Source organism: Sphaeramia orbicularis, chromosome 10 (genome assembly GCF_902148855.1).
Source record: "Sphaeramia orbicularis chromosome 10, fSphaOr1.1, whole genome shotgun sequence".
Taxonomy (NCBI): Eukaryota; Metazoa; Chordata; class Actinopteri; order Kurtiformes; family Apogonidae; genus Sphaeramia; species Sphaeramia orbicularis.
Window position 1 is genome coordinate 30,699,436 of NC_043966.1, and position 240,201 is coordinate 30,939,636.

At 38.6% G+C, this 240,201-nt stretch overlaps 19 protein-coding genes and 1 pseudogene across 24 annotated transcripts; 8 read left to right on the forward strand and 12 right to left on the reverse strand.

Moving 5' to 3' along the window:
* The first annotated feature begins 2,859 nt into the window (after nucleotides 1-2,859).
* LOC115427661 (alpha-1A adrenergic receptor-like) lies at nucleotides 2,860-15,329 on the forward strand (annotated as a pseudogene).
* A 2,105-nt stretch (nucleotides 15,330-17,434) lies between these two features.
* Nucleotides 17,435-18,556, forward strand: LOC115426836 (5-hydroxytryptamine receptor 4-like). The gene has a single exon (XM_030145067.1). The coding sequence runs from the start codon at nucleotides 17,435-17,437 to the stop codon at nucleotides 18,554-18,556; it is 1,122 nt and encodes a 373-aa protein (XP_030000927.1).
* Nucleotides 18,557-20,802: 2,246 nt separating this feature from the next.
* On the forward strand, nucleotides 20,803-21,872 carry LOC115427662 (gastrotropin-like). Its single transcript, XM_030146299.1, has 4 exons — nucleotides 20,803-20,962; nucleotides 21,041-21,201; nucleotides 21,342-21,431; nucleotides 21,582-21,872. The coding sequence occupies exons 1-4, from the start codon at nucleotides 20,896-20,898 to the stop codon at nucleotides 21,639-21,641; spliced, it is 378 nt and encodes a 125-aa protein (XP_030002159.1). The 5' UTR covers nucleotides 20,803-20,895; the 3' UTR covers nucleotides 21,642-21,872.
* Nucleotides 21,873-46,556: 24,684 nt separating this feature from the next.
* Nucleotides 46,557-61,167, reverse strand: ccnjl (cyclin J-like). Of its 3 annotated transcripts, none has more exons than XM_030146192.1 (6): nucleotides 60,878-61,167; nucleotides 60,117-60,224; nucleotides 56,526-56,736; nucleotides 48,323-48,622; nucleotides 48,049-48,208; nucleotides 46,557-47,565 (listed from the first exon to the last, which is right to left on the reverse strand). In XM_030146192.1, exons 2-6 carry the CDS (start codon nucleotides 60,192-60,194, stop codon nucleotides 47,031-47,033), a joined length of 1,284 nt encoding a protein of 427 aa, XP_030002052.1. In that variant the 5' UTR covers nucleotides 60,195-60,224; nucleotides 60,878-61,167; the 3' UTR covers nucleotides 46,557-47,030. The 3 variants fall into 3 exon arrangements, with proteins under 3 accessions (XP_030002052.1, XP_030002050.1, XP_030002051.1); XM_030146190.1 differs by having other exon boundaries at nucleotides 60,117-60,227; XM_030146191.1 differs by lacking the exon at nucleotides 60,878-61,167 and having other exon boundaries at nucleotides 60,117-60,846.
* A 276-nt stretch (nucleotides 61,168-61,443) lies between these two features.
* Nucleotides 61,444-64,452, reverse strand: c1qtnf2 (C1q and TNF related 2). The gene is made up of 3 exons (XM_030144896.1): nucleotides 63,741-64,452; nucleotides 63,138-63,395; nucleotides 61,444-63,024 (listed from the first exon to the last, which is right to left on the reverse strand). Exons 1-3 carry the CDS (start codon nucleotides 63,766-63,768, stop codon nucleotides 62,384-62,386), a joined length of 927 nt encoding a protein of 308 aa, XP_030000756.1. The 5' UTR covers nucleotides 63,769-64,452; the 3' UTR covers nucleotides 61,444-62,383.
* Nucleotides 64,453-64,575: 123 nt separating this feature from the next.
* slu7 (SLU7 homolog, splicing factor) lies at nucleotides 64,576-68,725 on the reverse strand. Its single transcript, XM_030144895.1, has 15 exons — nucleotides 68,584-68,725; nucleotides 68,185-68,356; nucleotides 67,859-68,012; nucleotides 67,693-67,773; nucleotides 67,403-67,567; nucleotides 67,177-67,242; nucleotides 66,913-67,044; nucleotides 66,629-66,726; nucleotides 66,478-66,545; nucleotides 66,172-66,311; nucleotides 65,847-66,008; nucleotides 65,662-65,763; nucleotides 65,481-65,558; nucleotides 65,246-65,374; nucleotides 64,576-65,127 (listed from the first exon to the last, which is right to left on the reverse strand). Exons 2-15 carry the CDS (start codon nucleotides 68,346-68,348, stop codon nucleotides 64,948-64,950), a joined length of 1,719 nt encoding a protein of 572 aa, XP_030000755.1. The 5' UTR covers nucleotides 68,349-68,356; nucleotides 68,584-68,725; the 3' UTR covers nucleotides 64,576-64,947.
* Nucleotides 68,726-69,608: 883 nt separating this feature from the next.
* On the reverse strand, nucleotides 69,609-86,687 carry LOC115426837 (histone-lysine N-methyltransferase, H3 lysine-36 and H4 lysine-20 specific-like). The gene is given in 27 exon segments (XM_030145068.1): nucleotides 69,609-70,877; nucleotides 74,053-74,209; nucleotides 74,212-74,256; nucleotides 74,343-74,449; nucleotides 76,308-76,449; nucleotides 76,538-76,654; nucleotides 76,745-77,014; nucleotides 77,119-77,231; nucleotides 77,343-77,548; nucleotides 77,632-77,788; nucleotides 78,515-78,694; nucleotides 79,174-79,374; nucleotides 79,464-79,587; nucleotides 79,698-79,790; nucleotides 79,957-80,086; nucleotides 80,188-80,244; nucleotides 80,666-80,841; nucleotides 81,060-81,184; nucleotides 81,269-81,364; nucleotides 81,765-82,023; nucleotides 82,025-82,087; nucleotides 82,880-83,052; nucleotides 83,165-83,335; nucleotides 83,488-83,631; nucleotides 84,020-84,410; nucleotides 84,412-84,911; nucleotides 85,524-86,687. Coding segments are annotated over 26 exon segments (4,347 nt in total). The 5' UTR covers nucleotides 84,604-84,911; nucleotides 85,524-86,687; the 3' UTR covers nucleotides 69,609-70,419.
* Nucleotides 86,688-86,943: 256 nt separating this feature from the next.
* Nucleotides 86,944-88,846, reverse strand: LOC115426880 (UPF0461 protein C5orf24 homolog). The gene is made up of 2 exons (XM_030145115.1): nucleotides 88,606-88,846; nucleotides 86,944-88,315 (listed from the first exon to the last, which is right to left on the reverse strand). The coding sequence occupies exon 2, from the start codon at nucleotides 88,310-88,312 to the stop codon at nucleotides 87,641-87,643; it is 672 nt and encodes a 223-aa protein (XP_030000975.1). The 5' UTR covers nucleotides 88,313-88,315; nucleotides 88,606-88,846; the 3' UTR covers nucleotides 86,944-87,640.
* A 315-nt stretch (nucleotides 88,847-89,161) lies between these two features.
* Nucleotides 89,162-91,890, reverse strand: atp5po (ATP synthase peripheral stalk subunit OSCP). 2 transcript variants are annotated; one of them, XM_030145113.1, is made up of 7 exons: nucleotides 91,778-91,890; nucleotides 91,448-91,498; nucleotides 91,233-91,343; nucleotides 90,852-90,981; nucleotides 89,773-89,885; nucleotides 89,539-89,625; nucleotides 89,162-89,419 (listed from the first exon to the last, which is right to left on the reverse strand). In XM_030145113.1, exons 1-7 carry the CDS (start codon nucleotides 91,802-91,804, stop codon nucleotides 89,309-89,311), a joined length of 630 nt encoding a protein of 209 aa, XP_030000973.1. In that variant the 5' UTR covers nucleotides 91,805-91,890; the 3' UTR covers nucleotides 89,162-89,308. The 2 variants fall into 2 exon arrangements, with proteins under 2 accessions (XP_030000973.1, XP_030000972.1); XM_030145112.1 differs by having other exon boundaries at nucleotides 89,162-89,453; nucleotides 89,486-89,625; nucleotides 91,778-91,885.
* A 545-nt stretch (nucleotides 91,891-92,435) lies between these two features.
* LOC115426878 (serine/threonine-protein phosphatase 2A catalytic subunit alpha isoform-like) lies at nucleotides 92,436-97,176 on the forward strand. Its single transcript, XM_030145111.1, has 7 exons — nucleotides 92,436-92,911; nucleotides 93,396-93,605; nucleotides 93,702-93,875; nucleotides 93,975-94,064; nucleotides 94,989-95,150; nucleotides 95,259-95,377; nucleotides 95,880-97,176. Exons 1-7 carry the CDS (start codon nucleotides 92,810-92,812, stop codon nucleotides 95,950-95,952), a joined length of 930 nt encoding a protein of 309 aa, XP_030000971.1. The 5' UTR covers nucleotides 92,436-92,809; the 3' UTR covers nucleotides 95,953-97,176.
* A 210-nt stretch (nucleotides 97,177-97,386) lies between these two features.
* Nucleotides 97,387-108,083, forward strand: sfxn1 (sideroflexin 1). The gene is made up of 11 exons (XM_030144719.1): nucleotides 97,387-97,497; nucleotides 99,165-99,334; nucleotides 99,447-99,617; nucleotides 101,986-102,084; nucleotides 102,190-102,265; nucleotides 102,545-102,630; nucleotides 102,788-102,915; nucleotides 103,037-103,086; nucleotides 103,332-103,381; nucleotides 103,776-103,823; nucleotides 105,561-108,083. The coding sequence occupies exons 2-11, from the start codon at nucleotides 99,171-99,173 to the stop codon at nucleotides 105,655-105,657; spliced, it is 969 nt and encodes a 322-aa protein (XP_030000579.1). The 5' UTR covers nucleotides 97,387-97,497; nucleotides 99,165-99,170; the 3' UTR covers nucleotides 105,658-108,083.
* A 185-nt stretch (nucleotides 108,084-108,268) lies between these two features.
* Nucleotides 108,269-127,651, reverse strand: atp7a (ATPase copper transporting alpha). The gene is made up of 23 exons (XM_030144718.1): nucleotides 127,374-127,651; nucleotides 126,165-126,289; nucleotides 124,415-124,919; nucleotides 122,874-123,635; nucleotides 122,267-122,479; nucleotides 121,035-121,198; nucleotides 120,647-120,808; nucleotides 120,346-120,422; nucleotides 117,270-117,492; nucleotides 116,886-117,119; nucleotides 116,709-116,800; nucleotides 116,262-116,389; nucleotides 115,735-115,889; nucleotides 115,511-115,645; nucleotides 115,119-115,313; nucleotides 114,151-114,333; nucleotides 113,849-114,062; nucleotides 113,153-113,299; nucleotides 112,907-113,049; nucleotides 111,063-111,266; nucleotides 110,633-110,750; nucleotides 110,432-110,534; nucleotides 108,269-110,324 (listed from the first exon to the last, which is right to left on the reverse strand). Exons 2-23 carry the CDS (start codon nucleotides 126,282-126,284, stop codon nucleotides 110,051-110,053), a joined length of 4,551 nt encoding a protein of 1,516 aa, XP_030000578.1. The 5' UTR covers nucleotides 126,285-126,289; nucleotides 127,374-127,651; the 3' UTR covers nucleotides 108,269-110,050.
* A 1,890-nt stretch (nucleotides 127,652-129,541) lies between these two features.
* On the forward strand, nucleotides 129,542-136,266 carry fbxl3l (F-box and leucine-rich repeat protein 3, like). Its single transcript, XM_030145458.1, has 5 exons — nucleotides 129,542-129,961; nucleotides 131,181-131,547; nucleotides 131,815-131,937; nucleotides 132,198-132,369; nucleotides 133,759-136,266. Exons 2-5 carry the CDS (start codon nucleotides 131,182-131,184, stop codon nucleotides 134,400-134,402), a joined length of 1,305 nt encoding a protein of 434 aa, XP_030001318.1. The 5' UTR covers nucleotides 129,542-129,961; nucleotide 131,181; the 3' UTR covers nucleotides 134,403-136,266.
* On the reverse strand, nucleotides 135,523-158,694 carry atp10b (ATPase phospholipid transporting 10B). The gene is made up of 21 exons (XM_030145457.1): nucleotides 158,168-158,694; nucleotides 155,611-155,815; nucleotides 154,428-154,513; nucleotides 154,066-154,172; nucleotides 152,900-153,031; nucleotides 152,531-152,658; nucleotides 152,192-152,444; nucleotides 150,596-150,789; nucleotides 148,726-148,884; nucleotides 146,946-147,489; nucleotides 145,906-146,006; nucleotides 145,683-145,809; nucleotides 145,411-145,595; nucleotides 141,818-142,085; nucleotides 141,311-141,387; nucleotides 141,102-141,227; nucleotides 140,818-141,018; nucleotides 139,086-139,166; nucleotides 138,843-138,947; nucleotides 138,434-138,609; nucleotides 135,523-137,491 (listed from the first exon to the last, which is right to left on the reverse strand). The coding sequence occupies exons 1-21, from the start codon at nucleotides 158,575-158,577 to the stop codon at nucleotides 137,206-137,208; spliced, it is 3,951 nt and encodes a 1,316-aa protein (XP_030001317.1). The 5' UTR covers nucleotides 158,578-158,694; the 3' UTR covers nucleotides 135,523-137,205.
* Nucleotides 158,695-161,661: 2,967 nt separating this feature from the next.
* gabrb2a (gamma-aminobutyric acid type A receptor subunit beta2a) lies at nucleotides 161,662-198,802 on the reverse strand. Its single transcript, XM_030144824.1, has 10 exons — nucleotides 198,635-198,802; nucleotides 198,415-198,515; nucleotides 197,924-197,991; nucleotides 183,538-183,758; nucleotides 173,778-173,860; nucleotides 168,436-168,573; nucleotides 167,548-167,700; nucleotides 165,499-165,743; nucleotides 164,869-165,009; nucleotides 161,662-163,752 (listed from the first exon to the last, which is right to left on the reverse strand). The coding sequence occupies exons 1-10, from the start codon at nucleotides 198,706-198,708 to the stop codon at nucleotides 163,402-163,404; spliced, it is 1,575 nt and encodes a 524-aa protein (XP_030000684.1). The 5' UTR covers nucleotides 198,709-198,802; the 3' UTR covers nucleotides 161,662-163,401.
* A 144-nt stretch (nucleotides 198,803-198,946) lies between these two features.
* gabra6a (gamma-aminobutyric acid type A receptor subunit alpha6a) lies at nucleotides 198,947-206,760 on the reverse strand. 2 transcript variants are annotated; one of them, XM_030144828.1, is made up of 10 exons: nucleotides 206,591-206,760; nucleotides 206,395-206,507; nucleotides 206,217-206,284; nucleotides 205,585-205,805; nucleotides 205,405-205,487; nucleotides 204,739-204,882; nucleotides 203,705-203,857; nucleotides 203,356-203,606; nucleotides 201,453-201,697; nucleotides 198,947-199,922 (listed from the first exon to the last, which is right to left on the reverse strand). In XM_030144828.1, the coding sequence occupies exons 1-10, from the start codon at nucleotides 206,623-206,625 to the stop codon at nucleotides 199,901-199,903; spliced, it is 1,335 nt and encodes a 444-aa protein (XP_030000688.1). In that variant the 5' UTR covers nucleotides 206,626-206,760; the 3' UTR covers nucleotides 198,947-199,900. The 2 variants fall into 2 exon arrangements, with proteins under 2 accessions (XP_030000688.1, XP_030000687.1); XM_030144827.1 differs by having other exon boundaries at nucleotides 206,582-206,760.
* A 288-nt stretch (nucleotides 206,761-207,048) lies between these two features.
* nudcd2 (NudC domain containing 2) lies at nucleotides 207,049-216,140 on the forward strand. The gene is made up of 4 exons (XM_030144836.1): nucleotides 207,049-207,481; nucleotides 208,740-208,788; nucleotides 208,868-209,019; nucleotides 215,349-216,140. Exons 1-4 carry the CDS (start codon nucleotides 207,293-207,295, stop codon nucleotides 215,430-215,432), a joined length of 474 nt encoding a protein of 157 aa, XP_030000696.1. The 5' UTR covers nucleotides 207,049-207,292; the 3' UTR covers nucleotides 215,433-216,140.
* Nucleotides 215,742-219,862, reverse strand: ccng1 (cyclin G1). Its single transcript, XM_030144830.1, has 6 exons — nucleotides 219,640-219,862; nucleotides 218,166-218,429; nucleotides 217,826-218,079; nucleotides 217,377-217,455; nucleotides 217,031-217,141; nucleotides 215,742-216,899 (listed from the first exon to the last, which is right to left on the reverse strand). Exons 2-6 carry the CDS (start codon nucleotides 218,427-218,429, stop codon nucleotides 216,708-216,710), a joined length of 900 nt encoding a protein of 299 aa, XP_030000690.1. The 5' UTR covers nucleotides 219,640-219,862; the 3' UTR covers nucleotides 215,742-216,707.
* A 608-nt stretch (nucleotides 219,863-220,470) lies between these two features.
* On the reverse strand, nucleotides 220,471-231,202 carry LOC115426696 (septin-8-A-like). Of its 2 annotated transcripts, none has more exons than XM_030144838.1 (10): nucleotides 231,068-231,202; nucleotides 228,733-228,847; nucleotides 228,437-228,632; nucleotides 227,694-227,880; nucleotides 227,427-227,588; nucleotides 225,740-225,839; nucleotides 225,384-225,552; nucleotides 224,325-224,457; nucleotides 224,043-224,230; nucleotides 220,471-221,198 (listed from the first exon to the last, which is right to left on the reverse strand). In XM_030144838.1, exons 1-10 carry the CDS (start codon nucleotides 231,095-231,097, stop codon nucleotides 221,144-221,146), a joined length of 1,335 nt encoding a protein of 444 aa, XP_030000698.1. In that variant the 5' UTR covers nucleotides 231,098-231,202; the 3' UTR covers nucleotides 220,471-221,143. The 2 variants fall into 2 exon arrangements, with proteins under 2 accessions (XP_030000698.1, XP_030000699.1); XM_030144839.1 differs by lacking the exon at nucleotides 220,471-221,198 and adding an exon at nucleotides 223,472-223,649.
* A 1,838-nt stretch (nucleotides 231,203-233,040) lies between these two features.
* On the forward strand, nucleotides 233,041-234,774 carry sowahab (sosondowah ankyrin repeat domain family member Ab). The gene has a single exon (XM_030144825.1). It carries the CDS (start codon nucleotides 233,156-233,158, stop codon nucleotides 234,518-234,520), a length of 1,365 nt encoding a protein of 454 aa, XP_030000685.1. The 5' UTR covers nucleotides 233,041-233,155; the 3' UTR covers nucleotides 234,521-234,774.
* Nucleotides 234,775-240,201: the final 5,427 nt, after the last annotated feature.

Here is a 240,201-nt window from a genome sequence, read left to right on the forward strand (position 1 = left end):
GTGAGTTATTTTAAGAATCTGACAATGCTCTCAAATCAGTTCAATGGTCTGAGGAAAACAAACAAAACAAAACAAAAAAACCATCAGAACTGGAACTTGAGCTAAGAAAATCAGAATTATAACCAGTTTGACCTGGATCTACCATCAAGAAGAGCTGCTTAAATATAAATGAAAGGATTATTAGAGCATTACTGGATAATTTTACAATTTATTTTGTTTCCCGTATCAACAATCAAATAAGAAATATTTTTTAAAACCTCAAGCTAAAAGACTCCACTGTCTGATGTTGGAGAAACTAAGGGATGTAAATGAGCTTGTTTACATGAGCGTAAAAATCCAATAACTGGAAATAATCAGAAAATTGAGCTTCAGAAATGTGATAATCAAGAAATTGTGGTTTACACAGTATGTTTCCGTTCATTATCAGATTTCTTTCAGAGTTTGTACATACATACATTGGGATTAAAGACTCAAATTTCCTGTTATTTTCAAAACATTCAGTCTTATCTTATCAAACATGGCGACATATTCTTCACGCTGCTGCTGTCCTTTGTTCAAATTGAGGATTTCTTACTGTAAGCATCCGCCCTTGGGCCCTTGGTCTTAGTGTGATATGTCACTTCTATTTTCTACACTTTTTTTTTTTTTTTTTTTTTTTTTACACATGTGCAGATGTAATAATTAAATAAAACAGATTAACAGATATACATGCATAACAACATCAGAGTCTTGGGGAGGAATCTAGGTGTATTCTTCTGTCTGATGACTTATTTTCAGATAACTGCTGCATATTACATAATGCTGTTTCCATGATCACTTGAATAATCTGATAACTCCAGAAATGTGATAATGATCAGATTTATAGTGTGAATGTAAACGGGATCAGTGACAAGTGGATGGAAACAAACATCATAAACGTTCCATATACAGTTAGACTCAAAAGTTTACATTTAACTTGGAACTAGAAAAGCATTCCAAAAGCACAGACCTCCGCCAAGGCAGATCAGTGCCCCCCCCCCCCCCCAATCGCCACCAAAATTTAATAATTTGTTCCTTGTACCAGTATCAACATTTCCTGAAATTTTCATCCAAATCCGTCCATAGCTTTTTGAGTTATCCTGCACACGGACAGACACACAGACAAACCAACGCTGGCCCAAAACATAACCTCCTTGGCGGAGGTAAAAATGTGTTTAACCTCAGTGTTTCACTTACAAACATTTCATCTGAATACATATTGTCTCTGAGCGTCTCCTTCATTCACATGTTATAAAACACAATGACCTTTATATTCTTTTTTCGGCTGAATGACGTTCTCCTTCACTTGGATTCACACTCCTTTGGATCTCATATTGAAAAATTCCAGTGAACAGCTACCAAATGCAGATTGAACATTTGGAATCAATCCCATACTTTTTATCTGCTTCATTTCACATAGAAAAACAGAGGTGCTTTGTTTAAAATGGTTGTAATTCATAAATATTTGATGAAATATTGTTGTTAAAACCCATGATTTAAAGCTAAAAGTCTGCACTTCAATCGCATCTTGATTTCTTTGTGTCAAATCCACTGTGCTCTTCTACAGAGGCAAAATGAATAAATTTATGTCCCTGTACAAATACTTACAGACCTGACTGTAGTGCAGACTATTTTCATTTCAGCTTGTGTTTACTTTGTCTGTACACCATAACTATTTCTTATTGAAAACATCACTTTCCTTTCTATTTTCTGTTTTTTTTTCTAAGGAACAGTGCTGAAAAGGTCTTTTGTGTTTCAATGAAGATGGATGCTGTTATTTATAATTCAGTCAGCCAATTCAGCTTCTATCTAATAAAACACTCAGGCATCTTCATTAACAGTAGATTTTTAAACAGTATGTTTAAATATGTTTTATAATAGGAAAACTTTAACTCAGAATAAAGTTTTGTTTTTTGTTTTTTTCAGATTTTAAAGACAAATGGCCATGTATTACGGTGCAGAAAAAAGAATATTATATAATGAATTTGTCCAGAAAAGCTGGAGACCAACGTGCTAAATTTAAATTTCCAAAAGATATATAAGGTGACTCATGAGTGGCAGAAGAAAACTCCATGAGCAGGGTTTTTTTTGTTTGTTTTTTAAAAAGAAAGTTAGATTTTATTAGAGGAAGTCTTGACAGGTTTTCAGAGGAGAGTTTTGCTTCTGCTCTAACAGTGTCATCCCAGGCGAGCAGCATCAAGTAGCCAAAAACCACTTAAACAGGAGGAACAGTTTTAGGAATGTGCATATCTGAACTCAGCCCATTAAATCAGTCACTCCTCACTTACTGAGCTCCAATCCAAAATGAGATTACTCTGAGGGACTCCTGCATTTTGACCAAATAGGAAGATATTCACCACAAACACCTGTTATAGGAGAAGGGATTATGGGTGATTTCGTTAAGAATCTAATCAAATTGACCTTTTGGGTTTAACCTTTTAAACCGGCTATTCCAACTTTTTAAATATTTTCCAAGTCCACACATAAACAGAAAGTGAAATCCAACCTGAACAGGTTATTTACATTGGGGTACATGTTTATGCATACCTGGGGTCACGTTTCGATGTTACTTCACATTTCATTATCCATTTTCTCCTGTGGTTAACTTATGTTATCTTTTGGGGCCTCAGACTAAAACTAAACAACGAAGTGTGCGTTTTTTGCCACAAAATTCTTGCACTTAAAAGAGTGTACTTGAGCCCCCCTCCCACAGTGAAGAAAAACAAATACAAGGGACTAAAGAGGCGCATCTCTGAAATCCCGCATAGGTGCAAAATGCTGCAAATGAATTTTGTGCGTTTGGTCTGCGGGTCATCCATGGGATGATGCGTCATGCGCACTTTGTATGCCCGTGTTTATGTGTGTTGGTCAGGTGTATGCAGAGCTGTGTGTGGTGGAGAATAGGCAGGGGATGACTGCTACCCCCCTCACTCCTTCACTGAGCCCTCAGGATGAGAGCGAATGTGAGGCACCAGGACTGCATGCGGACTGCACGGCTCCACTCTCTGCACTGATTTGGACATGAATTTGCAACCGCGCAAAAGAAACCATGCAGACCTGAGCCATTCTGGCAGCTTATTTATGTTTGGTTAATTTTTTACAAGTTACAAGTGATCTGAAGCCTGCTATGGAGGACCTACTGAGTCAAAATGAGTCTGAGCACTGACAATGTCGCAAACTTGTGGAAAATGGTTCCTCGGAACTCGATGGACTTTGGATGTGTCATTCCAGGTCAACTCCACAAACAGCTCCGGGGGAAACCACACGGAGCCCAGTGAAGTGGACCTCACCAGAGCCATCCCGCTCGGCTTGGTGCTGGGAGCCTTCATCGTCTTCGCTATCGCAGGCAACATCCTCGTCATCCTGTCGGTGGTGTGCAACAGGCACCTGCGGACGCCGACCAACTACTTCATCATCAACCTGGCCATCGCCGACCTGCTGCTGGGCACCACGGTGCTCCCGGTGTCCGCCACTCTGGAGATTCTAGACTACTGGGTGTTCGGCAGGATCTTCTGTGATATCTGGGCGGCCGTGGATGTCCTGTGCTGCACCGCGTCTATCATGAGCCTGTGCGTAATATCCATCGACCGCTACATCGGAGTGAGCCATCCGCTTCAGTACCCGGGCATCGTGACCGAGAAGCGCGCTCTGCTGGCCATGCTGGGGGTGTGGGTGCTGTCGGTGGTCATCTCCATCGGACCCCTGTTCGGGTGGAAGCAGCCGCCGTCGCCGGACGACACGGTGTGTCCCATCACGGAGGAGCGTTTTACGCGCTCTTCTCCTCCCTGGGTTCCTTCTACATTCCCCTGGTCGTCATTCTGGCCATGTACTGCCGGGTGTACATAGTAGCCAAACGGACCACTAAGAACTTGGAAGCCGGTGTGATGAGGGAGAGGATGAACTCCGGGGAGCTGACCCTGAGGATCCACAAGGGCTCTCAGGTGCAGGAGGAGTCCGCCAACTCCGGCACAGGGAAAGGCCGGGCGCACCAAGCCAGAAGTTCCCTCACAGTGAAACTTCTCAAGTTCTCCAGGGAGAAGAAAGCGGCTAAAACTTTGGGAGTTGTGGTCGGCATGTTTACGCTTTGTTGGCTGCCCTTCTTTCTCGCCTTACCAATAGGTAGGTTCAACAGGTCAATACACACCACTGCGACTCGCACCTATTTGCTGCAGTTTCCATAGATTGAATTTATGTGCTTTTACAAGAACACATCTCCCATTTCCATCATAACACCCTGTACAAACACCCAAACATATTTAGTTAGTCAGTGAGGCTTGTAGAAAAGATATTGCAGTCATTTTGACATGAAATATGTTAAAATGAGGCATTTAAGGCTGCTGCGGGCCCTGTAAATCATAGCACTCCCAAGTCTCTTGGGATGCATTTACTACTCTTGAGTTGTCGACCTATGAGTGTGCTTTGATATACTGTAGTGGTCATTTCATACCGCAGGAGTAAAAAAAAAAAAAAAACTGTCACCTTACATTACTGCAGAATAGTAGAGTAGTTCTGTTTCTCCACTTTTATGTCTTTTTTTTTTTGCACTATATCCTGTGAATTTGCTTTATATTAACATTGTACTTGGAAATAACAACAAATCTACATCTCAAAATATAAAAAGCAACATTATTTTTTTATTTTTAAGCCAGAACAAGGGCACAAAGTGTTTTTGACAGTCTCAGGAGGAATTCTTACGAGCCTCTCCGAACATTTTAACTGTTATTGCTGTATTTTATTGGTTTTCAGTTTATCTGACAAGGCCAACTCTGAGTGGAGAGTACACGGCCTCCCTCTGTCCTGGTCAGTCACTGTAGAGGCCTGTGGGGCCTTTAAGCATCCCACTGTCACGGATGTTCTAGAAATTGTAGAGGAAATTAAACTCTATATTCTGCAGTGGACTTCATGTGCTGTGGGCATTGGCATAGTGAGGATGTCATGAGAACAGTCTATATTTAGTTTGGACAACACTTGCTAATCAAAGTAAACATGGCTGCTGCATTTCATCATATTATTTACCTGTTTTCATGATTTCCAGGACATTGATCCCTTGCGCCAGTGGCTGAAGGTTGTGTATTTATGTGAGAGTGTGTTTGTATTTTGGCCTGAACCTGTGTGTGCGTACATTTATCGTGGTCATATTGGAATGTGTTTATGCCCCTGGCTTCAAGCTTCAGCTCATTACATCCTCACATGGACACACACCACACACACACACATTACTACCTAGGGCAGGATCACTATGCAATGTCACATAACAGAGATTATTTTTGCCTTGGGTCACACTTAGCAAGATATCCAAGCACAGAGGTCATTTTTTAAAGATCTTATATGCAGATCTGAGAGACTTTAGAGAACACAGTAAACGGGATGTATGGTTCAGGAGCAACTTGTTTATATAACATAATCTACTAACGATCATGAGTTCCACATGGGTATGTTCTCTTACTGTAGCAGGATGATGGATTACTATGTAATGACAACTTTTTTCATTGTATTTTTTAAGGCCTCAAAGAAAATCATGTTCAAATGTTCTTCTGGTGTAGCGTTAGATGATGAATATATGCTCAGATTACGTAAGGTTTCTCCTCTGGAATTTAAGTTTTCTGTTTTTTCCAAAAGAGGACATGAGGAAGCTGTTGTCAGTTTAAGTTTATACATCCGCTTCCTTGTGTAAGTCCTATCTAAACTTAAATACTGAACAACTCCACCAGCCTGAACGACCAAATATACCACTAGATGCCTGATAGAGCAGTGGCACTGATCTGGTGTCTCCCCTAGTATTCATTACCCTCTAACCACAGTGGGATTTCCTGTCTAACACTTGTTATTACCCTGCTCCTTCCTCTGCATTTAATGTATGTCGGAGCTCCTCGTTGGCAGTTGGAGTGGGCGCTGGTGGCGGTGCATGGCACATGTGCAGTGAAGATGTCCTGAAATATTTACATGTCTGTGTGTGTTGTTTATCTGTTGTTGAGTGATTGTGCTAATTTGCCTCTTGGTTCTTCTCTCTCCTCTGTCACCACTATAATTTAAAACGATCTTAATGGCTAAGAAGATGCTGCAGAGGCAGGATGCTGCCAGTTAGAGAGACACTCTCACCTCAGCCTGAGACTGTACACATCCTAAGAAAAATGAAAGAAATCAGTTATTCTTTTTGATTCAGGATTGTAATTTTCTTAATTTTGTTTTTAGCACATACATGGTTAGTATTTATAGGGCACTCGTAGAATACTCTAAAATTAAAAATTTCAACCATAGTGTGTTATTGGAGGACATGGTAAGACTTTATTACTTTTGTGAAATTTTTCCAAAATTTTTATTGTCATGTGGAAAATCAAGATCACTGAAGTTACCGTATTTGGTTCCTTGCCCATGTGTGGCAAAATAAATAAGTAAATAAATCCAAGAAGCTCATATAAAAAAATGCATATATTTTGGAACATTAGAACATCACTTTTAGAACATTACAACACAAGTGCTGATCCAGACACTTGTCCACATCCACATTCTCCCTTTGAACATCATTCCTTACATAGTACCATTACTTCATGGTACCTAACAAAGCAGGTACACTCACTGTTCATGCAGAGGTGGACCTTACAGACCCTGTAGACCACATTGGACCTGAGATCGTTGCCCCACTGTCCTCACTGTAACTGTTATTGTCACTGTCTTGTAATGTGTGTGGAAATGACCAAAAATAGTCACTTGCCCAATAAAGGGTTAACTGCCAGCCTCAGAGCTTGAATCGCTCCTTTCCAAGTGATAAATTATTCTGTTTCCTTTTAGGCCTTTAACTCATGTGAGGAATGCGGCCGTGAGGTTTATAAACACTGCATCAAAATTTTAAAGATACTCCAGGCTAGTATCCTTGGATTAAAAAGCAGACCAAACTTTGATGCACAGGGGTAACATGTCAAAAACTGAAAGCTTTATAACAAATGCAGCACCAAAACAAGCTGAGTATATATTAATGAGACATAAGTGATCAAGTGAACCAAAATGTAAACAAAAACTAAGGAAAAATAGCAAAAGTTTCCATCTTTTGAAGAAAGTATGTATATGTGAGATTACACATATTTTCACAGCAGGTTGTCACTACTTCATCATTGCTCAGAAACACAGACCAGACCCAAATCAAATAGTTTTTAAAGAAATGAATTCTCTTAAATGTACATTTTTTGGTTGTTTTTTGATGCTATTATATTTTCATTTACAATCTAAAGATTTCTAAGCATAAAAGAATTCCAAACAAATATCAATCAATCAATCAATCAATCAAACAAACAATCAATCAATCAATCAATCAATCAAAGTTTATTTATATAGCACTTTACAACAACATACAGAAGACCAAAGTGCTTTACATCTAAAACCATGATTAAATTATAAGATAGCAACAGTTTAATCAAATACTATACATTTGCATAAAATAATAAGACACAACACACTGTGATAAAAAATAGACCACAAATTTAAAACCTAATAGTGTCTCAGTGCTAAGGGTTAAAAGCCAGTCTAAAGGTGTCATGGAGGTTAGTTTAACCAACTGTTACCAAGGCAACAGAGGTCCTTGTGCTAATTGGACAATAGGAAGTACTACACTATATGGATATAAATATTGGGACACTCATCAGACCTACAGCTTATAGGACTTCCCAGTCCCACTGACTTAAAATATTATCACACTAAAAACGCTCATGTCAGTTGTTATCAGTAACTATCACAATAAATGTCACAACAATCACTTTTTTTTTTTGTTTAAGGGTCATTTTCTACTTGAGTGAGAGTTGAAGAAACTAGATTGTCACAGTGATAGATAGATAGATAGATAGATAGATAGATAGATAGATAGATAGATAGATAGATAGATAGATAGATAGATAGATAGATAGATAGATAGATAGATAGATAGATAGATAGATAGATAGATGATAGATAGATAGATAGATAGATAGATAGATAGATAGATAGATAGATAGATAGATAGATAAGTAAAAAATACGTCATCACAACAACATGAGTAAAAAGAAATATACATAAGCACAAACACTATACACTATACTATATAAGGCCAGAATGTGAAATATATTTGAGAAATCTACAGGTAAAACATGTTAAACAATTATAACAATAAAAAATTCAATGTTGAGTTAAATTAAGTAAAACAAGCTCTGAAGCATTTTCTGAGTGTAGATAATAACATAACCAACAGTGACTCTAAAGACATCTTTAAAAAGTTTATTGCAATGACATTTATCACAATGTAAAATTATTTTAGGACATTTATCATTATTCTTTTGGAGCAATAAAACATCTGAACTAAAGTGTCCAAGTAACTTTGTCTATACAATATACTTCTCTGCCATTTGGACTGAAAATATTCTCAAAAAGCACCACAGATTTATTATTTCCTTGTTACTATCAAAGAACTTATAGGATATTGATGAGAAGTGAAACTAAGTGGTTGTTCCGTGTTGGCATAAGTGCAGCAGAGCTGTACATCCACCACATTGAGCTGAAATCTGTTGTCAAAAAAGCGTCAGTTTTGACTCTTTGCTTCTATATTCTTTGGCCCCAGTGGGTACTTTTTATTTAAGTTTTATTACTTAAAATGAAGTTAGCTTGGGGCTCCCCAAAATGAAAAACATGTCCAATCTTGACTCTGTTAGTGGAGCAGCAGAAATAAATGGTCCATCCTTTGTGTAGTGGATATGTAATCCTGCAGACAGACAGACAAATAGGAGGTAATACTCAACTTACAGACAGCAATCCTCACATGTTAATTGTAAGCCTTTTAGGGAAATAAATTGTAAAACTATCAATAAACTATAATACTTCTTAGGGATAAATATTCTGTTCATTAGTTAAAGATCAGTTCCTTGTCAGTTTTGCATATTTTATGTGTAAACAAAAAGCTGAGTCTTATGAGGATAATGAAAAATAATAAATAAATCAACATGTCACTGATATGAGCTATAAAACATGACCATAAAAAACTGAAAATGATTTTTTTAAGTGAAGGGAAACAAGCAGATGGTTCAGTGAAAGGATGTCGACATTTAGTGATTTAGGTGTTTTAATGAGCTGTTTCCCTTGTTCTCATCTCAACAACTGAATAGAAATCATTAGTCCTGAGGGGATATATGTGTTGTTCTATTACACACGATTTCCCTCAATTCTTACACCAGCCATAGACACTAATGTCCTCTGTGAAGTACTTGCATTTAGCCACAGTGTGCCCAAATGTGAGAGGAACCAACACTTCAAAGCGCTAACCAATACTTCCAAGTATTTGCAGTTTTGGAAGAGATAATGTGATCATGTGCATCTCACAAGAGTGTGTGTGTGTGTGTTGTGTTTGTGTGTTGGTATGCGTGAGTTTGTTGTGTTTTTGTTTTTTTTTTATTTTACACTGAGCTGGCCAGTTCCTGTGCTCCGGGGGTAATTGAAATGGTTTTTGAAGGGGAAAAATAATGAGAGTGCTAAGTGTCAAAGCGATGGAGAAGAATAGAGGTGGCAGGGCTGAGCTGGAGGGGCCACAGGGCAGCAGGGGTGAGAGTCAGCCAGTCTCTGGGATGTCAAAGCAATGCTCCAAAAATAGCTTCATGCTATGGTTTCATTGAAAGCAATCTAAAAGGGTAATAACGCTCCTGTCCGTTTAGATCAAGACATATTAATCATACTCAGAGGTGTGTTATGAAACAGGATGGGGGATATTTGGTTGAGCAGATTGTGTGTGCGTACGTGTCTGCTCATGGTACAGAATAGGCACCACTACTTCCAATTAGTGATAAAATAACAGGATGCCTTGTTTTGTTAAGATGTTCCTGTGTTTCATAGTGAGGTGTGTGCATGTGCCTCTCCTCAGGAAGGAGGTTCAAACATTTCTGGGAGCAGAAGGGGCAAGAACAGCAACAGGATCCCTCCCACTGTTATCTGTAGCATTGTCTCACTGCCAACCCTCAGTTTATACCGTATCCGTTCAATATAAACACTTATAGGGACAAAAATGGACCATGTTCACACAAAACTTAAACACACAAACATGCACCATATCTGTCTGCAGGAAGGTCTGTTTTCAAGTCTAATTTCTGTGCGTGTTTCCTACACTTTAATCCTGTACTTGTGTAGAAAAGGAGCCTCAAGTGTCGTAGGGGCCCTTCCTGGGAGACGGACAAAGACGCACAGCTGTGTTTTCCTTTGCAGATGCCAACTGCTGCAAATCAATAAACACAAACTATGTGCGTGAGTTAAAAATACATGAGGGTTCTAATCTGTAGATATGACTCAGTTAATGATTCATAAAATAAATGTCAAAATTTGCAACCTTTGTAATTATAGTATCTGGGATTTTTATGCAAAATGCCAAACATCCAGATTCCAGTTCTTTAAATGTAAAGATATGCACCTTGTCTCATGTTATGATTAAATATGCATAGGTTTTCTGCGTTCGCATTGCTCAATTTGTGCTTTAAGAAAATAAAGTGGGATTTTTGCACAATGACATAGACAATCAATAGTAAATCCTGTCATAAAAATAGAGGTAGTAATATACACTATATGGACAAAAATATCAGGACACATCACACCTACAGCTTATAGGACTCTACATTCCCACTGACTTGAAATATTATCATGATAAAAAAATGTTAATGTCAATGACTGTCAATAATTATCATTATAAATGTCAAGTCAGTATTTGTTTTAAGGTTCAGGGCTGATTTTTATTCCTGAGTGAGGATTGAAAAAATCTTGTGGTTACATGTGGTTGAAAATGATTATTTATTGTCAAGATGGGACAAATATTTCAGAAATGTAGATGCAAAATAATTATAACAGTATGCCATATAGCACAAAAAAAGAGTAAAAACAAACTCTGAAACTTTATGCAACATATTGGAGGCATTGTAAACAACATTAACCCTAAAGATGAAATAAAAACACTTAATGCATTATTACATTTATCACACTATAAAATTACATTATGAAATTTGTCATTATCATTTTTGCAACTAAATTCAACAATTCAATATGTCTTTCAGCACCTTTATCCATGCAGGGTAACTGTAAGATTATTTCAGTCTTGGCAGAATATTTATCTAAATATTATAGAAAGAAGAATAACATCTACATGTAGACCATTCAAAAACAATTATAACGAAAAAAAAATCAGTGTTGAGTAAAGTTGAACAAAAAAACTAATTGAAGCATATTGTAACTGATTTACATAACAATGCAAACAAATTCAGTGCTAAATGTGAAATAATATTTATTGCATTATTACATAATAAAATTATGGCATTTGTCATTATGTTTTTATAGCCCAGCTCCTGTTAGCAATGAAACACCTCAATTCACTGTGTCCCAATATTTTTGTCCATTTAGTGTAAGCGCTTTCTATTTCTTTACATCTGTCCTTTGTTTTTGTTCATTTGTTTTTGTTTAATCAGAAATGAAATCCTAAGAGAACAAACATGCTGTGTTCTGGTAACGTGATGAAGGCAGCTGCCATCATTTCATTTTGCAACCTTCAGCCGTCTGACAAACACAAACAGACAGGAGGTGAGAGGAGACAGAAAGAGACAGAGACAGCGTGAAATATGAAAGAATTAAGAAGTTTTAATTCAACCACACCATGTCCATTTGTTTCCCAATCACAGCCATAACTCACACTGTTATGTAATCACGCTTAAGTGGCTGTCCAGTTAAAATAGCATGTGAAAATACCAGCCACTAAAAAGAGGCTCATTCATCTAACAGTGAAAGAGGCCAAGACACATTCAGACAGCGTTCTCCGGTTTCATCTCACAGTCTGGCAAATAGAAAATACACTTTTTTCTCTGTCTTTCTCCCTGGTCTCCAATTCTGCCTGTGTTGCCAATAACCAGCTGCTAAATTAAATGAAAGTTGAAAGTGACATTTCCTTGTATTTTTTATTCAGTCGCTTTCATCCAGGTAAACAAATTGGCTGCAGCTCTGTGTTTTTGTTACGTTTTGACTTTGAATGAAACAATATGAATTTGGGATTGTGTTATAAAGACAAGTGCATTTCTGAAGAAAAGCACTGAAAACATTTGGATTCTTTGGAATGTAATACTTCATGTAGAGATTCATGAATGAGATTATCAGTTGAAGCTGCTGATGGGATATTTATGACGGAAAAGTGAGGTGTCCATCTATATAAAATGCCATATCAGAGATAATTTTACACTTAAAAGCCTGAGATTATAGTGCATCCAATAATTTAAAAATGTGGGTTGGTGCAAAGAAACACATTTTACTCGCATCTTCCCACACACTATTACACCAAGTCTTTCTGTCACACTAATCACACACGCTGTTCTTATTACTTCCATGTTTCATTCCTCAAGCCTTGTCTTGTTGTGTCATTAGTTTAAGAAATACTTTTCTCTATATAAACTTAACCTTAGCAGGAGAAAGAGTGGCTTAGCACATTTACTACTGTCCCACCTCTGTCATTTCCATAACATGAGAAACCTGCCATTAAAATCTATTGTAATAGTATAGTTTTATAATAAGACATTTTAAGTCTTATTGAGTCTTACTGATAGCATCTGAATACTGCACTAAAGAAAGAGCCTACTGTTGTATCATAAACTCTCAGAGGAAAAGCATTCCCTTCATTTTAAGTTAAGTATTTATCCTTTTCTACAAGTAACACATTTCTTCTACAGAGCCATTATCTCTAAGTAGATTCAGGGTCACACTAATCTCAATAGTCTTATGAAAGTGCACCAAATTAGCTGAGAGCAGCAGAAATGGTTTCTGAGGAGGAAACAATTTATCTGATTATGAAGGCCTTCTATATAAAAAATAAAAATAAAAATATCTACATCCTGTCTGTTTGCAGTCGAGTTGAAAAGTCTTGAGTTTTCATTTATCAACACTGCCATCTACTGGTGGAAACGGAAATCAATAAACCTAAGGTAAAGAAAGTCAGTTTGTACTGAGAATGGAAGCAATGACCAGATTCAATGCATTCAGCAGGATTTTACAAATACATTTCCTACTCTTCCATGTCCTAAAACAACTGAATATTTTCATTGATAATTCCAGGTTGTGGGTCAGTATCACTGGGTGACCAAAAATTAGGTGTCAGAAATTTATTTATTTATTTATTTATTGGACACACATCCTTGAATAGAGGCTACTCTCATTTATTAAGGTTAGGGTTATATTAAGGCATTTTATTTTTCATTTTTAGTGACAGTTTTGTCTATGTTTTCATCTTAAATGCCTACAAAGAGTCATACTTCATTTTACTTAAAAAAAAAAATCTGATCATGATCGTTGTAAATATTCTACCTCTATATTTCTGAAATATTTGTTATCTTAATTGAACCATTTATTTGACATTTATTATGATAATTATCAATGGCAATTGACATTGACATTTTAATATATTTCAAATCAGTGAGAAGGTAAAGTCCCAACATGGCCCAATATTTTGCCCATATTGTAAATATATGATGAAGCAATTCCTGACTGCATGTCAGTTTGTAATTATTGTCCACATTATAGACCATAAGCAGATCAGTAGTAAAGTTTAAGGGTTTGAAGTTTAAGGGATTTTTTATAAAGATTTTTGCCGAAATGTCCAGTAATGATGAAACTGTCATATTCTCTCATCTGCCCTACTGACTCAAGCACAGTTCTTAGCCACAATAAATGTGTGCCCCCCCCAGTGAACAATCCCCACCCCCAGAGTAATGGACATTGCAATACTCACCCTACCTCAGTGCAATAGCCGCAACACATGCACCTTACTACTACCTGTATATATCCTATTCATTGTACATAGCTCTCATCTGTAGTATAGAGTTAGCTTTTGTATATTCTTTCTTTATAGTTTGTTCATCTCAGGAGTTCTAGCATTACTTTAGTAGCACATGTATATTAATATTTTAATATTAATTAATATTTAATTTAATATTTTTTCTTAATACTCTGTGATATTTTTATTTTGTTTTATTTTTACTTATACAGTCCCTTTTGCACTAAGTGTTTTGCTGCTGAATTGAACTGAGCTGCTAAACTGATTTTCATTGTTCCTGTGACAGTGACAATAAAGATCTGTTCTATTCTATTCTATTCTATTCTATTCTATTCTATTCTATTCTATTCTATTCTATTCTACTGTTCCAGGGTCCTTTAATGTGAACCTGCGTCCACCTGATGTCCTCTTTAAGGTCATCTTCTGGCTGGGATATTTCAATAGCTGTCTGAACCCAATCATCTACCCCTGCTACAACCGTGAGTTCAAGCTGGCTTTCATCCGCATCCTTCGCTGCCAGTGTCACCAGCGCAAACGTCCCGGATGGAAGGCATACAATTACCGCTCCTCTAACTTCAGCTCCTCTGGAAACTCACGCAAAGGCTCTACTGATCACAATTCCAGTTGTTTGAATGGCAGCCAGCGTACTCTACCGTCCTCAGCCAGTCCGAGCCCCAGCTACCTTACCAAGGGTCTCCCGCCTTGTCCTGAGGGGGAAACATTATACATCTGGGGCGCCACAACCCCGACTCCATCCACCCCCAACCTACTGCCTGGCAGCCCCACAGACTGCCAGCTGGGAGCTCTGAGAGGGGACGTTAAAGGAGTCAAACCAGCTGAGGAAACCACTGGTAGTGTTTTTTCTTTCTCATTTGGGAAGTTTCGAGACAAGGCAGGGATTCATAAAGACATCATGCCTGCAGATAAAGTGTGACTGCTGAGCTCAACACAGGTTTGCCTCATTCACTGTACATGGACACATGATCACTCATCAGTCAGTGCATAGTCCTTGTCATTAGTGGTCAGTGTAAGGTGAAGATATCCGAATAATGACTTTGCTGCTGTGTCCCAGGTATTTTGTCCTATTTTACTGTATCTGTGGTCGACAGAGGGACAGAAAGACATCCAAAGCACTTTCAATGTTCTCTCTGGGATTCGAAAGGCACTAATGCATGCAGCTTGAAGAGACAAAAACGTTGAAGGAAAAGGAGCCTGATGTCAAAAAATATGTCCTCAGCTCAACTTCTCCTTCCACACTTTCAGTTAAATGTAAAAAATAAAACTGAACATTACAGAAAAAATTATTAAATGTAAAATGTGTGATAAGTAAATCACCTTTCTTGCAGTCACTTGATATCTCCATGGTATGTTGTGGAAATAAAGTATAACTTGGTTTATCTGCTGTGCGCACAAGTAATCAGATATCATCTTGTTTATATGTTTGATGTTTGAGAAGTTCTGAATATAAGTAATAAAGATGTGATTGATACATGAATAAATTTGCTCAAATTATGCTTCGGGGCAGATTTTTAATTTGTAACTTCATTTTCTGGTTGTCAGATAGATAATTATGTACAGCATGTAGTATAATCAGAGCTGAAAATGTCATTCTGGTGGTAACATGCTGGTAAAGGATGTTATTTGTTTGAAAGGTAGATGACACAGCATGAAGGTTAAAATGAGTGACTAAAGAGAGCAAAGAGCATCGATTAAGCTCCTGTCTTATACAGGAACATCTCCTGTGGGTACAAGGGTGCAGGGCTTAATCAGGAATAAGTGAGTCAGCCTTTCTCCTCTAGCTCCCTAAAACAACAGGAAATTCTTGACATTTGGTAGTCCTGAAATCATCTAGACCATCATCCAGGTGCATCATTGTCTACAAGAAATTTAAAAAAGTCTAAATATTAAAACTAAAATGTGCATCATACATCATGTGGCACCTACATTTAACCCTCAAAGACCTAAACAGCTGCCTGAGACCCACAGCATCTACTGATGTAAAATGTTTAATAACTTTAGGACTACTGATCTGATCAACATACTTAAATAATTTAAGTAAAATGCAGTTTCTCTACTTTTCAGCAGCATCAGAAATGACCCATGTGGACATTCAGAGACTCTGTAGGGTCCAATCAAGCAGTAACATGTGGACACATTACGTGTTCAGTCTCTGTCATGTAAGCAGACTAATTTATATGCCTGTATTACACATATTTGAGTAGGTATTTCTAAGGGCTTTAACATTATGTATAACAAAATGTGGGGAGATAAAATTTTTAGGTGAAAAATGTCAAATTACTGCTCAGTAACACATGGACTTGAAACGGACATGTATTTTTTAAGCTTTACGCAAACATTCAAAACATGCGGTTCTTGACAGAAATTGATATCAAGTAGGACAAAACCTTTTAGATATTCCGTTCAACTATGCTGAAAATAAATTTTGGAGTAAAATATTGAAAAGTCTCTGTTTTATTGAAATGAGAATATGGTAACACATGGATAGGCTGCCATAGTAACATGTGGACAACTCTTTACCAATGTATGCATCACCTAAAATGTTGACTTATTTAAAAAAAAAAAAACAAACCAGATATAATCACAATGCTCCATTTAATGTATTTAATACTAACACAGTGTTATTTACAACTTGTGGTGGTCCATACTGATATGGAAAATTACAAATAAAGAGAAATTATCAGTAACAGTTCACAAATAGTCTTTTTAAATGTGACAGATTGAATACATTTTCAAATTTTTTAGATAAAATTTTCATCATATTCGAGCTATATTTTTATGTCTGAGGCATGGTTATGGTGTAAAAAGTACAAACGATATAATCAGTTGTAACATTTTTTTGCTACAAGAGGTATTTTAAAAAGAATAACAGTTCCATAAAGTAGAGATCTTTAGCTAAAAAATGAGCCCACTTGATAAATGATGTGTGCAAATTTACTTTTTTCATGTTGATGTTCACTAGTTATACCCAAGGAGTTTGACAAATGACAGTGGCTAATGTGGATCAGCTAATGATATATTTTATACTTTTACTTTAGTTTGATCTGTTTTAATATAATAACCTCTGAGCTTTTGTGAAAATCTACATGAGTAAATTAAATACAGAAAAACACCTTATTTTCACTGAAAAACACAAAATGCAGAGGATGATATTGTAATAAATGGTGATAAATTACTTGAGAAAGGTTAAATATGGAGAAAAATTCATTTGGAAGCCATCACACAAAAATAGTACTAGGTCTTTGAGGCTTAAAAAGCTGAAGACAGTATTGGTTGCCAACCCCTGACTTACACAGACAGAGATTTTCCATTAGTGCTCAACCATGACACAATCTACCTGTGCACACTTATGGTCCACTAAGTTGCGGTCCACGCCTGTTAATGATTTACCACTGACGGGATTTGTTTGACGTGGATCAATAAATGCACACATGAACAGACAAATACAACAGAGTGTTTTTCACACATCACAGCACATGTATTGTGTATGTGTTAATATGTTGGAGAAACAGAACACTCAGGTTTTTGAGACAATCAGTGAAACTCAGCAGCAGAGAAGGGAAAGGCCTCATGGATTCACACTGATACTTCTGATGCATTATGGTTTCAATCCCAGGGACTAACACTACAGACAACCTCAGCCTTCCAACTACAGACGACAGTGATTCAGCTCCACTCCAAACCACCGCTGTTAAAGTCTGTGTGACCTGCCTGCTCCTGCCCATCCCTATCTTTGCCATCTTGGGGAATCTTTTCATCATGGTTGCAGTGGCACGTTTCCAAAGCCTCCAAACTGCCACCAATGCTTTTGTTGTGTCCTTAGCAGTGGCAGACTTTCTGGTTGCTGTGCTGGTGATGCCTTTCAGCCTGGTTCGTTCTGTCGACAGCTGGCACTTCGGACACTGCTTCTGCCAAGTCCATTTTATGCTGGATATTACTCTGTGTACATCATCCATTTTTAATCTCAGTTGCGTGGCACTGGACCGGTACATAGCAGTGTGTGACCCGCTGCACTACCTGACTCGAATGCCTCCCAGACGTGTGGTCTTGTTGCTGGTTCTCTGCTGGATTCTGCCCCTCATCTTGTCCTGTCTTTGTGTGTTCCTGGGCATGTACAATCAAACACCCCCTGCTGCGTTAAAGAATAACACAAAGGAGGATGCACAGACCTGTCAAGCCTTATTTTATGTCCCTTATGCCTTTGTGTCCTCTGCTGTGTCATTTTTCATCCCCATGGGTTTCATCCTCTTTGCCTATGGGAAGATTTTCATGGCTGCCCAGAGACAAGTGAAGTGGATCCTTGCCATTGAGCACCAAACTGTGCAGTATCAGATGAACCAGATGAGATCTGAATCCTCCAGAGAAGTCCAGACTCACATTGAAAGACATTCTCTGAAGAAGGAAAGGAAGGCTGCTAGGACACTGGGTTTGATAGTGGGGGTTTTCCTCTTCTGTTGGCTTCCTTTCTTCTGTGTAAACCTGATCTATCCTCTGTGTGGCTACAATGCCAACTCCCTGGTCCTGGAGGCCTTCATATGGCTGGGATACACTAACTCGTCTCTGAACCCTTTCATCTATGCTACATTCAACCGGGATTATCGTCGTGCATTTGTGCTCATGTTGGGCTGTGCGTCACTGCGAACATGGTTAAGACCAGGTTTCACAAACTCCCATTTTCAGCAAACACAACATGTAGCAAACCTTGAAACCATTTCAAGATGATCCACATTTTTAACAACAACAAAATGTAGTGTTGTTTTGTGCTGAATGCTCTTTGCAGTTGTTGCAATATAGAGGTGCAACATTTTGTCTGTAAACACCATCTATGAACATTGAAGCCCATTTATCCCATTTGATACTAGAACAAACAAGTGGTTCCAGGTACAACAAACCCCGCCCCCTGCTCGTATTGTAGCTTATTTTGGCATCAATCCAGCTGATGTCATCATGTCTATGTATGTGGTGATGTCAGCATATCAACTGCCTCTATACATGTGCCAAGTTTGAAGTAAATTGAAACAAAATTTATGTTTTGATAGACATTTTAAATTTTGCCCATTGTAAGTAAATGGGAGAAGATAAAAGAATTTAAAAATTCATAAAATTTTTTTAACTTTGATCAACTTTTCCCAAAACGTAACCACATCTACTCTGGGTCACTGGCAATCTGTAAACCAAATTTGGCATGAATTCAACCAGTAGTCTTGCTGCTACAGACATTTGAAATGTCGCCCCTTAATAAGCAAACAGAAAAAAAAAAAAAAAAAAATTAAAAAGGCATACAAAATTTAAACTTTGACCTAGTGTTCCCAAAATGTAATCAGATCTATTTTGGGTCAGTCTATAAACCCAATCTGGTATGAGTTCAACCAATAATTTTGCTGCTAGAGTGTTAACAATCAATGATACAAACAAACCAAAAACCTCTGCCTCTCCTTCGGGGGATGGGGTAATGTCATGATAACTCACAGTCAAATAAATCCAGTCATTTTGGAAAGACAAATATTTTCTTGTAATATCTTGTTACTGCGTGCACATTTTATTGTCATAAAAATGGTTCCATATACAGGGTGGGGAAGCAAAATTTACAATATTTTGAGGCAGGGATTGAAAGACAGTGTATGACCAATTAGTTTATTGAAAGTCATGAGAATTTATTTGCCACAAGAAAATTGACATAATAGAAAATGTTTTTATTCTATGTGTCCTCCTTCTTTCTCAATAACTGCCTTCACACGCTTCCTGAAACTTGCGCAAGTGTTCCTCAAATATTCGGGTGACAACTTCTCCCATTCTTCTTTAATAGTATCTTCCAGACTTTCTCGTAATAGTTTTGCTCATAGTCATTCTCTTCTTTCCATTATAAACAGTCTTTATGGACACTCCAACTACTTTTGAAATCTCCTTTGGTGTGACGAGTGCATTCAGGAAATCACACACTCTTTGACGTTTGCTTTCCTGATTACTCATATGGGCAAAAGTTTCTGAAAAGGTATGGATAATAGTGTTAGGTATGATTATGACATCAATATATGTTTGGTTTCAAAACAACTGACGTAGTGCCTGCTGAGAAAAAACAACTAAATGTTCATTGTAAATTTTGCTTCCCCACCCTGTAAACCTTTTGACTTTATGAGAAAAATACATCTAAAGATGGTCAAATCTACAGAATGTGCTTGTATGACCAGTGTTTAAACTGAAATAAAATATGACTAATCTGTACAGATGTGCTCTCAAAACTAACCCGGTCTAATCTGTGCATTGCTTAATAATTCGGAACAAAAACATTTGAGTTAGTTGTAGACATTGCAGAGGTGTCATTGTTATTTTTGGTACAGCTCTGAAATGTGTTGATTTTACTCAAATCACTGTAGAACCAGTTCCCTTTTATATGCCACTCTTAATGTTAATATGTCTAATAGTGTGATTAGAATCAGACTTTGCTTTATATTTACAACTGGTTGAATTATTGTTAGAATCAATTTTAATCAATATAAACAAATCAATCAATAGTTGCCAGTCAGTGCAATGCTGAGAGAGAAAAAAGAGGGGAAAAAAACTGTAACTCATGCTTATGTTCATTGCACACATAATGTTAACTCTACAATTTTTTTTTTTTTTTTTTTTTTTTTTTTTTTTTGTCATATGAGATGATTCTTTCAACAATTTTGTGCAAATTAAACTGATTTTGTATTCAGGTTCAAACAGCTACACAACTTTGCGCTATATATTTACTATTATACTACAGTGTACGTGCTTCAACTTGCAAACCAAACCTCACTGTCATAACCAAAGTGTCGGACAAACCTGATACTGAGAGACAAGTGAAAATTCTTGGGATATTTTCCAAGTTACACACTCCACACAATGTGACAAAGTGTCTTGGGAAACTAGAGTGACATTTTTCCTCCCACATTTTTGTGAACCTGTAAAGGCGCAGACACATGGTGAGTTATTCATAAGAAAAGAGGAAGAGGTTTGATCACATGAAGAACGCCACTCCTCTTTTCTTATTTGTCTCATAAACTTCTGTCCAACTCCCTCTCTCCTCTTTCACCATCATGGATTTCAGTGGGAAATATGAGCTGGAGAGTCAAGAAAACTACGAGGCATTTCTAGAAGCAATTGGTATTAATATTCTTTTTTTTATTAATACATGAGCAAGAATATCAAAGAGTGGATTCATGTAGCCTCTTATTACCACAGGGCTTCTCAGTGCCAAGACGGACGAGAAAGTGATAACCGAGGTGGTCCAGGATGGAAATAACTTCACCTGGACACAGTCGATCCCTAACTGGTCTTGGTCCAACACATTCACGGTTGGACAGGAATGTGAGCTGGTCACAATGACAGGAGCCAAGTTCAAGGTGAGTCAATAACACCCTGGTATTTTACAGACACTTGAATGAATAACAGCTAAGCAGCAAATCTGCAGCTTCTATCAACAGCTGATGGGATATTTGACTCTTTTGACTCTATTGTGACCTTTTGTCCCTGTGACCTCCAGGCCCCCGTCACTTTAGAGGGCGGCATCATTTCCATACAGTTTCCTCAATACCACTTCACTGCACAGATCACTGACGATAAGCTTGTAATGGTAAGACACTCAGAAAAATGGAATGAGCCCATGCATTTTATTCACCACAACATATGAAAAGCTCATTATCACTTCAACTATGACACTGAACAGAATAGCTGTTTCATCATGAATTATGTTCCTTTATCTTTTTTCTCACTCTTTTTCTAGAATTGCGTAACTCCAGGAGAAAAGGGTGTGACTTTCAAGAGACTTAATAAGAGGATCTAACACTGCGAGACTCAACATGCTGTAATGGAAAAAAAAACCTGGAGGAAGCCATGAAAAGGAGTTACTGAGGGTTAAAAGTAACTGTCTATTCAGAGAAGTGAAACTTTACTGTATTTTTGTCAGTGCTTTCAGTTGAAAGTAGACCATACTCTGTACTGTATTTCTGTATGAATTCAATAACTCATCTGTGCCAGTGTTCATATTTGATTTAATAAAAATCTATAAAATATGGCCCAATTTGCTCAGCAATAATGAGAATTTCTTGTTTAAGATAATTAATTGAAGTTATTGATGCTTTCATTTACCACATATGCTTGCAGAATGTGTGCAGAAATGTTAACTGTAAAGATCATGACACAACCCACAGATAAATGATAAACTGTAATTGAAAGTCGTGTCACACCAACATAATATTTACAACTCAAAACTTTAATTTGTTTCATAAAATCTCTTGGCTCTGAAGAAATCAGTGTTGAACATTTATCAACATGACAACCTTCAACTGCTTATAACATAGTTTTTACTTAAAGGAAATGTGTCAGTGAGCTTAACCCTCACATAGTGATGTGGGTATAAAATAAAATAAAATAAAATAAAATAAAATAAAATAAAACAAAACAAAAAACAAAACAAAACAAAATTAAATTAAATTAAATTAAATTAAATTAAATTAAATTAAATTAAATTAAATTAAATTAAATTAAATTAAACTAGTCAGCGGAAATTATAATAGTAAAATAATTTCAGTTCAGCAATGATGCGTATTGAGTCACCCATATAAGCTTGGACATTTTTCTGAAATAATATCGCTATTGCACTTTTACTTCGTAAAAAAGGATGTCGCTTTATGTAAACGCTGAGAAAATAAAAGACAGTGTTTGACTGTTGTAAGTGTTATTTTAAGAAAAATAAAATTCACCATAATTTTATATCTTCAAGTTTTAGGTGAAATAGGACATGATATTATATGATCATATATTTTTCTTCCATAAATGAGTGGGACAGAACTTACAGAAAACACTCTCCTTTCTTACTGAAATATGAATTGAGGATTAACCAGCCCTTTCATTAACACCAGCGAGACTCTAGCACCCCAACTGTCACCATCTATACAGTTATGGTGAAATTAGCTGATCCCCACAGAGACATTGTGGTACTGAAAACCATTAAATTTGACACAGATACAAAATGCATGTAATTTAAATTAAATCACTTATTGTTGAATGTTTCATGTGGGTTTATTTTTTTTATGAAGTGAGGCTGTTCACTTTGTAATCTTGGCCATTTTTTTGTTGGTACTTTTAACATATGTGTAACAACAAGGGAAAACTATTATTATGCAATAATTTGGGAAGAGGAATACATAGAGAAGCCAATACACATGGACAAACATCAACCATCTCATAATTTTAAGAAAATAGAGTCACAGTAACTAGTACAGGAAACTGTAAACACTAGCTCAACAACAGTCCATCTCTCAGCAGTGTTTTGAATGGAACTAACATTGAGTGTTCACACATTTTACATCTGTAAACTAAATGTCAGGTCATAGTAAGTATCCTTGCCAGGTTCATTTTTCCTGCATTACAGTTCAAATCTGAGTTTTTGGTTTGGCTCTTCACATTGTTTTGTAATAATGTAACCAATATTAAATCCCAGTCACAGTCCTGAATTTAACCACATGAACAAATGCAGTAAAACAACAAATTATGAAAATAGTCCACGACAAATAGCAAAAATATGTAAGCATTACCAGTATTCATTCTGCAGTAAAAACATCCATGAGTATTGTACCATGAAACAGATGATTTGGATTAAGTTAAGTGTCTAAAGCAGTGTTTTTCAACCTCGGGGTTGGGACCCCATGTGGGGTCCCCTGGAATTTAAATGGGGTCACCTGAAATTTCTAGTAATTGACAAAAAAAAAAAAAAATACTAATAAAAAATATATGGTGAGTTGAGAGAGACAATCACAATACATAACACACGACAAACTCTGAAGCTGAAACTGAAGCACTGTGGTACTGTTTATCTTTCAAATGTTTGTTGTGGTTGGTTTCAGATGCTGCAGCTCTTTCATAATTCATAGTTTGAGTTATTGTTTTTTTTCAGTATTAATTGTTAGCCTTGTAAATCCAAGCTGGACTGACTGTACATATCCTGACCAAGGAAAATAAAATTCTCACTTTGTGCAGTAATCTACACCTGGCTTTTCTGCCTCTGTCCATAATAATATACATTATATAGACTAAATGTCATCTAAAATTGAGATTCATTTGCAACATAGTATAGCAAACTATTATATGATCAAAAACAAATTGATTTTTTGCAAAAAAAAAAAAAAGGAAAGTCTCCATTTTGAATGTCTGGGGTTGCCAGAAATTTGGGATATTAAAATGGGGTTACGAGCCAAAAAAGTTTGGGAACCAGTGGGCTAATGTGTATGTTGCTCTTGCCCGTCTATATAGCATGTGAGCCACTCATCAGTGCAGAGTTCACATGTGTTCTGATCTGACTGTTCACACTGAAAGATCAGATCTGATTCGGGACCACATACAGAAGTGGCCCGAATCAGAACTGAAAAGATAAGATTCTATATCATTTCTGCCGTCCACACTGTCATGAAAAAAAAAAAGTTACATATGAGTGAAAAGATCAAATCTGGACACTTTTATGATGTGACAGTAGCACTTGAATGTCTCTCCTTTTTAGTTTCCAATTCACTTTGTTCCCCAAGAGGAAATGTGTTATTATGACAATGTTATCAGGGAACATTCTGATTCTTAAAGGGAAAACTGATCCTTACATAGACCACATAGGTAAATGTAACACAATTCTGTTTTTCTTGACTACATGTTATTTTCTTATTCCGGGTGCCTTCTCCCTGGTTTCCTTTATCAAATCACTGCTGGTTCTGTTCATCAAAATGCAAATAACCTACATTAAACCAAATGTCTTCTGGGGATGTTGCCCTTTTGTCAGAATTATTAAGCAAAATGAAACGCTTCAGGCAGAGTACTCGAGCATGGTCGGGGCCACAGCTCCACCCAGGTGTTTTATTGAATACATTTTAATAAATATTTGTTTAATGTGAACTGTGCCTGAGGGTGTCCACTGCCATGAACACCTGTGCAAAATATAATACAAAAATACAGCAGCGCAACTATTCCATAATGGAACATGCTTTTTATTGAGACCATAGCATCACATGGGTGTTGGTCTTCTAATGTGTACTGATATTGTTGGTAATATTGCACTAAATACATACTAATTCTTATTAATCACAAAGCAAAATGTACCGTACCTCTCAATAGAAGCCCACTTCCTTGACAGAAATGGTATTGACAGAAAATTAAACAAACAGGTACTAATTCTAAATATATCTGAGTATTCAGAAAAGTGCAATAAGAGCCTACACTGCTGTACAGTTTTATTTATAGCATCAATTACTTCCTTCTTAATGTTCTGAATCTGAAAAGAAGTTAGTAGAGTACAAGGACGTCTATCAACTGCTCTGCCTCTTTTTTAATTAAAGTTAGAAAATTGTATTAATTAAACTGATTAAAATAGTTAAAGTTTTCTAATTAAAGTCTTTTTTTCCTAATTAAACGTGGATGCAAAGCCTGAACAGACACTTTTGATTTAACACCTTTCACTCAGATTAAATGCCTCTCTCTATCTTGACTGTGATTTATTTGGATTATCACTTTTATGAAGTCAGTCAAACAAGATGACTGTCATTACTTTTACCAGGGATGTAAGACTGATGATAAAACATGTAGCCGAGGCCTCCTGTTCATTTACGTTGATTTTACCACATTCTTTCATTCGAGTGACTCCTGCTGCACTTCCATATTCTCACCACTAAGAGACACCCTAATTCTATTAAAAACACTCCTCTGTAACTAAACCTTTTATTAGGAGACTGTGTAACTGCAGTTGACAAGAATATAGTTAATGACCAAAATGTGCCTTTAAATAAATTGAGAGAAGTTTAGAAAACACAAATAATGGTTTTCAGTAAATAAATAAATAAATAAATAAATGAATAATGATAATAATAATAATAATAATAATAATAATAATAATAATAATAATAATAATAATAATAATAATAATAATAATAATAAAGCTGCAAGCATTGGGCGGGGCCTTGCACTGCACATTCTGCCTCTCATGACCGTCAACACCTCAGCTCAAGTCACACCTCTCCATCCCAACACCAGCCCCCACCCTTTAGTGTTTGTCCTCCTTACATCCTTACAGAACACCAGCACCCCTCTGCTGAAACCACCATCACCTTTTAATGAGGCTTTTATTTGGAAAAATCATAACGTGTGTGTGTGTGTGTGTGTGTGTGTGTGTGTGTGTGTGTGTGAGAGAGAGAGAGAGAGAGAGACAGAATGAGTTTGAATTAACTGAAATTGTACGAACAGTTGAGCATACGATACATGATTAACCACATTTGAGGATTTTATTTTGAAAAACCCTATTTTGTGAGTGTGTGTGTCCGTGTGTGTGTGTGTGTGTCTGTAAGAAAGCGTAATTTCTAATTAACTAAAATTGTACAAACAGTTGAAGGTTTGGTAATAAAAAATAGAAGTTAATAATACTCATTTAGTATGTTTAATAAAGCTTTTATTTTGAAAAGCATACTGTGTGTACTCTTTTCTCTGTGTGCAAAATGTCATATGCCCACAATGCAATGCAGCAAACCACTTTTTAAAAATGTAAAGGGAAGAAAAATCCCAATCCCACCCAGGAATTAAACCCCAGTCCTCAGTGAGACAGTCCAACTGACTGATCATTACACTATCCAGTTACGTATTCACTGACCCAGCATTAAGGCTTTAACATAGACGTGCATTTTTTTTCTACCAAAAAAAAACCAAAACTGAAACTAAAAGTACTCCTCAAACAAACTGCGATTATTTCATAACCGTAGGTCCTATCTCAAAAATTATTTTGCTTGTGGCTTCTGCAGACTCTTGTGAATGTATTGATATATAAATGTGTGAAAAAGGTCTGAAATGAATAAGCAGTAAGTCAAATTGCCTACTTCCTGTGGGAGTTAGCTCATGGATGTTGGTGTGTGATTTGTCGGGCTCAATGAGACCAACATATTGGCATTCGTTTCAAGTCTCTACGACATTCCTACTGGCCACTAGGGCTGTTTTTAGTGTACGTACTGTAGGTGGTGCAACAGAACCCATTTGGGCATATAAGGGGTTGATTTTGATATTGTATGAAACTGTTCACCAGTCATGACATGTATGCCAAATTTGGTGAGTTTTTGAGCATACTGAGGGGGTCAAATAGAAGTTTAAAGTGTAAAAAGCATAAAATTTAAACAAATTTTAATAAATCCATAACCGTACATCCTATCTCAACAGTTTTTGCATGTGATTGTTGTGGTTAGTCCTGTGAACGTATCGATATATAACATGTGGGGGAAAAAGTCCGATGTGAAAAATGAGTTTCAGACTGTGCAACTTTCAAGGCTTATAAAAAAAAATAAAAAATAAGACAGTTGTTTGAAAGTTGCAAGATCACTTATTTGAGAAGGGTTTTCTCTATCTTTTGGTGCTTTTTAGAAGCCATTCCGACAAACTGTCACTCAAGTTCATTTTAGAAATTTTATTTTGAAAGGCAAATTGCAAACTTCCTGTTGGAGTTAGGTCATGGCTGTCAGTGTATCAAAATTTTGGCTTTGGTTCCATGTCTGCACAACATTCCTATTGGCCACCAGGGCCATTTCTGTTTCTGTTTCCATTTTTTGTTTGTTTGTTTGTTTGTTTGTTTGTTTTACATAGGTGGCGCTAGAGAGCACATTTTGGCACCTATGGGGTTAATTTTTACATTTTATGAAATTTTTCGCCAGACGTGACAGGTCTCACCTTTTGGCTCGATCTCTAATAGTGTTCACATTATCAAGTTTGAAATTCTATCCATCCATTTCCTGAGCTGCTTAGTTTTCCAGAGGGGCATGGGGGTGCCAGAGCCTTCCCTGACCCCCTATGGGTGAAGATGGGGTACACCCTGGATGTGTCAGCAGTTCATCACAGGGTTGACACATACAGACTAACAATCATTCACTCTCACATTCACACCTTTAGATTTAGAATGACCAGTCAACCTATTAAAGTAACTGTTGGAGGAATGTACACCACACTTTCCTCTTGTTGTCAATATATCAGTTGCAGCTGTTGAAATGTTCCTGTACTCTCTTCCTCACATTGCTTCGGGTATGCTTGGTGGACTGCGATTCAAATTGCTACATTTCAGGCCACTATTAGGCTTCACTTTCATCTATATATACCAACTAATGCCGCGTTTCCACTGTGGTATCGGCTCGGCTCAACTCGACTCAACTCGGCCTTTTTGCGTTTCCATTATGGAAAAGGACCTGGAATCTGGTACCTGGTTCTTGTTTTTTGGTATCACCTCCGCCAAGGTTCCAAGAGTGGGGACCAGATACTAAACGTGACGCGTAAACACTGCAGACCACTGATTGGTCAGAGAGTTGTCTCTGTGACCCGCTGTTTTACAAAAAAACAGATGCGGAAGTTTACAGTAACTATGTCGGAAGGTTAATCCACATGATAACAGCCTGCAAAACTACACCATGGTTTGTCAAGGAGGTTCAGAAAATTCAGCGTGAGTTTGACGAGACAACATGCAACGAGCGACTTTATCAGCAACTCTCTGAGCAGACAACATGGAAGTAAGGCGCCGCATCGCTATGACGTCCAGGTATTGTAAAGTCGTAATGGAAATGGTCACCAGGAATAGGACCTGGTACCCGAGTCGAGCTGAGTCGAGCCGGGTCCACGTAGTAGAAACGCGGCATAAGTTGCCCACCTGTTATTTCAACCAGCCCACCCTGATATGACAGGCTAGAACCGGCCCTGCTCACTACATGTGTCTTCTGCAATTATTACAATTATTGTCCCCTGGGATTATAGGATAATGAGGATATATTGAGATGTAATGAAGTAGTCTGATCATCAGTGCCTTTCATGTTTATGTTTATGCATTTGGCAGACACTTTTTTCCAAAGCGACTTACAGGGGAAAACCAATCAAATCACTCAATCAATCAAATTTTATTTATATAGCGCCAGATCACAACAAAAAAGTTATCTCATGACACCTTATATATAGAGTTGGTCAAAACCAGACTCTAAGCCAATTTACAGAAACCCAACCGAATCCTTTATATTTAACAAATGAAACCCAGAGGTACCACACATACTGACCTGATCCCTCTAATATCTGACTGAAGATTTAGACTTTAACATTAGTTCAACATCAATCAGACTTCATACACTCAAAGATTCAGACATACACAGAGAGACACTGAGTCAGAGGTGAGTTATCATCTGCTAACTGCACCAGCCAAACAATTTACACTGGTGTTTGGTGGATATGATGTTTTTTGTACTCTGAGGTGTATTTGCATAGGAAATGGCTGAATATTCCTTAATCCATAAGACCCAGTGCCATTATTGTGGCAGTTCCCAAAGATTTTTTTTCTCTATTTTAAATGTTTCTTTAGTGATTTATCACCATTTATTCTAATATGCTCAGTATTTTGCATTCTTAAATGAGAATCAGGTATTTCCCTATATTTAATTCACTGATCATGTAGATGTTCATAAAAGCTTGGATTAAAGTTGAGTGTTATTAACCCATAAAGACCCAAACATCCCTCACCGCCCAAAACCATCTACTGATGTAAAATGTTTAATACCTGTTGATCCGCTAATTCTATTGATACATGTAAATAATTGGTGTAGAATGCAGTTTGTCATCTTTCCATGGTCATCAGAAATGACCCATTTGGACGTTCAGAGGCTTCTTAGTTACCATGGAAACACCGTCATCTTCGACAACATTGATTCACCAGTAAAACCCATGGAGTTGGATCAATGACAGTGGATGGAAACACTGGGTTTATGTTCAGTTAATGATAGATGTGACTGAAAAAGTCACTTTTTCTTCAGTTTTCTCTGTTTTTGATGTAATAACCTTGAAGTCTAATCTGAGCTTTTACGAACATCTACATGTTTAGTGTATTAAATACAGGAAAATAAATAATTTATTCTGATAAAATACAAAATACAGAGGATAATATTATAATAAATGGTGATAAATCACTTCAGAAAAGGTTAAATATAGAGAAAATTTCTTCTGGTAACTGACACAAAATTAGTGCTTGGTCTTTATGAATTAAATAAAAAACAGAGAAAACAAGTGTCTCCAACCACTGTCATTTATCAAACTCCATGGGTTTTACGGGTGAATCAGTGTTGTAAAATATGATGGTATTTCTACGGTAACATACATCTAACAACATCTGTCAGGATGGCTCTCTGTTTTTGTTTTTGTTTTGTAACACTCATCTTGTTACTTGAGTCGAAGAAATATTCAATCTGAATGGATCCTGTTGATTGGAAGCATATGCACATATAGTGGAAACATTTTTGTTCACCCCATGCATTTGTGATATAGTGCATTAAGAATCACTCTTAAATCATTGAATTCTGCCAAGTATTGTTCCGTTCTCCAAACCCACATGCTCTCTTCTGCACATGCTCTGTTCCATTGAGGTCAAAACTAGATGTTTCAGCAAAATAATGTCCCTTGAAACACTTCACATGTTAAAGCTGTCAACAATTCAGTTTTGTGATTTTTTCTGTTAATGATCCACAACATAATAATAATAATAATAATAATAATAATAATAATAATAATAATAATAATAATAATTCTTATTCTTATTCTTATTCTTATTCTTATTCTTATTCTTATTCTTAAGGAGTCACTGGTTCAGTTACAGAGAAAGCCCACAATTGGTCCCATATGCCTTATTCTCTTTTAAAAGTGTGACTTTCTGTCCACTTTATGTATGAATATCTAAGACTGAAAAATAGAATCTGAATTAACACATGAAGACCCAAACAGCCACCAACGACCAAAACCATGTACTGATGGAAAATGTTTAATAACTTCTGATCCACTAATCCCACCAATATATGTAAACAATTGGTGTAAAATACAGTTTGTCGTCTTTTCATGGTCATCAGATATGACCCATTTGGATGTTCAGAGGCTACGTAGTGAACATGGAAACACTGTCATCTTCTACAACATTCATTCACCGGTAAAATCCATGGAGTTGGATCAATGACAGTAGATGGACACACTTGTTTTATGTGCAGTTAATAATACATTTTTGTGAAATAGTCACTTTTTCCTCAGTTTTCTCTGTTTTTCATATAACCCTGAATTTTACTCTGAGCTTTTATGATCATCCACATGACTAGTACATTAAATATAGGAAAATACCTGATGTACACTAGAAAAAAATGCAAAAAGCAGAGGATAATGTTATAATAAAACCCAATAAGTCACTTCAGAAAAGTTAAATATAGAGAAAAAAATATCTTGGAACTGCCACCAAAGTGACGCTGGGTCTTTATGGGTTAAAAAAACAAAACAAAACAAAAAACAGCAGAATCTACCCGCTCAGCAGCAGAGACAACTAGGGCAAAAGTCCTGTAGGTAGAACCAGATATCTGGTTTGAGTTAAAATCTAGTCTGAGGTGACTTTTAAATGTTGTTTGTTTGTTTGTTTGTTTGTTTGTTTGTTTGTTTGTTTGTTTGTTTGTTTGTTTGTTTGTTTAGAAAGGGTACATAATGAATCAGGGAAGGACTAATAGGATGAATCAGGCAGCTGAAGTGTGTGTCCATTTCATCATTTCTAAACTTTTTTTATTTATATTATTTTCTCATAATGTTGCAACACAGAACTGGAGCCTTTAGACATGGTATATTGCATTTTCACAGCTTTTCTATTTGTCTTTTATTGATTGTAAAGAAACAACGGAAAAACAAAAAGATTAGTGACCTCTGAAACTGACTCGTCTGCTTATTTAAAACCAGTGATATATGTTAAGGTGTATGTTTACAGAACATGTAAATCTGAAGGCAATGTATGTACAGTACAAGTCAGATTTGCGTGACCACTGATTTTGCATAAGGAATGAGACACAAGCAGACCTGAGAAGTCAGCTACACAAATGAGGTAATAACAACCTCATTCATGACTTAATTAATTCAGAGACACAGGTGGACTCCACAGTGTTTGCCCATTTCTGCGTGGACATCAGTTCATCAGCACCAAGATGGAAAGACTCTCAGTATGGGTGTTTTACCTCTCAGGTCAGTGAAATGTTTGACAAAATAATGTACAACAGCTACAACTATTAAACAGATGTTACCCTTTGATTTGAAGTACATTAAAAAGTGTTTTAGACATGTTTTCATAATATATGTGTTTGTTTGTTTTTTGTGGTTTTCCTGACACTGAATTAAATCAAAAAGTAATATATGTGTTTGAGCAGCTTACAAATTAAAGATGTAATCAGATGGACTCATCCTTCTAATGTACATCTCTCCACAGCCTGGAGCATCTCCACATGCCTCCCCCGTCAGTACCACTATGTCAATGAATTAAAGACCTGGACTGAAGCTCAGTCCTACTGCAGAAGACATTACACAGACCTGGCCACTATTGGAAACTTCACAGAGGTGGACCAGCTGATCAACTCAGTGTCTGGTGGAAATGTCTCTGAGGTGTGGATTGGTCTGTTCATTGAAGTGGGCTGGAGGTGGTCCAATGGATACACAAGCAATGAACCTGGATACACAAACTGGGATAAATATAAGGGTGAACCACATTTTAAATCAGCTTATGAATTCTGTGTAGTCCATAATTCAAATGGATGGTCAGATTATACCTGTCAAACGCCCAGTCCATTTTTCTGTTACTCAGGTAAGCATTCATCAAAGCATATTAGGATCATGAAAAAACCTGAGGGAATTCAGTTTGTAAACATAACACAGACCCTCTTTACCTGCAGGGACACAGTTTGTTCATATTACTGAAAGACTCAATTCAACCGATGCTCAGATGTACTGCAGGTCTGAGTACATAGACCTGGCCACCGTGAAGAACGCCAGCGATGACCAGATGATCAACAATGTTGCATCATCTGACATCCCATCCTGGATTGGTTTATTCAGAGAGCCTATTTTCAACTGGTCTGATGGGAGCAGCTTCTCATTCAACTACTGGTATGATGGTTCCAATCCATTTGGTTCACTGAAGGTCATATGTGGTGTTGCATCTCTGGAGAATTCAGGAAAATGGAGGTTTTTACCCTGTGACAGCAGAAGACAATTTGTCTGCCATTACACCCCCCCTGGTGAGTGATTTACTGTCCCTCAGTGAAAAAGAGAGAGAGTTGCACTACTGTCTATATACAGTCGCAGAAAAAATGATCAGACCATCAAAAGTCATCAAAAACAATGGTTATGCAATTAAGTACTAACTTCTGTGTGTATCATGTGACTAAAACAGACAGAAATGAAAACATGGAATGCCTAAAAGTACTGTTTTTGGCAGTACAATGCCATAGCTATTGATGTAAGAACTGAAGTGATTTTGGTTATTACCAAGAAAACCATGGAAAAGGGCTGGATATCAGCTATTGAATGAAACTCTTATGAGCTATTTTTGTTGTTATCATTATATTTGTCCAAGCAAATGTATCTTTAGTTGTACCAGGCATTAAAAGGAACAAGTAATTGAAGAAAACAAGGGTGGTCTGATAATTTTTTCCGTGACTATATAGAGGAGCACTTTCAATGCAGTTTTATGTTGTCGCTTTTTTTTTTTTTTAGTTGTGAAGAAGCAGACAGCGAAGCTGAGGATGAAGGTGGAGGACTCCTCTGTGGACCTGAATGATCCTGTTATCAGAGCAGACATCCTGAAAAAGGTAAGTCTCCAACAAACAACTGGACAAATGATCTGTCTGTCATCTTTCATATTCATCAGCATGTCCATGTGGTATTTTCTCTGTTTTATTTTCTTTTATGAAATCAAATTGTTTGTTTATGTATTTTTCCCTATTTTTGTTTCACAGCTGCAGGACAAACTGAACATGACTGGAGTGACCCTGAAGTGGCGAGAACAGCCTGATGGGAAAGTGTTCCACAAGGAGAAGAAACATCCTCTGAAAATGAAGGAAAAGAAAACTGAGCTCTGAAATTTAACCTGCACTTTACTGAAAATCACTTGATCATTTGCGTTTTTAAATAAAGGTTATTCTGATTATTACCCAGCCCCCTGAAGGAGAGGCAAGGGGTATTGTTTTTGGTTTGGTTTGGTTTGTTTCTTTGTTTGTTAACACTCTAGCTCTCAAATTATTGGTTGAATTCATACCAAATGGGGTTTATAGATTGCCAGTGACCCAAAATAGATGTCATTACATTTTGAGAAAAGTGGGTCAAAGTAAAAAAAAAATTTGTGAATTTATAAAAAAAAAAAAAAATTCCCATTTACTTATAATGGCCAAAATTTAAAATGTCTATAAAACATCAGTTTTGTTTCAATTTACTTCAAACTTACCACATATATAGACGTAACTGATATGCTGACATCAGCACACACATAGACATGATGACATCAGCTGGATCAATGCCAAAATAACATACAATAAGTGCGAGGGGAGGGGTTTGTTGTGCCTGGGACCATTTGTTTCCTCATTTTTGAAGTGAAGAATTTCAGCAGCTGAAAAACATACTAAACATCCGATCATTATTTGATCTCCGATTATTCAAGTGATCATGTAAACAGCATAATGATAGTCTTTATCAGATAGCAGCAGATTTGGCAGATTTTACTAATGATCTGATGTCTTTGTGCATGCGTACCTGTTCATCTGACTTATTTTGTTCCACTCCATCTGCACACGAGTATAAAAAATCCAATTATGGATTGAAACATGTAAACAAGGGTTTTTCAGTTATCACATTCTGAAGTGCATGTACTTCTTACTATTATTATTATTATTATTATTATTATTATTATTATTATTATTATTATTATTATTATTATTATTATTATTATTATTATTATTTCTTTTATATTGTTTGTTTTTGCACTATTTGGTTTTTTGCACTATCTTTATGCATGTGCTCTTTATTCTGTTGCTGCCTTGACCGCTGAATTTCCCCATTGTGGGATCGATAAATCTAATCTAATCTAATCTAATCTAATCTAATCTAAAACTGTCAGATCCTATTATTACAATTATCTGATTAGTCCCAGTTATTGGATTTTAATTTTATGGTTTTGTAAACAGCTACTAAAATAATTTTAAGGACAATGCTTAGAAACTGACAGCTGATGAGTTCTGGGATGACAGTTTGTGGAGCTGTGTCAAGCTACACTTTTCCTGTTGTTATTAATAAATCAATTGTAACCATTGAAATGTTCCAGGACTCCCTTGCTTCCAATGCTTTGGGTATGTTTGGTGACTGTTAGTCTTTATCTATTTGAAGAGAGAGTAAAGTACAGACAGACAAGTAAAGTGTGTAGGAAAGATAAGAAACTCTTAAAACATAAATAGTTTATATTTCACCTCATGCAATCTGAATGTGGAGACACAAAACTGTTCTACAGAGTTAAACAGTTAACACTTTTTACATCTCTCCTATCCTGATGAAAAAAAGTCAACTCTGAAGCTTTGAAAACTATTCTATTTCTCTGAAACCCTTTCTAAGTGACAAAGATTAACAGTATATTTGATATCTATATAAAGCAGCTAAACACTGGCATCACCACATCTTTTGCATCATGGGTTTTATAGGCCTGACGTGAGAACTGACTCAAACAGGAGAGGCATAGGTGTTGGAGTGATTTGCCTAATGACACCCACTTAACTCATCAGTGTTTGCCCATTTCTGTGTGGATATCAGTCCACTCAGCCCACAAAACAGCACCAAAACAGAGAGGATCTTACTGGCGGTCTTATGTCTCTCAGGTCAGTGAAATGTTTAATATTATGTCTGTTTTTATTTTCAAAAAATGGTAAAAATGCTATCAAACCAGTAAGTCACTGTCATTGTCAAGTTAACCCATAAAGACCCAGCGCTACTTTTGTGGCAGTTCCCAAATGAATTTTTCTTTTTTTTTTTTTTTAAACCTTTCTTAACTGATTTTTCATCATTTATTCTAATATAATTCTCTGTATTTTGCTGTTTTTTGTTTTTTTAAAAGTATAAATCAGGTATTTTCCTCCATTTAATTCACCGATCATGTAGATGTTCATAACATCTCAGATTAAAGTTGGAGGGTATTATATCAAAAACAGAAAACTGAAGAAAACAAAACTTTTCCAGTAAAATATATCATTAACTTAACAGAATCCAAGTGTGTCCATCCAATGTCATTGATCCAACTCCATGGGTTTTACTGGTGAATCAATGTTGTAGAAGATGACAGTGTTTCCACGTTCACTACGGAGCCTCTGAACATCCAAATGGGTCATATCTGATGACCATGAAAAGACGACAAAGTGCATTTTATGCCAATTACTTTCATGTATTGATAGGATTAGTGGATCAACAGGTATTAAACAGTTTACATCAGCAGATGGTTTTAGTCGTTGGTGAATGTTTGGGTCTTTATGGGTTAAAAGTAGACTTAGAAATAACATTTCAAACTTATTTATCAGTCTAATTGAAAAAAGACATTCTCATGGCCAAACTTCCATAGCACTGTGATATAATGTCAGTAGACCTGGGGGTGTGGAGTCCTCTAGAGCAGGGGTGTCAAACTCATTTCTTCCAGGGGCTGCATTCAGCCCAATTGGATCTCAAGTGGGACCAGTAAAGTAATAGCATCATAACCTATAAATAATGATAACTTTTTCTCTTTGTTTTAGTGCAATAAAAAACATTAAATTGCTGATTATATTATTATATTATCTGATAACAAGCATAATATTGTTAAAAAAAATTTGGAGTTTGGAAGTAAAATAAGAACAGCTTCTCATTCAATTTCTCATTTGCCCGGGTCATTTTTCTTCTTGGTAGTTCTTCTAGGTTCAACTGGACTAGATTTCTTCAAAAGAGCAAAACTAGTATGGTTGAATCTACAAAAATGGAGTTGTTTCTATGTATAGGTTATTATGCTATTATTTTTACTTTAGATCATATTGGTCTGTATGTGGAACCTGAACTAAAATGAGTTTGACCTCCTTGATTGTTAATATCTTCAGTGCAATTTTTGCACATCACAAATTCATCCCACGGGCCAGACTGGACTTTTTAATGGCCCTGTTTTGGCCCCTGGGCCACATGTTTGAGACCCCTGCTCTAGTAAGATGCCACACTCATACATTTGGTCGAAAATGGTGCATTAAAATATAGTTTATATGTGCACACCTTACAAATGACATCAGAGTGACGAGGAATATCGTTAGCCTCGGAGTATAATTACCTAACTACATGGACAAAAGTATTGGGACATGATGAATACATCTATAACAAAATCTACTGAAATGTCAATCAAAATAAAGTCCAGTTACAATACATCCATCACTTAAAATAATGCCATGGGATGTTTGGGGTCACAGCTGCATGGCCAAAAGTGATAGTGTGTATTTATGAACAGCACAGCAGCAGTAAGTTTATTAACAGCGTATCAGTATATGATGGTCATTAAAGTTCTGTGCTCTGTGATTGTACACTCTGGGACTATGGGATAATAAAGATATATTTATTTGTTATAAAGAGTCTGATCACCCACACTTTTTATATTTCAGTGCTTGAGACAAGTAAATGACATGTGTTTTGATGTACATTAAATTAGTGCTGTCTGCTTGGAAACACAGTTTGCAGGATATCCACCCTTTGCAGGTGCTTTGTGCGTTACTTGCAGTATTTCTGTCTTATGCCTGTGAAAAAGCCGCCGATGCCTTGAAGGATTTGGCCCGTAACAGCATACTATTCATTTCTTCTGTAGAAATTAGAGGGTAGTAAAGGCTGAGGCTATAGCAAAGAATATGTAAAATAACAATGAGATAATAGACATACGCAAAAATGATGATGGTCTGACTGAAAATGTAATAACACAACACATTAAAACCACTTAAACTGTTTTAAATCTTGTCTGTTAATTTACCAACATTCATGATCTGGTGCCATCCCAGATTCATCAGCCTCCATGTATGTTCAGGGTACAGTGTGGAACATAACATCACATACAACAACAGTAAGTGCAGTAATGATCAGTGGAATCAAAGAGGACAAATATCTGAACTTTGAGTAAACCCATTCAAAGTTTAAACTCTAAACTTAGTTCAATAATAATCCTACAGTCTGCACTGAGGTTGATTATCCCGACATTTTGTTACATAACAAATGATAGATAAACGTATTTATAGGTGGTGTCACACAAGCAAACATTCTCTGAGGTAAATGTGGTGGGTGTATAGGAGTGGAGATGTCTGTTCAGAGTGGATCATATATGACTCTATACTGCCAACTAGTGGCCAAACTATAGTAGTGCTAGTTTATAGAGGCTTAAAGCTTTTTTTTTTTTTTGCAATTATTTTTATTGAAGGTATGACGGCGTATTAAGAAAAATAGGACATTTCCAATCACAGAATTACAGTTTACCTTCTTTTTTGATACATATATGCATGTATACACACATTTACACACACACATATGTATATATGTATATATGTATATGTATGTATGTATGTATGTATATGTGTGTGTGTGTGTGTGTGTGTGTGTGTGTGTGTGTGTGTGTGTGTATATATATATACATATATATGTACATACACACACACGTACAAAAACAACAAATGAAGAAGCATTAGAGTGTCACAGAAAAACAAAAATTAAATCAAATGTACAAAGAAATGATTGCTTTGACATGGAAAAAGATGGGTAAACTGCGTGTTACTGAGTGGTTCAGAGAACTGGCTCTCTGTCGACCTCTGGAAATAATTACTTTTATACTTAAAGGTAAACAGCATTTGTTTCATAAAGTGTGGGGACGCTTTATACCATATCTTGAGAATAATGATTTATTACACCTAATGAATGAACCTGGAGAGAAATAGCTACACCCTCTGTGTATCCATGTATCTATTTTAGATACATGGAATTTTCTTCTTTTTTTTTTTTTTCTTCTACCTTGTGAATGGACTCTTGTGTACTCATACTCGTGCTGAATGCAACCTTTGAACCACCGTGTTTGTAAGTTGTTATTGTGTACTGTTGTGAAAACAAAAAACAAAATCAATAAACACATTGGTTAAAAAAAAAATGTACAAAGAAATAAAAAAAAAAACCTTCACCCTCCCACCCCGAACCCCCACCACCATCACCTCAGCTCATCTGACCAGTACAAATTAAAGCTCTTTATAATCATGTTACAGGATTAATCCTAATCATACCTGCATGGTGTACTGTGATTGGCATGTTTGCACTTTTCAAGCTGTTTGGAGAAATCTCATAGAAAAGTGTATTTACTGACTTAATGACTCTGAATTAATTCATATTGAGTTTGTCAAATAAAAGGTTTAATGTTGCACACTACCAACCCAGGTGAAAACATTAGTACAAATGTCTTTTTGTAGAGTTTGGTTCATATTTATTTCTAAAATCATGCTTAATTGTTCTGCTTTTGTAGGATATTTATTCTCTTGTGTTTCTGTATTCACCTATCGCACTGTTCTGTCTTGAAAAAAATAATTACTTATTGATCCATTGATTGATTAATTGATTTGATGGTTAGTTTGAGCCACTAAGAAGTTACATGTAATCAGACGGACTCATCCTTCTAATGTACATCTCTCCACAGCCTGGAGTATCTCCACATGCCTCCCCCATCAGTACCACTATGTCCATGAATTAAAGGCCTGGACTGAAGCTCAGTCCTACTGCAGAAGACCTTACACAGACCTGGCCACTACTGAAAACTTCTCAGAGGTGGACCAGCTGATAAGCTCAGTGTCTGGTGAAAATATCTCTGAGGTGTGGATTGGTCTGTTCAGTGAAGTGGGCTGGAGGTGGTCCGATGGATACATGAGTAATGAATCTGGATACAGAAACTGGAGGAAGAATGTGTTTGAACCAAAATTTCTTTCAGCTAATCAATTCTGTGTCCTCTTTGGAATGACTGTGGTATGGTGGGATTATTTTTGCGAAAGTACAAACAGCAAAGTATTTTGGGATCTTGAAAAAGATGACAGAATTCAGTATGTAAACGTAACACAGACCCACTTCACCTGCAGGAACACAGTTTGTTCAAATTGACCAAAAACTGAATCGGACTGATGCTCAGAGCTACTGCAGGTCTAACTACATAGACAACATAGTCCACTCACACTGTGTGCGAGTGGGACTTACCTTTTAGGCTCGGTCCCAAAAATGAAGAAAATTGAAAAAGGAGAGATATGATGATGTAATTGTGCTATATACTATCAGTATAATATTATGGGGATAAAAAATGTTTTCCTTATCACATACTGGACTCTAACTGAGTTTAGGACCAAAGCTAAAACCCACTGAGGAGCTTTTTTTTTTTTTTTTTTTTTTTCACAAATCTTTATGAATGGGAATAAAGAAAATATAATCTAAAAAACAAACAGCCAGAGATACTATGTTCTATGGTTCTAATTCTATTAAAGTCAGTTAATCACATTAACCTAAATTACATTGGGATTTTTATCACATACTGAGGAAAATAAAAAGACTAGAAGTAGATTTCTACAGTTAATAGGCATACTAATATGTCCAACACTAAAACTCATGCTCAGCTTTACATAAAGATATAAAGTGCATATTTAGAATCTTCACATTAATAAAAAAAAAAAATAAAATTATAATAACAAGGACCTAACTTTATCAAGTGTATTGTCAGAGGGAGAAACATTTGTACTTCATTCAGCAGCAATACATGGATTTTGAACTTAAGTAGCAGGTATATTATAACTGCATGGTACGATTTGAGTCTGAGATGTAACCTTTATGTAGGAGTTAAAGTCCCTCCACCCCCACCTTTCTGAATTCTTCCTCGAGGACACATGACAGGAAGGCAACACCCCTAAAAACAAAAGCTTATAGCACAGTGTGACAGTGACGCATCACCACATTACCATCCCTCTGCCCTTTACACTCAGCAAATTAACATTAAAACAAGAAATCCTGTAATTTTTTACTAAACCGACTTAAGTAAGAAAACCCAGCATCATGTAAAATGATGGCCCTGCCAAAATGATGCTTGCTCTTTAATCCGCGAGCTAAATTAATTGCCTTTTGATCCAGCTTATGTACAGGGACATTATGTAACCTGATTTCAAATTTATTTTTTTTTTTACTGATGTTAATTAAAGATCTGTGAGCTATGATTAGGCAGACAGTGATACTCCAGAGATTGAAATGCATATATTTCTGACTCAGGGAAAACCATGAAACCACTACACAACTTAGAAACACAATATATCCACCGACCGTCTGAATGAGTAAAGCAGAGACTCAATCATTTCTAAGAATCCACTGTTCTGAGAATCAGTGTGAAGACCAGTCTGAGTCTGAGTATTATATATGAGCATAATGTCTTGTGTGTCTGTGTGTGGGAGCGAGCGCACACCACTGAATAGAATTCTATACATCAAAATACCATGAAACATAGAAAGCTCAGAGTGAGCTGTGGAGGCGGAGAAAGAGCAGCAAAGCGCATGAACTTGCTTCTCAAACACTGAATATCTTTTCCTGCGGTCTGTTACATTCTTCAGTGTGTGCATTTATTATTCCACCCATGGGTACAAGTGTAGGAACAAAACAAATGTAATGTTTTCCTAGTGATTTGATCACAAATACAAAGAACTGGTATTGTTCATTAATATTTTGATCCTGATAACTCAGCTTTAATAACACTTCCAATACAATAACTTTTTTCAACCATAATTTCCCATTTTAGCATAAAAAATACACATTACATTACAAATCTTAATCAAGTTACTTCTATTTGTATAAACCGGAGTCTAACAACATAAAAATAAATTTTTATAAAGACATTTTTTGATGTTTGTTTTACATAATATCATTTATAAATTACTGAAAGCAACTGTTAATGATTCATTTACCAACACTGAAGAGGTTTACTCTTTAGGGATTGAAATTTAGTATCATAGATTACCAGAAAATATTCGACATTCGCTCAGTGCATTTAGTTACAAATACTTGCTTATAAAATGTATTTGAATGAAATATAAAGTATCGACATTAACTGTCAAAGTTGTTGAGGTTGTTCTGTTAATGATATATTTTGGTGAAAAAGTCACTTTTCTCTTGTTTTCTCTGTTTTCATATAATAACCTTTGAATTAACTCTAAGCTTTTATGAATATCTACTTGATAAGAATATTAAATCTAGGAAAATACCTACTTTTGGTATTGGAGCTTTAAAAAAAAAAAAAGCAAAATGTAGAGGAATATATTATAGTAAATGATGTCACTTAGAGGGTACATGTAGAGAAAAAATCCACACACAAATATAATGTTGCCTATAAAGCTGGAATAATTTTGTGTTCAGACATTCCTCTTTTTGTAACTATTTCACTCCCATTTTAGGGTTTATTTCACCGGCAACATTTCTTGCTTGTATAATGATGTTTTCTTTTCTAGGAATATACATTCTCTGGTTTTTCAGCTCCAAGAGAAAAATACTTTGATATCTAACAACTACTCTATGCATCTTCATTATCCAATTATATTTCATGTACTAATGTTTCTTGTGTGACTTATTACACTGGTTATGGCTCTTTCTTGTCCTTTGTTGTACCAAGCCTCACTGGAAAGCTGCCAAACATATTTAGGATGCAAGTCTCATTTTCCTCTAGATTTTGCTTTGCTGTGCGCTATATATGGCATGACTTCCCTAAAATATCCCTTTAACACATTTTATAAATACTTTTAAGGAACACCAAGGGATTTGGGGTATTTAAGGTGGCTTCTTTGTCTATGTCCCTCTACAAGCAAGAGAAATCACAGCTGAAATAAAACCCCAACACACAGGCTACACGGATGTGTAGATTTTTTTCTCATTTTGTCCCTGGTACTATAGTCATCCAGCACCCGAGTGACATTATTTCCGAGTGGGACGTACGTTCCTTGAGTCTCTACTCAAAGACTGTGGACCAAACAAGACGGCTGAGACATCTTGGACTTTAGGAAACATCAAACAACATTTCTGACCATTTTCTGATATTTTACACACCAACCACCTGATGAGGTTGTGAAAGAGGAGATTAAAATAATATTTGGTGCTAATAAACAGAACTAAATAAATGTTCACTAGTCTAGGGTTTACTACTGCTGTGTTGAAAGCCTCCGTTAAACCCTCTGGTGTTTTCTCTGAACTCAGTGGAACCCATCATTTCCAGAATTACCTGCATTTCAGCCATGTTTTCACAGAAGAAAATGCTACAACGACTCAGTTCACATCTGTTTATTTTCCATGGCACATTTGATAAAAGAATTATTTTTTTATCAGTCAGTGTCACATAAACCAACACTACAGATTGTTACAAAATAATATAAAAATATAAATTGGAAGCTTGTGGTGTCATTTCATTACTATCACAAGTGTTTGGTGTGATATTAGCACCTTTCACTGGAGGGGTCAAACTAGCTAAAGACAATAGCATTCAGTATTATCACTCAAAGAAGGTGGCTGCAATATGCAACATATTCATTGTGTTCAGAGCCCACTGACCTCTGGAGGACAACAAGCCACAGCAAGTCATATCACACAAATATCAAAAATAACTTAGAAAAGATGAACCAGTGGTGTACATGAGACAGTGATGGCTGTGGTCAGTTTACAGAGAAAACTGCATATTGCACCTTTGACACCTCAGTGAGAAGTTGCTCGTGAGTTATGAGAAATGAGCAATCTGAACTCTAAACAAAAATCTAGTTCACACCAATAGCATTCATCATGAGAATCACAAAAATGTTTAACTAAAAATATAATAAAAAAGGAATGTAAAAAACAACAAAACTGTACAACTATTAACTCTTTCCCCGCCAGAGCATTTTCCAGTGAGTTGGTAGCCAGCGCCAGCCGTTTTGGTCATTTTCACTAATCTTTGGAGGCTCACTGAAAATGTTGTGTTAGGAGTATGTGAACACTGAATACATCAAAAGAAAGAACAGAACTTCAACTTTTAAACACAAAAAACTATTTTATTCTATCTTTATTCGTTCGTGAGATATAAACATTTGAATATTGGTCATTTTCAGGAAAAAAATGAATTTTGAGCAAAAAGCTGAGAAAATTGCATTTTTTTCAAAGATATTGATTTTCAAGAGAAAACTGATTTCCTATTTACATTTTTGACTCTTTCTTATTTACCAACAGTAACGCTGTCTTCAAAATCACAAAATAAAATAATAATAACAGCAATAATAGTAACAAACAGCTCTAAGATATCCCATCATTCCACAAAATGTTAGGGGAATCCACACCAAACTTTAGACCGAACATCTTGTAAAGCACCAGGTTCCTTCTAAACTTTGCACATTTACATACATCAGTTATAAGTCTAACACATAGTAGTTTAGCTTTTGGATATAAACACCTCAATATTCCTCATTTTCAAGAAAAAAAGAAACAAATGCACTAAATACTGTAGATTTCTGGCCTTTGGCTGCACCAGGTCCTCCTGTTGGACCAGCTGCTGTGTTTGATCTGTAAATAATTCTATGGACATCTAGTTATTTATCTCTGTATGAATATATGTATTTATTTATTTCATACAAAAGCCAAATCCAAAAGTGTCTTCCATGTGTCCTGCTGACATTCTACAGCTGAATCTGTTCTGTGTCCTCAGTCTGAATCTGAACTCACTCTAACAGATGAACACTAGCTTTCCTTTGTCTTGTCCCATGTCTGTATGTCTGTCTTCTCCTTGAATGTCCACTAGAAATGTCTCTTTTCTCTTCCTCCTGTCTGTCATTTTCTCCGTGTTGCTCTGTGCCCCCCCCCCCCCCCCCCCCCCCCCCCCCCACCCGCACCTCCGTGTCGGACCTGAGCCGCTCCTTGTTTCCCGTGTTCCGTGTCCGTCTCCCTGACCTTCTGTTTCTCCGTTCCTGTCTCTAAATGGTTCTTCTGTAGCTCCATCATATATTGAATTGTCAGACTCTGTCTCCATAATCATCTTTAAGGCTTTTGAAACTGCGCGCGGTTCCTGCAGTCTTCATTTCCTCATTCAGTGACTGCCGCTGGATGCGTTGCCATGGGATACGGAGACTCCAGTGCAAAAACGTTAAACCCGGCCCGTCATTTTCCGAAAAAGTTGCTTAATTGTTTGTTTTTGGACTAAGGAAAGTAATTCACATGATCCACAACACCTCCAACTACAGTATAACAGTGAAAACACGGATTGACGGAAAATCTCGTCATTGGCGGGGAAGCGTTGGGAAGCAATTGACGGAATATCTCGTCAATGGCGGGGAAAGAGTTAAAAAGTTAAAAAAAAAAAAAAAAAAAAAGGCATAGTATCATAATTTATATAATTGAAAACTATGTGCTTTTCAGTACGTGTATGGATGTCTAACTGGAGAAGAGATGAGTCATGGTTATACCAGTCTGAGAGTCGCAGTTTCACAAGGCATTCATGTAGTGTTATCTGAGAAATGCACGTGTCTGACTATGATTTTGTGGTTCACAGCTCTGGTCTGACAGCTGCCGAGGACAAGGCACTGATGCAGTAGGACGCCCAGTGAGCACCGCAAAACATTCAGTCAGAAAATTTAAACCATCAGGTTGTCAATTTAGTCCAAGAAAATATACCTGTATTGTTTAATAAAAACACTGAGCAGCCATTGGATTTTAGTTCAGTGTACAGCAGTAGATGGGGTCACCATAGTAACCAGTGGTCACCTCATGTGACTGGCACAGGGGAATCTGGATGTGTTTTTACTTAAACAGGAAGTGGAAAATTGGAAACCGCTTCAGAAATCTGGCAAGCAATTACTGACAACTGTGGGCAGATGTGTATGTAAAACCAATGACCACCAGGTTGTTCCTTGATTTCTAAGAAGAGGATGGTCCAGTGATGAAGAATTGGGGATATTAGACCCCTCAGATGCAGCATTAGCATCCACTTAAAGCATAACAATAGCAGAGAATAATGGAAAGGCTGCTAGTTTCAGCCTAAAACCTGAGCCTGAATACACAGTTTCCATAAGGAGGTACAATGAAAGTATTTAATGGTGTGTTTCTACTTGGTATAAAAGCTATTCTATGTCAAAAAATAAGAAAAAATGAGACATCATAAATAAAAGCTATGGCATGTTTCAATGGCATCATATTCAAGTAATCTTGTTCAAGTCCCTGATACTTAGTGGTTCATGTAAACATCATTAACACAGACAGAACCAACAGTTCATTAGAAGGCAGCAGCAATTCATATATACAACAACACACAATCAGAACCCAAATCTGCTTCACCACGGTGGTCCAGTCACATCAGTTTGTGTTAAAAATCTTTGAACAGAGACACTAAAATCAAAACTTCAGCATAACAAAGCCTATAAATTGCAGCGAGCCGTGTGTTCACTTTGGGCTGATTCCCAAATACAAGGACTCAGCCACAAGGTTGAAAACTTTGGAGATGGGAGAAGAGATGAGAGGACAGAGGGGAAAAAAAACACTGCAGGCATGTTAGAGCTGTGGACTTCACCTGCTGTGCACTGGACAATGAATTTCTGCTCATTCCAAGGAATGATGCGCTGACGAATTCCCAAAGGGGCCCTTCAGCTCTAACAGGACTACAAGTGTTCAGTCAATGTCCACTGACATTCCAGAGACACAATATCTGATTCAACAAATGTTTTTAGTGAAATGCCTATGTTCCCTGCCAAGTCAGCAACAAGACTTTTCTTTTCTGTCTTTCAAAAACAGTGGCTCGAAAACACTGCCAACGAATTTTTTCTTGGGTAAAATTCATTTTTTGGGATAATTTTTTTTTTTGTTAAAGTGTCAAGCAGCAAGATACCCTCACCACCGATAGTATGGGTTCTGTGTACTTCTAAAATTGGCTCAGCTATAACTCAACTGAGAACAGGCACTGAATGAGGCGGGTGTTCAGTCACACTGCTGCTTTCATCTCATTCACAGTGATGGCAGTCACAGAACAACACAGATTCACTAAACCAGTTAAGAATAAAAATATAACAGTTTGTGTCTTATTATTTCATACAAGTCCGTGAAGCATTTGTCATGTCAGAGTGATGACTTCTACAGGGTCTGTCTTGCCTTTGGACCTTTGCTTACGTTTGAGGCGTCTCTGTGTGGGGGGTGGGGGAGCTGGACATACTGAAGGTGCTGCGGAACTGACGGAGAGAGAGAGGAGGTCCGTAAATGGGTCTTTTGGGGGAGGAAGTTGGGACGGAAGTATAGAAGTGTACTCCCGTAGGGGTTTGTTTTCCCTCTCCGTCTCCTGGCGTCACCTGTCAAAACAGCCAGCTGCGAATGTGTGATGGGCTCCCAGGTAGCCCCCGTTGTAGGCCATACTCAGACAATGGCGTGGCTCTCCAGCAAGTGCCATCTGCATAGAAAGGGGGCCTTGGAGAGGCAGAGCACGGGCCCCTGGCTGGAGACTAGACGTCAGGCTTGGGTAGGTGGGAAACCCACCCCCTGGAGTCATGGAAGCAGCCCCGGTGAGCATACCCATTCTGTGGGTCTGAAGGAAGTCCTGAGACATGTTCACTACAGGCCCCAGACCCTGGGAGTCCGCTAATGCTTGCAGCTGAGATAGGGAGGGGGAATGCTGGGAAAGATGTGGGAAGCTGTCAGGCTGGAAGAGCAGCTGTGGTGTGGTGGTGGTGGAGGAGGAGGAGGTGGAAGAGGAGGAGGCTGGTCTCTGGATGGCTGATACTGGAGAGAGATGAGAGGTCTGGGGCTGTGACTGCAGGGAGGAGGGCCGGTGAGGAGGGGTGGATTTGGTTTTGTTGGCCTCTTTAACATCGTTGTCATGAGCACTGTTAAAAAGGAGGAGACAAATATTTCATTGTTATGATCATAAAAAGAGATGTTAGCAAATTAGTGAGAAAAAGGAAGTGAAATACTTAGTGGCTTCTAGATAGAGAGAGGAAAGTGCGTGCAATTATCAATAAATCCATTAAAAGAGGAGATTGGCCTGTACTATTTACAAAAACCTTTTAATCGTGCAAGTTACACTAATATACATGGACACACTGTATTCTACTAAGCAAAACATGTGCACCTTAACTACACTGGCTAAATTACCCTGCACAGAAGCTATCATCTAGGATTATCAGATGAACAGGCTTTTTCACTTGATACACACAAGAAAATAACCCTCTGCTTGTTACAGCAAGAAGCGCCAGCTCATCCAAATCCATGGCAACCAAAATATAAAGAGGTCTGAATCATGGGAGACATCTCTGCCTGACTGGTTTTATGTTAGAATGCATGTGCAAGTGTGCATCTCTGTCCCTTACAGCAGCATTAGTTCAATGCACTGGGTGAGGTGGTCCCATGTGTAGCCCGTTAGTAGATGCAGAGCAGTCGTCCAGCTAGGGGTAATCTGAAGGCATATGCGAGATGCTGCAACACATGCAGCAGCGACCTGAGATGGTCGGAAACTCAGAAAAGCATGGTCTAAAAAACATAGAACGAGACAATTTTAAAAACATCACTTTGAGTCACACCATCAGCCCATGTCTGACCTGACAAAACTAGATAATTTGGACGGGTTATCTGCTCTTGACTCACCTTGCAGTGAAACTTCCAGGAAGTAGTGAGTGTATTTGTCCATAAAAGCCCTGGTTTTTGAGAAGGACGACAGGGGCCAGCCGTTGTATAGGTCACCCTCCTGCACAGAGGCATGGAGGTAGTAGTCAATAAAATGAGCAGGTGTGGGCATGCACAGATTCCAGCCAAAGGTCTCCAGCAGCAGAAGCTCCATTTTGAGCAGATCCCTCTTATTGAGTACCAGGTTCAGGCTGCACATGAAACCCAGAGAATTCAGCTGCTCCAGTTTGGGAACCCGGTCCTCCTTCTCCTCAAATTTACCTGGAAAGCAGCAGATGGACACAGCAATTTTATTCACCACTACAGATGATAATTTTATCCTCAAACCTCACATCTCACTGTTTGAAGTGACATGGTCATCACTGCAAGAAACAGCTTTTAAACTGTAAACATTTTATGAAGATACAGACAGTTCAATTCTATGGATAGTTTACATTCATTAAGGAGTTTATTTATTAACAGCCATAAGAAACAGCATTTACAAAATGGATATGGTTATATGATCCATGTTGTTAAGTTCTCCATTTTACTTTCAATTAATAACATGCAGTTATCCAAGAACAATCTACTAGCACATATATTTAGGAAATTCTCATCTCACTAATAATTATAAGAGTGGTTAATGCTGTTTACTCCAAATACGCTTATATGCTCTCATTACACTCAAGTCTGTGCATGAACTGAGCAGGGTAGATTATCTACAATAAATTTAGCACTGATTCTACAAGTTGGAGAAACAGCTGGGTGAAAAAGATGAAAACATTTCCCAAGCAATTCTGTTCCTTCTTTAAGGACTTGATTCACTAATTAAGGCCTTCCTTTCAGCACTTTATTTCTTTGAAAACATATCCACAAATGCATAAACTAGATAGATGCTTGAAACTTTCATCAACATTTTGGCATATATATTTCCATTCTCAGAGCCCATGTTAAATCAGTTTATAATGATGTGGGCAGTGATGTTAGATATTTAAAATAATCATTATCACTTGATCTCTTTTGTTATAATGATTATCATCTATAGCCAATGGCAGGTTTACGGACAGCACTAATAAGACTAACTCCAGCCTCCACAAAACCTAACAAGTGGTACCAAAGCATCAGCAAATAAAATGACTATTACTGAACATCTGGCCCATAAAGCTAAGCCATTACACTAACAAGCCTAGGAAGCCTCACTATAAGCTTACAGAGTGTGGGGCACTTACTATGGATTATACAAGCCTAACACTTTCCATGAAAAAGCCAGTCATCCTGATCCCTGATACTTTCTGTCTCGCTCACTCACTCCCCAAACAGAAATTAAAGCCATGCCATTATGTCAAGCCCCCTCCCCATCCCCAAGACATCCTCCTCTCCATAGCAACAACTCTGAGGCCTCAGGGGTCTGTGTGACCAATGAACAGGGGTGATTCTGCCTTTAATCCACTGGTCCACCGGGCCTCCTTTACTCAAACTTTGAGAATGAAAGAGAAAGGGTGTCCGGTTACTCTATGGAAAACACACCCACTAGCCCTGTGCCTTTAACTACACATGGTACACTGAAGTTGTCAGATGTGGGCAAATCTCGCAAATTACTGGCCTTCAAAATTATTCTTGATTTGTCACATTTGTTTTAAATATGGTTACAGACTGCAATGTAAGAGCTTTTAATGGCTATAGGAAACAAAATAAGCAAGCATTCCTGAGAGTAAAGTGATATGTATGCAATACATTTGCTTCAGCAGAGAAGGGCCTTTGCAATCCATATAAACAAGCATATAATCACACTCATATTTGTGATGCTGCATGCTGACAAAGTACAACCCTTTGCTGTTATTAATCCCAGGGCAGTGAACAAAAATACATGGAAATGTATAAGTAATGCCTATGGTTTTTCAGAACATGCATCCAGCTGAGAATTTTAACACCGATGTGTTGGGGTAAATCTTGGCCTCTACTCTGAAACCATGGAAACTAGACATTAAATACCATATAGGGTCTTTATTGACTTTTCAAGGCTGCCATTAAATGTGGATACACCAAGCAACAATTGTCTACCATGTTGCAGTTATTGTGGTGTTCCTTGATAGACCTCATTTGCATCTTTATGCTCAAATCTACACAAGCAGGGTGTCTTCCCACTAAGTGTGAGCTTTACCATGGGTGTTGTGATCTACCATTAAGTGAAGGAAGGAGAGGAGGAGAGAGGGAATGGTTGAGAGAGCGAGAGGGGAGGGGTGCAAGGGGGGATTGGCAGCCTAACAGGCCTGAGGGGTAATTAGCAGAGAGGCAGTAATGGCGTCTCTCCACCAGAACAGGAAGCACTGTGGAAAAAGGCTGTTTACACCCACCAGGACTCGTTCCACAGCGCAGTCCACACTTGCCCCATTCTCTCACCCTCATATCCTCTGGATCCAGGGCTCTGTCTGCTGTTAGACTGCTATGTCCACACAGACGTGGCCATAAAAAACCATCAATACCCCCAATCTCCACACAACCCCAGCCTCTTTGATCTTAAGAGACAAGGTGCTAGTCAATCTCCTTATTGTTCAATGTGATAGCTCTCTCAGTTTACTACTGCGACTGAGTGGGCACATGAGTAACATGGGATGGAAGAATGCTTTGAAACAAAAACCAAAGCTACTTCAAAAGGAACCTACAGGAGCACAATAATTGATGTACTGTAGACAGACCTGACTCCTGTATATTAGACCTTGTATGACAAAACCGGTCCTCATGGATTCATTTCATTGAATTGGCACAGCAGGGTGCAGACACAGAGGCTCCAATTAAAAAACAAAAAAAAAAAAAAAAACAGAACAACACAGCGATGATCCTGGTTGTACTGTTCTGTACCATGTTTTTAATTGTGATTCACAAAAGTTGAACAATGTTGAAGCAACCGACAGCTAATGATGAAAAACACTGGCCTTTCATACGAGCACATGGAAGCACACATCCCGATATGTAGCCCCTGCAGTGTGCATATAAAAATACTGTGCTAATTAAGGGTTTACTTTGCAAAGATAACGATGAGAGAAAATATCTGTGCCTCTATAAAAACAGAGTTTATGCAGGTATAAGTTAAATTTCTGACCTTTATATGACCGTTATGAAGGTAATTTAAAATCTACTTGTTATTTCACAGCCAACTTGTGTTTTGTTCGACTGGCTTCTGCTGAACATCAGGATTATTGGACCCATAACTTTTCAAATAAAGTCCCGCATAATGAAATTTCCTAATCCAAATTGCAATGTAAAATATCAGCCTCAGAGGACATGGTTTGAAACACCTCACATATGTTTTTGTTATAATGTCATTAATCTTTTTTTCCAAAACACATTTTTAAAAAAAATGAAGATAATGCAACTTTACTAACATAACATTCACTGGCCAATTAATTTTAAGGCCTAAAATTGAGATTTTGTTCATTGTGTTACTTTTAAAAAGGCCATTAAAAAAAGACATTAAAGATATTAAAAAACTTTCAAGATTGACACAGTTTTGTCCAAATACATTACAGTATCTTGCAATTCAAAAAACCATCACAGTGACCTTTATATTTTATCACTTCACTGGTACATTGCGCTAACAAACCTGCAGTTGTACTTTTGTCAGTCTGAAATGAACCTGAGAGAGACGATGCATTCCTGTCCTGTGAGTTCAGCTTACCTGGAATGCAGGCAGCTAAATGATCCTATCTTATGTCTGTGAGCAGTAAACCATGGTAATGGGGAATCAAAACCTTCTTTTGCATCTAAACCAACTGCCTTTTCATATACATCAACTACAGGACACCTAGGTTTTCTCAGCACGCACAAGTAAGGGTGATGATGAGAAAAGGTCAAGTAAACACAAAGGGGTGAGAGGTCAGGGGTGAAGGAAAGGTAAGGCCGGGATGCAGGGCCTCCACCCAGGTGTGCTGTTCGAGACAGAGGTGGGGGTGGAATGGGGATTTTCAAGTGATAGGGGTTGTAGAGAAACTTGAGAGCATTGCCTCTGTATCTGTCGCTCTCCATATTTCAATTTGCTCACTTCCCTAAACAAACAAAAAAATTGAACCAACTTAGTTTTTGTCGATTAATTATGTGTTTTTATTTTTATTTCAGACTGTCCAACGTAAACTATGGAAAAAAATAATTTTTTGTCAAACTTTGATTTCTTTTCCTCTTGTTTCTGTCTGGATTGATGGTTGCAAGGAATTTCCTCTGCCCTTTCAACTCTTTTTATTTGCTAGTTCATCTTTCATTGGGGGTGTGAAATTGGTCACAGCTCCATCTCAGAACCTCCATGTTGCCACCCCTATCCCCGGTGCCTCACACAATGTAGGCCTGAGCCACCCTTTGACCCTTAATGCTAATGTCTGTGTGACCACGGAGAATCTATGAAAGAACCCTGCCCTTGTGTATGTATGAGTGTGTGCGTGTGTGTGGTGTATTTTTAGGGGGCTCCATCAACCTCACTAAGGGCACAAAGCACCCTTGCCTTGTGGATGATGAGGAGTGACACAAGGAATGAGAAGCAAACGAGCCAATGAGCAAACAAAGCCACAGGCATTATACTACAAACACTACATATGACTCAAGTCTGACATTTTTCTTGCAATTTCAAGATTATAATGAAAGAACTCTCAGATAAAAGGTTGATTATATAAATAGAAGTGTATATAACAATAGAGTAATGGTATATCCAATTAGGAAATTGAACAAAATAAATATTTTTTATAGGCTAATTATTTATTTATTATTTATTTTCTTTCCTTCCTGTTTGTAAGTAACTGTTCTGCGTCACATTCACTTCACATAATTTGACTGTGTTGCCTTCATGCTAATTTCCTGCCTACATCTGTGCCATGTGAAAAACACAAAGCACCAAAACATATTGCTATAAAGAATGCATGCATAAATGGTATAGCATAAAATTAAACAATAATTTTACAATGGTCATTGGGATATATACAATATATCATCATATTGCCCTATATAGCCCTCTTAAATGGTATCTACACATCATTGCATAATTTCTTCAATCAGAACAAAATAGACTCGATCATAATTGTTAAACGTCTTTGAAGAGAATAAAGGGGAAGTAGGTTTCCTGGTAATCTACATTTCAGGACACCCTACTGAGTGGCTCAGTTCTAACATGTCCTATTTGCAGGCCACCACCTCTCCCTCCCCTTCTATCCTGTTTAACATCAGCCACTGAGCTGCCTTTGAAGTACCGCTCCACTCATTTCCCAGCCCCCCAGGGATGTGGGCCTTTTTTACTGGCTGCCTTGTCCCAGGACTGGCTTGCTCTGCCTGTCCTGGACAAGGTGAGAGAATGAAGAGGAAACAGAGCCAGCAGCTAAAGGTAAAAGGACACCACCAGAACCCAGATGGTTAAATGTCTCTGTGACAGTAACGAAATGACCTTTCCTCTGGAAATTCTCTGATGGATTAGATGGCAGTGCTGATCTTAATAATAAGGTGATCAGGGAATTAAATCTATAGTTCTATCACATGGTTGCCACAGCTCTCCTCATTTAGAAATGCCATCTTACGGCAAGTCTTTACTATAAACAAACCCACATTTACACACACACACACAACAACCTCCATCCCTCAGTCTCTGCTCCCCTCCCCCTCTTTGGGAAGGGTCTGGCTGGCTGGATGGCTGGCTAGCTGGCTGGCTGTCCTGCTTGCATTGACGGGCTTTTGTTTGAGGCCTGACTCGGAGAGCATATGGCAGGTGCCCCTCAGCACACAGTGCCTCCCAACCCCCGGGCTCCATGGCCTATGAAAGTGCACTATGTACTCAGTTTGACTGGGCTTCATATGGGTTTCACAGGATGCTCTTTTTTTCCTGGATACCCTTCACTCATTCAGGTTCACTGAATAAATTAGATGAACTCCAGTTATAGCAACAACAGAAGCACACCAAACCATAGAAAAACCGACCACGATTAAGTAGTCTAATCTTGGTTTGTCTAGTATTTACTAGACAGTATACTACTACACTATTACTACTAGTATTTACTAGACAAACCAAAACATAATCTAAATACATAATCTAAATACATGCTCTATATATTGACTGCCAGTGATAAATGAAGAGCTAAACATCTTGACAACAACAAAAAAACTGTAACCTTCGTATACTGACTGGTAACAAATCAATGATTTTTTTTTTATTCAAAAAAACACATAGCAGTAGTATTTTTCAGGGACCAAGATCTGCCAGGAAGACCAATGTGATCCCAGCATGACTTCAAGGAATGCAGCACAACAGTAACATACAGTTTGAGTATAATGACTGATTTTCAAATGGAAGTACACAATGTACACATGAACATTCCTCACTGGAACTGATGTCATTTTTTTCCTTTCCGTACTGGGTTCTGAGGAATGAAGTGAGGTCTCTAACAGCAACACTTAATACACGTAGGTTTGAAGAAGTGGCCGTAATCTTTCTCCTGCAAATAAGGAAGAGCTTGTCCATGAACACACACACAAACACACAATAGAGTAACAAGATTAAGCGGTGACTGCTGCGAGACACAAAAGAAGTAGCGATTAATTAAGTGAGTGCGGAAACCAGAAAAATTTAAAGAAAGACAATATATGTGCATGTCAAAGGCAGGCAGAGGGACCTGGGGAGGCAGTTCAATAACTAGGCCAGATTCCAAAGCACCTCAGGAGAGATAAAAACCCAAGACAACTTTGAATCAAACACCCTTTCAAGCCTTCATCAATCATGCCAGAGACTCCCCAGAGTCCCAGAGGAGTCAGATGCAGGAGAGCTGGGAGCAGAGAGCCTGACTAAGTGAAAGCCACAAATGAAAAGATTCAATAAAAATCTGATTAATCAAGGACAGAATGGATGAAGATCCTCTGCCCAGTGCGGGTAGATCATTTTTATAATACTCAATGAGAAAATTCTCAAAGTTATTCTGGGATTCTCATGAGATTGCTTTTAAATAAAACCTCTTTCAAGTCTCATTCAGATGTATCCTACCACAGAGACTACTCTGATTGCAAAGATGGCCTGTGCTTGAGTACACATGAATATGCGCACGCACACACATATACAGAGCTCTCCCAAGTGAACGGGCCCGGTTCCAGACTCCCACTTTGACGGCATCATTAGTCTAATTATCCATGATGCCAAGGGCTGCATTAATGTACAGAAAACCTGAGTCTGTTAATCACCAGACAGACACAGACACACTAATGACTACCACACAACCTGAACCATCTATCAGCAGGGCGGGAATCATTAACACACCTGCTTTACATAAAAAAACACACAAAAATGCGAATCCCGGTTACTAGAATTATTAAACTACATTTTTTCTTGTTTCTACCAAAGTGTTTGCAGCTAGAGAAAATTCAAAATGGTTACAAGTTACAAAAAAGATTGAAACCCAGAACTCTAAATCACTATGCGTGCCATTAAGTAGACTGATGACATTCTACTAAAAGGGTCATTAGAAAATTAACCCAGAAGATGCAGTGAATTTGGAGAGGTGAGATAGGCAGGTACATTTACTGTTCCTCTTGTATTGATAGCACAAACGTGCATAAAAGCTCCAGCCTCAGACAGGTTATTACAGCCTGGATGAAAGAGTAATGCAACACATTAAATTCTGCAAACACAAGCATAATCCTAAAGAGTCAGACAAGGTTCTCCTTGGAAATCAATACAACAGTCAGCCTAAAACAATAGCAAACATGCTTTTTTAACCAACACTGCTTCTAAGAGTAAGCTGTCATTACAGGTTCAGATCAGACAGGAAATCAGAGCTGGGAAAAAAAAAAAACCTGTCTCTCGAGCTTAACTCAAAATTAGTCTTGTTGCAGGAAGCATTTCACTTTGTACCAGCTGTGCAAAAACCACATTCACAGTTTCTCTTCTCTGCTCACAAGATTTACAGGGTACTTAATGTGCATTACCTGAATAAGTCACTTTTAGAAATAGACACACGGAATGAAACAAAAAACTAATGTTTACATACTAAATCCTCAAGCCACCTCACTACATTTAAGTTTTCTTAAATATAAGAAAATTTGTAAAACGCCGATGTATACATCTGAGTAAAGTTCATACAAGAGATAAGACGTTCTCTTCTCAAAGGATAGCACCTAAAAAACAAACACACATTTAGAGAAGGAGGCAAAAAGATGTTATCAGACTTACTAGCTAAGAGCAGACAGGAGAGGGCAATGACATAGAGTTGCTTGACAGCAACATCATAGTGGTCCATGAACAAATCCAGCAGGTAGACGGCTAGGTGACGAGCTGTAGGACATAGCTGGTAGCGATTACTCAGGATGGCCAACAGGTCTGCAAAGTACCGACGCATGCCAATTTGTGGAGAATGGGCCCGGTAGACGGGTAACTTCAGCTCCTGCAAAGAAGAAAAGAGAGATGAGGGGAATGTAAACGGCAGGGGGGAGAAGCTGGCACAGAGGAGTAGGGTGGGCAGGAAGCAAGGCTGAAGAAACACGGGGGCTGTAAAGAATATGCATAATAATAGTGAGCTGTGATTGTCTCATGCTGACTATGTTTAACTACTGTCAGGAGAGCTGATGTGGGTCTAAAAATATCAGTTGAAGAATAAAAGGCAATTTGCCATCAGAAATTGTTGATCACGCTTCAGTCTCATTTTAATTTCATTTAATATACCATCACTGCAGGGAGTGGGAGCTAATTTGGGTCATTGCAGGGGTCTCTGAGCAAAGGACTGAGGGTAGTGGAGTGTGTGTGATGGGGTGGGGGTGGGGGGGGCACGGTTTCTTCTGTGGAGGTTGAGTAGTAGATAGGATTAGGTTTCACCCTTAGCATACCTCCTATTCACGTTCAATTAACTGCATGTGTTTCAAAGTAGAAGGAAGACACTCAGTCACATTAGCATTGAATCAGCCTCTGGTATCTTCCCAGTGAGCTACAGAGAACAACAACAATGCAAAGGCTCCAGTTTCAAAATCTGCCTCACAGTAAAGAAACAAAATACATCTTCACAGAACAATTTCTTTCTGTTTCAAAGCGGCTTATTCCACACATTTTGTTTTTGGAAATGTTCTGTGTAAAAACAGGCTTTGAATTAGATTTAATAGAAGATTGAGGCTTTCTAGATTAATCAGCTTAGGTTCAAACAGTAAGGGGTCCTTACATTAGTAGAGCAACGCTGAAAACATCAACATCACGTCAGTGCTGTTTTTCAGCAACATCTCTGCCTGTAGGCTGGCTTAGAAACAGCTCAGAAACCATTTTGGGTTTAAAGCTCTGTGTTTCAAATAAATCTCAAGGAAACACATGAGGTAGTCAATAGTTTGAGGGATTGCAAAATAGACTGAGGGAAAAATGTACCAGCACAGTAACGTTTACACAAACTGTCAACTATTTATTTTAAGTGCAACTAAAACAACACTGATTTTTAGGCAGACACTTCAATATAAACCAAAAATAAACAGTACCCCCACCCCCCTGAGGTACTCCACCCCCGGTGCTACAACCAACCATACTACTCAATCCTCCCCAAACTCTGCTCTCCTCCCACTGGTTCAGCCTCTGCCTCTGGTCCATCTGTCTGTCTGGGGGTACTAGGGCAGCAGGAGAATGGGGGTGTATGTGAGGTGAAGGGGGGGCAGGAGTCTGAAGGGACATTTCGGGCGGGGGGCTGTGTGGAGTGGAGAGGTGCCTTTGTGGGGGACCAGCACCATAATTAAGGATTCCACAGCTGCCTCTGCCTGATTTGCATGTCTGATAATTTGCCACATGCTACACACCACAGCTATCTCCCACATCAGGGCATTACTGCTGCAGCAAACGTCATTAAGGCTGGATAAAACTGTGGGGGAGCAGGCCCCATGCAGGAAATCTGAGCACTGTGTGAAGGCCTTTTTACATTCAGGCTGTTAATATTCGACCAGTCTTTTCATCCATTTAAAATACACACAGTCACCTTCTTTAATGCCCTCAATCTTACATTTTGTTAAAAATATAAACAAACCAGAGAGTGGGATTTAAAAACTTAGTGCCCCTGACTTATTTGCAAGTTTATTTATTCAGAATTTTCAATAAATAACTGAAAATATAACATATCTGAAAACTATAAAAAAAAAAAAAAAAAAAGGGTCTCTATTTACAAATAGGTAAACTGGAAAATGTTAATCTTCACTTTTGTGTGACAGAACACAGCACGAGTGTGTTATACTTAACAAGGCTTTAACTGAACTGAAATTTTATGCGAGTTGACTAACCAGTTAACCTCCTACAAATACGATTAGCATAATAAAAAAGAGGCACCAAAAGGATCTGAGGACTCGACAGTATATAGACTCTTAATTTCAAACATTTCACTTTTTATTGGAGCATCAAGACTCAACAGTCTCAGTGGGACATCACTGTAACCTAACGTAAAAAGCTCCTCTGAGGAATGATGCGATCATTATCCTGGAAAATGCTTACATGTCTAACACTATTAAGGTATCTATAATGTTAAGAAATGTAAGTAAAAAAAACAACACTCAGTTAAATGCCAGGAATCTTTTCTAAAGGATACAACAAAATTCAAGTGTTCTGCCACAGGTGCTGTTAAGAAATCAACTCTAATCTGATTATACGAAACTCTAAAACCCCTCATTATGTTGATTCACTGTCTCTACCTTAAATCAGTATTTTGTAATGTTTGTATTGCTGTATTTACAATAAGTGTATTGTGTTACACAGAATGCAAAAAGTGAGCCTGTAGCTAAGGATTTAACAAAAAGTGCAGACACCCGGAAAGAAAACCTAACATCAGGCTATGTGTGAGTGTGTCTTTCTCATGTTAAAGTTTACTGTGAGAGAAAATGAGTGGGTGTGTTATTTAGTTCACAGCTCAGCATTACAGATTTTCAGGCTAATTGACAGATCATTATGAATCAGACAGTGGAGTATGTGTAAACTGAATCATAGTGTGTGTCAGACAATGACTCACTGGTTCACAAGCGTCCGATTCACTATGTGATATACCGCCGGACCCTGCGTATATACACATATATAAAAAATCTTCGGCATAACGGAGCACCTGGTATCTAAAATTGGATCTGTACTCATCTCCTTGGTTTGAATCTGGCAAGACAAGCTCATCTCCCAGCTTGGAGATGCCACTCAAGTGACAGATGTCTCCATTAAAGTGACACATGGGAAGAAATATGATCAGGCTTCGAGGTTAATTAAGACATTCTCAATTAATGAGCCTTAACTCCTCCATGTAATCTCATTTAGATCATGTTTAAACAGACAAGAGGACCATGTAATTATATTTTCTTCCCAACTTGTATACATTTTGGAGGTATATAGAGCCTTGTGATGCACTAGGAATATTCGATTCCTAACGTGGTGGTTCATATTGTCATGGAATGACAAGACATGGCCATAATCTACTAAAAACACAGGATTTTCTTGATCAGTTACATGGCAATTATATCCAAACTCTGATCAAACTCAGTCTCATTCTGTTGGGAAAAATACTCTTACTAAACCACAGAAAATCAGTGCAAAGGAGGAGGGAAAAAAACAAGGAGGGGTTTGTATTTCTACATTTAAAGACAAGTAATGTTCCGTCATTTCCTTAATAACTCCAGTTTTACTGGAACCTATGCAAAAGAGCAAGTAGGCTACAGTAGGTTTTTGATTAAGAAATAAATCATGACATTTTGTGTTCTTTTTCTTTTTGCTCAAGCAGTCAACAATACACTGATGTAATTCCTCTAAAAATAAATGAGTGCTTCACAGACTCACCTTGATGCGGAGGGACTGATGGATATCTGCTGCTAGCTGTCCTTTCCACCATTGCAACTCCCTCTCCATCTTTCCCATCCAGAGGAGACTTCAAAGGTTAAGTTTTACCTGCTGAGACAGATGTTTCCAAAACAAGACAAAGTTCTCAGAAAGGAACTAATCTGAACATGGTCTTCAACCATCCATCAGACACAGCATAGCGTGAAGCCGGATTAAAGTTATGCTAACTAACTCTAAATTATTAAGATTTAATCGAACAGGGTTTCTGTTGTTACAACCAACCAAACACTAATATTAAGCCCCGGGTAATCTGTAACTGTTGTTCTGGTAAAGTTTGTGAACACCTTGCTAATCCTAAGGCAGATATGTCTCTCATGCTTAGGCCATTTTCTCTGCACGGGAATTTAAATGGCTCAGTTAAATGCCCACACCACCATGCTGCGGGTCAACTAAATCCACGCAGCACTCACTGTAATGTTATTGTTATTGGCATGGTTATTTAGTATAGATAATACACAATTAACTTACGTATACTTTTGCTTATGATTGAAAATGTATCTGCACCACGAGACAGCGGCCAAACAGTGGGGCTTCATAAGTTAACTGCCCACCGAGCTCCGAAACACTCGCCTCGTTAAAAAACAAAAACAGCACTCGGCGAAAAAACTCAGCGACTCGACACGGATGCAGCTCGTACAGAAATACAGCAACACGGGAAACTTTTTCTAATCATCTCCATCGTTATTACATGTGCCACTCACCGCTCCGACGGGAATGCCCCCCAGACCCCTTTGTCTCAGTCCGACATCCTGAATGAGAGAACTCCTCTTCGGTTCAACTTTGCGAAAGCCCTCTTTTTTTCGGCGAAAACACACCGGTCAAATTTTCTGACAAGTTCACAGAACAGCTGCCACCGCCAAATCCCGACGACAAGCGTTCTGCTGCGCCGTTTTCCTCCAAGTGTTTATACTTTTCCGAGAGGTTTTCCTCAGCCGTTTTCTCTCCGGTGGCTCCGCTGTAACAAAGTAGCCTCCTCGGCTGCACCAGCTGCTGCCGTTGCGGTGCAAGGCTCGTGCGCTCGACGCGACGAGCCCTCCTCTTCCGTTCTGGGTGTTGTAGTTCTTTAAGGGTCAGCGTCAGAACTACAAATGCACAGCTTTGTGAATATATATATATATATATATATATATATATATATATATATATATATATATATATTAGTATAATAATAATAATAATAATAGTAATAATATAATTCTTCTTTATTTATATATGTATTTATTAATTTATAGTGGTGGCCAAAATTATTAGAACACCTGATAGATCTGAAAATGCTGTCTTTTTCCCCTCAAAATATGATTTCATGTCATAATATTCATGAAATATGCAGATGGTTGTTCTGAGCACAAGTAATAGCAGATGAAGTGAGTCATAATGTTTTTATCCACTTTTAACTTCAGTATTTACTTAATGAGCAGGATAGACCTTATATATAGAACAGAATCACACAGCTGTGTCCTAAGGCTCTTGCATCACCTTCAGTTTAACCACAATCACACCTGACAATGAATTCACAAGGAATTTGGTTTCTTCTGAACATGATTGTGTGTTATCAACAGTAAAATAGGATTTCATTGTTTTTTGTAATTAAGTTGACCAAAATCTCCTCATGATGCTTATGATACAAAAAAGATGAAACCTTTTAAATATGCCAAGTGTTGTGATAATTTTGGCCACCACTTTATTTATTTATTTAAGAACCACTTTAAGCTTTACCTTTAAACAAAAGCATTTCCTTTCACAGTAATTAAAAATCACTTATCATAGTGTCACAGTTTAACAGAAAACCATTTTTTATGTACAGATCTAAGTTTCCTATTTTATTCCATCTGGAGCACCAAATGCTGTGCATCTTCTTTTTGAGAAAAAAAAAACAGTCTGTGAAACTTATGAAACAATTGTAATTTTATATCCATTCTATATTATAATTTTGTTAAAGGAGAAAAATATAGCATTGAGTACGATCTGTTACTTTACTGTGAAAGAAAAGAAAACTGATAGAATCTTGTCAGACTTAAAGAGGCATGAAGATTAAGAAGCCAAAAAGCACTATAACATCAAGTCCTTCTATGACAAGTTTCCGCTCTCTCTTGCGCCATCTGGTGTTAGAACATGTCAAACAAACGCCTTCTTATGTGGATCAAATGTATGGACAATGTTAGTGCAACTGATATTACAAATAAAATGAAAACAACACCAAACTAGTATTAACTGTCCCCTTTAGCGTTGGCCTTTCTGTCAGCCTCATTGAGAAATTCCTGGTCAGCATATATAAGGAACCCAGTGAAAGTGCTGTCCGTCCAGAAAGGGTCAAAGAAAAGTCCATTTTGCTCAGAGTAAAAGATTTGCAGCCACACCTGGTCAGACTGCTGCAGCTGGAGAACAGTAGAACCAGATGCCACGTCATGGTTTCCTGTATTTGCATCAAATGTCTTGATCTTGTACTGTCCGTTGTGAACCAGCCCAATGGCCAGGTGCTTGTTTGCTAGTGTGATATCATAGGTGAAATAATAGACTCCAGGAATAGCACAGACAAACTTTCCACTGGTGGCATTGTAATGATTCCCCTCATTCAGCAGGATTCGGCTGAAGCGGATGGGCATTCGCTCCTTGGGATAGCTTTTGGTCATTGCCACAGAAAAGGCTGAGCGGGCAGTGCTGCCACAGTTGCAGCCTCCTGGAGCTCCTTGCTCCCCCATGTCACCTACCTCTCCTTTTGGTCCCTGTTTTCCAGCTAGTCCAGGGGTTCCACGTGGCCCCTTTAGTCCTCGAGGTCCAGCCTTACCAATAACACCTTCACGGCCTTTCACTCCTGGCTTACCTTGATTTCCAGTCCTCCCTGCATCACCTGATAACAGAAGAGGGACAGTGATTACTGTACTGTATAAAGAATTCAGTTTTTTTAATGGCTTAAGCAGGACCCTATACCAATCATTAGATACAACCTAAGACATTCTATACCTCTGTCTCCTCGTTGTCCCTTCTCTCCATCCTTCCCATCTGGTCCATCCTTTCCTGGAGGGCCCATAGGCCCCATGGCTCCTGGTGATCCAGGAGCTCCAGGATTTCCTGCAGGCCCTGATGGACCTGGCAGACTGCAGACCAGCTGGGAGGACTGGACAGTGATATGGCGATCTTTCTTGGTTGTATTAAATGTTGACTGGGAGAGGACAACTGACAGCAAAGAGAACATCAAACATATCTGGAGCATGATGATCACTGTGGAGTCAAAGAAGACCAGTAATTGTTTACCAGTCACTTTTAGGCTTTTGATGGAATGTCACAATTAGATGATCAAATGTCTGCTTACGAACTACATTAAGCAGGCAAGATGAATAAGAAAGGTAGCTTGGTAACGGGGAAAACACACAGCGCCAGTATTAGATGAAAAACATGCACACAATAAACAGTTATCTAAATGGTCATTGTCATGTCATGACATGCTTGATGAGAAAAATGATCCTTCAATGATGTAAGGGGTCAAAGCAAAGCAAACAATGCAGCTCACAGCAGAATGAAAAGGGAGTGGATGAGAAATTTAAGATACGCAGACAAAGAACTCACCAGTTGAAAAATTATGACCCATGGGCATTTTTCTGCAATATAAGTCCTTTTTCTGCAAGAGGGTGCACAAACTTTACTACATAATTTTCCAGAAATCGGGTGGGAAAGCATTCTCCAAGAGAAGAGACACCAAGTGTGTACAGCCCAGTGAAACAGAGTCCATAACATCCGCCCTGTTTAAGCAAGTACTCTGCCAAAAAATACTTTCATGATGATGTCATAAATTCAAGTCAGTGCAACAGTATTTCACAGCGGAAGCAATGATGCGTCTCTTACTCACAAAGTTATCCAATGGGAAAATAGGACGCTGTGGAATAGATATACTTAGATGCACAGGCGGAACCACCTACCTATTTATTTCAGTGTCCTTTTATTTAAAGGTTCAAGTTTGTGTTTAAAATTGTCAAGTGTCATAAGCATTTTAAAGTTACAAGTGCAACATAACCTGAAGGCAAGGTGGTCTGCAGCTGCTTATAAAATGCTCTGTGAATATTACCAAATGTTTTTGTGCCCGGATTCAGAGCCAAGAGCTGAGAGACCAATAAAACCGTTCCAGCTGTTGAGTCAGGCATCACCATGTGTTCAGCAATTTACTGTATTCACACTAACTGGAACCAAGTGGACTTACAAAAGCAGTGATTGTTTCATATATTCCTGAGATCCTCCAACAGCCGATGATATAATGGCAAAAATAATAACTAAGCTATTTCCAACTAACCTTCCTATTCTATAGATTTGTAACACTTGAGTTCACCAGACAAGCATTGTAACTTTCTGTAACAATGCCATAATGCACATTATTAGATTTGCATATAATGTTAGAAACAACACAAAGTTTTTAAACAAGCATATTTTATTAAAAAATACACAATCCACATCAAATTGTCAAGTTAGCATGTGAGGATTTTTTTGTCCATGACCAAATGTAATCTGAAATTATAATTTGTCATTTGGAACTAATAAAATACAAACAAAAGCACACTCAGTTCTCTAGTATTTACAGTCCTGTGGCCACAAAACCAGAGTGTGCAGAATGCTTGACAAAACGTTGTACACAGTTTTCAGTTCTGTTCATACCAGCACGGTCTCCTGCAGGTTTAATGACAGAGGTTACATTAAACGAGTCAGACATTTTTAAAAAGCAAATGCTCTGACAGGGTCCTTAAAGGGAGTATTAGGCCAGTCAAGAACAGGAGGGAGAAGGGGGTCACTGTCCCAGGAAGGATGCCATGGGATCATCTGGTCGGCTGCGTTTCATGCGGAAGGCCTCCATCTCCTCTTCTGTGGGGGCCTTCACTTCCTGCAGGCTGTGGTATGGCCTCTTTCTCTCGTCCAGCTGCATCATCGCCTCTACCTGCTTTACTCGCTTATCTTCTGCTTCAAGGGCCTAGAACATTAGAGAAAAAAAAGGGGGGATGATCAAACACAAACAGTGTATTACCCAAACCAAAGACACATGTGAAGATATACAGGAAAACTTCTTGTCATCACAAACACAAAATAACCTTTTTTAATTTCTCTCTCTTCTTTTCTTCATCTTCTGAATCACTGCTGTCAGATCCATGCTTCTTGTTCTTTTTGTTCTTCTTCTTCTTCTTCTTTTTCTTCTCCTGCATCATCTTATCTCGATGCATCTGACAAATTCAAAACACAGCACCTGTTACTTGCCGACTGATAAAAATATGGCATCTAGTTTTCATAAAAGACTGCGATGTAAAATTACTTTGAATCACCACTTACTTCTAGCAGAGACTTTGGTTCTTCCTCTTCCTGGGGCTCATTCAATCCCTCTTCAAATGGGGTACAGTCCGAGTTGTTCTTAAGGTTATTAAAAAGACCAAAAAGTGTAAGTTGATTACAACAAAAGACAAGAAAGAACATGTCAAATACAGCCACAGAACACAATCAGACATATACTCACTACTTTAATTCCAGCCTCTCCTGTGCAGTAGCTCTGTTTGACCATGGAGTGACAGCACTTGTATCCCCAGAAACCATCTTTCCAGTAGGAGCCCCAAATACACTGCCAACAAAGATCCATTTTTAGAACATAAAATATAACAATACAAATAAACAGGCACCACAGTTCTGTTCTGCCATCCTTACAGTATGATTGTTGATGAGCACATCCTCCTCGTACTTGGAGCGAGCCACTGCCTTGTCAAGTCCCTTCAGCACAGCACCATGACGAGAGTACTCCACATAGTCCTCAGTCTGAGCCAACAGCAGCTCCCTTGGCGGTGCATCCAGGTGCTCTTGACCTCCATACTAATCATCACAAACAGAAGCAAGAACAGCATTAGATTTGCTCCATTTTCAAAATTGAAGCCAGAAGAATATAATGCTCTGTAGCCATTTTTTAGGATCACTGCACTGCCATCAACACATATTAGGATTAACAAGAGTGCTCCTTAATATGCCAGTTATGCACCTTGTCAAGAATGCTCTCCCTCTGTTCCTCTTTAAAGTCCTCCTTCTTGACCTTGAAAGACCGGTGCAGCAGCTCAAGCTTGGTGGGATCGGCCTGCAGATGAACTTCAGAGCCTCTATCATAGGCCTCCCAGGCAAACACTATAATGAGACAAATTGTTTGATCATTAGAAATACAAACAAATACCTACCACATGTCTATTTGAGAGAGATGATGATACTTTAGGTCTACTTTCATTAATTCATAAAAAACAAAAAGGGGTATGTGATAGGTAGAGGCGAACAGGGAAGGATTTCTGTGACTTACACTGTGTTTGAGCCATAGTGATTGTGTCTCCACTGTAGCGGGCAAAGTTGTCTCCAGCATATCCAACTCTGTCAAACAAACAGGAAAATCATGTCAGTGTGAGAGAATGAGACCCTTCAGCTTATGATGAAAAAGAAGATCTATAACTTACTCGTCTGGGTTCATGCCAGTGTTGGCGTATGGATTCTCTCTCATAGCACGAGTCTTTGGGTCATAATATGCAGAATTTGGATCCAGATTCCTCAGGTACTAAAGGAGATAGATGTGAGAAGTGTCTCTGAGTTAGGAACCTGACAGGATCTCATCAATAATTAGCTTTAAGGATGACATTAGAGATAACAATATTGCTCCTCTGTATTTGTCTGATGAAAATGTACAATATTCTTGACAAAAAAGTATCATCACAGCAGAGTGAGGTCATTCAAGGTCACTTACTTTAGCTGTGTCTTCTCTGATACGCAGATTCCTGACAGTGATTCGTCTCTTTGAGTCGAAGTTCTGACCCGGCATGTCAATGTCATCAGCATACTTATCTTCATCCTCATCTTCACTATCATGTTCCCGCTCCTAAAAGTCGTTTTAAAAAAAATTAAGAAATTAAGATAAATACTTTTCTTAGACAAAACTTAGTTAATATCTATATATCTTGACTATAATACTTTCTGTTTTTACTATAATGTTCAAGTACTGAAGACTCACAGTTTGATCCAGTTTTCCTGAGGCCAATTCATCTTGAAGCTTCTGTGCCTTAAGTGTACGTTTGGCCTGATGGACAAACAAAATGTGTAATCAATAAACAAATAAATAAATACAACCCAAACACCACAAAGAAAATCCATTATTTTCACTAAAGACGTTTTAATTGGACATGATTCAGTGCTATACATAGTAGTTTGTATAAACTTTAAATTAACTAATGCTTTACCAGGTCTACTTTGGCATACTCTTCCACAATGCGCTGATGTTCTTCAGGGTCATACCCATTCCAGCGATCACGCTTCCCATCATAGTCCATTGAAAGTTGGATCTGAGAGTGTTCATCAGGAGCTATGCCTGTGCCTGTGTACTTAGCCCCAACTTTTCTTGGTCGCTGATGGGATACAAAGTAAAGAGATGATATTAAGCACTGCATGCATCACTCTTCTCATCTACAATAATGGAAAAGAGAAACAATTAATTTCTACTTGAAAATAATTTTTTTCCACTCTATTTTACCTCCATGCAGTCTTTCTTCTTGTGTGTTATAGCGCCACAGTTTTCACAAGCTCCCTTACGGAATTTAGTAGCAACACCGGTCTGTGTAAAAGCCCAACATAGAGCTATTAAAATAATAGTTCATTTGATATATTTGCATTAAATTAACTCCGCGCTTCATTCCTACCTCTTGCACTCCTCTCTTATACCAGTCACCGATGGCAGAGTATTGTCTCTGGTTTTCAGGCTGTGGCCTCTGATGTTTTAGTGTTGGTCTTTTGGATGGGTCAATGTACCATGGTACTGATGAAATATATTGTGGGATGTGAGGGTTTATGTCCCTAGAGAAAGCAGAGGCAAGCAAATATGGTCCAAATTAATGTTGACATATTCATAGTAGTTATGGCATTAAGACTGAACATTTCTGCCTAGAAATACTGGTTATATGATTACTGACTGACTGTGAACACGCAGTATGTATTGTGATCTCTGTCCACATATATATCAGCTTACTTTCCCTCTTCGTCCACCTCAGCAGGAGCATTTCCCAGCTTCCTCTGCTCCTCCAGCTCCTTCTTCTTCCTCCAGTCCTCCCTGGTCATCTTCTTGGGCTCGTCCAGGCCCACGATGCCCTCCGAACTCGCGCTGGTTTGTTCGGTCGCTTGTTCGTTGTTCATGACTGAAGCTGAAGCCAGGAAAACACTTCATGCATTACAATCATACACCCAGTAAACTGATGGGTGTAGAAACAGTCTGTCCAGAACACAACCCTCTGACATTGAGTGTAATTTGTACAAACTTTCAGAGTCACTGGCAATCGTAACACCAACGAAGCTAACCTGATTGTTTTATGCAAGAAAATAGGAGTTAAAATTGTCTTTTCTAAACATATTTGCTCATTGGTTAACTTACTTTGATATGATCCAAAATAAAACGGTAATTATTGGTTGTTTCGTAGAATCCTCAGTATTCTCTCGCTGGTTTCAGGTAGTCACTTCTGTTTTGACGATGCCACAATAGTCGCCATTTTACCTCCGCAAGTGACGTCACGTCATTTCTTCTTCTGTGGTTTTGGATCCAGGGTGTTCAGAGAAGTCTGACTACTAGTGGACAAACCTGACCACTTTACATAATTGGCCGCAAAACTACAACTCCTCCGCATCACATCTGAAATGTAAATGACGATTTTATTGCCATTCTCCAGTGAATAGTGGAAAACGTTACACAATTTAGTGATTAAGTTTAGCGATTTTCCTTAACTCAGCTGAAATGATCACAGCAGAGATCCTTTGGTGACAACTGCTGGGTCTTTATGTAGAGCACAAATTAAATATCATGAACTAATATTAGAAAAAAATATTTAATTATAATCCCTTCATTAATTGATTTTTCTGACTTTAAATGTCCCTAATAAATATGTCCCTCTGTTTTCATTTTATTTGACTGGCTTAATAACCTGTTTGGGGTTTTTTTTGTAAGTTCATATTACTCAGAATTACCACATATTTATCATATCCATTTGTACTATTGTTAATATTTTATTATACTATTACCACTACTGTTTTATTAGTGGTAAATATCAACACAGTTATACATGTATGTATAGTTTTTTTTAAATTGATTTTTCTCCTATTTATACTTCCTCTATCATAGATTATATTATGTATAATTTAAGATTTGGTTATGTATTGTGGACTTAATTTTTCTTCCTCTGGTTTCTGTGAATGAAAGTATATAGACTCAAAGACTTAAGTCACAGTTTTGGGACTTGATACTCATTTGACTTCCATGGACGAAATACTCAATCAACTTTGACTTAAGTCATTCTGCTCAGGAACCTGTTGCAAAGTCACATTTGATTTTTGAAGTACTGGGCTTACCTTGTGTCATTTCAAGAGCCCTGATGTATCTGATTAAGTGGACAAAAACAAATCAAATTCAGCAGAAGTCTCAAGTGATAAAATGAGACTTGAGATCTGTATTTTCTTTTATTGTGAAAAGAACCTTGTAGATTAATGAGAACTCCTCTGGGTTTATTTCCTCAGAATCACCAAAATGATATAGTTGTGTCAAACTGTAAAAGGAACTGTTGTGATACCTCTTGATGTGTGAGAATGTGATTAGCAACAACATAAAATACCCTTGTGAGAGTTTGGTCAGGTGAAACCTTTTAACGTTCTGGTATATTTCAAACATTTAAAAAGGCCAAAAAATGTAAACAATGTTGTGAGAAAGAACAGAAGAACATTAACAGCACCAAACACAAAAAATAAACATATTGACATAAGTATAAAAGGGCCGAATGAATCGGTCCTTGACGCGTAGCACCGATACACATCCGCACTGTCAGTCCAGCAGTCTCGGGATGAGAAGGCAATAAAGTACCAAAGTGAAGGCAGTGATGCATTCAAGGTGGTACCAAAATATGAAACTCTAAGTCTTTTACTAATGTTTCGTCCACTGAATGTCTGCTCAGTCGTTACGATGACAGGTTGGACTGAGTCACTTGTCATCGTCCTCCACTCTCCCCCACTCCTCCAAGTCCTCCCCCTCCACCTCTCCATCCTCCTCCTCCTCTACATAATCACCCCAAGTGTCAAAAACATCTGCCTCTTCATCACCCTCCTCCTCCTCTTCCTCTAGCAGATCATCTCCATACAGTGGCTCATCCTCCTCATCTTCCACTATCTCCATCTCCTCCATTTCATCCTCCTCCTCCTCATCTGCTTCTTCCTCATCATCTCTATCCTACATCCACCTCCAACCCCACCCTCCCCGTCCCTCTCTCTCATCTTTTGAGGATGGTTTCTCCTCAGTTCTGTCTCTGAGGTAGGACTTGCTGCTGGGGATGAAGCTGGAGGTAGCAGTCTTTGTGTTGATGTAAAGACGAGGAGGGGGCTCCAGTCTAGCCGGAACAACTTGGAGACAAGTGATGGGGGTAGACGAGGAGGCTCTTCTGGAGTTTGGGACCAGTGAGGAATTGAGAGGCACAGTCATGTTGGGCACGTATTCACGAATCTCCCCTGGCTCCAGTGGTTCAGGCCCACAGGGGTCATGTTCGCTACAGGACAGCTTCCCGTCCAGCTTGGAGATGAAGAGCATCCCTTCACGGTGTTCCTTACAGTAGGAGCTGGGGCACATCTCACAGAACGAAGCTGCTTCTTTACCACAGATGTCACACTGGTGCCAAGGACACTCCCATCGCCCTGAAAACAAGACCATTACCAGGTTATTACTCAGGACAGAACACAGACCTGGGGCTAATTTGATAAAACTCACAGGTACAAAGAACTCAATAACTTTTTACTTATTTGTGCAATATCTAAATACAGTCTACTCTCGTTAAACCGCCCGCCGTTATACCGCCATTTTCGCTCACCGCCGACCAAAACTATTGCGCAAAAATCCCCAATGCATTATTCCATTAGCTACCGCCATTTCCGCCTATCGCCATCCGCCAGCCCAGTTCCATGCACAAACAACACTTATACCATTGATTTCCCGACCGTTATACCGCCAGCGAGATTGCCATCGAGTACACATAAATTTTAACAATGCACTGAAACAAACGTGCCAGACGCTGATCGCGACAAGCTACGAGTAGGTCTACAGAACGGCCACCGTTCATTTATCGCAGAACACTCAGTAGGTCAGGATGTCGGGAAGAGGACGTGGGATTAAGCCAAAGCCTCAAGATGATGGGGTGTCATTTCCCGACACAGTATAATCATGCTTAAAATGTTTCCCCACTTTAAATGATCCCTTACAACATAACAGAATCAAGATTTATTTAGAAACGCAATTAGAACAGGTTAACGGAGGCAGCATAGACATCATATAGTAAAGACATGCACATTATGGACGCAACCCGTTGTAACGCCATTTTCGCTATACCGCCAATTTGGCCGTGAACGGAAGTTGGCGGTATAACGAGAGTAGACTGTATTGTTCTCTCCTTTTATATCTATTATTTTATTCACTGCACTACCTCACCACTATTTTAGAACTTATTTGATCTCAGGTGTTTTTTTTAACTATGTGTTTTTACTGCTGACCCTGCATCGTCATTTCGTTCTGCAGTGCATCTCTGATGTAATTTGCCTGAATGACAATAAAGTGATCTGATTCTGAACTCCTAGAGATAAAATTCTAAGAAATTTGAAAGAGTTTTGACATTTTCTAAGAATTAGAATAACTAAAACCTGGAAAAGAGACCCATAACCCCTGACAGGTCTCTGATATGAAAAATGTTAAAAGTAGGAAGGATGATTTTATTTTAAGAGTTTATGGGTAAAAGACAAAAAGGTGAAATATTCTTAAAATGATGAATAACAGTGAATTATAGAAACACAACAGATTATATTGTGCCAGGTTGTCTGTGCATGATTACAAGTATTCATAGAAACTGGTAGAAGTGTAGCCATTTGTTTTCTATTAACATCAAATAGCTTCAGTCCTAATAATAGCAAATAATAGTATCTAGTAGGCATATGTTTTTGTGTATTTTTAGGATTTTTTTGTACATTCAGTTAATCAAGCTCTAAAAGCTGGAGGCTCTCGACCCAATTCAAATACTAAATATAAACATATGACTATTACACTATTTATACTAAAATGCCATTTTACACTGCTGTTAAAAAAAAACAAAAAACAATAGCGAAGACCTCTCCTAGCTCAGGCTGAAAAACACTTTAATTAAAAAATGCTGAAAAGTACTTATCGGATTTTTGCTCAGTAATGCAAAAAACTATCAAGTACTGCAGCATTAAAAGAATGTGTCAACTACACCCAGTCACTCAGGTTAAAGTCATTTATTCAGAGACTTTCAAAAATCAGTCTTACACTATGTAAGAAATGTTAATGTTTAGAGTTCACAGTGGGAGACCTCTGAGGGGCTTGTCAGAATATTTATGAATGCAGCCCCTGGTGTCTCAGGCTAAAAAAATTTCCAAAAGATTTAAGTCCTTATAGTTGATAATTTTAATCAGGCTTTTAACTAATTTTTTAAACTCTTCTTGTTCTTATTTTGTTTTATTTATCACTGATACTTTATCTATTCTATTTTATTTATAATCTTACGTATTTTACTCTTGGTACTGTATTTATTTTATTTTATTTATTCTCTTAGTCCTATTTTATGCTTTTAGTCTTTAGCTTTTAACACCAGTGTTTCCTCAGGGGGGTCCTCCACACTGGGAGCTGTGTCTGGTCTGCTAGTGGGGGGACTGTCCTTGGGTCCCTTTGGCCCGGCTGGCTGGGGGTCCTCCCTTCGATGTGGGGGTCCACCTGTCTGTCGGAGTCGGGGGGCCTGGGTGCTGGTCCCCCCGATGGCACGGCCTGCGGCTCCTCCCAGTGTGGACGGCCCCAAAGGTGGCGTTTCCTTGATCCTCAGTGACATGCCATGTCTCCCTGTTGTGTCCGTGTGTGTGCGTGTGTAAGTGTGTTGGCGTGTGTGTGTGTGTGTGCGTGTCTAGTATGGAGGGTGGGAGGGAGGGGTTTTCTTTGTAAATGTTTTTCTGTTTTATTGTGTAATTGTTTTTAATTCTGTAAGCACTTTGTGTTGCATCTGTGCATGAAAAGCGCTTTATAAATAAAGGTTGATTGATTGATTGATTGATAAAATACATGATGCACCCATTATCATGCTATTAGATCTCTGCCATAAAACATTACTCAATGTCTGGAGAAAATATCTAAAAACTCTGTAATAATAAAGCCTTAGGAATCTCAGGATATCAAATAAATAATCAAATAAAGTCTGTATGTCATGGTCATGCTGGGAAATTTCTAGTGCTTTTCTACTTTGTCCCAAACATCAGTTTGAGCCCGTTCCATTTATCATGTCATTTATTTTAAGGTTGAAATGCTCTTCTCACTTCTTGTTTTAATTTTGATTCTGTAATTGTAATTTGCTTATTTATTCTGATGTTGGATATTATCTGCACGTACGGTTAGCTGACTTGATTCTGGTATTCATTTCTTTGTTAATACTACACTGTTGCCTATAAAGTTAGAATAATTGTGTTTTCAGACACATTCCTCTTTTTATTACTATTTATACACATTAGTAATCACCTTTGACCAGATGTAATGATCATATACTGAGAACCAGTTGCATTTTATTAAGAATAAATCACATCGTCACAATCATTTCATGAGAAGAGGTAAAAATGTGTAATTCCAACTTTATGTGCAACAGTGTATTATTAATATGATTAATTGTATCCTTAAAGACTGATAATTATTGCTGAACTTCCAAAGCATGATAAATATGTCTCTGCCTCATATTTTATTAAAACCTGTCAAGCTTAAGAACTCCAAAATGTCATAATGTTTATTCCCTTCATAGCGACAGTCCTCCACTCTCTGTTCTCTACTTGCCTGCAGGCCTCTTGGCCAGGTTGAGACAGTCGGCGTGGTAGACTTTGGGACAACCCGGCTTCTTACAGGATACTATCTGCCCTCCATCTCCACAGCTAAAGCACTCATCTTCTCTCTCCTTTTTCACTTCTTGCTTGGTCTTCTTCTTCATGCCGACTTCCTTTTCCTTCCTTCAGCTTCAGTTTTCTCTGCTGATGGCTGGTTCTGCACATGGACCAATACAGAGGTTTAACATATACAACTGTTAAATTTATGTGAAGTGTAAGTGTCCTCACTGCTAAAACTTTTACCTTTGGACGGACACCGAGGAAACCGCTGCAGTTGGGCGCTCCACATTTACAGGCGGTTTTCCCGTTGCCAAGACACTCCAAGTTGTAGTTGAAAGTCAGCTCTACACCTGTTGAATGAGACATTGTATTTGATTACTCACTCTTGTTGAGTACTCTGATTGGTCAGTGATGACAGTCTACACTCTTATTTCTACATAAAAAACTACTATGCCACTTAGTTCAACTATAACAATCTAATGAGTATTTTTCAATAATTTTTTGCAATGAAATTTTTTTAAAAAGGACTGGTTATTGTTTTTAAAAAAAAAGCAAAACAGACACACGTGATACCTCTTTTCCCCAATTGTAGTTTTCCATTTTAGCAAAAAGAAAATTACATTACATATTAAAGCCTCGTATGACTTTCATCACAAATTTTTCTTCTAATTTGTAAAACCAGAGTGAAAGCCTCCTTATCCCTAATCCACAAGTCTTTCCCTGCTAACACACCTAAATCACTTCTCTCATGGTTAACAACTTCGAAGTGTACACCATCACAAGTCGTCTGTTTGTGTACATACCAAACCCAAACCAAACTGTCACTTGGGCCTTTCTGGAATTCCATGTAGCAGCAGCAGCAGCAGCAGCAAGAAGCACTGAAGCTGTTTCTGTGTTTGTTGCTGCTGCGGCCACACAGTGGCAGCATGGAATTCCCATTTCCACAATGCACTTCGTAACAAAATTTCCAAAAATGCCCAAGTGACATATCAGTTTGATAAGTAAACAAACAGATGATTTGTTATGGAGTACACTTTGAAGTTGTTCATCGTGAGGGAAGTGATTCAGGTGCGTTAGCACGGAAAGACTAACGGATTAGTAATAAGGAGGCTATCACTCAGGTTTTACAAATTAGAAGAAAAATTAGTGAAGAAAGTCATACGCAGCTTTAAGGTATAATCTCTTAATTTTAGTTTTTGCTTCTTTGTATTTCCATGTACTCAAAGCAGTTCTATAACTAAACATATAACCCATTCACCACAATACAATTTAAAATTAAGTTGTCCATTTCATTTCTTTAGTTTTATGTTTCAGCATCACTGCTTTTCTCCAGTCAAAGCAGTTTTGCAACATGAAAAATGAACCTATTTACCACAACTAGAACTTGTCTGTTTAAATAATATCATCACTATTAATATTAATCATCAATAAAAATGTATAAAAGCCATGTGTACATGTTATGTTATTGATACTGACTCCTTAGGTGTTGAAATTTGGTATCAAATGACAAGACAATTTCAAAATCTAAACAATTCAATCACTGACATAAAAACATAATTGGTACCAAGCCCTATTTATAAGTAACTAACTTCCTTCAAAAAAGAAATCAAACTAAGGATTTCTTTACTAAACATTCATAATACACATTGCTGCACAGTGAGATGGTCATTACGATGAAATAAAGCCCAACGGTGATGCAGGACCTAAACATATCCTGCATCATCCTGTTGGACTTTATTAAAATATAGTAATATAAATAAAACCTCTATTACATATAGTAGCTGTGCTGTTTTTGCAGCATTGTGAGGATCATTCATATTTTTAAAATCAGCATCTTTCTTATGATACAACAGGAAATATGTGCAAAGTATTAAAAAATATGAAAAAAATCTAAACAAAATTCCTTCTACAAGCAAAAGGTTGGTATTTTCACCTCTGTTACCTTGAAAAAAAACCCACACAATGAGAAAACATTTGACATATGTTCAATGAAACACAGATGCAGAAAATTTCATTTTGTCAGAACAAAAGAGCTTAAGGCCTGTTAAGGGCAAAGGAGGGTCACACTACATAACAGACTCCTTTTTCTGTATTTTTGTTTTTAATGCAGTTAATTCTGTACATTTCCTGTATGTTCCCAGTTTCTTCTTGACACAGGGTTGGAAAAATGCATAAGTAAATTGAAAACTTTTAAAAACCCCTTCTAACCTTGTGGGATATCCTGAAGTGCAAACAGCCCCACCCTGGTGTCTCCATTCACAGTCCACTTCTGAGTCTCACAGTTGGGCTGGCAGCTGTGATTCATGAAGCGAGCCTGGTTCCCTTTGGGCCCGGCATCAATGATCCGGTCCTGGATCGACAAATACAAACTCATTTGCACAAAATACTTGTTTCATGTGTGTTCCAAAGTTGTATAGATGTGGCAAGATCTGAATCACCTTGTCCAGTGTAAGCATGTAAAAGTTACAGATGTCATTCTCCTGGGCATGTCTGATCCTGGCTCGACACTCTTCTTCATCTATCACCTCTCCCACATATTCACTCACAAAGGCTCCCTGAGAAGCAACAAAGAGGGATCCACTTAGTGGCAGTAAGGATAAAGCTCATGTATAAACACGCACATGTGTAAAAAAAACAAAACTTACCTTCTTGATGTCAGCCACACCACGTAAACCCCACCCACAGGAGAGGGTCCTGAAAATCTCCACAGTTGTGTACTCGCGCTTGGTGAACGCTTGGTTCTGACACCGCTCCCCTGCTGCGCACACCTGAGGGTGGCACTCATACATCAGCATGCGATTAATGCACTCCGAATCGATGCCACATGGGTTCTCATCCACCGCCTTGCAATTACAGCGTGGTATTTCTGACAAGTCAGCTGTGATGATCTGCACCTTCCCAATTGGCCTGTTAACCTAAAAAGAAGACACAAAGGAATATTTTTCAGTCACACACCACACTGAACTGATCTTGATTTAGGACAGAAAAGCACATTCATGGACTTGGTGACACACATTACCTTAATATGTCTGTATGGGGGTGGTTTCTTGTCGTTCTTTCTGTCCTCTTGAAGCTGTTTCATTTCCCTCTCTGTCTGTAGTTCTTTGAACCTTTCCGCTGCTTCCGTCAGTGCTACAAGAAGACACTGTTTTTACTAATATTGAATTATAACTTGATTCCTACCTAACATAACAATAACAAGAAATGCTGAGAAAGACACAATAAACAGACATAAGTGCATACCCTTTTTGTATACAGCGTCTGCACCCTTGCCCATTTTCTCTATGTTTTGAGTGTCGCCCTCCATGTAGGGGAAGACTCTGGCCTGGTACGTCCACACAAAGTCTCTGGAACCAAAAAACTGCACTGGGAACTCTCCTACCTCGTGCTTCATCCTCAAGATGTTATTTGGGACATCTTTGGCCAGGCAGACTTCAGCAGGCCACCACCTACACACAAGTGCACATGAAGGTTTTTATCTGCTGTCTGGGGCCAATAGCTCTGTAAAGCAGGTAATATTGTTGTGCCGTACCTGTAACGTCCCCATTTAACCCACAATATGTCCTTAATACGAGGCCTCTTTCCTGCTTTGCAGTCATTGCAGAACCAGCTGCCCTGAGGCATCTCCATGTTCAAACATTCCCGATGGAAAGCAGCAGGGCAGGCCTCACAGCACAACAGACTGCCTCCTACAATATCACAGCAAAAACAGAAGGATTAGAGCTGTTTATCACATTTTTTTATTGTTTAGCACAGATTAAAATTCATGACAAGTTACTAGAGCCCAAACATACAAAATCATATAGTAAAATATATTCCTAAGTCTGATAAAGATTCAGTGCACCTTTAAATAATAATAAGCCCCTGCAGAGAAGAAAGACTCCCACCCCCTCCAACACACACTCACTGCACTAAGGAGCTCCATCAGTGACAGGATGATACACCTGAAGTGTGTGAAGGAGAGGTATCGCAGGTCTTTCCTTCGTGCAGCTGTTAGGCTCCACAACAGAAACTGCTCCAAATAATTCTGTGCAATAGACCATACTCATATGTATAATCTGTATACATGTCTATATATATAATTATGTGTGTAGATATGTGTGTGTGTATAGGTGTACGTATGAGTAGCTCCCCTATCCAACCTGTGGCATGTTCAGCATGTCCACCACTGTAAACAGTATTTATAGCTTTTTTTTTTTTAATTTGTCTTTATTTCTGATTTTGCTCTTTTTTGCTCTTGTGTACTTTGTTTGTGCTCCACTCTTCCCCGCTGTAAATCTGGAATTTCCCCTTGTGGGACTAATAAAGGAATATCTTATCTTATCTTATCTTATCTTAAATTGCATCCACTGTAATATGTGATCATATGAACCTCTGTTATGAATGATGTAAATCAGCATTGGGACCAGTCTCACCTTCAGAGCATACGAAGCACCAGCTGACATTGATGTGTTCATGATTCTTACAGCCTTTGCGGGGGGTGAAGTGGTTGGGACAGAGGAAGCCGTTGTTTGCCAGCACCAAGCTGCCTGCTGCCATACAGTTGTCATTGGCATGATAAGCCACAGGGCAGCGAACGCATCGTGCTAACCGACCTATAACACAATACAGCAGTTCACTGTTAGCACACTGCTTTACCTCTGCCAATACACTCAGATGGTTACATTTTTGCAGGATTGTTAAAATTCATACTAAAAATAAGGACCTGCAGGTTAAATGAATACCAAATGTCAAATCAAAGGTTACACAGTGGTTGAAATGTAGCAATATGAGCTATTTCCTAACATCTCAGGTTAGATAAATCACAACCATCTCATCAGATGCCTCTTCATTACCATTAACTGCTCACTCATTAAAAGAGTTTATTCAACCAAAGCAATCCTGTCTGCTCAACCCGTCACCACTTATTTAAACAAAATAACAGCAGATGGTTAAGAGAATCTGCCAGAAAACATACAGCTTATGACTCTTAATATTGTTGCTCATTTGGTGTATCCATTGTACTTATGCTTACTAAAAAGGATGAAACACCACCTTCAGCTGTAAAAACTGATTATGTAAAATTGGAGCTTACCTTTGGAGCTGCAGATGTTGAGGGGGTTGGTGATGTGGCAGGACAGACACACGTGAAGAGGGCAGCGGAAGCCTTTGTTATGTGGTTGTGTAGCAGAGAAGGTCATTATACAGTCGGTATGGTAGAACTTCCCGCACAATGGTATCATGCAGCGCTTCACTCCATTGCCAGACTTCTTACACACAAAACATGCGTGAACGCCTAGAAGAAAACAGAAAGGAAACACTTATCTCATGATATATTTTTGTCATGCTGATGCTTTGACTGTCTGTTAGAGACTGTGTACTCACCACTTCTACATTCACCACATAGAAATTTTCCCTTCGGGGCCACTGACAGGCCAATACACTGAAGATGGAAGGCTCCATAGCAGTGGCCATCACACACCAACAGGTCTCCTGTCCTCTCACACACCTTCACAATCATACAACCAAATGTATTTATTAAGATCCAAGAAAGCCAGCCCTTACTTTGATATATGGAGTATTTTAATTCAAACACAGACACAAAATATACTCTCGTACCTGACAGACATTCTCCTTTAAGGTTGTGCCGCCAACTTTCCCTTTACCATCTACCTGAGAAGACAGGCTGTCATTCAAACCGACAGACAGCACCTGCAGGGATGAAGAGAGACGTGATGCAACTCAAGCAGATTCCTCTTTGATGGACGACCAGATATTCTGTGTTTTAAAGAGAGTTAGTGAAACAGGCAAACCTCAGCTTTGGCAGTTAGTGTTCAGTGTGGTACTTTCGTTTCTCCTCAGTGCTGAAGGTTTCCACCTCCGCCTGCTGCTTGGGGGGCTTTGATCTACAGGGACTGGAGGGTCTGTTTGGAGTCAGAGCCTTAAGCTCTTTGCTCTCTGAGGGTTGAGTGGCAGTAGCGGAAGATGTGCTGGGTATAGACCGTTCCCTCTTTATGGATCCAACCTGTGGGATATCAGAGTCAAATGTTTTTTCTTGGGTTTAATTTTAGGATCATCTCAGTGGCGCATGTGTTTACGTTTACATTACCTGAGTGTTTTTTTCTTGGGCCTTCGCCTCTGAGGTACCACTACTAAGTCGCCTTGGCTCCTTAAAAGACACAAATAACTTATAAGATTACAGAAACGTACTTATTAGAGTAACTCTGAATAATCTTGCATTGCATTTTCAGTCTCGACATACCCTCCTCTTTGTAGGAGTAGCAGACACTTCTTCTATAGTGCAATCCAGCACCTTGTGTGACAGCTTCCTTGGCCTCTTTCTTTCTCGGATTATAAATCCTGTACGTAACAATAAGAAAAAATAATTCAGTTACTATATGTCTTCTTTATTACTAGCACAACCTAGCATCTTCAGCTGATTTTACATTAAGAAAAGAGGACAGTTGTTGAAGAATAGAAAAATGAACACACAATCAACTTATTACCAGTTCAGGAGGTAGATCACTTTCGTCTGCTGTCTCTGAGTCATGTGGAGGTTGAGCTGTGGCTGAGGATACTGCATGTGCTACAGGAGACACCTCATCCTGAGATAGACTCTCTTCCAGTGCTGCAGTAGCCTCAGTGGATTCATCAGAAGCTGGTGGAGACGTGGATGCTGAGGTAACTGTGCCAGGTACGGGATCATGGAAGGACATTGTCCCTGGTGACTGTGATGCACGATTTCACTGCTGACAACCGATACCTGGGGGCCATATGGAAACACAGCATACTGTAATTTACATAGTTCTTTTACAAATATCTTCCCATTTGGAAAAGACTGCAGTACTGGAAAATGATCTATTTAAAACTTTATACACAAAATTTTTGCAGCATATTTAAACATGCTTTTCAGAAAATCAAAAAAGAATGACTAAAACAAATTTCCTTTTTGCATCTGGCAGTTTTCTTGTGTTTTCTTACCGTTTTGGGTGATTCTGAGGTGCTCCTCTTTGATTTCTTTTTTGAGACAAATATTTGTTCATAGTCTTCAGTGGATTCCAAAAGCCGTTTAGTTGGTTTCCGGAGGCGTTTACTGTCTGACTGCCCTGTATTAACACACATAAAATACATATCACTTTTGATACTCAATTTGATCAGGGGACAAACTTTTGTCTCTTGTAATGTCTTACCAGATGTGCTGTTTGTCTCTGAGAAGTCATTGTCTGTCTGCGTCTCAGGTCCTAAATCAAGTTCTGCGTTCCACTCATGGTGAAGTTCCCATTCATCTCAGCAGACCGCTCCGGTCCACACCATCATCCATGTTCGCAGCCTTCTCCTCCTTTGGTCCCTGCCACCCGCTCTTTGGAGCAACTGTGGATTCAGAGTTCCTGTCGAGGTAGCTAGCTGCAGGATCAGTAGACCTGGGATCAGCTAGTCAGCGTGGCCGCTACAAACTCCCTGCCATAAGCCAAGTTGGCCAAGTCTGAAGACAGGCGAGGTATACTGACTCTCAATTTGGCAGGTAGTCTTTGTTTTCTGCGCTGTCTGTCTGGGCTTCCAATCGGAGAGGGAAATGGGGAAATCTTCACATTACCTGCAACACCTTTTATGATTGCTTTAGTCCTTGCCCCTGTTTTTGACTGTTGCAGACTGGCCATTTTCTGTTTTGATCCTTGCTGTGACTTCATCTTGAGAGGAAAACCATCGCAACGGCCTTCACCTGGTCACCTCCTGTGGAAGTAGGAATGACCAGGGGTTCCTCTTTGATCAGGACGGGTGACGGTGGAAGAGTAAGAGGCTTACCCTCTTTTTCCCTGGTGTCATGCATGTCTTTCAGGAGCATCAGGAAGGTACTAAATTTATAATTGGAATCAGGCCGAAATACCTTTGCTTCTGAGTCAGTGCTATCCTCCTTCACCAGAGACTTAAACATTAGCTCCGTGACAATCCTGAAAAGCATCCATGGGAGACAGTGATGAAGGTGGAGAAGATGTTAAATTCCACATTCTCTGTCTTGATTTCAAAAGGACTCATAGTTTGTATACTAGAATCTACATCTTTAGATTTTCTCAATGAGCCATTACGAATTAGTTTCTTGTCAGGCTTTCTTGCCGTCTTTTTGGAGAGCTATGAGTAATGGATGATGCATTACTGGGTGATTCCAGGTTGGGACACTTTTAGTTTGACTGGAGCATCAGTAGACGTATCATCAAGACAATCATCAGTGTGTGCATGTGCTGAGATTTGGCTTGTGGCCAGTGATCATTGAGTTCTTGGTCTTCCTCCGCTTTCAGGCCCGCGTCATTAAACGACTGCTGGCAGGAAGACTCAGCGAGTGCTTTGCAGTAGAAGTGTACATGAACTTGTTAAAGCTGCCCAAACTCTGTTCACAATTCGTATCATCAGATGTATGTGATGTTTTTGTCAATATGCCAGAGGAGTTAGTGGATTTAGTAGAAAGTGTTCACCTTTTCAGTACACTTTGCTTTAGCTTTTGCAGAACCCTGATCTTGCTGAGCAACCTGTCCTACATCATGCACTCGGGATATCTCTGTGCGTTTTGGACGATGCAACATTGGAACTGAATCCAGATCTGCATATGGAGAGTCCTTTGGCTCTTCTTTCAGTGCATGAGTTGTTGAATGAAACTGGTGTGTCATGTTTGATGAATCCTTTGATCCACCTACTATATGTCCAAATATATCTGACAAGCATTTCTTTTTCTTCTTGCAAGCTTTGCTTTTACTGGTTTGAGCCGGAGCAGTGTTTTTACTGAGATGGTTCTCATTTTCACCTGAGACCATATTATTGAGGGATGAGGGTGCAAGGTCCACAGAGAAAGAGGGCTCATCCTGTTGCTGTTCAGGAGACAGAGGGCTGGGTACATGCTCCTCTCCATTTGGAGATATCGAAATTATACTTCCAGTATTCCGTTGTCGACCAGGGAGCAGATGCTCAGCCTCTGTCACACTAACTTTCCATGCAGTCAGTAAAGTTTTAGGTATCTGCAAAGAATGAAAATAACATTTAAAATTAGGTCTAAATTAATGTTCAACACAAGCTACTGAATCGTTTAGAGAATTAACCGTGACTTGTAGTTTTCCTCCTTTGCTTTCCTCTCCGTCTTAGCACGGGAAGGTCTTCAAACTGATGGCCTCCTTCAAAAGGAAGGACAACGTTCCCTGGGACCCATGCGCTTTCTATGACCTCCCCAACAGTCTGCAGGAAATACATCCGACAAGGACGAGGACTGGGCACTGGATAAAAAGTAAGAATAATGGTCACTTTATTTATAAACATATGTCATCAGCTCAGTTTTAACTTGTCAGACACAGAATGAGGGAATGGAAAACAATTTGCTTATGAAATCAGCATTCAAATCCTGGCTCTTTGTGAACTAAGTCTTTACCTTTCATCTTGCTGTGGATTCCCTGCTTTGGATCACAAGTGATTTGGCAGGGCCACCAGGGCCTTCTGTTGAACTTAGCCCACACCAAGTCCCCTTCCAAGTATTTAAACGGCAGGAAGAGGCTTTTTTCTTTGGGCTGTTGGACTAATCACAAGATTCAAAAACATATTATTATCAAATGCACAAAATATTTAAAATGTCTTTTAGTAGTTAATGGTGTTTATTACATTTGTCATGACTAAGCTTTTAGTACTAATAAATAAAAACAACACAATTTTAATGTATACAGGAAACTTAAATTGTGGTGGCACATATTTTACCATATACAAGGTGTAATACATTTCTAAGATAGCAATAGAATTAAAATTTTTGGCAGATGGTGTGTGGCACATTAAGATAAAGCCACCTTGATGTATGAGCACTACTACTTCCATTCTAATAAAATTTTATGAGCAAGAACATCCTTAAGAATATTAAAATCTCATGCTAGTTTTCCAGAGGTTATATATTAAATATTTCAGGTGTATCAGACTCACATTAGAGTTTGTGCCAGATGGAGAAATAAGCCTGTGGTCAACAGGAGAGGTCAGTTCATTATCACTAGCCGATTCTTCGCCCATGCTCCATCCATCTCTCATAGTGATTTCAGGCAGTGCACTAGGGCTTAGAGTAGGGTTGAGTTCAGATATGGTTTTGGACATCAGGTTAAACACAGTAGGTTTGTATGTTGTTTTATCCATCCCTGAGCTGCATGTGGTCTTAGAGTCAACAGATTGATCTCGAGTCAACTTTGGGGAGTGGTGAAAAGGCATCAGGTCCTCGCTACTACTGTGCTCCCCCGCTTCATCCTCCTCCTTACTGCAACTGCTGTCAAACAGCGTGGACCTCAAATGCAGGTAGCCATTGGGGATGGGAGAAACAGCCCTCCAAACTTTCAGGACTGTGAGAAGAGAAGCCATTTCTGCTCACATCCTGCAGAGTCCTCAAAAGGCTCCACATCATCATCGTCTGGAGAAGAAGGCAGTTGAACTGATGGTGCCTCAAACTCATCGTCATCGCTGATTGGGCTGCACAGTGCAAGTGGTTGCCTTGGATGGAGGTCCCTCTCATGTTCATGCCTGTACCCACAGTGTTGAGGTCCTCAGCCTCCTCATGGAACTGTAAGCAGTGAGATCGGTTCTGGCGATTGTACCCCAGTACAGATGGCTGTTTGACGGCTGGAGGATGGCAAGTTGCACGCCTGACCGGTTTGTGTCAGACCCACGCTTCACAATGCCACATTGGTTTCCAAAGGAATGCTCATAAGGCCATTGCGGGGGGCGGCGGGGCACGTACTAATCAGCTGCTGGCTGTCCTGAGCCAAAACACTGAGTTTACCCTAACAGGCCGGTCTTATGACTGATTCATGTTGTCATGGCTGTATCCTGTCAGTTCAAAACAAAAACAGGTATATTAGGCAAATAAAACGTAAGATTCAACTTGCTCACTACCTGTAATCTGAAACAGATACCGAGTCTGTACATAGTGCATATACCCAATAAAACATGCTGACAGAACACATTAAAAACACTGCGAAATAGAGCGACAATCACATCCAGTCCGCAGAAAACCTGTAAAGAGGCATACCAGATACAGACCGTGCAAACACACACACACACACACACACAGACACACACACACACACACACACAAATAAGCCGACATTGCATGGCCTCCGTACTGAGGCCGGTCGGACACACAAGACAAAACACAGGTCCGCTCAGTTCACTCATTTCATTCACAAACTGTCAGAAAATACAGCCGCTTTGTCTAATGTCTGTGGGTCATGGCGATCGCTACTAGTACAAGTCATCGGAGGAGTGTTGAGGCTGTAGTAGAGGTGGTGACACTGAGCCATCACAGAAACACAGTGAGTGGCTTACACAAACAAGCTACAGCCACACACCGACATAGGAAGCTACTATTAACTCACAAAAAGCCTTGGACGGCATAAGTTCACAACACCACTAACACGTGGAAAAACGCGGAAAACTCACCATTTGTAGGTCGGTCACCGTGAAACCAACAGCGGATGTCTAATAATGTGGCACAAAGCGAGTGTTTTTCTCGGTTTGTGAAAGCGGATCTGCACAATCCCAGTTGCAGCAGCACTAGTAGGCCAAGGCACAGCTCTCATTCTCTGCACTTCATCGCCTCATCAGCGGCGGCCCTCTGAAAAACTGTCACCTTAAACACTAAAGAACCAGCAAATATCCATTACGCTGCAACATCATACAGCGGCGAAATACAAGGTGCCATAGCCGGTGTCCTTAGTGCTATAGCAGCTTATTTACTACATGATTTTTTTGCCTGCTGTCGAAGTGCCCCTGGTTATGTTAAAACAAGCCCAGACTGACTGTGTTGGTGAGCAGCAACCAATCGGCACGGCTACATACCCAACCCCCCGTCTGCAGAGGGCCGTGACACTCACCCTCCTCTAACACACGCGCACACACGCGCACGCTTACAAGCACGCACACACACATGCACGTCCATCCGCGTGCATATCCAGGTGAAGTTTCAAATAATCACCGGTGTATAGGCGAATAAAAGCACTATGACATGATAATAACAAATGAATGACTGGCCTATTTTTTGCGCCGCTGTCCTATTTCTGAACCCTGATGAGGTTTTTTTTTTTCTTTTTTACAGGCCGGTATCAAAGTGGAACGACAGCGAGATCGAGAAAAACAAAATGATAGCGGGCAGGCACACGGCCTCTTCAGTCACACAGGCGAACTCCGTGCGCCATGTTGGCTTTACGCGGAGTCTTCTGACATGAGGAAACAGGCCGCCAGGCGCTAAAGAAAAGAAGATAAAGGAGTCAGTGTGTGGCTGTAGACGTGTGTTTGAGCCTCCGATTAATACATAAATAAAACACAATACCGTGTTTCCAAACTTGTTTTACATTACACTAGTGGTGGACATGTACGCGTTTTGGAAATGAAATGTTTAGTGTGGATTCATGGACGCGCAAAGTACAGACAGCACAATAGCGTCGCTGGAGCGGGCCGGTCCTTGCAGATAAAACAAAGACCACAGCAGCAAGTGAACTTACCCACCAGTGCACATATTTAACACTCTACCACTGTCTGCTCAGGCCTCTATAGCGCCTCGTTTTACTCTTAATATGTTTGGTAAAGATCCAGTAGAAAACACCAGAGACCAACGAGAAGTGACATTTTTCACCCACCCTCCATCAGCTGACTGGCGTTTACATAAGAATATGGCCCTTATTAGTTATTTTAACCACATCTGCTCTCACATCGCCCTAATTATAATACAACCAGTAAAGCCGTGAATGTGAGTAGTCGGCATTCTAGAATAACAATGGGTAAATGAAGGTTTTATTACTGGGTGATTATTGTGTCTGGGGACACGAGCCCCCTTGCGTCTGCAGGAAGAACTACGTGTTTTCAATTTCTCAAGAAATGTTTATTAGGAAAAACTTTTTTTTGTTGTGTCACACATCATATACTTTTTACAGAGCTGACAAAACAAATGTGGATTAGCTCACTTTTTTAATGAAGATCAGGACAAGATAGGTGTAAATATGGATTAAATGAGTTCAGAGACCAGTTCAAGCTGATTCCAAAGGTATTATACAAAATGAAAGAGCAGACTGCACAAGACAACACAGAAAGGACAACTACATATACACATATTTATGCTCAAGAATTATTTGCTAAATAACTAAAATGCATTTTTTAATAAATGTAGAAAATGTAACAAGAAGTTGGTCATAGAAATGTTAAAGCAGAGTAAAAGAACATGTCACAAACAGTATTCAAGGAAAAAAAAAATCTCTCCTGTGAAGTTTAAACCACAAACTCAAATACATTTCTTGCCAACACTGATTTAACTGTGGTTAACTTGTGTGCATGCATCTCTTCCAAAACAGGTATAACATAGTCTACTTGTAAGTAGGAGTGATATCAGTCATTAATTACAAGAGGACAAAGACAATGCCAGACACTGGACAGTGAAAAATTCCAGTCAATTATACATGACAAAGTTCATTGTTCCCATATGTAAGAGATTTTTTTTGCTCTGCATCTTCTTGCTCATGCATCCAGATGTTTAATGAGTGATGAGTTGTGACAACGCTGCACAACTACTCGCTGGTCTCATCCACTTTCCCACTGGGGTCACACAGGTCTCTTTTTTCTGCCATGCTGTAGTGAAAAGTTGGAACATCACAACCTGTGAAGTCCAGCTTCTTGGAACTACTACAGTTGCTAAAGTCAAGTTTCTTGGGGTCGTCACATCCAAACTCCAGCCTTTTGAGCCGAGCTAGACTCTTTATGCTGCCAGGAGGCCTACCGGGGCTGACCTTATATCCTGCTGCTTTAGTGGTACCAAGGGGCCTTCCGGGGCTTGTTTTAAACCCAGCTGCTCTAGTGGTCCCAAGTGGACGTCCTGTACTTGTACGGTAACCAGCTGACTTTGTAGTCCCTGAAGGCCTCCCTCTCCTGCCTGACTTCACTATGCCCTTCTTCTTCTTCGTGCCATCGGGCCCTGCTGCTTCACTGCCTCTGATTCTCAGTGTCTGAGGCTGGAAGTCATTCTGGGTGTCTTGCATTTGGCATGTCATGACTTTGTGCATGCTTTGTGGCAAAGTGGACAGGCCAGCAAGAGACAGCTGCAAGCCAGGGTTTGCTGGAGAGTGGTAGAACTTGCTGGATTGTGTGCTACATAGATCAAAGTGGGTGTCTGGATGACAGTCCTCTGACAGTCCACCCATGCAATAGTCACTGCTGCTGCTGCTGGTAACTTGATGCATCATTTTCTGTGGGGGTGCAGAGATATTAAAACATTAGACAAAGAAAACACGGGACAAAGCGGCTGCATATGGAACCTGTGCCACAGTAACCATTTAAAGAAGCATTTAATTGCTTACTTTTGCCGAGGGAAGCAGGCCTTTAAGGCGATACAATACAAATCCTAACTAATGTCAAGACGAAACCCGGCAAAGTTACAATTAGCAAAGAAATATAGCTTACAACGAAAAATTAACGCACGCATGTTAAATCCAAATATAATACACTACTTTAACAACGTAAAACGAATAGTTCGTACCTCATTTGTTGGTGGCTCATGGACTACAAAGGGTTAAGCTCGAGTCGCATACATTTTCTTTCTCTGACAGGCACATCATCTTTATGAGGGATCTGCACAATCTACGCCATGATTTCCATGACTACTGTGATGAAGCTGGACTGCGATTTCTGTTTTTACATGCTGATTTAATCCTTTCATCAGAGGTTTAGATGACAGTGGCAGCCATTTTCGCCTAGAAAAAAAAATATTAAAACAGGATGCGCTAGCCACGCATGCGCACAAGTGCTTAAAGGAAACGTAGGCGCAGTCACCCAATGTGGCTTGCCGAATTAAGACCTTACCAAACAAAGACGCATCATAATAACATGTGGGGCTCCGCCAATAATAGAGGCAAGACCATGAATTAACACTTAGGTTACAACAGCTTTCATAACCCCACTGGCATTTACACAATAGTTGCTATTTCTAGAGCTTTTTTCCCCATTAATTTACTTACACACATAGGTCTACAGCATTACTGTAGGGCACAAATATTCATACACGTCACACTGCCAACAAATGAAGACAAAAAAACTTTCATTTTTCTTTTGTTTTTATTAACATCCATATGAATAAACATAGACATTGTACTTATGGAGCAATTTCAATGCTAGAACAGGAAGCAGCCAGCCTGTCTCCAGATGGCCTTCTTCAATCTTCTGCAAAATTAAGTCCACAGGACTTAAGTTTCCCTGATGAGCTTGGTCAGCTTCTGAATCTTTGTTTTTGTGGACATGTCAACATACTTGTCCCCGATGCTGACAATCATGCCACCCAGGATTGAAGGATCCGACTGTTCAAAGGGGTAGAAAAAAACAATTATTATACTCCAATAGATTGACTAAATGGCAAAATATTAATGAGAATCACTTTTATTTCCTCTGAAATGGGGATAACAAAATAGACCCACACCTTTGTTTCCAGCTTGATAGTTTCACCTTTCTGAAGAAAACCCTTGAGGGCAACTTTTAGGTCGGCAAGATTAGCATCATCCAAAGGCTAAGATGGAAAAATATTTATCATGTGATCATACAGTAATATCCAGTAAAAATATTACACTTAATACCCTTAAAGTAGTCAATAAGAGCCGTTTGGAATAGCAAGATGAAACCACAGTACATAGTATAATTAATGTCCATTTCTTACCTGAGCAGTGGTCACAGAGCAGATGACTTCTCCACGGTGTGCACTCATCATTTTACCAAAGGCAGAGATCACATCACCAGTTAGAGTCAGACGACCATTATCAGACAAAACATCTGCCAAATGAAGACAATACAAAAGGAAATTTATCACTTCTCAATGTGGTCCACTAAAAAGAAGACAGCCTTTAATATACATGCATCCTCTTTAGCAATCCCATTATCAGCACTAAATACATAAATATATTGTTTTAGATGTCTTCAGTTACATATGGCATGCTCCTCTTTAACTCAACATTTGACTCAAATATGAATTTTAAAAGTGCTATTAATATTTCACTTCTTAGCTGACCATAGTTTATGTGGAGTAGAGATGAAACTTTATTGAGCTTGGGCAGTTCTTCATAAACTATTTCAATGTACATAGTTTAAATTGAAAACATATATTTCTACTAATTAACTGATAACTGTGCACAACACTGTTGTTAAGAACTTCCATAACTGAAAGACAATACAGACTAGAGTTAAAAGAGTTTCAAAGATGTTAAAGCTGGAAAATAATGTCCAGTACTAAGGTCTGACATGCAAGAGCCTTCAACCTCTTGGAGGTCATAGGACACACTCAAACTCCTGAGCCATTGGTTTAGCCATTTAGTCAGGTTAAGGTTTTTGCATTGCACTGTATAAAGTGACTTTTTTTTTAACCATGTATCTATCTAAAATAATCAGTGCAAGAAAAATACTTTGTATATACAGTTTTAGCTATTCTGTTTTTCTTTGTCACCAACTATTGAAAACCTGAGACAGTATCATGTTAGGAATCATTTGTTTTTTTCATCTTTCTCTGCATGATAATAATTAGTGTTTCACAGGCTCCACCATGTGCTGGTGGAATACTCATTTGTTACTTTACATACGTCAGCATTGGTTATATTTTGGTTTACCTGCCAAAAAGCTGAACTTGACTTCTTCCATTCCATCATTAAAATATACAAGTGTATTTTTTTGATTTACACAAGGTTACACTGAGGCAGAGGCCAAACATAGGGCAGAATCACATAGTCCAAGCCAGCAATGACTCACTGATGAGGTTGACGGTGATGGGTGAGACCTTAGCCTTTGTAAGTGCATCATTGAAGGCTTTCTGTTTGAGGCTGCGCTTAACATGAGGATTCATAACAATACTGGACATCTTGGGGTCCTTGATCATGGCCTTAAGAAATAGAAAGGCAGACAAAAAATATATCAGTTTGTGTACTTAATAAAAAGTAAGGCTGACACTGCTTGGATTAGAAAAATCATACACTTTGTTAAGGTCATTCCTCGTATGAGTGACACATATACCTTTAAATACTTAGTTATTTGAATTTGTAACACATGTCTACATCATGTATTGACCTCTATTTTGCCAGAGAGTTTAATTTGTACTTGATAATAAAAACTGCATCTTGTTTATACACTTACAGCCACTTTTCCCAGTTCCTGCTCCACTTGGTCCAGTTTGTTCTGCTTACTGGCAGCTGAGAACAAAGCAGTGGCATAGCGGCCCTCCACTCCATAGACCTGGATAGGTGGCTAGAAACACAGAGAAATATGTAGAGATCTTTCTGCGACCACCAACTTCACTTATTATCCAATACTAACGAACGATTTGATCTCTGCAACTTGATGTCATTTACCTTAACCAGTTTTGCTGCAGGTCTGACCACAGACGTGCTGAGCTGGCGGACCTGGAAAAGCAAAAATATGCACGGTTTTAACATTAAGAGGCCAGATTAAACTAATATACTATGGCACATTTTGCACCGTTGACGTTAAGACAGCTAGCCAAAAAGCTAACATGTTAGCAGTCATTCAAGTGCAAAGCCTCGTGTAACTGTATCCAACATTTCATCTTATTTCCTTATCTATGACGCAACACAATAATGGACATTTGTTTTCTTAGGTATGAAGCGATGAACTATAACAGTTCTACAGGATGAAATCACCAAAATCATTGAATGTCGTACCTGCTGTCCTAGCATGAATGCTGCCATTTTCTCCTACAGCCGTCCCGAATAGAACATATGAATGCGCATGTGCGCTTTGACAGGAAAACGTCAAACGGTGGGTAATGTAGTCTTTTACAGTGTCGCAGTTTATCCAGCGGGGAAACTTGTTTGAGTTGGGTTTTTTAATCTGTTCTAACAATTCTCACCATTTGATGTCCAAACATTCCACTGAAAATAGAAAAAAAATTATAAGTGACAGACTAGCAGTATTTAATGTTTTACAAGCTAGCAGCATTTGCATCATTCAGATCCGTGGCGGGTGGATATTATTTTCATGAGGCATTTTACATATATTTAATAAGTTTTATCCCTGTGTCTATTTGCACTAACTGCTAAATTTAATCCGTCAGTCTCTGCTGCCTATGGAACTATTTTGGTGAAAACAGCTGCTGTTATAACCTTTAGTCAGCTACTCCCAGTTTAGTCCAGCAGGGGGAGCACCAAGAACAAGCACGTCCGCTTTTTAAATAAATAGCAAAAAGAAACCGCAGATGACAGGAGCAAATTAAAGCAAAATACAGTAAATTAAACAAACAAACCAAGAAATTAAAAAAAACAGTCAAAAACAAATTAAATCCAACGAAGGGCCATCAAGGGATGCGGTGACGTAAATCTAGATGCTGCTCAGCCTCGCTTTGGACAGGAGTCAGATGGGCTGGGTCTGCAATATCTCAGAGCTACTTCATAGTATTTGCGATAGCAGCTTTTAAATGGAAGCCCTTCGGTGTTGAATGGGGAGCAGGGTATTATTTATGTAACATGTGAGCTAATTATTTTTACACCACGAGAACAGGGAGCCGCAGGTCAGTTGACGCATTGGTTAGTGGGGGCGCACACGCACATCCACACACACTCTCAAACAGAGGCTGCGAATGACCAGAGCCTGGCAGGACGTAGCGTAGCCGGGCCATTAATACGTAACGTTATAGTGAGAGGTTTAACTGAGCTTTTTAAAACCTGGTCGGCTCACCAGCTGACGGCAAACCAGGCATGGACGACAAGTCTTTCACCAAGGAACTGGACGGATGGATCGAACAACTGAATGAATGCAAACAGCTAACTGAGAACCAGGTCAAAGTCCTCTGCGAAAAGGTAAGGTTTGCGCAGGAAGGCAGGCACACCGCCGGGCTATTAGTACCCGTCATTAGCTCTCTAGTGCTAGCAGACCATTACGTGCCACTCCTGGTTCTTTAAAAACAGTAAAAAAAAAAAAAAAAAAAAAAAAAATAGCCTGGACTAACATCAGCTAATGCATGTGTGGCCTTGTTTTGGAGAGCACCATTTGGCTGCAGCTGCAGTAGATTGCTAAAACCACTTGCCAGAAGATGGAGGGAATGCCTGCAAATATGTTCCCTAGCTACGCCCACTCTTGGTATCGCTTTACCACTGGAGTGCACTGCTACAGCACAAATAATCTAGTGCATCTTCCATCATGTAGCACAGGATAAATATGGTCTTTCTGGCCTTGAAATACTTGTTTACAACCTATAACCCGCTGTGCAGTCCAGCACTGCACCATCCTCTGACTTACCTGTTAATCACCATCATGCTGTGTTTACTTGGCTCCTCTTTGTAGGCCAAGGAAATCTTGACAAAGGAGTCCAATGTGCAGGAAGTGAGATGTCCAGTGACAGTTTGTGGAGATGTCCATGGCCAGTTCCATGACCTAATGGAACTGTTTAAGATCGGAGGGAAATCCCCAGATACTAACTACCTCTTCATGGGAGACTATGTGGATCGGGGTTATTATTCAGTGGAAACAGTAACTCTCCTGGTTTCTCTTAAGGTAAAAGCAGATTTACCAAACAAACCAGGATCCTTTATACATGTGGTAAATGATTGCTGGATTGCATTTACTTTGTCAATTTATTTGTATTTGTAGGTAAGATTCCGTGAACGAATCACAATTCTCAGAGGGAACCATGAGAGCAGACAGATCACACAAGTGTACGGCTTCTACGATGAGTGTCTGAGGAAATATGGAAATGCCAATGTTTGGAAGTATTTTACAGATCTGTTTGACTATTTGCCCCTCACTGCACTGGTAGATAACCAGGTGAGATTATGTATGAAGATGTGCATTTATCCACTCACTTATCATGTATAGCATATGCCACCATTTATTTATTTGTATTTCGTACTTTTTTCCTTATAGATTTTCTGCCTCCATGGTGGATTGTCCCCTTCAATAGACACACTGGAACACATCAGAGCGCTGGATCGCCTGCAGGAGGTTCCTCATGAGGTAGATGCAACACATGCTAAGTTGATATTGATTTGACATTATTTTCTCTAATATTAATATTTTGTGTATCAGACATGTGGCCTAACACAGAGTGATCCCTTAATTAGGCCAATGTCAGACAAAAAAGTGACCCCCATGGAAAAGTGACCCGTGGGTCAGTTTTCTGTTATAGAACTCTGACCCCCCCTCATGAAAAAGTGACCCACCCCCAATAAATCATCAAATTTGTACAAATAAATAAATAAATAAAATAAAAAAGTTTGTTGAAGGTATATGTAAATACAAAACATGTTATGAAAAGCACAAAAAAATATAAACAATCATGCATTGCACAAACATACAAGCACATGATATTACAAATATATCTGTGATTAACACCTGTTATTTACTCAGAAAAAACTGTTGTTGGTTCAAATCCCATAACCTTTACTGCAATCTGTTTTCACCCATTCAGTGTTACATAGTTTGTGTTACAAATATTACAAAATTGAAATATATATTAGAAAATAAATACATAAAAACATTTTTTTCCCCAAATTTTTTTCATAATTTAGGGTAGATTTCATGTCTATGATGTCTCGCAACTCTAAAATGAATTATTATTTACTTCAATGGCTATATGAATGAGTGAATTTAGTAGTTTCTGGTGAAAATTTCAAATTATATACATATATTTAACCTAATTATGATATCCAAATGTATTACAACATTTTTATTAACATACAGCTCAAATTCATATGAGGGGTCAACATTCTATGGGGGTTGGTTAGTTTTCCATACTAGAAAACTGACCCACTAGTCACAATTCTAGAAAAGTGATCCAGGGTTCAGAAGTCATTAAGACACTGGCCTGGTATTCTGAACGTAGTTTTTAATATTAAATCAATCTCTAGCTAAACATCACTGCTGATTCTTGATTTTCAGGGTCCGATGTGTGACCTGTTATGGTCCGATCCAGACGACCGCGGTGGATGGGGCATCTCCCCCCGTGGTGCAGGCTACACCTTCGGGCAAGACATTTCCGAGACTTTTAATCATGCAAACGGTTTAACCTTGGTCTCCAGAGCCCACCAGCTGGTAATGGAGGTATGGTGCTTTAACAAGTTTACTCTGCAAATGTAATCCTAATTTTCCTGATGCTCTATGCTTTACATGTTGGGATTTTAAAATAATGTTGATGCTCTCTTGGTATAGGGTTATAATTGGTGCCATGACCGTAATGTAGTGACGATCTTCAGCGCACCAAACTATTGTTATCGCTGTGGAAACCAGGCAGCAATCATGGAACTTGATGACACACTGAAATACTCCTTGTAAGTATTAGAGTGATAGAGACCAAGTGTTTACATAAATTGGTGGTAGTAGAGCTTGGCAGATGGTTAATATTAGACCTCTCAACTATAATTACTGACTCTGAGGGAGAATAGTAGCTCAATGATAGCTGGAAAAGTAAAATTACAGGTTGAATTATTGATTCGTTGCTTTGAGTTTGACTTTGAGTGACGTAGATGTATTTATTTTGATGTTATTTTAGTAACAGTTTATCTTCTAACAGTCAAAGATAGCTCAGTATCTTCACTGTGGATGACATCAGCTGATCAGGAAGCAATTGGCTTTTTACTGCTAAAAACAATTTATATTCTACCAGCCTTTAAAAATCCACTATTGATCGACCTCAAATGAATATTTTTGTGGAGACTGAATTGATAGTTTATTTTTATTGAGGACATATATTGCAACTTCCATAAATAAAATGAATAATGTAAATGATTCTTTACACAAATTAATGAGACTTGTGTTTTTTTTGTGTCTTAGCCTACAGTTCGACCCTGCACCACGTAGAGGAGAACCTCATGTGACGCGGCGCACTCCTGACTATTTCCTGTAATTATTACAACACTTTGTCAGAATTTGGTGAGGATGGCAACAACATACACAGAGCCTTGAGAAAAGAAGCATTCATAGCCCCATGGACCAAAAAAAATGTGTGCCATAATCACAATGAAATGGAAACTATCACATTTAGCTAAAGAACACCATCCTTTTGACTTTTTCCTCTCTGTGCATGATGTTTTTATTGCAAGAAATGATTGCTATTATGAACTATACTGTCACAATACCTGCTGGTTTGTCAGGAAAACTGAATGATCTAATGTAAGTAATCTTTGTGTTAGGTTGTTATTGATGAGCAGAGTATGTTGCCATAATACAGTATATACACTGTAAGCTGCATCTTTCACTTGGCATGGCCTCAAATCAAAGGTTGCAGTTAATATAATGTGAACTCTTTTTCTTTTTGTAACCGAAATGCAACAAGTTTTGTGAAGTGAGACAATAGGGTTAGATGTCAGAGATGACATTGTTCACTTTTGTATTTGATTTTTATCACACACTGACAGACTATGTTCTTTTTTATACCCTATTATAGTGAAAGTATCTCTCGTTTTGCTCTGCTGTATCAACTGGAATTTATTTAAGTAAGCAATATTGGTACCAATTACATCGGTTGTTAAAATAACTGTTTTGCAGCTGCCAAAGACTGAGGCTGCTTCGTCATGTATTTCCTTTAGTCGCCAGTAGATGGAAACAGACAGCTAAAAACAAACTGATGATCTTCAAAAAGATATCCAGCATATGGTGATAATTGGGCGCTGCAAATGCTGACAGTGAATTAACAATTAAATATATATGTATGTGTGTGTGTGTGTCTTTACTTTATTATTTGTATTACACTTTTTATTTTATTTTATTACAGCATGTGAATATGACATGGGTTGATTGATGTTAATTTTTGATGAGTTTAAGGATGACAAATTTTGCTTTTATAATTACTATGTTTTAATTTTGCCAACGCTTTTATTATACGAATTTATTTATTTATTCCGCTTTATCATGAACCGGTGTAAGCTTTGTGTGTTTTAAATGGCATTTTTGCAAGATAAAATGTGGCCTGATGATATAAGACGAGCTGTGCGTAAAGTTGTGTGTGGAAATCATGCAAAGTTTCACCAGTTATTAAATGATTTACAGCCTGTTAGTAAAATCAGGCTGAACATGTCAGAGCATTAACGGATGTAGTCACTGCTGAAAATAAAAGTCACATTTAAAGGAATCGTGTTGAAGATGAATTTGTCGCCTCCTTGAATTTTACGCGGTGGATTTTTTTCTTATTGTTGCAATAAAAAAAAAAATAATAGCGGGATATTTAGTTAGTGATCATTAGGTACAGTTTCAACAAGGCGCATCTCTGTTGGGGTTTAAGGTGTGCAATGTGCTTCCTGGAGGCTGGACTTTTATTTTCTCAGTGTGGTTCCTTCCACTGGGGGATGTGCGTCCGTGCGCTCACTGGCTGGCCTTACGCTGCTGCATGTTAAATTAGCTGGCTGCAGCCTTTCAGGGACACCTCTTGCGGACTGCTGGAGCCCACAGTGCAGTAAGTAACCTCTGCTATTTTTTAAATCCCTCATCAAGACGTCGACATGTGAAGAGCAGTGTGCACTAAGAGTCTGAGATCGCCCAACTGTCATTAGACATGTTTGACTCCAGGAGAAGCGCTGGATGCTTGGATGTGTGGATGTGGCAGGATGATACTAGTTGAATCTGGGGCACACAACTGGACAATGATCGGGCTGGACAGATGGACAGACGAGCCATCGCAAATGATTGTTTCTTTCATTTTGGTGTGTTTGTGTGTGGGTTTCATTTGTGGAGGGTCTGTGGAGTGGAGGGATCCACAGACACCTTCAGTTACAGTCCAGATTTGACTGGTCTACGTCGGGTTGAACAATTACCCACATCAGTCACAGAGCATGTTTCTGCTTCGATCACACACAGAAAGCACATTTACTTCTGTCGGATGTATGAGAATGAAGCTTTTAAAACATCTAACAGCAGATAACACGCATAGTCCACGAGTGATGTGGTTGATGGTGAGGAGTTGTTGTGAATTGCAGGTTAATGTGTAGCCACGCAGGCCGTCTTTGATTGGCTGAGAGTGAGGGCACAAGCAGCTCAGGGTGTAGAGATCAAGAGTCCAAAGTTCAGTCCACTGATCATCCCGTTATTACATATTTTTTATCATCTTCTGATAGCTGTGAATAAGGCTTGAAAGGAGAAAGTGCTTTGAAACAGCGGAACAGAACACACTCTTGCAGCCACAGTGTTTTATTGTATGTTCCACGCCAAAACAAGGGGGTGTTGTTGCTATCTCGTGAGAGCCCCATGGAGTTTAATTCAATTTAAAGAGACAGCACGTCTACTGCACTCCAGGCCGCCAACAAAAAGAGTTTGCTATTTGTTGTCAATCTCGCAGCCATCTTTGGTGCAATTCCAGGTAGAGTTTCATCATGCTGCTGTTACTGCAGACCCTCATCCATATGAACTGGCTGCACTTCAGTGCAATGATCTCCCAGTGGTTGCTCTGGAACATGGAACAAATGGTTAAAAACCAGATCAGACTGGGTTAGCTATGTAGTAAACCCCCACAGTTTGATTTTCTTTGGGAAGAATGAGCATAGAGAGAAAAACAGCAAAGTCTGGTTGTCTGTTCAGGGCCGGTCTTATCTGGTTTCAGTGGGTGAAGTTCAATGACACTTCACTCACTCACTGTCCTTCACATCACTTCATGGATTTTTGAATTATTTGCAGGTGTGCCATTTACGATCAGGCTTTGTCCTTTGTTAAGACCCATTTGTAGTCATAGTTTTAGGGTTGGTGTGTGACTATAATAGGGCTTTGCAGTTTAGTGCTTCACAACCTTTGTGTCAGGTCAGCCATCACCATAGCAACATAATGCTGAATAAGCAGCATGGCTATCCAGAAAATAGTGTTTTTGTTTTTTGTTTTTTCACAAGTCTGACTTGTGTCTGCAGAAGAAAATAAGGAGTGAAGGGCTGTTACTCCCAGAGTGACTGCCGGGGCACAGTGTCAGATGCATGGAATACTACCAGTCACTATCAGCTAATTACAATGCACCTAGTAATGTTTCGACATAATCAGTCCATTGTCTCCATTTATTAACTTGAGATAAGCGGCTCATTTCATTTCTTCCGTCTCTGTGCACTGACAAAAACCTGATATGATTCCTTTTTCTTTTTTCAGATAAATATGGCAGCAGAGCTATCCACTTCCATAAACATCAATGAGCCCCGGTGGGACCAGAGCACATTTGTGGGTCGTGCTAAGCATTTCTTCACTGTCACAGACCCCAGGAATATCCTCCTCAGCAACGAACAACTAGCCCACGCACACAAAATCATCACTGACTACAGGTAAAACCAGGCTGGAGCTGCAAGGCCAAGAGCCATCCACCAATAACCAGACAAACTTTCAGTGCTGTCAGTAAATAAGTTTGCTTTAAATGTCATTTTTATTGCTTCTCAGGAAAGGTGTAGTTTCCCCAGGACTGACAGAAGATGAACTATGGAGAGCCAAATATATATTTGATTCAGCTTTCCACCCTGATACTGGAGAGAAGATGATCCTGATTGGCCGCATGTCAGCACAGGTTCCAATGAATATGACGATCACTGGGTGCATGATGACATTTTACAGGTAAGAGCATGTGTTGGCGACATTTAGAATCAGACTCCTGACAACAAAAAATAGGATGATATTACTGCCACTGTTGTCTGAAGTGTTTTGATTAGTTAAAATGTTAAACAGGAGATAAATGATATGTCTAAGTTTTGGTTTAATCAGTGGGCTGATTTCCTAAAGATAAACTGTGACAAAGACTCAAATTCATCTGATAGATTTCAGTTACATGCCTAAATGTATCTGTTGCAGACAGCTGTATAGTAATTAACTCTTAAGTATAAGTACGGATGCTTTATATTTCTGGGTAAATTGATTTTTGTTTTTTATAAAACATAGCTGAACATGCCACCACTTTACACAGAAAACATTTACTTTCACGAGTAATTTTTATCAGGTCAGATGTCTTTTATGGGTGAAATTCAGAAACAGTATTAAAAAAGTAATGTATAAAAAAGTTCAAAATGGAGGGAAAAAAATGAGGCATTTGATTAAACATTTGCCATTTTTGTCATTACCTTATAATTATTACTGCACTTTTGAAAAATGTCTCCAATTTATCATCCCACAGTGTCCGTAAATCACAATTTTATTATTCATTTTAATCGGTTTATGAGTAGCTCTCTGTTTAGGTGTAAAAAAATACTGAAGACCAAGGAACACTCTGTGGATGTGTTATGCATGAGACATCTGATAATACAAGCTCAGAAAACAGAGGACACTTAGTACAGGACATCCTATGTTATAAAAGGGAAGTGGACTCTGTGTGTCTCAGGCATCTCACAAAATCTGGAAAGAGCTGACTGCTGCAGTTTGGCATACTTAAGGATTTTTGGTCAAGGAAAAGACTAGCGAAAATGACAAGTTGATAGGACCAGTATTTTGGGAGATATTTGTAATTTTGGAATACAGTGGTGTCCCAATGGTCAATCCCATTGATAGAATCACCATTGAAGTGGGTTACCTAGCAACAGATAAACAATAGGGCCATGTTGCCATGGTGTCAAATTTCATGTGCAGAAACAGACTTGCCAGATGAGAGGTTATTCACCTGAAAATGCCAGTGGAATTTACCAAGAAGGGAAAGAAAGTAAAGGAATGAACTGTATCAGAGTAGCTACTTAATGAATACACTCCTTAATACACTTTGGGATGTTCAAACCCTAAATACCAATATACAATAAATTAATCATTTGTTTATCGAGTGAGTGTCTTCTCCATTAACTGGTCATGAAAACTATTAAAATACCTACAGTCTAATAATACAGAAATCCAGCCACTGCTAAAGAAGACAAAAGGAGATGGTCTGGGTCAAATATCTGTCAGCCTTGATCTTGATAGTTTATGTCAGAGGAGACAGCAGAGCGGCCCATGTTTTAACCTCACAGCCTAAATTTCTCCAATGTTACGACCAGAGTATAGAAGAAAACTGTTGAAATGTCTGACAACAGCTTTGGTCCAACATGACGGAGGTGTAGCTCTGAAGCTTTCACTTCACATTAGTTCAAGTTGTTTGACAGTTGCATAGAGTAGACATAGAGATCAGAGTCAAAAAAAACAAACTGTGATGCTTTTTGTGTATCACTTTCAGTCCAAAATATCAGAAAAGTAGCTCTGTTGCAATGGATCGATGCATTATTCAGCATTTTTGGCACCGTTGGTTAGTTTACCTGACTGTTACCATGTTAATAATGATGTGGTATTATTACTTAAAGACCTAGAACTATTTTTGTGGTATTTGTGGCACTACGTTCAAGATTTAAGTAATTCTTCACTATTTATTGTAATATTATCCTCTGCATTTTCCATTTTTCAGTGACATCAGGTCTTTTTTGTATATTTCATTTACTGTTTACTGGATGTTCATAACAGCTCAATAAATTCAAAGGTTATTATATTGAAACAGAGATAATTGAAGGGAAAAAGTGACTTTTTTTGGCAGAATATATCATGAAGTGAACCAAAAATCAAGCATCTACACCCCTGTCATGTGTCAAAGATCATGGGTTTTATGGTGAATCAATACTGAAGAATCTGTCTGTTTCCACATTCACTGTGGAGTCTCTGAACATCCAAATAAGACACTGATGCTGCCAAAAAGCTGCAAAACTGCATTATATCAGAATTAGTTAAATGTATTGATAAGATTAGTGATTCTAAAGTTATTAAACATTTTAGATCGGTAAATGCTTTTGCTCACCAGGGGCTGTTTATGTCTAAGGGTTAAAGTCAGCCTTTATTTTTGTAAATTATCCTGGAGTCGACTAAAACAAAGTACAGAAGGTTTTCGACTGGTCTAAAAGGATAGATCAGTATCATAGATCAACACCTTTATTAAACCACCTCCACATGTTGTTATTGTTAAAGATTCCTGTATTTTTTGCAGGACTACTCCAGCTGTGTTGTTCTGGCAGTGGATCAATCAGTCTTTTAATGCAATAGTCAACTATACCAACAGGAGTGGAGACGCTCCAATCACAGTCAGGTAAGAGAGTGATGTTTTAGCGCAGACATCGGCCCATTTTAACCCTTTAATTCAAGACTGTTGTGTGTGTACAGCTGATGTGACAGTTAACTCTCTTGTTTGCAGTCAGCTTGGCACAGCTTATGTGTCTGCCACCACAGGGGCAGTTGCCACCGCTCTAGGACTAAATGCACTAACAAAGGTATCAGTTCATCTAACCCCATTTTACATCTCATTTTAATGTTTTCATCGCAGATGCATTTGTGTTCTGACACAAGTCAGTTTTGCTCAGATAGTCTCTTTGTCACGGAGCAGCCATGTTATTCACAGGGTCATGCCTCAAAAAAGAACGAGGTCTAGTCAGCTTTGATTATGTGTTTGTCGGAACATAATGTGTTATAATAAAAAAAAAAAAAAAAAATCCCTTCCTCTGGTCTTTAAACCAAGTTATATTGTGACCCTACTTTTTATGCTTCTTCAGCACATCTCACCTCTGATTGGACGGTTTGTTCCATTTGCTGCTGTAGCTGCTGCTAACTGTATCAACATCCCACTGATGAGACAAAGGTAAGGATAACATGTTATTATTTAATTCTATTTTAATATTATTTACACTCTTATACTGCAGCTTTATCATTTAGAAGTCACAATATATCTTCTGAAGTGTATCGCAAAGATAAGCTGATGTTTTTTTAACAAACTTGGATCTGTTTTTTGCCTTCAGAGAACTTAAACACGGCATTCCTGTAACAGATGAGAATGACAACAGGTTAGGAGAGTCAACGAAAGCTGCACAACAGGCTATCTCTCAGGTTGTGGTCTCCCGAATCCTCATGGCCTCTCCAGGAATGGGTATGACCTGCTTTGTAACAGCAATTCAGCTATTTTAACCCCAGTCTGATTAAAAAAAAACAAAAAAAAAACAACTTGTAAACCACCTGCATTTTGAAGCATTTTACTGGTGTCTTTTCAGCCATTCCCCCATTTTTAATGAACCATTTGGAGAAGAAGGCCTTTCTGAAGGTAGGTAAAACTCAATACTGACTTCACACAAAAATGGATGACTGTAAATACGGCAATAACAAAATTATCATGATATATTTAAAAATAACAGAGACATGTGCAGTAGACAGTGGGATATTCTGAAGGTCCTTTTAGCAGTCACACATGAGAGCAGTAAAAAGCACTGAGGACATGAGGCCACTCTACTATAGGGATTCACCACTGCCTTTGTGCCCCTCATTCGTGTTTCTGCCTGGTCTTTTCAGAAGTTCCCATGGATGAGTGCACCTATTCAAGTCAGCCTGGTCGGATTCTGGTGAGTTTTCAGAGATGGTCCACCCTGATAAGCTGCTATGTGGAATTCCTTTCAAACTATAACCTTATTTCTTCTCTCGAAAAGCATATGCAAGTATTATATCACTAATGGTAAAATGATTTCACTTAAAATATTACTTTTATTATCAAGGATCCTCAATGTGATCCACCCAGATTGATTCTTCCTGTGCCTTAAAATAATAAAAACTTGACTTTGCATCCATTTAATATTTCTGATTGTTTTAGGAATAATTTTTAAGCAATAGCAAGAATTTTGGATTGAATTTGAGGAAGTTATGTCAAGGTTTTCATTCAGTGTTTTAAACAGAAACAGGAACAATATTAATTTTCCATACAGTGATTGTATTACATAAGTGCTTGTCCTGTTTTTTCAGTTTGGTGTTTGCGACTCCTCTTTGCTGTGCACTGTTCCCTCAGAAAAGGTGAGTGAGTTCTTTACATTTGTACTGTATTTATTCATGAAGATAAATAGAAACACCTGAAAATATCTGAAAATGTTTTCTTAAAGGCTCATATACACAAAACCTAAAGAAAAAACTCTCTGCCAAATTATATTAAAAAAAAAAAAAAAAAAGAATTGTCTCTGTGCTGCTACAGTTCACAATATGAGGCAAACAAGATGATAAAACAGATAGAATTTTATAAAACCACTCTGACTTGATGCTTTTTTATTTCTGAATGTTGCTGCTTAGGATATTTTCTCTTCTGTACAGCTCCTCTGTTACAGTACAGTGTATATAAACTGAAACAGTCACTCAGAACATTTTCATCATATTGTAACTCATGCTTCTCTGTTCTACTGTTATTTCTTGTTGTTTCTTACCCTCATTGTTTCTGGTTCTTTGAATGCATCAGGTTCAAACTAATAAAACTGTTCTAACAGCAAGAATTTATGCATGTTCAACCTCTTATACTACTACTACCAATAATAATAATAATAATAATAATAATAATAATAATAATAATAATAATAATAATAATAATAATAATAATAATGAATAAGAATAAAATGCTGAACTTTATTTTGATAGCACTTTTCAGCACATGAGACAAAGTGCTTTGCAGCACTCAATCTAAAAATCTTCAAAAACCATATAATATGCAACAAACAATACAATGAAAATAACCATTTCACAAAAAGCTCCTTTATCCCTGTAAAGCCTGAACCATTAAATCTTTGACAGAAAATTCCAGTTATTTGAAACTGGAGCCTTTATTGGTCCTTCTGAACAACTCCCCAACATTTTTTTTGAAACACCAATTTCCATGTATGAGTTTCAACATCAGGTCTCAGTGCTCAAATATTAACATTTTTGCACAAACAAAACATAATATAACACAAACATGTCTTTCAAATTGGTAATCCATTTTCAAAATTGGCAAAGTTCTGCCTCCTTCCTCATTAATGATATTCTTGTAGTGTCACTGGAAAGGCCTCCAGGGAACAAATCCCTCCCCCCTGGTGGATTATCCGTGTACTGCATGTATCTAATTGTATACATCAGGTTTCTCAAGAAAAAAAATATTATACAGATCATGCAGAGGGCTTCAAAACTCATATATCACATATGATACATTTGGTGTTATAGGGTTAAAAATGTGTCCTAAAATCAGACAAAGAATGAGTAACTGAAACTTACTGATTCAGTAAGTCTGATATCCTCTTGTAGGCTGGCGTCCCTGACAGCAAAGTCCAGTCCTCCTCTGGTTTCTAACCTAGACCTTGGAACGTCCAAAGAATTGCTGATTATGTCCTGGCTCATAGGGGGATGAAAGTTCAGAAATATCCAGAGTGGCTAGCTCAAATCTTGGCTTAAAAGTAATAAAATGAGTCTAAAATTGGTTCTGAAATGCACTTGAAACAAAGGATGTTAAGACTGGGGTGATAAGAGAGTATTCTTTTAGTCATGGCACACAGTTTTCTCTGTTTGAAAACTTTGTGCCTCCAAGCTGTTTTGAAGTTAGCTACAGGACCATTTTCTTACTCATTTATGATAACCTCCAAGTCAATAGTCAAGCTAACATAGCAGAACTGCCTTGTCTGTAGTTGAATATATGCAGTGTCAGCGTGATTACGCTCTGCCTGAACTGTTGCATAATACGCCTGTGCAGTATGTATTCGACCCATTAACCCTTACATTCCTATCTCCTGGATCCAGCTCCATGTCAGTCAGCCGCTTGGAGCCGGAGCTGCAAGAGAAAATCCGGGCCAACCACCCAGGAGTGGAGAGGGTGTACTTCAACAAAGGGCTATGAGTGTGCACCCCCCCCCCCCCCATCCAAACACTGCCATAACACAGCTGCAGGCTCAGTCCTCGCCTCTCTGCCAGCCCTCCTCATTCAGTGTGCCAAAGTTAAGTTTGTGTCTCCTCATCTCCACCGTTCAGATGGATACTAGAGGACCCCCCTCTCTCAGTCAGTCTATTTGTAATGAGATGTTTGCTTTTGTCAATGTGATTGCTGACTATATTGTAACTGCTAAGGAAGAATTTCTCCAACTTGGGCGAATGCAAAGCCTGATTTATTTCATGAGAGATGTAGTGGCCATTGTAAGATCGTTCAAAGTGGACATTTTTTCTGTGCGGTATTTTTTTGAGTTGGTGACTCGTCAACATCATATCTGATATAGGTAGGAAGTTACTTAATTCCATACCTGCATCACGGTTACTACAATTAGACTTAAACATCAAACAGCCCAAGACCTCTGCAGCTCATGAATTTGCCAAATCTGTACTTTTAGACCTCTCACAACGATTACAACCTCCTACACTTTATCTCAAAGAAATGCTTTCACTTTTACTCAGTTCATTTTGCCAAATGAATGACATTCAGCAGGCCTTTAGGCATCTTCACATCTAATCACAAACCTAAAAACAGTTTTGCAGGGATGCACCCTATAAAATGTGATGCTATAATGGCAACAACCATTGACGGGCCAACAAGGTGCTATATGATGTCTTAATAATCAGTATTAATGTGCTATTTATTCTGCTTGCCAAACATTTTAGAACAAACCACTCACTCCTCTCATGAGCACCACGCTCCTCAACCAGCATCTGCTTCAAATAAAAGTCTTTTCTCTGTGTATTTATTCATTACTAGGCTACATGAAGGAGAGCCTACTGATGTTGACATAATGGATTAACAATAGTTTTAATGTTTCAGCAAAACATATTAATTATCACGTTCCTTAAACCCAACCTGTAAAAACCAAATCCAGGATTTTCGGAATATCTGAACACAATGATGCCACAACAATAACTCATTCATGCCTTACACGTGTCTGACCTGTTTGGTATCTGAAAGTATATCTAAAATGTTTTACCATTCCCACAGTGGACATCTAAGTCATTGTTTTCAAGGTGTTATTAGGCATTTTTTAATACATAGTTAGAACCTATGGGGATTTTTAGATGCCAGTATCAGGATAAAATAAGCCAAATAGATGTTATTCAGATATTATTTTTTAACTTCAAGAAGGATACATAGTTGGATTCATATGACAAGTCCTGTTGGAAAAACTAAGACCTTTGTGGATTTAACCTGGTGTGGGGACCTGACCGGAAACTCAGAATGCTAGTTAAAGTTGACAGTCTTATATTTTTCTGTTGAAGTCAGAAGTATGTACACTGTGTTACATACGGTTACATCAGCACACCCTATTACTCAGCTCTTGTCTAGTGAGCTGATAAAATGTATTTTTTGTACTAGTGCTGCAAAAATGACAGACAATAATACTCCTCTGGTATGTTTGGATACAGTTGGTGTGAACTTCAACAAACATTAAAAAGTATTTCTAAAGACTTATAAAACTGAAAGTCAGATTTACAGCTACGATACTTAACTGTGAAGATGAAGTCTGGGCAGATTTCAAGAGACTGAACATCAAATCTATAGAAAAAAACTAAACAAATGAAGTTGGTGGACTTGAAATATATGACAAAGTATATATACAGCATTTAGCAAATATTTGAGCAAACATTCTAAATCTATAAAATCATTACATGCGCAGAAATCATTTAGTCCAGTTAGTATAAATGTTTACAATTGAAATTCTTACATTTCACAATCATTGATTTGATTACATATTTGCATATTTTGCTCATCATGGTGTGTGATTTTTGTAAAGTGTTTAATGTTTAATATAATGTAAACCTATTAGCATTTATCACTGTATAAGTAACTTTATTTTAGATCGTCAGTGTTTTAGAGAAATGAGTTGGAGCTGTTTCCTACCTGGTGGAAGTGAAAACTATTGTTCTAGTGTTTCAAAGTATCTGAATGTAGCATCTTCAAATTACAGCTGTTTACAGTTTGTCAGTACAGAAAAGCACAATGTGGGAAGACCTTAATGCTGCACATTTTTAAAACTTGCTGAACGTGTTTAGATTTCTGACTGCTCTACTTTTCATTACATCTTTGAAGTGAAGATTTATACATCAGTGAAGGAAGTAGCAGAACATTGATGATCAACCTTAAATTTCTCGTCAGTGGGTATTATTTCTCCAACTGCATGTAACAAGACCTTATTCCTCTGATGTATTAAAAGTCTAAAATTAAATGCTTAACATGTAACTCTCTAACAAGCCCTGAATCTACCAAATCAGATCAGTCACTACAGCCAAAGTGATGCATTGTGGAAATCAGTCATTTACAGTTTTAATTCAGTGAAATATCTGGGGGAAAAAAAGAATATTATGACAAACAATGGTATGTGCTTGTTTTGCAGTACACTGGGGTGATGTAATGTTTAGACTAACTGGATGAAATAAAGTTGATAAAATACTGTATGTTGTGTGTGTTTGTGTGGTGCATCTAGCGGCTCTACAGGGCCATCTTCTGGTTGAAATACAACACAGCAACAGCAAAGGTTACAAAAGCGCTTTAATTCCAAGGCACATTATGTTCAGAGGAAGTGACAATACAACAGAGATGCTTAGCACGACTGCACACAGATCTGAAGCCCTCTGAACATCTACAATGCACGTAGAACAGCAGATTGGCAACAACTGCACTCACAAATGCAAGCATGTCAATTAAAATTGCAATTCAGACAAAAAAATGATGCCAAGGAATAACTAGTGTAGTGATTATTTCCTGATGTGTGAAATATAATCAAATAAGATAAATAAAGCGCTGTCAGATGAACAGTAGCAGGATGATCACGACAATGTGATTTTATTAGTCTATTAAAATCATCATCATTTGTCTCTCAGTAACTTGTTTGGTAGAAGTGCTGGCGTGCAGCTGTGTTTAGTTGGTCGATCCTGCTGCTTTTCCTGCTCCCCCTGGGTTTAAAGATGTTCTTTGATCAAGTGCAATGGTGTGAATCAGTTAAAAAAAAAAAAAAAAAGCAGAGACGCAAAGTTGCAGCAGCAGAAAAAGACACACAAACTCTTAGGAATAGTAACACCATCCTGTCCACTGATGAAACACATTTTAGCCTTTTCATACAACAAACTGCTTCACAGCACAAACCCTTATAATTGCAGCTAAATAACAACACTGTCATTAATGTAACAACTCCTGTTTTCTACAGTGAATTTTGTTCATACTCATTAACAGATATTAAAACAAATCAAGACCAAAGTCCAAAATAGTCCTCAAGGACATAAAGGGCCACCATGGAAAACATCTATAGTTTTTAATATTTATTTATATTTCTGAAAAAGAAAATAAAATGTATCCACTAGTGTGATTTTCATGTGTTGGCTTCCAAGTTTCTGGTCGACCGGTGGACTCAGGTCTCAGTTTTGATTTGCTGACCTTATCTGTTTTCACACTTTGTTCACATTAAGTTGAAGGTAACCTCCGCTCAGTGCTATCTTTGGAATGTGTTGGAATTTGCCAAGGTGGCATTTCAAATGGCACTTGGGAAAACTGACATTTACAACTCACTCCTTTAGCGTTCAGCACATAAAATCTGTTTGCAACAAGTTACAAGACATTGTGTACCGACTGAGCTTCATCTTACTTCACACAGTACGGTTAATTACAGTTTAGCAGATTTAAAATTAATATTGGCATTTGGATTCAACAACTTCATTTCTCACATAAGATATAATGAAAAAAAGATAAATAAGGGTAATATAAATACTCTGGGACAAAACAATACAAGAGCATTATGTTTCCATTTAGGAAAATTTGTTAAAATATAAGTCTGTAGTGTCCACTCTTAGATGGGCCACAATTGTCAAAATGTCTTTGGATCGATGTTAAAGATTGTATTTGCAAACAACCACAGTGGCAGAACTGAACGTTACTCTGCACTCCTGGATGTGGACACCTGCTTCAAGGGTCTAAAGATGCTTCATCCCCCTGAACACTGTCAGAGGATCAAAGTGTCGAAGGATTGGTTAAAACTGAGCCCGAGGGCATCAGTGACCTCAATAAAAGATAGTCAGCTACTGCAAAGGAGGGAATCAACCAGCTTGCTCTGAAGAGCATGTGATCGGCTGGATGAGCTAAAAGACAACAAGAGGCATACAAGCTTTCTCCAAGTTAACAGTGCTGCCCAGAGGGCGCCTACAGCAGATGGATGGGCCATTATCCAAAGGAACTCTTTTAGCTTAGGCTGGCACTGGCTTGAATGCATGCTGTAACTTTCTACTTGGCCATTCACAGATCACTGCTGAGCTTTACATTTGCCTCAGCAGAACTCCTCCTCACACATCGTCTCCCCCACTAGCAGCGAGTGTTTGTCAGGCTCACTAAGCACCAAGCTGCTAAGTGAGTGCTTGTCGGAGCGCAGGGAGTTGATGGAGGCGCGGCTGTAGTTGACGATGCGGTCCAGCAGGCTGAGTTTGGGGGAAGGCCGCCGCAGCTCACCCATACCAATATGAACGCTGACGTCAGACAGGCTGCCCTGCCGCCGGCTGTTACCAAGACGGGCCTCCAACTTCTCAGCACTCGGCTTAGTATAACTAGTCAAAGGGACAAGAACAGAAACTCATCAAAAAGTGTTTCGATAGACAAACACAAAGGGCACGTGAATAAACCTGCATTTCAAAGCTTCTTCACAGTCCATTACCATTTCAGTAGAAGAGATGACAACACCACAGAGACAGAGGACAACGCCATAGCAGCAGAACCCATCCACGGCTGTAACACCAAACCAACAGGCAGGAACACACCTTTGGACAGGACAGGTTCATGTTATTTTTACAGTCAATGTTACTGATCATCGTCCATGTGCTGACATCATTTGAAAAACACTCGTGCATCCTCCTACCAGCAGCGATAGGTATGCCAACCATGTTGTAGATGAGTGCAAAGACAAAGTTAATCCTGATCCTTTTGACAGTCTTTTTAGACAAGTCAATGCTGCCAACCACATCCAACAGGTCATTCTGTGGACAATATGAAAACACATTATACACAATTTATCAAACTAAATGCCTCTTAGAATTGTGATGAAACACTTTTGCCATCACAGTTCAACAATGTTGCTTTACAATAGACAACCAAAGTAATTTATTTCTTGTAATTTTAAATAAAATCAATTAAATTCAGTGACCTCATTGATTTCTTATTTTTAAGTTACATTTCCTTTTAATTAACACTGATTGTCAGTTCAGTAACACAGATGGAAGATGGAAATTACAGCGTAACATGTCTCAGCTCAACATGCATTACACTGAGACAAAACTCCAGATGCTCACCCTGATCAACACCACATCTGCTGCCTCTATGGCGACATCTGTCCCGGTTCCTATGGCGATGCCCACGTCGGCCATAGCTAGAGCAGGCGAGTCGTTGACACCGTCTCCTACCATGGCAACTCTCTTTCCCGCCTGCTGCAGCTGCTCCACCTTGGCCACCTTGTGCGAAGGCAGCACCTCAGCAAACACCTTCCTGATGCCCACCTGTGAGATAGAAGCAGAGACGGTTTGGCATCTTTATGCACAAAGTCTGGTTTATTAACATGGTGACTGAGACATATTTGCATTTTCATGATTTGTGTGCTTAACTGTGAATGTTTACTTGAATACTGACACCTGTTGTGCCTGTCATTTGATCCTCCAATCCTTCTGTCATTGAGAACTGTATCTAGACTTCTTCTCACTGGCTCGTCAGTACCTCCCGTCTTTTTGTCTTTTGCAGGATTATCTTATGTATGATCTTCTTAGTGTCAGTTCCTCCTTAGACCAACACTCTGTGTGGCTGTGGGAAAGCCCACACCACACCAGCCCAAGATGAGATTAACTACCTAAATAAAGCCAAGTGGCTGGAGATGTATGGAGTATGGAGTTATATTAGTATATTCCTATTAATCCTTTTAAGACTGCCATTATAATAGACTGCCTAGGTGTCTTCATGTTTCCTTTGCAATAAAAGTGTCAGAAAATGTCTTTTTTTGCCAATTATTTTGCACATTTGTTTTAAGGAAGAGCTTAAGCTTCAATATCAGGCCATTAATTATCATTATTATAATCAATAAATGCTTAAAACAGTGTGTTTTAGTGAAAAAAAAAAAAATGAACTTGAGGTTTTTAGCATATTTATCATCAGAAACAACTGTAAATGCCCATAACAAAACTTTCTGAAAGTCTAAAATAAACTTTCAACTATTTTACATCTGCTCAAGCATGCTTTTTGGTCTTGAACATTCAGTATCCATATTATGGCTTCATGTTTGTTGTTATTTCCAGGCATTTTTTAACCTGTGTGGAAGTCTCTTAAACAGTTCCTTTCTACGTGTAATAGAGTCCCACATTGCTGCCATAAAGTGTTATATATTGTCGGAAAGCTCAGGATCTCAGCTGTCAAATGTCATTTGAATTTTGTAGATAGCGCAAACAGGTGAGGAGTTACAGTTACAATTTTTTTCTGTAAAGCAAAATGCTGCTCCGGAGAGATTGCCATTGTTAAAGGGTTACATAAACACACTAACCGAGGTAAACTTATGGACACTTGATGATGGATGTTTTTGCTTAAACATCACACTGAGAAAATACACAACAAGTAAAGGCTCTGTGTCTTAAGTTAAAGGTATGCAAGCATCATCTGCAAAATGTACTCAAAGAACGAAAAGTAAAGTACTAATTGTGCAGTAAAATTGTGTTTCATTATTAAATATGATACTTTTGGATTCAAATCACTCCTACATTAGTGCATACTTTAAATTTTAATGCTCATTTGAACTATTTTACGTACTGTTGTTTAGTGTAGTTTCATCTACAGCAATACATCATATTCTATAAGGTCACCATATGTTTGTGGCATCTCTGTCCAGGCTGTAAAAATGAGCTAAAAAAACATGCTTATTTTTAGCTTTTCCAGGATGTTTTCCAGCTAATCCAAATGAGGGTTTAAAGAGTTTATTCTTGAAGTAGTACTACAGTCTGAGTGTACAGCATAAAATGGAAATACTTAGCAAGAGTTTTTGAATAAATGTATTTAAACTCTGCTGCTTTTTAATTCTAGCTTTCTAAGAGACAGTATGTATGCAGGTTTGATATTCTCTTTTGCATTACACAGGTCTATACCTTCATATTGTCAATACCTGAGCAGCTATGGCCCGTGCTGTCTTGCTGTTGTCCCCAGTCATCAGGACCACTTCAAGACCCATGTTGGTCAAAGTGTGGACTGCCAGTTCTGCCTCTGGTTTCACTGTGTCTGCTATGGCTATCATCGCACACAGCATATCTAAACACAAAGGGTTAGGTTTAGTAAAAGCTCAAGTATTTCATCTGAATATCCTTTAACAAATGTTATTAGGCTAAATTTAAGACATAACAGTACGACTTACTGTCCACAGCTACCAGGACAGCGGTGCGTCCTCTGCGCTCATGCTCGGTCATGGCTTCATCTATATCAGGTCTGACCTGCAGGCAGTTCCTTCTCATCCACTCCCTGTTGCCAATCAAGACAACATAGGTGGCTGTCTGGACAAGACCTGTACAAAGACATGACATGGGTTAAATTTGCAATGGGAAGAAACACAGATGAATGAGGTTTTCCACAATTTTAATATGCAATATAATACAGATCAGTAAAAAGTTCCAACAGTTCCAGGGGATATGGATCAGTATCAATAAGTCAGAACCAATTTTCAAAAACACTAAATCTAAAAAATTTCAGTGAACAATGAAACACAAATACAAACTAATTCCAACTGCAGGTGAGTCAGTGTTAAAATCTCAGGCACTCTAAAATCAAACACACAATATATGGGAAACTCACGGCACAATATATGGGACCTTTAGTAGACTGAAAACATGAGTTCTCATGGGATTTATAAACCAATCATCCTACAGTTTTCAGCTTCTATAATTTTCATCATAACACCTTGAAAAGCTACAGCTAAATAAAACAAGTCAATTCCTCAAAATACAAAAAAAAAATCTACAATCAGTTATGTACTTATAAACCTGAAATCAAAATGCAAACTGAAGTAACTGTAATAAATAGATAGATGATGGTTAGAGGTACATTTGTTACATACTAAGTGGTTGAGGGTCCATAATGAGTGGATGGGAGCTGGAGGACATCCGGGTGTCACTGATCTGGACGAGGACACTGTTCCGCTGGTTGTTGTCCTCGCTGTCACTGTCCGCCTGCTTCAGAAGACTCTCTGTGTTGCTGACCTGACATCGAATGCCGCAGCCCGGCACAGCCTGGAAGTCAGTGCATGTGCCAAGAGACTCTGTGCCAAGCTCCTGCAGTAGATAGCAACGGATATTTAATGTTCACCACATCTGACTATTTGAGTCGAAGTAGGAGTAGGTGGGTCAGGTGGAGACAAACCTGTTTGCAGTATTTGGTGATAGCTGCTCCCAGAGGATGCTCACTGTTGTTCTCAGCTGTGCCTACAATGGCCAGCAGTCGGGATCGGGGCATTTTGTTACCCTCTACAACTATCTTCAACTGGATAACCTTTGGTGCACCATATGTAATGGTCCCAGTCTTATCAAACACAACTGACTGGACCTATCAATGAGGAAATAAGGTAAAAATAAGCAAGTATTAAAGCATTAAAATCAGTTAGTTAAGCATGCTTACTATTATTCAGATTTTGAAAGATGTCATGTAAACAGTATTCTGGTTGGACATTTTCCAAGATGGAGCATTTTCCACTTATGACATGTACGATATGTCAATATTATTCCAGGTTTGTTAGAACTCTTTAGACATGTATTAAGTTGCATTCAGAAAATTTGATGCAGGTTGTGACCCCTCATTACACTGAGCTGGAGTAAAGACAAAGAATGTCTCTGGCAGAAATGGATTAACCCAAAGAAATGTCCACATTTTTCAGAGGAAGAAACGCACCTACTGTTAAACATTATGACAGAGGATAGCTCTGCATTATATAACAACAGGTTTATGACTATGAGCAAACAGTGGAAAGCCCGATTTTCCCAAAGGTTGTCTGAAAGAACAAAATGGAACCTGAGCTCACAATGACAGAATATTTACCACCAGTAGAAAACTGAAAAAACACTATTTTTAATGGGGTATGTTCGACTCCAAGTAAGTAGGAATATTCATTTTCATTAGCCAAGTAAACAGCTCATTTGGAATTGTGTCTTCAAAATAAGGATGAAAACTGGAATATTTTGTGCATGTAAACATACTGAGTATCTAGAATAGTTGTAATATTAGAAACCAGAACCATTCCGTAATATGTCTTAAATGACAGTTGGTCTATTACGAAAAGCAATTGGCTGACAACATACTGTATCAGAAGTGTCAACATATCATTATTAACCCACCTTGTGAGCCATCTCAAGTGGCTCGCCTCCCTTTATCAGGATGCCATTTTGGGCGCCCACTCCTGTGCCCACCATGACAGCTGTCGGCGTTGCCAAGCCAAGGGAACAGGGACAGGCGATACATAACACTGTTATGGAGGCTTGGAAGGCGAAGCGAATCACTGCCTCAGCTGTTGAAATGCTCTTGTCATAACCCTGAAAAGAATAAATGGAGCTGTGAGTTATGTTGTCTTCCACATTAAACATGAATGAAAAGGTATACTAGATAAAGCAGTTGAATAATTCTAAAATAAAAAAAATGGACAAATGGAAATAATACTGGATATAATATCCAGTATTATTCCCATTTCTCCATGTTTGACTGGGACTGGAAAATAAAGAAAACAACTCACAGGAAAGTACTCTTTTACCAGGGAGAAATCCAAAAACCCAATGATGATCCAGGCAACCAGGGTAAGGAGGGATATACCAACAATGAAGGGTACAAAGTAACCGCTGATCTTATCTGCGTACTGCTGAATAGGAGCCTAACAACAAAATTAACAGAAAATTAAACATCTAAATATATTTCCTTTAATATAAACGGACAAGGTCCGAATCCCGATCTGTAATTCACCTTTGAGGTCTGAGCCTCCTCCACTAGTTTGACAATCTGAGAAAGTGTTGTGTCCATGCCAACATGTGTAGCGCTGACGAGTAGAGAGCCATTCTGGTTAATGGATCCTGCAATCACTGTGCTTCCAGGCTTCTTAGTCACTGGCATTGCCTCACCTGGAGCCACAAAGGAACAGCTGGTTAGAAAACACAACACACAAACGTACAAAGGAACAGCAGATAATGTGGAGCAAATACTGTTCCTCTCCAAAAAAAAAAACAAACTACTAGGCACAAATGTTATGCATGTTTTCTGATGCTGGCAATATTTACATACAATGTATTAAACTTTATAAACTGTGTAGTTTGTGGGTACAAGGGCAAAGTACAACATTACCAACAAGAAAAAGGAAAACCATGTTAATTAAAATCTAAACTGCTCTAAACAAGTTGGTATTGTCATTTTCAAAATCTATTCTTCCCTGAAACACCATTTTCTATCTCACTTCAGATAAAAGGCTTGTATTTGGTAATGACACTGTGGCCAACCTGTAATGAGAGACTCGTCAGCCATTGAGTGACCTTCAATGACCCTCCCGTCGACTGGAAACTTTCCTCCAGGAACAACTTTCACCACATCACCCCTCTGCACTAGCTCAACATCCACCTGCTCCTCACTGAGACATGGATTAATATGAAGAAATGGAAAAGTCAGAGATGAAATACAGCGTAAGCAGATGCTTTACTACTGCCATGAATTACACATTTGTCAAATATTTTGAGTATATGGCAATATTTTCGGAATTGTTACTCTGTAAAATAAGGAAAAACCTTAAAAAATATAAATTGCATTTGTTGTTGTTTTAGAAAAACAGTGTTAACGCAGTCCAGGCCATACAAAACCTGTCAAATACACACATTTTGATATGTTGTAATCTTAAATCAACTAAAGATATGAATTTCTTGTAAACAGAAAGTGTAAAGACTAAGACGTACCTGAGGACAGACATGTCGCTGCCAAGTGTGACCACTGTAGCCTCAGTGGCTTGTAGAGACATTAGTTTGGACAAAGCCTCGGATGTCTTGCTCTGGAAAAACATTTGCCTGTTAGTAAAAATGCCATGAATGCCAAACTTTCACAGATATAAATTTAATTTAAAAAATGCTTAAAACCTTCGCTATCTGTTCCAACCATCGTCCCAGGGAGATGAAGACAAACAGCATGGGTGGTGTATCAAAAAATGTGATGGGGTTGACTTTTGCTTTCTCTACCAAGGCAACTATTAGGACAATCAACGAGTAGGTGAAGGCTATCGAGGTGGCCAGAACGATCAGCACATCCATGTTGGCAGATTTGTGTTTTACTGCTTTATAGGCTTGAACATAGAAGTAGCGACCTCCAATAAACTGAAAACACAGGAATACATACAAACAGTTTATTCAGACGAGTCAAAACACACCTCTGCCAAACAAGTGCCTCTTTCAGAATCTAAAAAAAGCCCTGTAAAAATGTCCATATTGCGATCACTGGGAGTGTGGTTAATCCAACCAATTTACCTGCACAGGCACACAGAAGAGGAAGGAGAGGAGGTTCATGATGGAGAGACCTGGGATCAGCTGTTTCTCAAGGAACATGGTGGAGTGGAAGTGGGTGCGATCCTCTGCTGTGGTGTTGTGTTGATGGGAAACACTCATCTGGTGGTCCATGATTATCATGTAGATCATCATACCCATCACAGGCACACAGAAAATCAGGCTCACCAGGAAGGACTTCCGCCACCTAAGAATGCAAGGATGTTTGTGTCAAATTGTTGTGTCATTCATCATTTTAACTGTGGTGCAAATGTTGAACTTTCATCATCATTTTAATATAAAGAAAACACAACTTCATCAATGTTAACATTAAAAAAGTCTGCAATAAATAAAATGCACATGAGTTTGTCATCATCAGGAACCAGACCATATATATACTAGGGGTGTAACTGTGCACTCATTTGTACTGAATCGTTTCGGTTCGGGGCCTTCAATACAATATGGAGGTGTACCGAACGAATACATGTAGCCTATGTGAAAAACGCAAACATTTGGGAAGCAGGATGGCTGCAAGCAGAACCCATGTGCAGGGTTTCCCCCATATACATTCACCGCTGCTGAATTCTCAGTGCCTCTGCAAAAAAAAACACAAAACACTTTATTCTGAGGCTGGGGTGCCGATAAGGGGAGGGGTAAACAAAGAGTATAACAGAGGCACAGAAGCTGGGTCAGACGTGTGAAGCCTGTTAAGTTTCACTTCAGTTTTTGGTAGGTATGGCGTACCCCCCACCCCCCCAGTCTCTAATCCTACATCTAAACCATATCGGACCGAAGACCCCTGTAACGAAAATGTACCAAACCAAAATTCTTCTGTACTGTTACACCCCTTATACTGCATATTCAAAACATTTTTTCTTAGCCAGGAATACTTTAAAAAAAATTTTTTTTAGTTATCTCTTATTGAGCCAGGAAGGTCCCAGTGAGACATATGGTCTTTTCTTTCAGGAGTACTGGTTAAATGGCAGCAACAACAGTCTGACATAGTCAAATGCCTTAAACAAATCAGCACACAGAGCTGCACAGACCTGTTTGCTGTCAAGAGATGATATAATTAGTGACTAGAATAGCTGCTTTTACTATGGTCTGATCAGGACCATGACATCACTGCGGATGTTTAAAAAAACGTTGTTTTGTTTTGTTTTTTTTTAAATCATTGCTGCTCAAAATTGATTATATTTCAGCCATAACAAACAATGTGGAAATCGGATGGTAGTTACGGTATTTATGTCTGTAGTGTCTATGCCTTTTAATAGAGGGAGAACCATAGCAAGTTTTCAGGTAATGGGTATTATATCAGAAACTAAACTTTGGTTCAACCAGTTCTGTAATAATATCTGCAACAAGTCTTATTTTTTTTTATTTTATTTTACAATGCCTCTATCCTATCGGCCCAGGTTACACAGAGCTTTACAGACTCTGAGTCTGACGCTGGAAATATTGAGGAGCACTGACTAATTTCCAAGCTTGACAGGGTATTCAATTTCTCATTTATCAAGGTGAGATAATAATTGCATTTGGCTTTTTTCCCTACTAATTCAGAATATTTATTTCAACATGGTCTATATAGGATCTAATTCAAGGGGTTATTTTCTTCCCTTCTTCTGGCCCTGGCAGTATGTCCCTATCTGATAGAAGAAGGGGCAGATTAATTAAACAGTCGGTGGTTTTACTACTACTACCTGAAATTTTTTTTTTTTTTTTTTTAAAGTGCAGTTTATCACATATAACTGATACACATAAATGATCTCAAGCAAGACTAACATCAATTGAGAAAAAAAATCACAAGTCACTATTATAGACGAAATGTAAAAAAAAACTGGAATCTCACAATTCATTAAACACTAATACTACACAGTGATTACTGACATTACAACCAGTGTTGTAATGTCAATTGTTGTATCAGTCAGTTGTAATGCAGTGCTAATGTTGTAATTACAATCAGTGTTTGGTCCTGGAGGATTCTGTTGGGTTCTGTACATTGGCTTGAGAGTCTGGTTTCAACCAGCTCTACATGTAAAGTTCATTCATCCATTCATTCATTATCTGAACCCGCTTTATCCTCACTAGGGTCACCGGAGCCTATCCCAGCTACTTAAGGACGAAGACAGAGTACACTCTGGACATGTCGCCAGTTCATAGCAGGGCTGACATATTGAGACAAACAACCAATCACTCTCACATTCACACCTATAGGCAATTTAGATTAACTGATTAACCTATCAGTGCATGTCTTTGGATGGTGGGAGGAAGCCAGAGTACCCGGAGAGAACCCATGCAGACCCGGGGAAAACATGCAAACTCCACACAGAAAGGTCCCACCCCCATCAACTGGCGTTAGAATCGAACCCAAGACCTTCTTGCTGTGAGGCACAAGTGCTATCTGTACTTTATATGTAAAGTGTCACGAGAGAACTTTTGTTATGATTTCGTGCTATATAAATAAAATTTGAATGACTGATTGAACCGGAAAACTCCACCACATAGAACCTACACGTGTTTGTCGGAGCAGCATGGGTTTATTCAAGTCTTTCTGGTTTAACCAGGCTGGTGATTTAATTAACTGCACCACACAAACAGAGCCACAAATGTCTCTGAAAGGCACAGTGGGAGACAATAACCAGTCCCTGTTCAAGTTTTAAAGTAAAACCAGGTCAGAGTTGGTCCTTTTATAACGCATGTTAATTGGCAAAGTGGTCACTTCACTTAAGCTTAAGAGTCAGCAGTATCTGAACTATTTGCACGTGATCATTTTCATAAAGGTGATGTCTCCCAAGATCGTTCTGGCATTTGTGGGTTTTTTTTAACATGTCTAAGAGACGACCATGATGTTGGACCATAATTAATACCAGAACATATTGAGTAGTATCATGTTGGTGCATTTTTACATTTTCATAATACAAACAGTTTTGTGATCATTAAAAATATATCATATGGTATAGTCAAGAGTTGAAGGTCCTGTTACACCCACAAAAAACTGTTGCGGACACTGATTAAAATGGACAAACAAGCATAAAGAAGTGGTGTTGTGTGTTCATCTTACTGTCGGATCTCTTTGCTGTGATCCAGGTGACTGGCTGTGCGGTCCCTCTTTACCAAAGAAGCTTCAAATCCCAAGTTCTATAAAAAAAATAACTTATGAAATTTTCAAGTATGGTGATTAAGAACCTCATATAAGAAAAGTCAAGAAACTGCTCAACTATCAGCACTAAAAGCAAAAAAAAAACACTACTTCACAGATATGTACATATGTATGAATAAGACTATGTCAACACATAATAGGCAGCAGTGATAAAAATAACAAAATAAATGTAAAATAACAGGCAGAGGAATAATAATCCTACCTCAATAAGCTTGATGATATCTCGTGGGCCTATAATTTCGGAGTCATATTTAATGTGTGCTTTGTTGGTTGCCAAGGCAACAGAGGCATATATAATCCCCTTTTCTTTCATAAGGCTGGATTCAATTTTGTGAACACAAGAGGCACACGTCATTCCCCTGACCTGAAAAAGGTGAAAAGGAGAAATTAAGAGGAAAAAAGGCCAAAAATATCTTCAAGGGAATGAACAGACATGATTTAATCTACTGAAAAGCATTTTAAATGTATGAAGACATTCTTCTGAACAAGTGATGGAAATACATATTCATAGATTTTATGTTATAAAAATAAATGACAGTGACAAATGTATCTTACAACATTAATGTTTATGCAGCCTCATGCTGACTCACCACTAGTTCAAGGTTTCCATCTGAACCTTCATAATTCTCCATCACTGAAGCTGTGAATCCCAGCTCTTTTACGCACTCTGCTATCTTCATGGGATCAGTGACATCAGCATTGTAACGCACCTCTGCTTTACTGGCCATTAGTGCAACCAGAACAGAGTAGATACCTGCACAAAAGTATGATGTTCTAGTGAGCACTGAATCAGACTCATGAGGTACAGCTCATACAAAGAACTTTAACTCTACGTTCAGACAGCAGGTCTTCATGCACAATTCAGATTTTTTTGGTGAAATCCAATTTTTTTGTGTGCTCGTTCATATTACACATGAAATGCGACTTCTATCAGTTTTGAGTATGAACTGAATGTGACCCTGCAGTGACCCGCGTGTGCAAAAGAGGTCCTGATGTAATACGTGAACACGCAAGCATGCACTATGTTTATGGACGTAAATATGGAGGCAGGGTTCTTACAGGTTTCTACAAGTTAAATTTAAGACTTTTAAAGACCTTTTGAAGACTACTTAGAACAGAATTTAAAGCCTATTTCACGACCATACAAAGTCAGCTTTCTTGGGCAATGTGTGCGTGACTAACAACTGCACGTGTTAGGCTGAATGTTCTGTGATCACATCTGCAAAGTTAGCAGTAATTGGTTCCTAATTTCAATACAAATTGTTGGGCTGGAACAAGTGGAACTGAGTAGAATAATGTTACTTTCTTTGCAGTTTGGACATTTCCCAGACACATTTTAACACAATACAGCAAACAAGTATGTGGCAACATAATTTAAGACCTACCATATTAAATTTAATACATTTTAAAGACTTTTTGAGGTATTAAATGCAGATTTGTAAATTCAAGACTTTTAAGACTTTTTCAGACCCCACAGGGACTCTGGGAGGCATCTCATCTCGGCATGTGTGTTGTGGCTGTCGTTTTTCCCGCCGCTCCTCCTCCTGGGATGCAGAATTGTGACATTTGTCCCATTTCAATGACGTAAAGGTTGAATAACTGCGACCTGGCCATTTAGACTGAAGTCGCATTGCAAAATATTAGATAAGTATCAAATTTAGGACCACATATGAAAGTGGTCTGGGTTGGATTTGAAAAAAAAAAAGGGATTTGTGTTGTTCAAACTGTCTTTAACAGATCAGATACAGGTCACATATGGGCAAAAAAAAAACTGATTTGTGCCACATTTGCCTGGAGTCGGAACGTAGCCTTAGATACAAACCAGGTTCATTCTTGAGGTTTCGTTCAATATTTGCCACACAGGAGGCACAGGTCATGCCACCGATCTGAATGTAGCATTTGGAATGTGCATCTCCATTGCGTCCCTGGGGTGTTTCTTTGTGCAGGTCACTGTCCAGGTCTTTGTCTTTCACAGGTACTAGACTTGATGACTTTGAAAGACTGGGATCTGGCTGAGACAGTAGTGAGTTTGTCTCTGTGAACAGTGAGATATACTTATCAGTAAAGTTGGCTCATACTTTTACCCACACAATTCATGTTCCCCCAAAGTAAATGAGGATTAAAGTTTCAGTAGGCGGAAATCAGGATGAAAAAATAAATGTTAGAATATCAGAGAAAAAAAGAGAAAATCAAAGAAATCTTGTGTCATAGCCTAGCTAATCTAATGCCTGAAAATAGAAATGTGGAGAGGTCTGGTTTCCTGTTAAACCACACAAATTACAATATGATGAAAGACTGTTGAGGAATGTTTGCCCAGTGATGGCAGAACAGATTGCCTACTGAATCTTTTGGCAAACATTTAAGAAGATAGAATACTTTAGATTATCTGTCAGCTATTCCCTACAACCATAACATCATTATCATCTCACCAGGTAGGAAGGCATCAAAGCCCATATCTTCAATGGCTTCCCTCAGCTCCTCTGGTGTTGTCAGGAGGGGATCGTACTCAAAGATCCCCTGGTGTTCAGAAAGAGAGACTTTGGCTGAGTTTACCCCCTTCCGTTGAGAGATCATGCCTTCAATGGACTGGACACATGAGTTGCATGTCATGCCCTCAATGTGAATGTTTGCTACAGATGCCAGTGGCTGGCTGAAACAAGGCTGGGGGACGGCATATTTGGCCAGGACTCCTCCAGTAGGTCGAGGCGATGACGAAGCAGGCCTGGGTGAAGGACTGAGAGTACCAGGGGAATCCCAGAGTTGAGTCTTAAAGTTTCCTGGAGGCAGATCCTCAATTGCTTTCTGCAGCTGAGGTACAGTGATCTTAAGAGGATCATAGCAGATGGAGGCTTTCTCTTTTTCCAGGGAGACCTCTACAGAGGAGACGCCATGAAGCATAGAGATATTGTCTTGTATATTGACAACACACGAACGGCAGTGCATGCCTTTCACCCTGAGTGTAACAAGTGTTGTATCTATGAAGATTTCTGTCTCCTCTGAAGATGGCGAAGAAACTGTTAGTTTTTGAGAATCAACAAAACGTTCAATTTCACTAGCAGACAGCTGTAGAGGGCGGGGCTTGGACTTGACAACAGCCTTAAAGCCGGCAACACCAATCTGGTCGATAATGGTTTGGATAGTGATGAGGTAAGGCAGGTACACAATTGTAGCTTCCTGAGTGTCTAAGACAACTGTGGAAAATAAACACACAACAATGTTAAACACTGCACAAGGGACTTTGCTAGAATAATGATTAGTGCTCTGGAGCAGGAAGTGACTAAGCATTTAGGACAATGCAGACATTCATAGACACTGTAGACAAACACTTCATCAAACAAACTGAATTTAACTGCTTCATCCTGACTGTTAGCAGTATCTTAAATGACATTTACAGTTGTGGCATGTAGGATTTAGTCGTCTGTGTAGGAGAATCTATGATTGCCACTAAAAATGCAGAAGTCATGCTCTTAGTCCTGTGTTTGGTTTTTCCATTCTGGGATACTGTAGAAACACGATAATGCCATTTGGAGGAAAATAACTACTATTTTCAGATGGTTGCATAATATAAGCTAATATGAATACTATAATCCATTTTTTAAAATTTAAATTCCCCTAAATACTACATACTACCAATTTAACCAGCATAATTGTAAAACCTTGTCCATGCAAAGTGTTTTACAAATACTACATTTAGCTGGCAATATAGTGTACAATTCTACAGCCAATTGTGCACAATGACAATTCTGTGCTGAGCAAACATAATCCTGTCTGTCACTCCATGCAATTATCTGCAACACCGAAAGGATTTCATGAGTCATTCTCAAATCCTATTGAGCCGTCTGTCATCCATGAACTTTAAGAGACCGACATTCACAATGAAATAGCACTTGTGTTACAGCATTATCTATAGCTCATCCTATAATATAATGTATGACTCAAAATTGGTAAAATTGTACCGAAGGTACAGCACCTTTGATCTTTTCAATCCCTTTCAGTTTTCCGATCTTCCCTTCAATAGTGGTGGTGCACGAGTGGCAAGTCATTTTTTCAATGCACAACTTCAGGAGTGCTGCCCCACCTCCTGTGCTGTGGGATGGAGATAAGTTTGGGCTTTTTTGCACAGGGCTGCTGGGAGTTGGGATCTCCAAAGAAGTTACGCCTGCCACCACCTCATTCAGCTGCTGCGCAGATGTCAGGGAGGTGACAAAGGTGACAGTGATACCCATCTGTCCTGGGCTCTCTCTGACATCCAGAACACCCTGAACTTGTGAGAGTTTCTCCAAGGCCTCCTGTTGGGCTGCAGGTGTCAGGCCTGACACAGGGACTTGCTGGGTATCTACTGAGACAGGCAGTGTCTTGCTGGATTCAGCCAAACTTGATTCAAAGCCCATGTCCTCAATGGCCTCAGACAGAGACTCAGCAGTTTGTTTGCTCTGATCAAATATGACGGTAGCATTCTTCAGCTCCAAAGACACCTATAAACAGAGTAAACAAATGCTAGGTTCATAATGCCATTATTGTCACAAGCCTTATTTATAGGATTTCTAGGTTGATTTTGTTATTCATTCCCCTTTGTGCTGAGAAAACAAATAAGTGTTCATTTTAAAAAATGTTTTAAATTTTACACAACTGTATCTCTGAGTGAGCACAAATTCAATCATATAAATTTATGAAACCCACACAAATATAAAACAAAAATGAATGATAATACTATGGCCACATTATCCAGTGTAATGACACCATATTGGCTGATATACATTGGCAGTCAACAAGGCTAATATTGGCTGACATCAATGTTTATTATTTATGATTACAGTTAAAAAGTAGTCTTACAGCTACTGTACAAAAGAACATTGTTTTGTCTTTAATGACTCAACAAACTTCCTAGAAGTTAATCTATACTCAATCTATACTTCAAAAAAGTACATTACGCAAAAGTATGTGTGTGTTTTATAGCCTTCACTTTAATTTCACTGTGCATCTGCCTTCCCCATTTACAATATTTAACAAAGGGGGAAGTTAGTCCACCGCCCTTTGTAAGCTTACAACTCTGTCAGCATTTTGACCCTTAACTCTCCCTCTTCAGCAAGGAAGGAAACATGTGACATGGTGAAGGGATCACTTGACTGAGCTGTGAGTTGAAAACCACAGTGGGGGGTTAGTAGTAAGTGAATATGCCAACCTTTTGTATTATCCTTTTTTGAAAAGAGTGATGGAAGAGAGCCATGAATGAGACAATTTTATGAAGAAAACTCAATTCACTGCTTACAGATCATGTCTATATAGATTAACACAAAATTATCCAGACAGTATGACATTTCCAGTGGGGACAGACAACAAATTGACCTGCTGTCACACCCTGCAAAGGGCAGAGCTTTCTCTGGAACACACGATTACGTTATCTTCCCATTTAACCTTAGCCTGAGGGGTAAACAGACAATAAACAAAACAGCAGGCCACTTATGGCTTCACTGATGTTACTTGATTGTAATTATGACCAGTCTTGCTCTTGAGGGGATAAGACTGTGGGATAAATCCAGCTTCATTTAATCTAAAATGGGCAGAAATCCTTTGGTAATATAATAATGTAAAGATATCAGTCTTGTCCACATGACTCAAATAAAAGCAAAAAGTGCTTTATGGTACTTGTAGCCTCCATTTCACATCCTACTGTCTGACTGAAAAAGCTATGCAAGTGCACAACAAGTTTTGAGATTCACCTTTGTATGTATTACTCCAGGAAGAGAGCCGATGCGTTGCTCTATGGACTGGACACAGGACCCACAAGTCATGCCCTCCACTCCAATAGAAGCTGAACACAGGCTGATTTTCTGTGTCATGATTTCTAAAAAGACAAAACAAAAAAAAAAAACAAAAAAAATAAAGGAAAACATACTATCATATATATACAATCTCAAGTGTCAGGCTTGGGGAAGAAAAAAAAAACAATCAAGCAAATGTTGGAGCAATTTATATTTAAAGTAACTCAGTTTCTTAGACAAAATGAGGCAGACAAGACATTATATCTCAACAAATTTTGAAGAATCTTTGATGCAGCTAAGTTTGATTGACAGTATTTCAATACAATTGAGCAAAAACTAGTAGGCAAATCTTGAAACAATACCACTGCTGACAAAGATAGATGGATAAAAACTTTAGCCTCTATTTCTACATTAGTTTATATACTTGACAATATAAAACAAAGACTATTTGTTTGAGATGTAAATGAATGGACTAAAACACTTTCATCATGCTACAACAAATTAAAACTTCCATCAAACTATAGCTACTAGCATTTCAGTTATGTGGTTAAAAAAAAAAAACATAAAACGCCAAATAATAGAAGGCAACAACACTCTGTGACTATAACAGTCAGGGAGACTTTTCACGTTATATATGAATGACTTACTGAATTACCAAATCCATCCTAATAAGAGCCTAAAAAGGGAGAAAACAATCAGGGTACGAGGTATCGATGACCAGGACTGAGAGACACCACAAAAGCCACAGTTCAGAAACACCAAAGGAAGGCAAAGAAGCCAAGAAATCATTTTACTGGAATGCAAATCACTCGTTACTTAAGACGTCTTTCAGTGATGTAGTTACGCAATTTAAAAAGTGAAAACACGTATAGCAACTATTAGCATTATTAACGCCAACTTCAAATCTCAGTTATCAACATTAATAATAATAATAAACCTTCATGTCTCAATAATCTGTAATCTGGGATTCTTGTGGAAACACTTTGAAATTCATTTAAACCAGCTAACACTCAGCTAACTGAAGTAAGCTAATTAATAACAAAAAACTTCAGTTATTGTATTTTGTTCCAACAATGAGTAATTTCAGAGAGTTTGAGTCGACGTGCCTTCTCTTAACCTACGTAAGAAAACACAATTTATCAAAAACCTAAACATAAGAACTCTTACCTTATTAAAAGGGAAGTAACCAGTTAGCTACAGGCTACAGATGTCGGCTGGGAAACTATGTGGCTAATTTAAGCTAGCGAACTAGCTACGCTTTAACCTTAACCCTACGTTACAGGCAAAAGAACAGACACTTTGCGGCATCATGTCGCATGAGACGAATACTCAAGTGTTCAGTAATAACAATTTCTTTCCCTGTTATCATTAAACTCGGCTCTGCCAAGCTGTTTTGTTTCTTCGTCGCACGCCGACGTGACCGACGGCTGCACAGCGTTGCGTCAGTGGCGGGAGGCGGAGCTGCGCGACGGAAACCATGGTTACAGCGTGGGTAAACATTGCCCTCTATGCGACCTCGCAGGCTGTATTTACTCACGAAGGGCTACTTACCCTGCCTATCATGATCACTGCTTGTAACCGCTTATATTTAGATAAGAGACGTTTTTAGATTGTGCCGGTAAAGTCAGGTATTAAACAGTATTATCTCTTTGACTTTTTTGTCTTTTTTTTTTTACCGCTCTTTTTTTTTTTACATTACCATTATATTAAGTAACTTTTACACAAGCAAACTATGCAAAAATGAGACAGGCGACTTAAGCTTTGTTCTTTTTTTGCCAGTGTATACCCTTTCACGCCTCAGATGCAATACTTTGTGTTTTTAAATATTCATATATCCCTGTGTAAGGAAAACTAAATATCTTCAGTTACTGAAAACACTGAAAGATCACCTGATTCATACAAAAGATGATGCACGAAGCTACTCTAAATATATCTAACTACCCAATTCAATAAACATTAGCGGCTACTTCCAGGTCTTGCAGTCTAGATATTACCCTGTTGTCTGCCACACAAAACAAGTTGTAATTTATTTTAATTGAAAAAGTTGCTTTACAGTAATGACAGGTTCTATTGAATGTCTGCATAGCAAACAGGTTGTGTTATAAATTCTACTGCCTGGCCAGTCCTGTGTGACTAGAACATAGCCTCATCAGTCAGGTCTAACCTGGGCTAACAGACCTGGATCAGGTTCTGCTCAGCCTCTCCCTCACTTTGCTTTATGTTGATGTGTATGTGATACCTCCTGGCTATGAACCAGATGTGTTAAGTTGAGAAAGTTATTGACATAAGTTCAAGTTTCTTTGTGCAGTGGTGAATGAGCACTCAGTGACTGATTTGATTTATTTGAGTATTATTTTCAATCAATTCTCAGTGATAAAATAATGTGCAACATTCAAATACTTATCTGTAAATCACAAGTAAGCTGAGCTGAAGGTCTGTTTGTGCATTTGTGTGGCAGTCCAGCTACCACTAAGTCACTTTTCTACAGGTTACAAATAATTACACAAGGGCAACAGAAAGGCTGCCAACTCACTAAAAGTACACCTGTTAAAAGCATAACCATGTGCAGAGAGCTGAAGAGTGTCCTTCAGCATTAACTTCAAAACAATAAACAGATCCATAAGGAGTCCAGTTATTGTTTGTACAGCCACAAAATAAAGATCATAAATACACATACACAGAAGAAGAACAAAGTTTAAGCAATGCTATACTGAATAAAGACCAGTGTTAGTAGCTTTCACAGATGATGTAGCCTCTACAGTATTTCTATAGTAGTTCTATAGTGTTTTATTTTCTAATTCTAACAAAATAAAGAATAATTACCACCAGAAAAAGTGCAGACTACAGGAAGCAATATGACTTGCCATTGATATGACCAGACATTTAGTTATTTAGTTAAAAATAGGCCTGACAATAAGATTTTTAGATTTCTTTTTAATTTGCAAAACATTATGGTGGGTTTAAACATTTTTTGTCTATTTTTGGATGGTGTTTTATATTTATATATAACCCACATTCACAGTGTTTAGATCTGTTGACAGAACTAATACTGAAAGAACTTTATGCACAAAATAAAAATGACAATTTTGGTCATTTTAACCTTTTCAGATAAAAGATTATAGTTAAGCAACTGTTTAAATATTTAATATTTGTAAAACATAAAATAATGTTTAAAACCTCGTTAGTAAACATTCATATTTCAAGGACTGACTCTGAAAAAAGAAATAAATACACAGCTATACAAAAGACACGCGCTGTCATTCGCACGCACACGCATGCACGCACACCGTTTGACACACTGACCTACTTTCTCAGTAAACGTGTACGTAGTATCTTGCGCTCGTGGGTCACGAAAATAAAAGCGCGCAAAAATAGAAAGAAACATAAACTTGTTGAGTACACACACATAAACCAGTGAAATGCATATGTGTGCAGATTGTGTTTAATAAGGTGCAGAGTGACCGGGCAGCCCCTGTTCACATGTGCCCTCTCGGGTTGAGCATGCATCACGGTGGTTGGAGATGAGATGCAGCTCAGCAGATCCATGTTTTCCTCCACTCACGTGTACCGGTTGCTCGGTTGCGCCCGTCAAGCTGTCTCTAAAGCCGTGAGGAGAGCTTATTCCGGGAGCCTCTCCTGCTGTCCTACATCAACAACAGCCAGCATTTCTCCAGTCATGGCTCCGAGTGAACACTGTTTTCTTCACCGACAGAGCAGAAAACACAGAAGACAGATCATGATTTTACGCGGGTCACGTGAGTAAAATGCGTTTAATTGACGTTTTGATTTGTGTCAAAATAGTGCGTTGAAGTTGGTGGTGGAAAATCACTTGTAGAAAACAGATGACAAGGAGGTTTAAGCAGTGATTTATGACTTCTTACAGCCTACATAGGCTTTATTAACAAAGGATCCACGTGTGAGTCTGTTCACCTGGAGATAGGTGGAGTTTTGATTCCAATGTCAACTTAACTCAGTACAACTTCATTTAAAGACAGAGTTTACATTTTTACATTTGCATTTGACATCTGAGGCACGTGTTGTCAAGTTATAACACTTCAGTATGTTGTATATATGAGAAAAAAATGTTAAAACTCATCATTTCTGATGGAACCTGGAGCTGGAAAGTCTTTAAAAGGAGTCTGAGAAGTTCTCCATGTGACAAGTCTGGATTCAAGTATGTGTTTATGAAATTACGGTTTATTAATAGGGTGTTGGCAGCCCACAGTTTAATATACAACTGCAGCTCTGTTAACCATGGGCGTAGATGAGATGAGGTTAAGGTTTGGAGTGTGGGCTGGTTCAGGCATTTAATACAGATTACATCAGTCTGTTCACGCACTGGAGGAGCAAGATTTTTCACAAGTGAGGGGAAAATCTTCGTGGAAAGGTAATAACATCGTTTATATCTGGTAGCAAGTGCTTTGAAAGTTAGGTGAGTTTGGGGAGTTAAATGGGGGGCAATTATTTTACTGCATGTTTTGCATGACATAATGCCACGCAATCATTTTCAGTTAAGATTATTATGCAGTTTTCATTGCCTTGTCATGTTTTCAGTTTGAGATGATTAAAACAATATCAACATAATGTTGTTTGCAGTTATGGTTGAGTTGAAATTGGGATTTAAAGTTATGCAATTGCCAAATCCTACACTATTACAATATATTTGTACAGTATTACATCATTTTTGCTTGCATGGATCCCAGTGTGATATATCTGTTATATTAATCAAAATGATCATGCAAATATGCTGATTTTATTTATTAATGTGAAGGACATTGAAGGCTTCAAATCCCAGCAGCAACATTGCTTTAAACTTTTATTTTAGGTTAAATACAGTCCTTTCTGATTCCCCCTTTTTGATATGCTATTAAAAACTTTTCAGTAGCTTAAGGTGCACACTTGTTCAGACTGTTCAAAAGAGTTTTTGTTTCTATGATGCTTTTAATAATGTCTTATTCCTCTCACTTATTTCAGAATGAAACGAGGAAGGACAGGTCTAAAGTCAAAGTGCCAAACCTTTCCCACCCACGAGGAGAGGACTAAGAGACTAAAACTAAACCAGGGGCCACCCAGTTTCACTCTGGGTCTCACGGAGGATTGGGGTAACCTGCCTCACCATGTCGTCCTGCAGATCTTTCAGCATCTGTCTCTCGTGGACCGAGCCAGGGCGTCCTCTGTGTGCAGACGCTGGAATGACGTCTTTCACACTCCTGATCTCTGGAGAAGGTTTGAGTTTGAGCTTAACCAGCCGGCCACATCTTACCTGCGCTCCACTCACCCAGATCTCATCCAGCAGATCATTAAGAAGCACGCCCAGCACCTGCAGTACGTCAGCTTCAAGGTAAAGGCCATCTCTGGTGTCGCATGTTTCTCTGCTCCTCTGGTTTCACTGCCACTTTTACAACACGGCTAAAAAACAATATGTGCTTACTGTAATCCAAACCATCTGCTGCAGAATCCATCATGACGCACCAGCTGTCTTGGCATTAGTGGGCTTAACACATCTAGACATGAGATGATTCTTACACCTCCATCTTTACGTCTTTCACTGTGTGTGTATGTGTTTTTATGTTTTTAACCTGATGGTGAATCACTGCTGGTAAATCAGGTGGACAGCTGCACCGAATCTGCAGAGGCGGCCTGTGACATTCTCTCCCAGCTGGTGAACTGTACCATTAAGACCCTGGGGCTGATTTCCACAGCACGACCCAGCTTCATGGACGTGTCTCAGGTAGGAGACAGCCCGTGTTTCATATCCATATCTCAACACTTGTACTGCTGCACTATTTATTTCGCACAAATAGCCAGATTAGTCACATCTTTGACATTTGCACATCAACCTGAAAACTGTTTTTTTTTTTTATTTTCATCCCTAAAAATGAGTTATCGCTCCAGTTTAGTTTAAAATTTAGAAATGGAATTCTGCATAGCTGTCTGGCAGAGATGACTAAAGAAATATGGGTTTAATCAGCAGCTTGTGTTCCTCCTCAGGCTCACTTTGTGTCTGCACTGACAGTGGTGTTCGTCAACTCAAAGTCACTGTCCTCTATCAAGATTGATGACACTCCAGTTGATGACCCGTCCCTGAAGGTGCTGGTTGCCAACAACAGTGACACACTCAAGTTGCTGAAGATGAGCAGCTGTCCTCATGTCTCCCCAGCTGGTAACTACAGCACAAGAAATACATTTCAGAAATATAAGAAATGCACAGTAACTGCCAGTGGGGGAAGTAACAGAATACGTGTATTTAAATTACATTTTTAGAATGCAAAATATGAGGACATGGCTTGAGTTGCATTTACAATAAATGGTAAACAAAGCACATTTTCATTCTTAAAATCAATAGAATGCTTAAAGGTGCTGTTTTTTTGTTTTTGGGGGGGGCAATTTTAAAAATGTTTTTATTTGCAAAAAAGTGACACCTACATATATTAATACAACCCACATTTCTCCCAACAGTAGTGGACAACAAATAACATGTAACATACAAAGACTACTGATGATTAGACAGGCACTGGTTTTTAAAGTGTGTATTGTTGGCGCCAAAGTTTGGAAGGCATCACTAATTTTTCAGAAGTGCTTAGTTTAAAACAAACTGCAAAAATATATTTGCACTATCGTAGGCTATGCACACCTACTTCACAAGTTTCTTACTCAACTGAATCTCTAACTGACTGTAGATCAGCCTTTTTATAGTGTTTTCATCCCGCAGCCTGTGTTAATATAACATTATAGACAAAAATGCCGGGACAGATTGAGTTCAACGGGCTGGGCCACAAAATGATAATGAAAAATATCATAATATAATTTTATATTGCAGTCAATAGTATTGTAATAAACTATTTTATTTCATCTTTAGGATTAATTTTGTTTACATTGTCATCTTTTAGTTTTGTTGGTTTTCACTTAATTTTATTCAGTGTTAAATTTTTAATATCATCATAATCATTATAATATTTTTAAATGTTCCATCTCTAGATTTCTGAAATTTTCACATTCTGGCCATGAATAATGTGTTTAAACCACAAGTAACCACTTAGTTCCTTCAGCTCTCACTCAGGATCAAACTTCAAACTCTAAACTTAAAAGAAATGTTTTTTCTTAACCTTTATCATGATAATAATTTACAGCAACTGACATGAACATTTTTATCATGATAATATTTAAAATCAACAGGAATGGAAATTTTACAAGCTGTAGATGTGATGTGTCCAGTGTTGTTGTCCAGATGGTTTCATTTATTCTTAGTAACTCCTAGGTTCAGTTCATTTTAGGGAGCTGTAATGTGGAAGTGGCACATTCACTCACACTGTTACATACATTAATAATGTGTATATGTTATAAATTACATTTAAGTGCATGCGTTCTGCAATTTGTACTGAAATACATTTTAAAAGTGACCCTCCCAACACAGGTAATTGCTGATTATTATGATAACAACAACAACAACAACAATAATAATAATAATAATAATTATTATTATTATTATAGTGTTTGAAGATGCCTACAGTCTTTTGAACCTGTAAATCTTGGGACTTGTCTCTCTCCTCAGGTATCCTCTGTGTGGCAGATCAATGCCATGGACTCAGGGAGCTGGCGTTGAACTACCATCTTCTGAGTGATGAGCTCCTGCTCGCTCTCTCCTCTGAAAGACATGTCCACTTGGAACACCTGCGTATTGACGTGGTGAGTGAAAACCCCAGCCAGACCCACTTCCACACCATCAAGAAGAGCAGCTGGGAGGCCTTGGTCCGACACTCACCTAAAGTCAACATCGTCATGTACTTCTTTCTCTATGAGGAGGAGTTTGAGCCCTTTTTTCGTGAGGAGACCCCCGTCACACACCTGTACTTTGGCCGGGCAGTTAGTAAAGAGATGCTGGGCCGCATCGGACTGAACTGCCCCCGCCTGGTGGAGCTGGTGGTCTGCGCCAACGGCCTGGAGCCACTGGACGAGGAACTGATCCGCATCGCAGAACGCTGCAAAAGCTTGACGGCCATCGGTCTAGGGGAGTGTGAGGTCACCTGCAGTGGCTTTGTGGAGTTTGTGAAGATGTGTGGAGGCAGGCTGACTCAACTGTCAATCATGGAGGAGGTCCTGATCCCAGACAGCACCTATAACATGGAGCAGATCCACAGTGAGGTGTCAAAGCACCTCGGCCGCATATGGTTCCCTGATATGATGCCCACCTGGTAAGGTAAGAGAAACCAGAGTGGAGGGTTGACAGAGCCATATGACCCTGTGTACGATTACAGTATTTGGAGTACATGTTCTCTGAGGTACTTTAAGACAATATGTCAAAAATTTTGACAGTTACTGTTGTTACTGAATGATATGAATATCAATCATCATCATCATCAGCTTTTAGAAGGGGATTCATTCCTAAAGATTACATGTGAAGCTAATGTGCTTTTGTTCTACAAATCATTCTTGCTATGCATAGATATTGTTTTGTGGAAATTTGGTCTGTAATGAAAGATTTTTGTGCAGTGCCACCATGTACTCATGCACTTGTTTATAACATGATCTAAATGTACCATCACTCTGTTTCTTCAGTATATACGATGGGTGCCATCTTCTGGTTGATCACTTTTCAAGCATCTCTCATCCTGCAAAAACTGAATGTTTCAAAGAAAATCCATGTGATCTCCAAAGTTACTTATCATTAATTTGGAAGTAAATTCCCATATCTGTTTCAGCTTCAGTCCATGACTTCTAACATTTTGCAGAGTACAGTTTGGCACACCTGCCTGGACTCAGTTGGTCAGACCAATGTCAGAGAAATCACCAACAAACGTGAGATTAATATAGAACAAGAACAAGAGTTTCCAGTTCTGCCACACCTTCATGTGAAATACAATGTGTCTTTTGTTTCTAGTCTAGTTTTGATTGTTTGCAGACTTTTATATTTATTGAAAACCTTTAATTGACTTTCGCTTAAATGTTGTTGATTTACCTTAGTTTGATTACCTTAAATGTTGTTGTTACAGATGGATATTTAGATATTCCATGGCGTGGCAGTTTCATGATATATTTCTCGTCAAAAAAAACAAAAAGAAAACCAAAACTCACAGACTGGTTGGACAGGTCAGCCTGTCTTCAAACAAAAGCCAATAAAGAGCAGAGTTTGTTGAGACTTTAAGGTTCTCTACTGTCCTCTCCCAATATTTATTTAGGTGCTTGACATTTCTTACTATATTTTTTGCTGTTTTTATTGCATCTGTTTAAGATGTATGTGTTAAAGTGCTGATGAACGTCAAGTTCCACAGGTTGTGATCAGAAATTCATATGTGGAGGCAGTATTCATATCTTTTACTTTTGTAAAGTTGAAGCACCACAGTGTGCAAATACTTTTAATGGTAAAGTAATTAATTCAGAACTTACTCATGTAAAAGTACAAGGGTATAGAATGAAAAATGCAAGTAATGAACTATTACAGGATGATGTATAGTGTATTACTTGATTGATTATAAGTAGTGACACATTAACCTTTTCGTGGTTTTGATGGTAATGATGGGCCTCATTTTGATGTGTTTCAAGTGTTGGTGTAGTTAAGTAACTTAATATACTATAATACATAATAATATATAAGACGACTTTTATTTTTCATATTAATAATATAAATCAGAGAATCAAATATTAACTCGAGTTAATTTTAAGACATGTAATGGAGTATTCAAAATTGCACCAAGCATAATTAATGTGCTTAAGATGCTTTTAGATGTAGTTTTTTAATGAATGTTCTCAGAATGTTTATTAAGGTTCATATTTGCTTCTTTGATTCACAAAATTGCCAAATACATTGTATTTAGAGCTTGATGTTATTTTAATATCTTTTTATTACTTTGTACACATTTATTTTGCACAAAACCATTGTAATACATGTAAATAATTCCATAGTATCCAGTGCCACATTGTGCCCCATGATGCACTGTAGTAAAAGCTATATAATGTTACTCATCATAACTGATTTTGATGCATGAGCAGCAGTGACACTGTAGTTGCGGTCTGTGGCTTGTTTTGCTCACGTATGTACTTTAATAAAAGGAGCTTTAATTTATGTGTTGTTGTTTTTTCATATATCATCACAGACAGCCTTATCTGCCTCAATTTATTTTAATATGTGATGTCGCTCAGTGTCCCATTTGACCTTTGTGCAGCTCTTTGGTTTAGACACTAGAGGGCAGCAAGGATCCAACTGGATTCTGTGGGACCTTACATAAGCAGTGCTGCTACAGTATAATGAAGTATGCCAATGATAACTCAGCCCTTTTACAAGTGGATTTGACTAGTGCACACTCCATTTCCATATAAAAAAAACAACAGACCCCATAGCATGTATGTGTTTTGTTTAGATTTTTTTTTTTAACCTTTTTATCTTGTATTATCTCACTGCAGTTGAAATAAAACAAAGCTCAGTGTTCACATATATTAGGAAAATACATTTTTAATGTTTTCATAGTACTTTCCACAGATCATTTAATACATAAAACAACTCAGGCCAGCCTATCAATACATTATCTCAAATCTCACTTGTCTTTGCCTTGATGACATGGTGTTTTTCAGATGTTTGGAATGTCTAGGTGAGAAGAATAAATTAAACCAGCTAAGCATTTTGTTCTGGAAAAGTGCCACTTTTTGGAGGGGTGGGAGGCATGACTAATTGGGTTACCACTGTGCTCTGAAAACCTATCAGAAATGTAATAGGCTTATGTGTTCACTATGGAAGCTTGTTATGAGCTGAGTAAGAGGAGAGGGCCTGCTTTCTCATCGAGAAGCTCATTACAAAACAGACTCATCACCCCAATCAATAAATTGTCACAAGTAAGAAAGGACCGATTTCTCCTCCAGATTATTAACACCAATCCCCCAAGAAATGAATCACAACTGTGATGTTTCCACTCGTATGCCACTTCAGATTATTTACAGCCTCCTGAATAAATAATAATCTTAGTGCAGTGCAGTTTTTGTCCATTAGACTGCAGTGAGTCTCTTCTTCTCATGTGTGTACAGGTCTGTTATAGTTCTCAGAGATCACATTCAGTGTGAATTCATCCCCCGTGATTTCAGAAGCGGTGGGAGAGGGGGGATAAGCCTCCACAGATGTCCCCAGGGTGGGAGAGGGTGGGACAGACAGCCCGGAGCGTTTGACCTGCCCACCACCCCTGAAGCTCCTCCACTCCTTGATCCACTGATCCCTCGTGATGGGGTCCATCCGATCCAAATGCCTGGCTTGTTCAAGTGGGGAGGGGGCGATAGAGTTCTTCAGCACGTGAAACGTGTACCTGGGGGAGAGAGTATGGTGGTGAGAAAGTAGGCCAGAGAAAAATATGCGGCCCTTTGATGTAAATCACAGCATTCCCTCTAAATATCAGCACTTTGAGAAGCATCAGCTACCAAGAGGAAGAACGCAGTCCTGCATGACCTTCACAATCCACATTACTTCATTACTTTATCATGCATTCACGCACCACAAGATAACAATGTACACAAATCATTTGTCCTGTTAAATGCGCTGTCATATAAACTTAATACATAAAAAAAAATCATGGTTATTTGGGAAGGATTATAAAAGAAATTCAGATGTGATCCATAAAAATGATAAACAACATCAGTTTCATCATCAGTTACTAACTTTATCTCTAGTGGTTTATTCCAACCAGAAGGATTTTGTTTGTTTTAAAGTAGGATAAATCATTTTGGTCATCTTCAGACTTTTCTCTGCTGAAAAAGGACTGCTTTAACAGTGATGCTTGTATGTTTAATATTTACTCTGTCCCAACATACATCACAAAAAACATCAACAATGGATTGACCAATTTAAGAGCAAATAACAAAAGACGAAAAGAAAAGGAAAGGAATAAATTGTCCTACAGGATAAAAAGCTTTAATATGGCATCCACTGAGGATGATATTTTTCCTGGTGTTGTGATTTATAATTAATTTAGTTGCACATAAACCAAAAAAGTTGGATTAGGGATAAGACATTAAAATACTAATTTTCAGTTTATTAGTTCAACTGATTTGCAGAGATAACAGGAATCTTACTCAATTTTTTTTAGATATAGCTAAACAATACACATATACACATAAAAAAGAGCAACAAATAAAGACTCCTGCTCAGTCTATGATTACAATTAACAAAGTATGAAATGGAAACTGGCCGCAGTTTGTTAGTATTCTCCAGTGCGTTTCCATAGCGATGGATGCAGGATTCATGATGGTACCTGGGCAGAAGGGCGACCACAGTGGTGATGATGCAAACCAGGTAGAACATGGGGTCTACCATCTGGCTCTGGAGGGTCCAGTATGCATTGCAGGTGACGCAGATGGCACTATAGGCCAGCGTCACAATGAAGTACAGAGCCACGCTGCCCAGCATGATTACCCAGTGAACCACGGTCTAGAAACCAGTCAATCAAAACCACAGTAAGAGTCCCATCAGTTATAAAACAGAGTAGAATAATGTGAGGAATAAGCATTCAGTGTTTCTAGCTGCTGTAAACACGGTTATCTATCACATCATAATTAAATGAAAAGCAACTGAAGCTATTTAACAATGATACCTTCACTCACTGGAGGAACTGTATATTGTGATCACATCTAGATTTAGATATCCATCAGTTTAACACTCACCCACGCTTTGATCTCTATTGACAGGTGAAGCAGGATGGTAAATAAAGAAATTGTGTTCACAGGTGTTCCAAAGCTAAAAATATCCATGTCTGAACCTCGGTAAGCCTGAAGTGAAGACGAAAAAACATGTTGGAAGAATTTTGGCAAAAGCATCGAACCAGTAAAATCAATGCTTATCTCACACATTTCACCATGACAGATGTGGTATTGCTCAGTTTTGGTAAATGTAAATGTTTTTCTTACCAAATATGGAATGAAGAAGCACACTAGACTCTGATAGAAAGCATCGAGCATGGACACCCAAAAAGTTGAAAACCTGTATTCCTAAACGCAAACAAGATGGAAAGTTATAGAACAATAAAACAATATACGTATTGTTATAATATTAACCATTTACCTAGAACTATTTCTGTGGTGACTTCCAAATGAAAATTTCCCCACACTGCAAAAAAGGGTGTCTAAAAACAAGATAAAAACTCTAAATCTGAGGAAAAAGGTAGGTACTCAAAACAAGTGAAATATCTGTCCATGCAGCAATCCTGTTTTAACATGCTGTTCATTTTCATCTTGCACTGCATTATTTATGCATTATTTTTTTTGTTAGGTTTTACTGATATTATTTTAATATAGGACTAATTTCATAGGAATTTTTACGATGTACATTGCTGGTCCTGAGTACTGATTTCGTTTCATGTATATACATGTAATGACAAATTAATTGAACCTTGAACCTTGAAGATAATTTCAGTTGATAAGATTTCTTGAATAAAGATTGTTAAATCTAGAAATAAGCATGTCTACAGATGTATGAACACTTAAATTAAGAAATTAACTCTTAAAACAAGATAAATTATCTAATACTTCTAAATCTAAGTTTTTTGTTTTATCTTGGTAAAAAAAATAATAATTTGCAGTGCACATTTAACCCTTCCTATGTGATTTATCACACATTTTTCTGTAAAAACCAGCTTTTTTCCTATATTTAACTTCTTGATCATTCTTTACAGCTCAGAGTAACCTTAGGGATTATTATATCAGAACAGAGAAAACTGAAGAAAAAGTGATGTTTTCGGCAAAGTATATCATTAACTGAACACAAAACAAGTGTCCTACAACTACTGTTATTTGGTAAATTGCATGGGTTTCACTGGTGAATCAATGTTGCAGAAGATGACTGTATTTCCACGTTCACTATGGATCTTCTGAACATCCAAAAAGACACATATGATGCAGGTGCAAATCTGAGAAACGCCAATTTACCTGATTTATTCAAATATATTGATAGAATTCGTGTTTTAACCCGTAAAGACCCAAAGACCTGCGACCAAAAGCATCTTCTCATCTATAATGTTTAATAACTGTTGATCCACTAATCCTATCAATGCATGTAAATAATTGGTGTAAAATGCAGGTTGTCATCTTTTAATGGTCATCAGATATGACCCATTTGGACGTTCAGAGGCTCCGTAGTGAATGTGGAAACACTGTCATCTTCTACAACACTGATTCACCAGTAAAGCCCATGGAGTCGGATCAATGACAGTGGATTGAGACACATGGTTTATGTTCAGTTAATGAGAGATTTCACTAAAAAAGTCACTTTTTCTTCAATTTTTTATGTTTCTGATATAATAACCCCCAACTATACTGTGACCTTTTATGAAGATCTACATGATCAGCAAATTAAATATAGGGAAAAATACCCGATTAACACTGAAAAATGCAAAATTAAGAGGATAATAATAAAATAAAGGGTGATAAATCACTTAAGAAAGGTTAAATAGGGAGAAACATTCATTTGGGAACTGACACAAAAGTAGCACTGGGTCTTTATGGGTTAGACCAACAGCTGTTTAGAATTTTTAGGGTTAACAAGTTTTTTATTATTAACATATTACTGGCCCATTCCTCCCAAATGCAGTACATATAAGCAGGTCTAGTATGTTCTTTTATGTTATTTGATAGTTGCACTGACCCCTGAGCCCTGTCCAGTCCTATACAGTTCAGGAACGCCAAGCAGCATCTCTGCAGAAATGTCCTTGTCCAATATGCCAAACATTATAGGTGGTGCAGATGTAAAGAAGAGGTTGAAGAAAATCATCAGCCAGTAGTCGATCATGGCAGTAGCAGTGAAGCCACAGAAGAACTGATACCAGAAGAGCAGGTTCACGTTGGCCTGTGAAAAAGGTCATGTTCAGTAATAACAGATGAGAAACAAGCGCAGATGGAGCCATGCAGAGTTTTAGATACAAAACTAACCGTATTCTTATAGAAGAAGTAAATGATCATGTTTGCCAGTCGACTGTTGCACCAGTGTCCGTGAACCAGGAGCAGCTTTTTTAGGTGTTTGAAGCGCGATATAGCAAAGTCACTCATCATGACCGCCTGCAGAGGATGAAGCAACATCATGAAAAGCTCAAACATGAGGAAGAGAGCACATCTTTAAATGAAAAGACATGGGTTCTGACCTGCATCCCTTCCTGCCCAGATATCCCAATGCCAACATCAGCTGCCTGGATCATGTTGACATCATTAGCACCATCCCCTGAAGACACAGAGACAAGGGTAGTTTAACAAGACACACTGAAGTTGCTTTGTTTATCTATTTGTTTTCTATGATCTGAAAGGACGAGGCCAAGGTTGAATCTGGTTTAGTAAAAACATTTGACTGGAAACATCAGAAAACCATAAATAAAACTATAAATTACATGGATTTTTTTCAGGATACATGGAGATTTATGCCCTTTGGTAGTAATGTATTCTGAGTTTTTGATGGTTTAGTAAAAGAATAAAATAAAAAGAACCTAGAAATTTGAAATAACGTACGAAGAAATAGGAAAGAAACTGTATTCCAGCATCTATCTTTACAAAACGCTTGTCTTAATCAGTCAGATTCAGATGTAAAATATTGTCAGATCAGTCTAATGCAGATGCCTTCATACAGATGTGCTTGTAGTTCACTTATGGTGTCTTACCCACAGCGAGCGTCATGACCTTGAGTTTCTCCCTGATAATCTTCACCACTGCGCTCTTCTGTAAGGGTGTGACTCTACAGCAGAGCACAGAGCGGCAGTGCTTCGCCAGCTCCACGAAGCGCTCCTGCAGATCTGAGGACAGAGTCATGGCCAGGGTGCGTCCGTCAATCACCAGCGAGATGTCTGGGGTCGTATCCACATTACGGGGGTCTGCTACGTACCTCCTCACCTCCTCCAGAGTGCAGTCCAGGATGGATGTGCAAGTGAGCTGGAAAAAAAAGCATTGTTCAATTAAATCATTCAGCAGTAATTTAGATAATCAGTTCATTGTTTTAGTAACAGATCAGTGGAAGTGAAAACAATGTATTGCTCCCGGCTTCTGCTTTGTCTTATGTATGGCTGATGTTGTTCATTGGTTCAGGTCAATCAGTCCACACTTAAATCCACAGAGAAAAGTTTTAGACAAAGAAAATAAAATACGTTTTGTAATTACAGCACATTAATAACCATTCTGTAACACAGGTATTTTCTGTCCGATCAGTTAAAATATACTTCAAATTTTAAACCCGCTTTCACCAGAGCTGTTGAATCCTGATTAATTCAGTAACAAACATGTATTTTCATTGTATTAACATGCATTCCACACATCTGTCGGATCACAAACAATTCATTTTAGGGTTTGGATTCAGGTTTAGGGGTATTTTTGAGTCATGTTCAAACTGAACTTAAAATAGAAACTAGAAGAGTTTTTTTTCCCTCAAATGACATCTAACCAGTGTACTCTATTTTCATTCTAAACCTAAATCTAGTTTAGGGTGTCGGTGACCATAGATGGTGACAACTGGAAAATACAGCAAAGAAATTAAAGAAAAGAAAATATATTAGTTTTTTATATATATATATATGTATACATATATATACATATATATATATATACATATATATATATATATATATATATATATATATATATATATATATATATATATATATATATATATATATACATATATATATATATATATATATATATATATATTTAATGCGACCTCCCTTTCTTCCTAATAGGTTTGACTTGTTTTGCTTGGGTAATGTTAGATTTACTGAACTAATCCTCAGGTTTGGTTGAATCCATATTGAACATTTCTTAATATTATTTGTAATTTACACTTTTTTCATGTGCATTGTTTTGTGTGTGTGTGTGTGTTTTGTGCACATATTTACTGCATTTTCTTAATACTTAATAAAGCATTTAAGGCAATAAATACACTATTTACAGCCCTGCAAAAAACTATAAATAAAACCAGTGGTGCCAGGCACAACAAACCCCGGACCTCGCACATATTGTAGCTTATTTTGGCATCGATGCAGCTGATGTCATCATGTCTATGCGTGTGCTGATGTCAGCATATCAGTTGCATCTATATATGTGCCAAGTTTAAAATGAATTGAAACAAAATTCATGTTTTTATAGACACGTGAAATTTCACCCATTGTAAGTAAATGGGAGAGGTAAAAAGATTTTAACTAGAAGCACTCGGAGAGCACAGACCTCCGCCAGGGCTGATCAGTGGCCCCCCCCCGTGGGCCACACCCCACCCCCGATCACCACCAAAATTTAATCATTTCTTCCTTATCCCATTTCCAACAAACCCTGAAAATTTCATCAAAATCTGTCCATAACTTTTTGAGTTATGTTGCACACTAACGGACAGACAAACAAACAAACCCTGGCAAAAACATAACCTCCTTGGCGGAGGTAAAAATCCATAAAAAAAATTAGAACTTTTACCTACTTTTCCCAAAATGTAACTACATCTATTCAGGGTCACTGGCAATGTATAAACCCATTTGGTATGAATTCAACCAATAGTTTTGCTGATACAGACGTGAAATTTTGTCCATTATAAGTAAATGGGGAAAAAATTCATTAAAAAATTTAAATTTTGACCTATTTTTCCTAAAATGTAATGACACCTATTCTGGGTCACTGGTAATCTATAAGCCCAATTTGGTATGAATTCAACCAATAACTTTGCTGCTAGAGTGTTAAATAAACAAAGAAACAATAAAACAAACCGAACCAAAAACAGTACCTCTTGCCTCTCCTTCGGGGGGTAATAAGTAATGCGCTTCAGGCTAAATAAACCATTTGACGATGTCATAGCAGCCTTTAGAAAACAGTGTATGTGCTGACAAATGAATATTTTACTCTGCTCTTGAGTCATGTTCATCATGACTCTGGTAATTATGAGGCTCTGGTCCCATCAGACTCATCATTGTTGTCTGTAAATAACTCTGACCTCTTAGCCAAAAGGAAAATTGACACAATGTAAAAAACACACATGGTCACATTCTGCGTTTGTTTAATCTGTCTTTTGCTGGCTAAATTTCATTAGGTGTGGCATGGTGATAACTGTGGGAGTGTATCCCTCTGGACCTTTTTCATAGAAGTAAAAATAGTTCATTACCAACATGCCTCTGCTATGGAACATGATAGAAGAGGTATTTCCTCTGAGAGCTGAATATTAGACTGCTAATTAGATATGAAAGTATATTATTGTACTGGGGCTACCTCGCTTCATTCATCATCAATGAACAGTCCCGTCTGATGGGAGCGAGGCGGCCCCTTTGCTCCAAAAGCCTCCTTGTACATTGGTTACAGAAGCAAAGAGTCGACAGGTAATTTCAGTCTATTTGAGGCTGGGGGAGGATTAGACATGGCCCTGGTGTTATGAAGGACTCATCCCTCTGCTTCCAGATCTTTAATGACCTCAAAGAAGCAGGACCCCACATCTGACACCTTGTCTGTTTTTAGATGGAAATATGAGGCTTTGACCTTTAGGAAAATGTAAAAGTGGTCAAAAAGCTTTGGTCATTTAAACTGAGAGTTGTCTAGTTCACAGTGAAAACTCAGGAACCTGATCAGATCAGAACACCAGAATAAGTCCCCCAAATTCTGCATTTAAAGAGTCTAAATCTGATTATTATGTTCAGTAAGAGTTTGGGACCCACATTTTTTGAGGATGTCTTTAACTTAAAAATTGATTGACTTTTAACTGCTTAACTATGAAGAAAAATCAATGCATTAAAAGCAAAACATTTCAGGGACATAAATATCTTCTATAAAACAAATTGGTAGTATTTATTGTGATCTTTGCATAATGCCTTTATCCATTTTGTTCAGACAGTTTGAGATTTATTGCATTAATTGTGTGATGTTTTCTACCAGGTGTCATTCAACATGTCAGACTTTTTTAACTGTTTGTGCGGCTTCTTGTCATGGGGTCACATTAAAAAGTGACTTTAAGCTTTACAATACATTTAAATCAGGGCTTTTTTTTGTGCCTTTTAAGGCTGTGCACATATTTTCTGTATTTTATTGTTGTATCTGAAGAAAAGGCAATGTGAAATAAATATGTATGCTCATTTCAACCCCAACAAAGCACAGTACTGTACATCCCACAGCTCATTTTTATTCAAACAAATTGTAAATGTAGGCAAAAAGAGATGATCCATCATTTATTTGTCATCGTTAAGAGGCTCTGAATCAAGCAGCCAACCTTCAGTGAGGCAGACAGCGGCCTCCTCACCTTGTTTTTGCAGCTCATGTTAATCACCAGGTCTTCTTCTTCCAGTAGCCTGCAGGCATAGCCAATGTTGACAGCTGTCTCTGGCTTGTCACCCGTCAGCACCCACACCTGGATCCCTGCCTCCCGCAACGCTGTGATGGTGTCCGGGACGTTCTCCTGTAGACGGTCCTCAATGCCTGTCGCCCCTGCAGGAGGAGACATTTCCAAAGTCAGACTTGATTATAGACAGAATTTATAACACTCACACACATTATTAAGAGTTTTTTCTTTACCTAGCAGGGTAAGGTTTGTTTCTATCTGCACAGCAGTGTCCATGATGAGCTGCTCTCTGTTCTCTATAGCAGCCAGAGCTCTATGTCTGTCTGCTGACCAGCTTTCATACTCCCTGCCACTCAAAACCTGCAGCACACACAACAGAGAGGTAAAGAGCAGCTCCTGATGTGAAAAGAAACAGATTATATACTTGATACTAATACACTTTATCAGTGCATGTACCTTCTTTGCAATGCAGAGAGTACGCAGCCCCTCTTTAGCGTAGTAGTCAAGGTGTTGCTGAGTATCTGCTGCTATATTCTTCTGATTCCCTTTGAGCCGTTCTGGAAAAATATAATGCAATCATCTGTATAGTTTAATGTTAATACTGTAAAATTTACATTCAGATATTTCACATGCACAAATCCTTTTCCTTTTGATATGTAGTAGGTTATAGATCATCTTAAAATGTAACTTTATTTCTTTAAAAATCTAATTTTTTACATCTGATTAAGTTTACTCTTGCTTTACCTTTACTTCTCAACAAAGCAGAAATGTCCAAAAATATACATTTACACCAATCCTGTACAGTAATGTTAGACCTCTTTTTAATTTTACAGTTAAAACCTAATTTTCCAAGACTGAAAGGGGTCCTGTAGTCCCCTGCAGAAACATCTAAATCAGATTATTTACTGTAATTTCATGACAGTTTTTTGAGTAAATACAAGTGATGACAGTTAGATACTGCCTTTAAATTTGATCACAGCACTTATTCACTGCAGCATCATTTTTATAAAGTTTGATAAACTAATATGCGATGTCAAACAATGGATTTCCATAATTTTTTTTAAACAAACAATTTAGCTGAACCTAGACCTGACCAACTGAATCAACTCCAAATCATGACACTGGCCCCACAGGCTTGTACTGTAGGCACTAGGCATGATGGGTAATCACTTCATCCACAGCTCATCTCACCCTGATACTCCTGTCACTCTGGAACAGGGTCAATGTGGACTCATCAGACCACTGACCTTTTTCCAATGAAACACAGTCTGATCTTTATGTTCTCTATCAAACTGATGATGTTTAAGAAAAAAGGATTTACTCACTATGAGTTAAAGAATTAGTTTCCAGCCGAAACATATTAATCACTGCAGTATTTATCCAATTAAACACTCAGTTACAGTAAATCTAAATGATGACTTTTCTTTTTGCAGCTCTATATTTTGTAATGTAATGTAACTTTGGATTCTATAAGTTACTTCTAATGCTGAACATACCTGCATATGGGGTACCAAGGAGTTCCATTATAGCATAGTCTGCACCTTTAGTATACAGCACATACTCTTTGGAGATTGGATGTCGCACCAAAACAGACATCCTCTTCCTGTTGGAGTCAAAGGTCAAGGTGTCCAGCACCTCAAATCTCAGGTCTTCCCCAGATGGGAGCCTCACTGTCACGCTGTCAGGGGTGCGGCCCAGCAGGATGAAGCCATATGCTTTGGCTGCGTACACCAGCGCAGCCTCGTCTGGACTCTCTGCTTCATAGCACACCATATCTGGGGTCACTGCAGGTTCACTGCTACTGCGTGGGACATGGAGTGAACATGTTTGGGCTCCAGTGTTGCCTCCAGATCCCTCCAGTTTCACAGGGGGATTAAAGTGGTCCTCCTCTATAGATGAGTCCACCGAGATGGTACGGTTCCTCTTGGACTTACGCTGGTAGGAGGTGAGACTGCGCCGAAGCGAGCTCACCGTCCTCACGAAGCTGGACAGAGGATTTAGTGGATTATTTGTCTGAAAGGAGTGCAGATGCCCAGCTGCCTGAAAAAATAAAGAAATTCCAAATTTATGTGGTGTTTGTTTTTATTTCATCATTTTCCCATAAAGACCCAAAACTACTTTTGTGGCAGGTCCCAAATGATTTTTTCCACTATATTTAACCTATCTTAAGTATTTTATTACCATTTATTGTAATATTATCCTTTTCAATTTGCGCTTTTTCAGTGTAAGTCATGTATTTTCCTATGTTTAATTCACTGATCGTGTAGATGCTCATAAAAGCTCAGAGTAAATTCAAAGGTCATTATATAAAAATGGAGAAAACTGTAGAAAAAGAGCCTTTTTCAGTAAAATCTAAGAGACTTTTTCAGTAAAATCTATCATTAACTGAACATAAAACTAAGTGTCTCCATCCACTGTCACTGATCAAACTCTATGGGTTTTACTGGTAAATCAACATTGTAGAAGATGATGGTTTATCCACTTTCACTACGAAGCCTCTGAACGTCCAAATGGGTCATATCTGATGACCATGAAAACATGACAAACTGCATTTTACACCAGTTATTTACATGTATTGATAGGAATAGTGGATCAACAGGTATTAAACATTTTACATCAGTAAATGGTCTTTGTCACCAGTGGCTGTTTGGATCTTTCTGGGTTAAACCTGACAAAATTTACAGTGACAATTTAATGTAAAATTTTAACACAAGCATTCATAAACAACCTTGTCATCCACATTCACTGTTTAATTGAAGTGCTTTTACCTTCAAGCTCAAGGGGAAAACACACAGCACAGTCAAGAGCAACAGGAACTCAAATTAATAATGGCAACCTCAATGGCCCCTGCAAATCTCTCTGTACAATGCGTCTAATTTAGTGAAGTCTCTGAGCTTTACATCTGCGGCTTCAGTGGGCAATGAAGAAAATTAGTACTGACCACTGATGAAAGAGGAAATCTCAGTAATTCACAAAAACGTTTAAAAATGAAACTAAATCCGAGAGGCTGATAAGAAGAATGCAGACTTTGTTGTTATGTCTTCTGCTGATTAAATTATGGAAATTGACTGCAGTATTGCATCAAGGTACTCTGTGTAGTAATTATAAAATAATGATCAAGACTCGTCAGTGATCTGTAAAAGAAAAGTTTGCTCTAGTTAGATAACTTTTGTATACAGGGAGTTTGAAGAGAACAAATCCTCCATCCATCTTTGCTCTCTTACTGCGCCTCCATCTCCACCTCTCATCCACATCCACAGAAAACTCAGCACTCACCCTCTGTCTCTGAGCTGTTGCCATGGAAACCACCACAGTGTTGCAAATGGCGAGAGCCAGAAAAAAGTCCAGGTAGGCATCTATCTTCCGGCTGACGCTAGTGCTCTCTGCCCCGCTAATCTGCTGAAGCAGCTTCTTGTCTGGAGTCACCTCAGTTTCCTATTGGTGTAAAGTTAATCAGTTTGTTAATTAGAAGCTTTAAGTTCACAAACCATCCCTCGCTAAGGGGGAGAAATGCATTAACTTTTTCAGAAAACTCTGTTGTGTACATTAAAAAATTACAAGTAAAGTTTATAGGGACAGAAAAAAGAAATATGGATAGGAGTCAGTTTGGAAAGACAGCAGGAATTTTCCATTCATTGAAACACTGAGCTCTGTTAGAGACGCAGCATGATAACACCTAAATATGGGCTTAGTGCTGAGCATCAGCACCAAAATCCTTGGTGGAATAAACACCAGACTTTTTCTGTCTCCGCCTGCTCCTCCAGGCAGCTGCTCTTTGCCCTGTGGACAAAAATAGACAGAGCTACTGTACTATATATGAAGACGGTGATGACTAAACTATAGTGCACGTTTACAGTTTGTGTGACATCGGTGATCTGTGCCAAACGGTGCCCAGCATGACCATATGTCCTGCCACAGACACAGGGGCAACTTTGAGCCAAAATGGATGTGCTCATCACTGACACAAACAGCTCGGCCATCTGCAGTGGGGACTGGGACCATGAGGCCTTTTGACACAAGGATGGGTCAGATTTGGGTAAACAAATGGTAGTTCGAGGTCTTCGGAGTGTGGATTCATACATAAGGATCTATTACCTCCGCCAAGGAGGTTATGTTTTTGCCAGCGTTGGTTTGTCTGTCTGTCTGTCTGTCCGTGTGCAAGATAATTCAAAACATTATGGATGGATATGGATGAAAATTTCAGGAAATATTGATGCTGGCACAAGGAACAAATGATAAAAAATTTGGTGGTGATGGGGGGGGCGGGGGGGGCGCACTGATCTGCCTTGGCAGAGGTCTGTGCTCTCCGAGTGCTTTTCTAGTTTTAAGAGTGGTCAAGGGTTTAAAGTTTGCTTGAAATTTTAAAATGTGTCTGGTATGACCACAGAGATGACTGTTGCAAAAAATGTATGTTCCCTAAATTCTAAACATAAAGGTGTAACTATTAAGTTTCACCAGCTTCAAGCTTCCATGTAACTCTCCACTCAAAACCATACAAACTACATCTAAACACCAAAGTCTGCCCTCAGACATCACACAAGCCCCACCAAATACACAAACAGTATATTATAGTTAATACTGTAAATATGATGCAATAAATAATGGCACGTACAAAGACACAACATATGAGCACATTTTCCTTTTTTTTTTTAATTACTGATTGTACCGGGCCATAACGTTTAACCCAGACCAATTTGATGATATATCCAACAAAACAGTGGAAGATCTTGTCTACTTACACAGGACATCATTAAGTTTTAAATATAAGCCTCTAAAATGTTACTGATTTTTAATTATGAAAATGTGTGGGATGTTTTTCCTGCTCTGCCGCTGTCTGCTGGGATAAGTTACAGTCTCCTGTAACCCTTCCTGCAGGATAACCAGTTTAGAAAATGATGGATGGATAAAGTTCCATAAATAAATGCATTGTTATTGACACTGTCTATACTGCAAAGGCATAAACTCACTAAGAAAGCTGTTACTCTTACTTTTACATAGAGCAGTGAAGGATAGCACCACCACAGCGTTTCCCCATGCACCTCCTGCATCAGACACCTTGAAATATCAAACCAAAGCATTCCTCCCTCCTGCCCCTCCACCAGACTGAAAACATCAGCTTTTCTTTCTGACTGAGTAATCATCTTACCAGTGGACTGCTGAAGGCCACATCGCTATGGGCAGTTCCTGGGACTTTGCGCCTGCTTCCATGATGATGCATTGTGTCTTTGCGGTTGACATCATCAGAGTCCAGAGACCACTGAGTCTGTAGAGCTTGTGGGGCCTGGGTGAAGATGACCTCTTCATCTGAATCTGGCTCAGTAAGGACAGCTTGGCGGATGGCTGCAAACACCCATGAACATTTTGACATCTATGTAATGTACTATAGGTTATTACTGTTCTACATGTCTGTGTTATATGTCATGTCAGGTCAAACTGTGTGCGCTTGTTTATCCCTCTATCAAAATAACACTTTCTACTTGCCAGTTCAGGATATAAAAAGAAAACCAAAACAATGAACTCAATTCATTGTCAACATTATCTCCAACTGATACGTAGAAAAACTGGGTTAGTGACTTTTGAATGCTTAAATATGTGTGATAGTGTTGTAGCACCCAAGACTACAGTTGGTTTGGAGACTTGTCTCAGTATCAAAACCAAAATGTTTTCACAGATGTAAATCTTCTAGCTACACATGCAACCGATAACTCGACTCATATAGTCAAGGTTAGCAATCTATTGCTTCAGGCCTATCAAAACATGGAATAAATCTTTTCATCCTTCACTCAGAAAAGATTTAGCAAAAATTAGTTCTTCATGTTAGCCACACATGTGGGCTATACTTTGAGTTGTTTTGCAGGACAACGGTTACCCAGCAAGATACGTAGACTGCCTTAATATATACTTTGCAATATAGTGTTAGCTTTGTGATAGATTAAGACAGCCAGGACATAGTGACTTTAAAGTGTGTCTGGTCTGAGTTTAGGAGGTCTTGACAAGTATTTACATGATCTGTGTATGAGATAAGAACTGACCTGCTATGTGTTATGGGCTTTCTGTAGTTTTCTAGCATTTGTTAAAAATGACCATTGCATACATTGTGTGGATTTGACTTTTAGCTTCATGGTGTATAGCTGCAGTTGTTTGTTACTGTTTCTTTAAGAGACTGCACCTGCTTTGACATGATTCTAGCTGCTGAAGGCCGAAGAAACTGGAGCTCATGTAAGTAGAGATTCCAGAGAAACATCACCTTAACCCTAACAATAACCCTAAGTGGAGGTCACAGAAGTAGGTGTGGAGCTCTACTCTCCACCCAGATCCTCTTGCCTGTTTTGGTCAGTCGCAAAGTTAATTGACTGCAGTGCAGTATGAAGGCAACAAGCTGCAGTCATATGGTTTCTTTTTGTGTTGTTTTTTTTTTTGTTTGTTTGTTTTGTTTTTTACTGTAAATCTGTATCATTCTTGGAGTTTTTCACTACACCTATGAAATAAATGATCATGTTTTTAAACATTACAACGGCTTTGAAGTGGATTCCTCTGGATAAAGCAAAAGGCCGTTTGGCCAGTTCTGTCTGTTAACCATGTGTGAAAATAAATTCTCTCTTGAAGGAATAACTTTTGTAACTGCATAAGTGTAACCTGCTTAAATTCTTGATCTAGGACCATGTTAACATAATGAATACATGTGGAGACACAACAGTACAGGTACAGCAGACCAACTTTAATGTCCAGTGTGAAGTTTTACCATTCTCCTTGTGTGGGTACTCAGTTCCCATAATGGAGCATCGGCGAAACACCATCTTGTTTTCAGTGAGAGTGCCCGTCTTGTCTGTAAAGATGTATTCAATCTGACCCAGGTCCTCTGTGATGTTCAAGGCCCTGCACTGTATCTGACTGTCTGTTTCCTCATCGTACAGGTCAATGTCATTAGTGATGAAGAAGATCTGAGCAATCTTCACTAACTCAATGGACACATAGAGGGAGATAGGAATCAAGACCTACAGGAGAGGAGAGGAGGTTAAGTTTGACATTTATCAAATAAAGAAAGCCATGCACCAGACAGATATAACCCCTCACACTCCACCTGAAGGAGGATGATCATGGTGAAGAACATGTAGAAACTGGACAGGCTGGGACTGTCCAGGTGACCGTTGCTGTGGGGAACCAGGTATGGGGGCAAACCAGGCAGCGTCTGCAGCCATAAGTAGTGACCTGTATGTGTAAGGACAGGGGGATTAATCACACTGACTGTCGCACAGGGAGGAAAGTTATTTTTGGCACCACACCTTCCCCTGTCTCCTTTCTCTTCCCCTTGTATCTGCTTGGGCTTTTGGCCCAAGTGACTGATTGGGGACTAGTGGAAATTAAACGTCCCCTCATAAATGTACAAGAATTAATCACAAACCAATCAGTGAGGTGAATCTGTGTGTAAGTTATATAATTCATCACTGACCTAATGCTCCGACGAGGCACATGGTGAGTAGAAGAATGACGCAGAACATGACGTCTATGTTCAGCCTCCGCTCTTGTTTGCTGCGCTTGTATCTTGGTCCATTGTTGTTGAGCATGGCTTTGGTTTCATGGCCTTGAAAGTGAAATGAAAAAGTTATGTTGGTATATTAGTAACTGAAAGGCACTCCATAATGACAGTGAACACCAATGGAAAGGGAATTTTATGATTTATAAGGTGTATGTAGCATTTTTACTTTGAAATGTAGAAAATGGCATAAAATCATCATTTAAGTGTTTATAAAACAGGTTATGTCAAGATGTCTTGTTATTTTGCAGAGATATGCAACTGAATTATACAGCGGCACCAGCCAGAGTGTTCCTGTGAATTTATGTATTTGAATGTGACGGGGAGTGAGAACCAGTAACAAACAAATTTCAGAGTCAAAGTGACAAATTAAAAAAAAGCATTTGTTTTCTTAACATGACACAGCTCTAAAGTAAAAGGAAGTTCTTTCCCACTTGTGAATTTGATTATTAGGCTTATGCAGGTATAAAGTTACCAAGTTGTGTTACTGTTTGCTAAGTTTACCATTTGTTGATCCATGGTTCATACTAAATTCTGATAGTTCTGATGTTGTTTGGATGATTCCAAAAAGCTCTATAATAGCGCTGTTGATGAAACAAATCGCACAGAAAATGGAGGTTATTTGTTCTTTTACTGTGGCTGTTTTCTGTCTGAAAACAGAGCTAAGCTAACAGAGCTATAACATAAACTATTGGCTCATGCAGCACATGACAGTTGTAAGACACATTACTATTTTGACTGAGTTTTGTTTGACAAAACTTGATGGTGTAATAACACAGATGTACATCAACAATAAGCTTCACATTTTATCCACTTTATTTAATTTGTATGCATATGTTAGCTGATTGATAGCTTACTCTCAGATGAGTCAGAGTCTGAAACTAGACCACGATGTAACAGTGTACACAGATAAAACTAAACAGTAAATGACTAAATATAACAGGCCACTGTTACAGTGTACAGAGGGAAAGTATTCGATTGAAACACTGACTCAACCTTGGACTTTTGTAAAAATCCACTGTCCTGGACAACAAACAAACGCTCAGTCAAAGCAGTGAAGTGGTTAAAAGTGGAGAATATACCTGCATACACAACAAAGCCAACAGCATGGTCTGTATTTCTCACTGTGCAGCCTCGCAGCAGCAGATTCTCAATTCCAGCGCCCACCTTGTCCTTATCAGGTTTCTCTCTGGAGCAGGAGAAAGTGAGAAACCTCCTTTGTACTGTCAGATCTTATTAGATATATTCATCATTGCTTATATATTTCCCATTAGCAATTATCCAGCTATAAAGCCCAAGCTGGACAGCACAGGTAGAGCAGCTGTGAGAGCTATGGAGCCCCAGAAAATCGATCATAGTCTATTACAGCCCCATTAATGCCTCTGGTAGCAACAGAGACAGGGGCAGCGAGTGGGTTGGAGTTCTGCTCTATGTTGATACTTACACATAACACTTGAAATGGTTCAGGTTGATGTTGGGTTTTTCACACACTACAATGCTGTTGAAGCTTTCTGCTTCAAATTCAGGATCCTGAGAAATGAGAAGAGACAAACAGGGAGGGGGATATGAAAAGAAACCTTTAAAATGTAACTGAACCTGTATTTTTAAGCAGCAAAGTCAATTGTGGCCTCTTAATACGCACATAATCCAACAGGTATGTATTCTTTTGTTACCAGCCTTGAGTTCAGTAAGTTATGTCAGGACACCTCATGGTTTTGTTGCTGTATATTTAACATCAGTCACAAACAGAGGGAAGGTGCACAGTAAAAAACAAAGTGTCAATTTAACTCTTAGAGAATTGAATTTCACTCTGTTTCAGATAACATTTGGTCCCACTCAAAATTTGAGTAAAATTTACTCTATGGCCAGTGTCAAATTTTCAGAGTTAATTCTACTCAATTCAGTGTCAAAATCAACAATGAAATGTGTACAAATATTTAACACTGGGGTGTTTTCACACTGTTAGAGTAATATGATAACACTTTATAGAGCTATTTTACTCCACATTCAGTTTAAAAATGACTTTATAATGTTTTATTATATATTACTCCTCAGTTTGTACCCAACACTATCACTGACTTGCTGGAGAATTGCAGTGTACCCAAGATGACTTATGAAGGGCATGTGTTCCCTCAAAAGGGTTCAATCTCTCTATGACATGTGTCACCTTAGATAGGGTAGGCCTTCCCTAATTTCAAAATAATTGTAGTGTTAAAGGACAATCAGCTAAAGCATTGTTGTGCGTACAGGTTTGGCTAATGGTGTCACATTTAGAAAAAAAACAAACATAAAAAGGCCAATGAACATTGCAAAAACAGACACATTAACCTAAATAAACATTAACACAAACCTCCCTTGAACCCCTGTACATAAAATAGAACACAATGAGAAAAATGTCCAGTACCCACAATGCAATGTGGCAGACTGGCACTAATGATCACTCTGTAGAGTTGAATTTTACACTGCATCTGCACAGAACTTTACACTGACTATTAACTCTACTGTTAGAGCTGGTTTACTCTCCGTAGAGCTATAAATACTCTATCTAGGTTAAAATAGCTTGACTCTGAAATATTGGCACTACATTTTTTACTGTGTGTAACTGAGGGTAGTCATCAGATCCTTACAGTAATGCAGACGCCCGGCACCACCCTCCTCTGCTTCAGGTTGGTTTCTCCATCCAGGTTGGCCGTCTCTATGTGACACACACCATTTGGGTCTGATGTGTGCAGGAGCAGGAGGTCAGCAGGGACAATCTCATTGCAAACCACCTTCACAAAATCCCCCACTCGCACGTCCTTCCAGTACCTTTCCACGAATTGTTTGACTTTCCTGAAATCAGTGATTGATTCTGTCACTTGCACTATAAATATTTCTGCAATTCAGCTGAAATATTGATTGACTTATGGATGAAAATCACAGCACCTACTTAAGTTATGGAATAAACAACACAACAGAATAAAAAAAAAAATCAATGCTGTTGTTTTTGGAACGTGGCCCAGATTGTTTGAACAAGGAAACTTTCCAAATGGTTCTGTCTGCGGAGAGGTTTAGAGGAAGACACGTCACTAGACAGCGTTTTTGTAGTTTCCCATTCATGGTTTACTATGCAAACCTGCACGTCAAGTGGTGGCCTATTGCCAGTAACAAAGAACTGCAGGTATGCTGCCCTGCATGTAGGACCTGATCGGTTGGCTTCGCAGATCACACACCCAGAACACTGCACTTCACCCCAAACAAAGTTAAGCAGGAAGGTGGGGTCTCAGGTAAGTTTGGTATGTTGTATGTGGATTATGGTTGACGTGTTGCACAAATACCAGTGCAATAGAATGTCAGTTATATTATTTTATTGGAGGCCTGTGATATGCATTTGTGCCTCTTCCACATCCAAGATGTGTTAAGACCTCTATTTTAATGTATGACCTTTATCTAAAAATTTCTAACTTTTAAACACACTTTTCATGGTATTTTGGCTCAGATTTAATTGACGAAAATGCACATACCAACTTCATTTGCAGGGGAAAATCTTCTAATTTCTGAACATATGGATAAACACAACTGACAGTACATCAGTTAAAAGATGCCATGGATATGAAAAGGTTATAAATATCTCCTAAGATCTATCACAGCCCCAGTGCACACAAGTTTGCTTCATTCTAACTGCCACCCTTTTTTTATTGGCTGTACTAGTTAACCCATTTCAGATAACCTATTTGATGCTTCAGAGGAAGGTATCTGAAGAATTTGATTCTTCTCCAAACAATCTAATGTATCTTTGTGATTAGGCCATTTTTTTAGAGCAGATAACTTCACTGTTTTGATGAAAATAAACCATCAGACAGAAATAGTCCATCTGTGAGGTGTTTCAAGGTTTTAATGGCCAGGAATGGGCAGACAATAAAACCAGACGTGCCTAAATCTATTACAGAGAAGTAGGTATTCAATCAGAATGATTAACAAGCAGCATGTCCTGCGTTAGGATTGACAAGAGTTTGAGATTGAGAAAGAGATAAACAGAATGACTATGAAGATAAGATGCGTCACTCAAACACACACTTAACACCTCTGTGAAGAAAACATGCAGGTGAAGGGTGATGGCAAATATAGATGTACATTTGAGAGTTTCCCATGAATTGAAGCCAAATCCCTCTCATCCAGCTGCATTCCATGTTGGCTCACACATTTATGAGTGCTCGTTTTATGAGCTAATATTTCTGTGTCAAACAGGCTTCCACAGATAAAAATCTCTTAGACATGTAAAGAGAGAAAATACGCACAATCCAGAAATTTTATTTTTTGAGCTCTAAACATGGGTATACTTCAAAGATCTCCCAGTCAATCAATTACACCAACTTAAATCCCTTCTAATCATTACAAGCCCAAAGTGGAGCTTTACCATCCCCACCCAGTGAGCCATTAGAGACCCCCGAAAGCTTGGCAGCTGATTGTCTGAGACAGAGATGATTAGTGCCGTTAACTGCCCAAAGGCAGCAGTGTGTTACTCTTATTTTCTAAAAAGATGCGTATGGCATTGGTACTTCAGGTCACCTGGACCCTAAATCTACATGAACACACGAAAGATGACTTAACTCATCCTTTGAGCTTCCCCTGACTTTTCTTGAGAAAACAGAAGCACACACTGTGCATGTTCACTCTGGGAGGATTCAACATTTAGAGTATCTTAAAAAAAAAAAAAAAAAACACCTTTTTCATAGAAAATCAACATGTCCTCCTCTTCTCACTGGTTCCAAAATCACAGCAGAAAAAGGGTTGAAAATGACAGTGTTTATCCTTCTTTGTGAATTATTCATTTTTCGCCAGCAATTCAGAAATAGATAACCGTTAACCTTACTGTCTTTGCTGATGCAACACTGAGATGAGGATTTCATCAAAATGTGCACAATGCAATGGTGAGATATTGTTGTGAGGCTCTTCAAAAGAGGAATAATCTCCCACACATTTTCTATTTCTAAGTCAAAAATTCCCACGTGGCTCTGAATTGCAGAGGCAGTAAAACACACACAGCCTAGAATCTCACACACCTACACACTCACACAGATATGCTGAATGATAAGAACCACAAACACAGATGTGGATCTGTTGTTAATGCACCATGAGAGAATCCACTGGCCACATCACGCATGAATGGGATGGAATTACATGTGAAGCTGGACAGTTGTTTACCTGCTGTAGATCAAGCAGGGCATGCTGTTTAGCCTCTTGTCTGACTGGTACCTCCTGAAGTCCTCCCAGGCATCCTTCATGGCTGTCAGGCATAGGATGACGCAGATGGGGATCAGTGCTACTTCAGGCTGGAAGGCGTTCACTACAGGGACAAAGTTGAGAATTGCTAGACCGACAAAGTAGAGGTTGGCCAGTCGGTGAAACTGCTCAAAGAGGTTCATGGGGATGAAGAGCAGGAGGGTGTATTTGGAGGTCTTGATGCTGTTGCCAGGAAAGTAGCGGTTTGGTTGCTTCCACTTGTCCAGGCCTTCATAGGGCAGATTGGACACCAAGTTGCGGAGGTCCTTCTCCCGCACCTTCTGACCCCTCAGAGCATCCCTGACCCGGGCCAGGGGGCTCCTCCACATCATAGCTGATCTGTATGATTTCCTTTCTTTTTTGTCACCGACCGTTCCTTCCCACTATCACAGAAATCACTGTTTCCACAAGTTGAAAAAGAAACTGCTCTCTCCTTGAAAGATCCGCTGTGTGAGAGGCCCGATGCCAGGTTAAAACTACTGACAACATACCTAGCCCTCCTCTGAATCCGCCCCTAACACTGACAGGTGTGTTTGCATTCCTTTCCGTAGAGCTGTCATTAAGAGTCAACTCTGCTCTCAAAGACACTGGAAATAAGGTAGCTAATTACAGAGGAAAATATTACTGTGAGAGCTCCAGTGACTCAGCTTCTTTTAATATCACTGTCAAGGAAAAATATACTTTTATTTAACACATTTTAATTTGAAAATAATCTTTTACAATGTATCACGAGACAGCTCTTTAATAGTTTCTATATTCATGTCATTCACTGACAAAAATAACAATTAAACTCTAATACACTACAAGACAAATCTCTCAAATGAGCTGACAATCTTATATTTGCAGAGCAGAAAATTGGTGCAGTGGGTCATAAGGAGATTTGATCTGACAACACAACGCTGAGCAGAGCGCAGTGACTGCTCAGGGCAATCATATGTACACGAAGAGTGTGAATGAACACAGCAGAGGCAACATACTCACAGAAAAAGTTCATGCATGAAATACAGCCTATCATATTTAAAGAAAGTGAAACTGTCTTTGTTGCTATTAATATGAAGAGGTTAAAAACTGAAATTCCATTTGAGAGCTGTCCTCACCCATTCTAAGACAGGTGATCGACACGCACATCCAGAAAATGAAAGGCACTCAGGATCCCAAAAAAATTTGATGAAAAAATAAAGGAAGGTCTGCACAACGTGTGAGCTCCCAAAGAATTTATTGACCAGCGTGACGTTTCAGGCTGAGGCCCTTCATCAGACTGATGAAGTCTGATGAAGGGCCTCAGCCTGAAACGTCACGTTGGTCAATAAATTCTTTGGGAGCTCACACGTTGTGCGGACCTTCCTTTATTTTCTCACACATTCTAAGGTCAGAGGTCAGATACAGATCACTGAAATATTTTCTTTTTTCCTAAGAGGTACTTCAACAGAGCCCATTTTAATTTTTGACAAGGTAAAGGTTCAGGAGCTTAATGAATGAGTTACGGTGTGCTTACTTGAGTGTGTAGGAGTCTAATGTATGATGGACTTTAACAAAGCAGCTTCTTGCACAGATGGCATGCATGTAGGATGCCTTCCACTTCCTCATGTTGACATATGCTGTCTTTTCCAGAGCAGGCTGCCGAACCTGTTTAAACAGGCCAAAATCACACAGAGCCAGCCTCTAAATGTGTGTATATTGTGGGCACCGACAAACCCTTGTTACTCAAACTATATGTAGCTGGTTAGTGTTTGATTCACAAAATGTAAAACTTTTCTTGGTTCTCAAATGGAGATGGATGGGCTTTATTACCCTGTCAAGGTCTGCATCTTTTTTATAAAGGATGGAAGGCTCAACCTTGCAAATGATTTATTATCAATCAAAAATTTAAATGATTTCTTGTTTTGTCCTTGAGCGGCTGACGGAGGTGGGTTCATCTCTCCTGGGCAGCGCAGCCTGTTTTTCCATTAGATACGTGTAGCAGGGGAGTGGCGTGATGCGAGTACGCCAGACTCACCCTCTCACCCGTCCCAGTCAGTTCAGGCTAGGTCCAGCTTGGCTGGCACGCTGACTGCACAGTGGCGCAGCTGTGACTCCACATGACACAAAACACACACAGACACTGAAATAAAACACACTCTTGGAAACAAAGCACACACACAATTCCACAGAGCAGAGGTCTGTGCATTCCTAATTACTCCAGTGACATGGAAACACTACAAAGTAGAAAGCATCTGCCTTTTTCCCCCTCTCTTACATGTCAACACTAATGCCCTTTTTGAACACAGGAAGAGAGAGAGGGCCAATTTAGCACAAACCATCTGTCTACTGTAGTGAGATAATACATCTGTTATACTGAGGGGGGGATAGCAGTGTTGAGCTGATTTTTACCGATGCATGGAGGAACCTGGAACAAGGATACATGTCGCATTACATCAGATTTTATAGCCCTTTGCCTTTTTAGGTAGTTTTGCACTTAAGAGTTGTCCTCTGAGAAGGATCACACACACACACAAACACACCAGGTTCAGTTGTATTACAAGCATGGTCTCTTCTTTTATCTGAAAAAACAAAGTAATTCTATAAAAACCATAACCGTCACCAGTCTCTCTGTGCTAAGTTGTTCTTCCCCCTGAGATCACCCAAGCTAGATTAAATAATTTAACAAAACCTGACCCTTTCTCTTCTCTTTTATCCTGACATGTTATATTTCTACACCCATTTCATCAGCTATTTTTTCAGTTAAAACATTTGCATATCATTGGTATCTCATTGTGTTTTACTAGTTCTCTTGGTTTAAAATCAAACATTAACTGCACATTAGCCCCTGCTGGAACAAAATCCCTTTTTAAATATTAAATATTCAGTGTTTTGCAACATAAAATATTCACTGGCATCCATTTAAGGACTGAAACAGTGGTCAGATCAGGAGACGAGTGCAGAGTGCAGTTGGTTTGTTTGAGGGATGCAGAGAGAGGTTCAAGCATGGATGGATGGGTGGATGGCTCTCTTTCTTGCCCTTTATTTTCTTTTTCTTCCCGTCTTTTTGTAGCAGGCGCTTCAGCCCCTGCAGCCACCGGGCCGCAGAGTGCCTCCATATCAATGGCTCTCTGCGTTAATGTCCCCTGAGGCTGGGGCCAGCGCTCAGCCCTGCTCAGAGCCCAGTCGAGCCCATCTCAGCCCAGACCACCATGGCCTTCGCTCTGACTCCTGCCTCTGCATCCATTATTCAGCCAGTGGTCCCCAGCTACAGCTCTCACATCTCTCTATTCACCTCTACGTTTGCTTTTTCACTTTTCTTCTCATGTCGCTGCGTTGGGTTTAGTCCTTCCCTCGCTCATTCAGACATTCAATCAGCCATGAGGCCAACCGTCAGTGCTCATGAATGGATGGACAGCCTCACATTCACAGGACACATAAAACCGTCACCCGTGTACTCTGGTGTTGAAGTGATAGACTGAATTGAGTTTTAATTGAATTTAGATACATCTTCATAATTGCTGACAATCATTACACAAGATATTTACAGTCATTATGAAATATTACAATTGGAATTTACATAAACTTTGTACAAAATATGCCTGACTTCAATGCCTGGATAGTGGGGTCCTTGTTAAGTCATTTCTGGAAAACAAAACATTGACCCAAAAGTCACTGTTGTCTGGAAGTGCTTTAGTTTCAGCAAGTAGATGCTTTTAGAGTCCATTAAAAAGAAAGAAAAGAGAGAAAAGTCCCAAAAGGTACAGAGTCAGCAAAGTTGTGAATTGTGTTTTGTTTTTCCTCAGTTAAATTGCTTTTTTTCTTTTTTGACTGAATGGAACATTTGATCTGTAATTCAACTGCAAAAACAACAGAGACCCATTTAAATAGAATAAATCCATAATATTTACATATAATGTGAGTATTGGTTTATAAAAATGAATCATCTCTTTTTCTTTAAACATGATTTATGTTTATCTACATTTTTCAAAACAGAAACCTAATCACAATGAAACGCATCATACTTCTATCATTCAATTCTACTGATAATGATGATTGTGGATTGCCATATTTATGCAGCAACTCTCATTGCAATGAAAGGGCTTAAACTCAGCTCATCTATCAGCAAAGTTCTTACACCAGCTTAAGTCATGTTAAAGCCATTCTCCGCCTCCGAAGCTCCTCACATGATGGCAGGAAAGTACGGAGGAGTCTAATGTTTTCTTTAAAAAAAGAAAAAACACATGGTGAAATGGACTTGATTCTGTCAGCACAGCAAAAGCGAAACATAAACTTGGCCAAAGCATCAGTGTCCACGGTCGCACTCTTTCACTGGATAACATGGGGCCATTCAACAACCCAGGAAGCTTTTTCTGTTCAGCACTGGCACCATTAAAGCCCCACAGGGATGTCCAGAGAAAAGAGCGCCACCCGTTGTCCACCTGTTGTCATCCAGCGAAGCTCATCATCCACATCATCCAGGTGGGCCATGCTAAGCCAAAGCAGTGAGTATAGGAGAGCTGCAAAATTATAACTGGCGCACTTTCGCTAGACAGAATAACCTCAACTAGTAAAACTAAAATGCTTTGCACTCCATCTTCATCATGGCTGAGATGCAAATGAAATCAAACATAAGCATGCTTTTAAAGGATGTTTTTGATATACAGTAATTATAGGAAAATAGACTATCAAGGATGACTCCTTTAAAATCATTTATAAAGCTTTCCTGGATGCAGACAGCTCGGCTACGAAGTCAATAGATACTAAACAAAACAAATCCTTAAAGTATATGCAAACACAAGCATAAATATTTGATCCACAGAGAGTAAGCTACAAATGACAAATATTAGTGATATATTGAAATTCTGGAACAGGCACCATTTCTGTCTTTTTAAAACTCGCTCTTCTTTTTAGAGTGTTTGTCCGTCATTTTAAGGTGTTTCCCAAATCCTAAAAGAGTCACTGCTGACTGAAGTGTTGGGTGCTGCTGCTGTCCATCAAAAAGTCTCTGCATTTGCCGCATATTTTCTAAAATGAACCAGCTAAAAAGTTGGTGCACTGTTTTTTTTTTCTCATTCTCTCTCTCTCTCTCTCACATACCATCTCTCATCTCATCTCTCTCTCTCATCTCCCTGAAACCCCCTCCCTTTCTCTTCTTCGCATGCCCACAACAAGCGCGCCACTGGGAATCTCCAGGTTTAATGGACGTAGTAGAGCCAGTAGACCACATTGAAGAAGGAGAAGACGGTGGGGAAGATCATCCTGGACCACTTATCGATAGAGTTCACGTCGGACAGGTCTGGGATGTTCACCTTGAGCTGGGAGGCCCGTCTCCGTAGGCGTGACTTCTTCTGGGCGTGGCGCTCCAAGGCGCTATGGCCATAGTTCTGGCGGGCCATGGCTGCCCTGCGGTACTGCAGCGTCGAGCTATCGTAGCCCATTATGGTGTTGCGGGGGTCTCCGGGTGCTCCCAGACCCTGGGACAGATCCCCGGCACCCTCCATCTTCATCTCCAGGGTGGTGAACAGGATGTTGTCATTGGGGGTCATCTATGTGAGGGTGTAAAAAGAGGTGGAGCCATGAGAGGTGACTGCCAAAAGAAAATCTAAGAGGATTTAATGTTCTGAGTCTAGAAATATGATCAGTTATAAAGAAATAATTATAATGATCAGCAATCTGTTGTATAAAAATACTGATGAGGTGCTAGAATGGGAAATGCAAATGAGTCAAAATCGTGTTACTTACAGTGAAGAAAATTTTAAACACTTTAAAAGTAAAATTATTGATCAACTGTCAATCAATATCTGAGTGATAATACAACCACAAGACTATGAAATAACATTCCTGGAAAAGCACAACGCACTCCACAAAATAATTCTCATGGAGAAATCTTCATTGTCATCTCAGAATTTCAACCAGAGTGTGGTTAAAATTCTGTCGATTCACAAGACAAACTGAATAAATAAAGAGAAAGCAAAGGAAAAAAATGTGACAGGAGAAGGTTGAGAGAAATAGTAAGGACTTTGCAAAGATGGAGGAGAGGCTAAAGGTTCGGGGCAGGTCAGGAAAGACGTTGTGGGAAGTGAATTCGGATCAACATTTCTTCATCCATAGCCTGACTTCTGAGGAAAACGTCCCTATAATCCAATCCTGTCCCCTGTAAATGGAGCTTGTTGTAGTATCTTATTGTTTTTGTGTAACTGACTTTGAGGCACTATTCATCAAACTGCTTATGATTTTGTTCTCTTATTGGACAATGCATTGTTTGTTTGTTTTTTTGTTTTGTTTTTGTTTTTTTCAATTGCTTCACATAAGTCTTAAGAGAGTTGTTTGAGGTTATAGAGTATTTGTATCTAAACCATGTTATCTACAGACATGTTTTATTTGTTGTCATATTTGTGATGTCCCATCAATTCAGATATATAGCCCAACTTGAGATTCAATTAATGTCTGCAGAAATCAAACTGCTAAGCCATGTTTGTCAGGAAAATGCATGAAGAGCAAACCAAGAGAGGGAAGAAACACAATGGTGGGAGTGATGATCAAAGTTGCCTTAAAAATCTATAGAAATCAAAGAAATGCACAAAAACTACAGCATTTTCCTCTGATCTGGGTTGACTCAGATTGATGACATTGTTAGTTTTGACTTTCAAAACTTCCAGTACCTTATTTCTTTGCTCGCCTAGTCCTAATGCGGCATCGTCCACAAAGATGGGATCCCACATCGAGTCATATGCGTCAATTTCCCTCTGTTTCATTCTGGCATACAGAGCATCATCTCTCTGACCTACATTTCCCACCAGCCACTGCAAGCATACAAAATCAGCACTGTTACTTAGGGGAAATCGTAGCTTGCCACACTCAGAAGGAAAGGGTGTTTTTTTTTTCTTGCTGTTCTTCGTGCTACCTTAAGCAGCTGAATAAAATGTAAAAGGAAGGCTCTGGCACCACAGCCAGTGTTTTTTTTTTCAAGGCACCTTGCCCTTTGAGACACATAGAAATATGGAGATAAAGGACAAGCCAGATATTGCTTCTGCATTCACTTTTTCAGATCCTTGTCTGCGTTAAAAAAAAAAAAAATCTTTTTCATTCAGCTGTTGTTGATACACAAGGCTAAACCAGAAAGAATCGGAGAGCTAGAGCAGGAGTAAAGAGTGCTGGTAAAGGACATCAAGCATCGATCACAGCATCACATTGACCTTGAGAGGAGAAGAAGTCATTGCTCCCACAGAAACAAACACACACATTAACTGACAGCACATATACCTTTAGAAGAAGTTTGCCCGCTCACGTACCTTGTTGGGGTCAGGCCTCAGCTTCTCATTATTGGCCGTGGCTGCTTTCTCGGCCGCTTTCTTCTGCCGCTGGGGGCCCTGGCCGAAGAAGATGTAGTTGACGAAAGCGTACTCCAGTAGGGCCAGGAAGACAAACACAAAGCAGCCCATCAGGTACATGTCAATAGCCTTCACATAGGGGATCTTAGGGAGCGTCTCTCGCAAGTGGGTGTTGATGGTGGTCATAGTCAGCACCGTGGTGATCCCTGGACATCACATGTTCAGAAAGAAGGTGTCTTTAAACATCTTTATATGCACAGCACATTTCAACACAAATACCACATTATAGTACATACAGGCATAGAGTCCAAATATTTTTTAAACTAATTTTACTACCCTACTGTAAATGCATTTCAAGGGAATTATTGATTTATTTATATATTTTTTTGGATCGTGTGTTATTGTTTCATCCAATCTAAATGGATGAGACAAAAAGCTGATTCCTTGGTGTATGCATCGGTGCATATCATGACATAAGAGACATTAAATACAATGAAAACTGATTTACACAATGGAGCAAAGATGATATCTATTTGTGTGTGTGTGTGTGTGTGTGTGTGTTGTTTTGTTTTTAATTTTTGGAGTTGAATGGTTTATAAAATCAGTGTATTAATAAGGTATGAGGTTCAGGCGGCTTCTAGAAATGTCCTTTAAAGGGTTGCTTTTTACTTTAATATTTTGTAGAATCTGTAATTTTTTTTACTCTACTTGAATATTGAAGCTGAGTCAGACTCTTACTTATTTACACAAGTATGTAAACTTTTATTTGAGTAAAGAACATGTGCACTTTTGCCTGTGATGCCGAAAAAACATGTCAGTTGAAGTAAAGGTTTTCTAAATGGCATACCTCAAAGGATGAATGTCAGTCACTCTTCTTCAAAGAATATGAGCATGTGTTTGTGTTCATAAACATTCCTATTTATGCACTATCTTTTGTAATATGTATTTACGGCATATGGACAGGCTGGAAGCAGTGAACCCATATGTATCCCTGAAAACCTCCAGAGACTGAAACCATGTGTGTGTTAGTGTAAGTTTTATAACCAATTATGTATCCAAATGGATGAGGAACAAACTGTAGGCAATATAAAAAGCACAACACTGCCACTGTAAACATCTGCTATTAGTCACAGCACGATTCACCTGTTTTTTTGACATACACACATTGTGTTTGATACATTAGTCATCTGCATGCACAATCTGCATTTGGTCAGATTCACACGTATTATAAATAACCCAGCAGCCAGCAGTGTCAGTGCAGCGCAGAGGCTACGTTTCTCATTGGCTGCATTCACTTGCTGCACATTTGCCTGCTTCTCTGAGAGCAGGCACATCTTTAAATCACGTTACCCTCCAAACACACCGTCTGAAGCTCCGACCCGTATGTGTCCCACTTCAGAAAACAAATGGTGTGTGACGAGAACGATACACAGAAAGCGCAAAGCCATTTCCTCTGCTGCTCTGACCTGTCATTCCCAAGTTTAACACTAAAGAGAGCTCTGTGGCGTCACGTTTTACAGGGATAGCTCGACATTGGTGAAAAGAACATTAAGCTGCATCGAAGCAAATGTCGCCACCTTTCTTTTGGCATGATAGGCTGTAATTTAGCCCGGATCTGGCTCTGATAAGCTGGGAACTTTGGCCAATGAGATACTCAGATAGACAGGCAGAGAGAGAAAGACAGCATGCTTCAAGGTCAAATTGCAGCTCTTCCCTCTCTGCATGAGTCATGCATATAGTCATCTCCAAACAACAGACATTTAGCAGGCAGCCTATTACACACTGCTATCACTCACATGCTTAGAGCTAATCGGAAAAAAAGTAAATGCTGGGAAAATACAGAGTCAAAACAGACACCAGGCTCATGACAGACACAACAGCACATAGCATTAAACCGTTCTAATAGTCATAATCTTAATGCATGTTAAACAGCTCTTTTTACGGTCTGTTATCATTTAGCTTTGGGTTATTTCCCCGGGTCACTGTTCAGCAGTGGTGAGGCGATCCTACCCAGGGCCACTCTGGCAGCCGAGGCATCGTAGTTGATCCAGAAGGAGACCCAGGAGAGGATGGTAATCAGGATGGAAGGCATGTATGTCTGCAGGATGAAGTAACCAATGTTCCTCTTCAGTTTGAAGCTGAGGGACAGGCGAGGGTAGGAACCTGAAGGAAAGGAAGTGGGATAGAAATAGATTTTCCTCAATGACGCCTACTAAAAGCTATATTTTACTTGACACTACAGAGTGTACCATATCTGTCTCCAACACAGACAGATTTTTGGGAATTTTATGTTGTAATCTTAAAAATAAAAAAAACATCTTGGTACCTAAATATATGTACTGGCACATACTACCCGGAAGTGTGGTAGTATTAATTAAAGTGGAACCAACTGTTTTATGTTACTTTAAAGGTCAAGTGGGACATTCATTGAAAAATTATCATATTTGGGTTTTCATTAGTATATAATCATACAAAAAAGAAAACTGTTGTGTTTCTTAGAATGAGTAGTTTATAGCTGCAGCTGTTAACTGAGTCGGTCATGTTTATACTTTACTTCAAAACAGATTTTCTCTTGTTCTTTTTCCATTTTACAGCAGAAGGCATCCAGAGAGATGCATTATCATTACATACTATGAGTGTAGACCAGACCTCTGAACTAAAATACCAGAAGCAAACATTGACCCTGTGGGACTCTCTGCAGATTTTGGTCACTGTAGGGGAAGGTGAGGGGGGTATTTGGTTAGTTTTAAAATGCAACTTTAGCAGTAGATGACACTAAATATCACACACTGAGCCTATAAATGCCCCTTATCCTGATAATCTATTGTTCATTTAAGTGTAGAATAAAAAAAATATCTACAAGAGAAAAGAGCAGAGACAAAGTGACTCCCATGTTACCTGTGGAGAAGACCACATTTTTGGAGATGAGTTTGTAGTCCACGATGGAGAACTGTGGCAGCTCTATCCTGTCGACCCCGGACACTGCACCGTCTCCGCCTCGCCAGTAAAACTCGATATCATCTGTGGTATAACCATCTGCAGAGGACCAACAAAAGCACTTTGAGAAACATTATCATTGTCTAGTAGTGGTTTGTGAAAGGTCACAGGCTTTATGTCTGTGCTTTAGCTCATTAGCTACAGATAACACTGGACAGCTGAGAGCAAACACACACTTTTAGACTCCAGGCAGCTGCTGTTTGCTGTTTTATTGTAAAGAGACTTAAAAGATAACCATTAGCTTTACTCATTTATTTTTGTGAGTTGCATCAAAGTCAGAAATGTATTAATGGCGCCTTTGATGGTGCATTCAGGTACATGCAGGAAGCTCTGGTACAACCAACCACACTATGTTTCATATATACCTGCTACCAAGTGTTTTTACTTTTGTTAACAGAGCTAGTTATTGCTAGATTTTATGTATTTTATTGTGCTGTCAGATGATTAATCAGATTAATCACACAGTTGCTGTGGATTAATATAGATTAATCATGATTGAATATCATTCATTTTTAATCTATATTAATCGTGTTTCATTTTGTATGAGCAAACAAACTCAAGAAAGAAGGGAATATACTGTATATGCACTTAACATGTTTGTAAAACACCTTCAACAGTTTCAGCAAAACAACTTGATACAAAACAACTTGAAACAACTGTTCTGTCTTGGGGTTTTTTGTCCTCATATTTCCATCCAGAGGGCCAACGTGCTGTTTAGCATCTTCCATCTTTATGGGTTGGTTCTGCTGCCTGTCACTACTGGATCAACTGCCCATTTGCTCATGTGTGACAGTAACTCTACTTGGACAAACTGCCCGAAATGCAATGGCAGAGACGTTCAGAGTCATTCTGCGCTGCAGATGAGTTAATTGCGTTAAAATTTTTAATCAGATTAATCACGATGATGGATTAACCCACGTTAATGTGTTAATTTTGACAGCCCTAGTATTTTAATGATAAAATTTACTGTAAAACGAAACAACATGCTGCATTGTTTCTACCTGAGGAAGGATTAAAACTTTTTAGTCTAACTGAATTAACTGGAAAATGGTTGCCTTCAAGAAAGAAAATTATTTAAAATGTCCTGGTCTGCTTTAAAAAACACTAGCAGAGATATAAAGCATTGTGCATGAATATGAAATGAAAATTTAAACCAGCCCTTAAACATTGCAACAAAGAGAGGATATTTGTAAGTGAATGCACACACACAAGGATCCACTCTGGGCAACTTGAATGCATGCAAAAAGAAAATGTTGGGAGCAAAACATTCATGCAGATGTTCTGAACAAGGTTGTAACCAGGGCATGAATCTATTTTGAAGCGTGTTTAGATCAAGACAAAGAAGCGCTATTTTAAAGCTGAATAACACTAAGAGTTGCAGAGACTCTGAGGCTTCTGGATGCATCTGTTTGGTGCACATGGGTGGAAAACGTTGCAGTTGCAGCCAGGGGACTCTCGTGTTGCTGACTGTCTGAATCAGACACAAGGAGCATTGCAGGCAAACGGAGCAGCCATCTCCCTGCTCTGAGCTCCACTTTGTCTGCCTCATACTCTAACCAGAGGCAGTGACCTATTCAGATGTGATGAATAATTAAACTCTGAGGCTTTGATTTTTAAAAATTAACACATATTTCTTTGTTCCTGTGGTGCTGACATTTAAGGTAAGAGCGGTCGTGGCGCTGATAATAGATTTCATTGGTCAGAAAGGTAATTAATTTAGATTTTTGCATCAATTGCTGGTGAAAGGATACATATATTTTATCATCTGAAGGCTTATATTACTCCCACTATCCCTGTGAAAAGACAAACCCTACAGTTTTATTCCAGGTCTGACTGCTCATAGACTTGCATTTTATGTCATACATGTTGTAAAATTGGTGCAATAGATAAATACACATGTAATAATGAGTATTTGTAGTTACAGGACAGTATTTGTGCTTAAAATAATCCACTATTCCAGTGTTTATGGTAATGATTCAACTCTGGTGCACTGGAGACCAACCTGTCAGGCTTTGGCTCCACATACAGTTATTTTCTTGGTAGATCAATTCACTGAGGGGTCTAGTGTTTTATGTTGTGTTGAAAATCAGAGAAATATTAAAAGTCAGCAGGTTTTTTGCTTTACTTACAAAATAAGATACAACTCAAAGCTCTGCTGCAGCTGTGGGATATAATCTAAAATCTCCTTCTATTGCAGCATCAACTGAAAACACACATTGCTGTTGTTTAGTTTAATTAATTTATGGTGAAAAGCTTGTTTTATGTTTTTGCCATTGGTCATTATTATTTGAGTTGGTATAGTTATCAAAAATGTATTATAATATTACATAAATAAGATGATAAAAAGATCAGATCTACAAAAAATTTCATTGCATTGCATTATTATAAATTGTCGGTGGGTGGGCCTAAAGAACCAAAACAAAAAATGTAAACATAAACAAACAGAGGTACTTCAAAAATATGCCTGACCCAAAACCCTGCATGGCTGATATACAAATTATGTAAACTCTTTACTTACTTACTATTAAAATATCTGAGAATATTGGAATACGCTAGTTAAAATAGGACTTAGGAAAGGGAAATGAATCATCGTTAGGTAGATAGGTAAATATTTTAAGATATGTTTGTGTAGTTATTTAGAATATTTGATGTCTTAAAGATTATAATGTACTCATGTATTTGCTTTACTCATTTATATTTGTGAGTTGCATCAAAGTAGGAAATGTATTAAAGATGCCTTTGATGGTGCATTCAAGTACATGCAGGAAGCTCTGGTAAAACCAACCACACTATGTTTCATATATACCTGCGGTGCATTTAAGTACATGCAGGAAGCTCTGGTAAAACCAACCACACTATGTTTCATATATACCTGCTACAAAGTGTTTTTACTTTTGTTGACGGAGCTAATTATTGCTAGATTTTATAAATTTTATAGTGCTGTAAAATGTGTCTCTTATTACATGTTTAACGGCCCCCATTTATAAGCTGAGGACTGCATCTGGGGTGTCCTATTACAAAATGTATTTTGTTGATCAATTATTGATTTTAACGACTGTTTGTAATAATTTTGTAATGAATTTGTAAAATAAAATAATGGGCCAGATCCAACATGGATGTGAAGGAGGACAATGGTTCAACTGCTTATTTGCTAATGTTTACTTATAGATTACTGTTTCTTGATATGCTTACGTGGACGGCGTGATGTGATTCATAGACCTTATTAAATTTTACTGCATGTCCAGTAAAATCTAGCTTATCTTCTGCTAAATCCCTGGCTCCCACAGATATAAACTGAACTCCTATTTACAACTACCAAGTCAGTACATTTATTACAGGAGTCATGACGGTCTTGTTTGTTTATTTTGGACCCTCTAATAAGTGGATTGTCCCATTAATAGCATTTACAGCTAAATGGAAGAATTTGATGTCCTCCATTCATCTGATCCGACCACCTGGACTGTAAATGTGATCAATGTTACATGACCATCATGGCCCTCAAATAATGTTGTTACTCAACTGTTTGAAGTTTATACGTTTCAGTAGTGTAGTATTTTCCATTATTTCACCCAACACCATGTGCACTTCCTCAGATCCACCCTTTAGCCTTGAGACAGACATTTCTAACGACACCCAAAATGTAAACTCCTGGATTCAAAGTGTCCATTGGCTGACATGTCAATGGCTCCATCCACTTCTTTTATACAGTCTATGATTTGGACTTGTCTATCAATGCATATTAGCTTTGGAGACTTTAAAAGGACTAAAATATGTGCTGTATTGAACTTTGTGTTTCTTTTATTTTTATAGTTTTCATAGTGTCTGTTGAAGATCAGAGAGAGAGAGAGAATAAATGTTCAAAAGACGTCAGTGTGACGCGTGGCCTTTATTTCATTGGATCAGTGTAGATGCTTTCAGATCAGGAGACATACGGGGCTCTGTGTGTTTCTGGTCAAACAGTTTACATCTCCTCTGGCTCAGGGCCATTGTCTCTGTACATTTTCAGAAAGAGGTCTGTCACTGTATTACATCACATGCCCATGCTGTGTTGTCATGTGAGTCCCACAAGAATGATGTGGCAAGAGACACAGTGAGTGAGTGCTCCTCTATATGCGTATATACGAGGGGGTGTGTTTGCACGTATATACACGCAACAGATCTTCAGTGTTGGAAGAATTTAAATCAGTTATTGCTCGGTGCAGCCCAGCATGTGAGACCGATGGCCTGAGCCACAGTTGTGAGCTGCTGATGTATCGGGGGATCTGGGGTTTTAAGACTTGTGTCTGTTAAAAATGCATCAAGTTTATCAAGGGAAGTGAGAGTTCTCTGGGCTCATTAGTCTGAATAAAATAGCATGCTCTGGCATGAAGTGATTCCAACGTTAAAACCGTTGCCAGTTAATCCATTTGAGAGCAGATACTGCCTGGTGATCAAAACTGGAGCTGTGTGTGTGTGAGGGAGAGAGTGTCTGCATTTTGTGTTGGGTTGCCTGAGAGAGGGGGAGAAAAAAAAAGAATATGAGTGATGGAGAGAGAGAGATAAAAAGGCTGGGAGAAAAAAAAGAGGATGAGTCTGTGCAAAGAAAAGAGATGAGAAACGGAAAGAGAGAGTGATGAGGAGTGAGATGGTGAGCATAATGGAAGAGGAGCAGGGAGAGGCGGCTCTGACCCACACTGTTTTTGTGCTGCTTAACGCTGCTGGCAATAGTGTGATCAAACCCGGAAAGACTCAGCCCTACACTACATCCCAGCCCCATAATCTTTTTCTCTGGGGACCCAGATAAAACACGCAGAGGACCTCGTCTTTCTCTCTCATGTTCCTCCATACGCCCCACCCCTCCTTCGACTCAAGAGCGCTAGATCACGTACAATTACAAACTCCGTGTGAAATGAGCTCTTTGTACTGTAAAAACATGGAGGCTGCGCATAACATCGACCATCAGCACAGCCCTGAAACACTGGACCTAATCAAGCTCCTACACGCCTTGGGAAGCCACTGCAGTCAGAGCTGAATTAATTAGGGTGGATGTTATCAGTCACTGAGCCATTAGTGATGTTCCTCGTCTTGATGTGCATCTCTTGATATCTCATCAGCCTTTCTCAGCATTTTACATGCAGCCTTATCAACCTGTCTTCTACCTTGCTGCCAGTGGGATAGCAAACCAATAGCTGCAGATTTATGTGGGATCTGTGCAAGTCTACATGTGGGCGTGATAGCCAGTTGTCAGGGACAACCGTACTTACAGCTTTCGATCTCCAGGGTGCAGTTTTGCTCATCTAGAGGGTAGCGGCGCAGGTCCATCATGCAGGCAGCAGTTGTGGTGATCCTGGAAACAGTGTGGGATGGAAATAACAGAACCCATCAGAGAACTGACTGAGGCAGCCACAAAAAACCCAGTCTACTTCATCTGACCTTCACTACAGAGTACGATGGGCCAGTCGATGCAGAATGATAACAAATCTCACAACCAACACCTGCTATAACACCCTCCTCAGAAAAAAACAGGGGGAATGTCATTAACCCATAGAGACCCAGTGCTACTAACGTAACAGTTCCCAAATGATTTTTTTCTCTATTTGTATCATTTCTTAAGTGATTTATTACTATTTATTGTAATATTATGCTCTGTATTTTCCATTTTTAAGTGAAAATGTCTTATTTCTCTATATTTAATTCATTGATCATGTCCAAAAAAACCTCAGATTAAAGTTGAGGGTTATTATATCATAACCAAAGAAAACTGAAGAAAGTGACTTTTTAAGTAAAATATATCTATAACTGAACATAAACTAAATAAACTCCATCCACTGTCATTAATCAAACTCCATGGGTTTTACTGATGAATCAGTGTTTCAATTTTTTATTCATTTTGTTCATTTTATTGCTTGTTTTCTTCATGTTATTTAGTATTTTATAAATTTTGTTATTTGCTTCTGTTCATTTTCTGATTTTACTTATTATTTTACTTGTTTTTGATAATTTTCTTTCCTGTTTTTTTCCCCTTCAATTTAGTTCAGATTGTGGCATATTTTGCTGATGTTAATTATTACTTTGTTGATTTATTATTAATTTTTGTTCATTTTATTCATTACTTTGGCTGTTTTTGCACATTTCGTTGCATATTTATAGTTGCTTTTTTCTTGATTTTAGTAATTTCTTTTCTTATTTTTCCACATTATTCATTATTTTGTAGTTCGCTTTTCCGTCCTCAATTTTGTTCCTTTTATCCACTGTCATTTATCAAATTCCATGCTTTTGCTTTTGCTTTTGCTTCCATGTTCACTACAGAGCCTCTGAATGTCCAAATGGGTCATATCTGATGACCATGAAAAGATGACAAACACTAATTATTTACATAAATTGATAGGATTAGTGGGTCAACAGTTATTTAACATTTTATATCAGTAAATGATTTTGGTCACCAGTGGATGTTTGGGTCTTTATAGGTTAAAGAGGCATATCAGGACCATAACCAGCTAGAGATTTAATGTAAATACAGGAAACCATCAGTTTTTCATTGTAATTGAATAGATTTTGAAAAATTAACCAAAAATAAGATTGAACAGTGTCATGTGTTTTTTGTATTGTTATTGTTTGTATTTGCAACTATTTCCAAATACCTCTTCAACATTTCTAGTTTCTAATCAACACCAAGTATTTAATAAGCAAGAACAAATATCTGTAACTGCAGTACTAACAAAAAAAAACAATATCCATGTTTATACTCCTGTAATCAGACTCAAAAGTAACGCATTAAAAGTAATACACTATTGTAAATAATTCTCTTAGTAATAGCTTTCTCCAAAAATATCATACAAGAGGCAGGTGAAAGTCCTCATTACTTTTGTTTTTCTTAAAATAGCAGTAGACTAATGGACACTGTAGAGGAAACACAAGTGATCCCCTAATTTTCTGTTCTGATGTAATGTCACGGGACTTTATGGTGGCAAAATGGACAAGTGAATCACATATCAATAAGCATTAGATGAGCCTATCTCTTTTCTGGGAAACAGTCCTTATTTCATTTTACACCGAAATCTATCAAAACATTTTTATGTTTTTTTGCATGTTTATTTCTTGTCAACATGTTGATAATGAGTACAATGATAGAAAAAACACTTTTTATACTGTCTTGTATTACACTGTGCCGCAACAGCACTAAAACAATCAAATCATGCATCATTTATTAGAGAACTGAAGAAGACACTGGATGTTACTTTTCTCAGTACTTCATTACTTCCAGTTTTTACTCATTTGTAAAGTAATTCAGTTACTTCTGAGAGAAGAACATCTTATGAAATACTGTTGGTAGCCCAAAACTTTCTCTTGTGATGGCATAAAACTGAACAACAAAGCAGAACAAAATGACTACTTTAAAGCTTGAGTTGGTCCCCAACAATGCAAACATTTCTGAACATTCTGTTTGTGTCCTATTTTGCAGCTACTCACAGCTGCAAAATAAAAAAATAAATTGCATGAGACAGATTGCATAAGAAAATAAAAAAGAAAACTGTGTTAAACCTTTGGAAAACATTTTGTTCTCTCTTCGTGGAGTTTAATAAGCTGGTTCTTATTGTTGATTGTCGTCCACTGCCAGAGTATATTTATCTTTTGTGCAATGAAACAACATATGACTATAAAAAGCATATAGTGCATACTGTACATACAGTGATGACACTGAACTGGGACACAGCCCTGGTTTTATTTTTGTCGCATATGCAAATAAAACAAGAGGGTGGTTCAAGTCTTTGGTCACACAACCCTGTAATAAAGAGTCACAGAGTGTGAGCCAGACGCATCCGACAGGTTCACGGAGAACGCCGTGCTTCCTGCTACACACGACAAGTTGGCCAGAGCTGAGACGGGCTGGCACCCGGCCGTGCCAAACCCCCGAGGCTGTCTGAGAGAGACTGGACACACAATGGAACGGCAGAGACTAAATCTAGACTTGTAAGACACACACACGCACACACACACACACACACACACACACACACACACACACCTACATACACATACACACACACACACACACACACACACACACACACACAGACACTGATTGATATAACACATGATAGCATCATGCAACCATTAACAGTAATAGCAGCCTGTGGGAAAGTTCCCAGAATAGGTCGAATCGTTTGTCATGACCTTGGGTTTTCCTTGTTGTGTTTGGTTACTATTAGTTCATCAATTTACATCTTTAATAGAGATTAAAATGAGAATCACATGTAATCACCCAGACCTGCATTGAACAGGAGAAGTGATTAATAGTGCTCAGATGACACATAAAATCTAATCTTAACAAGATTTTTTGTTTAATTTTCACTCCTGAAAGTGAGGAAAACCTGTCAGTATAGTGAGATAATTTTAACTCTAATTAGTGTGTTCTTAAATAATTTCTTTATTATAGTGCAGCCGTCTGCCTGTCCTGCCCTGTACGAGGACACCTACACTCGCTGACGACATTTTGACATGTCTTGGCAGGAAAAGCACAGGTGAGAATGATAAAATTAACAATGGCTGAGTTTAATTTAGCTGCTTCTGTTCCTGAGTCCTGGTATATTGTTCATGCTGACTCACTGTCACCCTGTCACTGGACGCACGAATACAGCAGAGCCATCATTAATTTTATTAGTAACATGTACAGTGACAGAAGCATTAGCTTGAAAACTCTTTAAACAAGTGTTTTTGGTTTTTTTGCTTTTAGGACCCCATAATAGACAAAAATGACTTGGGGCTACAAGTATGTAATAAGCTTTTTCATTGTCAGTACTGCAGTATTGATCTGAAATAAAATAACCAGGAGTCAGGCAGTCTGTTTTTGTAAATCCAGCACTTTAAATAATTTATGATTATCCTTCATTATGTAAACAGTCTAATATTACTATAAATCAGTGCTGCTCATTGATTAGCATCACTATTCGTGAATGATCCAGTAGTGAAACAAGAACAGGAAAAGATATCTGAGTCCATTTCATGCCTGATGAGAAAATGTATTTTTGAGCTGCACATATTTGAGAAACGTTTTTTAAAGCCCTATGAGGGAAATAAAAACAAGTCATTGTGTCACTGAGCAAAGGGGTAGCAGTAAAAAAAAAAAAGAAAAAAAATCACAATACCCCTCCTCTCTTAACTTCATCCAAGTGACTAAGTTATCTTGAAGAGTGCTTTGTCTTTAATAATTAAGCACAAAAGTTTATTTGAAATCCTTCTACATAGGACTCGCTGCTCCCCTGGGCCCAGCCTGGCAAGTTTGGGATTTTATTTTCCGAGATGAGGAGACACACAGTCTTTCTCTCTCACTGCCTCCTTTTTCTTGCTCTCTGGGCTCTTATGTAAGAGCCAGTTAGCAGGGCCATGGTGCACCGGGGGATTAACACAGGACTCTCATTTCTGTCCTAGTTTACCCTCTCTATGGCCACAGCTTACTGGAATGTGGTGCTCACCAGTTAGTCAGTCATCACTCACCATCATCACCATCAGCACCACTAAATCATCATGGTGGCAGAGGAAGCACAGGGGAAAAGCGGAAATGAGGCCAAAATGGCAGGGGTAAAAATAACAGCCTATTTATAGCCCACCTACATCATCAGCAGAAGTCTCGAAGCTTTTTTTGTCTGAGGAGAGACTCTGCATCACTGATCAAGAGCCTCTTCTGCATCCTCTGGCCTAACTGTAGCCTTCCCGATACCCACGCTAACAACTAATAAACAGCAAATAACGAGCACGGAGGAGAGACAGATGAGGATTTCTCTGCAGGATTCCCTCCCCGTCTTCGCCTCCCTCGTCCTCGTCTCTGCTGCAGCGAGACTCTGCCGTGGTCCTCTGCAGCAGTGATCATGTAGCAGAGACTTGTTTGCTCTTCATCACCATCAGGCCGGTCCCTCTCTCATCACAACCTGCCGGAGGAGAGGCCACGCTCCACCAGATCACGCAGATTCAAACACGCTACATTTGCTCTGCGTCGGAGCTAATAGGACATGGAGTTCTAAAAAAGGCTGTTCTGTTTTTGTTTTGCTTTTTTTTTTCATTTTTCCCTGTGTACGTTCCCTCACTGTTCAGCGTCTGTGTGCGTTTGTGTGTGTTTGTGTGTGGACCCCCCCTTAGGCAGCCTGTGCACCTTTATTCCAAATGACCTTGTTTACGGACATAACACAACCACCACGAATTCCCAGACAGAATCTCATTTCCAGGCAGCGTCACAGCACAAACCAAACGCAGAGAGAGAGATTTTTACAAGCAGGTTACAAACCTGTTCACCTGGTAATTAACATGACAGACTACGTATTATTACACAGACGCTGTAATGAAGTAAATTAAGATGGAGAAGGTACCTCCATTTTGGATAGAGAGACCATGTGAAGCTGTGGAAACATGCAGGATCGTCTTTCCCTGCTCAAGCTCTGTTGCCAAATTTCAAATAAAATGTCTGCAGTGGCTCAACAAAAGGGGATCCTATGTGCCAAAGTACGCAAAATAAAAGAGGGTTCAGTCGACACACACACACACACACACACACACACACACACACACAACATACAACACATTCACCTTCCTGATCAGTAGTTTGGGAAAGATAGATAATGCTAAGCATCTATCGACATTATTGACAGAAAAAAAGCTTTTTAAATCCCTCTCTTCTTCCACTCAGCAGCTTTCTCCTCCTGGCCATGCGATGTCATCTATTGAGCTGCAGAGTGGAACACTCCTCGCCCTGACAAAAGGGGACGTCAGTCTCCATAGCACAAGGATATGTCCTCTCACAAAAGGAGTTACAACATTCACAGAGAGAGGGAGAGACAACGGGCGAAGACAGAGGAGGGAGGAGGGAGAATCCTAATAATTTCTCCATTTTGAATGAAGTCTGACCTTCATGTCTCATTCTTTTTCCTGCCTTCCCTCGCTCTCAGTCTCTCAGGCTGAATTGTGAACAACACGCACTGAATGTTTTGTATTTTAATTCCATCCCTGCGTAAAATGAAAGTGGAGTTCTAAAATGTGTTTTTCTGTTGTGTGTATCTCGTCGCTGCCTCGCTGGGCGGTATCTGTGTTATTGGCTGAGCCTTTTCAGGGACAGGGTAATTAGATCAGACTGCGTCTCCCCGAGAGTCAAACCCAGCTCTAAAGTGACAGTTGGGAGCACTATTGTAATTTTCTGCTCCTCCTGGTAATTGAAGACCGGGATTTGGCAGGATTGGGATGCACATATATCCAGGGAATAAGGAGTAAACAACACCTTCACCCTTCCTCCTCCGCATGCTCCCCAAAAATAACACTCGCCCACTCACACACATCCACGCGTAGACACAGATCCCACACTCACACAGATACAGACATGAAATGCCTCCTGCAAACCAAACAGCACTCTAATCTTTTGGTGTACCCCAGGTACGATGTTAGCTAATTTCAATTAGTTCAGCACAAATCCACATTCACCTTTGAGGCCAATAATATGTTTACTTTCGCCGGTTATTATGTAAGGATTTATCAAAACAACATGATATCTTACAGCGTGACATATTTACAAGTCTTTGAGGTTTGCACAAAGGCAAACAATCAACAATTTAATGCAGGAGAATTGATTTAGAACCAGCAGATGGGGGATTTGAGGTGAACTGGGTGTGGGCATGAGAATAGCCATTGCGTGTGTATTTACCTGCACAGTTACTGCTGGTAAAAAGTAACCTGTAGTTTAATGCAGTATTTAGACAAAACACTGAAGTTCTTGTATTTGATTTTTACATTATTTTCATTTTCTGCTGTGTCAAAATTAAACTCCATTATATTTCAAAGGGAAACATTATCATTTTTATCCACATTTAGCTGAATTAGAGATGCCCTTTCTAGATGCAACATGAAGATGCTGATCATGTTTATGCATCAGTACCAATAATCAAATAAAGTAAATCACATTAAATAAAGTATGTACATTGGTGCACAGTGTATATGTTATATCAGAATTTTTTTTTTACCACTGTACTGCTGTAATTACATTTTTCAGGTTCACAATCAAGAAACAGCTCATACATTCTGAATTTAAGTCCTTACTCTTTTTCAAGTTGGATCCTACATGTCCATTAATGAAACATTATAAAGCGACGTCCCTCATTTGTATTTCAATTTTTCTGCCCTGTCGCTCCGAGCCCAAACCAAAATAATCCCTGTGACATCACTGTGACATCATGAGGGATTATTTTTACCTCAAACTTGACTGAGCTACTTAAGACGCAGAGAGGACAGGATACTATTTATTCACAGCGCAGCAGTGCTCCACATGTCAACTAAATGTTTTTTGACATGAAGAATCTGCTGAACGTTCCTTGAATGTTTTTTAACCTGGCTGATCACATTCCCACCAAATGAACGTGATGACAATGAATCTCTGAAGCTAACATGTTTAACTCAACAGAGGACAGTATTATTTAGCAATAAAAAATATAATTATCCTTTGTATGATATGGGACATTGTGATAATTATATTAATCACAATATACATTTTTCTTTTGTCTTTATGATTCACTTTCTTGCGATTCTCAGTTAAAACATGTAAAAAAAATAAAATAAAAAAATTTTGTCTGCTGCTATAGACCATTTTCTGGCCATAAAGAGGAGTTTGAAACCACAAATAATAGTCTTTTATAACATTTTGACCTTGTTGAATAAAAACATCTATTGTGTACATGTTCTATATTTGGAATTAATGTTGTGAAAGTCAGCATATAGTCACTCAAAGACGACTACAGGGGATTTTGTCTTGATCTCCATCCATTAAAGTCATTTTATTTTTTGGCCCTTTTGTCTTGTTTCATCTTTTACAAATATGTTAGCTATACAAATTACTATCTGGTGTCTTCAAAAATCATCCTTTAAACTTGAAAGAAATAATGATTTGACTGTTAGCACAATAATTATTAAGATGTGCTGATGTGAAAATGTTTAACATGAGTAAAATGTTTGGCCATATTGCCCAGCCCCAGTATTACTTAAATAAATCCATGAAATCCATGGATAATGATGCAGACACACTGTGCACACTTGGACCTTTGGACAGGACATGTGTTCTCATGTGTCCTGTTTTCCTGCGTCTCCTCTCCACATCCACTCCAGCCCTGCTGTTGCAACCAGCCGGCCCGTCTCTACAGGTATGTGTCAGTGTGTTCAGCGCACACAGGCATCTGGCCGGGCTGACTCTGACAGCAGCTTGTGTCTGGACTTGCTAGCATCAAATAAAACCTGAACCAAACCCACGGACCAAATAATAGAGGAGCCGGGAGGCACCTGCACTGACAAGGACAACGTATCTGAGGTAACAACCGCAGCTCTCTGCTGCACGCACACCCTCAAATCTACAGCAGCCCTCTCCTGCCTTTCGCTCCTGTTTGGCTGTTATGCATAAATATGTGCGGCGCTTATATAATTCAGCCAGAGACTTATAAATTACATTTCTCGACTGTTGAAACAAAATGTGGCGATGAATAGGCTGGTGCAGTGCAGATACTTAAATTTTTAAGCACTCTCAAGAAGGGCATCTCAGTCTGGAGAGAGAATGACTGAAGGCTGCAACATCTTGAATTAGCAACAATAATCTTCATCTTTAACGCACACACACACATACACACACACACACATGCATGAAGAGGAGGCAACAGATCAGAGGAGGCAGAGGCAAAGTGATGGACAGGCTGCGCTTGCCTGTGCAGCCAAATACGCAGCATCAGTACAAATACAGATTCAGTGTTTGTATTGAACTGCTACATTATTGATTATGAGTTATCAATTATGGATACAGCCTCCTCAGAGGCATCACAGTCCAACATCACAAAGAGATGTCTTCTAGACCGGCTGAACCATCCTGCACAATATGATTGAGTTTGGCTTTTGTATCACCCTGCTTTATTATTGATAAGCCACTCAATTATTGATATTGATGATAATCAGGGGATCTGAAAGAGTAAAACATGAAGGCGTACTGTATACCTCCTATATGCAGCTGCTGAAGGATCACTCCTTTTTATTACTACTTGGGTAAAACTCTTTACTGTACACGTCTATTTTAGTAAAATAATCTCTGAGATCTCGAGCATGGAAAAATCTGATTAAAACAGAAAAACAATAGAACCACACTTTCTATGCCAAATATGAACTTTTTGTCACTTTTATCTGCAAGTTAATCTTTCTCAAGGGTTGCATACATCTTTCTCAGTTAACTTACGAATATTTCATCTTTTCACCATTTTATTAACTCCAAACATGTCTAACTCTTTGGCATCTTAGGTTAAAATGGCCAACATCTGAGAAAAGTAAAACAAAAAATATTGCCAAACTGTTTGGACGACTGAAAATGACCTTGACAACTTCCATACATACAATACTTGCTTTATAGTCATCTACACTATCAATGCTTCCATATTTCCTGATCTCAGAGGCTGAGTTAGTGAATCTGTAAATAAGAAAACCATTGGTATTTAAAGGATCTGAAATAGAAAGGTTTAAAGAAACATAAAATCTACAGCAGATCAACTCTTAAAGAAATAGAACTATTTTTGTGGTGACTTCCAAATGAATTTTCACCTTTTGTCATTTTATTATCAAAATATATTATTTTATTGTCTGCATTCTTTTTCAACAACATGTATCTTAAAAGAAAAGTGCCTACAACCACTGTCATTTGACAAACTACACGGTTTTATTGGTAAATCGTGTTATAGAAAATAACAGTGCTTCCATGTTCAATATGGAGCCTTTGAACATCCAAATGGGTCATATCTGATGGCGATGAAAAGCTTAGAAACTGCATTTTACCTGAATTATTCTCATGCATTGATAAGATTAGTGGTACAAAAGTTATTAAACATTTTATATCAATAGATGCTTAAGGTTTTTAAGGGTAAAAGTTAAAATGCATTAACGACTATTACCATAAATACAACTCCTCATGCTCAGACTTGATCTAAAAATAGTTTTGATATTCTAGGAAGGATGCAGAAAATCTTTTACCTGAGACCGTAAAGCACCGTGCCATCAGGGTGCAGACGGATCATCCTATTTTTGACCGTGACACCGTGCACAAAGGACTTTTTGTCATTGAGGAAGTAGGTGTCTGGGACCCACAGCTGGTCAGCCACTCGGTTATCCAGAGTCAGGTTGTAGGCAATCTCAGAATAGGACAGACGCTTGTCCCGCCACGCCTGCTGGAAGTACATTGTCAATGTGTAGTCCTGAGGACAGAGACAAAAAGGAGATAATGTAATGAAGCCAGTTAAGTACTTCAAAACCAAGTGAAAGTTTATAATATTTAGGTGACAGCTCAAATCCTAAAAACACACACTGGCTTATACAATCTACTGGCTTTGTCTTCCATGTTAGAAGTCATATAAACATAATTTCACAGTTAGATCCAATAGATACTTTTATTCAAGAATGAAGCGGTTGTATTCAGGATTTTACAACCAAAGAGTGGAGTTCACATCCTCAGGTTTGGGTGATAGACATAAATACACAAGTTACCGGCAGGAAATATATTCTGATACGACGTTACCATAATGTCATCATTTTACTAGGGACAAGTCACAAACAAACCCAAAAATCTACATCTTTCACTTTTGGCTTTGGTAAATGACTTTTTTATTCTAACTTCTGTCAAGTTCATTGATAGTGAGATTATCCTCTACAAAGGATGTCCTTTTTTTTTATATAGTTTAAGCAATAAAACTGCTATGGTTAGGTGCAGGGCCAGATTAACACGTCATTGTACCCTGGGCAACAATATTCAAGGGCCCCATCATCACAACCCCAGAATCCCTATAATCTGGCAAAATACAGAATAAATTCCAGGAATATATGTAAATATACCCCATACTTCAATATCTAACTATCATCAAATGCATTTTGATGTACAAATGTGTAAATGCTCGTAGAACTACAAGTGCACCACTATAGCCTCTTGTCAAGGCCACTCACTTGCATATGATGATATGAAAACAAAACACATTAGCATCAGTATAATCTAAAATTGATCTACTACATTAGAAAGAGAGGGAAGTGTCCTCCATTTTCACAAAAAATAAATAAGAAACCATTTCCAAAGTATCCAGTATTTATTTAAGAACACTTTTTGCGGACAGTTTCAATTATAAGCAAAAGATAACCAGACATTTTTGTTATGCCCGAGCCACCCAGGGCACTTCAGAGGTCGCGGGCCCCCGGGCAATTGCCCAGTTGCCCATATGGTTAATCCGGGTTTGGTTAGGTGTCTATGTAGGTTCTCATTTGCCCAGGTCATCTTTCTTCTAGGTAGTTCTCGGTTCAACTGGACCGGTTTAGCTATTTTTGGAAAATGTTTCGTCTCTCATCCAAGAGACGAAACGTTTTCCAAAAATAGCTAAACCAGTCCAACTGAACCGGGAAGAACTACCAAGAAGTTATGGTTAGGGTGAGGTAACAAAAATCATGGCTTTATATAAACATAATGAAATTCAAACAGGGACATAAAAATCATACATTGCTATATTGTGTCTGAATGCAGATAGATACAATTCTGTTCTAAGACAAAGACAGAAAAAAGCCACAAAAAACTGACTTTCCAGTGTCTGCAAAACATAAAGTTCGTGTGGACTAACCAAACACATTAAATATTGATTTTAGTGTTCTAAAGATTTGCTATAAATGCACTTAAACAGAGCTCTTATCCTTGCAGCACAACCCAAATGACCCATGATACAACATACTCTTTATTTTGCTCTTCAGCCCATTTAATATGAAATTTTCTCTTTCATATTAGCAACAAGCAACAAAAGCAAAACGCTCAAGTTGTTAAACAACATTGTGTGACAAGTATTAGATGACAATATAGTCATTAACCTCATCCCACAATACAATTAGTATATGTGATATACTGTCAACCCATGGTGAGTCACTTTTATCACATTTTTTACAGACTTTATTTGTAATAAACTGCTGTCTTGTGGTCTGTCCCTAAACACCCCCACAGAAATAGTGATGCAGCATATAAGTGAATGTATGTGTTCTTTAGATATTACCCCACTTCAATCAACACCTACATTATCCTTATTTGAAAAAACACCTAAAAAGTACTTTTATGATTGAACATTTATTCTATCTCATATATTTTCCTGCATCTCAACTTTTATGTATAAGATCTGCTTTATGTGAGCTGTATTTGTTTTTTTTTTTCTTTCTTATGTTACACTGGTGCCTGTATTTGGATTAATCTCTGTGATTTTTACATGATTGTTTAATGATTTTACTGATGAGACATGTTTGGCTCCAACCTCTCCTGCACAATGTATTAACTTGTTAATAATAATATTTTTTTCTATTTTTATCTTCATCTTGTATGAAATTTGCAACTAAACTAAAACAAAGCACAATTGGAAAACTGTGTTAAATTACACTGGCATTAAAACATGAAAACTGATTGAGAAATAATAATAATAATAATGATTTACTTAGTTCATTCTTAGCTCATAACCATTCACTTTGTACACATCCATGGTTTGCAGAAACATACAATACAATATTTTGTCATATATAGGTTGTTCTAGTTTTACTACCATCTCAAGAAGGCCTCATATCAAATGCCAACAGCGCATCATCTAACATGTAAACCATAGATGTGTTGCTGCACATGGTATGGTCTCTGCATAGTGAGAAGGTCAGCCAAAAGGCCGCTGTTGGTCTGAAAGGCCACAGCCTATACTAGGGGCCATGGTAGTCGGGGTTGGGGGGTTAATATTCATCTATCCTCACTTAATTTTGAGCTCATGACCAGAGGGGAACTTTCTCAGCTGGCTGACTATTGTCTCACACTAAAAATATCTGCCTCAGCTAGAACAAATGAAGCCACTTTCTGTTTTATCAGAGCAATTCCCCCTCTAAAATAAACAGCCAGTAGATTTCTCCAGCTGGGACTTCTTCCTTCTGTCCTCACTTGCTTCTGGTTTCACTTTTAATGTTTCATGGGAGAAAAAAAAAAGAAATATTTTGACGTAGGAGAGATATAACCTTGTGCATCCATACTGTACAGTTTGTATTTACACATGCTCAGAAATGGAGCTGTAAACTGTACATACCTCCTCCCTCTATCTCTTTTCGCTGCTTCTCACTCTTAAAAAAAGACTTACACCCACACACCACAGTAAAACACAGCACTGCAGTTGGATCTGCTCTGTTACAGTGTATTCTAGTGCAATCGATGAGTGGAAAAACAAATTAAAAAATACGGTCTGTGAAATGAGGCCCTTGAGCTTTTACTCCAACCAGCCATCATCATCACTTATCATTGTGTTTCCGTATTTCCCAGACTTTTCTTTCATTACACACTGGCGTGACAATGCACTCCTAAACTCTTATCATTCATCGCATGCAGTGTGAGCGACCAAAACATTGCGTTAAAAGGGCATCTAAAAATACATGAGCTCCTGCCATGTTGATTTTTGCAGGAGTGAAAAGTCAAGCCAGGACGGCCACATTCTCATCCCACTGTACAAGAGTTCCCACCAAACCCCTTCTCTCCCACTCGCTCCCACTCCGTCTCATTATCAGCCTGTCGATCGGATATCTCTATCACCTTTGGGATCGTTAGCTGCTGCCTGTGAGCTCAGTGTACATCACCCACTGAGGCAGCATCATCTAATATCTGTCTTTAGCACCATCCTTCACCAAATGCAAGCAGGAAAACAGACAAGAGCAGAATTGACGGAAAACCAGTGTTACCAGCAGGGGCTACTCGAACAAAAGCTGAGATTTGTGGATGAGCAAGTCTGATAATCATGCATGTTTTGTGGCAGAAAATATGAATCCATATGTTTTATCGTCATCAGTTATTTTCTTGATTAAGTGATTGATTGTTTGATCTGTAAAATGATGAAAAGTTCCCAAATTTTGTCAACAACCCAAAGATATTCAGCTTACTGTCTAACAGAACGAACAAAATGAGAAATAATTCAAAAGCATAAAGCTGTAACTCAGAATTTTGGCCTTCCCTCTGAAAACAAGTCAAATTGATTAGCAATTACCAAAATTGTCATTGATTAATTGAATAGTTGACAAATAATCAGTTAGTTGTTGATGCAGTAATTACCCCATGACATTTTTTTTTTTATTGCTCTACAATATTTTTTGACATGACTAGGGAGATAAATTGTTTTTTTCCTTTTTCCAAACAAGCTAACAATTAGGAGTAGGTGCCCAGGTAGAGCAGCCGCTACCATTTATTATCATAATCAATAAATCGATTAGCAGTGTTTTGCATAATTTACTAATAATTTGTCTATGAAGCTGAAAAATACCCCTCACAATTTCTCTTGAAATTAGTTTATTCAGTTTACATTGATGCAAAATGACATACAGTTGCAGAAAAAATGATCAGACCATCAAAAGTCATCAAAAACAATGGTTATGCAATCAAGTACAAACTCCTGTGTGTACCATGTGACAAAAACAGACACAAAAGAAAACATGGAATGCCTAAAAGTACTGTTTTTGGCAGTACAATGCCATAGATATTGATGTAAGAACTGAAGTGATTTTGTTTATTATCAATAAAACATGGAAAATGGATCGATATCAGCTCTGAAATTAAACTCTTATGAGCTATTTTTGTTGTTATCATTATATTTGTCTAAATAAATGTACCTTTAGTTGTGTCAGGCATTAAAATGAACAAGAAATGGAAGAAAACAAGGGGTGGTCTAATAATTTTTTCCATGACCGTAAATAACTAAATAATAGTAAAAAACACTAAATAATGAATAATTCTCAATAATAGAAACAATAGAGGAGGTGACAAGTGGAAATGTGTGAATCAACTATTTAAACATTGAAATATTTGGTGCATCTAATTGTTTTAGTCTATTTTAGGCTTTTGATAATGTGCTAACATGTTTACTGAACCTATATTGAATGTGCATGCCCTAATTTTCATGCATTTGTAGTGTATGCGTGTGCATCTGAGGTGTTTAAGGATATGCATACCTACAGCACAGAAAACACCTGGGTCTGTACATTGCCTCCTGGCTGTGCTGTAAAATGGCAGCATAATTATGGCCTCCCAGATGGTGCTGTTTACCTTCATTCGGACATCGCTTGAGCTTAGAGAGGGACACAAAATACAGCTGCCCCCCCCCCCCCCCCCCCCCCCCCAAAGTACAGTAAGAGCTCGTGCACATCATAGACTGGGGATTACCTTTTGTTTTGTGACAATGAAAGGATTACTATTAAGCTACATCACAGAAAGTCACATGAGCATCAATATATCATGTATGTATTACTATAGAAGTTCTGTGAAAAAGTCTCTGCATATGCATGCTTTTGTTCATATGAGTGAAAAGCATTTCATTCTGATCAAAGCATTTCATGGCATGGTGTTGCAATATTTAGTCCACTATAGAGGGTGAAATTCTTCTTCTAATGTTTTCTCCCTTTGAAAAAAATAATACACAGAACATGAAATTGAAACCAATCCAGAAGATGGACTGTAGAGACAGAAAGGAAGGCTGGTTTGGAGGACATTGCAGTACATAGCATCTTAAAACACCTGCACATATCTAAGAGACAGACTGTCCCATGTTGGAGTGGCGTTCTCCAAAGCGACCTTCAGTCTCCTTGTCACAAGCACTCCTCAAAAACCCCATTAGCATCACACAGACGGCCCAGTGAGCATCGATGAGGGAGACATCTTGTGGAGAGCACTAACATTAAGAAAAAAGCATGACAGCACTGAATGCATAAATGTGATGATGATACAAAACAAGACTCGGCTAACTTAAAAAGGAAACAAAAAAAAGAAACCATCAAGGCTGGTTGCACAGTGACAGTCTCACTACAGATATGTTTCTGGGCAAACAAACCCCCATTAAGAAGTGACAGAGTGACAAGGAGTACATTTGTGTTTCCCTGAGAAATCTGACAGGCTACGGTTGTTACAAGACCTCCATTACAACTACATCAGCTGTCACAACCAACATGGGAGGGAGCTGCCAGCAGACGAGCTTAACACACTGACTGGGTTGTACAATGTTCGCCTCAATACAGTCATTTTTATCATTATTATTATTAATGTTATCATTAGTACAGACTAGCTTGTGGCATTAATGCTTTACACTGTAGTTTACACATTCTGTTTGTGATGACGCCCTCTCACTGGGTCTAATTTATGTATTTGTGTTTTGTGGTTGTTGTTTGTGATAGAAATGCATATTTACTCTTGTATGGTACACTTATAAGTCTATTTACACAGGTAACTGTAGATGGACACTAGTGGTTATAATCATTTCATCCATACCACTTCTTTTTGTTTTATTAAGTGTATTTTTATTTGTGTGGGCGTCATCCCTTTTTTCTGACCCTTGTCTATAAGCGTTTGTGTAAATGTTTTTTTTTTACATCTTCTCAAATACATGTACTGTAAATATTTGCCCATGCCTGCAGGGCTGGGCCATGTGGCCATGATTGTTACCAGGATAAAATCTTAAATGTAAAGTCATATTTTTTCAAGTTTAAAGACACTTTGTAAAACAGCTGATGGCCAGTTGGGTTTGGCTCCAAAAAGCCCTGAATCCCGTCGTATTACGTTGATCTTCTCTTTAAAAAAAATATTAAGTTAATGATTTTTTTTCCCAGGACTCATTCCATCTATTGTATTCTAATCAGTGATTTAGTGGTCCATCTTTATATTTTTCCTCTGTTAATCAGATCTCAGGGAAATAGGAATTTTTGAGGTCTGCCATTTCAGGTTTTGATTGACAGGTCTGTGTGACGGCTCACTAATCTGCAGAGGAATGAATGGATGAATGAAACACAATGAAAACAGCACAATGTAAAAGATGAAGCAAAGCATAACACAAAAACACACCCGCAGCATCTGTTGTCAAGATTTTGTTCATTTTATATTAATAAACAAATAAAATGAGTGAGATCAGAGGTCTCATTCAATATGATGAAATATGGCATCAAGACATTTAAGAATGTTCTTAACGCTTGCCAAACAATGATTTTCCCCTTGAGAATAAAAGTTGATCTGTACTTCTATCTGTATGTGTAAGCAAAAGAACATTTTAGAAATGTACACATCAGCATTCAAGTATAGATGAATAGAATTAAATAAAATCACAAAAAACTAAAATATTTAGTGTTGTAGCCAAGAATGTAAACAAATCCTTCAACATAAATGATATTAAGTGCAATAAATATTACTAGCCCCTTTTACACAGCACTTCTGTTCTGGGAATATTCACCAATATTCTGGAATGACGTCTGTGTAAACAAAATGGTGGGATCATTTGGTCCCACCTCTGTCACGGCTCTGGAGGTAGTAACAGAGTCGTGATAAAGGTGGGATCATGATTTCGGAATGTTATGTAAAAGGAACACCTCTCATTCCGCAACCAAGGTGTGACATTTCGATGACATATTCCAGTGTGCGACCCCTGTGCCGGGGGGATTTAAAAATGAGTGCGGGCCGTGTACAGTAAACAAACATATCAACGCGACCAGAAAGATGTCAAAGTGGGGAGACGCCGAGATCCGCGAGCTGTTGTCACTTCGGGTGGAGGATCCATGCTATCCATGCTACCATTTGTGGAACAGTGAAAAATTGGCCGACTCTGGAGAATTTAGCTATGCTATGCTATGCTATGCTTGGGGCTCAGGATATTTCCAACGTGCAAGGTATACATCACACTATACGCTGTGTCTCCGCCCCTTTGATTCCGGAACACAGGTCCGCTGTGTAAAAGTCCAGCCTGTCTCACCTCTGTTACTCCTTTGGCTTGGCTGTGGAAATCAGTCTATCGTGGCAAAAAGGTGGGATTACCATCTCACCTTTTTCCAGGATCTCTGTGTAAAAGTGACTACAGTTTCACTGTCCAGCACTACATGTATGATTTTTAATTTCTTCACTTTCATCAATAAGTCAAGAATTCCACATCTGCCTTCTGACTGACTACACCTCCAGGTTCTCTGCTGCTTTACAAGACAGGACAGACATCCACAGCACTGCTAATACTTTCATCTACTGTGCCCTGCTGCAAAGTACTCCATCAGAGTCAGGGCGGAATCTGCTGATAATAGCATCATCTACTGTGCACAGCTACAAGGGGACAATTTGGCATTTGTACAATAAGAAGCTCATCTGCGACGTCACCACCACTGGTCCTTTTTACTTAACGTCTACATGCAGTGTAACACATCGACTGGTCAAGCTGAGTTTTGTCATTTGTCCATTTAAATGCAGGCTTCATCTTAAGTACCAGGGGTCGACTTTCTGGCCATATGCATCCTGGGGGAAATGACAATATGGTGGATTTTATGGCTCTTTTTCCATTGGGTCATTTTTCAGCTACTTAGCATCAGTGGAGAAAGTGCCTGACAGAATCATTAAGGAGTCATCAACACATTAAAGTCATCTAATGGAGCTGGATAACTTACTTCTTGTTTTAAGACACAGTGCTTTTTTGTTCTCCATACTGGCCATAATGAAAGAATATTATGACCAATTTAAACTTGGCGCAGCATCACTTTTGCAGTGCCCGATGGGACTCTGCAAGGGTAAGTGTTGATAATTAAATCAATGACAAACCAGTCAAGTCAAAAAAAAAGACAGGCTTTCATTAACAAAACAAAGTCTGAATGATTAATGTACACAATAAACATTCACCGAGTAACTGAATTTCCCTCATACTCACTTTGAGAAATACAGCTGTCATGTTTCTAAGCTCATTTTCTGCCTCTTACATTGTTTTGTCAACAAAAGGGCGACAGTCTCCACGGACGAAACATTAAGCGGAGAAACCAGAGTGCATATAGGAAAGCTGCAGGATTAAGTGTTGTTCTTGTGCTGTAATTACACTGCTGACCATATTAATCTGTGACTCTGTGTGTCCATCCAGCATAACTAATGACATCGTTCTGCACAACCTGCATTCTCGTCTTAAGTTTTGTTTTTGTTCTGTTTTTTTCAAAAGCTCAACAAGGCCAAAAAATCTGCATAGAATGACAAAAACTAAAGACTTAACACAGAATAAGTCTAGGTCAAAGACAAAGTTCAATATTTAAAATAAGAAGACAGTATTATTAATTTATTAATCCATTTTGCAGCCATTTTGATAACCAAACAGACTGAAATAACTTTAAGCTTTTTTTCCAGGTGTAAAGCTGATGTCTTTTAACAATCTGTGATACAGACCAATCATTAATTGCAGCTTCATTTCACATATTGTTATAATTAATATTTTTAACAAATCCCCAGTATCATCATCTGTTATGAGATTAAAAACAAATAAATCTTTACAGAGAAAGCAACCTTCACCTGTATTATAAACATTACATTTTTTATCAAGTCTCTAGAAAAAGCAAGGCCTTGTTTGCTTTCCTTGACTTCCCTAGATTCACCAAAAAAAAAAAAAAAGACTGTGTTGTCATGGTAACACTGAGTAAAAATAACACAAGCTTATTTTCCACAAGCTGAAAATAAAATGGAACAGGATCAGTTTGGACAAACAAGATCAAAATGGTTGCTAATTCTCAACAGAAGATGCTGCATCTCCACATGCACGGACCTGCCGTGATGTTTCAGCCCCTCGTTGTGTTGTGTTGTGTTCCCTCTGGTCATCGACTCCCCCTATCTGAAGGCCCGATCCCCTTACTCATGTAAAGAAACCAGAGCTTGTCAGGATAATGATCGTAATAAAGGGAATGCTCACGCCCCACTAATTCCTCCATCCCAGAAGCTACCACAGCTGGTTTGTTTAAATCTTTTAATTCACAGCCAGCTAATTAACATTCAGAGAACAGTATTATAGCACAGGCAGTGCCTCTTAACAACCACCAACCTCAGGTATTTTACATGTAATTAACGAGCAGAGCAGAAGAAAAAAAGACGAGGAATGAAATACTCATTTACCGCCCCTCCTTATTCCAGCCTTCGTGTGCCTATTGCAGCTACACTCAACATATGGACGCATGCTGAAGATATTATTATGCAGCACTGATGCATTGCTGAGACAACAGACTCGACTTGTATTTAATCAGCTGCACTGGCTGTGTGCAGAACACTTTTTAATGCACCGTAACCAGGGTTCGGTTCCTGGATCTGTGATTTCAGCAAAAACAAACAGCATTATGCAAATGCAATTTCAAATGCTAAGTGAGAGAGATGAGTGATGGAGCGAGATGCCAGCGCCAACAGAGTGGGATACACAGAGATAAACAGAGGAGGGGTCTCTTTGCCACGATATCAAATATGTGCCATCCTTTGAACTAACCCCAGTGAGTCAGCACAGCCCACCCAGCAAGGATGTGTGGTCACACCTTGTACTCGGAGGACACTTCCCTCTCAAAATAGCGCATTTGTAATGTCATGCAGGCCGAGGCTTCTATACCCCAGTGCTGCCTGACCTGCGGATTTTATTGCCCGACTACATGGCTGACCTTTGAGCCTCAACAGGCCATCACTGTGGATCACACAAGAATGCACAAAAAAAAAAAAAAAAAAAAAAGACTCGGCACTGGCACTTTCACATGCAAACCGGCCTCAGAAATGTTCTACATACAGAGATCTCTAACAAAAAAGCCCATCGCTTCCTCAAACACAACCATCATGCCCTTCATGTCAGCACAAATTCACATGGAAGAGAAAAAAAAACGCCACAATGGCTTCAATCAGCCCCGACCAAAACGCAGAGTTCATTCTCCACCAGAGGCATTTTTATCTTTAATTAGAGAAGCGAGCAGCTGTCTGAAAGCCGAACCTGCTCCCTGCACAAAAACACAAATCCAGTCATCTTAAGTCACTTCTAACAGCAAATCCATACATTTTCCTAAAGTTTATATTCTGTACACACTGCATTTTATCAAGATCATTGCTGTGAACGAAGATACAGCTTCACCATCCCATCATTTTATAGATAACCTGCAGCAACATCAGTAATCAAATGGATTTCAGTAGAGGCTGAGTCACCCATTACAATTTACAAAACAGATGCAAATTCAGCATCTCTGAGTTTTCATCCGCTGGTCAGACAAAGTGTTATTGTTGTCATCGTGCAGGCGGCCATGTTTTGTTCAAACCTACACAGCTTTATTTTTCAATTATGGCACTTTTTATGTCAAGATCTGAAGAGGGCAATACAGAATGCATATGTAAGAGATGTCCCAATACCAACTGCTGACACTGATTTAAAAAAAATAAATTATTGGCCTTAACTTTGGCTGAAAGTTAACCCATTATCGGACAAGTGACTATTTTTGGTCATTTCTGCACACATTACAAGACCATGACAGCAACAGTTACAGTGAGGACAGTGAGGCAACAATCTCAGGTCCAATGTGGTCTACAGGGTCTGTAAGGTCCACCTCTGCATGAACAGTGAGTGTACCTGCTTTGTTAGGTACCATGAAGTAATGGTACTAATGTAAGGAATGATGTTCAAAGGGATAATGTGGATGTGGACAGGGGTCTGGATCAGCACTTATGTTGGTCTAATGTTCTAAAAGTGATGTTCTAATGCTCTAAAATACATGTTCCTTTCACCATATGAGTTTTTCTTGTGTTTTTTTTATATATACTTGAATTTTCTTTTTGCCACACCAAATGTGGTAATGTCATTGACCTTGATTTTCTACATAACAATAAAAAATCTTGAAAAATTTCACAAAGTAATAACGTCTTGTTATATCCTCCAATAACATGCTAAGGTTGAAAACTTGAATTTTAGAGTATGCTAGAGTATTTTGAGTACATATGAGTGCCCTATAAAGGGTTAAGGCCAATAATAGCTTTTACTTACTCCCCAAGTTCACTCACAGAAACAAAGTCATCATAAATACCTGAAATGCCTTGATGTCTTTTAGCTTTACATCACAGTATTTTTGTATGAGCACAATCTTAAGCTAATTTATGCAATAACCATGAGTTTAATGTTATATAAAACCCTGGCCAGTACAGTATGTAAATGTATTCTATCTTATTAACCAATAGCAGTCATATCATTATTTGACCAATACAGATAAATGCCTGCATCTCTAATAGACATACAGACATAGATGTAGATTTAGATAAAGTCAATTGAGCTTTGACCTTTATTTATATTGTAACAAGATCCTTTTTGTAGCATGTAGAAAGGAGGGCGTTGTATGTCAACATTTCCGGGGGGGGGGGGGGGGTCTGCTGTAAGTTTTCGTTGGCTGCCACCAGGATGTTACATGTTAGAGCCGATGAGAGTAACCTTCACCTCTCTCCCAACCCATTCTTCACTTCCCTCACCAGCCTCATCCTCCTCCTCTCTCTACCTCTCTCTGTTGTTTTCCCTCTAAGTTGCTTTAATCTTAAGAGCGGCTGCCCCTGATGAGGAAGATCAAAGCCTCCCTGCACTGAGCACAGGTCACCAACTCCATCCTCGTGATCACGGTGCACGATGATATTATTGATTTCTTTAAGATCAATCTCGTCAGCTGCTGTTATCTTTTATTGTACCAAAGAGAGCTGGACACGAAGAAAGAGGAGGAGGAGGGGGAGGAAGAGGAGGAGGAGGAGGAGGAGATTCCGACCTGTTATATAAGTTGCAGAGAGGAATTTTCACAAGGTAACAACAAATGAGTGGAACACAAGTCCACCGAGGTCTGGGTTGTTATTGTTCATTTTCTTCCTTTATTTTTTTAACTTTTCAGTTAAATTTGTCTGTCGTGTCAGAGGGACGCCTGTGCAGATCTGGCAGGGAGAGCTTTTCTGAGAAATGAGCGAGATGAATGCTCTCATAGCCACAGGGAGTTGCATGACGTCAGTCGCCATTCACTGTTTGTGCACAGTTTTGTGTTTTGTTACACACACACGAATGTATGAAGCAGTGTTTTTTTCCAGATGAATGCATGCATAGATGCCTAGTTCTTAAGTAAGATAACCCTTTGGAGCAAGGCAGAGGTGTATTACATGGCTGCTGAGCCCAGAGTCACAGCCAGGGACCCAGTCGAAAGTGGTGGGAGGGAAGGATGGAGGAGGCAGAAGAGAGAAGGAAAAAGAGGGAGGTGAAGGGGAGTGAGGGGTTTCTATTTCAAATCTCCCTGGACCCCCAAGGCACTTCCGTTCTGGCTGCATCCTCTATACCAAAATAAATCATTCCCATCAAAGGATAAGCTCCAACCATTCAGCGCATGTCTTCATCCAAACGAAAGTCACAAGGCGACTGCATTTATCTGCTAAAAACTCATTCAGTGCATACTAAAAGGACCAGCTGACTTCTAAATGGGACCAACACAAAATGAGCAGAATTAAACAAAAAACTAAATATATCCCAGCAACATTATCTTAAAAATAGCTCATTTGGTGATAGAAAATACATCACCGATCCAGTCCTAGTGGCAAACTTGTTTTTTTTATGCTATTATATAAGATCTCTGTTTTGTTGCTCCATAGAGAGGCTGCTTTGTAAATGATCTTGCACTGTCTCTAAATTCTCTGCAAAGAATCCCATGAGCAAAAGAGAAAGAGAAAAGCTGATAATAATCTGCCAGTAATTCTTAACAAGACATAGAACATATTTAATGCAGTGGAGCTCCAGCAGATGCACCCCTGAAGTAGTTGGATGCTGTCAGTTTTTTTTTTTTTTTTTTTTTGCGGGTTGCGGTTTGTCTGTCACACAGATCAATAGGTGGTGCTCTCGCATGGGCTGCTGAACTTTTCCCCTTGTCCTTTTCCAAGTCGCACATGACGTTCATCTCTCTTAGAATACCCGGGTCCTTAGGTTTGCTTCGCTTTGCGACCAGACATGTATTATTAACAAATTGCTTACGTCACCTAGCATGTAGAAGAGGGGTGGGATGGGAATGGGGGGGGGGTTCGTTTACGCAGACGCTGATGATGTGCGTCGCCGCCGAATTAAAAGCGCCAAATTGATGCCAGTTTAGGGAGAGAAGAGGCTGTTTTTGTTTTTTAATGCGTTTCTTAGGTAACTGCACGGAGAGGAGAGAAAGGACTGCGTGTCAACAAAATAGCAACGTGAAGCAGTCAGGAGCGCACACACGCACGCACACACATGCGGCTCTCCGCGCGCAGCCAAGGCTGTGCGTCCGAGTGCGCCAGTGAGTGTGTGTATTGAATTCAAATGCAGCAACACACCAGACCTGCAAATGCGGGACTGAGAGGAGGATGGCGATGATGTGTTTGGGGGAACGGATTACCAAGCCTTCACATTTTTTTTTCTTTTAGCGGCGTGAAATATTCACAAGATGCATCAACTCGGCACGGGTTAGCCCGCCTCTCACAAACATACACTGACCCGTGATAAGTAGCCTACTTCACAGGAATTCCAACCGTGCCTGGCACGATTGGCAACATAAAGCGGGGTAATAAATATAAGGATGCACCTACCATATTGACTTCAGAGACCATATCTATGCTGGCTATGTCTATATTCATCCCCACTGCCACTGGTGCACCTGTGAAGGAAAGGAGGCATTAATACAAGAGGCATGAATAATTCTCCCATCATATAAATTTAACTAATTCGTGATGCGCACAGGTTCTTCTCTGCTCCCCTCCACCTACAGGAACGACCGGCTGCATCAGCCTGATCAGGATCGGAACGTTTATCACGCAGAAGAGCTTTAATGCTGTTAATTTAGACTTTTTAGAGAAATAATGAAACACTGATGAGCGGGATCGATCAAGTTAAAAGCCTGTCTTATCTCCTCCTCATCAAATGAAATATGCACATCGTTGCTCATAGCCTAATTGGAGAGGCCTATTTGGCTGTGAAGGGGTGATTATGTAAATTAAAACAGATTTTGCGATTCATTAAACATGTATTGCACGTCATAACGGCGTGAAAACATGACATTCCGTTTCAATTTGGTTGTTACCTCCGAAATCTGGCCTCAACCGAATGTCGTATCCTTTCATCAGTCTGTCCACTGTTTCTTTTACCAGAGGCATATTGCTTGGATCTTTGATATCCTTGACGCTGCGGAGAAAAAGGTGGTGTAATGAAAAAAAAAAACCTATTAACATCACACGCCAGGCGCGCTTGAACACGACTACATGACATGCAAGACAGCGGACAGAAAACAGGAAAATGCTTACCTTTGCGCCCAAACAAAAGTCACTAATAAGGAAAAAGTCAAAATCCCAAAGTGATTTTTCCTGATCCTCCCCATCGCAACAGTTTTTGAGGTGGTTTCGGGATGCGAGTGAGGAGAGCGCACATCCAACTTACTCCAGACAGTGCAGAGGAGCCAATGAGGGGCGCATGCGTGCAGCCAGCCCAAGATCAAAGAGTGGAGACTGATGATGGTGGATGAGCAGTTTCCATTGCAGAGAAAAATATTAAAGGGACAAGTGGATGTGCGTAATGAAGAAACAAGCATTTATGCCAGGAAATGAACAACAACGGTGTGATTTTTCGCCGTGTTTTATTCTTGTTTTGTCCCTTGCATGGCATAGAAGGACTGTGTACATGCCCACAAGGTCAAACGATGTGGGGTATAAATGACCACAGCCAAGTTAAGATCAAGTTTAGTCCTTCAGTGTTTAAAGCTATTAACTGCCTAATAGGACATATTTTCATTTGAACCAGGCAGACAGGATGTGCAGTTATGTGTACCAAATAACCATACATTCTTACAAAATAATAATGATAATAATAATAATAATTTCAGAGACACTCATGGGTGCTGTCCCACTCCTCCCTGCAACACTTCCAGAACCTGCAGTACATCTGAAAATGCAAAGGGAGCACCAGAGTACCAGAGCAGAAAGGTGGGATGGAAAACACAATCCCACAATTCATTTTCTCAGGTTTGAGTACATTTTTGAAGCTACAAGGAGGGATGCGAGCCTCCTCTAAATTGTCTTTGATCTTGTTGTAGTGGGAGCTGTGCTTCTGTAGAGGGCAGACTTCTGAGAGCATTGGTTCACTGTTGCATCACCACCAGTTACAGCCATCATAGATTATATCATCCACTTCTTTTTGATGTGTTTCTTGGTTTGTGTGTATGCGTGCAAGCATGTCTAAGTGTGAGTCTGAGCAGCATGTATACTGTATGTGTGTGGTGTCTGTGTTAGTCCGGGACCCTGGGAAGTTGTGAGTACGTTTGGGTTGTAAAGTGTCTGAGGCCCGTGAAGGACAGCTCTTCAGCAGCTGATCAGAACACAAGTGGGCAGTGGTCACAGCCTGTGAAATGAATAGATGTGCGGCAGGAGAATAAATGAGTTTCTGATTCATTTCCTCTGTCACATGAGAGCAGTGCAAATGCTGAGAGCTTGTTCATGCAGAGAGGTGGGGAAAGATGAGGCTGGATGGATAGTGACGGTCTCTCTGGCGGCACATGCCCTTTTCCAGGTCCGTTTTTAAGAGGTCGTATCTGTGTCCCTGAAAAACCAGAAGAGCACAAACCGCAAATGTGAGAGGAGCATACTGATGCCTTTCCACATCCTGAACTGCTCTATCTGCAGCATACTTCACAGCCAAAAACTGCTACAGTGCTCCCTGTCTGTCCTCTCGGTGCCTTCTTCAAAAGTACCGAGCTAGAGACGTGGTGAAAATATGTAAGGGGAATAGATGTGATGCAGCTGTTCTCATGCTCTCCATCTTGTCTCTCTCATTATTCTGCAGAACGTTCTAAACAAAACAACCATAAAAATTCTCTGACAGGAACATGAGAAGCATGATGAGCAGATTTGCACCCCCCAGTGTTACATAACAGATCTCTCTCTCCCCCGTCTCTCTGTATCGCTCTGTGTTTTTGCACTGTATCTCTCTCCTTCCTTCTTGGACATGGAGCTTTGTGTTCTATAAGTGGCTCACTCATAAATGGGGATATGAATTGTCGCTTATTCATTTGGTTAATGCAAAGTGTGTGCTGCTTTAGTTCGCCTGTGAGGCCCACTCCCCATGGAGAAACAGTGCTGTCATTAAAATGGCTTTGGTTTTGCCAGCCCTCAGGTGTACCTTATATAAAAGCAGAGAGGTGTGATGCATATTTTTCCTCTCAAATTAACTGAGGCCCTTTTGTATTATAAATCTATGATGATGATAAAAGCCACACTGCTGGCGTCAATGCAGCAACAACACAATCTAACATAATTCACATTTTTTTTGCTTACAACTCCTGGGGCTGTTTCAGCTTTAGAAATTATTGATGTCTTTATGCCTTGATAAAAGTGTGGGTAGTTATTGTTCCATTGAAGCTATCATAATTAGAGCAAAGTAAGACAGGTTTGTGCCTCTTTCAGATATAAAGTATATAAAAAAAAAACATCATCAATTGAAAGAAAAGCTTTATTCTTCACTTGTACAAGAATGCTGCACCTTCCAGGTCTCTCCTCTTTACGTTTTGTATTTATAGATATGTTGATTTGCAGCTGTCAGTTATAACCCTATAGCCACAGGGTTATAAGTTAAAAGTATTTCTATTGAACAATTCAGTTTTGTCTTTTTCTATTCAGATATTATTGAAGCAAAAGGAAGGTGATGATTCTTTTGACCAGTTTCTCATTTTGCATATATAAGCCTCATAAACCTGTATAACGTGTTCAAGCATACTGAATATAATATAAAGGGATGTAGACAAAGCTTTGTTTTCATTGGTTTCAGGATAGACTTGAATATAGACTAAAATGTGAACAGTATTACCTCAGTGGAAGTAGAACAGAGTAAACAGAATAGAGATGGTGGGAGTTAATATTATTAAATCCCGTGGTAATAACTTTTAAAGGCAATGATATAGAGTCAAAAGAGAGTTCGAGTAAAGCACAGTAAGGCTCTCATGCAGCACCATTCATCTGCACTTGGACAATAATGAAAGTAGATGACTGATTTTAGATTTCATTTGATTTGGATGCACAGTCTATAGGGTGTGAGCAGGATCAGTCATTGTTTTGGTAAATGTAATAAGTGTACCTGGCTTGCTCCATGGTGTCTTTGGCCAGGTAGATGTACCAGTAAACTAGGTTGAAGAGTGCGAAGGCCAGGGGGAACAGGATGCGGGCGTACTTGTCAATAGGGCTGGTGCCAGCCAACTGTGGGATTTGAGGAAAAGCTGAGCCCTGTTGGAGGAAGATTGGCAGTGGGGGAGCATCATCAGGCTCACTGCGACAAACCGAGTGGTTCCTCCTCTTGAGGCCTCCACGAGGGCTGCTCTCCGGCTGATGAGGGCCAGGCACGTTTGAAAAGGAAAAGCACAAAGAGATGAGATTGGAATTTTGTGGTGATCATCAACAGATATGGATGTAAAAACAAGAGGAAGTGTGTGTATGGTGGTTTTAACATGTGGGTGTCAGGTATTCCAGGCTGCAAGTCATTTCTATTCCTGTGGGAGCTTCATCTCAATGGTTTACCAACGTCCCTATGGAATGCAGCAGGTAGTTTGCTCGATGCCCATAGGGTGGTGAGGAGATTATGCAGCGAAGACTGCCGGAGTTGTTCTCTGTTCTCACACTGAGGCTATTTTTAAAGCATCTAACCATGAGCCCTACACGTGAGACAGATCCCAGGAGGATGCTGGGTGGCTTACTGTATTAGCATAAAGCATATAGCAAGAGAGGAGAGCGCTACAACTGCTCATATTACTATTTAATGCATAGTGTGCATGCATGGGTAGAATGGAAGAGGCAGGGTGACGACTTGAGAATGCAAAGAAAAAGACCTCCTATCTGTGGCATGATTTTTCTCTCTCTAAATCAGAGCTGCAGCCTTCCTGTTCAGCATCAAAGTCACTTCAGGTCTTTCAGTGATGAGAATACACATCTCAATTCCAATCACGCATGTAAATGTTTTAGGATGACATACAGTAAATCACACAGCCATTTTTCATAGAAGCATAAGAGGATGAATCCCCATTAAATTTTTCAAACTGCACTTTCTTTTTGCCAGTGCATGCAGCTGAATATCTACATTTGAAAAAGTTTGTACATTTCTTGTTTTTTTTCAGTAACTTATTTGTGAAATTTCCCACCTGTGCAGTCATGTAGGTTCAACTGAATCACATCTCTTACTTGAATAAAAGTAGGAACATCACAATGTACAATGTAATCTGTTACATCTAAGAGTCACGCTGTCAAAACCTTACAAATACCTGGCATATTCAAAAACTACAAATGAATAAGGACCAAATATACCTAAAGTAACAAAAGTGGAGAATTAATCATTACTAGGTAATAATATATTGATGCATTATTGTGTTCATCTATTGTTAATGTAGGGTTTATTTTAATAACTTTTTTTTTTTCTAATAACATTTACATAACATTTTTAGTGTATTTTAGAATATTTTTTCACTAATAATAAGAAGTTTCAAACTGGAAACTGAAGTTAGAGGTAATAAATGTAGTAGAAATACAGCATTTACCCCTGAGATGAAGTAGAGTATAAGTATAAAAAGGTAGAAAATGGAAATACTGATGTAAGACAGAACCTTGAATGAATGACTTATTACATTACATTATGCACTTATTTACATTTCATGACTACTGGTAGATTGTGTTGATAAGTAAATCAATCATTTTCACTCATTATTGTGAGATTTTTTTGTTTATTCTTGCAAGTTTTACCAAATTTCTATGGTTTTCCTTTTTTTTTCATCATGTTTCATATGTTTTGAAACAAAAAATCTATTGGTCTTTTCTTTAATTGTGCAAACTTTTTCACCAAAGTCATTTCACCTGTAATCCTGATTTGCAACAAGCAGATATTAAAAGGGACTGGATGGTACTTCAGCAAGAAGGTAATCCCTTCTTATAAATCACCTCCATATTTTAATATTTAATATTTTACTTTTATTATTTAGATTCAGTCATCCGCTCACCGATACAGTGTCATCATCGTCACTGCCAGTAGCCAGCACCTCCAGCTTGTCCTGTCTGGCTTTCTGCTTCTTCAGACGATTGGCCTGCAGGGTGGCGAAGTAATTTACTGCTGCAAACTCAACGAGAGCGGACGCCACAAAGGCAAAACACACAGCTATAAACCAATCCATGGCAGTGGCATAGGACACTTTGGGAAGCGACTGTCGGGCACTGATGCTCAAAGTGGTCATGGTCAGCACTGTGGTGATGCCTGGGGATTTTATTCAGACACACAGAAATGTAACAGATCAGAGTATAGAACATGATTTGTATGATTTTTCCATGTAACTGCAGAGAGAGGAGGCGTACCAGCAACTGTGCGAGCAGGAACAGATTCCTTGTTGATCCAGAAAGAGACTTGTGAGAGAACAACTACCATTATAAGGGGAATATAGGTCTGTATGAGGTAATATCCCAGCTTCCTCTGGAGATGGAAATGGACCACCTGCACAGAGTAGTGACCTGCAAGATAAACAGCATGTGTGGAGAGCGCAACCCTGGGGGGACAGAGCAGGTTAGCACGCACAGAGCACATGCCCTTGCCTGCCCTTGAAACAGAAGAGCAGCTAAGAAAAAAAAACATATAGATATTTTGCTGCTGTTAACACTGGAATAACCCACAAACTGCAGCACACAAAGAGGTGAGGAGGAGGAAGACAGCAGGACAAGAGGGAGGAGGGAGCAGTGTAGACATGTGAAAATGGGATGAAGTCGAGAAGAGGAGGAAGGGGGAGCATGTGAGGAGGAGGCAGGAGGAGGCAGGAGGAGAGGATGCAGCGTCACTATGGGTAACACTGGCCTGTTCCGTCTAAACACATGCATGCAGACATTCACATTACAAATCCATGCTGCATCATGTACACACACACACACATACTGAGGCTCTCTCTCCCCCCCTCTCTCCCTCTCTCTCTCTCTCTCTCTCTCTCTCTCTCTCTCTGAATACTAAATGGGTATCATCCCTGCCTCATCCTTTTCCTCCTTCTTACTGGAATCTGCAAGGTTCACAGCAGGGGAGCACTTCTCCTTCTGGTGGAAAGAGAAAATGCACACACACTACTCCATCCTTCCTCCATGTCAGTGCATTCACTAGGCTTTAAACCCTATAGTTCTTTTTAAGGCACACCATTCGCATTAGCCCTGACCACTTAAGCATCTTAGATGGCTGTTCAAGGAAGTCTAAGCTTTTATATCGACTCTGCTGCGGGAGAGTAATGGACACTAGTGCAGACTTTGAGGAAAGTCACTTGACCTCTTAGATTCATTATGTGTCAACACAAAAATTTAATTAAACTCTTAAGTGCAAGTTTGTTGGCTGTGACTGCAAATGCAATGAACATTACCTGTGTTCGCTTTGAAAATCTCACTGGACAAAGTCTGTCCCACCAGGTCATACTGAAGGAGACTCATGGACTCTTTGGGACAATCGACTGATGCAACTGGTCCCTTCTTCCAGGTGAACATAATTTCACTACTGGTGTAGGCATCTAAAATACAATGACAGTTATGAAACCCTTAAAGCACATGATGCATGTCCACATTTATGAATCTGGACATATTTGGACATCATTAAAGCCCTGTGAAATAATTAAGTATTTATATGATAGGTCTACACAGCTACTATAATCCAATGCCTGGTCCAACTATGATTAAAAAGTCATTTTGTAGGTGTGAATGGTCTTTTACATTTTGCTGATTCATCCTGCACCGGGGAGGGTTCGCTAATTTGGCATCTAATTAACCACTTTCACTATTTTTTTTCTTCTTCAGTTGCTAAAATTGTAGTTACCAACCAGTGCATAGGGCCTATGAGCTACCTAGCAGTCATCATTTGTCACTAGGCTATTATGGGTCATTGCACCACAGGTGGAACTGACCACATTTTTAGCACTAGAGGCTAGATTCCTATTTTCACAAGAAACATGTTAATAAACTAAAAGAAATAGCACTCCGCTGGCTGTTTCATGGGCAGTTTAATCCTCTCTTTAAAAAGCATCTGCAGTACTCACAGCTTCCAAACCTGAGAGGACAGGCGTGTCCATCCATGGGGAAGTCCATCAGTCTCATTGGACACTCTGCACTGATTGTCAGTCTAATGACAAAGAGGACACATAGAAAACAGCCTCGGTCAGTCATCTGTCCTGTAACAGACTCACAGACAAAGTAGAGCCTTTACAAAATTGAATCACCTCATAGTATACAGGACTGTCCCATTCTTCATGATGCGGAAAAGCTTGTTTGGTGTGGTCATGTTATGGGATATGGACTTCTTAGAGTTGCGGAAGAAAGTGTCTGGGGTCCAGATCTTATCCACCATGAGGTTGTTCAACCGCAGGATTTCAGTTGGGCCCTCAAATTTCAGCCGCTCATCCACCCACGTCTGACGGAAGAACATGTCCATGGTGTACTCCTGATATGTGAACATAGCTTGTTAGTAGATGAAAAAAAAATCCTGTGCTCTGGGAATCTGAATATTTTAATGCGCTTTAATATATTAACATGCTTAATACAGGAGCTGTTTCAACTTTCTGCAGCCAATTCACAGCAGTCCAATATGAGGATGGATGACGAGGCAATGATGGATGCCACTCAACCCAGATAATCATTAATCAATCTATTCAGCCATTCTCTCTGTCTGACATGCTGTCATATTGATTTAGAGGCCATCAATAATGGAGTTATAGGGCTGGTCAAACAGATTAAAGCTCATTAGATGGTCTCATGGCAGATTGCCCATAAGGCAGACATTCAATGGTCACTGAAGCGTTGTTATCTCCTGCAGTCAGCACATATACATCTCCTAACAGAAGTCATGTCTTACCATCTCAACATCTGAAACAGGTCCAAAACTGGTGACAAATATGTCTGTTTTCACCTCTGTAACTCCACCTGCAATAAAAATTCACACATGTACAATGCACACAGTAATAACCAGTGTGTATAAAATATATAAGGCCTCTTGTCCTTCATTTCAGGTTTAAGAGTGTTGTATAAAGTACCTCCAGATCCAGGTCGCAGTCTGTTGTCATAACCATCCAGTAATCGATCCAAAATACGAGTAATGTCATCTGAATTAATCTTCTCCCTCTCATTTCCATGAACATTAGCATGACTGCAAAGACAAACAAGGTTAAACTCCCAGAGTCACTGTTTCTACAACCAACATTTGACTAACAAAAGACTTACTTTATCCACCAGATAAAAATAACTACATTTATTGACAGGATCATCTTTTACAGCAAGTATCACCACCTTCTCTGTCAACTTTGCAAGTAAGACATACTTCAAAAAATTATTTAGAAGATGAGCAAAACAGTGCTACAGTCTTTGACGTCTTTGAAGTGACTGGTGGGGAAGCAAAATGACACAGAAGGTACTAAGACAGGAACAGTAATCTAATTATCAGATTAGCAAATCCACTCCTTTTTTTAGACAAACAGCAGATTCTTTTAAGGTTCCTGATATAAGCCAAAGTAAAATAGTAAAACCATAATAATGAAAAATGAAACGAACAAGCTTCAAGAGAAATGAATATAGATCAACGTCAAATCTGTCCTATGTCCTAGGTGATTTATGTTGCAATTTATTTTTCTGACAGCAGATGTCGCCAAAAGGCGGAAGGCTGTTCACAACCGGAAATGACAGACACAATGAGTCACGAAGAAGAAGTTTCGAGAGCGTGCGAGGCAATAATAAAAAGGCAGGAGTTGATGCTAAGCTAAATACTAAAATAAATCTGGTTTTAGGTATTTTAGAAACCAGTGTCATAAAGCAGCCGAAAGATAAATAGCGACCAACACTGCCTGCGTTATATAAGTTCGCAGCACCTCTCTGTTATCCAGATATAAATTAGTTAGCTAACGTTAGCCGAGCTGTCAGCCGGTGTGAGACCCCGGGATGTCAGTTCACTTTGAAGAGAGGAGCGGAGTCGTCCCCTGCAAAACCCCATGGGGGTCCTGGTACCAGACCATGGAGGAGGTCTTTGTCGAAGTCGAGGTTCCTCACGGGACGTCAGCCAAGGAGGTGAAGTGCCAGTTAGGATCCAAGAACATAGAGCTACACGTCAAAGGAAAGGAAATATTCAAGGTAGGCTGCTGAAATGATCTTTATGGCATATTCCTGTAGAATAATAAAGAGGAAGAATTGTCTGCAGCTGGTACTTTAGGGTTTATGAAGACAAACTCCTTCCCAGGCATCCATCATGCCAAAGGGCTAATATAAACAGGTTGCAATATAGAGTTTCTACGCTGTTTTCATGCATTATTAGGCTAGAAGAGGTGTGTCAAACTCACTTAAGTTCAGAGGCCACATATGATCTCAAGCAGCTGGACCAGTAAAATTATAGCCGATAAATTATCTGTCTCTTTAATATTTGAATTTTTGAATATTTAATAAGTTTTTAATTTACTCAGTGTCATGTTTGTTTGTTTGGGTTTTTTTTTGCTGTACTTATCTCTCTTACTGTGCTGTTTTGTTTTTCTATGTTTTTAATGTCTTTGCTTGCGTCTTGTTTTACTTAAATTTCAGCTTAATTCTGTCCTCCTGTTTTACTCTCTGTTATTTTCACTCCTGGGTATTCTGTTGTTGTACTCTTCTGCTTTGTCTGTCAAAGCACTTTGTAAACTTGGTTTTTGAAGGTGCTGTATAAATAAAAGTTATATTTAAAAAAAGCGTGTGTGTGTGTGTGTATTTTTTCTCTTTCTATTAGTGCAGTAAAATTGTAGTAAAAGTGCTTTTTTTTTTTTTTTTCCAATATTATGACTCAGCTTCTCATTTGTACATGTACATTACAACTTACAGATTGCAATGAACCTACAAAGGCACAAAACATGTAGTAACAGGTTGTGTTGTTAAAAGTGTTGTTAAAATTCTGCTTATTTTTCTTAAGAAATTTCAAGCTGTTCACGATTGTTTAGAATATTCACATTATGTGAAAGGACAGTTTTTAGTTGTAATCATTTTCATTGTGTAATTTTACTTTATTCACGCTAAAACAAGAAAAAGATAAAACACTGGAGTTGTCATCATTTATATGTTTTAATTAAACTAATTAATTTAATTAATATTAATATTAATTATTTAATTAATCTGTGGCCACTTGACTAAAATGAGCTTGACACCCTTGAATTTTAATATTTTTGGTGTAATTTTTTGCACTTCACAAATTCATTTTGTGGGCTGGATTGGAACCTTTGGCAGACCTGATTTGGCAGACAGGCCATATGTTTGACACCCCTAGGCTAGAAAATAATGCTTTTCTTCTTCAATGCAAATATGATTCATTAAGTAGCAGATTATAAAATGATTTGTCTGTCTTCTCTGCATTATTCTCCTCCTCTGTCAGGGAAAGCTGTTTGGCACTACTGTGTCTGATGAGGCTACGTGGACACTAGGTAAGTCTCTTTCTTCAAATTAACAGAGCTGCTATGGATGGACATGTACACATATCAATCTAATGTCTTGTCTCTGTAGAGGATAAATGTCTTATCCAGATTGTCCTGATGAAGGCCAACAGAGAGGCAGGGAATTGCTGGTCCTCTCTGTTGGAGGGGGAGTACTGTGCAAATGCCTGGGTCCAGGACCAGATGCAGAGGAAGCTCACATTAGAAAGGTTCCAGCGAGAGGTGAGCATGTGTGCAAATATTCACTTTATTTTTATGTCTATAGCCAAATATTAACAGAGATTTCTCTCAAAGGGCTTTATAATCTGTAGAAAATGCAACATCCACTGCTACGGTGGCCCAGAGGTGCAACAGGCCAAAAAATTACCCACTAGACGAAAAAAATTATCTACTACAAGAAAAAAAAGAGAGAACAGCCTAAAAAAATTATCCACTAGATGAAAAAAATTATCTACTACAAGAAAAAAAAGAGAACAGCCCAAAAAAATTATCCAGTATAAGAAAAAAAAAGAGAACAGCCTAAAAAAATTATCCACTATAAGAAAAAAAAGAGAACAGCCTAAAAAAAATTATCCACTACATGAAAAAAATTATCTACTACAAGAAAAAAAAAAGAACAGCCTAAAAAAATTATCCACTAGATGAAAAAAATTATCTACTACAAGAAAAAAAAGAGAACAGCCCAACAAAATTATCCACTATAAGAAAAAAAAGGGAACAGCCTAAAAAAATTATCCACTATAAGAAAAAAAAAGAGAACAGCCTAAAAAAATTATCCACTAGATGAAAAAAATTATCTACTACAAGAAAAAAAAGAGAACAGCCCCAAAAAAATTATCCACTGTAAGAAAAAAAAAGAGAACAGCCTAAAATAAATTATCCACTAGATGAAAAAAAAATCCCCTATAAGAAAAAAAAGAGACCAGCCAAAAAAATTATCCACTAAAAGAAAAAAAAGAGAACAGGCAAAAAAAATTATCTACTAGCCCAAAAAATTATTCACTATAAGAAAAAAAAAGAACAGGTGAAAAAATTTATCTACTATGACAAAAAAAAGAGAGCAGCCCAAAAAAATATCCACTATAAGAAAAAAAAAAACATCATCCACCTTTTCAGTTACGGGGGCGCTGTTTACCCGAAAGATGCCTTGCTTTAAAATTAAGACCACCACAAAAAATAAAAGGATAGGCTGAAAAATTTCAAGGCTTTCGGCTAATGTGGCTAATGCTAAGGAAGTACCCTACCGGAAGTGGAGGTCGTGCGCTAAAAAATAAAGTTATTTTAAAATATAGATATTTACATTAATATAGTTTGCAAAGCAGTTAAATGATTAAATACGGTTCCAGTGTCTGCTCAAGGTTAGGCATGGGCGTTAAATGGTTAAGGTTAGGGTTAGGGTATGGTTGGGGTTAGTTTTCAGTGGTAAATGGCCCTTGTGTGCACTGTGTGAAGGTTCGTTGCTAAGCTAATGCTAACGCGAAAAGTTGACGGCAACTTTGTGTTATTTTATTTTGAGAGGAGGAGAAGAGGCGCTTCCTGTGGAGCTCCACTATCATGGCATCGCCCATTTGTTTGCAGGTAGACCTCTCCTCCTCAACTCAAACGGAGTGTCTTTACTAACACTAGATCAAGAAGGACATTTTGTGGAGATAAAGATGTGTGCCGTGGTACCGCAGTGCCTCGGCACCTGGCAACGAGCTGAGCTGTGGTACCGAGCCATGGTACGCGGTGCCGTGCTGGGGTACCTGGCACCGAGCCGTGGTACCGCGGTACGTCGCGACACCAGCCGAGGTGCCTCGGCACCTCGTGGCACCAGCCGAGGTGCCGCAATATGCACTCGCTGTCTCTCAACAAATGGGCGATGCCATGATAGTGGAGCTCCACAGGAAGCTCCTCTTCTCCTCCTCTCAAAATAAAATAATTTTAGAACTTTTTGTAGCGAATATTCAACAAAAATGATACTGAATGTCAGGCAGTTGAACAATTCAACACTGTAATCACACAATTGTTTACTCGCACTGGTAGTTCACAAAGTTGCCGTCAACTTTTCGCGTTAGCATTAGCTTAGCAATGAACCTTCACACAGTGCACACAAGGGCCATTTACCACTGAAAACTAACCCCAACCATACCCTAACCCTAACCTTAACCATTTAACGCCCATGCCTAACCTTGAGCAGACACTGGAACCGTATTTAATCATTTAACTGCTTTGCAAACTCTATTAATATAAATATCTATATTTTAAAATAACTTTATTTTTTAGCGCACGACCTCCACTTCCGGTGGGGTACTTCCTTAGCATTAGCCACATTAGCCGAAAGCCTTAAAATTTTTCAGCCTATCCTTTTATTTTTTGTGGTGGCCTTAATTTTAAAGCAAGGCACCTTTCGGGTAAACAGCGCCCCCGTAATTGAAAAGGTGGATGATGTTTTTTTTTTTCTTATAGTGTATATGTTTTTGGGCTGCTCTCTTTTTTTTCTCATAGTAGATAATTTTTTTCACCTGTTCTTTTTTTTTTTTTTCTTATAGTGAATAATTTTTTGGGCTAGTAGATAATTTTTTTTTTTTGCCTGTTCTCTTTTTTTTTCTTTTAGTGGATAATTTTTTTTGGCTGGTCTCTTTTCTTTCTTATAGGGGATTTTTTTTTTCATCTAGTGGATAATTTTTTTTAGGCTGTTCTCTTTTTTTTCTTATAGTGGATAATTTTTTTAGGCTGTTCTCTTTTTTTCTTGCAGAAGATAATTTTTTTGTCTAGTGGATAATTTTTTTAGGCTGTTCTCTCTTTTTTTTTCCTTATAGTGGATAATTTTTTGGGGCTGTTTTTCTCTTTTTTTTCTTGTAGTAGATAATTTTTTTCATCTCGTGGATAATTTTTTTAGGCTGTTCTCTTTTTTTTTCTTGTAGTAGATAATTTTTTTCATCTCGTGGATAATTTTTTTAGGCTGTTCTCTTTTTTTTCTTGTAGTAGATAATTTTTTTCATCTAGTGGATAATTTTTTTAGGCTGTTCTCTTTTTTTTCTTGTAGTAGGTATTTTTTTTCGTCTAGTGGATAATTTTTTGGCCTGTTGCACCTCTGGGCCACCGTACACTGCCCTTTGGATATGGAAGTCAGATTTACACATACTATGTACTATGTAAGGGATGTATAAAATATAGATGAGTGATGATTAGCAATTAGGCACCATCAGGGACAAGACCCGGCCTTCACACTTTTAGCCACGGGAACCAAGACAAAAGGACAGGATGAATAACACAGGTGCATGTCAAAAAATTAGAATATTGTATTTTGGTTTTCATAACTGAAGTCAAACATTTGTACTTATAAAATGAATTATATATTTGTTGCACATTAAGTGAAATATTTTAAGTTTGATCTTTTTTAACTTGATGATTACAGCTCATGAAAGAACTAGTATCTCAAAATATTAGTCATTCATAAGATTGATAAAAAGAAGCATCTATAATACAGAAATGTCAAACTCATGAAAAGCATGTTCATTTATACTCTCAATACTTGATCATGGCTCCTTTTGCACAAATTACTGCTTCAGTACGATGTGACATGGTCCAGGTTGCTTTGCTAGTGGCCTTCAGCTTATCTGTTCTGTTGGGATTCATGTCTCTAATCTTCCTTATGACAATATGACAGGTCCTCTATGAGGTTCACGTCAATCGAACACAGTGATACCATGGTCAGCAAACCAGTTCTGATTAGTTCTGCGCTGTGGCCAGGTGACACAGCGCACCTGACAATGCAGCAGAGTCCTGTATGGGATTTACTTTAGTGATGCGTGGGGTCTTTTTTTTTTTTTTTTTTGCTCACTGTGTGTGCGTGAGTGACAGAGACAGAGTGGAGCTGAATGACAGCATCAGACAGGTGTAAGCATCCAGGTAAAAACTGGAGAGTTTATCACCATGAAAAGGCCTTCCAAGCCCTTAACTGCACAGTTTAGAAGAGTAGAAAAGAGGAGAATGAAATGTAATCCAATTACAGAGGTATGTAACCCTTTGTAATGTTAAAAAACATTTGATGTTACTAGCTACAGCTAGCTGAATTAAAATGAAGCAAAGTTGGCTAATAATAGAACTGTAGATGATTAAGATATGAGATATCTGCTAAGGTGTGGTTTACTGATGATGGACTGGCTTATATATGTTTATAAGTGGTTTATATATGTTTCTATATGGTTTCTATATGTTTCTATATGGTTTCTATATGTTTGTATGCAGTTTACTGCTGGTTTATATATGTTTATATGCGGTTTACTGTTGGTTAGCTGGTTTATATGTGTTTGTATGTGGTTCACTGCTGGTTAGCTGGTTTATATATGTTTCTATTTGGTTTACTGCTGGTTAGCTGGTTTATAAATGTTTCTATTTGGTTTACTGCTGGTTAGCTGGTTTATATATGTTTCTATCTGGTTTACTGCTGGTTAGCTGGTTTATATGTGTTTTTATGCGGTTCACTGCTGGTTAGCTGGTTTATATATGTTTCTATCTGGTTTACTGCTGGCTGCTTTGTGCATCTCCTCTCATGCTTCACACATTTTCGCATTGTTTTCATGTAAGTGATGTTGTGTATGGATCACCCCCTCCCGCAGGGATTTTATACATAGTACTGTACATGTGTTTGTGTCTCTGCTCAGTCAATGAGCCGCCCTAACCCGATCCCCAAATAAAGTGTCCAGGGTAACCCACTGATCCGTGCCTCACTAATTTCTTTGAATAGGATGATGAGGACGATAAAATATATGAAATAACTAAAACTAATACTAAAACTAAGCATTCAGAAAAAAACGATAATAAAAACTAGCCAACCTGCTCTAAAAACTAAATAAAACTAACTGAATTAGAGAAAAAAAGTCAAAACTAATTAAAACTAAACTATAATTAAAAATCCAAAACTATTATAACCTTGCAGGTGACAAGTCCTGCTGGAGAAGAAAATAATCCCCTTAAAGGTTATCTGCAGATAGTAGCATGAAGTGCTCTGAAGCTCCTGGTAGATGCTTTGTTGACCTTGGACATGATAAAACACAGTGAACTAATACCATCACATGACACCCCAAATCACAGACTATGGAAACTTCATACTGGACTTGTAAGCAATGTGGATTCTGTGCCTCTCCACTATTCCTCCAGACTCTTGGACCTTAATTTCCAAATTAAATACAAAATTACACCTTAAAAGAGTTAGGTTTTTTTTCCTTAGCCCAGGTAAGACTCGTCTGAAACTGTCTCTAGTTCAGGAGTGTCTCAACACTAGGAATGGGGCACTTGTAGTCCATTTCCTGGACTCGTCTTTGTGTTGTGACTCTTGATGCACTGACTGCAGCCTCTGTCCTTTCCTTCAGTCAGTTTCTTCTCTGTGGTCATCTCTGTTGCTTGTTCACATTTTCCTACCACACTTTTCACTCCCAGTCAACTTTCCAGGATTACACTTTTATCCAGCACTGTTTTTAACACCAGTTTTCCATAGCTTCAAAACATAAAATGTAAACCTATTCACCACATTCTGGTTTAACTTACTGCTTACTGATTCTTTAGTTTTATGTTTCAGGACACTGGTGTTTTATAAAACAGTTTGACCACAATGTGATGTTATCCTTAGTAAAAAATTTGTAAAAACACTGAGATTTATTCTTTAGGTAATGAAATTTGGTATTTAACGTCTTTCGTTATTTGATTGTATCTTACAGCTGTGGGAGACTTTCATCACCAATTTTTCATCAAATGTGTAAAACACGAGTCGTAGCCTTAGTATCACAAATCCGTAAGCCTTTCTGTGATTACTCACCTGAATCTCTTCCCTCACAGTGAACAATTTTTAAGTGTACTCCACCATAAAGAATCCATTTGTTTACAAACAGCCGTTAAGTCAGTCAGGCATTTTCGGAAATTTGTCATGACATGCAACATGGGAAGCAGAGCTATGAGCAGCCGCAGTAGCAAGAGGCAATGAAACCATTTCAGATGCTGCAGCCATAATGCGCATTACGGCTGCAGCATCAACAAACACAGAAACGGCTCCATTGCCTCTTGCTACTGCGGCTGCTCGTAGCTCCGCTTCCCACAATGCACGTCACGACAAATTTCCGAAAATGCCTGACTGACTTAATGGCTCTGTTTGTGAACAAATGGATTCTTTATGGTGGAGTACACTTCAAAATTGTTCACTGTGAGGGAAGAGATTCAAGTGAGTAATCACAGAGAGGCTTACGGATTTGTGACACTAAGGCCATGACTCGTGTTTTACAGATCTGATGAAGAATTGGTGACGATAGTCTCCTGCAGCTTTAATCTATATGATCCAACTTTCCAAATTTGGTACCCAGCCCTAATGAAAAGCTAACTCTGACTGACTAAATATACTGAACACTGACACTGATTTTAATAGGTTGAGGGTTTTTTTTTCAGTCTTGTATTTACACTGTCTAGTTATGCACGTTATACAGTATATCAACTGAGACATTTTCACCAGATTGTACAGGAATATAATTGCTCCTGCTGAATCCACTGACACTTAAACTGATTTCACTTTCTTTCAGAATCCTGGATTTGACTTCAGTGGTGCAGAGATTTCTGGGAATTTTGCAGGAGGTGGTCCAGATTTTTCCAGTCTGCAGAAATGACAGAGGCCGTGATGCCTGACTCATATTGGATATGTGCTCCTGCCTGATCAAATGTAAAGGACCTCATGACATCAACAGTGGATCCATCAGATCTTTGGAGGTCTAAAGCGTTTGCCTTCAGAACTTGAATATTGGATAACAAGTTGTATGACTCGTTTTTAGCAAGTGCTCTCATGTGACTTTTCTTGGCTATGAAAGACTGCCAAGAAACTATATGGAAGACTGAAAGTCTGTTATTTGGACAGATTATAACAGCTCATAGGATGAAGCATTTGAGATGTGTTCAGAAATGCGAAAAACGCAGTACTGTTGGCTTTTCAATAAATTTTATTGAAAGGTACAAGGACATAGGTTAACCAGATGGTGTACTGAATTCGACAATTTGAGTCTGAGAACACATTGTTTTGTTACTAAAGTAAATTTGTACTACACAGGGAAACTGGCAAAGAGAACACCATACAGATTCTGAACCGCATTTCCACAGCAATGACCAATTATTTAGTGCTCTGCATAATTGACAGATGAAATCAATTAGTACGTGTGGTGCTTCACTGTGTCCACAAATTAAAAATCAGTGAAAACAACTCATCTGTAACCGCTGATCACAAAGCTGACATTTCAGCTCAGAATATAGAGTAGCCAGAAATGACAGAATCGTCACTAGCTTCACTTCACTGGAAAAACCAGAGCTCCCTCGCTATAAAAAAAAACAAAAAAATCACCTTGGGTAGGAGTGTGCATTCAGGACAGCTTAGCAACCTAGGGTGGGAGTTAAGGATTTTGGGCCCGATTTCTTGGTTCCATTTTAGCTGTTCGCAAAATCCTTCTCCCTCCTCTTCCACATGGTGGACTGAGGACCTAGGTGGTTCTATACTTATTAGCTTAAAACCAGCAACCCGTTCCAGGAAATACCAAACACCTTGGTACGGATTAAACAAGAACATACTGTACACTTGTGCAAGCAACTCAACCAGGAAAGTAAAACCGGATGGTAAACCTTTCTGAAAAAGTATTCCTCTCTGTGATGGGCGCTGATGAAATACAGTGTGCTTAATGTATCTAAATCAAACAAAAATGCTAACATTTCTAGTTTTTCTTTAAAGAACACCATCATCAGTGATGAAGATCTGTAAAGAAAATAAGTAGACTTCAAATGAGTGACCTTCCTGAAAGCTAGTCATCATTCACAGACTTATTTACTGCCAATCACAAAATTAAGCTGTTTAGGAACAGCTTTTGTTTGCATGCAAGGTCACTCAATCAAAGCCTGACATTTTAACAAGCTGACTCAGGTATGGTGGGGAGATGGGTGATCTTATAGTAGCTGTGCTTCAGCTGGCGTGCCGTTCTCCCTGAAATAGTCCAGCGGAGTCTCTGCCTGATTGGTTTGGAACATTTAGTGGTGGCGTATTCAGTCAGGCACTTCCCAACCAACTCCCGCATGCAAACCAGGTCCCCATCTTTAATCTGCGAAGAAGAAAGCAGCACAAAAACCAGACTGTTACATGCAGCTGTTCTGGGAAAAGACTACCTGAAAAATTATGCTTTGAATTACTAGGAAACCAGTCCCACAGCTTTTTAATTAATAATTTACTTACATTCATCTGCTGCTGCAAGCTACTCAGGGCCTCAGATATTTTGTCACTGTGCTCAGGGTCATGTTTATCCCAGGCCTCAAAACACACCAGAGCTAAAGCAAGCAAAGAGGGCTGCAGAGAAAAAGATGTGCCGCTTTATTAAAACCATGAAAGGCACTGCTCCAAATGATGAGTGGACAATGTTAAAAATATTATTTTCTCTTAAATGGTCTGCAAAGTTAAAATACAGTATATCACAGTTGAGAGGTGTGCATTGGGACAAGGGAGCATCATTGGGTGTTCAGTTACCATGACACCAAACTACAAATAGGTCATCATTTATAAGAGACCACTTACTGTGACCTACCTTTATTTTGGAGAAGACAAATGAGCAGTGACATGCTTTAAGCTGAGCCTCCAGTCTCTCAAGACTCAGGATCTTCTTACTATAAAAAGAGAAATGCTATTAGTATCAGCGTTTTAACTTTTCATAAGATGCACACAAGAGACTCTCTAGATGTCTTGGCTACTGACAGCAGACTAAAACTGAGCTAACAAAACAAAGCCATCTGAAAGGTACTTCTACCTCTGAAGCATATTAACATTGAGAAGGTTTAAACTAGTGCATTTTGAAACAAGTTGTCACATAATGTCTTGATGTTTCAAATGAGACTGTGCCTGTTGGCCCTAAAAAAATATTTTTGTCTAGTGTTCTCTTTAAAGCCAAATATGAGAAGACATATTTTAGTAGGAGTAAATATAATCTTGTTGAGTCATGACTCAGCCCTGCAGGTTGATGTGACCATCTGTCCTTACCTCTCAGCATCGAGCTGCTCCTGGATGTGACTGTGAAACAGGCGGAGAAAGCGAAGGGCTGTCGGGGCTTTCACCTTCCAATAGAGCTTCTCCATGATGATCTTCTCCATCCTCATCATGTCAGACACTGTAAAGCGATTCTGACTAATGCGGATCAGGTCATTGGCTAGAGGCACGTTCTTCTCCTCTTCTGAGGACTTCACAGCGATGTAGAAGCAACACAAGCCCACACATGACAGGTGCTTCGGCTGAATCTGTTGGTGAAAAGGTTAAGTTATTCGAAATATAGTGAATATAGGACAGTCACCAAAATCAATCTAGGGTAGTATTTTTTACAAACCTTCATAACAGAAAGGAATCGATCCAGCAAGCTGATGGCCAGTGAGAATGTCTCAGAACTGAAACCAAAGAACCTGGTGAGGGAGAGCAGGTCCTTCACCTCCAGCTCCCTAAGTCTGGAGGTCATCCTGAGGCCGTTGTCCTGGGCGCTCTCAATGAGTCTTAGGCCGGTTAGTTTTGGCTGGTATCGGCCTTCGAGATCCATCAAAGATTTCAGCTGAACTGCAAAAGGCAGTGCTCCAGGTCCTACTACTGTGTCAATCATCTGTACAGATATAAAAACAAACATTAAATAACCCTTAATATCGCCACATCTTGATAGGATGAATATGAACATAAGATTCCTTTACAGCTCAGAACGACTAACCACTAATATAAGACTTATAAACCTTGATGGAAAATACTGTCTCCAAAGACACTCCTGTCTATGCTTTTTTAATTTAGTTTAACTTCCAAATGTACATTTATCCAGTTACTAAAGTGAATGATGGTTTGATTTCAGACATACAACACCTAATCCATTTTCAGTTCAAATTTTCTTAGGGAGACAGGGATCATGGTTACTCTACCATCCTTTAAAAATCCACTATTGGTAGACCTTTTCTGTAACCTACACTTGTATTTTGCTATGATGTAGACCATCGTTTAGTGAAACAACATTTTTACTTCAAATATAAAATTTACTTTTATGATATCCCATGGTTGGCTCAGATTAGCACAGGGGAAAGTAGATAAAATGTGTTATATAGAACTCAATTGAAATTCATGACCGAGAAGAGAATGATATTCGGGGTAGTTAGCCAGTAGTAGCTGAGACATGTTAGAGCTTCCAAATATGTAAGTTAGTGAGTCAGTAACATGACTTCCTCTGCCAGCTGTCACTGAACTGGAATCAACTGGAGCAGACGGTGTTGTACAACAGACCCACAACAGTAATACGTCTGAAAAGTTCTAAATAATCTATGTAATATAGTTTTGAGCAAATGATGGGCTAGTACCAGACCTTGCCGTAAATTCTAACCATGTTTAACGGACAGTTTGATGGTCAGGTTAGAAACCGGGTCTGTTTTTTGTAGAGAACGGGCCTCGTGAGAATCAGGGCAGGACCTGCGTCATGTCGGGACATGTCCCTGCCATACAAACAAACGGAGAGCTAACATGCAACCCCCTGACGCCAAGCTGAAGTCTGATAACATACTGGAAACTGGACAACTACAGCCGGCTGTCATATTTTAACAACATAGAAGAGTGGGAAATGATTTAATATGGTTTTACAATGTTTTAAGAGAGCTAAACTACAAACTAATTTACGTTAAGTTAGCTACGAGCGCTAACGCTAGCTAACGACAAATTACTTGTACCAACAAAATACGTTTATTTCTTGACAAAACTGACAAACATAAAACACATTTAACAGTAAAATGTTACTGATGTTAGATGGGTTATATTAAAAAATAGGCTTTAGGTTGACTTACCTTGGATCAAGTTGGGCTGTCTTGCGTATTATGAAGGAAAAATGCAGGGGAAAACAATCTTCAAACGCGCAAAAGAGGCGAATGAAAAGGAGTTTAAAACACAAAAAAGTGTAAGTATGAACTTCCACTACAGAAAGTTTTAAGCATAGGTTAATTTCTGCCTATGCACACCCCCCTACCCTTGGCGTAAGGCGACGGGGAAAAGGGCAGTTTAGGTATTAATGGAAGAATATAACCAAGCCCATGCCCAAACATGGTGACATCTCATTGGTCACTGATAGACGTCATTCGTAGTTGTGATTTTTGGTTGGATATGTTTCCAGTCAGTTAATCTTAAATTCCACCCTCTGCGAGCTGCTGAACCAATCACAGGGGAGGAGCTGAGATACGGTCGATGCGGGTCCGGGTTTATTACCGTTTTTAGGTCATATCATATTAAACGACTTCACCCAAAAAAAGAGTTTTCTTTAATAATCAAACGAGACTACTAATGATGATGACAATCGGAATTATTACAGTCCAATAAAACACGGAACAGAGACACCTTCATAGGAATATGAGACTATGATAAATGGAGAAGACCTTACCAGCAATAACTGTTTTGCCTAAAACATTACATAATCATTTGCTTGTATTTATCTACCTGACATTACCACCATAACATGACCTGTTAATACCGCTGCTCCTCTTTTTAAAGGGACACCTGCTGGCAAGTGTCTGGAACAGTCTGGAAGAAACCTGAACCTGCTGAGTAGAGCACACTACAGTCCAAATCCTGCTTATTCACTCCCACTTTTCTATCAAAAATGAATGATAATGGAGACATCAAAACACATTTTCAATAGAGTTAGTCTTTATTACAGCAGAATATACAAATCTGAAAGTATGCCTCCACACACTCCCCATATAGATCTGCTGACAATGACAGAAATTAATTTTGAATTAATGGTTATTTTTTTCTTCTTTTTATTCACAACATCAGCTTATATATTTTTTCTGACTTCATGAAGTACATATAACTGTATTTTGAACAGAAAATAAGAGCTACTATGTTGATATGATACGGTACCTTTTATATCAATAAATATATGATTTGTAATATAATTTTTAAAGTGCTTACTATAAATCATAAAAGAAAGTACAATCCGTTTAAACTAAAACAGCCATCTCATATCATCTTATGATGATAAATCACAGTGTAATTTGTCATTAGTCAAAAGAAAGTATAACATGGCAGATGACAGAAGCACAGTTAGTACAAAAACTAAGGTTTTGGCAACGTGGGCTTTTAAGAAATATGGTTAAGAGCCATGCACAAACCATGCTACAGAGCTGCTTAAGAGCTACATAAAGAGAATTCAGCAGACATGGAAGACTTCAGATGACTCACTTCCATGGATGCTGGTGCATCTATATATAAAACTGTTAATTCACACTGTAAAAAGTAATACACGTTTTACACTTGATTGTTAATCTGCGATCTTTTGACGTGGTAGAAAGTCTTCTAATTCAAATTCCTTCCTGAGGTTAAGGAGCACGCAGAGGGGAGACTAAAGAAGCTATGAGAAGGGGAAAAAAAACAGTGCATAATTTATTAGAGCAAACCGATATGTATTAATAAAGATCACTTAACAGGTTGCAACTTCGGTCAAATGGTAATCAAGTTCAATGATAGTTTTATGTTTGTAGCCACTAACTGAAACCAAAACCAAAAGTAAAAGTGGATTTAAATGGAGAGAAGTGAAATTTAAAAAAAAAAAAAAATAATATGGCAGTGCTGTATGTTATGAAGGCAAAAGGTGTCATATGAAATACTTAATGTGGAGTCCCAGAGAGAAGTGAATATGAAGGAGCACAGTTAACCAACAAATGAACTGATTTTCTACTCAGTTTTGTATTGTCATTCTTTATTTGAAAGCTAAATATTTGTCCTTTTATGTAAAACAGTATGAATCAAATAGGTATTACCCATTTTTATTATTTTGTGTAGAATGGTTAGACTAATATTAGTTGACCTAAAATATACTAGGAATAATGATAATACAAAACATATAGATTCCAATATGTACATTTTTTTAGATATTCTTTAGCAAAAGAAACATTCTTCAGACCACACGCACTGTGATTAATTTAATCCAAGTTAACACACAATGTAACTCCTAACTATCAGTTCAGTCAGTAACTGACAGTCTCCTGTTTCTGTAAGACTCTATCAGAGCCTTATTGGCAAACAGAGACTTTACAACAGTACATGAACACACATTCATGGCAAGAACATAAAATAACACAAGCTACATGGTATGAAAACAGTCCATGGACTTGTTATTTTGTGTCTAGCAGAGTCAGCATTAGGGACAAATTAAATAGACAGAGCAAAGCTACCATTTAGATCCATAAATACACAGTGGCTTATCACATTATTCAGGCTCACATATGTGCACAGTCACTGAGTCACCGAGTCTTCACGTACAGTGTCACTAAGTCAAACATGACAGACTCTTTTTTCCCATGCTGATCACTGACACATTCCTGGTTTCTCTGGATGTTTACGCCATAAATCAACTGAAAGGGGAAAAGAAATAAGACAAAATATGGCTAAAAGAAAAATAATGGAGGACTTGAAATGTGGTTGAAAACAAACAATGAAATGGATGAAATACAAATAGAACAGTGATTGGGTTGACACATCAACATTTTGCAGTCTGCAGGTAACCACACACCAACAACTGAATGAGTTTAAAAACACAAACCAATGTCTGGAAATCAAGACACACAATGACTGGACTAAAAATCTAATCTTAAAAAGAAATTGTTGGAATTGTTTCTTAACCTGATCACACAATGAGATGCATAATACTGACATATCCTGATATATGAAGATGTTGTGTATCTATTTGGTGTGTATACCTGCTCTTGGTTTTTAGTAGATAATAATGTATTGTGGTCACTGACATTTTCTGTCTTACTAAATTATTTTTCAGTTAAAAAATGCATAAAACAGGCAGTGCTTTAATTCTAAAAGCATTAGTTATTTATAGTTCTCTATATTTACAGTGTTAAAATATCATATCCTCCTGAGACCCAGTAATGTATTTTTGTCCGTAGGGGACAACTGTTTCACAGCTTTATTGAAAAAAAAAAAAAAAAACACCGTCCACTGCAAAGGACATTCCATAAAAATTTTAAAAATGCACCTGAAAAAAATGTTCCATTGTGCCATTTCCAATAAAGGCAATTATTTAATGTGAAAAAAAAAAAAAAAAGAAAAAAAAAGCCAAAACTTATTCTTTCCTGGGTCTCAGGAGGATATAATGCAACCATCTGTCCATGACTTCTGTTTTGAAATCACTCTCAGACTATTGAAATCTAGTCTATTTTCAATTGAATTCTTTTTTTTTTTTTTAAATCAGTATTATGTGATTGACATGGAGGATAATTATTTTAACTACATTTAAGAAGGTGATTGTTCAATTATAGAACATTAATATGGGTATGGGCATACCATAGGACATGGTCAATTCATCTAGATTAAAAACACCAAAATCAATCATTTTGAAAATGTGTGAATTTACGTTTAAGGATAATTTTTAGTTTTAGAACAGTTGTTATAGATAATCTTATTTTTATTTTATATTGATGAAAATCCTGTCATTAACTCTCGAACTGTCAATTTTTATATCTCCAAAAGTACAGGCTCTTATTAGTGCTCACATAATCCATTAACGAAAGTAACTGCACTGTGGTGAGTTTTTATCCTGTCACCTTTGTTTTTATTCTGACACCTTTGTGAAATTTTTGGCTATGGCTACTTCTATTGTTGTTGTTGTGCATGAATATTTTGGGCATATGAAAAATTTTCTCAAAATACATTTCCACCTGCAGAAATTATTATTATGCGTCTATATGTTACATTAGAGCATCATCCACATTGCACATGGTGTGAGCATCGGTGAGACCAGTCGTATGTAAACAGAAGTGCCCCTGCCTGAGATACAGTCTGGCAGGTCAGCCTGCAGAGACATAAGCATCAGGCTGTGTCATGCAAGCTGTGACCCTTCCTACTGTGTCTGGGCACACAGTGTCAGTCTGAATCTGTCCTTGGATCACTTTCTAAGCCAACGTGGCTTCTGGGAAGATAACACTATCTCATTAATCACATTCTATGCCTCCCCGCCCTGTCCAGTCAACTCCACAAAGACTAGCCGTAGAGAATAAATGTCCATGGCTTTTGAGAATAATTTCTGTTTGACATTTAACTTGTGATTCTCCAATAGATTAATAAATCATCATTTTCCTGCTATTTATTAACAATAAGATACACTTTAAAGCCCAACCCAAAGCTTAAACATACTTCTTGAGCAGCCACACAAATTAAGTACAAACCTCCAGAAAAGCAGACTTACTTCTTCTTGTCTTTGTCCTTCTTAAAAGGCTGTGAGCAGCCTTGGAGAGCCTGGCCCATCAGCGTCTCTGCTGCAACCTTTCTTCTATTGAACGCATTCATCTCCTCCTCCAGTTCTCGTCTTTTCTCCTCCAGGTTCTTCTTCTCTTCCTGGTGCATCCGTTTGAGCTGCTCAAACCTGTCATGAAGCTGGAGGTGATGTTGGGACACAGACGCTGTTAGACATACTCCAAGTGCTATTTCATCAGTGAGAAGTTATTTATAAGCTGAAGTCAATGCTCACCTCTTTTTCTTTTTCTTTCAGCTCTGCTTCTGTCTCTTTTACTTTGTTGACAAACATCTGTCTCATTTCTTCCTCTTTGCGCTGCAGCTCTACAAGGAATTCTTTCCTTTTGGCCTCATAGGTCTCCTGAAGGCTGAGGATCATCATAAAAGCAGGTCAGCTTAAAGCCCTATTTCCACCATAAGTATAAGGATGAGGCATAAGCTGAAACCTGATGTTTAATATTTTAGGCTCAGTGAGTCATATTTAGTGACATGATCTAGTGGTGAAGTTGCAGATTGCAACCAACTGAATCCCTTCACCCTTCCACAACAGTGTCAGTTCTGTGCTCTCTAATTAAAGTCCTATTAATGTTGATCCACTGTCAAACATGATAGGTTATGGTTAACACTGAATTCTACATGCTACAAAACAGAAAGAAAACAGAAGAGGTCCCTTTGGAGCTACTACAGAAACACGGCAGTGCAACATGGTGGATTCTGTGAAAGGTGACCTGCTCCCTTGGGAGATATAAATGGCTCATTCTAAGGTAATGAAAACACAACAATTCTCATTTTCAAGTAATTATACACTAATGAAAACATAATTATGAATATTATATTCCGTTTATGCAATTAGAGCATCCTAAATCCTTCTAAATTTTACAAACTGAACCTATAATACAATGTGTTTTATCACACAAACTATGTAATGATGTAGGGATTACAGTTTAAACACTTCTACTACATTTACATGTAATTGTCCGTTTGACTGAACCACATGAATGTTGTTTGACTGAAAGCTAAAAAGCTGAGGAGAATTTCATGAGGCAAAAATAACACAACACCGATTAAATTACACTAAATACGATAATGAACAAATTAATATAAACTATTTCAAAAACATTGAAAACACATATATTTCTGATTGTCTCAGATGCTCAGTTAGAAATTATTTCACTACATCCTCTAGACATGGAATCAGATGTGTACCAATAAAGTCACATTAGAAACAACCAGAGTTATTTTGGCTCATCTAAATGGCCCCAGTACATTACATTACCACTACCCTTAATTTCACCTGAACGACTGGCTGTCTGGGTCTGTGTCCTTGAAGCCCATCTCTTCCAGCTTGCAGCGACGGTAAAGTTCATAGTGCCGGGCATGTGTTTGCTCACGGAGATCCTCCATATTCACACGCAGTAGCATCTCTCTCAGCTTCACAAAATCGCAGTGATTTTCATTCTCCACTGAAAAAGAAAGATTGTAATTGGTCTGTGCACATTATGCTAATAAAAAACAGCTTTACATAATGCTTACACATACTGAAAAGCTAAAACTGGAGTTTGACTACATGTGTTTGAACAGAATTTTCTGCTGTTCTGAGGACTTTTTTATGATGCTTATAATTGTGAACTGGATTCAGCAGAATCAGACTCACCCTGTACTGATCCCAGGGGTACAGCCTTGCTTTCACCATCTTATTGCCTACTTTAACGTCGTCTACACTTCCAACCACAGCAAAAGGAAGATAACTCTGAAACATAAAGGACTGGTAAATCAGACTGTTTCTGGGAATTTGGCTTAAAATAGGAAAAATGCAAATGTGATAGCAAAGCTGAGAGTCTCATTACAGCAGCGTATGACTTTCATCACAAATTTTTTTCCAAATTTGTAAAACCCGAGTGATAGCCTAATTATCACTAATCCGTTAGTCTTTCTGCGCTTACGCACCTGAATCACTTCCCTCACAGGGAACAACTTTGAAGATGACTCCATCATAAACACAGTGCACTTGTTTACATAACAAACTGAAATGTCACTCTGGCCTTTTCGAAAATTTTGTCACGAAATAATGGGAATTCCATGCAGGAGCAATTTTGCTGTCTCTTTGTGAGTGCTGAACCCAAATGTCGCCTTTACCTCCAACCACCGACTATACTCATTCTTTAAAAACAAACCTGGTGGACTGTATAATTTTACGTTGTAGCGATCTGGCTCATTTTCTTGCTGAATCTGTGAGAAACCCCTTTCGCTCGGTCGCCATTCCCACAATGCACTTCACGACAAAATTTCCGAAAAGGCCCGAGTGACGTTTCGATTTATTATGTAAACAAGCGGACGGTGTTTATATGTTCACCATAAGGCAAGTGATTCAGGTGCATAAGCACGGAAAGATTAATTAGGCTATCGCTTGGGTTTTACAAATTTGAAAAAAAGAAATTGTGATGAAAGTCATACGCTGCTTTAAGTGTTTATAAAAAATAAGGAAGAAAATTAACATTCATAGTAACTATTACAAATCTTGGCCTAATAGCAGCTCATTTTATTGTCTACATCTTTTCTCAAGACTGTGGCTGATGGTGTTTTGATACTTGCAAAACCGTCTTGGTAGCTAGTAGAATTAGCTAATGTTGGGTCTGCCTAAAGTTCCATACTTCCATACTATGTACCACACTGTTGCCCATAAAGTTGGAATAAAATATTTTTACCTCTTCTCATGAAGTGATTGCTAAAATGTGATTTATTCTTGGTAGATAAAGTCTAACTGGGTAAGTAAGTAATCATTGCACCCGGTCAAAGGTGAATACTGATGTGTATAAATAAGAATAAAAGAAGGAATGTAACTGAAAATAAAATCATTCCAACTTTATGGGCAACTTGTTTATATGCAACATGAAAACCTACTAATTATCATTTCAGTATGGAATTTCAGACACTACCCATTGCTGGGGCTCAATGTATTAACAAATAGCACTAGCTAGTTAGATAATCTCCAATATAGTCTAACAACATCCTAATAATGTAGTTACATCTAAAGTAATGTTAATGGTAGCTGGTTAATTTGGGTGGGACAATTGACTAGGATCTTTTTATAACTAGTCTGTAAATATAATTATGTGACATATCTCTAGTATAACTATTCCCACTTCAACACCAGAATGACATTGTTTGGAATTATGATTTGTTTTTGTAGCTCAGACTCATAGCTAAGACTATATTGTATAGTTAGAAGCCTATTGTGTATCTAGGTTACCTTTATTTGACACATGACAAAATACTCCACAACACACTGTCCATTAAGGACATATGCATAATGTGTTTGCTCATGTGTATGACTCACATTCATGGAAGAGTTAATCTCTGCAACAGCCTCATCCTCAGTTGGAAACTGATATATCTGCACTCCATTGCTGACCAGCTCACTCATAATCTTGATCTTTAATTTGTCTAGTTCACCCTTGGATACCGTGTCTGCTTTTGAGATGACAGGGATGATGTTCACCTTTGCAAAAAGAAAACAAAAACATGTACATAAAAGTGAGGCAAAAATGTAGAAAATGCAACATTAATTTTGAGAATACTCAATTCTTCAAATGTTATAAGTCACCTTGCTGTCCAGTTTCTTCATTGTGACGAGATCCAGGGACTTCAGGGAATGTCCAGTAGGAGCAATGAAGTACAGGCAGATGTGGATTCTCGTATCATGGTAGTTATACAGAGAGCGTTTTATTTTAAGCTCCTCCTCAAGATACTTTTCAAACTGGGCATCAATGTACTCAAGAATGGGTTTATAGCTGCAAAGAATCAAAAGACATCCATACACATGAGCATTATTATTTAGTCACACATACACATCAGAAATGAGTGCATTCCTTACACAAACATGTCTGAATCATTGTTAAAAACGGTGAGTCAGTCTTACAGCCAAGAATGCCTTCCTTTTAAATTGCCTGCTGTTGAGCATTCAAATGTCTTTTAAGAGTGCATTCGTTCTACCAGTCATCCCCTTATTCATTTTCTTCCCTTTCAATTCACACGGCAAACTCCAGCCAGATTTCTCTCTCTCAGTTCTGTACTTTGTAAGAGCACTGGCTGAAGTGCCAGAGCAAGAAGGAAAATGATTAATAGCTAGTGCTTGTCAGAAATCTAGCAGAGAGAAATCTCTATTGTCAGCTCAGACAATTTCTAAAGATCAGTGTCAAATAGCTGAATTTTTTAGCAAGTAGTGTCATTTATATTTTTTCTTCTTCTTTTATCAGTGTCTGTGCCCTGTTTTTCTGTCATATCAGACTACACACACTGACCTTGGTGGAATTGAAAGAGTAACAGCTGTTTACAAAAAATCACTACCTATCCTCTTTGTTGATCTGGTCTCCAAATCCAACAGTGTGCACCACGGTCAGCTTCAGGTTGACGTTGCTCTCCTGCAGATCAAATGTTTGGGGTCGTAGCTGCACCTCACTCTCATAGTGGCTGGCTTCTTCATTTTCGAATGTTGTATTGAAAAGTGTGTTCATTAATGTGGATTTGCCAATTCCGGTCTCACCTGAAAAAAAAAAGGGGGGAATGAATAAGTGATGCACTGATGCTATAAATATGCAAAATATTATAGATTATTAATATTCCCATTTGGTGTTCTGACATACCTACACAGAGGATGTTGAAGCAGAAACCCTGGGCAACTGATTTGCTGACCAGCTGATCTGGAAGACTGTCAAACCCCACATGACCTCCAAGCTCCAGGTTGCGCTTTTCTTCATTCTATGTCATTTTGAGACAGAAAAATGAATATGTCAAAAATTAATTTCTTCTTGCTCTTAACCAAGATTTTATGCATAATAAAAATAAAATAGGCCCGATCCCAGATTTTTTGAAGAGTGAAAGTTGGAAAGAGTTTGGCACAAAAGTCCTATTGTAGTTTGTGATTGCAACTGGAACAGAGACCTGAGCCTACTTGCTTGGATATCAAGGTCACTGTCACTGAATCCAAAATATCACAATGTAATCGATGTTGAGTTCATCTTGGGTTTCTTTGTTGGCCTTCATTTCACCTGATTTTCTCAACTGACGGTCATGTGACCACACATTTGCACAGTCTTCCCTGCCTGAACAGACACAGATTGGTCATTTTGTCAGGTTCACCCGTGCAGACTTTTTATTTACTTACAGCTCTAGAACCAGTGTTGGGGAGACTTAAACTACATGTAGTTGAACCAAATAGTTAAACTACATTTTGCTGTAACTTGCTGATAGTTAAATTGCATTCATATTTTGTGCCGCGTCAAGTAGTTCAAGTACTTTTTGCGTAATTTTTTTAGTTTAACTACTCAATTTGCAAACTACAATTTTGGGCAGCAACACAAAATGAAGAGGTTTTCTCAGATTTATTTTTTCATTCATTCAGTCATCATCTGAACCTGCTTTATCCTCACTAGGGTCACTGGAGGCTATCCCAGCTACTTATGGGCAAAGGCGGGGTACACCCTGAACGAGTCGCCCGTTCATCGCAGGGCTGACACAGAGACAAATGACCAGTTACTCTCACATTCACACCTATGGGCAATTTGGATTTACCAATTTACCCATCAGTGCATGTTTTTGGATTAGATTTATTTTTTGTTAAATAAACCGTATTTCACCATTGAACGCAAAACAGCCCCTTTTTCTTTCATCCTGAATTGCTTTGAAGGCATGATCATGTCATGACAGCCAACTACATTTCTCCAGGGGTAGAAATGTAGTTTGTTTGAACTACTACCATGCTGAACTACTTGTAGCTCTACAAGCTAAGTTTGCAAAGTAGCTTCCCCAACAGTCTAAATAAAGACATACTACCACCAAATTATTACCTCTGTTAAGAAAAAACAGGAATAAATAAAACAGGAAAGCTTGTCTAAGATAAGTGTCTAGCATGTATCTGTATTATATAACTTTAAGATTTACCAAAGTATGACCTCAATTATTGAACACAGCATAAATTGTTCTGCTATAAAATATGCTTTTGTTCATCTTGGAAGGCTTTGAGCATTGATTTCTCATGGCATTAGAGATAAAAGAGTATGAAATCTTGTACATAATACTAAATATAGCCTATAGGAATGAGCTGCCATGCTGGGATTTCCTTCCCCCCAAAACCACGAACACCCCGGGACTCTGGCAGCTTGCAAAAGCACAACATGAGGACCAGGATGTGTTCAATGCAACAATCATCCGTTTCTGTGTGTGTCTCCCTCTCCACTCACACAGATACACAAAGAGCTCTTTATCTAGATGTTATTTCACAGGGTGGGAGGATATCCAAGCTGCCCTGGTACCCACACAACCCCCTTCACAGTTTGACAAACACATACCCAGCACCATAACTTAACCAAATAGCCCATCCTTGGCACCTCAGCAACGCACTGACTCAGTAACAGCCACCTTAAGATGAGATGCTATTTAAAGTGACATGTTACTATAAATTACATGTTGTGATGACACATTTTCGCTGAGCAATGCCATGCTGAATCCTAAGGGGCTAGCCTCAAGAAGCTGCTACTTATGTTTATCCTCTTAACTTGGCCTGTGCTCGCCTTCTGTCCTGTGTTTCATTTTTTTCCTCTTATCCTGTCCATTCAGCAGACCTGCACACCTGCTACAAGTGTTGACACGGTAAACACAAAGTACTGATGATGCACAGGCTTCTTGCTGCTTCATGCTGAGCAGCGCGTTTTGGATGCAGAACTTGGATGCTTTTATGCGCATACATACAGCTCCTCCAAACGTGGCGACGCGTAATTTCTCACTTAAACCTAAATGTAACGTCTCGATCGCGTTGACTGTAACACAACACACCGTCTTTACACCGCAGTGATGTTGCTGCATTCCCGACACACGTTCCACCACACACCTGAACGGCTTTATTCCTATTTGTTTAGCGCAGAGACGGTTTATTGTACTGGTTCACCGCAGGACGCGCAGACTGCAGATCTGCATACTTACAGCGAACACATCCACATCATTGGCCGCCATCGTCAGAAGTGGCTGTGTGCAGGAATGATGTGTCTTCTTCCAGACCTGCTCCACATCACACGGACACAGACAGACTCACACTGCTTTCAATATGGCCACTTGGAGGCAACACCCCCTCGGTGCTGGAGGGCGGCATTACAACGGCCCTAATAAACACAACAGCATTTATTACACTTCGATCAGAGTTCACTGCAAAATCTACATTTTAACTCATTTAATTATTCATTTATTTATTATTATTTTTACTGTTAATCTGTTCCAATAAAAACGTCATCCGAGCTACGATTCAGACCTGTTGCCATTGGAAACCGCAGAATGACAGAAGTGGTACAGTCTGGAGTCTTTCTAACATCAAATGATCATAATAATATATATATTTTTTTAAATCCATAGTTTACTTTTCATGTTTACACACAGGGACAGGCTCATGTTATTTTGGTCAGGATCTTATAAATTATAAAATATGTCAACAAAATCACATCCCATTTTCATTCAGAAGTTTTATAATAAGCCCGTCTCCTAGCAACACCGTTCTACGTCTGGATAGTTCTGAGACAGACGAAGCCCGCTTAGTCACATAACTGACCAAAGTTAAGACGAAAATAGTACACATTTTATGATACGTTTATTTGGTTAACTTAATCAGCTCAGATGTTAAAGCTTTAATATTATTTACAAATTAAGCTAATCAAGAGTAAAAAGTCAAGATTCAAAAATGTTTATAGTGAGGAAACATGTTCCCCTATACAGTGAAATTCTTGCTTTGCTGTCAACAGAATGCCAAACATATAAAAACAAGTAAAAATAGATGAAAGCTAAAAAAAAAAAAAAATTAAAAAAACAAAACAAAATATATACATACATATATATATATATATATATATATATATATATATATATATATATATATATATATATATATATATATATATATATACATACATACATACATATATATATATATATACACATACATACACACACACACACACACATATATATATATATATATATATATATATATATATATATATACATACATACATACATACATATATGTATATATATATACATATATATCTTGTTTTGTTTATATATATGTTTTGTTGTGTGTGTGTATATACACATATATATATATATATATATAGACACACACATATATATCTTGTTTTGTTTATATATATATATATATATATATATATATATGTTTTGTTGTGTGTGTGTATATATATATATGTGTGTGTGTGTGTATATATACACACACACACACACACACACATATATATATACATATATATAGGCAGGGGTGTGGTGCTACAAAACTGAATGGTAAAAGCTCACTCCTAACCTTTATCATTAATCATTATCATTAATTGTTAATGAATGAATTTTAGGATATGTCTACTTTTGGGATGATGGATTATGTTCACCAATGCTAAAAAAGTAATAATATGAAATGTGTGTGTGTGTGTGTTTATTTGAAAGGGATATTAATAGACACTTTAATGACCACCAGTATAAAATATAAGTGTAAAAGAGCCCAAATTAAAAAGAAAAGAAAAAAGCAAAATTACATCATGACACCGTTTACATTTACAAACTATCCTGTCACACAAAATATGAATACTCCAAACAACTGTGAACAACATTTTTTGTGGAAGGATAGTTTGACTTTTGCAATTTTTCCACATGAAAACAAAGACGAAAAATCTGGATGTCTTTATTTATGTTTGTTTGTTTGTTTGTTTTTTACACTATTACTTTACTGGTCCAACCCGATCAAACTGGGCTGTATGTGGTCCCTGAACTAAAATAATAATATCTTATTGCATTTGACAAATTAACGCCAAAGGCCGGATTTGACCCTTTGGTGGGCCGGTTTTTTGGTCCGCGGGCCACAGTTTGGCACCCCTGATGTAAACGGCGGTGGTTTGGGTTGAAGAGTCGCCGGAAGCAGCAGGTTTGAGGAGGACAAAAACACAGAGAACAGGACGCGGTCAAGCCTTAGACTCAGCCCCTCATCATTCCTCCAAACATTGCCCCAGTCAGAGCAGAAACATGGCTTTAACCCAGGAGTGTGTTCTGTCTTTTCTGCTGGAACACGGAGGTAAAGTGAGGAACACGGAGCTGGTCAACTCTTTCAGGAGCCACATCAACTGCACCGATCCCGCGGAAAAGCAGCACAATAGGGACCTGTTCAAGAAGTTGGTGAACAGCGTCGCGGTGGTGAAACAGATCGACGAGGTGAAGTTTGTAGTGGTGAAGAAAAGGTACCAGGACTTTGTCAAAGAGGCGGCGAATGATGCCCAGGCTGCAAAAACACACTCGGATGACAGCTTCTCAAGCCAAAACACCAGCTTTTCTTACACATCTCCTCGTCGATCGGACTCAGTCAAGGCCATTTACTCGGACATCGAGAACAATAACACAACATACGTCTTAAACATCAATGGTAATTATCACAGGGATGCGGGATGTGAGCGCGAAGACGGATCGGTGTGCAGAGGCGTCGGGAGTGTGGACACAACTACGGTCAAAGTCCTGAATCTCTCCGGCGATCAAGCGATCAGAGCGGGTAAGTCTGGAGCTGTGTTCGCCGTCATAGCAGTGAAATCCCCCCCGAGGATCACATCTGCATCGGTAACACACGATGATCCACATGCACAAGTGTCCCAGCATAAACCTGCAGAGAAACCAAATAATGTCCCTGCACCATCAGTCCCATCTGCGCCTGCCCACTGTCCACCTCACAGAAAGGATGCATCAGGTTGGAAGACCAGGCACACAGAGGAGATGCAACCCCCTAACTTTACCCAAGTCAGGATCCAAAACAAGAGTCTAAGACACGGAGAGGATGCCAGGTACTCAGAGGCAGTGCCCTTGGAGCCTTTAGCCCATGAGTGGTTGGTGAAGTGTGCTGCAGGGCTGTGGGGTCAGATCTATGCTCTGCTGCTGAAGGACACAAGGTTAGCACAGAAAAAAGACTTCATGTCAGGTTTCACAGCACTGCACTGGGCTGCCAAGGATGGTAACCGTGAAATGATTAATAAACTGATGGATATTTCCAAGAAAAGAAGCACTTATGTCAACATCAACAGCAAAGCACATGGAGGATACACACCTTTGCACATCGCAGCCATCCACGGACACATTGATGTGATGCTCCTGCTTGTGCAAAGGTATGGAGCTAATGTCAGTGAGAGGGATAATGATGGAAAGAAGGCATGGCACTACCTCGGTAAAGGTGTGTCAGCTGAGGTACGAGCACTTCTAGGGGGGCTGCCACACAGCAAGTACACAGAAAAGACAGAAGGTGATGAGTATAGAGAGCACACAAGAGGCTTCAACACTATTAGTAAACTGTTCCAGCCTCACATAGGGAAGAAGCAAAAAACAAGCACCAGGCTAGCCCATGAATGGTGAGACTGGCAGAAGTAATTTGTAAGTTTGTACTTTTAACCACTCCTGATAAAGCATTTAGTCACGTAATGCAGATTTGAAGACCAAATATCACCGGTCAGCATGTTGTTGTTATTCAGTGTGCTAAATCTTACATACTGTAATCAGATGAATCTGAAAACAAATGGCAAAACTGCTGGTTAACTGATGTTTTCAATGTATATGATAAAGTGTCATTAGATGTTGGTTTATGTACATTTATACAACAGATTTATAAATGTTCCACTACAAAGAACCTGTAAAGTGAATGCATTATAATGTGCAGACAGTGTTCTGAAGTAAATCTGAGACAAACATTCCTTTTTGAGTAAAACCCATTCTCTCTTCACATTTTGACCCACAACTGTATCTTGGAAACTACAGCCAACCAGCATTTTTGACAATTTTTATTCATTAGTGACTCAAATTTGGTAAAGTTTCACTATTATTCTGGAGGCATTTGCGTGTTCAGTCTCTCAGCACTTACTTCAGACAGGCTCTAGTTCTTTTATACTGTGTATCATTGTTGAATATATTTATATGAATTGTATAATTTTTTACTTTTAGTTTTATACAGAGATCCCACGAGGTCTTAAAAAATCTTAAATGTCTTGAATTTACAATTCTACATTTAATTCTTAAAAAGTCTTTAAAAGGTATTAAATTTGATATGGTAGGTTTTAAGTTATGTTGCCATAAACTTGTTCACTGTATTGTGTTTAAATGTATCTGGAAAATGTCCAAACTGCAAAGAAAGTAAGTCTACTTGGTTCCACCCGTTCTAACCTGACAATTTATATTGAAATTAGAAACCAATTATCACTAACTTTGCAGCCCCTGGTGAGAAATGATTACAGAACATTCAGCCCAACACACGTGCAGCCATTATTCATGCTCACGGCGCCCGAGAAAGCTGACTTTTAGAATGTTTTTTGAAATGGGCATTAAATTCTGTTCCAAGTAGTTGTAAAAGTCTTAAATTTAACTTGTAGAAACCTGTAGGAACCCTGTTTATATCATGTACTAACAATAGGTGTTTTTTTGCACCTATTTAACTTGCATCTTTATTTTGACACAAAGAACATGTCATACACTGGTCATCACATAATGCTGAATAAATTTTATGAAACAATGTGTTGATTCAGGACTTCTAACCATTGGAATATGAAAACAGACAACACCTGTGGAAACAGTTGCCAACAACACTCACATCAGACATGCCATTGTGGTGTATCATTCATTTCACATGAGGTATTCTCTTCATCAAAAGCTCACCAGTATTGTTTTTTTACAGTAATGAAAAAATTTTATTCAGTAGCTTGTGATTTTTATTATAACAATAGAAGAGACAAAACTGTGTTTAACTTATGCTGAGATATGCAGTGTAGACAGCTATAGGGGGTTGTGGAATGCTTCCTTTATCACTTTCTTTGTGAACTTGAGGTTAAAATGGATGAGAAAGGGGCCCCTTTTAAGGGATCACATGGGCCTGGTTTTCTGGAGTCCTGCAACATGAAATTACCAACAAAACAAAAAGTGAAAACAAGACATGACTCCAGAAGAAGTTATTAGTGAGGTTTAGTAATCATAACAAAAAAGAAGAACATATGCATTTTGTTAGTTGTACAATTCACCTGATTTTAATATTAAAGGACAACCTCAGATAACATATTCACAACAGTTTTAATGTTGTAAATACCCTTCCTTTCCCAGATCAGCCATGTATTAAAATTGTTTTTTTCTGTTACCCTTAACTGACCTGAACAAAGACATCCCTGATTAGATGGAAAGAGTTGAGGCAAAACACTGCCAGAACAATGTCCTTTGTCTTTCCATGTGGAAAAGAAGCAGCTTGAATAGTAATCCAAACAAAGGACAACTGCACACACAGCCAATACTCTATGTAAAGAATAATCACGTTTAATCCTTCCTCAGGCTCTTCTTTAATCAAAATAATTTGTGATTTAACTATTCTGAATGATTATAACAGGTGGATTTGTAAAGTTTGCAAACATCAGGCCACTACAACAATACTGCACTTTCTGCTTCATCATGTAAACATAATCTTTTATAATCCCAATAGAACTTTAAAATGGTAAAGTTTATATTATAGCAGTGTTCTTCAACCTTGGGGTCACGAACCACAAGTAGGGTCGCCTGGAATTCAAATGGGGTCACCTGAAATTTCTAGTAATTGATAAAAAAAAAAAATAATAATAATAATAATAAAAAATATTGTTAATGATTCAATATATAGTTCATTTTAATAAAAATGCCACACACTTTTTTATAAAATGCAGGATATAATATCTGACAGGGCATATCTTGATTGACCCAATCATGTGACCACATGTGTTACTACACTTCAACCTGCCTGGACACAGTCGCAGTCAGAAAACCAGACCAAACAGAGAATGGAAAGATTTCTTCACCAGCCTGGCTCCGCTAAGACATCTCCGAGAGAAACTGAGAAGCAGACACCAAAAAAGTGCATTATATACATTATATAGTCTAAATGTCATCTAAAATGAGCATTTATTTGCAACCTAGTATAGCAAACTATTACATGACAGAAAACAGATAAATTTTAGCAAAAAAATGTCTCCGTTTTTAATGTCTGGGATCACCAGACATTTGTGATGTTAAAATTGGGTCACGAGCCAAAAAAGGTTGGTAACTACTGTATTATAGTATTGTATATGCACTTAAGTGCTATTTTTCTTGTGTATCAAAAGGAAAATAGTCCACTTTAAATTGGTATTTATTAATATTTATGCACTCTGTATTCTTTAATCTGATACAAAGTTTAATCAGTTATATGCTGATAGAAAATAGTTTATTTAATGATATATTTATTGATCCAAGATTTTTCTGTTTAGAAAGGACAGTTAATTATAGTTACCTCCCTGAACAGTTAAAGTTTTAATACAGAATATGGCTGTGGTTGACTTGATTTATACAACAGTGCAATCTGGGTCAATTTGTCTTCATTAAATTAGTGCTGAGATGACTATTTTAGGAGATTTTAGTATTATTTGAACCCTAAATGACTAAGTAAACAACATCAAGTCCATTTTGAGTTTGTCTGCTTGTACTACTTTGTCGCTAATGAGTTGCTCTCCACAGTGTACACCAGCTGAGCACATTGTATGCACATATTTACAGAAAAAAAAATATAATTACTCGTTCACTCTTTCGGATTCATTTAAAAAAAGAGTCATGTCCAAAGTCTAGTGTTACACCTAAAGCATTTCTCAAAATACTGATATTAGAGCTACTGAATTTTTTTAATTTTTATTTTTTTGTTATTTAAGAAGTTTGGAAATGTACACCAAAAACATCACCTATTCCCAATAGGCCAACATGTTTTGGTATCAGACATCATGTGAGTTTTTGGGTTGGGTTCGAGGTCTGGGCCTCCTCCTACTACCTCTAATGGGTCTCTAGCTGAGTTGAGACCAGATACTTTCTGTTGAGCTGATGCCTCCTTCTTATGATATGGACAAAAATTACATTGCTATGTATTTTGGCAAAGTGGTGATTAAATGTATTTTTTGGGTTGACTAAAAATTCCAGTTGTATTTGCAACCTACACGATGTCACAAACAACCAATATTTTAGCCTGTTTATCCAAATAAAGGTGGAAGAACATGATAAATGAACATATAGGCTATTTTTCACTTGCAGTGCATAATGCTTCCAAAAATGTTTAACATACTGCAAATTAAACATAATGTTGAAAATGGAAGGGAAAATGGCCTGTTCTGAGAACGCATTTGAACATGAAAATAATATAAATGACACTGATAAAAAATGTCATGAACTAATGAGAGAAAAGAGGCAGATAATGAGCCGTCTCTAAAATAATACCAACCAGCTACCAGACATAGTACCGAGCCATGTTTGTGATGTAATGCAGTTTGACAAGAGGCGTTGAGCGACAAAAACTTTTGGGGTTTCTTTCACAAAATATTGCACACAACAGTGCAGTGTTACATTACTTGCATTACTGCAGTCAGTCCCCTCACACTGATAGTTCACTGTTGTGCCTCCATCTTTCTGAGTTCATCATCTATGATATGTGGACTTTTTAGCTGACATCACTTCACAGTGGAACTAAAACATGTCTGACAAATGAACCTTAAAGTTGATAAGTCAAATACTTTTGTTTTTATATAAACAGACTTTAGGATCATTAACGCTTCATCCCATGATGCAATGCTCTTTATAAGATACAGTACCTGAAAGTGTGTTTGTGAGAAGCATAGAAATTGGAACACTAGAAAGCTTGAGAGACATGAAGGTCTGATGCCAGAGTCTTAAATAAATTATGTGACGATTTCTACACAGTGTTGGTAATATAGCCATTTGTAACATTCCACACAGAACAAGCCTAAATAGATTAAAGAGAGCCTATTATGCTCATTTTCTGGTTGAAAAGGGCTTTATGGCTGGATGCCACTGAGGATGATCTCCATGTTGGAGTGACCCAGGCGTTGGTGGTGGCTTCTCTCCTGCAGCCCCCTCTGCTGGACCGCTTAGAGAAGGCAGGACAAAAAGAACAGTCAAAAAACTTAGATAAGACCAGTGTTTTCTCCCCCCCAGGGGGGGAGTGAAGGCTTGCCGGGGGGGCATGGGATCATTCCTGGGTGTTTTTTTTTTTTTTTTCCTTGAGGTTAGAACATGTAACAGGTGGAACTAATGTTTTAGCGTTGGAGCACCCTGGACTCATGTTAGGGATGTACAACAAACCAGTCTACTGCCATGGTGATCAGTCACTACACTAGACAAAGAGTTTGGAGAATGGACAAGGATTGGACTGGAAAAGAAAAATGTGCAATGTTTCTGTTTTTGCACAGTTTGTGCTTTAATGTTCTGAGATGTGCAATGTACACAGGCTTATTGCAGCCACTGATATTGTTACAATGTTCACCTTTGTTACCAAAATTTGTTTGTTGTTCTAAAAAAAAAAGGTAACTTTATTGTCATAGTTGTAAGATAATTGCACATTTCCTATTTTTATTTGGAAAAATACTGTCTAAGAGAGCAGTCTTGTTGAGTTTATTTGTATTGTTCAAGCAAAAATCTAAGTTATTTTTCATTTGCACAACAAATCATTCAAGGAAAAGCAAAAAATATCATTACAATATTGATGTTTCTTTCGATAAAACTTAGAATTGCACTATACTGTTACAATGTTGCAGTGGCTGAGGGGGGCCTTGAGATTTTTCGTCCCCCAAAGGGGGGACCGACAGATAAAGCTTGAGAACCATAAGACCAACAGTGAGAGAGAGGGTGCAACATCTAGTGGTTTTAGGGTTGATAATGTACCTCTTACTCATGTCTTCCTTCAGATGCGAGTGTGGCTGGTTTCATTTCAGGAGTATGAGTAAAGGGAGATGGAGGTGGGACAGTTAAGCCTGAGCTTGGCCTGATACCAAGTCAGCAGATACGGGAAAAAGTGACTTTACATATGTACAAAAGATGTGCCTGCACTGATCAAATGTTGACTACCAGGAAATATTATTTTTTATTTTAATGATATAAGAATAGGGGGGGTGCACAGTGGTGTTTAGCACTGTCACCTCACAGGAAGAAGGTCCTTTTTCTGTGGAGTTTCCATCTTCCCCCCATGTCTGTGTGGGTTCTCTCCAGGTACCTTGGCT

What these genes read in the sequence shown, in the direction of transcription:
- ccng1 (XM_030144830.1), bottom strand. Translation starts at nt 218,429, where the DNA reads ATGATTGACACAGTAGTAGGACCTGGAGCACTGCCTTTTGCAGTTCAG. An exon ending in GATTCCTTTCTGTTATGAAG is followed by an intron (nt 218,080 to 218,165) that starts GTTTGTAAAAAA and finishes TTTCACCAACAG; the next exon opens with ATTCAGCCGAAGCACCTGTC. An exon ending in GCTTGCAGCAGCAGATGAAT is followed by an intron (nt 216,900 to 217,030) that starts GTAAGTAAATTA and finishes TCTTCTTCGCAG; the next exon opens with ATTAAAGATGGGGACCTGGT.
- c1qtnf2 (XM_030144896.1), bottom strand. Translation starts at nt 63,768, where the DNA reads ATGCCCATGGGTCATAATTTTTCAACTG. An exon ending in GGGTCATAATTTTTCAACTG is followed by an intron (nt 63,396 to 63,740) that starts GTGAGTTCTTTG and finishes TTGACTCCACAG; the next exon opens with TGATCATCATGCTCCAGATA. An exon ending in GGGACAACGAGGAGACAGAG is followed by an intron (nt 63,025 to 63,137) that starts GTATAGAATGTC and finishes TTCTGTTATCAG; the next exon opens with GTGATGCAGGGAGGACTGGA.
- LOC115426878 (XM_030145111.1), top strand. Translation starts at nt 92,810, where the DNA reads ATGGACGACAAGTCTTTCACCAAGGAACTGGACGGATGGATCGAACAA. An exon ending in TCAAAGTCCTCTGCGAAAAG is followed by an intron (nt 92,912 to 93,395) that starts GTAAGGTTTGCG and finishes TCCTCTTTGTAG; the next exon opens with GCCAAGGAAATCTTGACAAA. An exon ending in TGCAGGAGGTTCCTCATGAG is followed by an intron (nt 94,065 to 94,988) that starts GTAGATGCAACA and finishes CTTGATTTTCAG; the next exon opens with GGTCCGATGTGTGACCTGTT.
- LOC115426880 (XM_030145115.1), bottom strand. Translation starts at nt 88,312, where the DNA reads ATGATGCATCAAGTTACCAGCAGCAGCAGCAGTGACTATTGCATGGGT.
- gabrb2a (XM_030144824.1), bottom strand. Translation starts at nt 198,708, where the DNA reads ATGGGGAGGATCAGGAAAAATCACTTTGGGATTTTGACTTTTTCCTTA. An exon ending in ACTTTTGTTTGGGCGCAAAG is followed by an intron (nt 198,516 to 198,634) that starts GTAAGCATTTTC and finishes TTTTCTCCGCAG; the next exon opens with CGTCAAGGATATCAAAGATC. An exon ending in GGCTGCCAGAGTGGCCCTGG is followed by an intron (nt 165,744 to 167,547) that starts GTAGGATCGCCT and finishes TGTGATGTCCAG; the next exon opens with GGATCACCACGGTGCTGACT.
- sowahab (XM_030144825.1), top strand. Translation starts at nt 233,156, where the DNA reads ATGGCTTTAACCCAGGAGTGTGTTCTGTCTTTTCTGCTGGAACACGGA.
- LOC115426836 (XM_030145067.1), top strand. Translation starts at nt 17,435, where the DNA reads ATGGTTTCAATCCCAGGGACTAACACTACAGACAACCTCAGCCTTCCA.
- LOC115427662 (XM_030146299.1), top strand. Translation starts at nt 20,896, where the DNA reads ATGGATTTCAGTGGGAAATATGAGCTGGAGAGTCAAGAAAACTACGAG. An exon ending in TGACAGGAGCCAAGTTCAAG is followed by an intron (nt 21,202 to 21,341) that starts GTGAGTCAATAA and finishes TGTGACCTCCAG; the next exon opens with GCCCCCGTCACTTTAGAGGG. An exon ending in CTGACGATAAGCTTGTAATG is followed by an intron (nt 21,432 to 21,581) that starts GTAAGACACTCA and finishes CTCTTTTTCTAG; the next exon opens with AATTGCGTAACTCCAGGAGA.
- LOC115426696 (XM_030144839.1), bottom strand. Translation starts at nt 231,097, where the DNA reads ATGGCGGCCAATGATGTGGATGTGTTCGCT. An exon ending in CAGATCAACAAAGAGGATAG is followed by an intron (nt 227,881 to 228,436) that starts GTAGTGATTTTT and finishes GATTCTTTGCAG; the next exon opens with CTATAAACCCATTCTTGAGT. An exon ending in AGATTAACTCTTCCATGAAT is followed by an intron (nt 225,840 to 227,426) that starts GTGAGTCATACA and finishes TTTATGTTTCAG; the next exon opens with AGTTATCTTCCTTTTGCTGT.
- atp7a (XM_030144718.1), bottom strand. Translation starts at nt 126,284, where the DNA reads ATGACACAGAAAATCAGCCTGTGTTCAGCTTCTATTGGAGTGGAGGGC. An exon ending in CACTTGAGATGGCTCACAAG is followed by an intron (nt 114,334 to 115,118) that starts GTGGGTTAATAA and finishes CCTCATTGATAG; the next exon opens with GTCCAGTCAGTTGTGTTTGA. An exon ending in CAGATGTGGTGTTGATCAGG is followed by an intron (nt 110,751 to 111,062) that starts GTGAGCATCTGG and finishes TATTGTCCACAG; the next exon opens with AATGACCTGTTGGATGTGGT.
- gabra6a (XM_030144827.1), bottom strand. Translation starts at nt 206,625, where the DNA reads ATGATCCTGTCAATAAATGTAGTTATTTTTATCTGGTGGATAAA. An exon ending in CTGTTTCAGATGTTGAGATG is followed by an intron (nt 205,806 to 206,216) that starts GTAAGACATGAC and finishes TTCACATATCAG; the next exon opens with GAGTACACCATGGACATGTT. An exon ending in ACAGTCCTGTATACTATGAG is followed by an intron (nt 205,488 to 205,584) that starts GTGATTCAATTT and finishes CTTTGTCATTAG; the next exon opens with ACTGACAATCAGTGCAGAGT.
- slu7 (XM_030144895.1), bottom strand. Translation starts at nt 68,348, where the DNA reads ATGAACAACGAACAAGCGACCGAACAAACCAGCGCGAGTTCGGAGGGC. An exon ending in ATAAGAGAGGAGTGCAAGAG is followed by an intron (nt 67,774 to 67,858) that starts GTAGGAATGAAG and finishes GCTTTTACACAG; the next exon opens with ACCGGTGTTGCTACTAAATT. An exon ending in AGAGAGAGAAATTAAAAAAG is followed by an intron (nt 65,128 to 65,245) that starts GTTATTTTGTGT and finishes CTAATGTTCTAG; the next exon opens with GCCCTTGAAGCAGAAGATAA.
- atp10b (XM_030145457.1), bottom strand. Translation starts at nt 158,577, where the DNA reads ATGATGTGGAGGAGCCCCCTGGCCCGGGTCAGGGATGCTCTGAGGGGT. An exon ending in CTCTCTGCATTGCAAAGAAG is followed by an intron (nt 145,810 to 145,905) that starts GTACATGCACTG and finishes TGTGTGCTGCAG; the next exon opens with GTTTTGAGTGGCAGGGAGTA. An exon ending in ACTTCTTCTATAAGAATACG is followed by an intron (nt 141,019 to 141,101) that starts GTTAGTTTTGTA and finishes CCTTTTTCACAG; the next exon opens with GCCAACGTGAACCTGCTCTT.
- sfxn1 (XM_030144719.1), top strand. Translation starts at nt 99,171, where the DNA reads ATGGCAGCAGAGCTATCCACTTCCATAAACATCAATGAGCCCCGGTGG. An exon ending in TGCATGATGACATTTTACAG is followed by an intron (nt 99,618 to 101,985) that starts GTAAGAGCATGT and finishes TATTTTTTGCAG; the next exon opens with GACTACTCCAGCTGTGTTGT. An exon ending in GTCAGCCTGGTCGGATTCTG is followed by an intron (nt 103,382 to 103,775) that starts GTGAGTTTTCAG and finishes CTGTTTTTTCAG; the next exon opens with TTTGGTGTTTGCGACTCCTC.
- ccnjl (XM_030146192.1), bottom strand. Translation starts at nt 60,194, where the DNA reads ATGGGAAAGATGGAGAGGGAGTTGCAATGGTGGAAAGGACAGCTAGCA. An exon ending in CCTGGAAGTTTCACTGCAAG is followed by an intron (nt 48,209 to 48,322) that starts GTGAGTCAAGAG and finishes TATGTTTTTTAG; the next exon opens with ACCATGCTTTTCTGAGTTTC. An exon ending in TGCATTGAACTAATGCTGCT is followed by an intron (nt 47,566 to 48,048) that starts GTAAGGGACAGA and finishes CCTTTTTAACAG; the next exon opens with TGCTCATGACAACGATGTTA.
- fbxl3l (XM_030145458.1), top strand. Translation starts at nt 131,182, where the DNA reads ATGAAACGAGGAAGGACAGGTCTAAAGTCAAAGTGCCAAACCTTTCCC. An exon ending in GCTTCATGGACGTGTCTCAG is followed by an intron (nt 131,938 to 132,197) that starts GTAGGAGACAGC and finishes GTTCCTCCTCAG; the next exon opens with GCTCACTTTGTGTCTGCACT. An exon ending in TCCTCATGTCTCCCCAGCTG is followed by an intron (nt 132,370 to 133,758) that starts GTAACTACAGCA and finishes CTCTCTCCTCAG; the next exon opens with GTATCCTCTGTGTGGCAGAT.
- nudcd2 (XM_030144836.1), top strand. Translation starts at nt 207,293, where the DNA reads ATGTCAGTTCACTTTGAAGAGAGGAGCGGAGTCGTCCCCTGCAAAACC. An exon ending in TGAGGCTACGTGGACACTAG is followed by an intron (nt 208,789 to 208,867) that starts GTAAGTCTCTTT and finishes TTGTCTCTGTAG; the next exon opens with AGGATAAATGTCTTATCCAG. An exon ending in TAGAAAGGTTCCAGCGAGAG is followed by an intron (nt 209,020 to 215,348) that starts GTGAGCATGTGT and finishes ACTTTCTTTCAG; the next exon opens with AATCCTGGATTTGACTTCAG.
- atp5po (XM_030145112.1), bottom strand. Translation starts at nt 91,804, where the DNA reads ATGGCAGCATTCATGCTAGGACAGCAG. An exon ending in CATTCATGCTAGGACAGCAG is followed by an intron (nt 91,499 to 91,777) that starts GTACGACATTCA and finishes TTGCTTTTCCAG; the next exon opens with GTCCGCCAGCTCAGCACGTC. An exon ending in CATCACCGTCAACCTCATCA is followed by an intron (nt 89,886 to 90,851) that starts GTGAGTCATTGC and finishes TTCATTTGGCAG; the next exon opens with ATGTTTTGTCTGATAATGGT.